The 272072-nt window shown below is 36.8% G+C and overlaps 26 protein-coding genes, 2 long non-coding RNA genes and 1 other non-coding gene across 36 annotated transcripts in view; 17 read left to right on the top strand and 12 right to left on the bottom strand.

The window, feature by feature from the left end:
• Nucleotides 1-5196: 5196 nt before the first annotated feature.
• On the top strand, nt 5197-6054 carry LOC126601115 (uncharacterized). The gene has a single exon (XM_050267782.1). It carries the CDS (start codon nt 5197-5199, stop codon nt 6052-6054), a length of 858 nt encoding a protein of 285 aa, XP_050123739.1.
• Nucleotides 6055-14529: 8475 nt separating this feature from the next.
• Nucleotides 14530-27370, top strand: LOC126601106 (beta-glucosidase 42-like). The gene is made up of 11 exons (XM_050267775.1): nt 14530-14763; nt 14865-14948; nt 16379-16445; nt 16574-16632; nt 16951-17113; nt 17579-17654; nt 25187-25412; nt 26017-26132; nt 26874-27088; nt 27173-27207; nt 27279-27370. Exons 1-11 carry the CDS (start codon nt 14530-14532, stop codon nt 27324-27326), a joined length of 1323 nt encoding a protein of 440 aa, XP_050123732.1. The 3' UTR covers nt 27327-27370.
• A 22544-nt stretch (nt 27371-49914) lies between these two features.
• Nucleotides 49915-56856, top strand: LOC126590494 (3-epi-6-deoxocathasterone 23-monooxygenase CYP90C1-like). The gene is made up of 9 exons (XM_050255939.1): nt 49915-50557; nt 52547-52874; nt 53193-53342; nt 53545-53826; nt 55064-55162; nt 55539-55617; nt 55834-55940; nt 56185-56315; nt 56410-56856. Exons 1-9 carry the CDS (start codon nt 50346-50348, stop codon nt 56498-56500), a joined length of 1479 nt encoding a protein of 492 aa, XP_050111896.1. The 5' UTR covers nt 49915-50345; the 3' UTR covers nt 56501-56856.
• An 876-nt stretch (nt 56857-57732) lies between these two features.
• On the bottom strand, nt 57733-59486 carry LOC126585923 (ribosomal RNA small subunit methyltransferase, mitochondrial-like). Its single transcript, XM_050250504.1, has 2 exons — nt 59030-59486; nt 57733-58923 (listed from the first exon to the last, which is right to left on the bottom strand). The coding sequence occupies exons 1-2, from the start codon at nt 59420-59422 to the stop codon at nt 58174-58176; spliced, it is 1143 nt and encodes a 380-aa protein (XP_050106461.1). The 5' UTR covers nt 59423-59486; the 3' UTR covers nt 57733-58173.
• Nucleotides 59487-61149: 1663 nt separating this feature from the next.
• On the top strand, nt 61150-62473 carry LOC126601088 (zinc finger BED domain-containing protein DAYSLEEPER-like). Its single transcript, XM_050267759.1, has 3 exons — nt 61150-61756; nt 61844-61902; nt 62000-62473. Exons 1-3 carry the CDS (start codon nt 61150-61152, stop codon nt 62039-62041), a joined length of 708 nt encoding a protein of 235 aa, XP_050123716.1. The 3' UTR covers nt 62042-62473.
• Nucleotides 62474-75777: 13304 nt separating this feature from the next.
• Nucleotides 75778-81218, top strand: LOC126604932 (beta-galactosidase 3-like). The gene is made up of 19 exons (XM_050272260.1): nt 75778-76105; nt 76240-76335; nt 76456-76568; nt 76706-76772; nt 76908-77000; nt 77117-77260; nt 77432-77520; nt 77622-77727; nt 77826-77913; nt 78041-78159; nt 78245-78409; nt 78558-78736; nt 78980-79089; nt 79165-79274; nt 79361-79471; nt 79553-79666; nt 79752-79954; nt 80091-80427; nt 80524-81218. Exons 1-19 carry the CDS (start codon nt 75935-75937, stop codon nt 80668-80670), a joined length of 2562 nt encoding a protein of 853 aa, XP_050128217.1. The 5' UTR covers nt 75778-75934; the 3' UTR covers nt 80671-81218.
• Nucleotides 81219-82008: 790 nt separating this feature from the next.
• LOC126604939 (thioredoxin H-type-like) lies at nt 82009-83784 on the bottom strand. The gene is made up of 3 exons (XM_050272273.1): nt 83597-83784; nt 82428-82550; nt 82009-82330 (listed from the first exon to the last, which is right to left on the bottom strand). Exons 1-3 carry the CDS (start codon nt 83684-83686, stop codon nt 82187-82189), a joined length of 357 nt encoding a protein of 118 aa, XP_050128230.1. The 5' UTR covers nt 83687-83784; the 3' UTR covers nt 82009-82186.
• An 853-nt stretch (nt 83785-84637) lies between these two features.
• LOC126614096 (protein RTE1-HOMOLOG-like) lies at nt 84638-86821 on the bottom strand. Of its 6 annotated transcripts, none has more exons than XM_050281743.1 (3): nt 86655-86821; nt 85263-85547; nt 84638-85181 (listed from the first exon to the last, which is right to left on the bottom strand). In XM_050281743.1, the coding sequence occupies exons 2-3, from the start codon at nt 85530-85532 to the stop codon at nt 84759-84761; spliced, it is 693 nt and encodes a 230-aa protein (XP_050137700.1). In that variant the 5' UTR covers nt 85533-85547; nt 86655-86821; the 3' UTR covers nt 84638-84758. The 6 variants fall into 6 exon arrangements, with proteins under 6 accessions (XP_050137700.1, XP_050137698.1, XP_050137696.1 ...); XM_050281741.1 differs by having other exon boundaries at nt 85263-85550; nt 86655-86813; XM_050281739.1 differs by lacking the exon at nt 86655-86821 and adding an exon at nt 85785-86648 and having other exon boundaries at nt 85263-85550.
• Nucleotides 86822-87592: 771 nt separating this feature from the next.
• Nucleotides 87593-94982, top strand: LOC126591268 (protein MICRORCHIDIA 2-like). Its single transcript, XM_050256902.1, has 17 exons — nt 87593-88019; nt 88110-88144; nt 88234-88312; nt 88415-88504; nt 88928-89003; nt 89373-89451; nt 89547-89675; nt 90547-90645; nt 91351-91458; nt 91588-91734; nt 91834-91926; nt 92467-92518; nt 92651-92762; nt 93388-93601; nt 94187-94275; nt 94410-94452; nt 94588-94982. The coding sequence occupies exons 1-17, from the start codon at nt 87713-87715 to the stop codon at nt 94684-94686; spliced, it is 1851 nt and encodes a 616-aa protein (XP_050112859.1). The 5' UTR covers nt 87593-87712; the 3' UTR covers nt 94687-94982.
• A 1140-nt stretch (nt 94983-96122) lies between these two features.
• On the top strand, nt 96123-101821 carry LOC126591264 (uncharacterized). The gene is made up of 13 exons (XM_050256888.1): nt 96123-96353; nt 96465-96623; nt 96738-96986; nt 97080-97199; nt 97768-97848; nt 98092-98187; nt 98480-98575; nt 98919-98972; nt 99075-99278; nt 99362-99487; nt 99787-99852; nt 100501-100800; nt 100934-101821. Exons 1-13 carry the CDS (start codon nt 96291-96293, stop codon nt 101405-101407), a joined length of 2088 nt encoding a protein of 695 aa, XP_050112845.1. The 5' UTR covers nt 96123-96290; the 3' UTR covers nt 101408-101821.
• Nucleotides 101822-109268: 7447 nt separating this feature from the next.
• On the bottom strand, nt 109269-111727 carry LOC126584446 (protein SHI RELATED SEQUENCE 1-like). Its single transcript, XM_050248825.1, has 2 exons — nt 110531-111727; nt 109269-109956 (listed from the first exon to the last, which is right to left on the bottom strand). Exons 1-2 carry the CDS (start codon nt 111243-111245, stop codon nt 109553-109555), a joined length of 1119 nt encoding a protein of 372 aa, XP_050104782.1. The 5' UTR covers nt 111246-111727; the 3' UTR covers nt 109269-109552.
• A 29547-nt stretch (nt 111728-141274) lies between these two features.
• Nucleotides 141275-143454, top strand: LOC126586582 (uncharacterized). Its single transcript, XR_007610861.1, has 4 exons — nt 141275-141381; nt 141465-141586; nt 142339-142397; nt 143260-143454. It is a non-coding gene; the product is annotated as an uncharacterized LOC126586582 (long non-coding RNA).
• A 945-nt stretch (nt 143455-144399) lies between these two features.
• Nucleotides 144400-148585, bottom strand: LOC126611383 (uncharacterized). Its single transcript, XR_007618825.1, has 2 exons — nt 148457-148585; nt 144400-145171 (listed from the first exon to the last, which is right to left on the bottom strand). It is a non-coding gene; the product is annotated as an uncharacterized LOC126611383 (long non-coding RNA).
• On the top strand, nt 144971-148961 carry LOC126611365 (probable methyltransferase PMT27). Its single transcript, XM_050279601.1, has 8 exons — nt 144971-146479; nt 146575-146724; nt 146952-147222; nt 147339-147449; nt 147581-147755; nt 147838-148110; nt 148197-148391; nt 148474-148961. Exons 1-8 carry the CDS (start codon nt 144971-144973, stop codon nt 148694-148696), a joined length of 2907 nt encoding a protein of 968 aa, XP_050135558.1. The 3' UTR covers nt 148697-148961.
• Nucleotides 148962-148986: 25 nt separating this feature from the next.
• Nucleotides 148987-151399, bottom strand: LOC126611374 (uncharacterized). Its single transcript, XM_050279612.1, has 5 exons — nt 150869-151399; nt 150401-150599; nt 149598-149671; nt 149401-149499; nt 148987-149304 (listed from the first exon to the last, which is right to left on the bottom strand). The coding sequence occupies exons 1-5, from the start codon at nt 151314-151316 to the stop codon at nt 149249-149251; spliced, it is 876 nt and encodes a 291-aa protein (XP_050135569.1). The 5' UTR covers nt 151317-151399; the 3' UTR covers nt 148987-149248.
• A 3146-nt stretch (nt 151400-154545) lies between these two features.
• LOC126601080 (uncharacterized) lies at nt 154546-156303 on the top strand. Its single transcript, XM_050267750.1, has one exon. It carries the CDS (start codon nt 154546-154548, stop codon nt 156301-156303), a length of 1758 nt encoding a protein of 585 aa, XP_050123707.1.
• A 220-nt stretch (nt 156304-156523) lies between these two features.
• LOC126585977 (aldehyde dehydrogenase family 3 member F1-like) lies at nt 156524-159293 on the bottom strand. Its single transcript, XM_050250623.1, has 10 exons — nt 159085-159293; nt 158747-158815; nt 158513-158609; nt 158141-158347; nt 157918-158042; nt 157723-157827; nt 157459-157631; nt 157249-157339; nt 157016-157165; nt 156524-156914 (listed from the first exon to the last, which is right to left on the bottom strand). The coding sequence occupies exons 1-10, from the start codon at nt 159280-159282 to the stop codon at nt 156678-156680; spliced, it is 1452 nt and encodes a 483-aa protein (XP_050106580.1). The 5' UTR covers nt 159283-159293; the 3' UTR covers nt 156524-156677.
• Nucleotides 159294-160630: 1337 nt separating this feature from the next.
• LOC126601064 (uncharacterized mitochondrial protein AtMg00810-like) lies at nt 160631-161848 on the bottom strand. The gene is made up of 2 exons (XM_050267748.1): nt 161817-161848; nt 160631-161726 (listed from the first exon to the last, which is right to left on the bottom strand). Exons 1-2 carry the CDS (start codon nt 161846-161848, stop codon nt 160631-160633), a joined length of 1128 nt encoding a protein of 375 aa, XP_050123705.1.
• A 12008-nt stretch (nt 161849-173856) lies between these two features.
• LOC126605221 (agamous-like MADS-box protein TM6) lies at nt 173857-176471 on the top strand. The gene is made up of 7 exons (XM_050272595.1): nt 173857-174256; nt 174369-174435; nt 174559-174620; nt 174747-174846; nt 175721-175762; nt 175852-175896; nt 176013-176471. Exons 1-7 carry the CDS (start codon nt 174069-174071, stop codon nt 176205-176207), a joined length of 699 nt encoding a protein of 232 aa, XP_050128552.1. The 5' UTR covers nt 173857-174068; the 3' UTR covers nt 176208-176471.
• Nucleotides 176472-177884: 1413 nt separating this feature from the next.
• Nucleotides 177885-182559, top strand: LOC126605211 (uncharacterized). Its single transcript, XM_050272585.1, has 8 exons — nt 177885-178295; nt 178475-180148; nt 180236-180403; nt 180504-180558; nt 180803-180951; nt 181036-181122; nt 181509-181637; nt 181788-182559. The coding sequence occupies exons 1-8, from the start codon at nt 178227-178229 to the stop codon at nt 181911-181913; spliced, it is 2457 nt and encodes an 818-aa protein (XP_050128542.1). The 5' UTR covers nt 177885-178226; the 3' UTR covers nt 181914-182559.
• A 1500-nt stretch (nt 182560-184059) lies between these two features.
• Nucleotides 184060-185827, top strand: LOC126613864 (LRR receptor-like serine/threonine-protein kinase RGI5). Its single transcript, XM_050281484.1, has one exon. The coding sequence runs from the start codon at nt 184355-184357 to the stop codon at nt 185633-185635; it is 1281 nt and encodes a 426-aa protein (XP_050137441.1). The 5' UTR covers nt 184060-184354; the 3' UTR covers nt 185636-185827.
• A 3253-nt stretch (nt 185828-189080) lies between these two features.
• LOC126586027 (LRR receptor-like serine/threonine-protein kinase FLS2) lies at nt 189081-191152 on the top strand. Its single transcript, XM_050250730.1, has one exon. It carries the CDS (start codon nt 189197-189199, stop codon nt 191114-191116), a length of 1920 nt encoding a protein of 639 aa, XP_050106687.1. The 5' UTR covers nt 189081-189196; the 3' UTR covers nt 191117-191152.
• Nucleotides 191153-192212: 1060 nt separating this feature from the next.
• TRNAG-GCC (transfer RNA glycine (anticodon GCC)) lies at nt 192213-192283 on the top strand. Its single transcript has one exon. It is a non-coding gene; the product is annotated as a tRNA-Gly (tRNA).
• Nucleotides 192284-201852: 9569 nt separating this feature from the next.
• On the top strand, nt 201853-203520 carry LOC126613942 (GATA transcription factor 5-like). The gene is made up of 3 exons (XM_050281552.1): nt 201853-202055; nt 202174-202509; nt 202596-203520. The coding sequence occupies exons 1-3, from the start codon at nt 201891-201893 to the stop codon at nt 203265-203267; spliced, it is 1173 nt and encodes a 390-aa protein (XP_050137509.1). The 5' UTR covers nt 201853-201890; the 3' UTR covers nt 203268-203520.
• Nucleotides 203521-207516: 3996 nt separating this feature from the next.
• On the bottom strand, nt 207517-210739 carry LOC126601032 (glycine-rich cell wall structural protein 2-like). The gene is made up of 2 exons (XM_050267747.1): nt 210259-210739; nt 207517-207569 (listed from the first exon to the last, which is right to left on the bottom strand). Exons 1-2 carry the CDS (start codon nt 210737-210739, stop codon nt 207517-207519), a joined length of 534 nt encoding a protein of 177 aa, XP_050123704.1.
• A 33670-nt stretch (nt 210740-244409) lies between these two features.
• Nucleotides 244410-246604, top strand: LOC126613915 (cytochrome P450 84A1-like). The gene is made up of 2 exons (XM_050281531.1): nt 244410-245400; nt 245673-246604. The coding sequence occupies exons 1-2, from the start codon at nt 244468-244470 to the stop codon at nt 246291-246293; spliced, it is 1554 nt and encodes a 517-aa protein (XP_050137488.1). The 5' UTR covers nt 244410-244467; the 3' UTR covers nt 246294-246604.
• A 16757-nt stretch (nt 246605-263361) lies between these two features.
• Nucleotides 263362-265842, bottom strand: LOC126584877 (protein FMP32, mitochondrial-like). Its single transcript, XM_050249250.1, has 8 exons — nt 265380-265842; nt 264999-265274; nt 264723-264854; nt 264545-264604; nt 264083-264159; nt 263917-263973; nt 263742-263808; nt 263362-263660 (listed from the first exon to the last, which is right to left on the bottom strand). Exons 2-8 carry the CDS (start codon nt 265197-265199, stop codon nt 263541-263543), a joined length of 714 nt encoding a protein of 237 aa, XP_050105207.1. The 5' UTR covers nt 265200-265274; nt 265380-265842; the 3' UTR covers nt 263362-263540.
• A 392-nt stretch (nt 265843-266234) lies between these two features.
• LOC126584885 (uncharacterized) lies at nt 266235-268935 on the bottom strand. 2 transcript variants are annotated; one of them, XM_050249267.1, is made up of 5 exons: nt 268638-268935; nt 267960-268126; nt 267133-267208; nt 266760-266826; nt 266235-266657 (listed from the first exon to the last, which is right to left on the bottom strand). In XM_050249267.1, exons 1-5 carry the CDS (start codon nt 268792-268794, stop codon nt 266537-266539), a joined length of 588 nt encoding a protein of 195 aa, XP_050105224.1. In that variant the 5' UTR covers nt 268795-268935; the 3' UTR covers nt 266235-266536. The 2 variants fall into 2 exon arrangements, with proteins under 2 accessions (XP_050105224.1, XP_050105219.1); XM_050249262.1 differs by having other exon boundaries at nt 266760-266829; nt 268638-268933.
• Nucleotides 268936-270397: 1462 nt separating this feature from the next.
• LOC126584806 (zinc finger CCCH domain-containing protein 44-like) overlaps nt 270398-272072 on the bottom strand; it is a 6790-nt gene continuing 5115 nt past the window's right edge. For both annotated transcript variants that reach the window (XM_050249159.1, XM_050249167.1), the window contains one exon: nt 270398-272072. This exon is cut by the window's right edge and continues 919 nt beyond it. In XM_050249159.1, the coding sequence (XP_050105116.1) occupies nt 270680-272072 (1393 nt within the window). In that variant the 3' untranslated portion in view covers nt 270398-270679.

Raw genomic sequence — 272072 nt, 5'->3', positions numbered from 1 at the left:
TTATTATCAATAAAATCACTCACTTTAGTGTCCCAATTTATGTTGTCATTAATTTTCAGGAATTAGCTGAACAATGGATAAGGAAAAACCCAATGATGGGTCCAAAAAAGAATATCCTCACCATTACCCACAACCCATCTAATTCCCTTGTGAATAACATGTCTACTATTCAAAATCTCTTTCCAGGCCAAAGAGTGGTTCTGCTTGACTTTGCAACTAAAAAAATCATTTTTCTTTAAGTACTTTCTTTTAACAATTTGCACCCATCGATTGTTTTCATCCTTCAAAACTTTCTACCCTAACTTAGACAAGTATGCATTATTGAAATGATCCACTCTTCTTATGCCGAACCCCCCCCCCCACCCCCCTTGTGGATCCTTAGAAGTACACATTCTTTTCCAAGCCATAGGTTTTAACTTCCTATCTCTCCCCCAAAAGAAGTCTCTACACTCCTTGTTGTTCTTAGTTACTCGAGTAGGACATTTAAAGCAAGTTATGATATGGTTCGGCATACTAGATAAGTTGGACTTAATGAAGGTTAGTCTTCATGCCTTAGAGAGAGTATTAGCCTTCCACCCAACAAGCTTTTGCTTGACTCTTTTGATTAATTCACATTAATTCACTGGATCTTTCCAAAACACAATATTATGAATGCCCAGATATTTGCCAATGGTAGTTTTATGTTGAATATGTAAAACATTCACAATAGCATTTCTAGTTTGAGCATTAGTATTTTCTGAAAAATAAAGCGAGGATTTGTGGAAATTTACCTTTTGACCTGAAGCTTTGGCAAACATATTAAGAACATGAAGTACATTCCTAGCACCTTTTGTAGTTGCCCTAGCAAATAACAAACAATCGTCTACAAAAACTAGATTTAATATTCTAAATCCACCAGGAGAGGACAAAATACCAACATGCGATTTAGAGGTAGTAGCCATTTCATTAAAATGTCTAATCAACGGTTCCATACAAAGAATGAAAATATAAGGTGATAAAGGATCCCCTTGCCTAATTCCATTCTTAGGTCATCTCTAACCGAGGGCTGGCCAGAGAGCTCGTTTTAGCCCTCTGGCCATCCAAGATTCCCCAAGATATTAATATTTTAATGAACAGTACAGGGCCATATTGGCCTCCGTCTCCAACCGAGGGCCAAAGGGCCAGATGACTCGTTTTAGCCCTGTCACAAAAAACCGTCTCCAACCGAGGGCCAAAGGGCCATAGGGCCAAACATAATTTATTATTTAAAAACTACAATTTAAATTCAAATCTAACGGCTAAATGTTTTTTTATGTTGTATAATTTGTATGTTGGTTAATGTTATTTAATGTTGTTTCATATTGTTTAATGTTGTTTCATGTTACGTAATTTAATTTAATGTTGTATAAATGGCCTAGGAAGTTATAGGAAAAAAATAGAATTGAAAAAAAATATGAAACAAATTTTGTGAAATAGAAGTTATAGGAAAAAAAATGGAATTTAAAAAAATATGAAACAAATTTTGTAAAATAGAAGTTATATGAAAAAAAAATATGAATCAAATTTTGTAAAATAGAAGTTATAGGAAAAAAAATAGAATTTAAAAAAAATTGAAACAAATTTTGTGAAATAGAAGTTATAGGAAAAAAATGGAATTTAAAAAAAAATATGAAACAAATTTTGTAAAATAGAAGTTATAGGAAAAAAAAATTGAATTTAAAAAAAATTGAAACAAATTTTGTAAAATAGAATTGAAAAAAAATATGAAACAAAATTTGATTCATATGAAAAGGAAAAAAAGGGAAAAAAAGAAGTTTAAATTCATATATATATATAAAAAAAAAGTTAATACAACGGCTACTTGCCGTTATATTAAAAAAAATTCAAACTATTAGTGTCGGTTATAACCGACACTAATAGTAATTAAAAATAAAAATTTTGCCTTTGAATAACTATTATTGTCGGTTATAACCGACAGTATTAAAATTCTTCTTTAATGTTGTCGGTTATAACCGACAGCAATAGGAAAACATTAAAAAAAAAAATAGCCAGCCCAGGGCTGGCTGGCTGGCCGAAAGCAGCCAGCCCTCCAGCCCTCTCCGATCCCGTGGGGCCCTCCCAAATTCCAGAGCCCTCTGGCCTAGCCCTCGGTTGGAAACGGTTTTAGGGCTATTTTCGGCCTTCTGGCCTTCTTGACCCTTCGGTTAGAGATGACTTTAGGATAAAAGTAACCATGAGTAGAACCATTAATCAAAACCGAGAAGGAAGTTGAAGTAATGCATTCCATAATTAAACTCACCCATCTTTCCACATAATCAAATCTAAGAAGCACATACATGATATACTCCCAATTAAGATAATCATATGCTTTTTCTAAATCCAGCTTTATTCCTATTGTTCCAATCTGTCCTTTCTTACCTTTAAAACTAGAAAACATTTCATGCACAATCAAAATATTATCATGAATAGAACGTCTCGGAGCAAAGGCCCCTTGGTTTCCAGATATGCAATAGTCGAGAAGTGGCTTTAACCGTTTAATGATGATTTTCGTGATTATTTTATAGCTCACATTCCAAAGACTAATTGGTCTATAATTACTTACCACCTCTGGATTTTCCACTTTTGGGATGAGGGCAATGTTGATATGATTAATAAGGCTCAAGGTAGTACTATTTTCAAAGAAGTTCTTAACCATAGCACTCACCGAATCTTTGATTGTATCTTAGTATTCATGAAAAAAACTTGCACCAATTCCATCAGGACCTGGTGCTTTCAACGCACCAATACTTTTAACTACATCCCAAATTTCTATATCTTCAACAGGCTTGAGTAAAAGTTCATTGTGATGGTTGTGAATACAAGGATCAATAATATCTGCAATTGAAGAGATATCTATGAGAACAGGGGGACTATCACAAGAAAAGTGCAGTTTAAAGTCATGCACAAAAACTTGTTCTAGACCCTCACCCTCATTCCAACAAAACCCACAACTATCCTTAATCTTTCTAATTTCATTTCTCTTTTTTTTTTCGAACAGTTGCCAGCATTTGGAAATACCTTGTGTTATTATCACCTAATTGCAGCCAATTGACTTTAGCTTTCTGCGCCCACATGACTTCTTCTTGTCTTAGAATTGAATTAAGTTCCTCACTAAGCTTTAATTCTAAACCAATCTCTGAATCAACATTTTGGTTTTTCATGATGGTTTCTTGCACCAAAGTAAGGTCTCCAAGGATTTTTTTCTTACATTCCCTTAAATTACCAAAGTTGTTTTATTCCAAACCTTAACCATATATTTAAAAGTCCCAACACATGCCTTAAAAGTTTCAATAGGGCCAAACACTCCATTTCACCACCAGGCATTCTTTAACAAAATCCTTAAAATCAGGATGAAGAAATCGCATAGCTTCAAATCTATTCTTATAACAATTTTTTAAGTTGTAGGTTAAGAGAATAGGTCCATGGTCAGACCCATAAATTCGGTAGTTATGTAGGTTATAGTTCGAGTTCTCATTTAACCAATATGTATTAGCCAGTGGCGGATCCACAGTGGGGTCGTCGGGGTCGCACGACCCCTTGGAAACCATGGAAACAACCTTGAAGCTCCCATATGCGACCTCTTGGAGCTGGGGTCGTCGGGGTCGTCGGGGTCGGACTCGCACGCCAATTGTTCGACAAAAATCCTGAACCAAGACTCGGCAGGAAGAGGAAGAAGAAGCAGCGCTCGCGCGCGCTTCTTTTTTTTCAAAACAGACGGGCAAAACGGCGTCGTTTTGGCCCAGGAAATTTTTTTAAATGACCTGGCCAAAACGGCGTCGTTTTGGGCCAGGCCGAACAAACAAAAAAAAAAAAGAAATTCCCACCGTGTCCCCCCCCAATCCCAGCCTTCCTACCCGACTTCTATACAATCAAAAGCCCCAATTTCTTTTCCTCCAACCCTAACTCAATCCCCCCAAACCCTCAACTCCTCTCCTCCCTTGCTGCTGCTGCCCCCAAACCCTCAACTCCATCTCCTCCCTTGCTACTCCCCTGCTAGCGGCTCCAACTCCATCTCCTCCCTTTGTTTATATTGTGAGTATTTATTTTGATTATATTGATGGTTTGTTTATATTGTGATTTTTTATTTTCATTATTTTGTATATGTAGAATGCAAGATGAGATATTTAATTTAATTGAAATCCAATTCATATTTATTTTGATTATGTTTATGGTTTGTTTATATTGTGAGTATTTATTTTGAATATTTTGTATATGTAGAATATATTTAATTTAATTGAAATTCAATTCATATTTATTTTGATTATATTGATGGTTTGTTTATATTGTGAGTTTTTATTTTCATTATTTTGTATATGTAGAATGCAAGATGAGATATTTAATTTAATTGAAATCCAATTCATATTTATTTTGATTATATTTATGGTTTGTTTATATTGTGAGTATTTATTTTGAATATTTTGTATATGTAGCATTATTATGGAACGGTTTTTTAAGAGAAAGTCATCATCGGGTTCGGGTAGTTCGAATAATGTTGATAGTTCAAATACTGTCGGTAGTTCAAGAACTCCAAGTTCAAGACAAAGTCAGTTAGATGATGTTTTGGGTAATCTTCAAGCGGATCCTGGATTAAGAACTCGAATAATAGATTATGACGCTAATATGAGAGATAAAGTCTGAAGATTATATCTACAAAAAGGACCTTGTCAACCTAGAGGTCATAATTTCCCAATAACTAATATGTCGGGAATTAATCGACGCTTCATTCCCCAATGGTTTGATGAGTTTGATTGGTTGGAGTATAGTGTATCTAAAGATGCGGCATTTTGTCTCTATTGCTATCTCTTTAAAACCAATTTTGAACAAGTGGGTAGTGAAGCTTTCACTGGAGATGGATTTAAGAATTGGAAGAAAGGGAGAGAAAGATTTAAGATGCATGTTGGACCGGTTGGGAGTGTTCATAATAAGGCTAGAGAAGCTGCTACAAATTTGATGAATCAAGCTACACATATTGAAACGGCAGTGAGCAAACACTCTGACCAAGCTCGTAAGGCTTATCGCACATGCTTGATTGCTTCAATCAAGTGCACTAAGTTTTTATTGCGACAAGGTCTTCCTTTTCGTGGCCATGATGAAAGTGCCACTTCAAGCAATAGGGGAAATTACTTGGAGTTATTGCAATTTCTTGCATATAATAATGATAAAGTTAGAGAAGTTGCGATGGAAAATGCTCCGGGGAATCTCAAATTACTAGCTCCTTCCATTCAAAAAGAAATTGTGAATTCATGTGCCCTTGAAACACTTGATGCTATCATGGATGGTCTAAAAGATAGATTCTTTTCAATATTGGTGGATGAAGCACGTGATGTGTCTGTGAAAGAGCAAATGGCTATGGTGTTGCGTTATGTGGATGACAACGGGCATGTAATTGAAAGATTTGTGGGTATCCAACATGTTACCGACACTACTTCAAGTTCACTAAAGGATGCTATTGACACATTGTTTTCTCGCTACGGTTTGAGCATTTCCAAGCTACGAGGACAAGGTTATGATGGTGCTAGCAATATGAGAGGTGAGTTGAATGGCCTTAAAACAAAGATATTGAGAGAACAACCTTGTGCATATTATGTTCATTGCTTTGCTCATCAACTTCAACTAGCTCTTGTTGCCGTAGCAAAGAATAATATAGACATTGCCTCTTTTTTTGCAACGGCTAATAATGTGGTTAATCATGTTGGAGTATCTTGTAAGCGGCGTGATTCACTTAGAGGGCAACTTCAAGAAGAGCTTGTGATAGCTTTTGAAAATGATTGTCTTATAACGGGGCGAGGCTTAAATCAAGAAACAAGTCTCAAACGTGCCGGTGACACACGATGGAACTCACACTATGGTACCTTGATTAGCATCATTTCTATGTTTTCATCCGTGGTTCATGTGCTTCAAATGGTTATTGATGATAATCCCAATGAAAGTGCGGGTGAAGCAAATACGTTAATGAGAGTGATACTTACTTTTGAGTTTGTGTTTCACCTTTTCTTGATGAAAGTCATATTGGGACTCACAAATAATTTGTCATAAGCATTGCAAAGGAAAGATCAAGAAATTGTGAATGCAATGGCTTTAGTGAAATCATGCAAGGAAAAGCTATATTGGATGAGGAATAATGGGTTCGATGCATTGGTTGATGAAGTATCTTCTTTTTGTGAAAAACATCATATTGATGTTCCTAACATGGAAGATGCATTTATACTTCCAGGGAGGTCAAGGCGTTATGCTCCAATAAAGACAAATCGTCATCATTATCGTGTGGAGCTCTTTATTTATGTCATTGATGAGCAAATTACGGAGTTAGATGATCGCTTTAATGAGGTAAATACCGAGTTGCTTATTTGTATGGCATGTTTGAGTCCGAAAGATTCATTTGTAGCTTTTGATAAACCAAAGTTACTTCGTCTTGCTCAATTTTATCCTCAAGACTTTTCGGATGAAGATCGTTTGGCACTTGAAGATCAACTTGAGATTTATATTCATTATGTGTGTTCCAGTAGTGATTTCTCTCAATTGGAAGGGATTGGTGATCTTGCAAAAAAAAATGGTGGAGACAAGAATGCATCAAGTATTCAATTATGTATATTTGCTCATTTCATTGTCTTTAGTTTTACCAGTTGCAACTGCTTCAGTGGAGAGAGCATTTTCTGTTATGAATATTGTTAAGGGTCCACTTAGGAACAAAATGGGAGATCAATGGTTGAGTGATAGCTTGCTTGTTTATATTGAGAGAGATATTTTTGCTTGTATTGAAAATGAAGCTATAATGCTTCGTTTTCAAAATATGAAACCTCGTCGTGGACAATTATAGTTTGTAATATTGTTTCCATTATGAATGAAAGTACTATGATTTCATTTTCAATATGTTTTTCCATCCTAAATTTTTATTTGAACTTTTACACTGCGACCCCTTGGGGTAAGATTCCTGGATCCACCACTGGTATTAGCTAAAGCCTATCAAGTCTCTCATAAATTCTGTTGATATCAACTTGGTTATTACACCAAGTAAAAGGGACACCATAAGCATTTAGAGATAAAAGGTTTCCTCTGTTTGAAAAATTGATGAACCTGGTCATATATGAAGTTGTAGCTTGGCAACCACCTTTCTTCTCAGTTATGTCTAATATATTATTGAAATCCCCCATTAAACACCATGGTTTATTCTTAGGGTCTAGTTTAAGAATATCCTTCCACAATTCCAATTGTAACTGTTTTTTAGGAAAAGCATACACAAAAGTACAAAAACTGATCTTGATTAGAACAAGGATCATTCACTAAACAATGCAAATAACGAGAAGTAGAAGTGATAACAGCAACTACAACTTTGCACGAGTTCCAAACTAAACAAAGACCACCAGCCCTACCAGTAGGGCTACAACTAAACATCTTATAAAAAAAAATCTTCCATAAAAGTTTACCTGGACTTTCTCTGCATCTATTTTGGTTTCCATTAAATAGAAAAGGTCTACCTTAACGCTAGCACACAAAAGATTAAAATTACTTCCATTAAACAGAAAAGGTCTGCTTCGTTGGGCACACCACCCGCAGGTTTTCTTAGACGCAAAGTGGGGATACAGTATATTAGACAGAAAATATATTTATTATATTGATACCATAGAGCAATAATTAAAACTCAAACAAACTTTAAAACTCATGCTAATTATGAGTTTCCAAATTTCATTACATAATAAGTAAAGAAAGCTACAAAAATAATCATTACTAAATAATCAACAATCAGTTCAATCTTAAAAGACCAAATAAACAAAACCTGCAAAAAGTACAACATTAAAGTTTCACTTAAAGATGAATATCCGTACATTTTTTGGTGCAAAATTATCAATTAAATTATAATTGTAAGGCCCACTAAAGTATTATTAAATTGTTAAAAAAATAAAAAAAAAAGTGGAAAAGTTTTTTTCTTTTTTTTTTTCCGAAAAATGGGAAAGTTGTTAAAGGGGTAAGTGTAGGTCTTGAATTTCTCTTTTATTTTTTTCGTGTTTAACTATGTAATTTTATTCTTCAGTCATATTCAAATATAATGTTGCAATTTATATTAGATAACAAAAGCTTTTCTTAAACTTTAGAGTTCTGTGCGGCCGAACACTTTGTTCCTCCCGACCCCACCCCAACTTGCCCTTGTACTATTGACACGAAATGCCTCATGTCAACCATGCATCACCCATTCATATACCGCCTAGGCTATCTTGAGCTTGAGTTGACTCACATCATCACATTCACAATTATTTCATCGAGGCGATTCCTAGACAACTTCTAATCCCCTTTGATTTCTATGTAACTCTGCTTCTTGAAGTCTAAGATCTAATGAATCAATTAATTAGTATATATATAATTCGATTTTAATTAGTCCTTTGGATCCTTTTTTTTTAACGTACTGCTGGTATGTATATAACAACTAGAACAATTTATATATACACTGCAAATTGGTGCCCTATGTTGCATTATGTCGTCTTAGCTAGTTAATTGAACGATCAAGCATTCTTAATTACCACTATTATACTTCAAATAAGGTCCATCTTAAATCCACGCCTAACCACGAGATAATTAGATATAGATCCAATTTAATTTGTCATCAATTATTAGATTTATCATGAAGTTTATGCATATCAATCCAGGTCTATTGGCTTTCTTACTTTTATGATAATGTGTTAGCCTTTTTTTTTTTTGAGCAAACGATATTATCTATACTAAAGGGTGAAGAGTGGGATAAGTCTCACAATAGGCTAGCAATAATGTGGTTTAAATTTGCTTTTAGTGAGAATCGAATCCAAAACCTTCATACAAGTGCAGTACTAGTGACAGTGTTAGCCTAATTTTAAAGATGTGTTTTGTATTTTTTTTTCCGAGTACCCTATATACCCTTAGGCTATATTTAGAAGGCTTAAATGTCAACATGGTCCTTGTGTTTTACTCTATCGGCCAATTTAGTCTTTGTGTTTTCAATTTGGCCAAATTGGTCCCTGTGTTTATATCCGTTAGCCAATTCAAGACAATTAGTTAAAAGAAAGTTAAAATTGACATGTGCTTGGCACATGAGAGGACAAAAATGTAATTTTATTATACAACCACTAAACTTGGTCACAAGTACATAAATAGAGAAAATCATTCATTTAAATTTTAAATATGAGATTATTGTTGACTATTGTTTGCTTTCAGTATAAATGAGACTACATTTGTTCCAATTAAATCTACACATAAACTTGATCACAAGTATATTCCTATATGCACAAACGAAAACAAAAAGCAACTTCAAAGTGAACTCTAGCATGATCACAAAGAAAACTAATTTCATGCTTTTGTAAACGTAAAAAATAAAACCCATGCTTTAATTCCAAACAATATAAAATGAAGTTGCTTTGAACTCCACCAAAAACAAGTACTACATGGTCTTTTTTCGTCACATAGATAAAACTTAACAGAATCCCTACTGCCAAAGAAAAACTAAAACAACTCAAACTATAATCAAATATTATTTTTCTTCGAACTTGTAGTTGCGTTCGTTGTATGAACAGCTTTGCCAGGTGGTTTCCATGAATGTGAAGTTCCATACGTACTTGAAGTTGAAGGCATAGTTTGTATGCTTAGCCTGGATATTCTAGGCATGTATATACTAGAGCCTGGGACTACTTGAGGCAATGGAAACCTAGCTTGCAAAGAAGTTGGGGTTGTACTTGGCCTTGTCTCAACAATATTGAAAGCCGCGATCGTCACCTTGGTTGTTTGGTTCAATTCGTCGACTTGTCATCTTCTCTGGAGTATTCACCAAAATCTCAGTTGGCAACCCCACAACTTCTGACCTGACGGATGTTGAAACCCTAAATCACATAGTAATCAAGTGAACTGAACGAACGAAGCATCAATTCTTAAAGATATGCATTGTATCTGTTTAGTGGGTGTACAATAAAATTATATTTTTGTCCTCTCATGTGTCTGGCACATGTCAATTTTAACAGTCTTTTAACGGATTACCTTGAATTGGCTAACATATATAAACATAGGGACCAATTTGGTTGAATTGAAAACACAGGGTCTAAATTGGCCAATAAAGTAAAACATAGGGACTATGTTGACATTTAAGCCCATTTAGAAATCTAAATTGTTGTTTTAAATTTATGCACGGTTACACGATCTTAATGCTCTTGATTTTGAGTACTTTGTCTCTTTGTTTACCCCATTTGACTTTCACTGTTTATAAGCTATTGAGACATTGTATGCATCGTGATTGTATTAGTATATTTAGACTTTGTTGTTAGTGTGCTTGGGGACTTGATTAGAGGTATCATATATGAAAGTTTTGGTTTGCTTTGGTTAGCATGTTTCACTCTCCTAATTTGTGTTCCTTTGGTACTCTTATTGGGGGACTAGCGAAAATGGGTCTGTTCATCAAGATCAAGTGTTGACTGTTGAGTAAACTTGATCTCTTATGGTATTTCGATGACATCCCTTTGTAATATGGTTTAAATAACTCCAAAAATGACGTCATGCACATCTTTATGAAATATTCTGATTTGATTCCTCATCCTCAATATAACACGGCAAAATGTCGACAATGGTCTAACCTAACTTGCATCAAGCTTAGAGTAAGGAATAAACAATGCATAAAAGTGTTACTTAGTAGACCACGCTGACAGGGCCATTGACGATGATAGGTTCACTAACAAGGAAGTTTCATGTGCTTAGGTTCACCAACTAAAGCAGAAAAGTAAATCATAAAAAAAAAAAAAAAACGCACTTTCACAATCAAAACCATTTAAAACCGCATATCCAATTACCTTAATTGGGGATACAGCTCTAGCCCACAGGTTGACTAATTATAGGGATATACGTTCACTAATGATAGAATAGGTACTGGTTCACTTATTTTTATAACTTATTACACAGGTTCACTAATTTGGCGTTTACAAATATGAAGGGAGGGAGCTGGTTTAGGACCTGTAATTTGTAATGTTAGAGTTAGAAGTAAATGCTGGCAAGGATTTAGGATGTGAGTCATATCTATTAGCTATAGAAATAAATTATACAACCAAGATATGGTGGAAAATAAAATAAAGTAATCTGTAACAATTACACAATACATTGTATAATACTGAGTAATAATATTTACAAGATAAAAATATTGAGTTTACTACATAAAATTTATTGAATATGCAATGGAATAAAATTAGTGCACAAGTTACTTTACAACCAAAACTACTAACAAAATAATAATTAAATTATAACAATTCTTTCAAATGCATGAAATAATGCAAATGAGATGGATTAATGTACTCACTTCCATCTAATCCCACTAACACATATCTAAAGCACCCAAGCATGCACGTCCCATATCATGCTTATACCACTTGGCTCCAAATACATTAGAATATGAGTTAACTCCCGTTCATCCCTTAAGCCCAATTTTCATAATTAAATTCTCAGTTTTTCCATTTTACTATATATGCACTTCCACTGACGCCCAATTGTATATTCAAATCCTTTCCCCGACCCCTAACATATACAATATTTTATTATTTTATATTCAATGCCATCCCTTGAATATCTTCACCACTCAAACACTTTACACAAGTGAGTACTTGACACAACACAACTTTTTTTTTCTTGCTTTGCATGCTTATGAATATGCAAAGTAATATGGATATGATCACTAATCGCATGCTCTATAATAATCAAACAATCTGCAAAACTAATCAAAATAGTTAGTAGCAAAAATGGTATTATATTATCAATAATAACGTATTTGATAACACACAACAATATAATTGAGAAATATTACTTTACCATTGTACTCCATCTTCGTTTAGGCGATATTGATGCATAACCCCATTTGGGTTCCGTAGAGCAATTCTGTTGGAATATAGCTTGCTCGGTTGTACAAGTCTTAACCTCAACATCGTCAACGTCCGCCATGTCTCTCATTGGGATGAGGTTGTGTAAGATCCCACATCGCACAGAGGAGAGAGGGTAATGTGCCTTATATGTACATGTCCACCTCCCTATAGTGAGACGTGTTTTGGGCGGGAGCCCAAGAACAAATCCATGAGGGTGTGGCCTAAAGTGGACAATATCTTACTATGCGAACTGGGATGTGACAATTTGGTACTCCCTGGCCGGAAGTGTGCCGACGAAGACGTCGGGCCCCTGAGGGGGGTGGATTGTAAGATCCTACATCGCCCGGGGTAGAGGGGATAATGTGCCTTAACATACATGCCCACCTCCCTATAGTGAGATGCGTTTTGCGTGGAAGCCCAAGAACAAATCAGGACGTGGCCCAAAACGGATAATATCTTACTAAGCGGACTGGATGTGACAGGTTGACTGGCCACAGGCAACGTTGTCGTTGCAGGTTGGCGTCCCGACACTGCGAGCTTCTTGCTGACAATGCAGCTTTTGGTGGTGTTGAATATGTAGTTTGGCATTTTATGACGATACGTGAGTTTGTGGTTTTGTTTTGTAGAAACTTGATATGTGAGAGATGAGATTAAGTTGATGAATAAATATGTAAGGAATTAGGTTGGCCATGATGAGCTTGATAAGCAACGGGAAGACAAGAAGAATCCATTGGAAGGAATTAGATATGTTGGTGTTGGTTCTTTTGCTTTCAAATACTTTCTTCCCCCTTTGCTTTGTGATTCATGTCTAATCTACTTGCACATGCGTAGCTATTTTTTTGGTTGATTGGTGGTGTGTTTTCATAGTTCTTGCTGGGAGAGGATAGAGGCAGAGAGTAGAATAAATCTAGTAAAACACAATGACATACCGAATTTAAGTGGTTCATCAATTCGGCTACGTCCGTTAGAGTTGCATATGCATTTGGATTTCACTATGCACGGGAGATTTATAAACTACAATGAAGATGACCTAGAGACTGTACATAAGGTACAAGAAAAGGATGGTGGGGAGTGGTCTGAGAAGGAGAGATATTTCTTGTTGCTGCTGTGTTGTTTTCCGGCGTAGTGTTGTTCCTCCCGCGTTCTTTCCTCCCTCTGTCTTTATGGAGAAAGAAATGGAATCCTCAATTAAGCGTGAGTGGGTGAACACTAGATAATGGGGGGACAGAAAAGTGATGTAAGCCAAGGATCCAACCATTCAATGAAAGATTGCTGGAAACAAAGGATTTAACTATGTTAAATTGTGTGAGTGGGTGGGGAGGTATCGTCTTTTTAGAAAGGCTACAATGACTGGCGGTGACGCTTTCCCCATTTTATATTCTCTTTCTGACGACTCACCTACTATTTGGTTTCTGGATGTGTAGGTCTTTGTTTAAAAATAAATTTTTGCAGTAACCATAGTCCAGGTCCAACGCAGTCCTTTGGTTCCGATATGCATAAACCCTAAATCAAGTATTTTCCTTACTTTCTTGGCTGCTCTAAGTAGGAGTAGGAATGGCAAAGAAGGGCTTGTTGAAGGAATATGAAGGAATATGATGAAGAAACTCATGAAGTCTGTCGCAGTCAAGGAAGAAAATATCGGTAATATCAGAAATATCGGTAGTCTGAAAACACGGAAATATCGATGGAAATATCGGGATAATATCGATATCGATAAAAATTACATAAAAACCACGAAAATTGTACGAAAAACTTGGAAATTTTTATTGAAACTTTGCAGGATGTTTATTTAGTCAATTATCTATTAGTTTATCACAAAAAATTGGAAGGAAATGCATTGCATGATGGATTTAACATTATCAAGTTGATTATATAGCGAGCTGACAAACATTGTGAGTGTAGAAAATATGTAGTAATTAATGAAAGAAGTCTAAACACACCATAATCATTTATATATAATGAATTAGTACAATATTTTACACTTTATACATTGCATGGTAAGATACATGAGTGACTTATTACCCTTTATTTTTTTTATTTAAGAATTATATGTTTGTGGGGGTTTTATTTAAAATTTATATTGAAGATGCTCTTAAATTATGTAAAATTGTGATCGAAAACAATATTTTATTTTATTTTATTTTCAAAATGCAAAATGGGCATTAAGAAAATTGCAAAGAAAGAGTCCCACTTAATTCCCAAAAATGCAAAAAATCCCAACCCATCATCTTTCTTCATAACCTATCAAAATCCCTATTGCCCTCAGACTCTTTCCCTTTTTATTCCCACTTTGCCTTTTAGTCGCCTCTCTCTCTCTCTCCATCCATATTCTCTCAAATTCCTCACTCTCCGCCTGTCTGACCCCTTCCGCCCTCCTCCGTAATCCCTCCCTTCCGCTAGATCTCGGCCCCCCCCCACCTGAGAAACCACCCCCACCCATCCACCCAACTGATCATCATCTATGACGCTGGGCTCAGGAGGATCGAGTGCTCACTCTCCGCCTGTCCGACCCCCTCTGCCCTCCTCCGTTATCTCTCCCTTCCCCTAGATCTTGGCACCCCCACCTGAGAAACCACCCCCACCCACCCACCCAACTGATCATCATCTATGACGCTGGGCTCAGGAGGATCGAGTGTAGTGGGTGAGTCTATCAAAACCCATGTCGTTGTTCCTCCTCCCTTTCTCACCTCTCGGCGACCACCATCAGGCAAGGGGATCCATCAAACGGTTTGATTCAAACCCGAGCAGGTTTTGGGATCCGGAGAAAATGGATTTTTCATTTCCAACGACGGAGGCGCAGATCTTGGGTCTGAGCTTGGATTGCAGAGAGAGATCTGGGCAGCTGCGACGACGCAGCCTCGGCTGCCTTTCTGACGACGGAGCCACGACGATTGTTTCGATAATATCGAATATATCGCGATATTTTGACGATAATTAGGGGATACGTGGGAAAATATCGATCTCTCTGAAAAACGATAATATCGACGATATTTCGCCGATATTATCGATATTTTAATCCTTGGTCGCAGTGACTTTCCTCCCAACTTCGTTTTTGGCGTTGGCACTTCCGCGTATCAAGTTAGTGGCTGTTTTTCTTTTTTCTTTTTCCTTTTTAAATTGATTTATTTTTATTTATTTATTTCATCAACTGGTGAAGGGATCCAAATTGGGGACCTCTTCCAATAATGCAGCAGAAACACCAGACCAAAATCTTGTTGCTGGAATTAATTTAATTTGATTATGAATTCCGTTTTTCTTTATTTTATTATTTTGGTCAGTTTGTCATACAGTGGAGTTATTTTGCTTCTGATGCATTCGATTGGGTGTGGTTTCCAGCAATCTTTCATTGAATAGTATTATGACACATTTACGTAAGGCTAATCGGAATAAAGAAACGAAACTGAATTCCGATTACAGAGTATTCCGGTATTTATTAAATATTAAGGAATAAAAAAATGATAGAGCCCACACGAAACAAGGAATCAAATTCCTGAAATTGGAGGAACGGGATTCCCTAGTTTTGTGAGGTATTTGAATTCCCTGAGGGTAAGGAATCGGGAATACATCTTTTATTCCTATTATGCACTCACTTGTTTCTTATTATTCCAATATTGCCATTCATTTGACACTCATTATGTCATCTTTTAATAAATAAATAAAACCTATTTATATATTTTTATATAGATAATTTTATTATATAAATTTAATTAAATTAATTAGTGTCAAAATAATTTATTTATGTAAGGGCATTTTAGTAATTAACCTAGTTTTCATTTCGATTGAAATGAATTAGTAAACAACTTATATGGACTCAACATCATTCATGCCATCTTTAATAAATAAATAAAATCTATTTATAAATGTTTATATAGATGAATTTTATTATATAAATTTAATTAAGAATTTAATTTAATTAATTAGTATGAAAATAATTTATTTATGTAAGGGCAATATAGTAACTAACCTAGTTTTCATTCCGATTGAAGTGAATTAGTAAACAACTTATATGGACTCAACATCATTCCTATTCCGATTCCAGACAATTTTAGTAAACAACTTCAACAGGAATCTGATTCTGATTCCACCTCATTTCAATTCCTCCTCAATCCAATTCCTCCTCAACTCAATTCCTCTCAATTTGATTATGGATTAGTAAACGCGCCCTTAATTTACGTTTCTACTTCGTAAATGAAATTTTAGCCAATCACAATCCCAGTTTTTGTTGCATTACATGTTACTCAGCAATTTTATTTATTTATTGTTTGTTTGTTTAAGTATCTGTACATGTATGTTTCAAAATAAAATATGTACATGATTGTTCCATGGTTAAAAAACAAGTGACCACTAAGATAATGTAGTGTTTGTAATTGTGAGTATCCTGTCTTCAATCATATTTTTGCAAAATAACAAATCCCATTTTCTACTTTTGAGTTGTCCAATGCACTGTCTTGAATTCCAAAACTCAGAGTCTATGAATTTTGGTTTAGGGGCTTCTTGTTTATCTGTAGGTAGAGGGAGCCTGCAAGGACGGTGGTAGGGGTCCCAGCATTTGGGATGCCTTTTCACATTCAAAAGGTACCTTTTCTTCATTGAGCTTGTGATAATATTTTCTAGGACCTGAATTTCTCTTGATTTTGTCCAATCTGAGACTATTTTTTAGTTAGCAACTTACGGAACTTATTACGTGTGTCTTGGTTCATTAGGGAATATCATTGATGGAAGCAATGGGGATGTTGCAGTTGATCAATATCATCGGTATAAGGTTAGTAGAAAGTTGGTCATAACCGAATCAATCCTTTTGGTCTTTGGCATTATGTCAGTGTTATCTTCCCAAAACTGCTAGTATTTGTGATGTCTCTACTAGTTTTCAATGTCATTTCCCCCTATTTATGTTGATGGTTTGAAGAACGTGGTCAGTTCTGGCCTCATCTGTTAGTCGTGTTTTCTTTTCGTAATGGTTTAAAAGAACATGATAAAATTCTTACACTTGCCGTTCTTCATTCTGTTCAGATAGTTATGCAAGTCTGAAATTTCAATTCATCCGAGTCACACCAACTCACAATCTATTTAATGCCAACAGGAAGATGTTGAACTCATTGCCAAGTTGGGATTTGAAGCTCATCGTTTTTCCATATCATGGTCTCGAATCTTCCCTGGTATGCTACCTTTTGCCATCTATAGAGTTCTTTCTAGTGCTAAAACGCAGGATATTATCAATTCACTGTCTTCTGGTTTTATGTTTTAAAATTACTTTCTCACCTTCATTTCCTTTTTAGCATTTACCTTCTCATTTGACTCTTCTTGACATCCTACCTCTGGGTAGTGATCTCTGCATTAAAATATGGTAGTGAAGGTGATTTGAACGGCATAGATGCTTGAGCTAAGTTGAAATGTTATTGATCAAATCTTCAAGATTAATGGTCAATAATAACTTCAAGATTGAATGGATCTTTCACAAGTTCGGCAAATATGAATGGACAATGTTTTGGTGATGTTTAGACGAAAATATTTATAATTGGCTCCTTAGGAAAACTTAAGATAGTTGTGGCAGAAGTGTTCTTAGCTATCTAAGGTTTTGAAAACATGTGGAGATTACAATATGACATGTTTTAAGTGGATATCCCCAAGCAGAATTCAGACAAGGACTTGAAAAAGTTCTTGAAGCGTATGTCCATGTTTCATTCTCTTGACGTATCCCTTCTTCATTGACGTAACACTGTACCATTGGGATCTACCCTTGTACCTTCATGAGAATATGGGAGGGTGGCTGAATAAGCAAATTGTGTAAGTTCTATATCATCATTTAAATATCAATTTTGTTTTATTATTGCACAAGTGAAGATATCTACTCAATTCATTCCAACTCTTCTCTTGAAATTGAAAGCAAGGAATAGAGAAAAGTTTACGTCCATGTGCCAACGAATTGCAGAGTGCTGTAAGATCCTTCCATTGTGAATTTTAGACAGATATGTTAACATCGCATGACGCCTTTCCACGAACAACTGCAATCATTTCTGTTAGACAAACACTAGACTCTATAGCAAGAGTTAGGAATTATTCTAACATTAAATTATAATATAGGACTACCTAACTCTTAATTCATATGTACAAGGCACTATAGGATGCAAATGATGAAGCTGAGATAGGAATTAAAATAACAATTAGGAAGAAAGTTAAATAACTCACAAATGTTAACACACAATTCCAGAAATACAAAAAAGATTCACCGGCAAGGTAACAAACAACCACTGTAAGATGCTTGATTCCTCAAAGAATGCTGCACGTTTCGGATTGGGTTTTATGTGGTTGTTTAGGTCCACAACAACAGGCTAAAGTTAGTGTTTGGTGAGGTTGAATTGTGGGAATGGGGGCATAACTTATGTTGAAGCAAACACAATATTCTTCATGGACTAATTGTATAAGTACAAAATGGGTCTTATATAGGGAGGCAGATTGTCTGTCCTCCTGTTTGAGTGTCCTTCCTATCCTTTCATATTTTGTGCGGTCACGGTTAAGCTACGTCAATATTTTATATTAATTTTTTTTATAGAGATAATAAGACAAAAAACAATAAGAATATAAAAGGAGATGAGGAGGACACCCAAACAAGAGGCAGACAATCTGCTTCCCTTATATAGAGCTACACAAGCACCGGAAGGCTAGTAATTAATGACTCACATTAAAGACTTATAGGAATTCTAAAAGTCTAATTATATTGACTGATAAAAACAAGACCATATGCCCTAGGAAAACGAAAGAAAGCCTAGCAAAACAGTGTTAAAACATCTAGAAGCTCCAGCATTTTAAATAAAATCAGACAAACTCTGAATTATTCTAGAAGCTCCAACAATTATGGAATTATTTGGAAGTGCTTTTAAAAATGTTGAAAGTTCTTTTGGTGAAAATGTTCTTGAACCTCATCTTTAGTAAAAATGCAAGTAAATCCTGGAAAAACACTTAAAAATGCTTTTTGCAAGAAGCACTTCAAATGCTTTTAGAACTGCTTAAAATTTTGTGAATTGATCCGCAAGAACCCAAGTTGCAAGTTCATCCCTTTTCTTCCTTTTGGATGTATTTTAACTCAAGGCACGTGAGCTAAAATATATTTCCGCCTATCGGTATATGTGTTGCTTTTATTTGACCAACCGTACATTGTTCATTCTCTTGGACAACCCCGAATTGCTTTTTGTACAACTATTCTGTGAAGAATTTCATGAGAGAAAAGCAAGTTTTTTATTAGTGTAGACTTATATCTGTTGGTATATGGTCCAGCCCATGATCAATGTTCTAGATTATTCTAGTAAGCAAGAGATGAGGCTGGAGCTTGCTAGACAATTCTAGCATGTTATTAAGTTGATGGAAGAAGCTAGAGAGTACTAGCTTCCTTGGTTGCAAATGGAAAGATCTAGAAGCTACAAGTATGTGGCTAGTCTAGATTTTTCTATACTAGAGGTTTGAAGAAGGAACTAGAAACTAGTAGAATGCCAAGCCCTCACCTATAAATATGGGTGTGATGTAACCAATAGAGAACAAAAGAGTGAGTAGCAAAGGATCAAGTCCAAAGCTAGAGTTCCACTCCAAGAGTGAGAGTGAGAGTGTTCCACTACACATTGTGTGAGTGAAGTTTAGAGTGATAGAAAGTGTGTGTTATACTTTCTTGTATCCATCAAGCCTTGTCTTTGGCTTGGTAAGACTACTCTTGTTGTATTCATCTTTTTCATATAGTGAAGATTCCTTGTTTGGTGGACGTAGGCATAAATTGCCGAACCACATAAATTCTTGGCGTCCATTTTCTACTTTACCTTGTGCATTCTCTATCTTGTAGTACCGACATTCCTAACAAGTGGTATCAGAGCCCGGTTGGCTCGTACTACGAGATGGAAGGAAGTGGCACTATGATCAAACTCACCAACTCCAATTGGGTAACATGGAAGCCAAGGATGGAGGACATTCTCTATTGCAAGGATTTGCATGAGCCAATTGAAGGAGATGCCGCTAAGCCCGAGAGCATGTCCGATGCCGAGTGGAAGAAGATGAATCGCAAGGCTATTGGCACAATTAGACAATGGGTGGATGATAGTGTTTTTCACCATGTGTCTAATGAAACCAATGCTCGCGAGTTTTGGACGAAGCTTGAGTCCTTGTTCGAGAAGAAGACCCCAGCCAAGAAAGCCTTCTTGATCAAAGAGCTCATCAATGTGAAGTACAAGGATGGTTTAAGTGTAGCAGAACACTTGAACAATTTCCAGAATATCATCAACCAGTTGGCTACTATGAAAATGACGATCGAGGACGAGCTACAAGCGCTCTTGTTACTTGGATCCTTGCCAGACAGTTGGGAGACCTTTGTGGTGAGTATAAGTAACTCTGCTTCTAATGGTGTTCTTACTCTTGATAATGTTAAAAATAGCATGCTCAATGAAGAAACAAGGAGAAAGACTTCTGGCACAGATAGCAGCCAAGTATTTGTCACAGAGAACCGCGGAAGAAGCAAGAGTAGAGGGCCTAGAGGTCATGGCAGGAGTCCTAGCCGATCCAAGTCAAGGTTCAGGGGTGCATGCCACCATTGTGGCAAAGAAGGCCATATGAAGAAAAATTGTCGAGTTTGGAAGAGAGAGCAAAGGGAAGGAAACAATCAGAAGAAAGATGATACTGGCAATACCACCGCTGTCATATGTGGTGATGTACCAGAAATATTGTCTGTTGGTGAATGTCTGCATATGGGCAACTCTGACAGAGACATTGAATGGATCTTTGATAATGGAGCTTCCTTCCATGCTACGTCCAAACGGGAGTTCTTCAGTACATACAAAGAAGGTGACTTTGGCATAGTGAAGATGGGGAATGAAAGCTATTCCAAAATTCTTGGAATTGGTGATATCTGCTTAAGAACTAATCTCGGCTGCCAATTGATGTTGAAAGATGTGAGACATATTCCTGATATACGTCTCAATCTGATATCCATCGGTACCCTTGATCGACAAGGATATTATCACCATATTGGCGAAGGAAAATTGAAGCTTACTAAAGGCTTAATGGTGGTAGCAAGAGCACGACTTTGTTGTACGTTGTACCGGTCAAATGCCAAGGTTTTGAAAGGTGAGTTGAATGCTGTGGAAGACTCATCTCTAGACTTGTGGCATAAGAGGCTAGGCCACATGAGCGAGAAAGGCCTACAAGTTTTGGCAAAGAAGTCTCATATTCCCTTTGCCAAAGGTACGTCGTTAAACTCTTGTGAGCATTGTTTATTCGGAAAACAAAGAAGAGTTAGTTTTTCTGTTCCATCTACAAAGAAAGGAAACTTGTTAGATCTTGTTTATTCAGATGTGTGTGGTCCCATGGAAGTAGAGTCACTTGGAAGAAATAAATATTTTGTTACTTATATTGATGATGCTTCACGAAGGGTGTGGGTGTATTTGTTGAAATCCAAAGACCAGGTGTTTCAGACATTCCAGGAGTTCCATGCCATGGTGGAGAGGGAAACTGGGAAACCTCTCAAGTGCCTTCGTAGCGACAACGGCGGCGAGTACACATCTCACCAGTTTAGAGAGTATTGTGTAAAACATGGCATACGTCATGAGAAGACAGTTCCTGGAACTCCACAACATAACGGTGTTGCTGAAAGAATGAACCGAACCATCATGGAGAAAGTCAGGTGTATGTTGAGGACTGCAAAGTTATCTAAGCAGTTCTGGGGTGAAGCTGTAAGGACAGCCTGCTATTTGATCAACCGATCTCCATCAGTACCATTAGGTCTTGATGTTCCAGAGAGAGTATGGACTGGTAATGATGTGTCTTACTCTCATCTGAAGGTGTTTGGTTGCAAAGCTTTTGTGCATGTGCCCAAAGAGCAGAGATCGAAGTTAGACTACAAAGCTACACCGTGCATCTTTCTTGGTTATGGCGGTGAAGATTTTGGTTACAGATTATGGGACCCATACCAGAAGAAGTTTATCCGAAGTAGAGACGTGGTCTTTTATGAAGATCAAACAATTGGGGATTCGGATAAAGAGGCACAACCAGATGGCGCAGTCAGAGGAGTTGATCCATTAGCTTCAGATGAAGAAAGTCACGATGACATCCCTGAAGCAACTGCCAATGAAGTGCCTGCAGAATCAGATAATGCTGATCAAGAGGAGCCTGATCAAGATGTGCCAGACCATGAGATTGCTGATCAGGGGGAGCCTAGTCAAGAAGAGCAGATTCAAGGAGAATCCAATCAGGGGGAGCCTCTAGCCCCGCAAGAGAATGAAGATCAGGTCAGAAGATCCAGCAGAAGTCGAAGACCGTCTACCAAGTATTCTTCATCAGAGTATATCATGTTGACTAATTATGGAGAGCCCGAAACATATGAGGAGGCCAGAGCTCATAACGACAGTGACAAATGGATGAAGGCAATGGAGTCGGAGATGGATTCCTTATCAAAGAATGATACCTATGAGCTGGTGGAGCTTCCAAAGGGCAGGAAAGCATTGAAAAACAAGTGGGTGTTCAAATTGAAAAGAGACGACAACATGACAAGGTACAAGGCTCGTTTGGTTGTCAAAGGTTTTGGTCAAAAGAAAGGAGTTGACTTTGATGAGATTTTCTCACCGGTGGTGAAGATGACTTCCATTCGAGTTATCCTTGGTATGGCAGCAAGCATGGATCTTGAGCTCGAGCAGTTAGATGTTAAAACTGCATTTCTCCACGGCAATTTAGAAGAGGAGATATACATGGAGCAACCCAAAGGCTTTGAAGTCAAGGGTAAAGAAACTTTGGTGTGCAAGCTCAAGAAAAGCTTATATGGTCTTAAGCAGGCTCCGAGACAGTGGAATAAGAAGTTCAACTCATTCATGGTGAGTAATGGGTACAAGAGAACTCATGCTGACTCTTGTGTCTATATCAAACAATTTTCTGGAGGTACATTCATCATCTTATTGCTTTATGTTGATGACATGTTGATTGTCGGACAAGATGCTTCTATGATTAAAAAGCTCAAAGAAGAGTTATCTAAGTCCTTTGACATGAAGGACTTAGGGCCAGCCAAGCAGATTTTGGGCATGGAGATAATTCGTGACAGAAAATCCAAGAAGTTGTGGCTGTCACAAGAAAAGTATGTTGAACGGGTGCTTGAAAGGTTCAACATGAAAGCAGCCAAATCGGTAAGCTCACCTTTAGCCAATCATATCAAGTTGAGCAAAGAGTCGTGTCCAAAAACATATGAAGAAAAAGAGAAAATGGCAGTTGTTCCCTACTCTTCAGCAGTAGGAAGTATCATGTATGCAATGGTGTGCACACGACCAGATATTGCTCATGCAGTAGGTGTGGTGAGCAGGTTTCTCTCTAATCCAGGGAAGGACCACTGGGAAGCCGTTAAGTGGATTCTCAGATATTTGAAGGGGACTTCTAAGATGTGCTTGTGCTTTGGCGGTTCCAAACCAATCTTGGAAGGATTTACAGATGCTGACATGGGAGGTGACCTGGATGGTAGAAAATCTACATCTGGGTACTTGTTCACTTTTGCCGGGGGAGCCGTGTCTTGGCAATCCAAGTTGCAAAAGTGTGTTGCTTTGTCCACAACCGAGGCTGAATACATAGCCGCTACAGAAGCATGCAAGGAGTTGTTGTGGCTGAAGCAGTTTCTCCAAGAGTTGGGTTTGAAGCAAAGTGATTATGGCATTTATTGTGATAGTCAGAGTGCTCTGGACTTGAGCAAGAACACTACATATCATTCACGCACTAAGCACATTGATATTCGTTATCACTGGATTAGAGACGCTATCGAGAACAAGTTGCTGCAGCTGAAGAAGATTCATACCGATAATAATTCTTCAGACATGTTGACAAAGGTAGTCACAAAATCAAAGTTGGAATTCTGCATTAAAGCTGCTGGGATGAACTCCAGGTAACTTGGAGTCATGATCGGAATTCCTCCCTCATGGACTGGAGGGGGAGATTGTTGGTATATGGTCCAGCCCATGATCAATGTTCTAGATTATTCTAGTAAGCAAGAGATGAGGCTGGAGCTTGCTAGACAATTCTAGCATGTTATTAAGTTGATGGAAGAAGCTAGAGAGTACTAGCTTCCTTGGTTGCAAATGGAAAGATCTAGAAGCTACAAGTATGTGGCTAGTCTAGATTTTTCTATACTAGAGGTTTGAAGAAGGAACTAGAAACTAGTAGAATGCCAAGCCCTCACCTATAAATATGGGTGTGATGTAACCAATAGAGAACAAAAGAGTGAGTAGCAAAGGATCAAGTCCAAAGCTAGAGTTCCACTCCAAGAGTGAGAGTGAGAGTGTTCCACTACACATTGTGTGAGTGAAGTTTAGAGTGATAGAAAGTGTGTGTTATACTTTCTTGTATCCATCAAGCCTTGTCTTTGGCTTGGTAAGACTACTCTTGTTGTATTCATCTTTTTCATATAGTGAAGATTCCTTGTTTGGTGGACGTAGGCATAAATTGCCGAACCACATAAATTCTTGGCGTCCATTTTCTACTTTACCTTGTGCATTCTCTATCTTGTAGTACCGACATTCCTAACAATATCAGGGATCAACACAGAGGCCCTTTCTTTATGGACAAACTGATATTCAGGATGAGCTTTATATATGGTCAGACTATTGGCATATTCTTTTGATTTAATAGACTAAAGATGCAAGAATGCTATAAAAAAGAGTTACGGAGAGAAACTTCAGAAGCAATATACTTAAGATAAGTAGATATAAAACTGAATACGTAGAATACAATTCCAACAAAAGAAGAAATACAGGTGTGGAGGTGGCGACAATATTGTGAGTCAAAAGAACTCCAAAAGAGAAGAATTTGTGCCATCTGCGCTCCATCATTGGTAGAGAGATTGAGATAATGTGGCTTAGAGTAACTAACTCGTATATGAGAAGGTTAAGTGGCACCTGTAGAAGATAAAAAAGGAGACATGGGCTATGGTGGTTACTAGACCCAACAAAGATTAATAGAGCACCCATTAGAAAGAATGACTAATTCAATAGAGAAGGTAGTTCTATAGAAGAGGAACAGAAACTCTGGGTAGCAAGAGCATTAAGGGTCTTCTGGCTAATATTAAAGGTTCTATTAGGGAATACAGGTTATTAGCAATCTTAAAATCATCTACAATACAGCAGTTTGTCTGCATGCATCAGTATTGGCAGGGGAAAAAAAATGATATGCAGCACAAACTTCCGTTACTTTCAGGAAACAAATATAGTAATTTTTTGTATGTGTTTAAGTCATTGTTAGACAATTTCCTCATAGCCTATATGTTATCTAGTGCTGTGAGATTCTATCATATGAGTAGTCAGATTTTGTGAATGCAGAGAATACTTCTCAGTCTATGCAGACACCTGCTTTGCAAGCTTTGGCGATAGAGTGAAGGACTGGATCACTTTTAATGAGCCTTATCAGACTGCTATTAATGGTTATGGTGTTGGGAGATTTGCTCCTGGAAGGCATGAATGCTCGTCAACAGAACCATTTTGGGTTGCACACCACCAACTATTGGCACATGCTGCTGCTGTTTCCATATACCGAAGCAAGTATAAGGTTTACTGTTTGTTTCTTTGTCTGCTTGTCTCCTTGTTACTCTTTTTATCACTGACCGAGCTTCTGGTATTTGCCGTTGACTTCATCACTTTATTTATGAAAGGCAAGATGTTTTACTCAACAAGGGAAGTAATATATTAGTCAGCATTTCAGTAATTTATAGCTTCCTTCTTGTGTAAGATTAGATTGTGATTCTGTGAACAAGCAAATCTTAACACTAGTGTTCTCTCTGTTTGTTTTTTCCTTTATTTGTTTTTCCTTTCATATATGGGAGAGTGCATGTAGTCAGCTAAAGAACTCATTTAGCTGATATCCAGAAATATTTCACATAATTCGTTTATAATTTAGGATATGTTTTTAAGTAGAACTGACATCATATGGGAAAATGTAAACTTAATAAACCGTGCTTAAATATTTGGGTTCAAAATCAGATTTCACGTAAAGTGCAATGAATGTGAAATTGATTGGAAGACGGTCAAGGTTAAAGATACATAATATAGATTTCTGAATATGGACATAGTTTAGTAGCGGTATCTTCTTTCTCCACTCCACTACCCAAATATTATATATTGTTCTTACTCTTGCTGCTACTATTGTCTTTCAGGACAAGCAAGGGGGACAAGTTGGCTTGGTCGTAGACTGTGAATGGGCAGAGGCTAATTCAGACACAATTGAAGATAAAGTTGCTGCAGCAAGGCGCCTAGATTTTCAGCTTGGGTGGTAATTACTTGTTCCCTAAATTATGTAACTGTTTGGTCACAAAAAATACTGTTAACTAACTATGTAACTTCAGATAATATGTATGGATCTCTCTCTTTCTCTTTCTCTCTCTCTCTCTCTCTCTCTCTCTCTCTCTCTCTCTCTCTCTCTCTCACACACACACACACACACACACACACGAGCCCTCATACAGACACTCATTCTCAACAATTTTAATGTGCATTCAATATTCACACAAGTACGCTAAATGTGCACGATTAAAGCATCCATACCGTCAAAGTACATTGGAAAACCTCATGGTAAATTAGCAGGAGTAACTGATCTCAGTGTAGTTATTGTGTAGTTATTTAATTGGTGAGAGTAGGGCTGTAATTAATGACAAAACAACATAGAAATGCAAAGTTTGTATCTTAGTTTTGAGCAGATCCATAAGTTTTCATGTATCGTGCTGTTTATATTGAGTATTCCCATCTACTTGAAATGCAACCAAATTGTCTTGTTGCCTTCTGGTGAAACCATATTAATTGAAAGATGCATTCTATTTGAATCCTTATAAGATATAAAACCTACTCTGAGACATATAAACAGCATATGGGCCGCATCATTGAATGGGTGCAGATGATTTTAGCAATTTCTCCAGCTCTGCTTGCTGCCAACCCAGGCAGTTCGTTAGATGAATTTAAATGGTTTTCTCCTCTTACACTATTGTTTAGAATCCGTCTCAGCTGATTCCAAACGCAGGTACTTAGATCCAATATATCATGGGGAATACCCCAAAGTTATGCGTGAAAGACTTGGAGATCGGCTTCCCATATTTTCAGAGAAAGATAAGGAGTTGCTTAAGAACTCAGTAGACTTTATTGGTCTGAATCACTATACATCGAGATTTATTGCACATGGAAGAGATAACCATGATAAGGGTGATTTTTATAAAGCACAAGGGATAGAGAAAATTGGTAAAATACTGTAACTACTATGTCATTGGTTTTCACAACAAATTTTCTCTTGATCTTTATATAATTTTCTCTCTTTATCATCAGTTGAATGGGAAGGGGGTGAGGCTATTGGTGAGAAGGTATGAACTCTCTCCTGCAGACATATTCCACTAACTGTCCAGTCTACTGAAATATTTTGCTTGGCGGGCAGCATCAGAATGGCTGTATGTTGTTCCTTGGGGCATGCATAAGGTTCTGAATTACATAGCGCAGAGATACAATAATCCCCCAATATATGTTACTGAGAATGGTATGCTTGGAGAGACTTTACTTGGAAAACAAAATTGAATCTAGAATTTCAGTTGTGGTTTAATGCATTTGCCCATTATATAAATGAAATATGTACTGAGGTGAAATATATTGAATTAAAGTTCTTTTGATTATTGGTCTGGAAAACTATAGGAGTTTGTACTTAGTCAACATTATGATTCTTTTAATTTCTTAGTACTGTGTCGATTTCATCTCAACTCTTTTTTCATAAAAACCTTTTACAACTTATATGACAGTTAGAGGAATGAGAACAATTTCACTCACTCTATTACAAAGCAATCACAACCATTCATTCCTAAGCCATCATGTAAGATACTTACACTTGTCATGAGCTATGACTCATTACACTCTAAACTAAATACCAATTGGAATATGATCCAACGGTTCACATTAAATCCTACACATTGCTTATAATGTAACCATCACAGCAAATCCATTTATACTCCAATACTCCCTTCTAAATGTTTTGCTAATTTCACACCAAGAGCAGTTCTCAAGTATTCGAATCGATCCTTAGGAAGAGCCTTGGTAAAGATGTCTGCCAATTGCTCCTCTGTGCTGCAATAGTGTAGTTCAATTGTCCCATCTTGAATGGCATCTCTTATGAAATGATACCTCCGATTAATATGCCTGGTTTTATGATGAAACATTGGATTCTTAGACATGGCTATGGCAGAAGTATTGTCACATAGCAAAGGTGTAGCCTCCACCTGTTCTTCTCCAAAATCAAATAAAACAAACCTTAACCACATTGCTTGTGTTGTAGCTTCTGCAGCACTTACATACTCGGCTTCTGCAATAGATAAAGCCACACTGCATTGTTTAATAGAAGCCCAAGAAAACACTCCTGAACCTAAACTAAATGCATAGCCCGAGGTACTCTTCATGTCATCCAAGCTTCCTGCCCAATCACTATCACAGTAGCCTATCAACACAACAGCTTTTCCTTTCACATATTCAATCCCAAAATCCAATGTGCCTTGTACATATCTCAAGACTCTTTTAGTTGTCCCCATGTGTTTTCTGGTAGTTTTATTCATGAACCTTGCCAGCAAACAAGATGCATACATTAGATCGGGTCTAGTAGCTATCAGGTATAACAGACTACCAACCATTGTCCTGTACAAACTTTCATCAGCATCTTCACTCCCATCTTCCTTAGATAACTTGTCATCAATTGCAAGTGGGGTTTTCACAGCTTTACAATCTTTCAATCCAAATTTCTCAAGTAGTGACTTGGCATATTTCTTCTGATGAATAAATATACTCTTATCGATTTGAATTATGCCCAGACCAAGAAAGTGATGTAATAGTCCTAGATCTTACATCTCATATTGCTTCATCATATCATTCTTAAATTCTTGAATCATTTCATCAGAATTCCCTGTATAGATAATGTCATCTACATATAGAGATACAATAAGCACACCTACGTCACTTAACTTTGTATACAGAGTAGCTTCACTTTGGCTTTTCTTAAAACCGGATCGATTGAAATAATTGTCTATCTCATCATACCAAGCTCTGGGAGCTTGTTTCGGACCGTATAAGGCCTTTTTTCAACTTGTAAACCTTGTCTTCTTATCCTTGAACTTCAAATCCCTGTGGTTGATCCACATATACTTCCTCATGCAGTGTACCATTTAGGAATGCAGACTTAACATCTAATTGAAACAACTTCCATTCCTTTTGAGCTGCCAATGCAATTAGAGTTCTAATGGTATCAAGTCTTGCCACAAGTACAAAGGTCTCGTTGAAGTCCACTCCAGGCTTTTGAGAATAACCCTTAGCCACTAGTCGTGACTTGTTCTTCTGCACTGAACCATCCAGATTAAGCTTTGTTTCTTAGACCCATTTTACACCAATTACAGGTTTATCAAATGGCCTTTTGACCAACTCCCATGTGTCATTGTTTTCGATCATCTTAATCTCTGTGGACATAGCTTTTCTCCAAGCTTCATCTCCTGATGCTTCTTCAAAACATTCAGGCTCTATCACACAGAAATTGCACATTTCATAAATATCATTCAAGCTTCTGAACCTTAGAAGAGTATGATCATACACTTGTGAACCAGTGTGATCCATTTGCTCTTCTTGTCTTGAAGGAGAAGCAATAACTTGCTCATGTTGCTCATATAGTAATTCTGTGCATTCAAATACTGCATCATTTTCAGCAGCTTCAACCTCATTCTCTTCGCTTCCATAAGCTTCACTTGGAATTGAGATTGACAGAGTCTTCTTATTACCAGATTTCCAATCCCAATAAGAGTTCTCATCAAAGATTACATCTCTAGAAATAACCATCTTGTTAGTTTTATGATTGAACAACCTGTAACCCTTCTCACAAGTTCCATAACCAAGGAATATGCACATTACACTTGTTGCATCCAGTTTCTGCCTCATCTATGATGGAACCTGTGCATAACATAGGGATCCAAACACTCTTAAGTGTTTTACTCCAGGCTTTCTTCCATTGTAGGCTTCAAATGGAGTCTTCTTATGCAAGGCCTTGGTAGGACATCTATTGAGAATGTAGACTACAGTGTTAACTGCTTCTGCCCAAAATTCAAATGGAATGCCTTTCTCCAACATCATGCATTTAGCCATCTCTACAATGGTGCTATTTCTTCTCTCAGCAACACCATTCTGTTGAGGAGAATAGGCCACTGTGAGTTGTCTTTCTAAACCAAGATCTTCACAGTACTGAGAAAATTCCAGAGAAGTGTACTCCCATCCCCTGTCACTTCTTAATTTCTTCACTTTAAATCCACTTTGTAATTCAACAGTTGCCTTGAACCTTTTAAATATACCAAATGCTTCAGACTTGTTCCTCATGAAATAGACCCATCCCATTCTGGTACAATCATCTGTGAAAGTGATGAAATACTTGTTTCCAGCTTTAGTAGATGTTTGCATTGGTCCACATATATTAGTATATATTAACTCCAATGGTAGTGCAGCTCTCCAGTTTGTTTCTTTAGGAAAAGCATCTATAGAATGATTTCCAATGGCACATCCCTCACATACTGTGGAGTTCATTCTGAGCACAGGTAAACCAGTCACCATGTCATGCTCTTGGAGTTGCATTAGAGCGTTCATATTTAGATGCCCAAGTCTTCTATGCCATATCTCAGCTGCTTGTCTAACACTTGCCCTCATAGCAATTTGGATTCCTGGTTGCAACTTCAAAGGAAAGCTTCGATTTCCCTTCATAGGAATTTTGACAACCAGATTAGAGCATGTAAAGTCTTCATAAATTCTGACTTCAATCCCCCCAAACACAAGGTAATATCCATGCTCCATCATCTGTCCCACGCTCAATAAATTCTCCTTTAAACCAGGTACTAACATGATCTCCTTGATGTACCTTTTGCCTTACTTAGTTACAACCATTAACTCTCATTTTCCAACTACATTAACCAACTCCTCTGTGCCCATCTCAACTTTGGCAGTAACACTTCTATCAATGTTCTCCAGTAAATCTTCTCTTATTGTCATGTGATTACTGCAGCCACTATCAACATACCAAACGTCTTCTCCCTTCTTCATTGCAGCAGACATACACACATAGAACATAGTTGGATTGCTCTCAACTTGATTAGCATAATTTGCATGTTGGGTAACCTTTTTAGATCTACAATCCTTGGCAAAACGCCCTAGCTTATCACAGTTGCAGCATCTTGGTTTCCCTTTGAACCAACACTCTCCAAAATGAAGTTTATCACAGTACTTGCAAGCATTCTTAACACTACCAGAAGACCCAGTAAATTTTCCTTGATGGTGCACAGATTTGTTATCCCATTTCTTACCCTTTGTCTGCCAGTTCTTTGTGGGTTTGAAGTTTTGATTGCCATTGTAATTGTTCTTCCTGGGAGCTATACTTAAACTAGCAAATGCCTTTTCAGTGTTATTTTCAGAGTGTTTCTCAATCCTTTGTTCATACCCTTTTAGAGTAGCAACTACATCCTGCACATCAACTGTCTCCAAATCCCGAGAATTCTCAATCACAGCTACAATACTATCATAGGATATAGGAAGACTAATCAATAATTTCTGCACTATTCTTTGATTTCCAATACTCTCACCATAACTTTTCATTTGTGTAATGAGATCCAACAAACGCACAAGATACACAGAAAATGATTCATGTTCACCCATTTGAGTATATTCAAAATCACACCTTAAGCTTTGAAGTTTCACGAATCTCACCTGTTTATCTCCAATAAATTCCTGCTTCAGTATATCCCAGGCCTCTTTTGTTGTCTCCAGAATGGCAATCCTTGGGAAAATTTCATCTGACACAGCTCCTTGAATAATTATGAGAGCCTTTGCATCCTTGATCATGTTCTCTTTCAGATGCTTTAGCTCAGCTGCAATGAGTTATTCTTCTTCTTTCTTCGCCGGAGGATTATGCCCCGTTTCAACCATATCCCACATATCGTGAGATCTGAAGATGGTCTTCATCTTTATCTGCTAGAAATCAAAATTTTCTCCATTGAAAATCGGTGCTCAAAGATCAACACCACTCGATCCAGCCATATTAGACTTGTTATCGAGTTACCCAGAGATTTTCAGATCGTTCTTCAACCGCAGCAAACTCGATTCTCTGTCGAGTTCCTCAGCTGCGAATCTTGTCACATATTCACGCCCAGATTGAGATCCAACCTGGCAAGCTCTGATACCATATTAGAGTTTGGTTTCTGTGTTAGTTTTAATGGAAGTTTAAAAACTCAGTGAAAATACACCGAAGAAGAAGGAGAGAAATGTTTCTTAGTACTGTGTCGATTCCATCTCAACTTTTTTTCATAAAAACCTTTTACAGCTTATATGACAGTTAGAGGAGTGAGAACAATTTCACTCACTCTATTACAAAGCAATCACAACCATTCATTCCTAAGCTATCATGTAAGATGTTTACACTTGTCATGAGCTATGACTCATTACACTCTAAACTAAATACCAATTGGAATATGATCCAACGGTTCACATTAAATCCTACACATTGCTTATAATGTAACTATCACAGCAAATACATTTATACTCCAATAGATGCACAGCCCCCCACCCAACCCAATCCACTGGCGTCCCCAGGGTTCCATCCATGGGTGTTAGGTTTCTAAAACCTAGTATCCTGTCAAATTCAAAAATTTTGCATAAATGGGAGGTGGGTTTATAACTAGTGGCTTGTGCTACTCATCTATTTATTTGTAGCGGGAAACTGCAAAAGGGGAAAGACATAGATGTCACATTTCACAAAATATCTTCAATTGTTATTAACCAAAGAAAAGCTTTAGTTGGTCATTTTGTTTCTCCATCTTGAGCATTTTCACATGTCTAGTACATATTATCACCTTGTTAAAAAGTAATTAACTCATATTAGTGTGTGAACAATGTTCTAAAAAGGTAGGTATAAAGGAAACCAATACTGTCACATTTTTCCTGGACAGGGATGGGGCAGATGTAAGGGGATACTTTGCATGGTCATTACTGGATAACTTTGAGTGGGCTCAAGGATATACCAAGCGTTTTGGTTTGGTTTACGTTGACTATAAGAATGGGCTCTCGAGACACCCAAAATCTTCTGCGTACTGGTTCTTGAGGTTCTTCAAAGGTGTTGAAGGCAAATATGGAAGGGAAGCGTAATGGACACTTAGGTCCTTAAAGCCAGCCTCATGGACTTCACCCATGCATTGTACCAACTTTAACTACTTGATGCTTCCGTTGTTTTGAAGACGGATAGGGACTCCCCAGGAAATTGTCTTTCTGGCTTTTGAAAGTTACCCGGAAGTTTTGTTTATGTACCAACGCACTCTTGTCCCTAATTATGCTAGCCTGAAATGTAGTTTTTTTTTTTTTTAATGTCACAAACTGTTTGTTCTAATTATTTAAATCACCCCAATTGGGCGTTGGAACCCTATAGCATGCAGTGCAGCTGCACACTGGTGTTATAACTAACTACTCGAGGTTTGTATGCGGATGTTGTGCGATGCATAATGGCAATGGACGGATAGGCTCAACACAACCCCTCCAGTGTGGCATTATTTGACATCTTGCCTTACACAATAATATGTACCATATACATGTCTCATTCCAGCAGGAAGAAAGTGACGTCACTGTTTCTATGGATCAATGAAGTAGACTCTCTGCCCGACAATAGGCCACGAGAATTCAGGGTTCTCAACAATGCCTGTGAAATCCCATCTCCAGATTTCACATTTTTTAAATTATGTATTTTGTACTATTAATTCAACGCGTTTATATTTGCGGCGCATAGATTTATTTCAATAGAAGGATGAAAACGCCCTTAATGGACCAAATGGAATTTTCAAGGATGTATTTGATTTGCATATATTTTCTCACTTTTCTTTACGTATTTGGATAGTACTCGTCAATACGAGCGCGTGAGCGCAAACGGAACGTAATTTGGAGTTATAACGAATGAGATATTAACGTTTAAAGTTGGGGGCATTTTAGTAAATTTAACCTTCACCCTATAAGGTTCCAGATTTTTTGGAACAATCTGATTGAGCCACGTGGACGGTTGTGATGAACAGTGGAGGAGAGAAAGGAGAGAGATGGACTGCAGAGAAGGGGGAAAGGAGAGAAATGAGGGAAAGAGAGAGGGGGAAGGCACCGGATAATTCAACCGATTTCCCCTTGCGACCCAACCTAGTCGGAAATAATGGAACCCGTTGGTTCCTCTGGCCAAATTCTGACAATTTAAGCCAAGCCACCACTTGGGAAGTACGCCACAACCTTCTCTTTACCATTTCCACCCCAAATTCGAAGAAATTGGGCTCAGAATCACAAAGAATCGCACCGGTGGGTGCGACTGACCACGCCAAAGATCAGCCATTTCCGAATGCAATCACATCGATCTTCACCACCATTAGACTCTCCTTGAGACCAGGAACAAAGCCCAAACAACCTTGGAGGCGGCAGAGCACCGGAGAAGTTGAATCGAAGTCACCCATTTCTAGGGTTTTCAGCGGGTTCGTGGCGATTTGAGGCTTTTCCCGACCAAATTAGCTTTAGTCACAGGTAAGAAACTTACTCCACTCATTGAGATCTTCATTCTGGTAAAATTTGGTAAATTTTAGAATTAGTTGAATTTTTTGGCGAGTATAAGCGGCCGGCCACCGCGTGGGCTGAGAACCCACCGGACCATTCTAGGCTAATTTTGATGCCCCAATTCCATATTTGACATCCATTTAGTGAAATTTCAATGTTTAACATAGTTTTGTAGTTGATTGCCTAATTGGCCGCCACGGGGTTATTATATGAATTGACGATCCAACCATTGGATTATCACCAAACTTTAAAAGGTTATTATTTGTAATATTTGAGGACATAAGGAACTGACATATCGGGAATCCAACGTACGGATCTTCCTAAATTAGATTTCTAAGTTTGTAAAACTAATTGTTGACCGCCACCTAATTCTAGCAATTGGCTGAGATCCAAGCAATGAGATTTTAGTATGTCGTTATATGAGCATAATGAGGACTTTAGGAGGTTACGGATCCGAAATCCGATGTGCGGATCTTCCGGATCGAATTACATAAGGTCCTCACCGTTGACTAAAAGTTAACTTTTGGTCAACATGTCTCGAAGCATTCTAAATACTAAAATTAGTACTACAGGAGACTAAGTGAAGTCTAGTAGGCCTACATCGGTTAGAGAGTGACTTGAATATATGTGATATGGTTATTACCTTGACTTCTTACATTGATATCATTTGTGAATATGAATTGGTTTTATAAATGTGATTTTTATATATTTAGCCATTGACCTATGTTTATTAAACGTGATTTGACTTGTGTACTGATGATATTTGTGAAATGTGATTGACGTGCATATTTAAGATGTGGTTTGATTTGCATGATTGATATGATGTAATGAAATATGAGGGCTAGTAGTGGACCATTAACTCATTGCCATGGGGTTTGTTTCTTCGAAGCTTGTTTCATATCCCATTTCATTGTTTCATTTCTCGCTTCATTGATCATTTTTAAATTTAGTACTTGTGCTTTGTTTCATTTCGTTGAGCCTTTGTAAATTGAGCACTTGGTTCATGTTTTGTTCTTCGAATCGGTGATATGTGTCTTGGCCTTCCGATCGGTTTCGTTGAGTGATCCAAAACTGGATATCTGCTGGGGTTCCGTTGAGTGGTCTGGTTCTCTGCTCTGTCTGGATTTTGTTGAGCGGTCTGGAATCCCTCGTGATCTGCGAATCCGTTGAGTGGTCCAGAATCGTATCCAGCTTGGATTTCATGGAGTGGTTCGATATGCATTGTACTCCGCGATTCCGTTAAGTGGTCTGAAATCCTTTCTTCTCCACGAATCCGTTAAGTGGTCCGGAATAGTATCTTGGTTTGGATTCCATTTAGTGGTCCGGAATCCGACTTGGTGTTTTGGTTCCGTTGAGTGGTCTGGAACCCAATGCTGATGGATTTTGTTAAGTGGTCTAAAATTTCATCATTTGACTTGTTGGTTCCTTGGATTCAAAATCCCATTCTTCAGAGATGTAGGCTTCGGCCAAATTGTGTCGCTCTAGCCTTGCATTTAGGTGTATTGTATGTGTTATTGATTGGTGTGATTATTGGATGGTGTTGGAATGCATATGTGTGGGTGAATGGCAAGATGACTAGAGAATATTATTGTGCTTTGTTGAATGTTCCTTGAGGTGCTACATGGTATTATGTTGAGACGTAGTGAGATATGCGATGAATGTTCGAGTGTAGTGAATGGTGAACTACGAATGGCTTGATTCCTATTAGGGTACGTAAGTAGTCTAACGAGGAGGTTAAATGCAGCCATAAAGTATATAAAAATTACTACGCAATTCGAATCTTGAGTTATACTCTGTACATATCCCCGAGATGGGGTATGTTGGAAATACGGATACTCGATGGCGTCACGTGTCTATCCTGGACGTATATCGGGATCGGGGTGTGACAATGTCTCCCGGTGCATCTTTGAATTAAGGGCAAGTCTCCCAATCGAATTCAAGAACGAGAGTTCTCCTCCAATAAAAGTGCTAGATTAGGGACAAGACATTGGTCTAAGCATCGTCTCTAATCGGTATGAAAGAGAGAACCTTATTGATAATATCTTCTAGAATATTCAGAAGGTAGCCCATAAACTATTTGGAAACCGCGAAAATCTAAGAAAATCTTCGAGAAAATTGTGCCATACCCCTGGGTTGAGGAAAAATAAAAGTAGGGGAAGTGATTGAAAATGCTAAAAGAAAACGAGAGAAAATTGGTAAAGTGATAAAAAAAATATTTTCTTGAGAGAGAAAGTCTTCTGAATATGATGAGGAGGTTTTTTCTATAGCAAATAGTAGACACGTTATGATCTTTAGCTCTTTGCAAACAATAGAAGCTCAATGAAAAATGTAGTTGGTCCGGTTTATCTCCTAAATCAGAACTAAAACCAAATAATATAAGGCCATTTCTAATCGAAAAGGCTAAATGTAATCTCGTCCAGAATTATAGATTTACAAAAAAATTATTTTTAAATGCACAGTGTCAGGGCATACTTAGATACTTCTTTAACCTAAACATATCATCCTCAATAATTTATTAGTTTCAAGTTCATACTTTAAACTTATTGATTAATTTATTTAAACTACCGTGAGATGTTTTCAAATCTAGTCGTTGAATTTGAATACATTATTGCAATTGAGGAGCTAGACTCCAAACAAAGAGCTAATAGTGGGGCTACATTTGGCTAATGTGATGCCCCTTTGGCCAAATAATGGCATGTGGGTTCCATAGAGTTACAGCCTAGCCATCAGTTGGAGATCAATTTTTGGGTAAATCAGACCATTTTTTTACTTTTGGACATTTAGCTCTCTCCATTGGAGATGGCCTAAGCTGTTCGGTTTGGTTCTACTAAAAAATAAGTAAAACCGGCATGCTTTGGTTTATCCGATTTCCGTTTCGGTTTGACCGATTTTCAGTTTTAATTGAATATTTTATTTTATTTCAAAACATGCTATTTCAACACACTAGACCCATGTATTTTTCACCCAAATTAAAAAAAAATACATGTGCGGGTGAAGAGAAGAAGAGGAAACAAGAAGAAAAAAAGATCAACGACCCACGGTGCGAGCGAAGAGAAGAGATAGGAAGAAAGAAGAAAATATCGAAGAGATAAATGTAGACAATGGAAAAGAAAAAAACAAGACAGAAGAAGAAATAAATAAAAAGTTTAAAAAAATGAAATAAGAGAGCGGCTGATGGGGTTGGGCACGTGGGACAGAAAATTGAAACTGATACAGGAATTAAGTCAGACCACGCCAAACGGTTCAATTTTTTTAGTTTGAAATTGAACCGAAAGTTAAAATAACAATTTGGTTTCAATTCCTAATATTTGAAACCGAACCGAATCGCATAATATAAAAAAAAAAGATATTTAATTTAATTAACCAATTAGGTGTTTGGGTGTAATTGGTTATTTAGTGGAGTTCATACATGGATTTAGATTTGGATACTTGAATATCAATATAGTGGTTATTAGTTTGTGAGATTTGTTTTTTACTTTTGATTATGAGACAAAACCAAAAGGGAGTTCCTTGAGTTTTAGTATGGTGGTTATCAATTTTGGGTTTACTTATTGTAAATTGCTCTTCTCTCCTGTTTGGGGGCCAAAACAAACTGAATAACTATAAATTAAAATTAAAAAAAAAGTTAGGAACCCCAAAATGAAACTAGGGCTGGTTCGGTATGGGATACCGAACCGAAACTAGTATTCCGAATACCAAACCGAAATTTTTCAGGACAGGGATTTGAAGACCAATCCCAAACCAAATTTTTGGGATTTCAGGACAAATCGGGATTAAATTTTGATTTTGGGCTTTTGGGCTATTGGGCTGAAACTTAATATATTGGGTTTTTGGGCTAAAATTTAGCCTTTTAGATTGAAATTATCAGCCCAATTTCATAAATACCAATATGTCATATGTGCGTTTGTGCAATCTATTTTGAGCCTTCTACTTCATACATACCAATCTGCGCAATCACAAATTTATAGCCCTAATTGAAATAAGAAATTATGAATTTTTCTTCAAATATATTCTACTATCAAACTATTTAAATTCAACATTCCACATGCATGCAACAAAAATAAATTAAGTAACAGACCCAAAAGCAAAAAAATTAGTTACAAGCCAAAGTTTTAAAATAAATTAAGTTACAAACCAAAAGCAAAAAGAAAAGCTTAAAGTTTGTGAAGATCGTTGGCCTCTTTGGCCCCTTTAGCCCCTTAATCTTGTTGATGATTGTGGTTGCTCCCTTACCATGCTTATTGTTGTTGATTGTTGACCCATTCCTCTTCTTGTTGATACTCTTCCCCTTGATGTTGATGGTTGAGCCATTCCCCTTAAAATGGGTGCTCGTGAAGGTAGTGATTGATTTTGACGTTGTTGAACTTCAACTTGAGATGGTCAAGGAGGTGGAGGTGGCATTTTGTTTCCATGTGTTGTATTCTCCTCACCTCCTAAATTAGTCACGCCTAAAACAATAAACCACAAATCATTTAGATTGAATTATAGAAATAGATAATAAATACTAAGAAAATAAAAGAGGAAATTAAATTATTTACTTACTTTTTTCTAATTGTTCAAGTTCCTTGTCGAAAATGAATTCGTCCAGTGTAGGCTCCTTATAGAAACAAAATTCATTCCCTCTAAGACAATCACTAGTACACATTAAAGCCTCAACCGTTTTAGTTGTTAAGGAAGCTCTAAAAAGATCAACAACTATCCCATAAAGACTAGAGGCATTCCCACTAGCAATGGTGCTACTAGGAAGAGCAAATACATCCTTAGCAACTTTACTAAGAGTTGGATATGTACCACTATTTCCTTTCCACCAATCCAAAAGATTGAAACTTTCATATGTTAGGCTTTGATGTGGATCTGAAGTAAATATCCACTTCATTGGCTATCTCATTTTGTTGTGTCGCTGCCCTCTTTTGTTGGATCTTCCTTGTCATCCTTTTAGCAACATCAATATCTACCACCCCCCCCCCCCTCCAAAAAAAAATCATCCACTACAACACTTGATCTTTGCTCCACATTTGAAGTAGCACTACTACTACTACTACTACTACTAAGGACCACTCCCTCCTTATATGCATTATGCAACTCGGTTACATGGATTTTAACCCTTGCTTTCTCTTCCCTTATTTTGTCACATCCATAGCCGAGCTCTTCTAGATTTGTCTCCAACATTTCAAATTTGTACCTCGGCTCGAGTGCTTGGGCTATAAAGAGAATACGGTTCACCTTTTCAACGTCACCCTAATATTTGTCAAACTTGAGCTTCATTGAGGTAGCCACACTTTGCAAAGTGCCTTAGAGATGTTTAAAATTTGTTCTTCTATCTCCACTTGCAAAGCAATCACCATGCTAAGTATTAAGTGTGATGCTAGAGTAAGGGTTGCATTCAATGTTAAAGTGGCATCATAACACTTTTTGAGAAAGTGAGCAAAACTCACCAACCTTTCTCAATCATCCATCTCCAGATAACCCACCCACTTAGCCTTTGTTGTCACTCCATCAACCTATTTCAAGACCTCCTTTTTAAAGTAAGCAATAAAAGAGTCACACTCAAAGGCCATCTTAGAGAACACTTCTTTAAACTTGAAAGCGCTATTAAGCATTTCATAGGTGGCATTACACCTTGTGACAACATCAAAAGGTTACTTGACATCTTATCAAGTCTCAACAAGACACAATATTCCCTAAAAGACTCCAACCTTGCCGGGGATGAGTGCATAAACTTCACACAATTTCTTTTGGCATCAATCTCACAACTAAGATCTGTCATTCCATCCTTAACTATCAAATTGAGGACGTGACTAGCGCACCTCATGTGCACGTGAGCCCCGTTGAATAAAAGAGTACCATTTGACTTGAGTCTTCTTTTCATGTATGCAATAGCAGTGTCATTTGCATTAGCATTGTCAACGGTAATGCTAAACACCTTGTCTATGCCCCAATCATTCAAGAAAACCTCTAGACATCTTCCAATGTCATCACCTTTGTGAGAAGTAACTTGGACAAAGCTTAGGATCCTCTTATGCAATGCCCAATTAGTGTCCAAAAAATGGACCATGATGGACCATGTAGTATATCTTTTGGATCGAGGTCCAAGTATTGGTTGTGATACTCACTCTCAACCCCTCAATCAGACTTTTTATTTTTGCCTTCTCTTCAAAAAATAGCTCCAAAACTGTTGTCGCCAATGTCTATTAGGAAGTTTGCACTTTGGATTCAAGTCACGAATAAAAGCTCGAAAGTCCTCTTGATCGACCACCCTAAACGGCATCTCCGCTATTATAATCCACCTCACATATCTCATATCAAGTCTTTTTTTATTAAAAGTGTGAGTGACCCGCACCTCCCATCCTTGCTTATGTCAATGTTGGTTGGTTCGGATCCACACTCTCAAAGAAATTAGAACCCAGGCATTTCTTCAGATGCTTAAAAATTCACACCGTCCCATGATTTCTAAGGTGTGCCGATACTAAGAGTTTGAAATGTATGCATTCGGCCATGTACAATTCCACCCTATTATTATCGGTGATAATTACCCTCTTACCATCGTTCCACACTGGACTTGGGCTCTTTCTCCTATTATCCTTTTTCCGATGAGGTCCCTCTCATTCTCTCACTACTTTTACTTCCTCTTCCCCCTCTTCTCCCTGTTCTTCTGCTTGTTCTAATGAAATATCCTCCGGATCATCATCCCAACAATCTTCATAATAATCATCATGCAAATAATCTTGAGGTGAGGGAGTGCCTAGTTGAAAGGTACCACTAGGTTGGATTTTTTTTTGTTTTCCTAATACCGAGACCATAGGTGTATTAAATTGGCTACTAGATCTGTCCATCCTAACAAATAAACTAACAATGCACATTAATATATCACAACCACATTTCAGCATATATCCAAATTCCAATTCAATAAATCACATATCCAATTCAAGTGCAATAACATATTCAATATATGCAAAGTAAGCACAACAATTAAATTTTAAATCTATTCATGTTAAATGGCATTTCTTAAGAGGAAACAATTAAAGAAAATTCATATCTATTCATAAAGAGGATTTATATTTATTCATATCTAATTAATGTCCATATGACATAAACAACACAAACATGAGAATGCAAAATAAAATACGTGTTATATCCTTACAAGAAGCATAAATTTCTCAACAATGAAGATAGAGTACTAACCTTAAAAAGCCTCAATACAAACCAAGGACCGGTCTCCTTAAGCTCAATTCAAGGCCAACTTCACCTTATACAAAGACCTCCTAGTGTCAATTGAAGCAAACCGAATACACTTGTCAATTACAACGAGTAACAGAGTGGTGCAGTCAGTGCTATAAATCTCAGGATTGAAGAAAACCTATTAAAGCATTCAAGACAAATTAGCAGAGAAAATGATTGAAGACCTATTAAAGCATTAAAGACAAATTAGAAAGTTGAAAAGTATATATAAAGAAGCAAAAAATTGTGGAGAAAACAGGACTTTAAATCTACACCTTTATAATTCCTATTGTTGCTACTGCATTCCATTGTGTGATGAAGTTTCTGAGTTTTGGCAAAGAAGAGTAACCTACAAATGGACAAAGTCACAAAACAATGAAACATACATGATTAAATTTCTCAAATCTGTGTAAATTAAATCACATAATTCAAGTTCAACGGTGGTGCTCCTAAAGAGAGGACAACACAAACTTTAAAATCATACTAATAATATACAACTTAATTGTGACTTCTCCGTGGAATGGAAGTAAACAAAAATGGAGAAACACAACACGTTTGAGAGGAGCAGCGCATTACAAAATGCAGGTTTGTCTGCACAACATATATACCTATCGGGAACCTACGGGCAAGAAAATTATTCACATCTCTGCATTTACTTCAGTTTAACATCAGAAAATTCCAGAACAACCAAAAACTCTGCAACTAGTGTTTTTATCTTTTGCTAAATATTCAAGCCAGCTATTGTTTAGAGATAGAAACAAATTAGCCTTTTTCCTCTTAGTTTAATTTATTTGACTTCAATTTTTCTAGCCCAGAATATTATTGAACACATGTATATGTGTATGTGTATGTGTATGTCTATGTCTATGTATATGTTGTTAAACAATGATCTTTTCTTTCCAGTGTTGTGCTCCATATAAGATTCAATCAACTAATGATCCCTGAAGGCACAATTTCTTGCATAGCATATGATTCAATTAAATAATGATCCGATTTAGGGCATCAATGATTTCATGATGTATGCTTTTAGGAGTTTCTTTTCCTAGGGTTGGGAGTTTCTCCCTCTATCTAGCACTCTAGGTAGTGGTGGCTTCAACTGTCAATTCATACATTTCCAATCAGTTAAGTAACAAAAAGTGTAGTCGCCAATTGAAATTTTTTTAAAGTCTTTAAGCTGCCTAACAAAAACAAAACATAACAAATCATAGCAAATCATAGCCAAACTCCTAAATCGAAAAAAAAAATTCATAAACCCTAACCTAATGGTAAACATAAATATAGAAATTAAATTAAGGATGGAATCATGAACATCCAATCCAAAACATGAACAAATTTCACAAACCCTAATCTAAAATTCGAACCCTAAATTAATTCCAAAATTTACTTGATTTGGGGGAGAATCGGTGCACAGTGCACTGGATGAAGAAGACTCTCAGACTTTGAGTGTCTGATAGAGAGAATCACGAGAGAGAGAGAGCGGTGGCTCTGTGTGCTAAAGGAAGGCTGTCACAGCCCGTCCTGAGAATGAATTATCGTGGTTGTGAAAAGACAGATTTACCTTTGAGCGTTGGATGTGTGTTTGTGTTTTGGGTTAAGGAATTGGGTCAATTAGTTCTATTCCTAAATAATTGGACCCAATTAGAACAAAAGGATTAAACAAATTTGATTGGTGTTTATTTTTGGACCACACACACATTCATACCCCTTTCTCTCTCTTCTTTCCCGTGCTATCTCTCTATCTTTCAGACTCTCTCTCTCTCTCCCTCTCGGCATTGTGTATGGACAAACACCAAAACCTATTCAAACTTCGTAGATCGAGGACATTAAAGGTACCATCGTGTTCCTTGCAAGCTCACGAACACATCTAGACCATTTTCAGGTAAGGACAACTTTATCTTCAAGTCGAAACCATAACCCCGATTTGGGGTATTGTTCATGCAAACGTTAAATCTTTGTTTTTGGAAATTTCAAGCTCACAGGAAGCTTAAAGAGGTCCTCACGAGTCTCGGGGTACTTCGTTGGAAGGAAATAGACGTCTGAGGGCCGAGATTGAAGCTATTTTAGGTAAGCCGAACTATCTAGCTTTCCCTAGGAAAAATGTAGTAGTTTTTAGGTCTTAAAACTGTTATAACGTGATTGTGGATGTCCCTAGCTTCATGTTGGTACAAATTTCATGAAAAATGGTTAAGAAACGAGCGAGAATAGACGTTTTAAAGTTTTACCCAGTTTTCCGGTGACCGACGACTTGCCGGAGAAGATGACAGCATATTCCGTCAGTTTGGACGGAATATGCTGACGCCGTCAGTAAGTTTTAACGTAATCTGTTAGATTTTAACAGAATATTCCCTAACGGCAGTTAGGGAATCCATCAGTGCACCTGCGCATGGGCCGCGCGTGAGGCCGTGCCCTCCCCGACGCGTGAAGGCGCGTGAGCCATAGAAAAATTATTTTAAAAATATCACAATGTTCGTGAGGTTGTGTAGGTCACGTTGGTATATTCAAATACCAAAATAGAGCAATGTATGAAAAGTTATTAGCTAGTTTTGCCTATGTGCTTTAAAATAACGTTTTTATAGTTAATTCGCATATAGGTGAGACTTATCCCGAGGACAAGCGTATCCACGGGCGACTCGGGGGTTACGACCCGTCGATTGATATATTTCCCAGAAATGCATTTTTTTAAGGAAAGTATGCTTTGAAATAATATGTCAAATGCTTTTATATTCTGAATATGCATTTCATGTTGCATATATATATATATATATATATATATATATATATATATGTGGTGTTGTGGAAGCACAGGTAAGTTCAGGTAAGTTATGTTTGGTTATATGAATCATCGATGATGTGATATGTGATTGAATAATGTTAAGCTCATAAAACTGCACCTAGGATGATTGTGATTTAGCCAGAAATGTGAAATACAGGCCTATTTATTTAGGTCACCTCCCGCACTATATGCTCATATTGGATCCAACTTAAGTGCACAGTCTTGTCATACAGACCTTATTTATGGTTTCGACTCGTAGCTGACTAGCGATTTATCGCCCAGCTATTATGAGAGAATAGAATTGAGCATAATTATATTACACCCAATCTTGTCGTACAGACCCCTTTTTAGTGGTTCCGACTTATGTGTAGTATATTGCCGTATAGGTCATTATAGTGACTTCGGCTAGATTGACTTTTGAGCTATAAAATCAGCCGTACAGACTACCACATGGGTTCCGGCTAACATATCATATTTCTATGAAATCATTCTTACCTGGATTGTTTACTTTGTTATATTTTGGCATGGCATACATATGAATATGATTATGTAAAGCATGAATTGAATTGTTATGATTTCAGATATATATATATATATGTTTATATCTTGATTCTGGGAAAATTATACATGTTTTACAGCGAGGGGTTAGATATGTTGATAAATGAAATGATTTTGTAAAACATTTGTTTTTGCCCACTCACGTTTTCTGTTTTGCACCCCTCCAGGTTTTAAGTAAGCTTGTTGTTGGTGGCTTGAGGACATCGGCAGTTCTGACTTATCTAAATAATAGTAGGACATTCCTGGTACTGTATAACTAGTACTTGTCCTACTGGACTGCACCTAGACTTTATGCTCTGATTATGAGTGTTTACTGTTGTAACTAACTTCTATCACTTTCTGTTTAGTAGTGCACTCTAGCAATTTGGTTTTCAATTATTCGTATAATTCTTATCATTATCGCTTCCGCATTGTGCACATGGCTACGTCACTCTCACGTGACAGTTAGCATGTCTTGATCTCGGTCGGGGTGTGTCAAAGGCTCGACAATTGGATTCCGTAGTAACAGTATGGTGAGGTGGTGGGCCAGAGTTGAGCTTCAAATTCAAGACAGAGATGAGAGGGCTAGGTGGCTAAGGGAGGGAGGTTAGCTTCAATTGAAATGAATGGAGAGAAAGCTGGAGAACCGTAACAATGAATGGACCGCACAGATCAATTTGAAACAATCCAATGGTTGAAATTAACTCTAACTATAATTAAAAAAATAATATATATATATATATAATATGTATAAATATATATAAAATAATTAATAATATATATTTTCGGTTCTGTATGGGATTCCCAAAATATTGAGAAGACAATCCTGAATCTTGTATCGAAATTTCGATTTGGGAAATTTTTTATTTGAGATTAGAATTTTTTCGGTTCGGTTTGGAATATTTTTTCCACCCCTATTTTAGAGTACAGATTCGACATTCTCAGTGACTAGTGACAACCTCAAACTTCGAGAAGGTTTAGGGTGCTTCGCATTGATGTATAAAGAGTTGATATAACCATATGTTTGATATTTATGAAATTTTGATCTCTTCACCCTGTTCCCTACCTTTGATCTCTCGAACAGGATAGAAAGAAACTTACGACAAGCAAGCCGCTGTGCAGGGAAGTTCTCCTCAAGTAGGCATTCCATTTGTTTGATGAATGTGATTACAGCAGATTTTACTACAAACTTATCCATGTTGTTTCTATCATAAAAGGCAGAACTTTGCAGACATAAAATACTTAATGGAAGTTCTTTTTGAAGCAGCATCTGTTAAGTGCTCTTTAAGTGCTATTTTTAAGTAGTAATCGGATTTTTAATAGAGCTTGATGTGCTTCTAATAAAAGGGCTTATATAGCATAAGTACTTTCTGCAATAGCAAATCTTAAACGGATTACATCTTCATAACTTCTGGTACCCTTTCATATCCCTGCCAAACTCCGACACTTCAAAAGATTGAGATCCCAAATTTGGCAGGATGGTCCTTTTGACCCAAATCCCCAACGGTAACACTGATGATGATGGACAAATCAATCAATTTTGAAATCAGTCAGAAATAATGCAAATATGCAATTAGGTTCTCCGAGAAATACTCTCGTACAACTGGTGACTTCACATTAATTAGAACGATGACGTTATTGTAACTATACATTGTTGTAAGAGAAAATTTCTTATACAATCGGTGGCGTCACTAAAATTATGCATTTGTTGCCGTGAAATTTATATAGTCGAGTGATTACATGTTCATGATGATCATCATCAATATGGTAATGGGTGACATTGAAGTGTCATGATAATCCAAGGCCAAGCAGCAAATGAAAAGGGTCAATGACTTATGAGCAGCACTGGCCCTTCAGAGTGCACCACCCCCACAATCATCTTTTTACCTAAGTGCATTCACATGCTGGCAACCCAAACCACTCACTCTTATGGCATCCATTCATTTCTTTTTGCAAAAAAGAAACCATCATTTCTTACATTTCAATTGTTAAAACAATCAACTTTTCAGTATATCACTAAATATTTAATTGTTGTGAGCAAACATTGACAACATATTGAAAAATTATCATTTTAGTAAAATAATTTAAAAAATAATCGTTACAGCAGATTTTTCATCAGAGACTTACCGACATAATCGTGTGCATCATACATCCTCATTGGCGGATTCACGTTGAGGTCAAAGGGGTCGATTGATCCCGTGGCGGCCAAAAAAGTTGTTGAGCTCGCCTCCGATGACTCCTTGGTCGTTGAGGTGTAACCACTTTGTGCACCTTAAAATGTTTGACAAAGTGCATGAGTGAGACTTGGCAACAATTGGCATTGCCTTTGTGTGCTCTGATGGCAACATTTATTTGACAAAGTTTCTTGCATATGTGGACATTTATTGACGAACTCAATCGGAAGTCGTCGAAAGCTGCTATTTACGTTTAAAATGATCATTTCACTCTTTCTTTTAGTTTAAAAAGAAATAAATGTGTTTGACAACATTTTTATTTTATTTTTTACAATGAGATAGATAAGGGTAGAAATAAATTAGTAACGAACTCGTCAGTTTTAAAAATCGAAACAAAAATCTCTGACTTAAAAATAAAAAAGAACATCACGACATCATATTCATTAACAATTCTCATTCTATAAACATGAGGTTCATGAAGATAATTCGGCTCATATTTTCTTGGAATAGACCCGTCTGTCACCGCTCATACCACTCAGCAGTCTCAGTAGTCATCACCCTTGTCCTTCCCTTCTTTTTTTTTTTTTTTTTCCTCACATAATTTATTTCATAGCAATCCACATGTTTGGAAACTTTGAAATGAATTGCGAAATGAGAATGATATGAAACTTTGGGACATCTTCCACCCTACAACGGAAAATGAACGAGTGATATTTAAAGAAATAAATCAGAAATTATTGTAGCATCCCTCATAAAACTTAATATAAAACATAAAGACTTATGGGATGAATTCTAACTAGAATGTAAAAAAGATTTGTCCCACCTGACTCCAATAAATTTTTTAAACGAAAATTAATTTAAAGCATCCAAAGTTTAATCGATTAAAAGTATTCTATTTCGTTGAGATTTTGAGTCTAAATCTTCTCTATTAGTTAAAAATCATATTAGCAATGCTAGATGTCACATCTCGACTGCGTCGTAGCACGATATTGTCTATTTTGGGTCACGCCCTCACGGATTTGTTCCTAGGCAAGAGAACATCACTACCCAAAACGCGTCATGCTAGGAAGAGGGGCAAGTACATATAACGCCAGGAACCAACCCTCACCATGCCGATGTGAGATACTACACTAGAGTTCCACTTTTCCCCCTCTAGGCGTCATAATCAAATAACACATGTCTTTGCATTAACGAATAATGTTGAGGATATGATTGGAGTACTAAATAAATAGTAATTCGTTTGGTACTTTAGGTCACACTCACTTAATCATTATGGGCAATGTGAATAAACAATGCAAAAGGTTCTATAATAATGTTAATTAACTGTTGCACTAAGTATGTTCATGTTATAATCACTCCACTATTTTATTTCTCATATTATAATTCCTTCATTCTTGTTATTTTTATTCTCAAAGAGTCCAGATAATAAGAGTCGAACTTATGTCGTGACTCGTGAGCTTGGTTATAAAGTATTTTACTACACTAGAAGACTCCCCCTTGTTAGGTTTCTTTCAAACCTAAAAAGCTATAGGGTGGTCGTTGTTGAACACATTCCAAATGAGATACAAAAGATGCAAGAGGTTGACAATTTTTTTTATTTTTTATTTTTTGGCTCCGATAATTTTCTTTATTTATTTGACAAGTTTCTTTATTTATTCTTTTAACAACTAAATTTATGATATTAGGGTGTAGTCAAACTTGGATTTGAGAGGATTTTAAAAGATTTTAAAATCCTTTTGTAGTCAATTAAAAGATTTTAAAGGATTTTAGAATCCATTAAAATCTAGGTGTAGTCAATTAAAAGATTTTAGAATCCATCCAAATCTAAGTGTATTCAAAAAATTAAGATTTTGAAGGATTTCAATAAGTTGTGGATTTTGTGGGATTTGAAAGCAAAAAATTAAGTGTATTCAATTAAAAGATTTTGAAAGATTTCAATAAGTTGTGGATTTTGTGGGATTTGAAAGCAAAAAGTATGTATAACCAAAACTAAAAAGAATACAACCTCACCTCCTAGGATTTCAAATCCTTCCCCCACAATCCACCACAATCCATTCAAATTCTTTAAAATCCATATGAATTTTGTAGGAGTTTTTAATCCTCTTAAATCCTATCAAATCTATCACTTTTAAAATCTTTTAAAATTATAGTTTGACTAACTAGTTTCTTTGAAAAAAAGTGGAGTTTGAGTGTCACAAAAACCGAAGAACATACCGTCATCAAAGAGCTTATAGTTTCAATGTTGATTTTTTTTTTTTTTTTTTTTTGCAATTTAAATTAGCTGTAAATCGATACTTGTCTAAAAACCATTTAAAACTTTTTCCCTATTACTCTTCTTAGTCTTATATTTTTCCCTATTATTTGTTTCTAACTTCTGAGTCCTAAAAAAGAAAGGGAGTGTATAACCAGAAAGAGAAAAGTGCGAAAAACATTTTCGAAAAAAAACAATGAAAAGTGTGATAGAGAGATTATTTGCTAGTCCATGAATTTTTTTTTAATTAAAGCAATAATGTCATTTTCACTCCAACATTGCTATTAAGAAAAAAAACATTATTATGAATATACTCAAGACCAACGAAATCTCATATCAAATTACAAGGAAATATTCCTCTCCCCCTTTTTCCATTAAGTAAAATCCACTTAAAATCCTATCACTCTATAAAATTATGAACATGGAGGGGAAAATATCAAATGGAAGAGTGTCACATATTTGGTGCACCCAATAATGATAATAATATGACCACCTCTTTAATGACTGTTGAAACCTCATTGATCTTCCGAATCTCTCACTCGATCCTCCTCTCATTCAATTCAATTCATTTCAACCCTCAAAAACAACAACCTCTCTCTCTCTCTCTCTCACACACACACACACACACACACACAAAAACACTACGGTATATAGAGAGAGCTAGCTAGTTGGAGTTGCATGGAATAGTGAGAAGCTCATAACCAGCAGTTGGGTTGCTCAAAAAATCTCTGTGTTACTCATACTCAGCTTCCAACTCTGAACCTAACCTGCTCCTACTTATCATTCTATCCATCCTTGCCATTAGGCTAACTCCAGCGTTTTGAATCCTTGATCTAGCTAGGTTTCTACAACCAGGGATTTACATAAACATCACAAGGAGTTCGAAAGAACCAAAAGTTTTTTATCCTTCTACTTTTTGTGAGGATGGGATGGGTTTTGGGATGTTGGGTTTTGGTGGGAATTCTTGTAGGATCATTGTATTGGTTTAAGGACCAGAACAAGAAGGAGAGGGAAAATCAAAAGGGTCAAGTTCCAAAAGGGAAGTTAGGTTGGCCTTTCATAGGAGAAACCCTTGACTTCATTGCTTGTGGCTACACCTCTCGACCTGTCAGCTTCATGGAAAAACGCAGATCTCTGTAAGAATTCTCGCTCCTTTTTTTCTTCCCTTCTCTCTACCCTTACTAATATTGGATTATTTTGTCGGAAAATAGTACTAGTTTCTGGTTTAATTCTATTTTCTTCGTATTATTATTATCCGAATCAGGGAATTATGGCCTTGAGGCTAAACTATATAAAGTATCCAAATATATAGATATAGATATAGCATATTATACAAATATATATGTGTATTTATTGCTCTGCTGTGCTTCAATGAACTGCAGACGTACTCCTGCTCTTTGGTGATATTCTTTTCAATTTTTAGATTTTTCCCAAACATTCAACCATGATTATTTGATGTTGTAGAACTCTTATGAAAGAAAAATTTATTCCCTAAAAGTTAAGGGTTGGATCGGTTCATGTGTTGGTAAAGAGATTCGAGTTGGTAAAGGTATTACTTTTAATGGGAATCATCTAACATGTACCAGAAAAAAGAGATAAGAAGAAAGAAAAGGATAACGTTAACCGATGGAAATTTTTTTCTTAATTTTTTGATAGAAAAAAAAAATATATATATATATATTAGAGAGAAAAACCCCTTAAACAGCCAGTACCCAAACAGTCAAATTGAAAAGCCATGTGAGCATCCACAGGGAGACAAGCATCCCAAATACAAAGATTCGAACTATTTAGGCCAATAGACGTCAAAGCATCCGCAACGAAGAGACATGAAAATATATACTAAACATTAAAATATATATGTTTTAGTTTTTTTTTTCTTTTCAAATATATGTTTTAAATATAAAGTGATAATCAACGATGAGACATGAAATAATGATTTTATAGCATTTGTAGTTTAATGTGTTTTTTAAGCGATTTTATTATTTTAAGCTACACTAAGAAGAGAGAAATTCGAGGTAGAATGGGTTGAGAAGGAATGTCGTATCCACCATAACAATTCATATAGTTCAAGTTGTTATTTAGAACATTTATTTCTCCACCCCAAGTTCTAAGTTAATATTTTCCTTTTACCACGTATCTCTTAGTATAAAAAAAAATAATGACTCATTACATGGCAGCTTACGAGTATTTTTCTAATACTTAGTAGGAAGTTTCCATTTTAATTCACTTAGATGACAGTTTGATATTTAATTTTTATGACAGGTCAAATTTGTCTTAGTCCAATTCTTCCACCTTCTTAAAATAAAATGTCGAATATAAAATAACATTTGTTTACCACCGTAAATAATTTTTATTAGGTCGTTTGGCTTATAAAAGTATAGAATAGAATATTGTGTCATAAAAGAATTTAAAAACAAAGAAAATAAGAAATTAACGGGCAGGCAGGGCAGGGCAACAAGAAAGTGTTACCAACATCTATAAATAAAGTAAATAAAATAAAAGAATGGAATTTCTTCATTTATGGCAGATGGTGACCATAGCAGAAAAAAGAAACAAGGTGTAAAAGGAGCCACCCCAAGGAGTTAAAAGAAGGAAAGAAAAAGCCTGCTATATATACTAATTAACTGGCTGGGAAGCCTTGAAAATAGACCTTCCCCCAACCTTTATTGTTTTCTGCAGTTCTGTACTAACTAACTAACAACACATCCTATTCTCCATGGGACCATAGATTTCAGCCTCCCAACAAAAATGACCATACATATCCTATCATCAATGATAAACTAGCAAATTTAATTGGCTTGAGTAATTCGATTTTCTAGTATGTATCAACGAATTGGTGTATAGTATGCATCCTCTTTGATAATGTATAGTGTACACGTACAATGTGATTTTCTAGTATTCATCAGTATATGATATACATGGGCTTCTAGATCCTATATATATACTCGCAATAAGATTTTCTAATATGCATCTGTGTATAGTATGTATTGGGATTCTTAACCGTTAGATTCTTAGTCTGTTCAATTCTGAATTGTATATTCAACTCTCTATTTATATGATGCATGTTAATTATAAACCGGAGTACACTAGAATTTTTTAATAACAATGTGCCTCTCTAAATATAGGTATGGAAAGGTGTTCAAGACTAACATATTGGGGACTCCTATCATAGTATCCACGGATGCTGAGGTGAACAAGGTGGTAATGCAAAACCATGGAAATACTTTCATTCCTGCTTATCCGAAATCAATTACAGAACTGATGGGAAAATACTCCATTCTCCAAACAAATGGAAGCCTTCATAAGAGAGTGCATGGACTCATCGCTGGTTTTCTGAAATCACCACAGTTCAAAGCTCGAATCACCACCGACATCGAAAACTCAATCAAACTCAACTTGGCTCTTTGGAGAGACATGCAGTCTCCCATTTACGTCCAAGATGAAACCCAAAAGGTCCCCCAACTATCTATGTGCTCAAGTAGTACATTTTACATGCCAAAGTAAAAATTTGAACAAAGTGAACCATATTAATTGGTTGTAACATAACATGCTAGATATACGATAGGAAATTGTCATTCATATCACATATAGAATTGCAAATGTATGCCCTTCAATTGTATGTGCATATTTTGGTTGTTGAAGCATTCTTGTATTAACGAAAGAGATCAATTTGCGTGCATGAGCGATTGAATGTACTATATATAGTGCTCTTCTTTCATCATACATGTGAGAACATTTATGTAGTGTATACTATCTTTTTGGATATTTCAGATTACCTTTGAAGTACTGGTTAAAGTATTAATGAGCGTTAATCCTGGTGAAGACTTAAACCTTCTCAAGAGAGAATTTGAAGAGTACATCAAAGGATTAATTTGCATACCTATCAAGCTCCCTGGAACAAGGCTATATAAATCTCTCAAGGTAAAGTACGTGTGAATTATTTGCGTTTAAACTTTAGTGCATGCTTATATTTGCAAGGGTTTGTTAGCTCAGTTAATTCACTCTTGCACCCGTGATCTCAAGTTCGATTGAATTCCGCTACTCTAATACTACTCATATCCAGGGTTTTGTTTCAATTATTGGTGTTATTTGTGTGGATGTATCATGATTCATTTGCTGGCAGGCTAGAGAGCGATTGTTGAAGATGGTGGGGAAGATATTAGACATGAAAAAGGTAGCAATGGAGAATATAAATTGTCCTCAAAATACAATTCCAGTAAAAGATGCAATGGATGTGCTGTTAGAAGGTGGTGACCAAAACAACGAGGCTCAAGGCCTGCCGTTGGATTTCATCACCGGAAATATAATAGAGATGATGATCCCAGGAGAGGAGACTGTTCCCATGGCCATGACCCTAGCCGTCAAATTTCTAAGTGACAGCCCTGTGGCCTTAGACAAATTACGGGTACGTACGTATATCCACCTCAGTTGACATCACAACGGTTTACTCATTGCTTCTTAATCGAACGGCTAGGATTCGTTTTGTACTGAGTCTGTGGGCCCAGTCACTTTATCTCTAAAGTGCTTGACTTTTCTTACAAACGTTGCTTTCGTTTCTTTAGAAACGGGTTTGGATTCCATCGGGAAGTAAATTGTGAGGATCCCTTCATCTTAATTATTTATCGTGCAATTAAAAATAATTTAAATTTTTTAATTTAAAATTAAATATATATAGTATTTGATGAAAACTGATCATATGATATACGATAAACAGTTAGAATATAAGAAACCCTAAAATTCTTACAAAGTGAATCCAAAAAGAATCATCTTCCTTTAGAAACTCGACTGCATGCACTGAGTCAGACATGGAGAGTTTGTGTGGCGGGGAATAGGTCCCCACTTTGTTACAGTTTTCAGCCGTAGGATTTGCAAATCCAACGGCTTCTGGATGAGGGACCACTCTTATAATTAACGTCGTTTCTGTGCGAATTACGACCACTAGGGCACAGTCGTACAGTCACTATACGACACTTAGCTCGGGTCAGCAACCCTTTTTGTAAGTAAAATTATGTTAGGGTTTATAGTCCACGATATATCGTATGAATTACATGAAATTTGTTTTCTCACTTACCATTAAAGTTTATATCAAAAGTCAATAATAATTATAAATAATTTTACTATTCTAATCTCAATATGTGATATGAAAGAGAGTTGACGATCATGAATCATAGTCATAAAAACGAGACTCGATAGTTATGATAAAGAAAAGTACATTATGAGTTCTAAACTATGAACCCACCATGCACATTCAGGCAAAAACAAACATTGACTAACTCACAAGATTTACATTATGACAATATAAGTAGTTTATGTTGCGACATTATCTCACTTTCATGCGAGAGAGTTGTGACGAGAAAGTTCTGAAAAGAGTTGGGTTCCAAACTTTAAACCCCATGTAGGGCTAAAGGCAATTTATTAAGAACATCATAGTGGAAGATAAATCTAAGAACTGTTTGGTGCAGTACATTGTCACAGAATACAACCCTTTGTTTCTCTTCTCTCTGACACTGCGAAATTCTGAGAAAGTGGGTGAAAAAGTGAAATACTTTGAGTGATCAGTTTGATATTTTTAGTATGATTGCTGTACCACAAAAGGTATTTTTAGTGATCAGAATGTTCTTTGTTGTTATATATATTTGCAGGAGGAGAACATGGAATTGAAGAGGCAGAAGAAGAAGAAGACTGATTCCACGGAAAATTATGCATGGACTGATTACATGTCCTTGCCATTTACTCAAAATGTGAGTCCCAATTTGTTTCAAAGAGAATATAAAGGGTGGTGGTATGCACACATCGATTTTTATCTCTCACACATCCTTCGGTCATTGAATCGAATGAATTGAAGACTTTCAATGGATAAAAATTAATAAGTATGTGTAGAAGGTAAAAATGAATATAAATAGTACTATCCAATATATATAAAATGATTCTTGATTTTTTTTATTGTTAAGTGCTAAACTAACCGTTCTAAAAATATGATGGGTCTATAAGAGTGAAATGACGAGTCGATAAGGATTATATGATGAGTCTATAAAACACGTCTAATTATTTTGACAATCGAGATTAGGTTTTCGTTTTGGTCAATTGCTCTAATTTTTTTTTTTTTTTTTCATTAAGGTGATAAGTGAGACTCTTAGAATGGCAAATATCATCAATGCTGTTTGGAGAAAAGCTCAAAGGGATGTTGAAATCAAAGGTATATATCACTATTTATTTGAAGCAAAAAGGAAATTAATTATTATTTTCGTTGATAGCTGTTATTAGCATTCTTTAAAAAGCCCCATTGTAATCCTTCGCATGTATTTTTTCCCTCGTGTTTCTATAAAGGAGGAATTTAAAACGATTTTTTTAAACTATCAATAATATCTCGGTTTCGTTTTGCCTATGATTTTATGTTGGTTTTTTTTTCCAGGTTATTTGATACCAAAAGGATGGTGTGTCTTGGCATCTTTTACTTCTGTTCACATGGATGAAGAAAACTATAAAAACCCATACCAGTTTGATCCTTGGAGATGGGAGGTAAGATAAACCCTCCTAGTTTATCTTATTTTGGTAACTATGATTATACCACTCAAGAGATAATTTACGCCACCTAGATGGAATAGTTGGTGTAATGACGATCCAATCGAGTGTTCGTCAAATCAAAGATCATACATGTTAATCTTTAGTTGTACCGCAAAGTCAACAAATCACAAGTAGAACGTCAGCTTTTTAATTTATTGAAAATTTGTTAATTTTTATGCAAATATGTTTTCTTTGACAGAAATTAGAAGCTGCTGTAAACTACAACACTAGTTTTACACCCTTTGGTGGAGGACAGAGGCTGTGCCCTGGTTTGGAGCTATCCAGGCTTGAATTATCAATCTTTCTTCATCATCTTGTCACCAATTATAGGTATTAAAATTGCCGTTAATTAAAAAAATGGTTAAATAAAACCCAATTGCTGCAATTTCCACTTGCTGAAGTTTTTTTTGGTTCTTCAATTCAGATGGGTTGCTGAGAAGGATGACATTGTTCACTTTCCAATGGTCAAGATGAAGAGGAAGTTGCCCATTAAAGTCACGTCCATAAACACTTAGAAAGTTAGTTTTATCTGTACAAATCGCAACCAGTTGAATAAACAAAGAGTTACTAGGATCACCCACACATGCGCATCACAAGCATCAGTGGCCAGGACTAGCTTCCCGTCATGCTATCACAGGCATGCACGACTGATCCTAGCATTTTTCCGAACTATAAAAGACCAATCATGAAATCTAACAAGCCCCCAATCATGAAATCTAACAAGCCCCCATGTTAAGTGTATTATACTATTATAGGGTAGTTCTTGTGTCGCCATCTTGTAAATTGCAGGTGCTTTTGGGCCCTTTGGCTGGCTCCTTCTTCTTGGCCCTTGAAAAATTGAATGCAATTATACAAGTGAGGTTTGAATGAATCTAACTCCCATATTTTTAAAGAAAAACTAACAAAAAAAATCCTCAAAAGCTTTAGTTTTAATGAAAAAGAACAAATAAATGTGTAAGTGAATAGTACCAGGAAATGTAAAAATGTGGTTTTTCATTAAAAGTGAACAGTACCGGGAGTGTTTTGTTAAAACTTCCTATTTTAAAGCCCCATCGATCTGATAACTTGAGTTGAGTGGTGGTTATCTACTCAAAGAAAGAAATGTTGCCTTTGGTCCTACCCTGCTGCATACAGGCTCCAGTTCCAGTACCACCATTCAATTAGTTTTGAGCTGGTGGAGCCACACATGGTACCATAATTGTAACAAGGTGATCATGGTTGCACGTCGAAGCCTGCCTCCTAGGTTGCCACGAAAACTTTCTACAATCACGTGATAAGAAAGATAAACACATGATTGTCTAACTCAGTTAGTGGTTAAATCTAACTAGGAGTGAGCAAAGAAAGCAAGTAAAAGCCGACCAAATGGATAGGGTATCGGACGTAAAACCGAACAAATAACCACCCCAATCATTCTCTTTGATGGAATGAGTTTCAACTTCAAATTCATTAAAGACTCTTCCATCAATAATGTTCTAAATCAAACAATCAAATGATGAATCATGGATCTTTGATCATTTTGTTCATGAGATTACATTGACAATCAATTTGAGGAATGCACAAGTGCCCTGAGAATTTCAGGCACAAAATAAATTGATCATTTTCTCAAGGTTTCTACAATAGTATAGCTTATGGTGAAAACTACGAAAAACAAATAGACGCAAGGAACATTGACTGAAATGATCAATTTTACAAATCATAATTGTGCTAAATTGGTGAAAATCAAATACTGACTACATATCAATGAAAATATAGAAAACTGAGCATTTCATTAATTGAGATTTATGAATTGATCGCTTCAACCAATTTAGCTAAACAAAAACTATAAACAATTATTTGTGAGGGCATCATAAGATCATTGTCATATTATCGTAAGGTTCTCCTATAATTAAGTGTGAGCGCCTCAAAATCTAGAGAGATTCTAACATGTAATTAGGATATATCCCTTATCAGTATCTCTCTCGTCACGTGATGAGATAGATACAGATCATTGGATTATACTCCCTGATTGTATTAGAGAATCCCCAAAATGTGACATCCCAACTAATGAGTGAAATTGTGACAACACCACGTAGCTAATAGGTTAATAGCTATTGCAAGTTTGGACATAGCCAAATTGATTAGAGCGGTGTGCCTTTTTTCTTCACGCTCAAATTTGAATTTCCCTCCAAGTAGTTTAAGCTAATAGCTATCAACTGTAAGCAACAGTAAATGATTCATTCTCTGCATTCCTACTCTTGGACTGATCATGAAAATATATTCCCGCTTGATTAAACAATGCCAGTAGATGCAGTAACTCCTCATTCGACAGCTTCGAAGGCCTCTTGTCTTCGAAATCAGCTGATTTCAGAACCCCCATTAACTTCTCCTTGAAAGAACTTGCCCCCATTTCCGAGCAAGGAGACGGAGAAAACTCCTCTTCATCACTCTCTCCTTCATCGTCGTCGTTGTCAGTGCTGCTAATATAATCTTTGCTTTCACCATTTGAGCCTGCCAGTTTGGACATCCCCAGTAGCTCCATCACCTTTTTCTTCTGCTTGAATGTAGCCCCAAGCGTCTTGTTCTTCTTACAGAAACAAGCTTTCGTGAAAGCCCACCATTCGTTTAGATCAACGTTCGGAACCTCAGGTTTTGGCCTTATTATAACCACGGATGAATCGACTTTTGGGCAAGGAACAAACTCCCTCTTGCTCACATCCATGACAAACTCCACATCCGCCACCAGGTTCACATTCACAGCCAAGCGGTTGAACTCCGAGTCGCCTGGCTTAGCCAACAATCTCCTCGCAAACTCCTTTTGCAGCAGCAGTGTGGCGCTCCGAAACGGCCTTGCCCCGTACACCAATTTAGCCACCAGAGGCGAAGATATTCCGTATGGAATGTTCGCCACAACAAGATCAAACAGTGGAAACTCCGCCTTCAATGCATCTTTACAGATAACCTGCAAAAAGACCAATCATCAAACGCCTTAACCAATGTCATTCATTCCAAATGCTCAAAATCCCGTTCAGACATTTCATCGAACATTTAACCGGCGTTTAACTTACAGTCAAACGATCTTGAACCCCACTCTCCGCAACTCGCTTTTGAAGAACCTCCACCATCCGCTTATCAAGTTCGACGGCGACGACCCTCTGGGCGGCTTCTAGAAGCTTGAGGGTGAGATTTCCGGTGCCGGGTCCGATCTCGAGGACGGTGTCGGTGGGTTTTATCGCAGATTTTCGAACAATACTGTCGAGAATTCGTTGATTGGTTAAGAGGTGCTGCCCTTTGTTCTTGTGCAATTGCAAATAACCATCCTTCTTCTCCTCTGTTTTCCAAACGCCATCGCCGCCGCCATCGTTTTTGGGGTGGCGGCGATATCTGTACCTCGATTGCAGCTGCCCAAGTGAATGTTGCTTGGGGCTGAGTCCAGAAAGAGGTTTTAGGACTCGAAGCATATTACCGTTGAGATTTAAATTTCAGTTGGTGTGGTCGGAATTTTGGCTTCGCAAGTTTGATGCTCAAAACTTGAAAAGTGAGAGGTGGTATACTGCTAATTTGTTATTGGGCTAGTAACTGCCCCATAGTGGCCCAATCTCGAACAAAAATTGGGCTATGTACGTTTCGTTTTTTATTGGACAAGTGTTGGGCCATTTTTGGGCCCAAAATACTTTCTCTCACAAATATTCTGAATTTAATACAAAAACAAACTATTTAACAAGCGAAAAACCACTTATCTAAATATAGGTGAAACCCATATACAACATGGTTATATTTGTTTGTCTATGTGGCATTAGGCCTTTTTGGTGGTTTGGTTGGGATAGGTTATGACCAATTAAAATAGACTTGAGTTCATTCCTTTATTTGTTGTGTCAAATGTGTGATAGACATGATTGAACATTATTGGTTATGATTCTACAATAGAGTGGTTATCGAACCTATCTTTGTCGTGTTTTACAAGTCTTGTCTTACATGTCTCTATCAGTCAACCTATCCTTAAGACCAAATCTCATCCAGCCCACTAAACGACCCTTATCCTTTTGAGTAAAGGTGGACAAGATTTAGTTTCTTTCAGTTTATGACCTAAACTGTAAACTGAACTAACCATGTTGGTAATGATTTGGCCAAAGTGTAGCCAACCCTACATCATCGATTTTGTTTGGTTTATTGAAATTCTTTATGTTTTGTGGTCATTCTGTTTGGGAAATGATTTTTACATTCATTTTTCCTTATGGCAAATCTTTGGTTTTTTTTTTTTTTTGGTTTAAATTGAAGCAATAGTGCCTGAATTTCAGCCCAATTGGAATTTTGGTCTCTGAATTAAAAATCCATAAGTATTGATCATTGAACTTGTTACAATGTGAAACAATAGTCTTTTTGGCTAACTCCGTCAGAATTAGCATCCATTTTTTGTTCCTTTATTTTGGATGGAAGTGCTAACTTAGTTAGTCAAAAGAACCATTGCTCCACATTACAACAAATTGAAGGACTAATATTCACAAATTTTTAGTTCAAAACTGAACTTCAGGTCCGTTGCTCCAATTACCTTTTCTTTTCATGCCCCTTATTATCATTTGGTTTGTTGAATGTAATAGTAGAAAAATAAAGTGAAAGAGATGTGTGGAATCACTCCCTAATGTTTTGATACCCATAAAAGTACGTGCATCCGTACATAATTATGTTGCATTGGTCACACGGCAAGATATAGCAAAGAGACAGGATGATTTAGACTCACCCCAATTTAGTATGCAATTTTCTCTTCTTTTTTTGGGGGGTAGGAGTCAAGTATGCAACGACCTGCAGGGGCACCGACAGAAAGTAGCCCCAAGTATAATTGCTGTGCTAAATGCCGCCATTTTATACGAACAAATGTTCCCAACTTCCCATCCTTGACAGTTACGTTTACTTACCCAAAGTCTGGTAAAAAGATGAGTATAATTACTCATCACAAAACAAAACACAAGCCCATCAGTTTTTTTATATTCTTGTTAATCCATGCATGTTAAGCTTTTAATTAGCAAACTAAAAACCATATTATAGCAGTTTGCAGGGGATCTAATATTGATTTGTATGCTTAGATAAGTGGACCCTTGTATACGTAGCATATGAGACCAATTAACCATCAAACATACAAATCAATGGTCCATCAAACATACAAATCAATGGGTATGTTGAAGTTAAGTTAATGGCAACAAAGATGTCAATCAAGTTTGAAAAGTATTGGCATAAAATTCATGGTGCTATGGAAATTGCAGCTATTCTGGATCCAAGGTTCAAGATGAAATTGATTGAGTATTATTTTTCTCTTATTTATAAAGAGAATGCTCCATCAGAAATTGAGAAAATTTTTGACTTGGCTGTTAAGTTGGTCAAAGAGTATGAATTGAAGCATAGACCTGGGCATCGGTCTTCTGAATCTTCTTCTTCGACTGATTTTCCATCACAGTCATTTGATTTCAGAGTTGGTGATCCTTTAACATCTTATGACCAGTTTGTTATGGATTCTACCATCGATAATGCACAATCTGACTTAGACCTATATTTGGGGGAGAAAGTCTTGCCTAGGACTCGAGATTTTGATATATTGTCGTGGTGGAAGACAAATGGGATTACATATCCTATTTTGCATCAGATAGCTCGAGATATTTTGGCTATTCCTGTATCTACAGTAGCTTCAGAGTCTTCATTTAGTACTAGTGGTAGGATTATTAGTCCACACCGTAGCCGACTTCATTCAAGCACAGTGGAAGCACTCATGTGTTCTCGAGACTGGTTGTGGGGTCAGATGCGAGGTACTTACTGTAAAATTTCATATAAATTATGTATATGTTCAAAAATTTACTATTTTAGCCTAATTTTAATTTTTACTATTCAACCAGATTCAAACTCTACTCGTGTTGAAGATTCTTCATTCGGTGATGATACTGATGTGAATGTGGTAAAAACTAATCTTTATTTATTTTTTTTACTTTGGAGTTATTGGTGATACTCATTCAATTTATGCATACTAATTCAATTATACATTTCTTTTGTAGGCCTCTTTTGGTGACAACGAGTTGATGATACTTTGTGATTGAACGTGTTCGAAACACAAATTTCAATTAGATGAAATTATATGAAATAATAGAGGGTTAACTCAGTTTTGTGATGAATTAGATGAAATTTGGTTGGTTTCGAATGGTTGTTTTTTGTTATCAGAAACACAGATTTATGAGCTGTTGCTTTAAAAATCATTCGGGAATTCAGAAAAAAAAAAGCTCTACTTTTACTCTTCCTTTAGGCTCAATTTTCTCAGGTTCTTGAACTTCCATAATTTATTGGTTGCTATTCAGAATAAAAAAAACTGATTGGTTGCTATACAGAAAAATATCGTTCGTAAACTATTATTTCAATTATTGGAATTATACGAGGACTTAAATGATTAAAATAGGGAAATGTATGCTAAAATGTACTTATAACGGTGTTTAATGGTCAGAAAATAAAAATTATGACAAAATTTTCTTTTGTAATTTTCAAATTGTTAAAAAAAATAATGTAGACGGGCGAAAAAAAAGGTAAATGGGTAAAACAAAAGATAAACGGGCGAAAAAATAGGTAAACGGGTAAATGGTTATGGTTATGGTTAAATGGGTAAATGGTTATAGGTAAATGGGTACACGGTTATGGGTATGGATAACCGTTTATAAACGGTTATGGTTATGGGTATAACCATTTATGTAATTACCCAACGGGTAAACGGTTATGCGGGTATGAACATAAACGGTTATGGGTAAAATAACCGCGGTTACCCGCCCGCATAACCATTGCCCATCCCTAAACATGGTGAATAATGTATTGGAGGCATTGAAACTCTGAAATAATTAACAAGTTGTTTGGACTCGATTTTGCACGCATTTGACCTATATATTGTAAGTTGTTAGATGAAATAAATCTTAAGGATCATGATTGCTTTTCGGATAAAGGTTGAATCAATCATTTAATCAATTTAGGTTCAGATTCCTAGTCGAAGACGACGAGACTCGATAACAATAGAGTTTCAGCCTAGAATAATTTCAAGTTTACTTGGAGAATATGCCGAATAATTGGAATATTATTAGAATAATATTATTCGGTAGACTTAGCCATCAAGGAATTCATCTCTATAAATACATGATGTTTTGCAACGTAGAAGTCCCTTCAACTCAACAAACAACTCAAACGATCTACGCAAAATCTTCTCATAACCTTGAGAATAATACTAATTATCCTAAACCCCTCCATCACTACATCTTCAGTTCGTTGGAACACTAGTGGTTGTTCATCGAAACATCACTGGAGTTGTAGAACTAATCGCTTTAGAAGTACCTTCAGTTCGGTGGAACAACACTACTTCTAGTTCATTCGATTATCTATCTAAGTCTTAGCCAGTAAAGAATCTTCGATTCCTTCGCTGAAAGAGGTCACTTCATTAGCTTTATGGCGCAATGAAATGTTCTATGATTAACTACTCTCAAGTTCATTTTGTAGTTCGACATTCAGACGGTCAAACCATATTTACCATAAAAACACTCATCTCCTTTTGAGTATCTTTGCCCGATTTGGAGCACATATATTCTCACGAATATAGTTGAGGTAGCCAAACCTGGTACAAGAGATCCTAAACTTTGTAGTGAATTAGGCAACCTTGCATTCAGGTTTTAGAACCCTAGGCCTAAAGGTGTTCCTTCATCGGCCATAAGTACTCAATTGCAAAAGTCAGCAGCACATTCAACACCACCATCACATTATTCTACTCGCCTGACCGACCTCGGTTGTAAGTTGGGACACCCGCATTCACAAAAAATATATAATTAATATTAATTCATAGTTACTCGACCTGAGCGCCATGCAAGCTTTATAATTTTTAGAATCAATGTATAAACATAAATAATATGAGGAGATGGTCGTAGGTAAGTTTAGTTTACAAGACTTTTTGTTTTGTTTTTTTTTGTTTTTTTTTTTTTGCTGACATCAGTCCCAAAAACGCCCACATGTAATTTCTGATTATTATGACCACAGACTCCACATGTATCAACGGCAAAAAATCACTCAAAATCAACCAGAAGTAACGGTTTTTTTGTAAACCGTGTGATGATGGCCCGCAAGACAAGGAAATGGGAAAAGTGAGGTATCCAATAATCTACTTTACAAAGTGTAGTGCTGTTGAAGCAAAGCAAATTAAGAAATAGTGGAACACATAAAGTGATTAGCTTCTGGAGCGCAGGGGAAGTGAGCGAGTGTTGATGTTATAATGCCATTACGCCATGCATACAACCGTAAGAATAATGAAGGCCAACATCTAAGGCCCCAGCGCAATACGGGGAAGAAGATTGTCGCCAAGGCAATGATGCCTTCAAAAAGTAGATTATATATCCAAACTAAAACTTGTGGGTGAAGGAATAGAATTGCAAGCGCGTGCCAAAAACCTAATCAATCACATTCAACATTTCACAACTCGTGCATGCAAATTATGTATTTGGGTTTGTGAGTCTGGTACAGTGGTGGATCCAAGAAATATTATTGGGGGGTCTCTAAGAATAGCGTGTGTAATGTGCAATTTTTTTTTTTTTACTGATATAGCATGCAAATTTCATCGAATCTTGACATGCCTAAAGTCATTTGCAAAGACATATTGCACGCCTTTTAAGTCCTCATTTGTGGCCAAGCATGCCTTGCTGCCCAACTGTCCAAGCTCTCTCTCTCAGGCTGTTTATTAAGCAGTTGGAAGGCATGCATGAAGAGCAACTCCAACCTACAAAGGAGCAGACTCAAGTCATCTATGAAGATTTACCGAACTGAGGGTTAGCTGACCCCCCCCCCTTGTCCCTAAGTTGATCCGCCCCTGGTTTGGTACCACAAAAACTAACCTTAATTTACTCCTAACCCGTGATTGGAGCTCATTTGCTCAATTACTACTTACTAATCATTGTTTTAACGACTTAATTACCCTTTTTTCTTTCTGTTGTTAGCTTGTTATGTCTTTATTGGCTTTACCTAGTATTTACCTTTTAGTTTCCATTTCCTTTTTGCCATAAAGAGTGGGAAAACGAGGGTTAAATTATGGTGTGTTTTGTGACGTACTTGTGTCATGTTAGAAGTATAATGTGTTTCAAAAGTTGCAGAATTTGTAAACTTTAATGCTTATTTTACCTATGTAGGCTGATGTCAATTACAAGATTTAGTATGTTTGAGGTTTTGGTGTAACGATGCATTTCTTGATTACCTTACTGACTAGATGGATCTGCTTATGTGACTTCGAAAACACTAAAATCTATCGCGCATGCATTTATAGATAGATTGTGATTATTTATGTTTGTATGACTCACAAAGTAAAAACAACCATAACTAGATCACGTACATGTAAATAACAATTATGCAATCTTTCTAGAGTAACAATTGGTAAATATGGTTCAAGAGAAATGCTAAGGAGACTTCTTAAAAGTAAGATTCTCCATAGACTCTCTGTCACTGCACAGTTTAACATCAATTTTTATGTCAAAATTAATAGTAAAGAATGGGACTTTCTTATAGTGAGACTCACCATAAACTCTCTACCAGCTCATGATTTTAGTATAGTATTTTATAATTACTGCTTGAAAAGTAACATTAAACTGTCAGGTGACAGATAATGAGTTCCAATTTTGAGATAATAACATTTCTCAACTTGTAAATTTGAGGTTTGGCGAAAAGAGAGAAGCCTAAAAGCCTAACCCAACCATGTGGCAGCAAAGCATGCATCCAAAACAGGATTTGGATCCCATCTGGATTCAAATTGTTGGATGTTCATATCTCAGATATTCATCATACATCGTGCGATCAGAAATCATTTGATTTTTTTATTTAAAATTAAACGTAAATAGTATCTGATGAAAATTTAACGCACGATATACGATAAACGATTAAAATGTGAAGATTTATAGGATCCTGACAAAGTGAATCCGGAGAGAATCTCTTCCTCCAAAACAGATCCCCTAATTGCTTTTCTACGTTTGTTGTTTTTTAACGGTAAAGTTTATAGACCTAATTTCGGTATTACCCGCTAAGACGCGCCATCACTCGCGGGACATGAAGCCTGCTGAAACAGCCAATAATATTCTTCCTCCCAGATTCTTACCCAATCATATAACGACACGTCACGTTACTCGCACCGAGTGGCAAGTTCGGGAAACAAGCATAGAGAGAGAATCTTCCCACACGGGAACGAACCATAACGGGAAACGTTTCCACCGACGTTAACGGAAGGAGGATCACGTGGTCTAGCCAATCAAAGCACGCCACCCATTAAGTCATGTTGGCGGGTGACGGTGCGAAAACGGCGCCGAGTTGATCTAAGAACCTCCTCAGGCAATAATGCACAGCACGTGCACCGACGCATCTCCGAACGGACCCCGCACCAACGACCTCACGTTGGGTCCCATCTTCCTTCACGTGGACCGTCAATCGGCCGCGTTAGTGGTTCGCCGTCGCTGGGGTGTTGTACGGTGGTAGTGGTACCACCTGTCACGATCTTGGTCTCTTTATTGGACCGGATCCTCTTTTTGAGGATTCCAAAGATTCTTCAATCACATCCATTCATCGTAACTGTCAGTTTTTGTCAAATATTATTTATATTTAAATATACGATAAACGGATGTGATTGGAAAATTCTCACAAAGAGGATCCGACAAGAATGGTCCTGCTTCTTAATGTATCAAGAAAAACATTGCACATGTCACATGTGTGATGTGATATTATCCTACATCGTTTTAAGAAGAAAACTCTAAATGGAGGATCTGTATAGATATTATTTTTAAATTAATCAGATAATAGCTATAAGCTTTTCTAAAATTATCATTTTACCCTATGTTTTTAGTTACGTTTATTATTTGACAGTCAGATATGATATTATCTGATTTTATTTTTTATTTGATGTGATTTTTATAAGAGTTTGTGTCATGTCTTATGTGTATACATCTCGCTTTCATTTATGTACTTGAAAATTAAATGCCTTGTTTTTTTTTTTTTTTGTGAGGGAGACATACCATAGAGATGGGTGTGTATGATTTAGGTGATTAGTGGTGGGATTATATGAAGAGAGGAAGTGATTTCCGCAACCTTGTTTCACTTTCTGCACTAGCAAAGATAATTAAAAAAGGAGAGCAAAAGATGAAAATAAAAATGCAAGAATTACTTCTATATAAGATTTTTTTTTTTTTTGTATGTGATAACGTGTGGTGTTACTGATTTACAAATCATAACATGAGTAAACAAACAATTTACAGTTGTATGAACAGAAATATTGGAAGAAAGCAAGCAAGTGAACAACACAACAGTGTGTACAAACAAAGCAAAGATTAAATTACAAAAAAAAAATGTCGTCTCATGCAACAAGTGTACCTAAAAGGCTAAAACATTAAAGGTAGCTCTTCAGCCTTCTCTATAAAGTATTGCTACAATAATGTAAGATAGTGATACGGGGAAGATTGGACTGCTTTAATTTGATCATATTTCAAACCTCGAGCTGCTTACAAAAAGTTAACCTAATTGTGCCACTAATTTAAACACCCGGAATAATATTGCGGAATATTTGGAATTTTGCTAAGAATTCTAGTGAGAAAGTACCTGAAATTGCGTCCACCGTGGTGGTGGATGCACTACTTGCTCTTTTATTCTATTTTCTTTTGGTGGGTTTGAATTTGACAGAAATTGGTACTCTTTATCACGAACTCTGTGCTTCTCTTCCCTGTAATCCTGTTCACTTGACCAAGAAAGCTGCTCCATTTGTTACTTTAATCAAGTCATGGAGGATAAATGTTTGACAAGTATCGCAAACACAAGTCATTATGTTGTACTAATAAAGATAAACGATATGGCTAACATGTTTTAATTTTAAGCAAGGTTCTAACAGGTGCTAGGATTAGTCGGGCAGTAGGCAGAGGCTTAGCGCCTAGGCGTCTAAGCAGGGACCAAGGCAGTTTTTTTAATTTTAATTAAATTTATTATATAACATATAAATAAATGTAGGATTTTTATTACAAATGGTCCATGAGATTGACCAAACTCATCATTTTGGTCCCTCACTTTCAAAATCAATCAATGTAGTCCCTGACATTCACTACCTCACATCAATTTGGTCTTTTTGTTAAGACTTCATCAACTGTTATGTTAGTTTGTATGTGGGTCCCACAAATCCAATCAAATGCTGACACGTGAATTACACAAAATAAGGGTTTTTATCGCAAAAAGTCTCTGACATTGATCCAACTCCTCAGTTTGGTCCTTGAGTTTCAAAAATCTATAAATTTGGTCTCTGACTTTCACTACCGCACATCAATTTATTCCCTCCGTTAATGCGGTCCCACTAATCCAATTATATGGCTCAACGTGGATTAACTATACGAAACTTTTTTTTTTAAGAGTGAACCAAAAGAAGAGTATTCCGCGCTAGCATTTTTCTCGAATCCCACAACCCCAATTGGAAAAAAAAAAATTCAATCTAAATTCGATAAAATCGAATCCCAATTCAATTCAAATTTGATAGGATTTAGGATTATAACCAACTAGAGAGAATGATGAGTGAGTTCAGGAGGCCAAGTACTTTAGTGGTGTCATGGTGCCTTCCTTTTCCTTTTGAGAGCATACCTGATGAAGACGACGATGACTTTTTTTTTTTTTTTTTTTTTGGTTTTTAGTTTCTTATTTTACTTTTAGTTTTAAATCTTAACAAAATAGTTTCTTATAGTTAATCCATGTGGCGCCATATGATTGGATTAGTGGGACAAAAAATATTGACGAAACTTTAACAGAAGGATTAAATTGATGTGCAGTATTGAAAGTCAGGGACCAAATTTATCGATTTTTGAAACTCAGGGACCAAAATAAGGAGTTTGATCAATGTCAGGGACCATTTACGATAAAACCCTTATTTTGTGTAATCTATGTGTCACCGTTTAATTGGATTTGTGGGTCCCACATACAAACTAACAGAATAGTTGATGGAATCTTAACGGAAGTATCAAATTGATGTGCGGTAGTGAATGTCAGAGATGACATTGATTGATTTTGAAAGCGAGGGACCAAAATAATGAGTTTGATCAATCTCAGGACCATTTGTGATAAAAAGAACCCATGAATGTATACTTATTATACTTAAAAATAGGACATAATTATATTGAGATACATAAATTGCAAAATAAAATGAAATATAGATTATAAAGTATCATAACACATTGAAAACATCAGGAATAAGCGTATAACGAACGTTCATTCTCTTATAATTTATTCAACAAATCTCATATAATTCATTGAAAAAAAATAAAATGCAAAATGAAAATTATATATTTTTTGTCTAAATGAGAGTCGCGATCTAGGCGAGTGCCTATTTGGGTCTAAATGGGCTAGGTGGGTGCTAGGTAGGTCTAGGTGTCATTTCTTAATTTTTAAACACCTAGAGATTAATCGAGACGGTGGCCTGCGCTAGGTAGAGATTCTTAAAACAATGTTTTAAGATATATTAATAAATAAAAAATCTAAATGTTACAAATTAAAAAAAAAAATAGTAACATTCCGTAATTGTAGTTTAAGTACACCAAAAAAGTACTCGTCATGTAGAAAGAAGTTAGTTGTGTTCTCCATTCTAATAGAAGGAGAAGGATTCTCTCCCCTCTTTTTTTCTCTCATCTTCTCTCATATTTGAACAGTTACAGTTAAGTCACGTTAATATCTTATATTAATTTTTTATAGAAAGACAAAGACAAAATAAAGAGTGTGAGATGAAGGGAGAGAATCCTAGTCCAAATAGAAATGGAACATCTCCAAGTTGACAGGTATGCTTAGAGACACATGCCTACGTAGGTGTGCTCTTCGTCTTCTCCATGCTCGAGCTTATGTCCTAGTCTGGCATGATAACATCGCTTGCGGCATATGTCAAGTCACAAAACTTCATACATGCCTGAAAAACGTGCCTGGCATACGTGTGCTCTTCTTAGTACTTAGGCAAGTGTCCATCCATGCATACTTACCCTCCTCAGTCATGAGTTATATACAATTATGTGATTTATCTGTCATTAAATGATTAGTAATCATGTAATTAAAAAGATAAACACACAATTATGTACATACAAAACTCGTATATGCATTATTCATCGAACAATTGCCATGATGGGGTTGACATTCTACGCCCAACGCCCAATTATTTGGTGTTCAATGTGGTGCTTATGTGTGGTCGAGATACAAGTTAAATGCAACTCACCTTCGATATATATCATGCATCACGACATGTGTTATTCGTCAGTTTTTCTTCTCACTAACAATCTAACAACAAATATAGTATAATATATTAGTAGGCTATCATATTCTAGAGCCACATTTTATCAGAAGGTAAAGACATTTGTAATGTGGTCAAATTGGATTCCGTATTCATTAAGAACTTGATTTATAATGTGGTTAAAAGAATGGAGTCTTAGTGCTATTCCTTTTCATTTGTAAGTGAGAGGTTTTAGGTTTGATTCTCACCAGGCGAATTTGAACCACATTATTGTTAACATATTGCGAGGCTTAGTGTAATGCCCCAACCTGAAATTTTTATTTCGGAAACTAATTTTGGTGATAGGCCAAAAATTAAACTCTTGTTTAACTAATTATTGTTAAATTGTTAATCACAATTCTTTATTTAAATTTCTTACTTACAAAATCTATAACCAAAATTTACTTACCAAAGCACATAAGATTAAATTTTCAAATAATTCACCAAAATTTCTCTTCTTCAATCAAATTCCCAACAAAAGATTAATCTCAATTATTTAAGGCTGCATCTAACTCCTGTTAGACTGCCTACGTACCCTTAATGCGGGATTAAGCGTTTCATAGTTCACCATTCATTCTTTTATCCATTTCCAAAAATATTCTAGTAATGGAAATATTCAACATTAGCTTTCACAATTGAATCACCTCAAATGGGTACCAATTACGGATTTAAAATATCAAAATTGGCATGAAAAGGCAGCGTCGGCCCACTGGCCACGCATTGCTGTAGGTGGCGGTTTCCGACGAACTGAAACCAAATTTTCCGACTAACTCTAAAAATTACCAAATTTTAAAGGCAAGTAGAGTTCAATGAGAGGAACAACTTTCATATCTAGGATGAACTCCAATTCAGCCGGGAAACACCTGAAATTAGCTTTGGACTGCCAGAAACCCAAGAAATAGGTGTTCTCGATTCGACCTCAAAACAAACTTTGACGCCCCAACCATTGCTTGGGCTTTGTTCCTAAAATTGAGGAGAGACTATTAGTGGTGGTGATGGTTGGAGTTAGCTTCAAGTTTTGACAAATCGAAGCCAAACCTGTCGCACCCATCGTGCGGTTTCTCTTAAAATCAATCCAATTTCATCAGTTTTTTTGGATGGAAATGGGAGAGAGAATGACTGGGTTTGAAGTAAGGATCATTTTGGCACCGTTCTCGTTGTCGATGGTGGCAGAAATCAGAAGATATGGCCGGGTTGGGTCGACGAGTCAAAGGGGATCCCCTCATCCCATTCTCCCTCATTTCCCCTTATTTCCCCTCTTTTTCTCCCTCTCCCCAATTGGTCCCTCTCCTCCTTCTTCTCTCCTGCATCTCTCCTTTTCCTTCTCTCTCACACTGCCATATGGCAGCTTCCAGACTCCTTTTTTTTTTTTTCAAAGTCTTTGATTTCTTCGTTTCAACTCTGATTCACAAACGGTTTTCGCCCACGCTTTCTTAGGGTCAAGCTCTATCCAAATATATCAAGAAATACGATAAAATATGTCCCCATAAAATTACAAATTAGTCAACTAGGGGTATTTTCGTCTTTTCCACATATCAATAAAAAAATTTACGTAAATTATAATAAATCCCTGAAACAAAATTCTAAAATTTCTCTAATCAAATTTTCATAACCATAAATCTATTTATTTTCGATTTACTCCACATATTCATATATTTTTAATTTTCAAGATATTACACTTAACCTACTTCTTTATCATTTTAATGTAAATAATATCGTTTAGTCGACAAAAATAATTAGAGATTGTTGGTAGTAACAAAATTAATACCGTTGAGGATTTGTGCTCGGATAGAGAAGCTTCTAATTTGCTTAGGATCTTGCACCAGCTTGGAGATATAGGGATCCACGCAAGTGCCCCTGGATTGATCCCAACGCCAAATAGGCTTAATTGCACCCTTTGGTGGGGACATAATTGACCCCACGAGTTATTAGTTGAATCCTTGGAAATTTGATCCAATTTAGCAAAAATATAAGATAGTGTGCTTTGGTACTAAACAAATAATAGAGTTATTTAACTTATTTTAATGATGTTACTAGAACTGTTTTAAAAAATTGACTAAGCCTGTCTAAGTGTCCGTCTAGATTGTGATTTTCACTTAAATAGAAAATAAATAACTTTTATTTTGTATTTTATTTGTTTAATAAATTGTAAGAGACTTGTCATGAATACTTGGATGAATAATTATTATATGTTTTTCCCATGTTTTCAAGTCATATTATTTTGCAATTTATGCAGACTAATACAATTATGTATTTTTTTAAGTATAAGTTGACATTTATTTATATGTTGTATAATAAATCTATTTAAAATTTAGAAACTGCCTAGACGCCTTAGTGCTAGGCTCTGCTCGCTGCTTGACTAGCGTTTAGTGCTTTTTAAAACCTTGGTTACTAGCACTATTTTGCTTTTTTATGTAAGTGGATTGTCTTACGTTCGAATCACATGAATGAAGAATTCAATACTTATTATCATTTGACTCATTGTATGACTTAACTAATATCTCTGGTCTGTGTAAAATAGTTTTGTAAAAAATAAAAATTTATAGTTGACCTAATTGGAGGTGGGTGGGACGAAGGCCCCACTGTCTTAGGGTTTCCATGTTCATTCCGTTGTTCACGCCTATGAATGTTATTGCATGATACAAGAACCAAAGAAGAAGAAACATAGGTACAAGAGAAGCTTCTTGCTAATTGGTTGATTAATTATTAAGCTAACTCTTAATCAAGCATTAAGCACGCCACATGGCGACATATGAATGGACAGAGGATCATAACTTAGATCATGACCCAACTGGATCCTCTTCGGATCTTTTTGGTGAGGATCTTGAGGAACCGTAAATCATGTTCGTTCATCGTACAGTCAGTTTTTATCAGGTACTATTTGTGTTTAATTTTAAATAAAAATATTTAAAATAATTTATGACTGCACAATATAACAAACACGATTTACAAATTTCCAGAATCCTTACAAAGAGAATCCAGATCCTGGATCCGGATTCGATCATGACCAACCCTGTTGACGCTGGACTCACCACAACGGATAACTATAATTAGAGAGCACATGAAGTTGTGATTATTTTAATCATAATTAATCCATTTTCGTAATTAAAAACACCAAACAAAGAGAAAGCTGCTATGGCTTTAAATTAAGCAAATCCTTTTTCCCGGCAATCAAGAAACAAATGGAGTAGGAATATGCTTGAGTGGCGCCAAATATTGGATTAGACATTAGTAAGTGGCAACTTTTTGTTGACAAACCCTAGTTGTCTAAATCGTGCTCGAGTCTTCACTGGTATTTCTTTTTCCAAGTTGAGAAACGAAAACAACGTTGTTGAAATGGTAATGTTATTTATACTCTCATTCATTCCAAGTTTGAATTTATTCTACAAGTACAAATTGTATAGAAAATCGTATTGCTTGAAAGATGACTTTTAAGGTACGGATGATGAAATTATGTGGCTGTTCAAATTCCAACCTAAGAAACAAAAACATCCCACCCAATGAGATTTTCCTAAATGTTGTTCGCACCTAACATTGAAAATGAAACACTTAAAAATTATAAATACCTATATAATGTGTTTTCAGTCGAATGGTTAGATGGTTCGGTGATCCAAATCTAAGAATTTCTCTTCTCGATCTAAAACGGAAAATAGAAATAGTAAATTTGACCTTGAGATGAGAGGATCACTAGATGTGAGCACTGTAAATATTCCTAGATATTGACGTAGGGGAATAATATAATTCCGTAAAATAACACTTTCCTAAGAAGAATTTGCAATTAGTTTAATGATAAGTCCATAGAATAACTAAGCCTGGAACCATACCACTATTAGATCACAATAAAATAATAACTAGCATTGCTTCTAATCTTGAATGACAGCTAGCCTTTGTGAATTGAAATGAGATCTTCGTCGACAGGGATAACAGATCTACTGGTTACCGTGTGTTGCTACATGAGAACAACATACATTGAACGATGCATGTTTACTGTCACATGTCGTTTTATGTAAATAAAACAAAGACATGTAAAAAATATATTTTTATTTTATTAGCACATATTATCAGTACAACGATTTATCCGTATTATAGAGGCTCATTTCCCTTGATAGAGATGCGAGATTAAAAATTAGGCCGATTCGGGACGGAAAAGGTTTGGAGTCAATGGGAAGGAAGAAAAGTGACAAAAATGTGACGGATTGGGGGATTGTTTTTTTGGGAGGGGGGGGGGGGGTGGTGGAGTTTAATACGGGTCACACGACCCAAAAGAACCAAAAAGGGTTTCTGGCTCACATGGAATTGCAAGTGTGGGTCACAAGAGGAAAAAGAACAAAATGACGATATTGCCCTTGGCCACGGTTACCTCGACAGGTTGGCATGGTCAAAGCCCTCTACAAAACATGTCACAAAAAGAAAGAAAAAGAATCAAGATGGGTGATTTACTAACTTACGAAGTGTTAATTTTTAGGAAGTAATTTTCGTATCCTCATTTCTCTTCACTCGCTTTCTCCGTCAGTCTGATTAACCCTTTATCAAACTCTGATTATCTTCACTAACATTCATTAGCACTCGTCATGCCTTGATCACTTTATAAACAACTCAAGTTTCCATAAATATCGGTATGATTTTGATGTATGACGTCAATTACTCAAATATATAATTTATTACATATTAATGGAGAAAAAATTCGAACGCATAACTTCAGAGACAAAAATACTTAACTTCAAATTTCGATTTAACATTAAGATTATTGGTAAAAAGAAAAAGGGGTTAAACTTCTTGTGCAATAAAACAATAGAGAACTATTGGAAATAAGCTCAAAAGTGCACTTTATAAGATTAGGTCAAAGGCCGGGGGGGGGCTATAAACAATTTAAGGAATGGTTTGGTACTGAGTTGTTTTTATAAAAAGTGAGTATAGAAAAAGCCGACCTCAAAAAGATGTTTGATAAACACTTAAAAACAACTTATTTTCACAGTTTTTGGTGAAAAAAAAAACTGAAAATATGAAGCAAAAAAAATGAGCTTATTCTCACAGTACAGCAGAATAAATTTTTTTTTAAAGCACAACAATACAAAACCAGCCCTAAAACACTCACAAATTATCTTAACTAAAGCAATAATAAAAAAACATGTTACATTTACCTTTTTTTAATTTTAGCTTTAGAAAAAGATCAGATTGTTGTTTCATTATTTTAGAAATCCAAAACGACTCACGACAATATTTTAGCTTTCCGTGACAACTGTTGTTTATTTGACAGGTGATACTCGTAGCCAACGGCCAGGCAGCGGCGAGCCTTGACACTTGTGATTTGTGAACTGTGATCGACCGCGACCTGTCCGTCCGTATATGTTACACTAGTAATAAATACACCAAACCAAACGCCATAGAAAAAACAATTCTGTATTTTCTCATTTGATTCCGTTACCATATTATATATGAATATATATATATATATATATATTTATTTATTTATATTTATATACGCACAGCACACAGAAAAATATATTATATAGCTCTGCTCAGAGTCTCAGAGCTGTGAGTTGTGAGTGTGGACACCCTGCTGCTTCACCACACTCTCTGAGTTGCTGCTGCTCTTTCTCTCCTTCCTGCTTTGAGTTTTGTCTGCCATTAAAGTTTGGAGAGAGGGAGAGATAGAGAAGGCAAAGCCATGGAAACCAACTCAGTTTCCAAGCTGGGTTTTTTCTTGGGGTTGTTTTTGTTGCTGGGTTTTCAGCTGGTTCACTGTACTGTCACATATGACAGGAAGGCCATTGTGATTAATGGGCAGAGAAGAATCCTAATTTCTGGTTCAATACATTACCCCAGAAGCACACCTGAGGTAACCCAAATCTTTTTTTTCCCATTTTCCCACTTCCCATTTCACAAATTTTTCATTTTTTTCAACAATTCTCTCACTATTATATATATTTTTTGGGTTTTTTTATTTGATTTGAGAATGTAATTTTGGTTTAGATGTGGGAAGATCTGATTCAGAAGGCAAAAGAAGGAGGGCTTGATGTGGTTGAAACCTATGTGTTCTGGAATGTGCATGAGCCTACTCCTGGCAATGTATCTGCTCTCTCACTTTTAACTCTTCATTTTTACATTTTACTGTCAAAGTTTACTGCTTTGTTCTGCCATTTTTGCTGTTTATTTTCCCTTCTAATTATGAATGCTGCTGGGTTTCAGTACAATTTTGAAGGGAGGTATGATCTGGTGAGGTTCCTCAAGACCATACAGAATGCAGGGCTCTATGCTCACCTTCGCATTGGCCCTTACGTTTGTGCAGAGTGGAACAATGGGTACTCTTTTTTCTCTAGATCTATAATTTTGGCCTTTTATTTTTCTAATTTTTTAGGATATTCCACTATCACTCTTTTTTTCTCTCCTAATTTTAGAAAAAATGAATATTTAATTTTTCTGATTGTGTGGTTTGTAGGGGTTTTCCTGTGTGGCTGAAGTATGTTCCAGGCATCAGCTTCAGAACAGACAATGCGCCTTTCAAGGTTAATTTTCTTTACTTTTTACCTTTTTATCTAATATTGTTGCATAATTTGTATAAGGAGAATTTATGGAGCTTTTGGGGGTATTTACTATTTACTGTTCAGTAAAATTTGATAGTGTAACTTCTGGAAATGCAGAGGGCAATGCAAGGGTTCACAGAAAAGATTGTGCGACTGATGAAGAGTGAAAATTTGTTTGAGTCCCAGGGTGGTCCCATCATTCTCTCTCAGGTATATGAGCCTTTTCGATTTTCCGTTTTTGCTCTATGATTTCGTTCTTAGGGGTAAATTATGTTATTTCGAGTTGAGTTATAGTGATATATGTTAAATTTGTTAATGTGGTTCAGATTGAGAACGAGTATGGAGCACAAAGTAAGTTACTTGGAGCTGCTGGCCATAATTACATAACTTGGGCGGCAGAAATGGCGGTTGGGTTGGACACCGGAGTGCCATGGGTGATGTGCAAGGAGGAAGATGCTCCAGATCCAGTGGTGAGTAATTAACACTCTTTGTGCTGCACATATTAGCTTGTATTGTTATACATTTTCCTTTTATTTGGCATTCCTGCAATGGAGTACCAATTCTCGAGAGAAGAGTTGTATGACTTGCGTCTGTGTATTAAGGAAGTCACTCAAATGTTTTTGTGGATGGTGGTGTGACAGATAAACACATGTAACGGTTTCTACTGTGATTCTTTCTCTCCCAACCAGCCCTATAAGCCTACGATTTGGACAGAGACATGGAGTGGATGGTAAGCTTATTATGCTTGTTTGCTTAGGAATCCCAAGTTTGTTAAATTGCTACAAATGAAAATATATCCATTTGACTCTTTCTTTCAATAAAATTGTGAAGGTTTACGGAGTTTGGAGGTCCAATTCACCAACGACCAGTTCAGGATTTAGCATATGCAGTTGCGAGATTCATACAGAAAGGAGGATCATTTGTTAACTATTACATGGTCAGCTTCCTTGCACTGCTTTTTTTGAGGGTACGAAAGATGTACAGTATTAAAACATATCACAGAAAACTGAATTCTTGTGTTTTCTTGTGAAACAGTACCACGGGGGTACTAATTTTGGACGCACAGCCGGGGGCCCTTTCATCACTACCAGCTACGACTATGATGCTCCATTAGATGAATATGGTGAGAATTAAAACATGCTTAAGCAAACTGATCTGGTGTCAGTGCGTGTTGTGATATACCATTTTACTGCACGAATGTTTGGAACTTTCGAGAATATAGCTAACTGCTTTACCGTAAAACTTGATAGGTTTAATCAGGCAGCCAAAGTATGGCCATCTAAAGGAGCTTCACAAGGCTATTAAGATGTGTGAACGGGCTTTAGTATCAGCGGATCCAATCATCACTTCACTGGGGAGTTTTCAACAGGTTTTCACCTTTATTCTCAAACTAGCGTTTGGTTTGCATAAGTTATTCTTGTTTACTAAACTCTAGGCATGTTTTGTCATTCCAGGCTCATGTGTACACTTCCGAATCAGGAGATTGCTCGGCATTTCTTTCGAACCATGATTCCAATTCAGCTGCGAGAGTGATGTTTAATAACATGCACTACAACCTACCTCCTTGGTCCATCAGTATCCTTCCTGATTGCAGAAATGTAGTCTTTAACACTGCAAAGGTATTGATTCTGAACATGTACTTGGATTGATGTCTATTCTGACAGAATCTGAGACCACAATTTCGGGAACACAAGTCTTTATTTCCTTTGAACATTGAAATATTTTTTAGTTTTTGAGATGAAACTGTTTGTCGTTCCTTCTCCTTAGGTTGGAGTTCAAACGTCACAAATGCAAATGTTGCCAACAAATATTCCAATGCTATCATGGGAGAGTTATGATGAAGATCTTACTTCTCTGGATGACAGCTCAACATTGACCGCTCCTGGTCTACTGGAACAGATAAATGTCACGAGGGATAGTACTGATTACCTCTGGTACATAACTAGGTGAGAATTTACTGAGGCTAACTCTTTGTCTCATGATTTCCCCAGTTGGTCTGCGTTTCCATTGTCATTGAAGTATTTTCACCTATAAATATTCTTAGACAGCCTTTCAAAAGAATGTTCCAATTTGACTAGCTTGGTCTGTGGAAGTACCCACCCTGACAGTGTTACGTATGCATTCTGTGACGCCCTTTCTGACCTATTGATAAATATTAAACTATCATCTTCCTCTCAATGTGTCTGCAGTGTCGATATTGCTTCATCTGAGTCCTTCCTGCGTGGAGGGGAACTCCCGACCCTTATTGTTCAATCAACAGGCCATGCTGTGCACATCTTCATTAATGGGCAGCTTACAGGTACAATTTTGATTTGCTTCTTGCATGTATATTATCTTGCTGAACAATGAAAAAAACTTAACAAATACATAACAGGTTCTGCCTTCGGAACAAGGCAGAGTAGGAGATTCACATATACTGGCAAGGTCAATCTACGTGCCGGAACAAACAGAATTGCACTTCTGAGTATTGCCGTCGGATTACCTGTTAGTATTATTTCCCACAATTTTTTTCTTCTTATTCTACTTGTTCTTCCTCTGTAATGCTGACAAGTTATTGTTGCTTGTTGAAGAATGTGGGCGGACACTTTGAGGCTTGGAATACTGGAATCCTCGGCCCCGTTGCACTTCATGGACTTGACCAGGGAAAATGGGACTTATCTTGGCAGAAGTGGACCTACCAGGTAGTCGATCTTACTTTGGAAATCAAATCGTTTTATTTATTATGAAAAAGAAATTTTTCCTTACCCCTGCTATTCTATCAGGTCGGATTGAAGGGAGAAGCCATGAATCTTGCATCTCCAAATGATTTTTCCTCCGTCGAATGGATGAGCGGATCATTAATTGCACAGAAACAGCAGCCATTGACTTGGCACAAGGTATGCAACAAAGAAAAGTGGAACTCAATTATGTAATGTAAACACAGGAGAACAAAATTATTAATACTCTCACTCAACTTTGCAGACCATTTTCAATGAACCCGAAGGAAACGAGCCATTGGCTTTGGATTTGGAGGGAATGGGAAAAGGCCAAATATGGATTAATGGACAGAGTATTGGGAGATACTGGACTGCATTTGCTAATGGTAATTGCAATGGGTGCAGTTATGCTGGAGGGTTTAGGCCTACGAAGTGTCAATCGGGTTGCGGCCAACCCACACAACGATAGTAAGCAACTCTACGATGAAAACTTTGTATTTTTTTGACAAAACAATTGTAGTATGAAAGTATGACGTAAACATTTAGTGGCTTACTCAGCAAACAAATTCTCCTCCTAAATTCCATTTGAATTTCATTTTTTCAGTTATCATGTGCCTCGATCTTGGTTAAAGCCAACGCAAAATCTGTTGGTACTTTTTGAGGAACTTGGAGGGGATCCCTCCAGAATTTCTCTAGTAAAGAGAGCTGTGAGCAGTGTTTGCTCTGAGGTTGCTGAATACCACCCAACAATCAAGAATTGGCACATCGAAAGCTATGGAAAAGTAGAAGACTTCCACAGCCCCAAGGTTCACTTGCGGTGTAACCCAGGCCAGGCTATCTCTTCCATCAAATTCGCTAGCTTCGGAACACCCTTGGGAACCTGTGGGAGCTACCAACAAGGAACTTGCCATGCGACCACATCATATTCTGTATTGCAGAAGGTACTAAACAATGCTATCTGGTTTTCTAAAATCTACTTGTATTCATAACCCTCTTACTGAACCGTGTTCTATCTTTTTTATGTCCAATTATCACAGAAGTGCATAGGGAAGCAGAGATGTGCAGTCACCATATCCAACAGCAACTTTGGAGATCCATGTCCGAATGTGTTGAAGCGGCTGTCAGTAGAAGCTGTTTGTGCTCCCACAACTTCAACGAACATGGAACCCAATTCGCGGGGTTAGTGAAAGAGTGAGATAACATATCATAATTGTTGCACCCTAATCCCTTAATTTTACACCACAGCAAGAGAAGAAGCGAACAAACAAGAATAAGATATCGAGTACAGCGAGATGGCAAATGTAGTTAGGAGGAGTGCCATAGTTTTATCTTCTGATGAAGAGGAGTCGTAGTAGCAGCGCTTGGCGAAGGGTAATTCATATTCGGAGTTAAAGCGCAATTAGCTGTTAATTTAAGTAAGCTTAAAGGACTTGTGTAAGCAGTGATCTTGTTACTTAGGCGAGTTTGTAGATACCTCGGGGTTCGGCAATTCGGACCCTAGGGGGAGTCAGGCTCCGGTCCCCGGCCTTTTAACGGGATATATGGGCACTGGGAAATGATGTGTTTTTTCTGTTGAGTGTTTTTACCGTTCATGTAGTTTTGGGGAAAAAAAGGATACCCCAAATCCAATTAGGTAAATGTAGGTTCATGTTGGGAGAGGATCCTAGTGTGACACCATTTGTTTACTGTGCAGATTTCATGAATGAAAAGATTCAAAGTCTTGTGTTGTCCATTTCATGGTGTTACTTCCTCTTGTTTTTGCCTGTGTCTGTCTGATGATTCGAGATTTCCGCACTCCCATTTTCTCCTTGTGCAATTCTCTCTATTTTTTTTAGCTTTTGGATTGAATAAATCAAAAGACGGGAGAAAAAAAGTGCAATAAGAAAATGAAAGTGTGAAAATCTGGTAATTGCCAGCTTGCTAGTACCTTCAACAATAAAAGTAAAATATTGGGACTCTACTGCAAAGAATGGCTCTTGTCAAACTTTCTAAGTTTCTGAATGCCCCAATCCCATCCCAGCCTGCAGTTTGGAGAAAGACTAGCATACAATTTGGTGTACTCTTTTGTGTGTCTGTCTCTCTCATGCAGTGAAATTACGTGAGAAGAAAGATAGATACAAATGATATATATAACCCTATTCCATGTAAATTTCAACCTGCAATTCCGGCCCACTCACAATGGAGTGAGAGTCACTCAAATACTAATCTTAACGGGGGTGAGTTGCAATGCCAGGTCTAACAGTGAGACCCTTACATTGAGGTTTGTGCCTGCACAAGGCCAAGTGGTACTTAAATACAAATGAGCTCATTTCTTTGCGAGTAAATCTCAATGCCAGGTCTAAGTGAGACCCTTATATTGAGGTTTGTGCCTGCACAAGGCCAAGTGGTACCTAAATACAAATGAGCTCATTTCTTTGTGAGTAAATCCGGCAAGTCCACCTAGTCCGATGGTAGGGCGCAAGAGCATCTACCTGCCGCAACTATATAGAATTTCCACATCAAGTAACAATTTCCAAACGATGTATGGGCTAAATAGAACTACATTTATGTGGCAACCCTATGAAAAGTACCACACACAATACTTAAAACAAAGGCAAAAGGTTGAAATATAAGTCTACATTACTAGCAACTCGCAAGGTCCGTGGCCTTGTGCTTTGCTATAGTCTAGATTTATCGGCATAATATGCAAATTTATCACATTCAGGCAGAAGCAGTGCCCACATGCTTCGAGATAGTCTGCTGCAGCTCGTCTTTCTTCGCTCCGACCACCTTGTCCACGATCTTCCCTTCCTTCAGGAACATGAACGTTGGCATTGCCTCTACCGCCCAGTCCTGCGCGACCGTCTGCAAAGAAATTCCCTTGCGTTTGAGTTTCTCTTACAGCGTGCAATGTTAACTGATTCCGAAAGAAATTACGTTTTGAAACAGATGACGGTATTACCTTCAGTTCATCGACGTCAACCTTCACGAAGATGACATTCGGCAGCTTCTTAGCCAACTCCGCCAAGAATGGTGCGATGAAGCGGCATGGTCCGCACCATGAAGCAGTGAAATCAACAACCATCTGCAGTTTTTATTGAAGAGCTCTCGGAACATAAGAAGCGAAATAAAACATGTTCATGTAACCCTTCAAATGACTAGCATATGTGTAATCATGGAACCAGTATTGTTATTGTTTTAAATATGAAAGGAAACCATTGATAGTACGTACGTAGGGTCGAAACGAACAAAAATTCCACTTTACTTATGTGTATGACATGCATCGAAACAATGAATGGTTAGATATGCAGTCAAGAATCCAACTATCAAGGACCCCGGTGCATAATAGAGAATATGTCAAACAAAAACAAACAAGAGGGTTTTGTAGCAACACTTGGCAAAGAGTAAACAACTGTAAGCATTTCCGTGCAGTTCCAATACCCTTTTAAATGCAGATGGCGATTTACTACAATGACGGAAAGTGATGCATCCGGTGGAATTTAATCCTTACCGATTCCCTCTATTCTAACAGCTAAAAATTTAACTCACTAAACGCTGTTGTTTATAAAAAGAAACTCTTTTAACAGGGATAAATAAGTCATTTTCAACCTAGAATTTAGATGCAAAATATAACAAATGAAATAAACGTGGTGGGTAGGAAAATATTGTTTTGTATTATTTATCTGGAATGTTATTTTAACATGCAAGAATGAACATATTATGCCCCAACATGATAAGAAGCAAACAGAAAATCTCTGGCTCTAATTTTCCAAAACCAATTACAAAAGAAAAACAAATACGATTGAATTAGCGTTTCAAATCTTTACTATTTGAACATAAATCTGAATTTATTTTGGACAAACGATAGAATAAGTATACTAAATTTATCTAAATTAGCAGGGGTTCAAACTTAGGTGTAGATCGTGGACGGGATCTAGATTAACAAAGTGAATTAATCAAATCAGATAAGAAAAAATCACACGAACCCCAATATTCAGATTCATAACAAAAAAAACCCAAATCACAAAAAAAAAAACCAGCAAACCAAATCGAAATTAAAAAAATAAAACAAAATTTACAAAAAAAAAAAAAAAAAAAAAAGAAGAAGAAATTTTAAAAGATCATATATACCAGCTTCTTGGAGTCGTTGGCCTTCTGGAGCTGCTGCTCCCATGCCTCCACAGTGTGGCAGCTGAAAACTTGTCCCTCCTCTGTCGCCATTTCTTGCTCTGTAAAATTTTCTCAAGAAACAAACAGAAAAATACACCTCAAAAATTATAAGTGTGCTTCCGATTTTTTTCTGTTGGTTTCGGACCCTCTCTCACTGCCTTAAAATAAGCAAAGCTGTAGTTGTTTGTCACTTTAAATTCGACCTTCATGTTCTTTATATTCACGATTTTGCCATGGGAGATAAGAACTGTCTGGAAAAGAAGTTTCCCATGCACCCAACGTAGCGAATGCGTTACGCGTGCAGCTGTTTGGTGGGTCTTTATTCCCAACCGTTGGATCAGAAGAACTTGACCTTAATTTTCTTTTTTTTTTTAATAATCAAGAGCATCATATCCATTGGTTTATACTTTTTTCGGCCTATCAATGGCGGCAACCGTATTCGAAGTTAGTATCACTACATCAATAACTAGTTGATATTATAATAAATAAACCAAGAAAACGATTTTTGCATTTGTGGTTGAGTGTTCTCAGGGTTAGCTCTAGTAATGACGGAATGTGATATGCTGATATTAAAATTGAATCTCTTAAATATTGCAAAGTAATAGAAGTGGATTATGTCGCATCATTAGATTCTGTCGTAATTATTAGTATTAATCCATATTATTTATGGTCCATAAACTCCACATCTTACCAAACATGATTACGTATAAAATATTATCACATATCTGTAATGGAATTTACATCTTGTTTGGTAATTATAAAATAATAATTCCGTTACACCCTTATTATTCGAACACCGGTTAGTCTAACAACTTTTTTAGCGCATGCAAATGTTAATTAAGCCAGTTAGTCGGTGCAGTATGTCCGCTCTTTGCACCCAAGTTTAAATCTCGTTCCCTGTAAGCTAGAGTTACACGACCAGGAAAAAAAAAAACACAACAAAATTAGTACATTCGATTCTTGGAACGCATGCCTTCTTAAGAGGAAACAGACACTCAGAAATCAACAGGGAAAACATGCTTTTAAAGTGTCGAAAGTAGCTGGCAATTGCCTCTGTTCTATACATTTGAATCACACGTCTCTGAAACCAAAGTTTACGTACGAAGACTCCAAATAACAGAATCTACAATTGGATCAAACTCTTGAAACAGTACGTACCAAGAAGAAACCAACCGACGAGAAAGGCGGTGAAGAAACCCAGGTACGTTAGGAAGGTTGAACCTGCTAATGCAACTCCGAGACAGAATATTATTAAAAACGGTAGTAAGGATTGCACCACGGCTGCTGTGCTCACCCATTGACCCTTGAGGAAGATCAGAGCTGCAAGGTTCACCACATTCCACCCACCAGACCGAAACCCTAACCTGTTTAGGTTGTTGGCTACAAAGGAGTGGCAATTGCAGGTAAAAAGGTTGTAAGCTCGGTGTTGGAATTCCTGAGTGCCCTTCTGGAGTGCATCATCCCATGTCTTTATGTCTCTACCGGGTTCATTCTCCCCATATTGATCCTCACTTTGGTACTCAGACAGATCGGTAATAGCGCAACACTGCTTGTCAAAATTTTAATGAGCATAAATGAAACAGGAACGAGAAGGTGATACGAATTCAGATACGAAGAGTGCATATACCTTTTCTTTGTTTATTTGGATGTAGCGAGTTGCTGCTCCAAAAGAAAAGTTATCCACACAGACGAAATTGGGCCCTGCAAAGTCCAATATGATGCCATCTTCTCTGCATATGCCAATGTGGCCAACGAAAGGAACCAACCATGAAATAACAGGAAGGGGTGTCCACACAATGCAGCATGGGAACCGGGATCTTTTGGGGTCAATTTGCAAAGTCGGTGAATCACTTCCATCAATCCTCAAGTTGTGCTCGGGGCCTGCACTTGTTTCCATTGCCAAAATTGGAAGCTGCTGCATTGCCTCAAAAACATTAGACGCTTCACACTTGTCAAATAAGAAACTAGTTTATCTTAAATCTCACATCCGAACTGGAAAGGCACCGCCAAAATTAGTGGCATCAACTCTTACACAAAGAATTTTCAAATCATGTTGCATACAAGATAAAACGGAATGCTTTCTGAACATCTTATGACCAAACATTCTTCAAGTCATACACCACTGCAAGGAATCCCATAAATCTCTCACCCAGATAAAGTCTAAGGCATCTGATGGAAAACATTTTGGCACGAAAACAAACTGCTCCGATGCACGCTCCATGGACTCGTGAATCACAGTGTAACAAGCAGCATGGTTCAGCAGGTCATCAACCAAATTGTAACAAAAAAATTAGGTGGCACAACAAGCTCTAATTAAACAACACAACAACATATTATCAATGAATCACAAACAAAAACGATTGTCCATTATCGAAGTGTGGTTGTCTAGTATTTCTCCCATCTAAAATGGTATGCAGTCGAAATAGCTCCTGCATCCAACTCCTCTTCACCATAACAAACTTGTCCCAAAAAAAATACAGGGAAGAACAAAGTTTGGAACCTACCCCAAATTCAAGTATGTGTCACACCCTAGAAATTTCCCAGTAGAACTAAAATTCAGGATTTGGGAACCAATATACAAATTGTTCATAGCCTATTTCGAAAATACCAATGTTCAGCTTCATCTTTACCATACCAAAGAGGACAATTCTGCAGTACTGAGCGTAACAAAGTTGGTTAGTGCAGTGTACTCCGCATTTTCAATTCAATTTCGAATCCCACAGTTTAAATTAAATTAGAATATCGCTCGAATTAAAAAAAAAAAGTGACCAACTTCCTTATCAATTAGGAACTCTAATTAAACATGTTTAATCACCATTTCTAGCTAATTGAAACCATTAAAATGGCTTGGAAGCACCAGAACAACTGCCTACGTGTTTTGGTTTTACCTAAATCAGATACGGAACCCTAAGAGAAACCGACGGGAAATGTTAAAGCGGTTGAAGAACCGCGGCTAAATGTAAGAGTAGTAACACGAACACAAACCGTGGAGACAGAGGAAGAGGAGCGGAGGGAGTACCTTTGGATGGGCGGCAATGGAGAAAATGAGCGCAGCACCGCCGGCGATTGTTGGGGGAGATATCAAAGCAGGGCGGAGGCGTACAACTTGGGTGAAGGGAGAGTTGGGATCTGCGTGTTTCTGCAAACTTTTCTTTTTAGGATTATTTTTTAATTTATGAATTTTGATAATTATTTCGTTTTTAATTTTTTTTATTATAAATTATTAAGAATTTGTTAGATAACCATTTTTATTGTTGCAAATATGGATGACATTATTTGGTTTGAAGGCATGGGACAAAGTCAAAGAAAATGACTCGGTGGAGAGACACACAATTCAAGAATTTCTATCCAATCCTCCTAATTAGCGTATCTTAGAATTCCTATATAATGGTCAATAATAGCTCAAAAATGTTACACAACACAAGCAAAAGAAAGAAGAAGATACACTATAAAGAGCCATAACTGCTCTCAATCGTTTGAATTCTTCTATTGTTTCCATTACCTATGTAATTCAGTTTGATGATGTGAGAGATTACTGCTATTATCATAAGGGTGTAGGCATACTTAATAAACCTCATAAATATTAAATTTTATTTACTTTATTTTCATTGCACACATATCGTCGATTTCACAACATTTTTAATTTTCTAACTGAATTGAAAAGCTAGACTTTATTTTTATAATTTTTCAAAGTTTGGTTTTCCATTTTTTAGTTTTTAGTTAAAACAAAATGGTTATCAAATGACCGTTTAATAATAAAAATTAAGGGAAAGTAAACGGGAATATTTTGTTAAAACTCTTTTAAAATTAAGAAAAACTAATGAAAATGATTTGAAAGCTTTGAGTTTTAATGATAAGTACAAAATAAAGGGTAAAGTAAATAGTATCAAATTTGATATTTTAATATAAAAATATGATTTTTTTGTTAAAATAGGTTTTTCGTTAAATCTCGCTTAAAATGATTAGGGTTCTCTCTCTTTGTACGAGAAAGTCTTCAGTATTGTCCCTTTCAACGGCAGACAAAAATTTGCAGGCCGAAACAACGGGAGTGAAACAGACTGAGAGCGAGTCTTCGGAATGGCGCCTAAAAGGGAGAAGGACGCCACTACCGTGGTGGAGCTCGACAGCGACGACGAGAACGGCGCCGGCGCCGGACCACAAAATCAGACAAACAAAGCACCGCCGCAGACGACATCCCAACCTCCGCAACAGCCCGCGATCCCCAACAATCAAACCCTAGAATCTCGTAGTTTCTGGCGAGCCGGCGATTATGCAGTGGGTCCCACCAGCAGGGCCTCCATTGCACAGGGGCAGCTTGAGCACGCCCGAGTCCATCCCAAGTTTCTTCACTCCAATGCTACTTCGCACAAATGGGCTTTTGGCGGTAAAAGCTCTTTGCATGTTTTGGGAGTTAGGGTTTTTTTTTTCTTCCTGATTTTCAAAATTCTCTCATTTAATTTTATACGTTTTGCAGCCATTGCTGAGCTCTTGGATAATGCTGTTGATGAGGTAAATTTCAGAATATGAGTGCACCAAAAAATGAAGAAAATTACACTGAATTTATGTTTAATTTGTTTACTTTTTCTACATTAATTCAGGTACAAAATGGTGCAACTTTCGTGAGTGTCGATAAAATCGACATTGTGAAAGATAACTCTCCAGCCTTACTTTTCCAAGGTGTGGTTTCAGTGTGTTTAGCAATCACTATTTTTTGGAATGATATGTGATTTCATGAAAAGAAAATAAAAATTGGAAATGGTTGTGATGCTTTCTGTGCAGATGATGGCGGTGGAATGGATCCCGAAGGTATGCGCAAATGCATGAGCTTGGGGTATTCTACAAAGAAGGCAAACACGACCATTGGGCAATGTAATTATAACCATCTTCTTGTTTTATTTTCTGTTGGCTTAATTCGTTGGTATATCATTTGCATAATAATGCGGGTCTGTATGTTTATTTTCAAACATGTCATCTTCTTGTTGAATTTTTGTTCAACGAGTTGCTTATGGATGGTTTTAAGAATTTGTTTTTCTTCTGCTAAAGAAAAAGTTTTCATGTGTAAAACATGATTTAGCATGGCATTTTATGTCAATTCAGGGTTATAGTTATTTCATTTGTTGTGGCTCAGTGTATATATTGAGCGGTTGAATGCTCATTGAAATTTTTGTATGTCAGCACTTGAAGCTCACTGTATGATACATGCTGAGTTTTGTAGTTTTCTGTGTCAGTGAAATCCTAGATCTTTGCTTGTTTTTGTTCATCTTGACATCTGACAAGTGTGTACCTTTTCAGATGGTAATGGATTCAAGACAAGCACTATGCGGCTAGGTGCTGATGTAATTGTTTTCAGTCGTGCAATTCGTGCAGGGTATGTTTTATTTATTTTTGCATTTTAGTTTATTTTCCTCTTCAAACTAGTTTAGTCAATCAACTCCCCACCTCTGTACCACCTTTCTTTTTCCACTACAGCCACAAACATTTGCAACCATATTAACACATCCAGCCTACTGAAACTAAAGATTACATCTTGAAGCTGTGATTTAAACCTGATGGTTGTGAATGTCTCTAGCTTGGGCTTCCATTTTTTTTCCGAAAATGTTCATTGATTGGTATATGTGGCTATGTTATTTCACTTGGACTAGTATTCTTAGTTCCTCTGTTTTCCTTGAATATTTTATCCTTGACATAAATCAATTCAATGTTTATGACTTACTCTGCCCTAATACCTGTCTTTTAGAAAAGCTACCCAGAGTGTTGGTCTTTTATCTTACACATTCCTACGGAGAACTGGGCAGGATGACGTTATTGTTCCAATGGTACTGTTTGGCTCTTTAACATTAAGCTTCTCTTTTCCTCCTTGAGAGTTTGCAAGTGACTCACATTTCACACTTTGTTTTGATTTCAATTGTAGGTTGATTATGACATCTCTGGAAATTGGGTGGAACCAATAATTTATGGCTCACAGGATGACTGGACTTCTAATTTGAAAACAATCTTAGAATGGTCTCCCTTTGCATCAAAGGACGATCTCATGCGACAGGTGTTTTGGATGGTTCTTCTTACAGAAATATTATACAGTAGTTTTTTATTTTTTGAATACTTCCATTGTTGTATAGAAGTAAAATCCTGTAATCTTGTGGTATCATCACCAGCAATAAGTTCAGTAACATAAAGTTATTTCAGTTGAAACAGTAGTTGTAAATTGGTGGCATCTGTTTTTAGATAGTAGTCACGTAGTTGGAAGGGGTTTTGTGGATATGTTGCAGACTATTATGTAGGAGATTGAAAAATCTGTAATATATGATTTAAATTTCATGTTAAAAAAGAAAGAAGAATCACATTCTCTACCAGTCTATACAAGTAAAGGAAAGATTGTTCAAAAAGACAACCTCTATTGTTGTTTAGATATATTTTATTATGTCTTTCATGCATAATTGGCTCTCTCCCATAGCTTTCAGTCATCATGTTTCCTTTAGATATTAGAACAAAGATTGTATAGTGGTATGTGGATACAAGCAATCCCATTGTGGTGTATTGTGGGCAAAAATTTATGCTCACTTTTCCCTTACTTTGATGTTTGTTGAGGACTGCGTTTTAAAATCTTAAGATTAATATGTGGATTAATTCTATTCAACACGCCATGATGCCTTTTGCTCTGGCATTTGTACAACCACAACCAGGCTGCCATTTTTGTACCTAATTTACAATAATCTAAGACTAAAAGCCATGAAATGCCACTACTTTCTATTTTTCAGGTTGGTGTCCGCACACTCTGTTGACAGAACCGAGCGCAATGGCGTTCTAGGATTCATATAGCCGACCCCGCTTAGTGGGAAAAGGCTTTGTTGTTGTTGTTGGTGTCCGCATACTTTGTTCCCTAACTAGCTTTTTTGAATAATTATATTTTGCAGTTTGAGGAAATCGGATCGCATGGAACAAGAATACTTATATACAATTTGTGGCTAAATGATGAAGGAATATATGAGCTGAGTTTCGATGATGATGATGAGGTATGTCAAACTTATTAGGCTGTACGTAAATTATAAAATCTCTCTTAAGTCCATGTTTTAGGCACATATTTTCAGCTGTCCTCTTTTATGTGATATGCTAAATGTTTGCATCTACAAGTATGAGACACAGCCATGCTTTAGTGTCCCAAATCAGCTTCTTAAGTCAACTCAGCTGAACTCTGCCCTAATAACCACTAATTGGCTATAGTGCTCCCCTTTCATCATTTATGAAGATGAGTCTTAACTTTTTCTAAATAATGATGAACAAAAATTCTTCTCTATGATATTGTATAATAAGTAATAAGTTGTCATTAGTTTCCTGTATATTTAGTTTATTACTTGCTGTTGTGCACTATCAAACCACGTTCTTAAACAGCAGTGCACATGGTTTTTTATCACATTAAGCCGGCAAAACTTGCCAACTGTTTGTTGGTATATCATATTGTTTTGATTTAAAAAAGTGATATGTTGGTTTGTATTTTACACTTTTAGTATATTAATGTTAACATTGTATTCCATGCGCCCTTAGTTACTTTTAAAGGTTGGCGGGAGTAAGCATATCCATTGATATAAAATCCCTGACATGGATTTGAAGGATTTATTGTTTTTCATTTTAGTCAATGTTGTTGCATGTGCACCAATGAATACATTAGAGAGGATCCTGATTTTGTTAGTATTTGTGGTTCTTTTTTATGTTTGATGTAGGATATACGGTTGAGAGAAGAAGCTACCCGTGTAACTTCGGTTGTAGCACAAAGGAAAATCAACGATATACAATCACATATATCTTACCGTATCCGCTTTTCATTGAGGGTAACTTATCTAAATTTTACGTTTGTTTTTTTTTTCCAGCAACATTTGTTTTTTACCATGATGATTCTATTTTTCAGCAACAGTTGTTTTACTATGGCGATTCTTATTCAGTCATATTCTTATGATCAGGCTTATGCTTCCATTCTGTACCTCAGAAGATTTACAGACTTCAAGATTATACTAAGGGGAAAACCTGTACAGCAATATGATATTAAAGATGACTTGAAATATGTAGACGTTGTACCGTACAAGCCTCAGCTGGCTATATTGAAAGAGGTAAGTTATCTTTCATTTTTCTCTGCAACATTCTTGAGCTATGGAAGTTTTGTAGTTCTGAAATGAAAAATAATTCAAATGCCTGGTTTCCTGCTTAAGGTTACAGTGGAAACAACCATTGGATTCATTAAAGAGGCACCTGCACTTGCAGTTAGTGGATTCAATGTGTACCACAAGAATCGCCTCATCAGGGTATGTTTTGAGTACGCTGAAGTGCAGTTTCTATCTTTTTGAAACTTATGTTGCTAACTGCAAATTAGTATATCGTGAATCATATAGTATACTATGTTTTGAAGTTGTAAGTTGGGCTAGATGATCAATAAAATGGATGTAATTCATGGAAGTACAATATACGGAATTGACTTTCAGTCACACAGCGCTGTGAAATTTGGCTATTTGTTGCTTTTCTTACTCTTTAGCTGAATCTATAAAAAAAAAAAGGTCGTACCCAGTGCACAAGGCTCCCGCTTTACGCAGGGTCTGGGAGAGGTGAATGTCGGCTAGCCTTACCCCCATTTATGGAGAGGCTGCTCCCAAGTCTCGAACCCGAGACCTACCGCTCATGGGCGAAGGCACTTGCCATCGCACCAAGTGCGACCTCTTTAGCTGAATCTATAATGAAAATTAATGCAATTTCAAGTGAGCTACATGATAAGGATGGCTATTGTGTAATTGTGATCAGTGACATTCCAGTTATCACTGATGCAGTGACTTTTTTTCACGTTGTTGCAGCCCTTCTGGAAAGTCACAGCTGATGGCTCTTCAAAGGGGAATGGTGTTGTTGGTACGATTCCTTAACTCTGTATTTCTCATTGTAGATATGTTCTGGACATATTCGTTTATTTTCATTGTAGATATGTTCTAGATATGTTCTGGACATTCGTTTATTAATATGCTTTAATGTACATATCACCAGGAATTTTTGAAGCAAATTTTATAGAGCCCGCACATGATAAGCAGGATTTTGAGAGATCTTCATTGTTTACCCGGCTTGAAAATAGGCTGAAACAAATGGTAAATGATTTCTGGTGAGTTATTGTAACTTCCAAATTACAGACAACCTTTTTCTTTACAGGGGTTGGGATGTCATTGTTATTGTTGAGGGGTGTCTGGTCCTTTTGAAAGAAAAGAAAGAAAACTGATGGTTAAATTATATTCTTTTTAAATGAGGAAAAGGTTTAATAATACCCTGGGCACACTGGGGGTGTACAAAAGAAAGACCAGGCATAGAAGAGAAGTCAACAGCACTAAATTCTATACACACACACAGAATATATTTTGCAGACGTCTATCCATTATAAACCGGTCTCAGGAAAGAAGCTTCCACTCCATGAGTTGGAACTTGATGCCATGGAAGGTCCATATCTGTTCATAAAATGGGTGCAGCATAGAAGAAAACTTTTGGTCTCTCTTTTGGATTCTGGTCATTTTCCCCTTAGCATTTATAGAATGAGTGGAACATTAGGTATGGTATCTAGTAGTACTTCATTTTCCATGTTAAACCTTTGTAAAGTATGTGTATGCCATACATCCTTTGATCTCTCTCTCTCTCGCACACACACGTATTGGCTTTCTTTACATTGATGTGCTTTCCTGACACAGAATCATGTATTTTCACTGTTCTGATTTGTTGAATTGTTCTGGACAAGACAGGAAAAGCAAATGTCACTTTGTGGGATATCAACCTATTGGTTTTACTCGCAACCTGCCAAAGGACCCGACGTATAAATCTTCTGCTAGACTTGCGTCAAATTCGATGAATCTTGACCAAACTATGGATGACCTTCCTGCTAATATTGTACAAGATACGAGCAATGGGCAGCATGGAAGTGGCCACCAAACTGGTTTTGAAAACGATTCGCCAACTGTAAGTGAGACAGAGTATTAATTTCTTGTTTGCTTCTTACCATTCGTTATTTCAATCTATTTAGTACGGTTGACAGCTAGCACGCAATGGTTAGGAACATTCTTGGTTAAACTTCGTACCAAGGATATTCAAGAGTTTTCTGGTAGCACGGTCTCTAGCCTTGGGTCTCAAATGTTTGTAGTGTTCATATTATCTATGACTATCAAACATCGTTATGTATTACATTGCAGAGGAGCTAGTTTCACTCTTAGAAAACTTACTTGCCAGTAGTTAAACAAGAACAAACACTGTTGATGTTCAACCAAATAATCAGTTGAAAGTTGAAATGCTTAAAAAATAAATATAAGGGCATGGCCACTTGGAGGTTTAGGACATATCATGTGCTCAGCAGGTTCACCACATTCATGTTCATAAACCTTATAAAAGAACGATGATGCATACTACGATTTCTAGGGCAGTGGACCACAACAGACCCTGATAAACCCCTCTGGGTTCTCTATATTTCAGTGGCATTGTCTTGTTTCTAATTTTGTTTTGCTCTGAGTACAGAATAAACTATTCTTACATTGTTGAATGCCAATGCAGATGTCGAATGAGGTAGTGGGGTCTGCGGACGATATAGAGCCCATGACAGTTGATCAGATATGCGAAGAGAATATACAACTTTTCATGAGGTATCGTTCTAAATTTGCATTCAAGTACCAGGCATAATTAGTTGGGAATGTGGCACCAAGATATTTACATGCTATATAATTGAGTCGCTCTATTTGTTTCTTCTCTTGAACCCAACAAAACCCTTTTGCTACAGGTGTGATGCTCAGATGCAGAAGGAGTCTGAGATGAAGAAGACGGTATGTATGAAGTTCAACATCACATCGTTGATTCATTACGTCATTAATTCAAGTTGGCAGGCTGAATGACTTAGTGCTCAAGTTTGTTGAATAATGTGATACCGAGCTTTGCTTTTTGTTTCTGGAACGAAATAGGTTGAAAACCTAGAGAAGGAGTTGGAGCTGGCCAAAAGGAAGAACGCACAACTTGCTTCATATCTAGAGACCAAGCGGAAGCATAAGATGTTGAGATAACCTACTGAAAATGATTTGATAAAATCATAAAACTTCATTCTGTACCGGTCACTGCAACCAGACGAATGTCTAACCAAGCTACACGCCGACGCTTCTCCTTCTAAATGTGTATAGAAAGTAGCTAGAAATCAAATGTTTCTGTACTTTCCTTTGTCCGGTGGACAGCACTAAACGGCCGGACTCCGACTTTGTTGTGGATGTCACAGTTTATGAAGAGTGCACAAGAGTTGGGAATTATGTATATGAATGTATGCAGTGAAATGTGAAAAAGAAAGGCTAATCTTTTTACTGGCCAAGCTTCAAATCTTTTTATTTTCTAAAGTTGCCTTCTTCTTGCTCCTAAAAAAAAAAGTTGCCTTCTTGCTCTTTTGTACGGTTTGTTGCCTTAGTTTTCTCCTCTCGAGATTACTAATATCAATCCTTCTAAATATCGAGAGATTTTTCAGTGTAGTGTGATATGTGTGCTAAAAAGTTAATAACTTAAAAAATAAAATTTCTCACCACTGCTATTATAACACGTGATGTACCATTTATGTTTCCGTCACAATTAAAAATTTCTCCTAAATATCAAAACCACCAACATGTATTAAATTCTGAGTATTGGATAGGAAATGAACTTGGAGCTTTGAATGCAAAAGTGGAGAAAAATATTACTAGGCTAACAGTTAGCCGATAAATATAACGTTTAACGACTGAGAAAAAAAGTAATCCACATAGGCCGATTGAGAAAAAAAGTAATCCAGATAGGCCGACTAAAGGATGTTACTCCTGAAAAAGAAGAAAGCTGTTCACTTGCTTAATTACAATGTGCAAATATAAGTAAAACAAATGATTGACTGCAATTTAAGGCGTGAGACAAGATTAGTTTGGGGTTGCTAAAAAAGTTTTTTTTTTTTTCAAACTTCTTTAAAAAGTTGGAGTTAAAATTGTGTTTCGTAAAAGAAAAAAAAAATTTGTTTTCAAAATCATGGGTCTAAAACAGAAACAGCCCCAACCTTGCTTTTAAAAAAAAAAACGTTTTTTTATAGGCGGCAGGTGAGTAATAACCTTCAATGAAACTTTCATTGACAATACTTATTTTTAACTAAACATTTAACTACTGTTTTGTATAACTATTTATTGTCCACAGCAAAAACAGTTTTGAAAAGAAACAACAGCAATCTCAAAGGTAAAAAATGGTTTTTCACACACAAAAATATTCTAACAAAAAGGAAAAACAAATTAAATTATGAGAAATTTAACAAAAAGCGCTCGCTACTGTTTACTTTAATTAAAAAACATATTTTTACATTAAAAAGTTAATCTTGATACTATTCATTTACTTTTTATTTTATTCTTATCAATAAATCTTAAAAGTTTTCAAATAATTTTCATTAATTTGTATGAAATAATGACGTCGCAGCACGCTATCGCATCAAAAAACGTGGCAAAAGGCCAAAGCAAAAGGAAGTTCCGGAAGTCAGACGCCGTCTTCTGGAGTACCGGGGGTAAAATCTACCCGAAAGTAACGGCCACAGTCGCAGATTCTCCAAGGCTCCACTCGCCGCTGCAGCTCAACACTCCGTCCTCCGCGAAATTGGATTCTCGGCGGCGGAGACTTCACCATGAGGAAGCGAGATTTGGCCATTCTCATGCTCTCCGCCTTCGCCATCTTCTTCTCTCTTCAGGTCCCCTCAAAAGCCCTACAGAAACTCTAACGACAATCGAATTTATGCATTTCTATTTAATTGAACTCGGTTTGAATTGTTTCTGATTGGATTTTGATTTTGAAATTTCAGCACGAGGGTGATTTCTCCTTCAGAGAGGCGTGGATGCACCTCTCCGACGACTACCCAATCAAGTTCGAAGGCGACCGCCTTCCTCCGCCGATCGTGGCCGATCTCAACGGAGACGGCAAGAAGGAAGTCCTCGTCGCCACCCACGATGCCAAAATCCAGGTCTCTCTCTCTCTCTCTCTCTCTCTCTCTCTCTCTCTCTCTTCATTTTCATTGTTACTTACTTGTTAGGTATGCTGAGGGTTTAGTGTTATTGGTAATTTTTGTTATTGTTAGGTTTTGGAGCCTCATAGTAGGCGTGTAGACGAAGGATTCAGCAACGCGCGCGTGCTTGCGGAGGTCAGCCTTTTGCCTGACAAAATCCGCATCTCCTCCGGCAGACAGCCTGTGGCAATGGCTACCGGGGTTATTGACAAGCTTCGGCCGGGGCAAAGACCCAGGCAAGTTTTGGTGGTTGTTACGTCGGGTTGGTCTGTTGTGTGCTTTGATTCCAACCTCAAAAGGCTGTGGGACGTCAATTTACAGGTTTGTGGAAAGTTTGGAATTTTGTTCATATCTAATGGTGACTTGGTCGGTGTTATCCGATTCCATAGTCTTATTCTAGTTGGAATTTTACAGGAGGATTTTCCACATAACGCCCACCATAGGGAGATTGCCATCTCAATAACTAACTACACCTTGAAGCATGGGGATACAGGATTGGTGATTGTTGGTGGAAGAATGGAAATGCAGCCTCATGTACGTTTCTTGTTATATTATTCAGTTCTAATTTGTTTCCATTTATTCTGGAATCAACTTTTCTTTCGAGTATTCGTTATGGAGAAAGCATGTGTGGTTACAAGTATATATCCTACTGCCAAGATTGTTTGCGAACTTTAAAGCCCACGGTTTTCATTCATAACTTCTAAACAATTCATCTAGTGTGATGGCAGAAGCATTCTCTACTAGCTTTAGCATCCCTTAATTAGATGTCTTTACAAACTTTGAGGATGTTGATAAAGAAATGCTGACCTTAATCTTCTTTGCACTTTTCCGTCAAGATGAATATCGATTATAAAGGTTCAAATTGGACTTGCTTTTGTTATAGCTTTTTTTTTTCTATATTCGTTGCTTCACTGCTCCTGGTATTTCACAAGTTTCTATTTATTGTCCGTTCTTGTCATCTTAAATTCTTTTCTGTGGAGTACTTGATTGAAACCATACTTCTACATTTGACCTGTTATTGCTGTTGTAATGTTTAAACTGAAGACTCACATTTTTAATCAGTCTACGGTGCTCTTAAAAGTGATTTCCTATCATTTTTTAGATTTCCATGGATCCTTTTGAAGAAATTGGGATGGCGGATAGAAGTGCTGAGCAGCATAGAAGAAATCTAACTGAAAAGGAGGTAAAAGCATTTTTTTGGTTTATGCATGAAAAACTCTTGCTTTTTTTAATTAGGGTGGATAACTTGATCTTCAGATTTTTGCATTTAAAGCATTCTCATTTCTTGGTTTAAAGTATGATATTGCTAATGTTTGAGCTTCTGAGTCAACAAAACTATATGAAACCAGTCATGACAGCTATTTACTTTTTTTTGTTCTTGGTAGTGTAGTGTTTTGATGGTTTTTTTTCTATCTATCTTGTGCAGGCTTCTGAGAGTTCAGGAACTGTGGATTTGCGCCATTTTGCATTTTATGCATTTGCTGGTAACTCTGGAACTATTAGATGGACTAGAAAGAATGAGGTGATCTTCGTATTTTTTGTACATATGCTTTTTACTTTAGCACTTCTATGCTTTATAGTTCATACTATACTTAGAAACTAGAAAGACATTAATTTTCTGGTGTAATATATCCAAAAAATTTATAGCAGGTGTACAAGCTAGAGTTTTTCTCTTTTAGTATCTTATTGATGCATGTTGCTATTACACTACTACCTGGTGTTTAACTCTTATCTGATTGATGAGTCCAACTTTTGATAAAGAATATTGAAGTATTTGCTTCTCGAATAGCTGATTCAGTCATTTGGTTGTTTAGAATATTGAAGAGAATTCTTCAGATGCTTCACGGTTAATTCCACAGCATAACTACAAGCTTGATGTTCAGGCTATGAATAGTCATCGTCCAGGAGAGGTATGTTATTCTACCATTTACAAAACTGCATGGTTATCTGTTACAGTTACCCAGTGTATATGTTAATCAATTTTTCATTGTACTTTGTATAATGTTGTGAAACTCTTATTCTTTGGAGTTTTGTTTTGGTCAAACATATGAAATATTTGAGTTTCGACTTGAAAAATGGTCCCTGAAGAAGCTTATGGAAATCTCTCTCTTTCAGTACGCATTTTCTTTACCTGATAAAGTTGTTACTAGTTTTCATCTTGTTGCTCTAAATTGCTTATGATTCATGCTTGTTTGGACTTCATTTATGATAGATTCTTTTGAGATAAGCCCCCTGATACATGTTACATTGTAGTATGAATGTAGGGAATTCAGAGAATCTATCCTTGGAGTTATGCCACATCATTGGGTATGTTAAAAGGACTGTCTTTTACTCCGTTAATTGCACTTCTGTTCAACTGAATGTATTATTTTGTGGTAAGTGATTTGCCAATTTGCATGCCATTACCAGGATAGAAGAGAAGATACTTTGTTGGAACTTGCACATTTCAGGCGGCACAAAAGGAAAACAGTGAAGAGAACATCTGGAAAGACTATTAACTTCCCTTTCCACAAGCCAGAAGAAAACCATCCTCCTGGAAAGGACTCAACAAAAAAAATTTCAAACTTGATTGGAAAAGCTATTCAGTATGCTGGTTCAGCAAAATCTAAGAAGGTGCGACTTGTGAACCATTTGAATGTAAGATTGTTTATCGTATGTTGAAATTCCTTTTTGACCTGTTTATGTTTCTGGTGCAGCCATATCAATATATACCTACCATAACAAACCACACTCAGCTTTGGTGGGTCCCTAATGTCGTTGTAGCTCATCAAAAAGAAGGAATAGAAGTTATTCACTTAGCATCTGGTCGCACTTTCTGTAAGGTAAACGAAAAGCCCACTCAATTTCCCTTGTAGCGTCATAACCAAAGTTAAATTACACTTGATATGATTGCCATTCATGCTTTGGTTTGTGAAAGAAAGAGAGCAGCCTTTGTTCTTTTATTTTTTTTATATGTTGAGACTTGAGAGAGATCCACCCTGCTTCAGCTCAGTCCTTCATTTCTTATTTTTACTTTCTATCTGATATATGGACATACATACATAGAAAAACTTTGTTTCAACTGTGGAATATTTATGTTATTTCTTAATCGATGTAATGCAAAATTTATCGATCTTATCAGCTTCATCTTCAAGAGGGTGGCCTTCATGCTGATGTAAATGGCGATGGAGTCCTAGATCATGTCCAGGTGCACATCTCTCAACTTTCTACCTTTAGGTCTGGTTTAGTATTGTTGTGCTTTGAAAAAAAACTGCTATGAGAATAAGCGGCTGCGAAATAAATCAGCAGAGTGTTTGGTAAACTTTTTTGTAAAAGTGCTTTTGGAAAAAAAAAGCAGTTTGATAGTGGGTCTTTTCATTAAAGGAGCACTGTAGCTCCGTGTGCTTTGAAAAAAAGCCAGTTTTCCAAAGCTGCAAATAGCAGCTTCAGCTTGTTCCTTTGATTTCAGCTTATTCTCACAGCAGCTTCCAAAATAAGCTTTTTTTTTTCAGTTTACCAAACACTTAAAACCCTCACAGCTTTTTTTCATAGGTGCTTTTTTTTTAAGCACCTCACTCCCAAACCATCCCTTAGTCTCTTATCTCAATTCTAGTTGGCTGAACAGCCTAAAAGTTTAATGCTCAGTGGATGTTGGAAGTTAAATGTCTGTTGAATTATGCTCTGTGGATCTAAAGCACAATGATAAAAAAATTATAATTGGTGGACAACCACAAAAGAAAAAAAAAGGAGGAAATGCAGGGATAAATGTGGCATAATTAACTTGTGGCCTGAAGTGTAGATTTTGTTTATGGCTGCATGGGTGATAAATGTGACAGAATCTGTGCCTTCTCTGCAGGCTGTAGGGGGAAATGGCGCTGAGCAGACTGTTGCTAGTGGATCCATGGAAGTGCTCCGTCCCTGTTGGGCTGTTGCGACCTCTGGTGTACCCGTTCGAGAACAACTATTTAATGCTTCGATATGTCATCATTCCCTTTTTAACTTATTCCAACATGGAGAATATTCTAGAGGCTTTGGTCGAACTCATGATTTAGCATCGTTGGAGGTAGCAACTCCCATTCTCATTCCAAGAAGAGATGGCCATAGGCATCGTAAGGGAAGCCATGGTGATGTTGTCTTCTTGACAAATCGTGGTGAGGTATGCATTCTAATCTTGATCGCGTCATGGATTGGGATGAGATCACTCACAAAATTCAATTATAATCTTGTAAGGTACAGGGTACTGTTTACTTATGCAGAATTGGCAACTTAAGATGTGTACTTTCTCTCAGGTAACATCATACTCCCCTGGATTGCATGGCCATGATGCCATTTGGCAGTGGCAGCTGACGACGGGTGCTATATGGTCAAATCTTCCATCTCCGTCAGGGATGATGGAGGCTGGTAACGTGGTCCCTACACTGAAGTCATTCTCGTTGCGGGTTCATGATATCCAAGAGGTGGTCCTTGCTGCCGGAGAACAAGAGGCTGTAGTGATTTCTCCTGGAGGAAGTATCGTAACATCAGTTGTCCTTCCAGCACCGCCTACACACGCCCTGATCACCGAGGACTTCTCAAACGACGGGCTCACTGATCTTATTGTTGTGACGAATACCGGGGTGTACGGGTTTGTCCAGACAAGGCAACCAGGTGCCCTCTTCTTCAGTACCCTGGTTGGTTGCCTCATACTTGTAATGGGCATCATCTTCGTGGCCCAACACCTCAACTCCATCAAAGGCAAACCCCGTGCTCCATCTTCTCAGTGAAAGCAGCAGAGCTTTCACGACTAAAATACTAACCGAATATCGCCACAAACCGAGAGAAGCAAAGGAGTTCATCGATATCGTGTTTTGGTAGAGAAAAATCGGCATACGCTGATGGAATCCTGTAGCCTTCACCGGGGAAACAGCATCAGATCGACGAGCCGACGGACCTGCTTCCCTGCGTTCACTGTAATCCTTCTGTGGCGCTTCGTTTACTCCTCCGAGTTTATTGCATGTAAAATCTTTCTTCTGCTATGTATCATTTGCATCTAAATTTTTCGTAAATTATCTCTTGTTTTTTACTTACAAATTTTCTCCGGGTTTATGACTTCGAGCATCTCCAACAACACTAGATATATTTTAATGAGTTTAGCATGAAATTCGAAGATTGTTTTGGCTTTTAGCCGATTTTAAAAATGTTACTCCTACAACTTTGAATATTTTTTTCATTTCATAACTTTGAATACTATTTATTAAAAGGTACTCATTAAAACGCATTTAGTTTGATTTTACTTTATATTATCTTTATTATTACCAAACCCACCTTTATATTATGGTGATATCAAATTAAACAGGTCTTAATGGTTGCTCATTAATAACTCAATGGGCTGCTGACGCCGAATCTCTTGGCCATATGGAAAGTAAAGAAATCTTGCAACCATTTACAAAGCTAGGTTAACTGGGATATAACGACGCTGTGGATCAAGCTTTTTGTGGTTTTGGGTTAAATTTATCCAAGTTCAAACAACATGATTTAGCTAAGCTGTTGGAGATATTCCTGTAGAAATGACGGAAAAACGGAGAAAACTTGGCACAACAATCCAGGAAATAGTCCTCTCACTAATTTTCTTTCGGTCAAGTACTACTCTCAGGATATTTCCCTTTATTTATACAAAAAAAATAAAAAAATAAAAAAAGAAATTTGCTCAAGGAGAAAAATTAATTAGGTCGAGTGACTATGAATACAACCAGTACCAATACAATTAAATAGGTGGGCACGATTTGGCACAAGCGGCAAACATTCTTCCCAAATATAAGAGCAAGCCTATACTATTGACGTCTGACAAAAAAAATTAATCCCCCAAGAAAAAAAGTTTTGGCCTTTGTATATATACGATTGATTGACTGCATAAAAGTATTATATATAAGTATTTATATATGTCATTAATTGTACTGAATTTTCTACCTCACGAGTCACGACATTCCGATTCTCTTTGAAACCGAATATTGGGTTTCACTTTGATGCATGTCAATTCAGAAAGGTCATCCATATATATGCATATATCAATCCATTTCAGAGAGATTTGTTGGGGAAAAGTAAGATTGCTACATGAAAATTCCGTGGGGCTGTCAAAGCAAGTGGGAGATCGAGATCTCTACCTAGCTCTCGCATTCAAGCACCTTATCATTAAAAGTCAATATAGAAATAAGTACACACACACACATACATATATATATATATATATATATATATATATATATATATATATATATATTCCAAGATCATGCCTTCCACCCCTACAATCTCTATAATTTAAACGGTGTATATATGATATGCACTGGTGCACTAAACCGTTTAATTTGTATGAATTAATATTTGATATGTTTGATCTAACTGTTTAAACACCAATACATTTGATACATGTATATTGTAGATCAACCCTATTTATTATCAAAGCTTTGTGGTTTAGAATTTGGATACTATTCTAACACTAGAGTTTGAACTTTAGGAACCCTAATCCGAGATGGGTCTTTAATTAATTTCTCCAGATTAACTATAGGCGTAGTTTTGCAGCAGGGTTTATGTTAACCTAATTCCAAAGACGACGTCCGTGGGATAATTACTCTACATGTAATTAACGGTCGAGAAATATATATAGCAACTAGCTAGCAACCAAAATAATATTTACTGGTCCTCGAAGAGACAATTCACTACATGTAAGAGCTTGGTTTCTTCCAAAATATGCCTTAATTACGCCTTCAAACTTGCAGCCTTGTTTTCTGCTGACAGCAGACACAGCCTTACAAGTTATGGAATATGGAAAAAAAACTTCAGCTCCCACCAATTGGCATTCAGTTCGATCAGCACATTCAGATATACTGGTGCTCTCTCTCTCTACCGCTTTCTCAGATTGCAAATAGGGTTTGGGAGGAAACAGCTAATTGATCGAAAGCAAAGCAAAGCAAAACAAAAAATGAAGGGAAAAAACAAAAACTTTTTGCAGCAAATTGCCTTCTTGTCGGGACCACAGCAACTCAAATTATATTGCCCCCCAGGCCAACACACAGAAGATCACATTGTGCATTGGGCTCAGCCTACCAACCCTAGAGCTGATCAAATTGCATGCCAACCCCGCCTGCCTATAATTGCCCTAATACACCATGACAAACCCTAGTGCTCCCTTTTGAATTATGACTTTGTTTGTGCTTACTAGGGGAATTAACCTAGCTAATATGTTGTTTAGCTATTGCTCTTGGATCTCTCTAAAATATTGCAGACACTGCAGCGATGTCTATATATGTATATATAATTATATATACAAGCAAAAGTTAGAAAAGAAGAGAATATAAATTAGCTCAGTGCCAAACATCTGGGTTTATTATACTTTCTCAAAACGCTAGAAATATGTGGCCGTTACCTAGCTGAGGTCTCTGTTGGCAAGCACAATTCTAAGCTAGGATTTCAGACTGCTGCATGTGGGAGACTAGAGACTCTAAGAGTGATGGAGTATACGAGAGAGCAATGTTGTGGGGTTGTATGGCTATCATGCATCCACCCGTTGGTTGATTGGATGCCATATACAGGAGGGAGTAGTGTTTGATGTTGCACGTCACTGAGAAGTAGTCTACAGAACATGTGTTTTTTACGAATTTTCTTTAGTATGTTAACCTAACTAGCAAGCTACTCACTACAAATACGTTTCTTTGTTTAGTTAATCTACTCGCTACAAACATGATTTGCCCTTGGATAATATGTTGTACATATATAAAGTTGTTGATAAGATGCATTTGTCAAGGAAAACCTTATGATTTAAGAAAGAAGTTGAATTGAGATTTGAGATTTTCAATGTAGGTCAAGGATAGGATTATTTAAAGTCACCCTAACTAATTTCTTATTGCACGAATATGTTTCCCCAATACAACACAATTTTGCCATTTTATTTGGAAGATAGTAAAATAAAGTCACTTGACAACCCCTTGCAGAAAAACTGTGCTCTAAAGCGTGTACATACACAGCTAGATCCGCAGTCTGCCACTGTCAACGATTTCCATGCTTATATATATATATATATATGTACGTAGTTTGAATGGTTTCCTTATATTGAACTTCAGATCTCGAAACTTCAAAAGCAATTAGTTGGTTTGAAGAATCACCGGATATAATCTTAAGACTTATTGAGGATAGTTCTATTTGATTTGTTTGGTGCAAGCACTCTTTTTCTGTTAGACTGAATATTGAAAGCTCCGGCAAAGCTATAACAAAGTCATTTTTCATTGCACCCTATCTACCATTGTATGTATTCTTCCGACGTTTCAATGAATACCCTACTTTCACGAAACAAAATCTATGTATCTATATGAAAGTTACTTTGTATAGAGATATGTTGGAGAAGAATTCACAACTCCATAACAGTTTCATGCATCAACTCTTTAATCATAGTGTAGCATTATCTTTCTACTCAGTATATGCATTGCAGTAATGTATAGCCACTAATGTTAATCCGAGTTAATTAGAATGTATACCGTATTTCCATCACAATTAGAGATTAATGAGCAAAATTGTTCTCATATCTTTACCCGTTCAGCACTCCTCCTTCGTTATCTAACCATACGACAACAAAGAAAGAAATGCATAAGGAAAAAAAATATGAGTTTGAAAATTACTACTCGTAACAAAAAGCTACAGACTCACAAAACTAATTTTGAAAGAATAATACCCTGGTGCATTGGGGATTGCCCTTGATGATTTCCCAAAATTCAAAGAAAATTGAATGCATGGATACAAAATTGAAAAATTGAATTCCCCCAGGTACTTACTCAGTTGTCCAGGGGACCGAATATTACACTGGAGATTTTTTGTTGTGATACGGTCCGACATACCAAGTGTAATAATACAATTAATGTAATATTACAAGTGATGTAATATTCCAGTGCATTGGAGATGGGGGCCTTTGATGATTTTTAAAGTTAAAAAAAAATTAATGTATCGAACCGTATTCCCAACACATCGAAAATTTTCTGCTGCTTTTTCAATCTCTGCGCTGCTCAAGGAAACATGATATGCATATATACCGATGGAGTGGAAAGTTTTTTGAGCCAAAAAAACATGGGCGTCAATCTCATCATTATTTCTGTAAAAGTAAATACTAATTATTTTTTGCATTGGGAATGTATATAGGCATATATGGTTTTCTCTTTCTTTTTGTTAAGATTTTGTTCATCAAAAAACAACAAATAATAATTAGGTTTAAAGGTCAATAAGAATTTCCCCAATTCGACTAAATTAAGTATTTTTCTTACGGAATCCAACGACAAAATGTGTTTATTTTCTTTCGGCGGGTCTACAATATATAAAATTTTGTTTAATTTTAAGAAGAAAAAAAGAGTTTTGTAAGGAAAAGAATCTACCATAAAACAGCTGCATCACATGGAAACATACTGTAGCATCACATTTAGCTTTACACACACACTATCCCAACGGTAAATGTACAAGTTTTTTTCTAATGCACATTTAAATTACACATCTGAACAAGAATTGTTAAATCTTTTAACCTAACAGAATTTAACAGCTCTTGTTAAGTGTAACTTAATTGCGCACTACAGAAAATTCAATAAATGTATATGGTCGAAACTTGACCTAACTCGCTGGAACAAAAGCCGCCCTCTAATTTACCAGAAAACATGATAAAAAAAAAAATATATATATATATATATATATATATATGACCGAAAGTTTAACCATGCTTCAATGCATGACGTGCATTAAGACAACAGATGGTTTAATTTGTGATCAAGGATTTAATGGCTAAGTACCCAATATATATACATAGAAAATTTCGATAGAAATTGAAGACGATTAAGAATGTTACACTTGCTACATTTGTACCACCTCCCTAATAGTGTAGGGCACACAAACACGTATAAAGACAATACAAATGTGGTAAGACAAATGTAGTAAGAGTAACATTTTTGAATATGACATTATGGGATGGGCAAGTCTGTTGTAACTAAACTGCTACTCTAAAATAGTATGGTCTCTTTGTAACTGCCACCCTCCATCCATCCATGCAGGATCACTCAAAAGCTAATTCAGTCCATCAAGAGGGCTAATACTTCAAGCTCCACAGCAAGAATTAATTTTCAAGCAATTCAATACACATATACTACTGCTTTATAGAATTCTATCTAGTATCAACACAACTTAAAAAGAAAGCATTTTTGGAGCCTTCTTATTTTCTCAGTAATATTTTTGCAAGGGGTTGTCGCTCAGTTGATTTAAGATCACTTATTCCTGCACCCGAGATCTTAAGTTCAATTCTCCCTTCTCCCATTTCCGCTTGTATTAAAAAAACTTTCATATAATTTCAACTGCAGTTATTTTCTCTACATGAAAGTTTTTTCACTGAATCACTACAATTCTTTTAATATTTCCTGCAAACTCCTCATTATATATATAGCTATATGCTATCCAATTCATTATAAAACAGCAGGGCAATAGTTATAATTTGGCTTAAGAATCTGGACTCATTTCCATGTACTCCATATATGGAATTCTCTAAGAGTAACCAACTTGCTTGAAGCAATTACAACAGAGAGAGAGAGAGAGAGAAAGAGAGAGAGAGAGAGAGAGAGAGATGGAGATGTTGACACTCTTGGCACCAACTTGCCGAATCATTTACGGATACAAAACCCTAAACCCCAAACACTCTCTAGCCATTAGAATAATACACAACTAAACACAGGCAAGTGCACAACTCAATTTCAAATACTTTCTACCTAGGATGCATGGACGTGGATACGAACACAAGAATACGACACAACACGGGAATACGAAGGGATACCACCATGTCCATGCGTCGTAGCTTGCACTTTTCAAGACAGAAGTTTTTACATGTTATTTACACCCCAAGATACATATATTCAGGCCTAAACCTATATTAAGGGATCTCTCAATTATTTTCGACAAGAAGACAGATTTGCAGCCATGGACGAAAAGACTTGACTTGGAGGCATGAACGATTGGAATCTAAATAAAATACATACACATACGACAGACCTTGGGATTAGTTAGTCAAATACTTCACCATGCAAACAAAAGATTAGGTGACTCCTTATCTATCTTGGGGTTATTAGGCTTTAGAGTTCGAACATGTGTTTGTGCATTCAAAAATCTCTTAAACAGACTTTACGGAGATTTGATTCATTCTGATGCTTCGTTCATTGAAAAATCTCATCTTATGTTTTTGTTTAATTTATCAACCTTAATTTCTTTTTCTTTTCTAACTACAACAATTCTGATGTTTCTCTCTTAAAATTAAAATTTTATCTACATTTTGGAGGTAAAGTAGGCTCGTTTGAGATGTGCTTTTAAATGACTGAAAGTTTTTTTAGAGAAAATGTTTTCTGAAACCAATCATTTGTAAAAATGAAAGTTAATTCTAGAAAAGCACTTGAAGTGCTTCCTGCAAGAAGCACATAAATGGCTCTTCTAACAAGAAGCACTTCAAGTATTTTTGAAACTCAAAAACATTTTCTCTAAAAATGTTTTCAGTCATTTAAAAACACTTAAAAAAACTAGCCCTTAAACTCCCTTCCAGTTTCATTACAGATATAAGCTTCCCCACAGTAAATTTATTTATTTAAAAATAAAGCTTGTGCTTTATACTGTTGATATTTTAAGAACTACTAGTGATAACTATAATCAATATTTATTGACTAAATGCAATAATGTGGCAGCATTAAAAGGTTTAAAAAGACTTCTATAGGGAAGTGAGAAATAGATAATTGCAGATAACATTAATGTATGAAATTTAGAGGACATGTCAAAGGTCAGATTGTTTGTAAACTAATTATGCAAGGCCCTTAAATTTTCTGCTATGTTTACAATTCCTAAGTTTTCATACAGAAAGTAAACAATATTAAATTTAAGCAATTATCCAACAAACAATTGAGCAATATTTCTGTAATTTTACCTTCCTGGAGCTGTGCATTAAACCACCGCAGGTGAAAATTAAGCAAAGCTTCCAGTTTTCAACATCAAAGTCACATCCATTCATTTCAAAATTTAGGAACAAATGAAGAAAATATAAAACAAAGTTCAATATTCTATGACAATCTAGAGAGAGAGAGAGAGAGAGAGAGAGAGAGAGAAGGGAGAAAGGGTTGCTTGACCTTTTGAACTTGAATATGCTGGTTTACTCATGCATGGCTGGACCGCCCATACCGAAATGAAAAAAGAAGTCGTCTTTGTAGTTTGTCCAACAAAAGACGAAAACTTCCAAGTTTTCGTGATCCATTTCAAACAGGCAAGCATACGGGTAAACAGGGAAAAAGAAAAAAAAAGCAGCTTTCCAAGTTCAAATCCAACCAAAAAAATGTCATGGGGTTCAACCCAGTAGAGGAAAAATAAATAAATAAAAACACCGCCACTCTTTTTTAACACTAAATTCATCTTAATCTACAAGAGGGCGTCGCGTTTTAACCCTGGACACGCTACGTTAAAGAGAAATACCCATCCAGGATAATCCACAAAACACCACCACTCTTTAAAATCTCCAATTAGTCAAAACAAAATGAAGAAAACATGTAGCGCCTAAACATATTTGAATTTGAACAAGATATTAATCAAGAGGATTAATGATAATACCAATCATAATAGATGATGACATTCAAATTAACTAATTAACAAGCATTAGAAACTGTCAACAAAACAAATACGTTCCTCGCGCATCAATACTTTCTTTCAACTCTCTCTTTCTAGCTTCCTAGCTAGGCTAGTCCAAATGTGGGTATCAATTTTTGCTACAAAGATATTATCAAAAGATTTGAGAGTACACACTTACTACGTACGGAACAGTTGCTCGTCGTAGGTAGGTAGTCAGAAGAAGAAGAAGATGAAGAATGTGGGAAGTGTAAACTTTTGTTCCATCAAGATCTTGGTGGTGGGAAGAATTGCGTACCCATGTATGTGTTAATTGGAGCTGGATATAGAGAAGAAGGATCTATAACTGTCGTCGAACCCGCCACTGCCATTCCCTCGTGACCGCCACCACCGTCAATGGATGCTGTGTTAACGGCGGTGGTGGCTCCCGCGATGAGATTGAGCGGTTGGAAATTAACTCCACCACCAGACGAGGTTTCAGCTGCCATGTTCATGTTGTAGTTAGGGGATTCGGGTCCATGGTCGTTGAGAATTCCTTTAAACCAATGGCCTGCGATGTTCACAGCCGTCTGGTACGCGTACTGGACCTCGTCGTCCATTGCGCTCACTTTCACGCAGCGAAATACAGCCTGCGATCTTACTTCCGGCGGGAAATTCACCACATCCAAGCCTACATACACAGACATGTGTAAATCCCAAGCTCCAATACATAAAACTACATAGTTTTTCATGACAAGGAAAGACCCAGAGTAGGAAAATTAAATTAAAAAATTGCTTATCTTTAGATTTTCTTTCTTTTAACACAAATAAAAAAAGAAAGGCACACAAAAGCAAGCAATACGCACAAACATGAACACGGAATTTTTAGAGAGAGAGAGAGAGAGAAACAGTGTATTTCTTTCTTTGTTTCTTTCTTCCTGTCAATGTAATAGTCGTCAGGACTACTGCAGAACAGTGTTTTTTTGGAAAAGGAAAAGATGAAAAGAAAGAAAGCTGGTGATTTCTGATGGGGTTTTTGGAAGAATGAGTTTTTTACTATTGAGGGATCGACTCTTCCTAACACGCAATCGATATTCTCTTCTATTTGTTTGGTTTTGCACACGCTACCTTCCAAAACCCTTCCCCTTTTTTCTCCCCTTCTTCCATTCTCTCCTTGTTCACTCAAACCCTCCTTTTTTTCCCTCTCTCAAACGATCAAAAGATCTCATAAAACGTGTATGTATATGTGTGTATAAATAGAATACCTGAAGTATTTGTGTTTGTGTGAATACGAAGAGAGGGATTCGAGCTCGGATTTTCTCTGAGTCTTTTCGAACTTTCTCCACGAATCACTTGAAGCTGCTGCTGCTGTTGGTTCTGGTGTTGTTGTAAATGATCTTGCTGTTGGTGGTGTTGGTGCTGCAAGGCGGCGAGCTGCTGCTGCCGCTCACGGCGTTTCGACGCCGGAACCCACGTGCTCTTGACGTGGGTCGGACAGTCTAACCCTCGGTTCTTGCAGCAAGTCCTGCACCTCATGTGTATGCAGTCTTTCTTCGCTTGGTTCCCGCAGTCCTGACAGCTGGCGCCACCTCCGCTTCCTCCGCTTCCTCCTCTTCCTCCTGACGACGACCTCATCATCGTAAACGCCGCTGCGGCCGACCTCGACGATGAAGTGTCATCCGATCCCCTGCTGCTGGGACCCACCCCTAGAGCAGCCGCAGAAGCGTAGAGATCTTGATGGTGGTGGGGATGAGGCTGGTAAAGCCGTGGGGGCGGCTGGGTTTGGAGCTGGAGGAGCTGCTCCTGTTGCTGCAACAGCTCGAAGCCCTTGTACGGCTGATTTGCCACGTCCTCATTCTTGTACCAGAACAACGTCTCCGGAGCAATTTGTTGGTGGTTGTGGTGATCAGGCGGGGGTGGGTTGTTGCTATTATGCTGGTCGTCGCTGCCGCCTCTGCCTAATGAGAAAAAACCAGCCATTGCTGCTGCTTCCTTAACCGAGACCCAAATTGTGACCGAAAATCCATATCAAGCTCAAACTCCGACCCAATTCTCTAATGGGTATTTACTATTCACCTTGAAGTTTTAATTTTTATGAAAATATTTGAAGAGAATGGTGAAAAATGAAAATCTGCAGAGAGGGACAGAGATAGCTAGAACTCAGTTTGGCAGCGTTAATCGCGCTTTTAATCCGTCCTCTTCACTGTGCTGCGCTGTTCGCCTGTAATTTCCAAGCATTTATGAATCCCGCAGAACTTACCTCTCTCTGCAACGCCGCCATATCCTTTCTCTCCTCTGCACTCTGCAAGCAGCTCACACAAACTCAAGCCTCTCTCTCTCTCTCTCTCTCTCTCCGTCTGATTTGTTCGCAGGTGATGAGCTTTTCAGCTCTGCGCAGTGCGTTTCTTTCTCTGTGTGTGTGTGTGACTGTATAACATAAAACCCCTCTCTCTCTCTCTCTCCTCCCTCTCCTGGTTGGTTATGGATGTCATAATCTCGTCTCAAAACGGTAGAAGAATTAGATCAAATCACTGTTAAATTCGCATGCTCATCCAACGGTCATTTGCCTCGCCACGTGTCGCCGCGTCAGCTTTTTGCTTCTTCGTCCTTTTGCACCGTAAAACCCGCCACTTTCTTTAAGCACTCCCCGCCCAATTTTTCCCTTTTTTTCTATTCTTTTATTTCCTTTTTACTGCTCAAAAATATCCGTTTTTTCATATACATTATTATTAACTCTAAAAATTTTATTTTACATTTTAAATTTTTATAATTTGAAAGAAAATATACAAAGATGATATGGAGACATTTTCTTTTCTTTTTTCCACTTAAAACATTAATTTATGTTGAAATATTCAATATGATGATCTAAACAAAAGAAAAATGCATAAGAAAAAAAGACGTGCGGTTATCAATTTTTGTGTTATATTTAACGTTGACACTTAATTCGGTAAGCATTTGTCTCTATTTTAATAGAAGATCTTAAATTTAACTGCATCGGTAGCAAATTTAATATAAATATATTATAATCTACTCATAGAGAAAAATCATATTGATTGTTGATATTATGACGGAGATATAACATTTTTTTTATCCCATTTCCTTTTCATTTCACATGACCAAATTGTTTATCCCTTTTTTTGGTGAAAATTATGGTCTTCGTTACACCAAGGTTTAGCTGTAAAGCAAATTCTCCTCCACTCCTCTACTCACATGAGTCTTTGGAGGGTAATTTAGTAAATTTAATATGATTTTCTCTCAATAATATTACACCCTATCTTCGTTAGTGACTTTGATACACAATCCGTACAAATTAAAGTGTAGTCCAAGTAATTTTTTTACCTATAACCAGGTCAGCAATACCGTATTACTTGCAAGTGGTGGTTGCTATAGTAAATAGAGTCTTTCTTTTTAATCCAATGCGTTCCGGGTTCATACTTTTCTTTCTTCTCTTAATATAGTTTAAGTGATTTTTGTACTTTATCTAGTCTTAAGTGGAGAGAGATGGTTTGAACCCAGAAAGCTACGAGTTGAGGAGAAAGGCTCAAATTATGATAGCAATCCATCATTTTGGCCTTCCATAATAGACCAAAAAACTGAGTGTGATACCAATATTATAGGAATCACACTCTTACACTGAAACCGCTCAATTCATATATATATATATATCAAACTCATTGTAACTACTAAAGAATGCCTAATATAGTAAGGTTTTTTTAGCTAAAATAGTCGTTGACATTGACATAACTCCTCACTTTATTCTGTGAAAAACTCTGTTAATAAGGAATAAAATGACAAAATTACCCTCAATTTCATAAATAATAGGAAAATCATTAGGACAAATGATTTGAAATAAAAAAAAAGAGTATTTTTGTCATTTTATCCTTATTTAATAGAGATTTTCATGGAACTACCAAAATGATTGAATGTAGGCAAATTCGGAGATCACTTTTATCAATTTCAAATTTCAGAGAACCAAGTGAGGAGTTATGTCAATGTTTATGAACTATTTTGGTTTAAAAGCCTTACAGTGATTAGAAAAATAATTTACATTATTTATTTTTGTAATTATTTTATTGATGTGGAGAGATTTGGGTAGTTTAAAAGAGAAGTAGTGTGCCACTTAGTATTAGTATTATAATCTAGTGGTATTATTCTTCACTTGTAAGTGAGAGATTTTAAGTTCGATTCTCGCCAAAAGATAATTTGAACTAAATTATTGTTAATCCATTGAGAGTCTTAACTCACTCATCTACCCTCTTAATGTAGATAATATTGTTCATTAATAAAAATAAAAAATAAAACCAAAGGAGGAGTGGTTTGTCGTGTATCTAGAAAATAATCATGTTGCATGCATCTGTAGTGGAAATAGAGGGAACACAGCGCAGCCTCCTCGTACCTTTCTTTTTTCTATTCCATTATTATTTTAATTTATTTTATGTTTATTTCTTTCCCATTGTTTTATTTTATTTTATTTTTTATTTTCACCCAATTACAACATACTCACCGGAGAACCATGGCAGTTGACTATTTGGGATTAGGATCCTAGCTGGATCCTCTTTATGGGATCCGAATAATCAATTAATTGTGTTCGTTCATCGTACATTATTCGATCAGAAATTAACGAAAATTAACCTCACGATAAACATGCACGATTAATTGATCTTCTAAATTTCCACGAGGAGGATCCGGGACTATTTGAACACAATAGATTCTCTACAGTAACACTCTAGTTATAAAAATCTTGATCTCAACTTCGGTTGGTTGTATATAGAAATAAAAACCACATTTTTTTTAAGTTTCCTGTCAACAAAATTTATCTGCATAATAATAAAGATGAAATAAAATATTTCGCTTTTTAGAGTTGCTTTGAGCTTGTTTGTTCATAATAACTCGTAAATATGAACACTCTTGTTGTTGAGCCAAAATGTACATGTAGCTTATTAATATTGTTTACAGCTTATTGGCATGAAATTGGGCAAGAAAGAGAATGCTACACGCATATAAGTTTCTCTCTTTTTCAGTGTCTAAATCTTGAAAATTGACATGCTCCATTGTTAAATGTGTTTATTGTATACATACAAATTTTGTTAAGGATAACTAAGTCAAAATGTGTCTTTAAAACTAGTTAAAAAATGAGTTTTCTATAGATTATTTGTCACCTCATATTTTTTGCAAAATGTTTTATAATGTTATCACGAAAAATTGACGTTAAACTATGATGTGTAGGGAGAATCCCACTTTGAGAGAGTCTTCTTTGCATTTCTCATATTTTAATGCTAGTGAGACTAAATGTGTAGACTAAATTTTGTAAACTAAATAACATGAAAATGGATTATTGGATTATTACCTAAATGTTAATTAACATGTTTATTTGTTATTGGTAACAAATCATTTAATTTCAATTTTAGTCTTACCTAGTGTAACATCCCACATCACCCAGGGGAGTGGATCATCTAAGCCTTATATGTATATTATCATCTCTACGTAGCACGAGGCATTTTGGGAGCTCACTGGCTTCGGGTTCCTTAGAAACTTCGAAGTTAAGTGAGTTTGCACGAGAGCAATCCCAGGATGGGTGACCCACTGAGAAGTTCTTGTGTGAGTTCCCAAAAACAACGTGGTTGGGGCCCAAAGCGGACAATATCGTGCTACAGCGGAGTTGAGCTCAGGATGTGGTGGGGGCCCGGGTAGGGATGTAACAATTTGGTATCAGAGCCAATCCCTGGTCGAAAGTGTGTCGACGAGGACGTCGGGCCCTTAAGACCAACTCCAATGGTAGGCTAAAAGCCAAATTACCCCCCAAAATTTCCCCCCAAACCCAATCCAACCGAAGGGAAAATTTTAGGCTAAATGCTAAACCAATGCCAGATTCCCCCCAAAATTTAGCCCAGAAATCGAAATTTAAATTTTTCAATATTTATCGGAATTTAAATTTTTTTGATAAAAATGTTCAGGAAAATTAATTTACGATAGTCTACATATTTATTTATTTATTTAAATTTAATTTATCCACAAAAATAGCATAAGTTCATTCTTTAATAATCCGGGGCTAAAATTTTAGGCTAGAACAGTTGGAGCAGAAAAGCTATTTCTGGGCTAAAAGCTAAATTTTCCGGGCTAAAATATTTGGCTTTTAGCCTAGCCATTGGAGATGGTATAATGGGGGTGGATTGTGATATCCCACATCGCCTAGGGAAGTGGATCCTCTATGCCTTATATGTATATTCTCATCTCTACCTAGCACGAGGCCTTTTGGGATCTCACTAGCTTCGGATTCTGTAGGAACTCTAAAGTTAAGTGAGTTCGCGCAAGAGCAATCTTAGTATGGGTGACCCACTATGAAGTTCTCGTGTGAGTTCTCATAAACAAAATCGTGAGGGCGTGATCGGTACCCAAAGCGGACAATATCGTGTTACAACGGAGTCGAGCCCAAGATGTGGTGAGGGCCCGTCAGGATGTGACACCTAACATTATTCCCACCCTTTTCTTATTTTCCCATAATTCTATGTTTTTTTTATTTGCCAACACAAAATCTCTGTTTTTATGTTTCATCGTACTTTCATTAAAATGTGAGCTGAAAAATAAGTCGGGTGAATGAGAATAACAAACACTCTTAAAAATATATGGTAATGTTAGAAACACTAAATTTTGTAAACTAAATGATGTCGTTATTGATGATTATATTATTAATGAAGTGTTGTTTAACTTGCTTATTTCTTATTGGTGACAAATTATTTAGTTTGCAAATTTAGTTTAGAAATTTAGTCTCCCTAGCATTACCCGAGACTAAATTTCTAAACTAAATTTTGTAAACTAAATGATATGATTGTTGATGATTTGATTATTATTGAAGTGTTGATTAACGTGCTTATTTTTTTGTTGGCGACATATCATTTAATTTACCTAGCATTACCCAAAATATATGGTACAATAATTTATAATTACCATATTGACCTTGCCAAGCCTATTGTTAAAAATGCACTTGGAGAGCATTACTAGTGAACTACTCAAACACTACAACGCTATTACTAAAAGACACTACAAAGCTATTCCAAAGGACATTTTTCAAGAGTAATTTGAAGTTTAAAGTTTCCACATGCAAATTTTAAACTAAAAACATAACGCAAAATTTAGATTTACTATTTAATTTATTTAAGAGCAACATAATATAATATTCATATTTTTAGTACACTGAAAAATCTCTCTCAAGTTTGAACTATTAGGACCTCATGGACCCTCAAAATAGTGGATTTGGATCCCATCCGGATCCAAATTGTGGAGATTTTAGGAATCCCCACATCTTAGTCATTTATCGTGGATCGTACAGTCAGAAATCATTTAACCTTTTTATTTAAAATTAAATACAATAGTTTCTAACGAAAACTGAATACACACGTGATGTACGATAAATGGTTAAGATATAGGAATCCTTGTGATCCCTACAAAATGAATCCGTAGAGGATCCTCTTTCCAAAATAGTATTACATTGTGGGAGTAACGTCCCTACCAACTTACCAAAAGTTTCTCCACGTCCTCCAGGACCCCCCACTTTGATGGGCCCATTTGCTGAGCTGGCACGGTTTCTAGTGGGTCATGAGTGGGCTAAGTGCAAAAGCTTTCCTCGTCAATATTCTGTCTCCCCTAATATGTCTTGTATTTGCCTTTCTTTTCCACAAAAGCACGAGGGGCTTGCCTAACCTTCTAATTAAGCGTCGCATATCTCATTTAGGAAGCAGACCAATGGGAAAACAAGGTAAAGTGCGCTCAAACTTTCCACCAGTCTAATTATTTCAGATTACGTAATCAAATAATGAAATTTCATTACGCATGTAAAAAAATTACAAAAATTAGTGAGTGTTCACTCCACAATTAAAAGTGCGTGCAAATGTATAATGTGCTTTGATCATTTAACAAGACAAGATTCAAAATTTCGATCTCTTGCAACTTTTAACTAGACTAAAAGCTAGTTAACAGTCCTCGTTATCAAAACGGATCTAAGAATTTTTCTTTAGGTGGACAAAGTATAAAAGCTTGAATTATTTTAAATAACCAAGAACATTTAAATTGAAGGACACGATAGATTCTTAAAATTAATAACATTGCAACTTACAAGTTACAAATGTACACGACGGATTTTCATATCATATAACTGTCGCATTATGGTTTCATAATTAAGCAAAGATGTCTTTCTTAATATAAAAAATTAAGCTATCAATACAAACAACAAATACCCTTTTTTTCTCGTCCTCCCTTGAACTGGCACAGACTGTTAATGCTCGTTGTAGTTTACCGCTACCCTGCCCTTCCTAGTTGTTGGATGAGCTAAATATGATGCAGTCAAGAGTTTTTTTCGAAATCTAATAGGCAGTTGTACGATCTTACCATATAACATGACTATGCTCGCACATGTTATATTTAACACCTAAGTATAGTAATTTTTAAACGTTAACCAAAAGAAAAAGGCATTTTATATTGGTCGAAAAACTAATAGAAAATTAACTCGATCAAGATATGTACCAAATTTTGTTGAAGGCTCACTTAAGGATGCTCTTGCTGCCGTGAGTTATCCTTCTTCCAATTCCAACTAAAGCGAGATCAGCTTGCCTTTCGGACTTTGTAATTTTAGTTGCCCTAGCGGTTTTTCGGTAAATTAACCCTAATGTTTTTATATTATTCTCGTTTAATTTTCTCCCAACTTTTTCACCTTTCTTTTGATGGACAACAATTAGTGGACTTCCGAAATTGGTATTTATTTCCCTTATTGTTGGAAAATGCACCCAGTCACATCATGCCACGTCATGTAAACGTCAATGGCATCTTCGTCATTTTACCAAAATAGGAAACTTGCATTATTTTCTTGATAGAAATCTGGACCACCCTCTAAAAAATCAGAAATATTCAGTACTAAAACAAAAATAAAAAGTCAGATATTTATGTGGAAGACCATCACTCTATATGTTACAAATTAAATCCAATAAATTGAAATGTCCTTTGTACTCGAAATACTTGAATTCAATAATTTTTAATTTTTTTTAATTCAATGCTAGATTTTCCTGCTGAAATTTCTAAGACCTGTACCAATTCATTCAATCCATCAATCATTTAAATAAATCATATGATATTGTACACTGTTACATTAAATGGTTCTTTGTTGGTACTATTACTAACACGATCTAGCAACTTAATACTGTTGTCCTGTATTTTGCAAAAGAATAAAAAATAACAAGAAATATATATATTGAAACTTATGGCAAGGTAAATTAGGAAGAGGTCACTGTCAACTATTGTCATTACAGCTGCCTAACTACTACAACTAAACACTGTTAGAAGGACCGAACACAGAAATACAGATTACAAGTTGTTTATGGAAAGGAGGCAGATTCTCTGCCCTCCAGTGCCTTCATGTTTTATGTGATCATGATTAAGTCACGTTAATATTTTATATTATTTTTAATAAAGATAATAAGATAAAAATGTTAACGTGACTTAACCGTGACCACATAAACAGGGGCACGAGAAGTGGGAGAGGGCAGAGAATATGCCTCTTTATGGAAACCCTACTACTAGTAGCATGAAGAAGAGTTTCACATTGATGAAAGGAAATTTTTTATGAGGGCTTATAAATTGTTGAATTACTCTACATATTATCAATTAGTTTTATAGTGGAACCTTAATTTCTTCATGGTATCAGAGCAGGTTGTTTCTCGTATGAAGCCAAACGGCCACTTACACTTCACGTCACCCCGTTTTGTTATCTACGTGTTAGACTTGAAAATTTACTACATGCGAGGGGCATGTTGAGATTGAATTTCACATTAATGAGAGGAGTGACCTTGCAAGCTTATAAGTAAGTTGGGCTGTTATTATATTATTACCAATTAGTTTTATAGTAGAATCTTAACTTTCTTTATAGTATCAAAGTAGGTTGGTCTAAATGTGAAGCCCAATAACTACACATCCTCCACGTCACTCAATTCCTATTGTTCACTTGTTTAGTTTGAAAATTCATCACATATGAGGAGTGGTGTGAGGATATGAATGTAAATGAGTTTTACATTGGTGAAAGGAGAAATCTTGTGAAAGTTTGTAAGATGTTGGGTTACTTCCTATATTTTCAATTGGTTTTATGATGGAACCCCAACTTCTTCATGGTATTGGAGCAGATCATACCCATGTATGCAACCCAACAACCATATGTGCTCCGTCATCTAATTTGTGTTGTTAACGTGTTAGGCTTGAAGATTAGCCACACATGACGTGAGGGCGTGTTGAAGTAAATCTCACAATAATAGGAGAAGAAATTTTACATAAACTTATAAGTAAGTTAAACTACTCTTCATATTGTCAATTTTATTATAAAATTCGAACTTTCTTTGGCATGCTGGTGCTTAATATAGTAGAATCTTAGAAATACCTTCACCCGTAACTCACTCAATCAAATCATTATAACTCACTTATCGATATTCATGCATCTAGCCTGCATGGCTTGTCCAGAAATCTAAAGTCAAAATGCAATCGATTAATTGTAAGTAGGAAGAAGGGTCCATGAAAGTGAAGTATGTAATTCAACAAAAAAAAAAACTAATTAGTTGTAGTACGTTTGGCTAATATCCGATTTGTAATATGTAACATGTTGTAACCAAGAAAAGAAAAGACGAATCCTATATTTTAGTTTTTGGTTAAATATGTGTGCTTACATTTTAACATAACCCCATTTGGTGGGGACTAATTAATCAATTAAAATTATGTTTAATGAAAATGATATATTTTTATTATGATTGTCATATATACCATTAAATATATATTAATTCATGTGTCATAATATAAATAAATAATTACTTGAAAATGTTTTGAATTGACAGTATAATACTAATAAATAAATATGAATTGTTATTGACATTCCAAAAATTTCGTTATACATTTTAAACTTTCTATATTTAAAAAGAAATATACACTTATTAAAAATGTGAAATGATTTTTTTAAAATACTAATAACACTTTCCTAAATAAATAAGTTATAATGATTTGATTAGCATCACCACATTGCAAAATCCAACTCGATTCTTTCGAACTACTATGGGCATGTTTACTTATCTAAAATAGATAAGTAAAGTTCGTATGTCACTTATTATATTATTAAAATTAGGAAATCTTTTTAGTACGTTAAAAATTTTATTATACTCTCTCAATTTTTTATATTAAAAAAAATAAACGCAGAATTAATTTTTTAACATGTTATTACAATTTCTTTAGTTATTTTTGTGTTGTTTTGGGTTTGTGTGGGGGGAAGCTTAGGAAGGAAAGAGGAGTGAGTGAGTGAGTGAGTGAGTGAATAATGATGGATGGATGGATGGATGGATGAATGGATGGGTGCGAGTCCCGATAATCGTTGTACCTGCAGCGCAGGCTGCTGTCTGTCTTTCTGTCATTCTCGAGCCCTGTGTTTGTTCCCATGGTTGACTACCACCTTACCAACTACTTTATGCTTCATTTCTTACTTCCCTCATCCTTCGCTTCCCTTCTTTTACTAACATACAATAATACTATACAAACTTACAAAGCACACAGAGAGAGAAAGATCAATTAAGAGAGAGAAACTTTCTCTTTCTCCTTTCTCTCACAATAGAGAGAGAGAGAGAGAGAGAGAGAGAGAGAGAGAGAGAGAAGCACCGTGTTGCCAACAAAACGCGTTTAGTTCATCTTTTTAGTTTATTTAGAAGTATGATATTTACGCATCTTTTTTTATTTGTCACGTACTTTTTGTTAATTTATTTTTTTAAATTTTTTTTTAATTCAGTCGGTCTAATAATCACATATTAAAAGAGTGAATATGAAGTAAAAAAAGGTATGTGTTGATAGCAAACTTTTATCTTAACCTCCCAAAAAATACCACAAATCCCAAAGTTAACTAACTCTTCCTTCTTGTGTGACAAGCAATATTCAAACACCATATGCTGTTATCAACTTCCATTTTTGTCAAACCCTAGCCCCATTTAGACAACTATTTCATTTCGCAGAATTTCATTCTGTTTATTTTTTATTCCCATCAACAGGGAGATGGAGTCTGGAAGAAAAAGGACACATAAACAGTTCAAAGCGATCAAATCTTCATCTTTTGCACTTAAAACGTATGGTCTTGAATTAAATTTAGGCTTTTTCATTTTGGTCAAGTGGCTCTTTTTTCAACTTTGCTAAAAAGAAGTCTGAATTGTAAATGTAGGTGGCAGTGGAAATATATAATAAGGGACTTTCTTAAGTGTTTCGGAATATCGAGTACTTTACCTATTGAGTTTGAAATTGAAATAAAGAGAGCAGACAAACAGTTCAAACCGATCAAATCAAATCGATCTAAGCGATTCTATTAATCTTTTACACTTAAAATGCATCGTCTTGAACTAAATTTAGGCCTTTTCTTTTTGGTCAAGCGGCTCTTTTTTTCAACTTTGTTAAAAAGAAGTGTGAATTGTAAATGAAGGTGGTGGTGAAAATGTATAATAAGGGACTTTCTTAGGTGTTCAGAAGTATCGGATACTTTACATGTTTTAACTATTTCATCTTTATTTAAAAATATCAAATCAAAATCTAACCGTTAAAACAATTTTATATGTAGGGGCTTCAAGACAAGAATGCACAGAAATGCACTGCTTCATTTGCAAAGGGTGTTTTCGTTAAAATTTCCAATATTTAATTATCAAAAGATGGGCTTTGGGTTTGGGCTCTAATAATTAAATTATTTAATTAATTATTTTTGGATTTAATTCATTATTTTTAATTCATTGCGAATTTAATTAAATTTTTTTTACCAACAAACTCATCCTTTCAAATGAAGTCTGAAGAGTTCAAAAAGAACACAGAGCAAAACACCCCTCTAGAGAAGATGTCTCCCAACAGACACATCCATTCTCATACTTGTTGCGAACAGACATCTTTCTATTATATATACATTCATCTGCATGGCATTTAGGATATAGAAAATCAATATTCTTCTTCTACAATCACAAACATCATTTCTAAGAGAACCACACAGAAGTTCACCAGGAGTTAAGTTTTCCGGTGCTGGAATTCTAACTTGATTGTTGAATCCTGGTGAATCAGACGTCTGTAGAAGTACAAGCACTGAGTATAGACGAAATTTATGTTTCAAGGACATTGCGGTACACAAGCCTCGATCTTCAATTTTCTATTTAAAATTATTTCGTTATTCATACTCTGTTTAATATTTATTAGTATTTATTATTTATTAGCATATATAACTTTATCACAGATTGTTGACGTATATCTAACAAGATAATCACTCCTTTCCATAGGCAGTGAAGATTGTTGTTTTCGGGTCGAATACGCGGGCTGCCGGTGGGGCAGTGCCCATTCTCCCTCCTCTCCCGCTTTACAACCGGAATAAGGAACCTTAGATTTCACTCTACTTGTCAATATAAAAATGGAGTTTGAGAAGCTAGCGGATCAAGAATTTTTGGTATAATAAAGCATATAGGGGATTGAGAGGGAGGAGTCAGTGTCAAGGCAATAAATTTGAGAGTGACAGGAACCGGCATGTGATATATGGGGAAGTAAAAAATTATGCTAAAAGATTTGGTTGCCTCCTCTCAGTTCGAATGAGTTCTTCAGTCCAACCTCTCTCTCTCTCTCTCTGTATATACATATATATATATTTATATATATTATTATGTGTGTATATATGCGTTCGTTTATGTTCTGTTTTTCTAAATTCTAATGCGCAGAAGCAGCCCAACTGTTATGTTCCCCATTTTATTCCTTGGGTTTGTTTTGTCTTCTGTCTCTCTCTCTGGCCCCAGAGGAGCTGGTTCTGGTTGTTGCTCCTCATGAACATATAGTGGATGGTGTTTGACGATGATGAACTGAGTTTTGGGCCCACCATTTCTCATGCATTGGTGAAAGGACTGTTGAAGTGAGACTGGAGTAGTGGATTAGACATTTGGTCCTATTTCGAAGTTGACCAATTGAGTTAGATATTTTTACTTAAAACAGTTAAAGAGATTGTAATAATAACCAAGTTTCCGTTCTTAAAATTTAAATGTTCCAGTTTTAATGGTGATTGGTAAAGTGGTAAAGGAAAAATACATAGGTAAAATTCATTATAATAATATAGCTTACAAATATGTATTCAAGCCGTCGCTGTTGAAAAATAAAATTAAAAAAAAAAAAAAACCTAGGTTAGTTCATAAGTGTATTTGTTAGAAGCATAGCGAATCATTCTAGCAATTCTTGAGTAAGCATATAACAAGTACTTATCTCAAAAAACGCTTTTAAGTTTTCTTTCAAATGTTGTCATATAAAGTTTTAGTAGGTAAAAAGCATTTTCAATCCTTTCAAAATCAATTGTAAATAAACCCTAATCATAGGCCATTCCTTTTGTGCATCATCTCTGCAGATTTGTACCTGTTCTTCGTATCGATTATATATCTTCTCTCTCTGTGTGCGTGTGTGTATATATTTTTTTAACAAAAAAATGATAGAGTGATATTTCCTTCTGCAACACAAATAAGTACATTATTGTTCACTGAATGAATTAAATGGGATGGATGTTGACGTATTTTTAAGGGTGAAATTGCTCTTAGGTACATAGTTTAGCGACCAACAAATTGTGTTTGAAGTGAAGTTACACAATTAAATAATTTAGAGTAAACCCTTATATGGCTAGTACAACCACAAACATACAAATGTTGCCAGTATAAATTTGACGCAAAATAATGATAGAGGCAATAAATCTCTACCGATAACCACAACGGTCTTCGCAAGAGCGAGATCATATAAAATCATTACGGAAAAATGATATTACAAAAATGAGACTACATCGAATCATCATTAGTAAATAGTAACACATAATTCATTTCTCAATGATATGACAACATATGGCTCTTGCAAAAGCGCGACCACAATAAACAACACGCCAACTACCTTACTCCTAAAAGGGCGTACTAGTCGACTCATCTAAGTGGAAAATAGTGACACTCTATTCAACGCCATATATAGCTTTCACCGACCAAAGTAATAACTTAATCTTCTACATAATAATTTATGTAGCTTAATTTCTTAGATCACTGACCAAAATAATAACTTATCCTTGGGTCATCATTGTTGCTTACCCTACCCAAAAAGATAACACGGAAAGTAACACCATTTTCCCTATCCTCTTGGAACTTCTCTTTTTATTTTTTACTAGTTGAAAGAAGAGAGATTCGAACTCAAACGTAAATGGCACACACATTATTTAATTTAGCCAATTAATCTAACTCATTCTACATGTCTCTAGACGTATAAGTTTTGATTAAAAAATCTCAGCGTGAGTCACGTATTTAGCTGTTTCGTTAACTTATTTCAAAAGAACAGTGAAGAATTCAATTTCAGTAAATGTTCATCAGCTCTCATAGTCAACTACTAGCCAAATTTGAACTAATCTCTTGCCTAACTGAAAGTGTTTTAACGACAATGATCCATCCAAGAGGACCACTGAATTTGGAGATTAAAATTTCTGCCTAATTTTCTTACTGGCCTATTCCGATTGGATGGTCTTAGGTCTACTTACGTAGATGCATGTAGAAGCAAATTATTACTGAAAATATGCAACTATATTGTAACTTTTTCTGTCGTTGCTAATCAAAACATTTGTATGTTTTCATATTTCATTTTTTCAAGTTTAAAATATCGATATAAGTGGAAATATCAATATGTAAATTTATGAAATTATAGATGGATATATCCATCAATACCGGTTACATTCGACGGAAATTTGTAATGGAGTGAGTATATCTATTGAGAATTAGTCTCACATTGATAGGAGGAGGAACCTTACATGATAAGTTGGGTTACTTCTTATATTGCCAATTGGTTTTATGGTGGAACCTCAACTTTCTTCAATATCAACTCATTTATCTTTAATCGAAATTAGAGAAAATTTTCTTTAAAAAAAATTCAAAATTTAGAAATGGGTTCCGGCAATTTTTTTTATGGTGAGTCAGTAAATATCACCGATATTTATTGATTTTCCTACATCTCACCACCATAGGGTGAAGTTTGCATTTGCGGTTCCCAGTAGCCGGCCACATCGGCTGAGTAACTTTCATCATTGTCGGATCCCGCAACCAAGCCTTATTATGTCTTTCTTTCTTAAGGGCGGGCTTGCGGTTCATTACAACAAAGGCTTTCAGTGAACCATTGAAGCTATCGAGAGAGTACCCAATGCTAACGGTGACGAAGGTTAGCGACTTTCGTTGGACGTTGAACCAACAAGTTTGGTCAAATAGCGCAACGAGTCTTAAAATATCGACAATTTCATGGATATTTTAGATATTTTTTTTTTATTATTGAAAAAGACCTTGATAATAGAATTTGCTGCAATTAAATTTTACAGGTCGATCGAAGAACCTAACCCATGATGAAAGTATGTCGTTAACCATCGACTTCAACAGCACATTATCGGCTAATTTTCTGTGATATTTAACAACTAAAAGAAGAAGAAAAAGAAACTTTTTATGCCTGGTTTAATTTCCATCACTTTCAAGAGCATCAACAATCCTCTTGTTTAATGACATTTCATAACTCAGTTTAGGTTTTGACCACAGAAAGCATATATGGCTTCATTTTCATGGCACCTTCTCATTACTTCTTGGTTTAGTCCAAGTAAGTATGGCCGTAAAGAAATTATTGTATTTGATTACAACACCACGTGATATGTCAATGTTATTTTACTAATAACACATTACCAACATGTCACGTATAAATTTGTTGTGCTAATATAATTAAACAGAAAATTATGTTTGGCCCTAATTACTTAATATAGTGAACAAACTAAACAAAGAGACTTGATTGTACAAATTAAAATTAACATATTCAAAGTGAAATATTATCTCAATTACAAGGATCGTTCTAAAAGAACTTTCCTCTTAGTTTACTTAAACTAAAAGTTAAATAATATTGACTTAATTAGATAAATAGATAATTTAGAGGCCTACCATTTTGCATATTAAATACAATATTAGACAATGGCTTGACCCTAAGCCACAAATTGGAAGCTTTGGATAGAAAGATAATTCATTAGGGTGTTCAATTTCTACCATACAATCCACTGTGTCATTTTCTCCAGTTATTTATCCAGTCATTTTCATGTTGACCAAAATTACCGGTAGGGTTAAAGTGCTTTCATATGTCCTAATTAATTAGGTCTCTAACTAATAGCGACTTCAGTAAACTTGATTGGCCACAAGCTCACATATTTACAGGTACGTGTGGTAGCATCATTCAGTGTTCGTGGATCAATCCCCACACTATGTACAAATTGAACAAAGTTATTAACTTAGCTAGGGTCATTGACTTGCCCATCTTCGCACCTATTGCAGATGCATCATATTGGGCTTTCAAATTTTTAATTAGGGAACTTTAACGAAAAGTTCTCGGTACTATTCATTTTAACGAAAAACCATATTTTTATACTAAAAAATCAATCATGAAACTATTCATTTTACCCTTTATTTTGTCCTTATCATTAAAACTCAAAGTTTTCAAACAATTTTCATTAGTTTTCCTTTTTAATTATGGTGATGAGGACAAGTATATATCAATGATCAAAGGCATAAAAATTTTTACTCGTTTGGTAGACTTGTTTAGAAGTGCTTTTAAAATGATTGAAATTGCTTTTAGAGACAAAAATTTGGGTTCCAAAAGCACTTGAAGTGCTTCCTGCAATCATGCAAGAAACATTAGTTATGTGCTTATTGTATGAAGCATTTTAAGTGATTTTTCAGGATTCACTTGCATTTTTACAAATGATTGATTTCAAAACTATTTACAATAAAAGCGTTTTTAGTCATTTAAAAAAAATGAAAACTAATGAAAAGGGCTTGAAAACTTTGAATTTTAACGATAAGGACAAAATAAAAGGTAAAGTGAACAGTACCGCAAGTTTTTCGTTAAAACTTCCAAATGAGTCATAGTTCTATAAAGATTATTCAAGTCACTACTAAGTAGAAAAGAAAACTTTTAATGTACAAGAGTCGCGTAATGTTTCTCATGAAAATAACTCAAAAGTATAATATTAATAAATACATACACGTATTATAATTACATTTATAACATTGTGTGTGGCGATTTGATTGGACCACAACGAAATATATTGTCACATCCCAACCCTGGCTCCACTATATCCCTGACTTGACTTCGCGGTAGCACGATATTGTCTGTTTTGGGCCCCGACCACACCCTCACGATTTTGTTTCTGGGAACTCACGTGAGCAGAACTTCCCAGTGGGTCATCTATCCTGGGAATGCTCTGGTCTTTTTCTCACTTAACTTCGAAATTCCTACAAAACCCGAAACCAGTGAGCTCCCAAAATGCCTCATGCTATATGGAGGTGGGTATGTACATATAAGACACATTACCCTCTCTCCATTGGTCGATGTGGGATGTTACATATATCCATGAACAACAAGGGTTCTAAACTTCTAGTGAATCGATCAAGCTTTAGATGAATTTCGTTTACTGAATATTTGACATTACCCCTTGAAACTATATTTTCCTTAACTAAAACTCATCTCCTTTTGGTTTCTTAACTAAAGCCCATTCTAGGTTCAAACTAAGCAAATTCTTTAATTAAGTTTGAATTTTGAAATTGTGTATTTTCCGAATGCCTAAAGTACCCTATTAATACTTGGATTGAGTTTTTGGATCAATTACTTGTTATATCCATTTAATTATTATATTTATTTTACAAAATATTTCATGCCATTCATTCAATGTATTAACTTTCAAATTGTTTTAAGGTGCCGATTGAAAAATATTATTATTAATTTCATGATTTTGTGCATTAATATACCAGTTAATTTACCTACCAACACAACAATAAACCTAAAACAGCTTAAGTTATTGCATATATACTCCAATCCCTAATGCACAAAACAAAAGCTATATGTTTTGCACAATTTATACTACAAAATAATCTAATTTACCTATTCCATCGAACCAAAATTTAAAAGGTCTTCCAAAATGGTCTAATTACCTACATGATTTATGGGCATTAGATTACAAGTTTATTTAATTGCCTACAACAAACCGACAACATTCAAACATTATCTAATATCACTAATTTTTATTGGAATAGGTAAATTAATTTAAATGTAGGTAAATTAATTTATATGTAGGTAAATACATGATTCAAACAATTTTTTTTTTCGTACAAGATTTGTCTTTTTTTTTAATATGGTAAATTAATTTATATATGTTACTAATATTTATGATACAAGAAAGGTAAAATATCCATATGATTTAATTGCTCATCATAATTAGGATGAGTAATAACATTGTTTATTAACCAAATTAGGATTTTGTGGCATAAGTTGCAAATGTGTTGTAATAGTTGGTTATATATTTGTCGACATGGCAGTCTATTTGAAATTTGGGTTTTATTTGAGGGAAATATTATTGGCACTTAAAAAAATCTCATTCTACACTTCTCACAGTGTATTTTTCTTTTCTAATATAAAAAGTTTGGAGTGTAGAATGAGATTTTTTGAATGCTAATAACAATTCTTTTATTTAAATGTTTAAAATTAGGTGGGTTTTTGTTTGTAAAATAAAAATTTCAAGGGCCTATATCTAAAGAATCCCTTAGTTTATCTTATGGTACAATTGAACAAGATAATCATACCCAACTTTTCATACCACGACGCATCTTTGAACGTCACTACTACCCTTAGAGATAGTAAGTTGCAAATTCTGACCTTAATTCTTTCTTTAAAAAACCAGTGGAAGATGATGACTGGCTAGCTATGAAGATATATGAACCTTATTAGTCTCGTCCTCATCAACTTGATTATCTTTCGAATGTTCCTTAATTACTTTAAGATCATACTAAGCATTTAAGAGCTGTTGTATGTGGGATGATCATGAGGGGGGAGTCTGAAATTAAGGATTATTTCAATATTAGGAAGTCACAATTTACTGCTCTATAAATAGATGGTGAAATATGCATGCATTTTAATTAGAAAATAATTCATTCAAAGCATGCTTACTTATAAGAAATGAATTTACGATAAATAGGTATGCTCGTTGATTTTTGATATGACGACCTCAAAAATAAAAGTATGAAATAATCAAGGTGCGGTTTTTTTAATCCTTTACGCATTTCTTCTAATTTCTATTTCTTTTTTTCCTCATACCAAATAAGTAAACATGTCTTAATAATTAATACGGTTATAAACCTAGTAATTTGAAACCTTTAACCTACATAATCAATCTAAGAAGTATCCCTTCAAGCATTAAGATCCTACAGATTGAATTTAGATGAAGTTTTCATAAGACGAACTAGAAACCTAGATTTAGAATGCTCAAATGAATATTCCAATCTTGTTTCACACATAATTTAGTCGATATTTGTACCTCTACATATGGAAAGATATATAGAACGAGAACCCTCCTTCCCCAAACACACGCTCACACAATTAAGATTCCCTGATCATGAGAAAGAAGAACTTTATTTAGCATGCATTACTTGAATATCCAAGAATTAAAGAAAGTTTTAGATTAGGTAGCCAATCCAAATCATAATTAAAACAAAATATGACATCTTAAAGAGATCTTCACTGGAAAGATGCATATTTAAACATTATGAACCAAATTACAAACACTAAAAATTATCTAGTAAATTTTTACAATTTTCACTGGTGTTGGTGTTTGGATGGAGGTGTGTTATGCTTGACTGTTCCTTGAATAAGTAAATAAAATACAATTGTAAAATATGGTTATCTAGCTAGGACTCCTTGAATAATTTACCACTAAATAGTAACATACATAGGAGTAACAGAGAGTGTGCAAAGAAGGTTATGGGTGTGTTTAGAATTGTTTTTAAAATGGTTGAAAATGCTTTAGCTGAAAGTGTTTTTTAGTTCCAAAAGCATATGTAGTGCAAATTTGAAGAAACACCATTATGTGCTTTTTGGAAGAAACACTTCAAGTGTTTTTTCATGATTCACTTGCATTTTTACTAAAAAATGATTTCAAAAACACTTTTATAAAAAACGTTTTTAATTATTTTAAAACCAATGCCAAACACTCCCTATAACTTTTCATAAAGTCTACATTGCCAACCAAAATTGCGGATTGAGAAATAGAGATGTATAACAAAAGCATCAAAGAGGGCTGTGCATGACGCATAAACCTTTATGAAAGATATGAAGGGATTGAGATGATGTAAAGAATATATGGCTTGCCCAGCTATAATCTCATGCAAGCAAATATGGAGACACGTACGACTGCCCACACAGAAAGAGAGAGAGAATCTCTTGGATGTTCAACTTGATTAATTTAGTTCCAAAGTTGCTAGTTTAACAGATGTAGATGATTATCTTAACTTTGTGTACGGTCATTGTTATTAGGTAGAAATGGTCACGCTTTGCCACTTGAGCTTGTCAAAAGAATTTCAGACCTCCATCGTAAAGCTTCTTTTTTAGTGAATTATTGCACCTTTGTGATTTAGGACATAAAACTAACTTAATATATAATGTAATTCTAACACATAAAATTAGAGAGTTTTACTAAGAATTAGCAAAAATAACCTTTAAGGTTATTGCACTATTAACCCATTTGTCATAGTATTAATAATTATTGCACTATTCCATTTTTTTTTAATTGGAGGTAGCGTTCATGCAAAGAGCGTCTCTAAGGTATATGTCAAATGCAACGTCTTCATTCCATGATGCCAATTCCAACATCAAGCGCCATTCATTAGATAATAAATGCTTGGTTAGAGTTGTAACATGTTCCAATATTCACTATATTTCTGACTATTTAATAGTTTAAAGACTTCATTAGAGATGCTCTGACTTCACTTCAACTGAATGGTACACTAATTATGAATCTCATTCATCTTTCAAAGTATAAACTTTTGATTAATTATTAGTTGTGGACAAAACAAAATGGGTAGATGATGCTGGTAACATGGTGCAAGTGTGCCTTTGGAATTTTCATGATTTCGAAATTGCCTCGATTGGACAAGCAGAGCATAAATACCATCCAAAATATCCTGCTTAGTGCATGGTGAAAGTGATGCACCGCCCAAAATAGTAATGTGGCAACATCAAACTTTTGCTATATATGAATCCTTTTGATGTTATTTAATTTTTATACTTTTTGGCACCACACCTTTAAATTAATATATAGTATGTTCACAATCATGCACCATAAAAGAGATTATTTTCTTCTATTAAACAGTTATTATTTTGTAGTTCTTTATAAAAGTCACTTAATGGATGGTATAATTTCTACCGCCATTTACACTCTGTTTGCATGAGTGAAATAAATTTGAAATTTTGACTAAAGTCAGAATTTATAAGTTGACATGTACATACTCCCTTGTTTCGATTCATAAACATAGAACTTTACAATTTTTGTGTGAAAAATCTTAGAATTTAAGATATCTAATTCCTAAGTTTAAATTTCACATAAATATGTGCCATTTCCAAATTTCTATAACTGAGTGTTTAAAAATAATAAATTCCGCATTCAAATTTCATTATTCTTTTAGATTAGCCAAATAAAAAAATTCAAAAATTTTAGAAAATAAAATTTTGATATTTTAATTTTTGTTGTTTTAAAATTTCATAATAATCTTAAATTTCTTTATTCAGATAGAAAGTTAGTTTTCCTTTTTCCCTTGATACACTTTCTTTGGCTACTTCGAACTTCGGAGGAGTAAAAAGTTAAATTGAATAGGCTTTAAACTTCTCAGTTAGTTCCCTTGTATCCTTATAAAAATAAAATATGTCTCAACAAGTATGGCATCTACTTTTTCTTTTATTAACTAGTTTATTTGGTGAAAAATAATTTTCAAACACCTTTTTCAACCCCTTATATACTTTTTTTTTTTAATCTTAGCCATTAATTTCGTTTGAATTATTTGATTTGATGATCATAAATAAAGAGGAGTGTAAAAATCTAAAAATAATATGTGAAATCACTTCCATATTTGGCACGACAAGATGTTTGATACTTAAGTACTTTTTTTTGGTAATTAAGTAGTTTAAAAATTGGTAGAATTTAAGTGTATGATATATTCTTTTTGAACATAGTATGTTGAATGTTGGAAAATATTAGTATTTTGGTTTATTTGAATGTTTGGTTTTATGGGCTTATCCCGTTAGAATTAGGTTTTGTTTGAAATTAGGGTTAGTTTATTATAAATAGGGTGCTTTGTTATTCATTAGAGAAGAAGTCAAGCTATTCACAATGTAGTCTTTAGGGTTTTGTAACCATTGCGACATTCTCGTTCTTTTAATAATATTCTTATTAATTGTTAGTCTTATTCGTTGTGCACTCTGATATTCAACTTGGTATCAGAGCAGGTTTGATCCTTCGGGATTTAATCTGCTTCGGGTTGGTACCTGTTTGCTTGTTTCCGTTGTCGTTTTTGTTCAGATTGTTAGTTGGTATTGATTGTTTGCAAGAAGAAAAAAATTGTTCGTTCGTTTTTTGTCCCATGACTCAGCTTCTGCACCTTTGAACGCCGTAGCCTGCAGGAGTATCTGCAAGTCTGTATTGGTGCAAAGGAAAAAAGAGGAAAAAGTAGAATGGAATGAAAAAAGAAGGAAAAAAAGGTGAGTGAAAAAAAAAGAGGAAGAAACAAGAAAAAAATGGTTGCTTGTTTGAGGCCTATGTGGGCAAAGAAAAAAAATTTGGTTGGATTTTTTGTTTGTTTGTTCGGAAGTTGGCATCGGCATCAGTCTTGGTATTGGCATCGGCATTAGTATTGGCATTGGAATTTGGAGGCTTGCATCCACATCTGCTTGTTGGCAAACTCATGTCGTGTACCGCCATGAGTTTGACGAGGGGTGTTGGAAAATATTAGTATTTTGGTTTATTTGAATGTTTGGTTTTATGAGCTTATCCTATTAGAATTAGGTTTTGTTAGAAATTAGGGTTAGTTTATTATAAATATGGTGCTTTGTTATTCATTAGAGAAGAAGTCAAGCTATTCACAATGTAGCATTTAGGGTTTTGTAGTTGTTTCGGCATCCTCGTTCTTTTAATAATATTCTTATTATTTATTAGTCTTATTCGTTGTGCACTCTGATATTCAACTGTACGCACCCAGATAATATAGCTGCCTGCATATAAACCTCTCGTTCTACTGGTCGTCAATCTTTCAAAATCTTTTTTTTTTTTTTTTTTTGAGATACTCTTTCAAAATCCCTTTAGGGCGGCATAAAGAGGGGTTTGTAAAAAACTAAAAATAGTATTTGAAATCACTTCTGTATTTGGCACGACAAGATGTTTGATACTTACGTAGTTTTTTTTTGGGTAATTAAGTAGTGGATCCATTTCTTGAAATCCATCAAATCAATGAATTTGTGTCATTGAAATTTGATCAAACGGCTACAAACAGAGATCTACTTTAAAAGTTATAATAAGTTCAGTTGTTAGATTAATTTTTAATGACACAGATTCTCTAATTTGATGAATTAGGATGAAGGAATATGGAGATGATCCCTTTCCTTAAGTAGTTTTAAAATTAGTAGAATTTCACTGTATTAAACAAAGTATGTGGAAGTACTCTTTGAACACCCAGATAAGATAGCTGACTGCATATAAACCTCTCGTTCTTCTGGTCGTCAATGTTTCAAAATCAAAATCTCTGCTAGATCATTTTCTTGGAAATTTAGAGATTATGTCCGTTTATCATACATCGTACGATCAGTTCTCGTTAGATATTATTAAAGTTTAGAATTGACTACCATAAAAATAAAGGAAAACTAATGAAAATGGCTTGAAAATTTTGAGTTTTAACGATAAAGACAAAATAAAGGGTAAAGTGAATAGTATCATGATTGACTTTTTAGTTTAAAAATGTGATTTTTCTTTAAAATAAACAGTACCAGAAGTTTTTCGTTAAAGCTTTCTAAAAATAAAGACATGCAATATCGAGGAAAAAAACATAAAACTCAGAATAGTATTTATTGTGATGTCGTATTCCAAGTCAATGGGTTACACATCAAGTCATTAATTTCTACTTTAAAAAGCTTATTTGATGGTAGGGAAGAGCAATAACGATTATAATAATTCTCTCGTGATCAAAGAAAGATAACTGGTTCGATACTTGTAAATTTGTTATAAGTAATTATGTTTAGTTAGAAGGGCTTAACCGAAAGACTCGTGAATTTGTTCATTATGTAAGACTCAACATTAGGGTTTGTTCGATCTTCACAAAGTAAGTCAAACTAAACTTGTTTTTACAAGCTGGTTTGACTGTTTGAGCTATGAGTTGATGGAACCTCGGCTCTAAACCCGATCCTTTTATTCGATGTGTTATGTTTTTAGATTGTTAGGATGCGTTTGTTGCACCGGACTAGCTGCAGGGATTAAGTTGGACTGGCTTAGACTAGACTAAACTGGACTAGTTTAGTGAAGTGTTTGATGCAGTGTCGGACTAAAAAACATGATTATGAAAACCCATCCACAACAAAGCAACCCATCAAAATTTTTCCCAAAAGAAATTAAATTCACACAAAAATAATCAATGTGGATTTTGCGAATAAGGTTAGAAAATGTACCAACAAGAACAAATAATGCTAAAGCTGTATACCAGATTAAGCAAAAATATACACATTTATACAAATTCAGCCAAATAAATAAATATATATATATATACACAAACCCAGTATACCGAACGATGCAATTGATCATTTCATCTTAAATTAGAAATAACCCACCATTTTAAACACCATCACACCAAACAAAACATTTTCAAAAATCTGAAATTTCATATTATATTTACCAAAAAATAAGTAAATCTGAGAAAAATTAGGGAGGAGATCTAATGCATACATTTGTTGCGTCTCTTGAAGATGCGTCTTTTTATTAATTTTTGGTGCCTAGATGGTCTCGATGGCCAACATCATCTGAATGTCAGCCTCCTTTTGAGACAGTCGAGTCGGTGATGTGGCAGCGGTAGCCATCGTTGAGACTTCGACAGAGAAAGCGGGAGATAACTTTCAGAAGAGGAGTGGTTGGCGTCGACAGCAATCTTAGCCTCGAATTGAGCAGACCCATCGGTGGGTGGTAATCGAATTTTAGAATTTAGGTGGTGGGTGGGGTTGTCAGTTCAAAGATAGAGCAAGGGAGAGAGGAATATTCGTGCGGGGAAGGATTGTGAGGATTTGACGGCAAGGTCGTGGAGTAGGAAGAGGACACGATGCGAGCAGATGAAGCAGACGACGCGAAGAGCAAAGGTCTTAGCAGTTCGCTTCATTTTGGGGGGTCTAGCTAAGACCCTCTAGCAAGCTCTCTAGTCGGGACGAGTCCCACCTAATCCCACTAAAATTAGTCCTTGTGATCAACAAACATAATATTGCACTAACTTTTAGTTCAGTCTAGTTCAGTCCCACTCAATGAGGGCAAACAAACGTCCTCTTATAGTATTAAGTAACAAATTATCATACTTTAGTAATGGAACGGTCAATTGTTAACTACTCAAATGCCCTTAAGTAAACTCGTAGTGAATGTGGTATTATCAATAGGAAAGAACTTCGCTGTTGAATTAACAGTAGCCAAGTCCATTTATTATCAATATGATTGAATTGATAATACATATGGGATGTTGATTATAATAAAACTAGGTATATATAGATATATATGGAGCCTCTCCAACCCAACAAGATCCTCTGCGAATCCTTTTGGTGAGGATTATAATAATCTGTAAATCGTGTTCGTTCATCGTATATCGTGCAGTCCGTTTTTTTCAAGTCTGTTTGTGGTTAATTTTAAGTAAAAATATTTAAAATAATTTTTAACAACACAATATACGATGAAAGAACACAATTCACGAATTTCTTAAATTCTCACAAAAAAATTCGTCAAGGATTCGGATTCCTCTCCAACCAACACTTCTATCATAATATATGTGATGTGATATGTTATTAAACTATTAATATATACTGAGCGAAAATATTACTAAAGTCTAAAGTATTAAATGGCCAATGAGAGATGATGATATTATACTAGGTATAGCTTAGGTGAGGTCCCTTGGGAAGGGCGGTGCTGTCACCTGGGTTGCATGCATGTAATTAGTGATCAAATTCAAAGTCCGTGTAGCTTATAGATTGAAATCTGGCGCTTTTCTTATATATATATATAGCTAGCTAGGGTTCCTTTAGTTTATAAATTAAAGGGTTAATTTCAATTTATTACCCTAAAGTTTTATGATTTTTAACATTTAGTACATGAAGTTTTTTTTATCTCAGAGTAGTACATAAAATTATAATTTTGAGATAATTTCATACATATGTTAAGGTTGCTGTTAACTGATGATGTGTCATCCACATAGACAATGACTGTGTGCCATGTGGATATGAAAAAATAAAAAAAATAAAAAATAAAAATAAAAAAATAAAAAAACTAAAAAACTAAAAAAATAAAAAAATACTTTTGGGTCTTCTCCCTCACCCCTTCCAACCCCCCTCCCTCTTCGACTCCACCCACTCCATTTCTCTCTCTCTCTTTCTCTCCTTCCCACATCATCCAAGCACGGATTGAATGCGAGTTAGCCAATCGACGACCTTGCTGGGTCAATCATAGCCGAGCCGATCTTGGATGTCATAGAATTGAATGGTGGTGTGAGCGGCGAGCCGAACACAGCGGTCCCTCGGGCCTTTCGCCGTGCAGACCTTGATGTGCCTGTCTTTCCGGTCCGTCACCCAGACAATGTGGCTGCCTCGTACCACCTTCACGATTTCAGTGCTGATTACTCCTCCGCCCGATGAAGGCGACCTTATCCCCCAGAGTTGAATCCCCCATTTTTGATCTTGCATATTCGATGCTCTGTTCCCCCAAGGTTGAAGAAGAATAAGAATTGAAATTGCGTTTCTTTGGAGCTTGCTACAGTAGTTGCAGCTGCAACTACTGGGTTTCTCAAAAGAAATGATGGTGTTGGTGCTAGGTTTGTGCTGGCCTGGCAATTTCTTACATGACCAGTTAACACGATACGAAAATAACATATTTCGGGTCAACACGATAACTAATCGGGTCATTATAAGGTCACACGATAATAATCCGTTAATAATGGGTCCTTAACAGGTTTACACGAAAGTGACACAATGATAACTTGTTTCGACATGATAAGAAAGAAGTTATTTTGATGATTTTAATTTTTTTAACTACTAAAAAATACAATAGATATAATGAATATGTATATATTGTTTATTAATTATTATTCTATATAAATTTTAAAAATTAATTTTTATTTATTTATTTATTTTTATAGTATATTATAGGCAAAGATTGAGATTAAAAATCATAAAACACATTAAAAATAAAAATATCAAGTAATTTAAAAATACCGAACATGTGACATCCCACATCGCCCAGGGGAGTGGATCCTGTAAGCCTTATATGCATATTCACATCTCTACCTAGCACGAGGCCTTTTGGGAGCTCACTGGCTTCGGGTTCCATCGGAACTTAGAAGTTAAGTGAGTTCGGGTGAGAGCATTCCCAGGATGGGTGACCTATTGAGAAGTTCTTGTGTGAGTTCCCATAAACAAAACCGTGAGGGTGTGGTCGAGACTCAAAGCAGACAATATCGTGCTACGGTGGAGTCGAGCCCAGGATGTGGTAGGGGCTAGGGCCGGGATGTGACAGAACACATTTTAAAAATTATAATAATTAATTTACGTGTGCGAAAAATATGAAAAAATATGCTAATGCTCGTAGTCACATCCTCTACGCTTTGAGGATGGGTATATGATCGTTTGAATTTTTAAAACCATACAAACTCTCATGAATAGTATTTTTAAGGGAGTTCAAAACAAACAAAATTGATAATCATTAATGTATAAGTCTGAAAGATGAGAAAGGATAATAAACGTTTATAATTGCATCCTCAACGCTTAGACGATAGTTACATGGTCGTTTAGATTTTTAAAACACTCCAAATCTCATGAACAATGTTTTTTATTTGAGTGCAAAATTAATAATAATTATTGCAGAAGTATGAAAAATGTAATCACTCGTAATTAAAAACTTTACAACTTTCATGAAGGGGTCAACTCCGAAATTTAGTATGTATATACTAATTTAGTATTATGTTTTACATTTTTTTGTGTCAAATTATGTTTTTCATTTTCATTTTTATTGATTTAAAATATATTTTTCTTAACGGATAACGGGTTGGGTCATATTACCTGATAATATTAACGAATTGATTTCTGGTCATATCATATTACCCTTTTACTTTAACGGTATTACACGACATGACCCGTTAAGTTAGCGGGTATGACACGAAAACGACATGAACATGAGAAACACGACACGAATGCCAGGTCTATACTTTGTGGGTCTTGCTGGAAACACGAAAAATTGAAAGCTTGGTGGTGATTCTGCTGGGTTTCTTCTTCTTCTTCTTGGACAAGATGGGTATAATTGAGAATTAGGTTTTGGGGGAGATAATGGTGTGGTGAATCCTATGAGGATCCAGAGTTAGAGAGAGATGTGGGAGGGAGAGAAAGGGAGAGAAATGGAGTGGGTGGAGTCGAAGAGGGAAATGGAAGGGTGGGTGCAGAGGAGAAAAGGGATAGGGGTCGGAAGGGGTGAGGGAGAAGACCCAAAAGTTTTATTTATTTATTTACTTTTTATTATTTTTTTATTATTTTATATTTTTTAATATCCATGTGGCGTCCTGTCATTTTCCACGTGGATGTCATGTCATCAGTTAACGAAAAATTTAACAGCAACCTTAACAGATGTATGAAAGTGCCCCAAAATTATAACTTTATGTACCACTCTGGAATGAAAAAAACTTCATGTACCAATTGTTGAAAACCATGAAACTTTAAGGTAGTAAACTGAGATTAACCCTAAATTGAAACTTTAATATTATTGGAGGGCAAGGAATGGTAATTACTTGTCTGTTTTTGGGTCTGATAAACTCTCTTATCCTTAAGAGGAAGATCGCAAGACTACGTAGACATCCTTGTCAAGGACGAGCCTGTCCTTCCTCATTTTCCAACTCCTCATCTGAGAAGGAGAAAGGACTTCATTACTTTATACGAGCAAGCACACATGGTGTTGATGCACAAAACCGGAGGGGTCTTGGAACAACGTAAATCCGACCGTGAATATGCAAGAAAGTAAATAACACAAGATATATCGTAGTTCACCCCAAGGTTTGAGCTACGTCCACACTGATATTGTATTTCTGAGGGAGAGAGAGCTTTGAACATGAGAGTGAGAGCTTAGAGAGGGTCAGGGTCAGGCCTAAGAATTGGCCTCCCCCAATGAGGAGAGTGAGGAGTCATTTTATAGAATAAGGGCTCCTCATTTATTACATATTTGCCCCTTCTTTTATTACATAATTACATTTGAGTCCCCCGAGTATTTATATGAGATCTAAATATGAAGGCCTTAAGTATGGTACAAACAGTAGTCCTCTAAGTCTTCACATTTTACTCATAAAAAGTTGTTTCAAAAAAAAAGTTTTCTGTATTGGGAGAGTCTTTTGGCTGGAGACTTGAAATTCAGTTCATGTGTGGGCCGAAGTAACTAGATATCGTCTTGAACTGATACTGGATATGAGGCGGTGCTCAAAGTGAAATGATGCTTAACTAGAAGTAGCACATGTTGCGAGGCTGCTTTGCTTGTGGCTTATGTTGCCTTGGTTGGCTCGGCTTGTGGCGTTTGAAGTTGAGGGAGTCCCTTTTATAGAATAAAGGCTTGCTCCTCAATACATAAATATGGGCTAGAGTTGATGCTCGCGGAGAGGCGGTTGCTCAGTAGGCAGCGATACTCTCTAATGATGGTGAGGGAGTCCCTTTTATAGAATAAGGGCTTGCTCCTCAATACATGAATAATGGGCTAGAGTTGATGCTCTCTAATGATGATGAGGGAGTCCATTTTATAAAATAAGGGCTCGCATCTCAATACATGAATAATGGGCTAGAGTTGATGGTCTCTAATGATGGTGAGGGAGTCCCTTTTATAAAATAAGAGCTCGCTCCTCAATACATAAATATTGTGCTAAGTCCCCAAAGTATTTTTCATGAGGCCCAGTTGATGCCTAATATATGGTACATAATGTAGTTCCCCAAGTCTTCGGTCAATAGAGTCTGTTGGTTGGAGACTTCAAATTGAATCCATGTATGGGCCGAATAGGCGGTTGTTCGGAGACGGTCTTTGTAGACCATGCACTGAAGCTTTGTAGGTGAAGCTTTGCAAGTGAAGCTTTTGAAGTTGGAGCTTTTGTAAATGACACTTTGAAAGCTGGAGCTCTGTAAATGAAACTTTCAAAGCTGATTGACATGAGTGATGCTCATGAATGTTTATGTATGATTGATATGAGTGATGCTCATGAATGTATATGTATGATTGATATGGGTGATGCACAAAATCGGAGGGGTCTTGGAACAACGTAAATCCGACCGTGAATCTGCAAGAAAGTAAATAACACAAGATATATCGTGGTTCACCCCAAGGTTTGGGCTACGTCCACACTGATATTGTATTTCTGAGGGAGAAAGAAAGCTCTGAATATGAGAGTGAGAGCTTGGAGAGGGTGAGGATCAGGCCTAAGAATTGGCCTCCCCTAATGAGGAGAGTGAGGGTCCTTTTATAGAATAAGGGCTCCTCACTTATTACATATTTGCCCATTTTTTTATTACATAATTACATTGAAGTCCCCCATTGTCACAGCCCGTCCCGGAGATACATTTGACGGGAATGTGAAATGACGGATTTACCCTTAGCGGTTATTAAGGTACGTGTGTGTGATATGTTTGAACATTTCATGGTTCCTAAGTTTTTGGAAAATTAATTAAATTGGATTAAAGGTTGATTTAAAATTTGGTATGTATTTTTGTGTGGTTAAGGAATTAAAAGACTTGGAATTTTGGTGGGTTTTGTTGGACCACACAACACACACACGGGTCAACCTCAACCCTTTCCTTCCCCTGTGCTGCCTCTCTCCTCCCTCAGGGCTTTCTCTCACTCTTTAACTCTCGACTTGTACGGACACACTCACCACCAAGCCTACAAGCACGGATCGAAGGTTGTGAAGGTACCATCGTGCTCGTGAGGACTATACGAACTCAACCACACCTATTTCAGGTAAGAAATCTTTCGATTTCACATCGAAATCCCAAGCACCGATTTTGGCACTGTTCATGAAATTTTTGTTGGTTGATTTTTAGGACAATCCAAGCTCATAGTGAGCTTAGTGAGGTCCCAAGGAAGCTTGGAGTGCTTCGTTGGAAGGATTTGGACGTCGGGATCACGAGGGTTAAGTTTGGCCGGTTTTGCTTGGATTTTTCCGGTGAGATTTAGTTGTTTTTGAAGCTTAAAAGTAGTATATTGTGATTCTACATGTTGAGGGCTTTAAATTGATATATTATACGAAGAAAATGGTTGAGAAACGAAGGAGAACAAGGCATTTGAAAAATGCCCAGAATTCGGCCACCGGAGAAAAACCAGTCCGGCGAACTCGCGAGGAAGAAGGTGCGCGTGGGCGCGAGTGGACCCGTGCCTTCCTTGGAGCGTGGGGGCGCGTGCCACAGTAAAAAATTATTTTAAAAATTTCTCGACGTCGAGTAGGTCAATGTGGTATATTCATATACCCAAATTGAGCACCGTATGAGAAAGTTATTACGATTATTGGTTAGGTGCTTTAAATAACGTTTTATAGTTTTCACATTTAGGTGAAAATGTGAATTGACGATCCGACCGTTGGATCGTCACCAAACTTTGATACGTTGTAATACGTAATATTTGAGGATTATTGGAACTTACGGATTGGGAATCCGAGTTACGGATCTTCCGGAATTGGAGTTGTAAGTTTATAAAATAAAATGTTAACCGTCACTTAGTTTTGGAAATTGACGGAGATCCGACCGTTGGATGGTAATGAAATTTCAGGATGTTGTCCTAGAGATATATTGTGGACTCTGGAAGTTATGGATTTAAAATCTGAGTTGCAGATCTTTCGGATCAATCTACGTAGTGACGTATTTTATATAAGTTATATTCTATTGATATGATTTCTGAGGTTGGATTTGATTATTGTTCTAGGCGGCGATCGTCATGACGCCTTGATGAGTTGTGCTAGGGAGTTGTAGGGCGAACTCCAGGTGAGTGGGCAGTTTTGTTTTCGTATTACCTATATACTATTGAGTTTTCCCAGAAATTGAATTTAAATGAAAGCATGATTTAAAATGCCATGGATAGATTTATATGAAAAGTATGATTTGAAATGCCATGCATAGAAGTATATGAAAAGCATGAATTGATATATGATGCATATATATATATGAATTGGTGCTGTGGACGCACATGTAAGTATCAGGTGAGTTTTATATTATTCATGTGCATTGTTGATGTGTATATTATGGATAGCTCATAACCTGCAATCATGGTGTTAGTGCTTATATTATTCACCACACCGCACGCTCGTCTTGGATCCAAGTAGGTGGATGTCGTACAAACCAAGTGAGGGTTCCGACATGCTAGTCGTATAGATTACTAGATGTGATTCCGACTAGTGGGTGACCTTAGATTATGTGCACAGATGATTGATGAGAGAAGCACTAGAGCGTATTATTACACCATCCATGTCGTACAGACTACTTCAGGTAGTTCCGACTTATCTGCAGTGTAGTGCCGTACAGGTCATCGAGGTGACTCCGGTTGGATTGGATGTTGAGCTATGGAATTAACCGTACAGGACCAACTGCAGGGTCTCCGGTTAATTCAACTTTTCACCTGTTACATTGATGCATCATTTATTTTGTTTTCGAAATTACAACATGGCATACTTTCGGGTTTTAAAGAAAAATTGATGATTCGAGATTTATGAAAAGTATTATGTTATTATACTATTTTCTGGGAAAAGTATACAGGTTTTACAGTGAGGGGTTAGAATTATTTTTGGCGAAATGTTTTTGAAAAGCTTGGTTTTACTGACCCACTCAATTTTGTTTTTCGCCCCTCCAGGTTCTTGATAGCAGAGTTTTGGTGGCCACGAGGAATCCAACGGTATTCTGACAGAAATCACAAAAGTAGGACTCACCCTCGAGGGTTTCCATTTTAATAATTGTATTTTAAAAGCTTCCGAACTGTGTAAATGGTTACGTCACTCTCATGTGACGGCCAGCATGCCCTCATTCGGGACGGGGTGTGTCACCCGAGTATTTATACGAGATCTAAATACGGAGGCCCTAAGTATGGTACAAACACATGGTTTACAATGCAATCGTTGTCTGAATAAATGTTTTCATTTCTAGCTGCAGTTCGACCGTAAAAACGTTATTAAATCTTTTAGGGCAACCCAAGAAAAAACTCAACTTAGCAACTTTTTTGGACCCATTTGATAATCATTTAGTTTTTAGCTTCTAGTGCGTTTTCATTTTTTTGTTACAGATAGAGAGAATACGTGGAAAAATGTGGAAGAAATACGCTAAGAATGTCACACAAAATGAAAACTAATAACTAGAAGCAAAGAACTATTTTAAGTTGTTTACGTTTTAAATTTTATTTTCAAGCATAAAAAAAAGAAGATATAATTTGCATCCAACTTGAAAGTAGAAAATGAACCACTCATTAGGGAAACTCATCCCTTCCCATCGCTGCAAAAATCGTAGGATTTGAAAAAGATAAGTTTCCTTCAGGTCTAATCCACTTCTAATCCTCTCAAATGAAATAAAAAATAAAAAATCATACAATTCTACCTTCAATATATCTTGAATTTAATTAGTTATGAATTAAATCAAATCCTAAATATTAAATGAGCCCTATAGGTGTCAACATACAAATTTGCTATTGTGGAGATTTGAGGCTTAGAAACTATAATGATAGAGCTATTTAGTACTACGGTCTAGTGATATTTCTCTTCATTTGTAAGTAAGAAGTCTTATGTTCGATTCTTGCCCAAGGCGAATTTGAACCAAATTATTGCTAATCCATTGTAAGGCTAAGTCCAATTCCCAATAGTGTAGATAATATCGTTTGTTAAAAAAAGAAAAAAAAAACTACAATGATGGAATACTTTAGAACTTTGTTCAACTTCGTAAATAACTCACTAGATCAATGTGGGTTAAAGGCTAAAATTGATGTCAACTTTTAACCTGGACAAAATTTGAAAGTTGACATTCATTTCTTCATTCAACTTATATGCGTTATCCAATTCAATACAATCTTAGACACCCCCCAACCGCTTTGGGGTTTGGGTTTTAATCAATCTCTGAAAAACAAACGCAAGTTTTGAGATTTCATGATCCTATTGTGGGCACATACTGGATGGACAAAACCCACGACTTTCACTATCTTCTTTCCCAAAATCAAACTTGGGCCCTTCAAGGTGCCCTAAGAGGCCGCCAAAGGTCCATCTTTCCCTACCTCTCTAACTATATGGACAGGCCCACAACGCATGCATGGGAACACTCTACGTTGCATGCAATATATGCAAATGGTTTGCATGGAAAAACCAAATATTTGGTTGCATAACAAATTCCCTTGTCCGACTCCTTTGGATCTTGAGACATTCCAAATTGGAATGCGTCTTTGTCTCTCCCACTTCATCTTCCTCCACAAACACAGATCCCCTCAGACAATTAAATCACACTTCCACGCAAATTACATCCTCTTTTCCACAAAAACATAACTCAGATGATCTCTCTCTCCCAATCGCAAAGACACAGAGAGAACAATGGCGCCAGGTTTAAGGTCGCGCAGCAACAAGCGGTCATCTTCGTCGAATTCTTACGCTTCGACTGTGACGATTATGGTGTTCATAGCAGTGTGCGTTTTGGCTGTGTGGATGCTCAACTACTCTAACTCAGGAGTCCCCCAAACCTCCACAAGTGCTCGAACTGCCACGATCTCCTCCTCAGACGATGCTGCCTCGGACCTAGTGATCACCAAAAACACAAACAATTACGACAACAACAAGAACAATAATAATAATGAAAAACCGAAGGCGTTTGAAGATAACCCGGGCGATCTCCCCGACGATGCCATCAAATCCGATGATCTGCTGAGCAATTCAACAAAGGGTAGCGGTAGTAGTACTACTTCATCCGACCAAGAACAACGTAGTAGTGGCAACGGCGGAGGCGGTGATAATAAACAAGATACTAGCGAAGAGCTGCAAGATAAGAAGGAGAAAGAAATCAGCCAGACCCAATTGGCTGAGGATCAGAGCGGCTCAGTGGCGGAACACAACCAACAACAAGCTGACCACGATGAACAGGGCACTCAGAAGGATTCTGTCGATCAATCTGACCAAAAAAACCAGAAGGGTGCCGTCGATCAATCCGAAAAGAACGGCGATCAAATAATCACAAGCGACGATCAAATAATCACAAGCGATGGTCAAAAGAACAGTTCAGATAGCAATTCACAAGAGCAGCAAGACACAAATAACAAGGACAACAATCATAACTACGAAAGCGGGGAAGGCAATTCTCAAGATTCTCAGAGCGATAAGAAATCGGATAATGCAGATCAAAAGCAAAATGCAGTATCGTCGGATCACCAACAACAGCACGAACACGAATTTCTAAGCAGTGGGAAGCAGGGGAATTCGTCGCAAGAATCCCAAAACTATCAGCAGCAGCAGCAGAATTCGGAATCCAACGCGATCAAAAGCGGAGAGTTGCAGTTCTCGGACGAGACGAGCCATGCAGCTGCGAACTTGCAAGTACAAAGCAAGGAATCTACCTATCAGGACTTTTCAAAAACACCAACCGATCAGAACATACAGAATCCAGAAAAAACCCGGCAGGACTCCGACTCCGATCAGAAGAACAAGAAGGACGGCGGCGCCAATGCAGCCAATCAAAGCAAGGTTCCAACAACCGAGTCCAACTCGGGCGATTCGTTAATGAGCGGGGACAACACGGTCCGGAAGGAGTCGAAGGAGTCGAAGAAGTCGTGGTCGACGCAGGCGGCGCAGTCGGAGAACGAGAAGGAGAGGCGCAAGGACGAATCAGCCGGTCAGGACGGCATCTACGGCTACACGTGGCAGCTCTGCAACGTCACGGCGGGTCCGGATTATATACCGTGTTTGGACAACGAGAAGGCTCTGAAAAAACTGCGTTCGACCAAACACTTCCAGCACCGCGAGCGGCACTGCCCCCAGGAGGGGCCCACTTGCCTGGTCCCACTTCCGGAAGGATACCAAAAGTCCATCGCGTGGCCGAAAAGCCGAGACAAGGTGCGAAACATGCATGATTTGTAGGATCGTGTGTGATTGAATTATTTGAACGGTTGGATTTGTGCAGGTGTAATTCTTTTATTGTGGTCTGGCAGATATGGTATCATAATGTGCCGCACACGTTGCTGGCGGAGGTGAAGGGCCACCAGAACTGGGTGAAGGTTTCCGGTGAGTTTTTGACGTTTCCCGGTGGCGGGACCCAGTTCATACATGGCGCCCTCGTGTACATTGATTTCGTTCAAAACGTAAGTATCCCTTCACCATTGATTTCCTTCATATGATTTATCCGTTCACACTCCCAGCTGATCGGCAGACCGGCTTGTGATAACCCCAAAAAAAAAAAAAAAAAGTTTAGCTCATCGCATTATAAATACTTAATTCCACGTCTAATATAAATTTCTAATTCCGCCGTTGTGTGCTCCGTTATCATAATGCGCACATCGGTCTTATAATGTTGTTAAGTTGCATGCAGGCAGTCCCGAAGATCGCATGGGGAAAGCACACTAGAGTTATATTGGACGTTGGTTGTGGGGTTGCAAGCTTTGGCGGATATCTCTTCGAGAGAGACGTTCTAACGATGTCGTTTGCACCCAAAGATGAACACGAAGCACAAGTCCAGTTTGCCCTTGAGAGAGGCATACCTGCAATCTCTGCAGTCATGGGTTCTCAGAGGCTGCCCTTCCCCAGCAGGGTCTTCGATGTCGTGCATTGTGCGCGATGCAGAGTCCCTTGGCACATAGAAGGTTTGTCAGAACGTGTGGTTTAGGCTCACAAGTCTGACAATATAAACATTTGTCTAACAGGCCACGCACATTTATAATTTACACACTGTTATGGTTACTTTGTTATGACACTGCAGGTGGTATGCTTCTTTTGGAATTGAATCGGGTTCTGCGGCCTGGGGGTTACTTTGTGTGGTCAGCCACTCCTGTTTACAGGAAGGAACAAGAGGATATCGAAATATGGAAGGGTAGGGTACCAAATTTGTTATGAACGAGTATAGTTTAACGAGGAATGTTCGTTCTCTTGTCATGTTAGATTGACAGTCTGATAACAACAAACCTCAAACTGTTTGATATAGAGGTCGTTTCAATTTTGTAGAAATGTCGGCACTAACGGCCTCCATGTGTTGGGAGGTTGTAGCCATCAAGAAGGACAAGGTAAATTCAGTTGGGGCCGCCATCTACCGGAAACCAACCTCAAACCAGTGCTATGACCAAAGAAAGCAAAAGCAGCCTCCTATGTGCAAAAACGACGACGACCCTAATGCTGCCTGGTAACTAAGTTTCCGTTGATGACCTAATTTCACGGTCTAAGTTTATCATGACCCGGGGCTATATATACATAATTCTCTACAGGTACGTACCTCTGCAGGCATGCATGCACCGGGCACCCACAGACAAATTGGAGAGAGGGACTAAATGGCCTGAGAAGTGGCCTAGTCGCCTGCAGACTCCGCCTTACTGGTTAAACAGCTCCCAGATGGGCATCTATGGGAAGCCAGCACCCCAAGATTTTTCAACAGATTATGAGCACTGGAAACGTGTTATCAGTAACACTTACATGAAGAGTTTGGGTATCAACTGGTCGAACGTCAGAAATTGTATGGACATGAGAGCTGTTTATGGAGGGTACTACTCATTAATCGATGATTTTCGATTAGGTTTACTTAATTCTAAGTGGTAATCTCTCAACTACGTTGTGCTCATGAGTGCAGGTTTGCTGCAGCTCTGAAGGACCTTAAAGTGTGGGTCATGAATGTGGTGAATATAGATTCACCGGATACACTCCCCATAATCTACGAACGGGGTCTTTTCGGAATTTACCATGACTGGTGTGAATCCTTTAGCACTTACCCCAGAAGCTATGACCTACTTCATGCAGATCATCTCTTTTCAAAGCTTAAAAAGAGGTACAACTTAAATCTATGTTGCTATTCATTTTTATGATCTCTAAGTCATGGTAAAGCAGATGTACCTGTTTTCGCTTCCCAGATGCAAACTCGCTCCGGTACTGGCAGAGGTTGATCGGATTGTCAGACCAGGAGGTAAGTTTATAGTCCGGGATGAGTCGAGCACAATTGGGGAGGTTGAGAACTTGTTGAAGTCCCTGCATTGGGAGGTTAGTCTAACCGTCTCCAAAAACCAAGAAGGAATGCTCAGTGCACAGAAAGGCAACTGGCGGCCAACCACTTATGCAGATAGAGATTCTTCTTAACATACACAGAAACACAGCATTCAGCTCATATACCGTGCTCTCAAACTGTTTGTACTCCGGAACCAGTGATGTGCTAACCAGTTTTTAGCATCATGCTCATTTCGGATGCAACCTAGTTTTGCTACATGACTGAACAAGATTGTATGTATTTGTTCATGTTGTTAAATGCATGTAAACCTGCGATACATGTAATGATTGAAAACTCATATGCAAGACGCATATACATTACATTAACGTAGAAAATGAAGGCGTTATCATTTCTCTATCAGTGTCATCAACAAAAGAAACAGTTGTTGAATTCAATGCTTTTTATTTGGATAGCAGAAAGTCTTAGTGTATCAAAAATAGAAAAACCGAGATTGCTAGTTATCAAATACATATGATTTCTCAAATGCTGTGGAAAATCGATGATTGTGCTAATTCAACATTACATCAATTATTATTTGCAGACAGAAAAATCATTTTAGCTACATCAAAGTCAGAGAACTAACTCTTTAATCCCCATATGCAGCTTCACATCTGCGCTCGTGTTTCTTAATCTAACATATCTCCTCAACTTATACTAAGAAGCTTCTGAAGCTGGCCACTCAGAACTGCCGCTTTGAGGTCTGAATTGTAAAAGTCACAAATTAAAAAAGCAGATTGAAGGAAACAATGCCAGATGAAAAGCATCAAAACAAGGACAAACACAGATGAGAGCTCACCATCAGAGCCGCCAATGTGCTTTCCATTCACAAAAATCTGCGGGACAGTGGTTCGGCCTACCACATCTAGAAGAACACTCTGAATTTGAGCTCCATCATCTAAACACACATCTTTTCAGAGTCAAATCCAAACCCTTTTTACATTATACATAACCAGCTCATCAAAGATTAAAAAAAAAAGACTAACCATTTCATACCTCGAAGATCAAGTTCGACAACAAACGGATGCTCATGTAATTCGGCAAACATGCGCTTGGCACGCAAGCAATACCTAGCCACAAAACAACGCACAATGCCAGAATCCTCATTCCAGAATCACTTACACTATGTTTGGACGAGGGAAATAAACTTGGAATTTTGGTAAAATTCAGAATTTATAAATTGACATGCACCAATTCCCTTGTTTGGATTCATAAACATAGAAATTTAGAATTTCCGCGCGGAAAAAAAAACTTGGAATTTGGGGCCTCCAATTCCCAAGTTCAAATTCCATGTAAATAGGTGTCATTTCCCAATTTCTATGATTTAGAGTTTAAAGTATTCAATTCCATTGTTCTTTTAGATTAACCAAACAAGAAAATTTACAAATTCTAGAAAATAAAATCTTGTCATTTCAATTTCCGTCATTTTAAAATTCCTTAGTAATCTTAAATTTCTTGATCCAAACATAGTGTTAAATTAACACACAGAGGCATGGACAGAGTTCTTTTCGCAATATTTACGCCGAAATCATAAACCATTACTAAAACAGAAACAAAATATAACAGATAGCTGAACAGAATTCAGAAAGCATTGAACCCACTACTAGCACAGAAACGAACAACTTAGTGAAATATCTGAAGATGTTATGATCCTGGATATAAATAAAACAAATGTTGATGCAAATTAGTAAAACGATGCAAATAAATATTTCTCAAAATTATAAAATTGAGCTACAAATAATTCTGAAATTACAATTTGATTGCTCTACGAATTTCAAGGTTTGAGGGAGATGACGTACGGGCAATAGGATTTGGAGAAGATGGCAATCTTGTTGGAGTAGATGGCGTTCTGCACGAACGCCGCCGAAGACGAAGCCGAAGCCTCCACAGCGACGGCGTTTCCAAACAGTAGCAGAGCCGCCGCCACCGCCGCCGCGATCACAGCAACGCCCATTAACTCTGACCTACGCATCTTCCCTCCACGACACCGCGATCCCGCTGTAACGACATTCCCAGCATTTTATCATTTCGCGTTATATCAGAATCCGTGGGCCGGGCCCATTAATTGGCGGGCCCGTTTATCAAATTCCCCTAATTTTTATTTGTTTTTCTTCTAAATTTAATTTTTCATCGAGAAATTCAGGCAGAAAAATACCAAAAAAAAAAAAATTCTGTTTAAATTGTGAATGTTCAATCTGGATACAAAAATCTTAAGATCTACAACATCAATTCGAATTCAAGCTATGAAGATTTGGAGTTGGAATCACATTTGTACAGCTTGTTGTATTCGTCGAGCTCGTCGTAATACACATCCCACACGCACCGGACGCATCCGCTGCCGCAGCAATCGCCCGGCTCCGGCTTCTCTGGCGGCGGAGGCGGAGGTGATGTCTCCGCTGACTGTCCTTCTTCCTCTTTCGGCTTCGCTGCTTCAATCGGTTGAGGGACTCGAGTCTTAATTGCTGCTGCTGCCGCATCGCCGTCGCGGTCGGCCATGGAGTTATTGTGGATGGTGGTGCGCGCACAGAAGGGTAGCCGTGGTCGGGGTCGTTGGGGGTTGAATCTGGTGGTGATTCGGATGCTTATAGCTCCCCCTCTCATGGCCAACACCGTGCGGGGCGGGGCATTCTCTGGTTTTGGCGCGTTCTGATTGGCTAGTGCTGAGGTATACGATAGGAGCTCCCGCAGACAATGACGATGTGCGGCTGCGTCCATACACGGCTCCTTGTTTCCTAACCAGTCTATCCCCTAAAAGGAGTTTTTTGTGGTAATAATCCAATTCTCGTCAACCTTTTTTTTGGTTGACTCTATTTGATGGTTGGGATGGGGACTCAGGATAACGAGAATTTATAGTTTATAGTCAAAATTTAGCTTTTAAATTCATAAATGTCAATTTTTATAAAATCTTTTAAATCTAGGGGACTTTAATGAAAAACATCAAGCACTGTTCATTTTAACAAAAAATCATATTTTTACATTAAAAAATCAATTCTGGTACTATTTACTTTATCTTTTATTTTGTCCTTATCATTAAAACTCAAAGTTTTCAAACCATTTTCATTAGTTTTCCTTTAAATCTACCCAAAACCTCACATTAATATAACAAAATACCTTCCTAATTAAAAAACCACACACAAAGGAGATGTGCTTTTTCTGTTCGTTCTTTTTTATTCCTATTCAATTTAGGGTTCCATATTGTAATTCGAAAATATAGAAAGAGATATGGTATCTGTTCTGATGGAATTGAGCCAATTATATTCTCAAATTCAATTCACAATTGACAAACTTACAACCAAAACCATGAAGAAAATTACACAAAAATACAATTTATGTATGTTTTTGTGCAAGATTCAATTGGTATTTTGCAGAAACTTTCATGGAAAATGCCATTACACGTTCTCATGGCATTTTGCATATTTGTTGGATCACTGAAATTAAATTAGCTATTTAATTAAGAGATGGATATTGAGCATGAAAAGCATGCCCAGTCCAACAATTACAACGCGTTTGGATCCTTTTGATTTAATGGTCGTTTCCATGGCCCCCTCCCATCTGTTCTAATAATCTAATTTATTCTTTGAACATTATTTTTGTGGTAGAGTTCTTCAAATTTTATATTTAGGGTAGACAAGTAGAAAGCGTTTCCATTTTCGCAATGATGCAGCTGACATACATTCATGGTGTCTTCCTTGTTCAACCATGGTTGTAACTAATATACATGCGTGTCCAATTTACCACTCCCAAAACCTCATCAACAACAACACAGGATTTGAAAGGGTTTTGACGTAATTAGGTATAAATTTTAAGGGCAATTGGGTCTATTCAAGTGGAGTTTTGGCTATATTTGAAATATTTTATAAAAACTGATATTTTTAAATTTGTATGCAAAATTTTGGCTATATACGATAAATTCTCCAGAGTATCTCCAATGGAAGTACCACCACTTTTGAGGAGTCATTTAAGAACTTAAAGAGAATCTTTGTGTCTCTAAAGGAATATTGCCTCCAATGGTGGAGTCCTTATAGTAGAATCTATAAATTTGAAGTTTTTATTGTTTCACATGATAATTTATTTATGTGCACATTTTTTGCTTATGTTAACCGTTTTTTAATTAATTAAAAGCATTGAAAGAAATTTTTTTAATCAAGATTGTGGGTACCGTTTTCCACTCAAGTCGCACATTTTTTTTGTTTATGTTAACCATTTTTAATGAATTAAAAGCATTAAAAGCTACAATCAAGATTGTGGGCCTTGTTTTCCACTCAAGGTTGTCCTTACGCAGTCCCTATGCTTTAGGAACTCACTTTCGATCCATTGGAGATTCATTTTGTTTCTATATATGTTTTATACCTATTTTATATGGTGGTTGTCCTTATTGAGGGACTCTACTAGAGATGCTCTTAGGAGAGGATTAACTTACGACATCTGAATTAATAATACAATTATATAATTGTGTTTGTTTGGAATGCAAGTCACTATTTTCAGGATAGGATACTCTCCGGATTTCATCCATTTGGATCTCACCCGCATAGCTAAATTCTTCTCCCGATTTTAGGTAATTCCTTTGCTACTTCTTTCACTATTGGTTTTGATTGAATGCTTGATGCGGATTTTAGTTAATCTGTGAGCTTTTCTATAGTCGAAAATGGTGTAATTTTAGAACGACGACCTAAAGTACATCGTTGAGGACACCTACACTTTTACCGATAACCAGCTCCAAGGAAGCCACGACGCCAACTTAGACTTTGAAGAAGACGGAAAAACAAGGATCTGAGTGGTTGGGATCGGGAAAAGATCTCTATGAGTGAGTGGAGTCACTGCAGTTACTTAAAATATAAACTATTGGTCGATGATTTATCGACAAATTTCAATAGGATTTTATTGAAAATGATGCATGATGTTTGGAGAACTTGTCATTTTCGTTCCTCATGTTTGAAATTAATTAATTTCATCTTAAATGTTTTGCTTTGAACCCTGCTATTATAATTGGTCAAAAATAATGTTAAGCAATAATGCGTGGAGACAAACGTAAGGGACAAAATTGGTTGATGTGAAAGATTATGGATGAAAGTGATGAGTTTCCCAAATGTCGGGGTACCATATGTGATAAAACATTTCACTTACGAGTGAACAAAAATATCATTACACATTAAGTGACTGAATATTTGATTTTTTGAACTTTACAACGTAATCCAAATCATTCGAATTACAAAATATTAACATATGAAATTCTAATAAAAAGTAAAAAAGTGGACATGTGAAGTGAAACCAGTTAATTAATATATTTAAACAAGTGTTGCTAGACTCATTTCATTGTCCTATTTTCTCATCCACCTTATAATTTTACCCACCGTAGAAAGTTAAAAATACTTAATACTCTTTCTCCACCTACTTTTATTCAAGAAATATCCTAGATACAATTAACATCATCCGACTCAATTCGACAACAACCTCCTTCCCACCTTATTTTTGGGATACGGTTCTAGAGAGTGGAGCTGGACTGGGAGAGGTCTGAAAGAGGGAGGGAGAGAGAAGGGTTCTGGATTATTTAGGTATTTACGTCATTTGACATGGGGGGTAAACATGTCATTAAAAATAAATTAATAAAGGGGTGGGGAAATAGGATTTTGGGGGGGGGGGATTAACAGCTCTGAGGAAAAAATTGTCAGAAAAAAAAGTAGCAAGTAATTTACTTGGAGAGCAAGAACAGATCAATTTCAAAAAAAGGGAAGTATCTATCTACAACTGTAGGATTTGATTTCGCCTTGCAGCGCAAGCAAGGTAAGTAAGTAGGGTTGGTAGGTCAAAGTATTGCGCCAATAAATACAGCCAAGATTGAGAGCCCCTATTTCTTGCGCCTGGTCTCTCTTTGAGATCAGAAAAACCCTAGCAAACCTCTCTCCCTCTCTCCCTGTTTGTTTACCGAAATTTGGCTTTAGATTCCATGGCTGAGGTTGAACACATCAACCCTTTCAGTCTCTTGGATGACGGCGATTTCATCAGCGTCGTGGACGCGAAGGAGGAGGTTGCGTTTCTTGCGGTGGTGAAGGAGGAAAAGAGGAAGAACAAAGAGGAGGAGAAGAAGAAGAAGGCAGCGGAGAAAGCGCAATCTGCATCCAGTGCTGCTAGTATTGGTTCTGAGAAGTACAATAATTACAGAGGCAATGGAGGCCAGAATTACACGAGGGTTAATCGCGGCTATTATGGCCGGAGGCGGTATTACAGAGAGGGTAACGGCGGTTATCAAGAGAGGACTCAGAGCCAGGGAGGAGAAGAAGGACAGATTGAGAATGGTGGCCAAAATCATAGAAAGGGTAACGGAGGTTATTATGGTCGGAGGCGGTATTACAAGGATGGCAACGGCGGCTCCCAGGAGATGAGTCAGAGCCAGGGAGGAGAGGGAGGAAAAGTTGAGAATGCAGGCCAAAATTATGGTAGGGGTAACGGCGGTTACAATGGTCAGAGGCGGTATTTCAGAGAGGGTAACGGTGGTTATCAACAGAGAAGTCAGAGTCAGGGTGGAGGAGTGGCGGTTAATGATGGAAGGCAACACTATGGAAGGAGAAACGGTGGTTATTATGGTGGTAAAAGGCAGTATTACAGAGCGGTTAACGGAGGCCAACAGGGAAGTAATCAGAGTGAGAATGTGGAAGTTGATGAAGCTAATGTGCTTGGTAATGGTTTTGATGGTGAGTGTTGGCAAGATTATCACGCTCGGCGGAACCCTAATCATCATAATCACAGCGTTGATGATCAGCAGATGGTGCAGGGCGGCGGTGATGATCAGCAAAGGGTTCAAGGTAGGTTTGGAGGTCAGAGGCAGGGGCGAGGCAGATGGAGAGACCATAGTCATCAAGAAAGGAGAGGATACAACAATACCGAAAACAACCAGGGTAACAACAATGGTGAGGGGTTGGAAAAGGAGAAGGAGAAACAGCAACAAGAAGAGGGCAGTGAGGAGCAGGGGAATAATTCTGAATTGCATGGTATAGGGGCCAATGGAAGTGTCAGCAGAAAGATCTCTGACAAGAAGGAAAAGAAGCCGAATATCAATGGAAGTCTTCGGAAAAAGATGAAGAAGAACAAGGATAAGATCCAAGGCGAAAACACGGCTGCTGCTCCTGCAAGTGTTCAAGAGGATAAAAAGATTACCAAGGAGTACACTCTGAAAGAGTATGAGGAGAAGGCTCTTGGTGCCAAGAAGAAGGATTCGGAGGCTGCGAACAAAAGCGTCGATGGGGATTTTGAGAGGACTGAAGCTCTTGTTAAGGAGTTTGATTCAATGCAAGTTATTGGGAAGAAGAAATTGGAGGAGAAAATGTCTGTGCCCGAGGGCCAAGAAAAGTCTGCAGAAGTTAAGAAGAGGAAAGATGGTGCTTCCATGAGAAAGATCAAGACGCAGACTTTTAATATCAATGAGTTCTGCAGACCAAAGAAGGGTGATAAACTTGAAGGGAATGATTCACTGAAGAATGGTAGAACTGAAGGACAGCGTGCTCAGCGGGATGGAAGATTTGAAGAGCATCGTGAGCAGCGGGATGGTAGATTTGAAGGGCCTCGTGGGCAGCAGGATGGTAGATTTAAAGGGCCTCATCTGCTGCAGCAGGGTGGTGGATTTGGAAACTGCTCTCAGCGGGGAGGTGGGAAAAAACCTGATGCTTCATTCGAAATGAAGGATGATCAATTTCCAGCCTTGGGATAAAATCCTGAATTAACTGCAGGATCAAGAACTTTATAATCTTTGAAATTCTTAAGAGGAAGGTTTTGGTTTTGGTTTTGCTCCCTGCTCTAGTTACATTTTTGAAATTTCGTAGTAGAAGTGGCTGTAGAGGCGCTTTTCGGATTGTACAAAATTTAGTTCAATTTTATGAAGTTCTTCAGTGTTTTTGCTTTAGTCTTGGTCTTGCTATGCTTTGAAAAAATTTGCAATCCAGTCACCTGCTACTTCTCAGCAAATAGTCAGTATCAAATTACAAATTGCCGAAAACAAAGATAAATGATCAGAAATACATAACATATTACTAACAGAACCCGAAAATATAATGCGAAGTTCACTTAGATGACTCGGTGTTAATTCTACCTCTTCAGTCCCAGCAGGAGCAAAACTAAATTGAGGTCATCGAGATTGTAGGCGGATCTGATGATATTGTTTTTGAAGTCATTCCATGGAGGATATCTAGACCCAAATTCAATGAAGAAGTTTGCTTGCACAACTGCTTTCTCATGGCTGAAAGTATCGAAAGAATACTTTCCATGGTACCTCCCAAAGCCACTCTGACCAACACCACCAAACGGTAGAGCTTCACAGACAAACTGCACATAGAAATATTTGCGATGACGTTAGATCTTTTGCCCCCTCTATTGTTTGAAAAATCAAATAGGAAAAGAAAAGTACGAATAGAAAGATGCAGTACTTGAATCAAGATGTCATTGAAAACCACGGTTCCTGAGGATGTCTCGGACAAAACCCTTCTCCTGAAGTTTGCATCTTTAGTGAAGGCATAGATGGCTAGAGGTTTCGGCCTTGAGTTTATGAACTCTATGCTTTCTTCAATCTTTTTCACCTGCACAAATCAAATCGGAAGTTCTTCAGAACAATATTTCTGGAGAGTCAAATAATCTCACAAGGGCTGCATCAATCTCTCACAGTGATAATTGGAAGCAGTGGGCCAAAGATTTCTTCGGTCATGATTGCAGCATTGAGTGGAGGATCTAGCAAGATTGTTGGCTCTATGAACCTGAAAAGTTCGATGAACAGAATTGATAAGCTTCTACTGATACTGTAACAACAGTTACTTCTGAGTTATCTCACCAGATTCGACAAGCGGGAGACCTACTAAAAGGATTGAGAACTTACAGGTTTTCTTCATCAAGTGAACCACCATGTACAATGGAAGCTGCAACGGGAGGGTCTTTGAAGAGATTGCGCAGCCTCTCAAAGTGGCGCTTATTTACGACTCTGGCTAAGCATTTTGAATCTTTTGGGCTTTCACTATAAAACCTCTTGATTGTTTTCTTCAGCGATTCAATCTGAATTACAAACAAATTGTACATGAAATCATCTCAAAGACAATAGACCATTAGTCCTTACACATACCGTAGAGAAAAGATTTATACATACCACAGTGGGAGCAAACTTTTCCTCAACGAGCATATAATCAACTCCGATACATGCCTGTCCATTGCAAGGTCCCCATTTCCCTCCTACAATTCTTTGGATTGCCACCTGCGGGCCAACACGATGAAAGCAACACGATTAAGTCTATAGTTTAAGACTTCTTCCACATCCTTTAAAATTGCAGTTACTCCGAAAAACCTTTAAATCTGAAGGACTTGAGATGGAATCTAGGATAATCGGGCATTTTCCACCCAGCTCCAGAGCAACCGGTGTCAAATTCTTTGCAGCTGCAGACATGACAATACGCCCGACCTGCTGACTTCCTGCAAGATTTATCTTGGAAGGCAAATTAATATTTACAACAAGGTACGCTCATTGTCAATGAACTTCTGTATTCTGAGGTGATTCTGAAAATCTATACCAGTAAAGAATATCTTGTCCCACTTCTGCTGCAGGAGGAGTTCACTGATTTCTGCTCCGCCCTCAACAATTTTAACCGCTTTACTGTCCATGTATTGAGGGATGGTGTTGGCAAGAAAGGAAGAGCTCGCGGGCGCTTGCTCTGAAGGTTTTAGAACAACTGCATTCCCTGCAGCTATTGCTCCGATCATAGGGTCCAATGCCAAGGCTACATAAACGCCGAAAATTAAGGATTAACGAAGATATAATACTTGCAGTTTAGAAGATCTGCTTAGATGCAAAATGTACAGTCATATTCATTTGAACAGTTTTTTATACTACTGCCACTGTTATCGTAAAAAATAAATAGACATGACAAAGCAACTGCACTCACATATTGGGAAGTTCCAAGATGCAAATACGAGAACTACGCCGAGGGGTTCGGGCAGCAGCCACCCAGACGTCGGGAACATAGGCAACGGTAATCCCACCTTCCCGGATGCCAGAAATTCACATAGGTGACGGAAATAACAAAACCTAAATCAGCAATGCTTCATATCTTTGTGTTTGACTTTGAACATGCTTCTGCTCACTTTCTTATTCAAAATTTTAGCTAAATTCGAGTTACCTTTTTAGGAGCAACCCATTTCTCCAGATTGCTCAAAGTATGATTGATTGATTTTTTCACAACTCCAATCTACAATCAAACAGCAAAACAGAATTATCCAATTACTGTACAGAAACCTTTTTTTTTTGGGGATAAAATATTGACGACATATTGAAAAACTAAGCGTTTCAGTAATTGAGAGTTGAAAAACTATATTTTTGGTTAATTTCTCAAATACATCAATAACATGTCGCTATGTTTTATCGACAAAAATAATTAATATCGATGTCTTATTATTTCGACAATTAAGGAATAGACGTCCGTGCCATCGTAACACAATTTTGAAGAAGTATTCTTACTTCGTCCCGATAAGATTCAACAGGGTGCTTGCCAAGATCTTGATCGAGTGCTCTGAAAATGTTTTCCTCATTGTCATTCACAAGCTTGAGAAGCGAACTGAGTTGTTTTTTCCTCCATGCAATGCTTCTGGTTCTGCCACCTTTGAATGTTTGCCTGAGCTCAGACAAAGTTTCCTCCACTTCTCTCACTGCTTCCATGGTGGTACGTAACTGGTATGCCCTAACTCCAAAAATCTCCACGATTTAAAATAAAGGCGCTGTGTTGCATTAAAATTATCCAACTAATCAGATAGTTGCAGTTGGTGTACCTCCTGAAGTCAATCAATGCTACCCACCAAATGTCTCCAGCAACGTCACAAGAGAAACAAATTTTATCAAGGAAGATGTTTGTGTCCGTCGTTGCGTGTAGCGGGGAACAACAAACGTTGATCTATGTGGATCCCATCATGATCAACGGTTGTCGTTGCATCACATAATCACGAGCGACTGGTACTAACACGACTGTTTTCCTTTATTTTCTTGTAATGTGTCATGTAAACAACAAAGAGAAAATGCATACATATCTTATAATTTGTCACGCAATGCATACATATGTAATTGGTAAATTCTTCTCGTTATGACGAATGACAAAAGAAGAGATATAACTATCGCCGGCTCCATGCTCTGATGTGGGGCCGGTGGCAGTCCTCTCCCCTCCTCCCAGCCTTTCTTCTTCCTCTTATCAGTTCTCCTCACTCCCCATCACCTCATCGTCATTCCCTCCCTTCCCCTCTCCCTCCCTCTCCCTGCACTTCGATGTTTGTCTTTCTTTTAAATTTTACTTTCATGCGTTACTGGAATTGTTAATTCTTTTGGAATTTCCGTCCATAAGTGCTTCTTTAGTAAGGTTATTTGTGAATCTCTCCTAGTAATTATTTTAATTTTGTGTTCATGTGTTACTGGCTCCTCACGTGTTTACTTCACTTTTCCAGTCGCTTCACTGGCGGTGTTGAATATAAATTTCATGTTGGTATGGATACGAAATGGTTCCATATCAGTTCATCATCAGAGTGTCTGACTTTTTCATCATCCTTGAGTTCTTTTGGGCTTGTCTCGTGGCAACAACAGTTTGATCAAGTTTTCCTTGTATGTTATGTTGAAGTCATTGTTCTAAAAATCCTCGTCTAAGCTTTAGACGTTTAGTCATCGTTCCGATTAATTTCAAAGCGTTTGAAAATTAAAAAATGGCGCCTAGACCTCCTTAGGTTTCTGCTTAATGGAAGCTTAAGCACTCGCTTAGCCTGCCTGGACACTTGCCAATACAATTATGTATGTTTATAAGTATAAACAATACAATTATGTATCCTAATACAATTATGTATGTTTGTAAGTATAAGATAGAAAGAATACTTTATGTATATTTCATTTCTTAATCAGGAAGTAATACATGAGAGTTTATATACACTTTGCTAAATAAGCTTAGTTACTAATGACCCCAGATTAATCACTAACAGTGTGATTAACAACAAAAACACATATGACTAATTTCCAGCTGTTACATAAATATCTAAGAGTGAGGTGTCCCTTTATCCTCCCTCAAGCTAAACGGAGGAGACCCGAGAGAAAGCTTGGACTGTAACAACTTGAATCTGGATTTGGGAAGTGCCTTGGTATGAATATCAGCAACTTGATGATGAGTACTGACATGTTGCACTTTAACCAGATTGGCTAAATCAAGTTCTCTTATATAATGGTAATCAATCTCGACATGTTTCGTTCGAGCATGAAACACGGGATTGGATGCCAAAGAAATGGCAGAGACATTGTCACACCAAATGTGGGGCACCTGTCGAAGTGGGAAATGGAGATCATGAAGAATTTTGCAGATCCATGTCAATTCTGCAGCTGTGTAAGCAAGAGAACGATATTCAGCTTCTGTGGACGATCGAGCAACGGTATGTTGCTTCTTTGCACTCCAGCTAATCAAGTTAGGACCAAAATACACACAATAACCACTGGTTGATCGTCTGTCAAAGATGCAGCCAGCCCAATCAGCATCAGAAAATGCGGTAAGATGTAAGGAACCTTTCTTGAACCACAGACCTTGATGAGCTGAACCTTTGAGGAAACGTAAAATTCGTTTGACTGCTTGAAAATGTGATTCTCGGGGACACTGAAAGAATTGACAAACTTGGTTGACAGCAAACGAAATATTCGGTCGGGTCCAAGTGAGGTACTGTAAAGCACCCACAATAGATCTGTACTCGGATGGATTATCAAGTAAGGGACCAGTGTGATCCAACTTAGTTGTGCTAAGTGGAGTGGAACATGGTTTGCAACCATCCATATGAGTTTTAACATGCAGATCATGAGCATATTTCCCTTGAGAGAGAAAGAGACCTTCAGTAGTTCGTTGAATCTCAAGACTAAGGAAAAAATAAAGAGGACCCAAATCTTTAACAGGAAATTGAGTGCTGAGCTGATGAATGAACTCTTGACAAGCAGAGGAATGTGGACCAGTCACTAGGATATCATCAACATACACTAGAACGATAATCAGAGAGGGTTTGTGTTGAACAAAGAGAGAGCAATCAGATTTAGAGTTTTCAAATCCAAAAGAGATCAGAGTCTGAAAAAAGTTTATCATACCAGGCATGAGGAGCCTGTTTCAAGCCATAAAGAGACTTGTTAAGCTTGCAGACATAGGAGGATTTGGTGGAATCAATAAAGCTAGGAGGTTACTGCATGAAAACCTCTTCCTGAAGAGTGCCGTGAAGAAAGGCATTACTGATATCCAGTTGATTAAGAAACCAGTTTTGTTGGACTGCAAGAGTGAGTAAAATGCGAATGGTGATTGGCTTTGCAACAGGACTGAATGTCTCCTGAAAGTCAACTCATTCTTGCTGATGAAATCCCTTAGCGACAAGACGGGCTTTGTATCGATCAATGGAACCATCAGGTTTTCGCTTGATTCGAAAAACCCATTTGCACCCGACAATATTCTGATGAGGAGAGGGAGGTACAAGAGTCCAGGTAACTGTAGTTTGTAAGGCTTGAAACTCTGCAGACATTGCTTGCATCCAATGATCATGTTTGGAAGCCTGTAGGTAAGTGGTAGGAACAAAACTGCTGGAATCAATTGGATGTTTAGTTGCAGCCAATACTTTGGGTTTAAAAATACCAGCCTTGGACCGTGTCACCATTGGATGAGTATTAGTAGAGACAGCAGGTAGTGGAGAAGCAGCAGAGAGCTGAGAAGGAATAGGTGGTGGAGAAGCAGTAGGTACGTGTGAGGGAGTGGAATGTGGAGATGAAGATGCTGATGAGTGATCTGGAATAGGTACAGAGTGAGCAGGGCTACCCATGGATGAAGAAGCTTACAGAGGAGAACTTGTTGTTGAAACTGGAAAAGGTAGTGTAAAAGGAGATGAAGCAGCAGAGGATGCAGATTCCAATGGTGCAGGACCCTGAGATGGTGGAGAATATTGAAAAGGGAAATGATCTTCATTGAAAAGAACATGTCGGGAGATGTACAAACGATGTGTTTGAACATCTAAGCACCTGTAGCTCTTGTGCTGCAAACTATAACCAAGAAACACACAGAGAGAACTTTTCCCAGCAAGCTTAGATGATACATAAGGTTTGAGCCATGGATAACAGCTGCATCCAAAAGTCTTAAGCTTGGAATAATCGGGGACTGTGTTGAAGAGTAACTCCCAAGGAGATTTGTCCAAATTGGATAAGGGCAATCTATTAATGAGATACAAGGCCGTAGAGAAAGCTTCAACCCAATATCTGTGAGGAACACTGGAAGCTACTAAAAGAGTTCTTGCAGTTTATGTGATATGACGGTGTTTACGCTCAACACATCCATTTTGCTCAGGAGTGTGAGGACATCTGTATTGATGAGAAATACCATGGTGAACAAGAAAAGAATTGAATGCAGAACATGTGAATTCACCACCAGAATCTGATCGGAAAGTCTTGATTTTATTGCCAACCATATTTTCAACATATGCTTTGAAACTAACAAATACAGAGAAAACCTCAGATTTTGCTTTCAGAGGAAACAACCAAGTGTATTTAGTGAACTCATCTACAAATAGCACATAGTACTTGTAACCACTAACAGAAAGCACTGGAGCTGGCCCCCAAACATCACAGTGAATCAACTCAAGACTAGCAGATACAACACTAGTACTAGAAGAAAATGGTAACTTGTGATTTTTGCCTATAGCACAATCTGTGCAAAAGAAATTTACAGATTTAGCACCACTGGAAGGAAAGGAAGCTTTATTTAAAATCTTCTGAAACATTGCTGTAGAAGGATGCCCAAGCCTCATATGCTATGTCTGGAGTGTAGCCTTAGTACTGAAAAATGCTGAGTATGGAGAGGTGGAAGGAATACCTTGGAGAGGGTAGACACCATCTCTAACTGGTCCTTGAAAAAGCATCCTCCCCGTAGAGCGATCCTTGATTACAGAGCCATCAGAATCAAGAGTTAAAGCACACTTGTTATCTTTTAAAAACTGATAAGCAGAGAGAAGATTGAACTTCATCATGGGAACATGTAGAACATTATTCAAACGAAATGTAGTTGATGGTGTTTTAAGCACAGAATGTCCAGAGTGATGAATAGACATACCTTGCCCATCACCAATATACACTTTCTCTTCGCCAGAATAGGGAATAGGGGAATGAATAGCAGAGATATCATTGGTGATATGAGATGTGGCGCCAGAGTCAATAAGCCAAGTAGGAGAGGTAGATTTAGATGTAGTGTGCACACACATAGCAGCTAACTTGGCAGGAGGTATTTTGCCAGCAAAAGCATGATTAATCCTTTCATAACAATCAAGTGCTTCATGCTCAAAGGAATGACAAATTTGGCAAGGATTTTTACCACCAGAATAGGTATTATGATGAGAAAAGCCACCAGAATGAGAGCGATTACCAGAGTTATTGCGGAAAGAGCCAGAGCCATTGCTGGGATGATTAGAATTGCCACGAAAGTTATTGAATGATTTGGAAAAGTTACCACGATAGTTACGCTGAAAGGATCCTTTACCACGATTATTCTGAAATCCATGAGGAGTATGAAACTGCACTGCATAAGCTTGTGGAAAGGAAAGTGGTGTAGGAAGAAGAGGACCCTGAGATTGAGCAGCAAAGGCCTGAAAAGGTTCTTGAGCGGAAGAGACAGGGCCTTTCTTTTTGCGATTCATGAATAATTCCTTGTTAATCAATAGACCATGAAGTTCATCCAGAGTAGTTGAAGAAATGCGTAACATAATAGAATCAATGAAAGATTCATATGCATCAGATAAGCCATTTAGAGTGACATCAACGAGATCATGATCAGAAACTGGTGAACCAGCCGCCATTAAAGCATCAGAAATACCTTTGATGCGCTGCAGATATTCAGAGATCGAGAGATCACCTTGAGCAATAGTGTGTAAACGAGATCGGAGTTGATGAATGTGAGCCGCAGATACTCCCCCGAATCGATTCTCAAGATTAAGCCAGAGATCGCGGGAAGAAGTCACACCAACAGTAAAGGGAATAATTTCTTCAAAGAGAGTATAATTAAGCCAAATCAGTATGTTTTGATCTTTCTCATACCAGGCTTCATAGGCAGGATTAGGAGTGCTAGTAGAACGACCAATCACATCAAGAAGATAAGGCGGTGGACAAGGCTCGGAGCCATCAACGAAGCCAGTGAGTTTATAGCGCCGGAAGATCGGAGCAAAAAGAGCTTTCCAGACGAGGTAATTGTCAGTTTTAGCTTCGTAGGTACCAGACAGCTGATATTCTGGATCGTGATCGAAGAAATGGACGAATTTGAGAAATTAGGGTTCATTGCAGAGAAATTGGGGGCGACGAACTCAGTCGATGCAGGATTCGGAGGAACAAGATCAGGAGAAGAAGTGAATGACGCCATGGTTGCAGAATCAAGAGAGAGCTTGAAGATCGAGAGAGAGATCGTGAATCGCTCAGAAAGAAAATGAGAGGATCGAGAGGCGATGAAGCAAAGAGGCGAGTGATACCAAGATAGAAAGAATACTTTCTGTATATTTCATTTCTTAATCAGGAAGTAATACATGAGAGTTTATATACACTTTGCTAAATAAGCTTAGTTACTAATGACCCCAGATTAATCACTAACAGTGTGATTAACAACAAAAACACATATGACTAATTTCCAACTGTTACATAACAGAAAATATCTAAGAGTGAGGTGTCCCTTTAGTATAAACATACACTTATTTATACGATATATAATAAATTTACTTAATATATATTAATTTATATATCCCAGAAACCCTTATCAGATAAATGAAACCCGGATCTTTCTTGTTGAAACAAAAAAAAAAGGAAAACTAATGAAAAGGGCTTGAAAAGTTTGAGTTTTAATGATAAGGACAAAATAAAGGGTAAAGTGAATAGTACCAGGATTGACTTTTTAGTGTAAAAATGTGGTTTTTCGTTAAAGTGAACAGTACCGGGTGCTTTTCGTTAAAGTTCCCAAAAAAAAAGGATAAATGAAACCCGAAAGGTAGTTTTGAATTGGTTTTAAGTTGGGTCATAAATTTTGTTTGAGAAGGAATTGCATGCACCCAAATTTTGGTAACAAATCCCAAATACTGGGAGAACGATCTTTCCTTGAACATTATTATTCGTAGCAACCTACTTAATTATTTGGACTTTCGCGTTTTATCTATTTGGCTCACCTGATCATCCTGTCTGTTTGACGGTGGTCTGGACCGTAACATTGACGTTACATCTCCGCCGCCTTATTTTCTTATTTTTGTTCTTGAAGAAAAAGAAAGTCATATGGTTGAAATAATTATGGGTTATAACAAGATTTAAAAATGATATTGTTATTGACATTTCAAAAATGTCATTGTCCATTCCTTAGAGTATATTTTTCATTTTAATTATAAAACTTTTGGAGTCTAAAATGAACATTTTAAATTGAAAAAGAATGCATTATCCACCAAGACAATGCACCGCTCGAAGTTTACTTTTATGAGTCAATGCAACTTCTTCACTGCACTCCCCACCTAATATTTTAAATGGGCAAAGCCATAACTGTCACTATCATAATAAATCAACGGGTGTAAGCACCAATTGGCATATTGGGACTTGGATCCTCTCCTGAGCCCAAGGAGAGGATCCTCCTGACCAAAGGATTTGGGCCGTTGGATGAAAATCCAACGGCTATAATTATTATAACTTTAAAGGGACCCCCCTGTTTGTAGCCGTTGGATTTTCATCCAACGGTTCAAGTCATTTGGTCAGGAGGATCCTCTCCTTGGGCTCTGGAGAGGATCCAAGTCTGGCATATTGATGGTGAATAATTTATTTATTTATTTAATATTTTGAATGGCTAAACAATCTTCGATTTAAATGATTTCTTCTAAAAATGATAAAATATAAATACTAAGAATTTTTTTAATAGAAAATAAATATTAAGAAATTGATTGATTTTAATTATACTTATATATGATGAAAATACGTTATTAGCAATGAATGAAATATGTACCTTCCTCTGTATAGAGATGTGTATTATATTATCACAAAAGAAAAATAAACGTCCGGAACGTGGTGGACCAATGTTTCTAAATTAGGTCATCAACTTTATTTGGTATTTCATTACACCAATGTTTTTGTGTCTACAATTTTTTTTTTTTGACAACAACGACATTTGTTATTTCATTAATCATCCGACAGTAATACATAGGTGCCAATTGGATACAATCCTTCAGTGATCAAGAAAATGATCTAGAGGTGAATTTGCGCAAAAGAGACAATAATAGTAACCCCTAGACAGCTACTACATATACAAGAACTTCCCACTACACCTATACAAACCTGTCACATAAACGATATATAACATATTCGTATGGGTGAATGCAAACAGTTACCGCCGAATAGCTCGACCACATGAAGTCATTGCGAGAGCAAGACCACATGAAGTCATCGTTAGTGGACGAGACCACATAATATAACGCTCAAAGCGAAAACCAAGTATAGTCATCGTTGTAGCGCGTCCACAACACTCGCCAGGCAAGGCGATAGAGTTAGACTAAACTAACTCAAAACTAAACTAAATTAAAATTAAACTAAACTAGGTTAAAAAAATTAATCCGAGAAAGGAACCACAAAATGACGTTATCCAGTAGGGGAAAGAACCCTCAGGCAAAGAGCACAGTCGTGTTGAGGCACAAGACGGCAGAAACCCTAAACACCAATTGGGTCTGCTACATCCACAAGTCCAAAAGAGATGCAAAGATGAACTGCATACGGCAGAAATTCCAGATCTGAAAAATGCAACCACCAATAAGAGTGGCCCAGACAGACCCATCGCCAAATTTGCAAACCCTAACCAAAGCAACACCTCCAAGGAGGCGCTGTGCTAAAATCTAATCATGGATTTCGACAAATCACAACACCAAGCAGAGTGACGAAAACGGGATTCCAATGCACCAGTACCCTTGGGAGGGCAAGGTCCAGATCTGAATGTAAGGGGAGAGACACAGGGGGAGAGGAGGGTGGAAGGTTGAGAAAGGCTAGGATAGGGAAATAACGTAAGAAACAGAGGGGGTGTATGGCGAGGCGAGAGAAAATTGGGGTGAGAAGGGGGGAATGGAAATAGTAATGCTACCGATCATTTTCAATCCAACCTTCTCATTTTGTTTTCCCATTTGTTTTTCTCATCTTGCAAAGTCCTATGATAATTGAAATAGTATGTTTTTCATTTGCCTTATAAAGATCAATTTTATAAATAATTTATTAAATTAAAAATCGTTTAACCGTTCAAATAATTGTTAGATGCCTAAATAATTTTAGAATTGGTTGATTTTTGGCATAATTAATCTTTATTGTGTGAATTAAAGAAGAGAAAATTCGAATTATTGTTTACGTTGAAGTATGAAAATGAGACCTGACAATGTTATTAGGAATTTGAATCCTTTTTGGGCCTTAGTGTCTGAAGCATAAGGACTAGGAAATTTATGTCCTTAATTTGTGTGCAGTGTGTCAATATAATGAGCTAGTGAAGACCGTCAGAATCAATTTGAGTAAGTTAGATTAACTGGTCATTGAGCTCCGGACGATGAGATTCGAAGAGAATCTCTGTCCGGTTACTAGCAGTTTTATTTTAAAAAAAAACCTTATTATGGGGTTGGGTGTTTGATTGGACATTTTTTAAGTCTCTGCCGGATCTTTTTATTAGTTGCATGCATGATCCTTGGATTTGTACTTGGTACCCTACACAATTCAAGAACTTCGGGTATCCTAAACTTACCGTTGCCTTGTAGTAGGATTCCCTCATGTTTAAACCGCTACGATTAAGGCATATTAACATTTTGTTTTGAATTTTTTATGTAAAGAAAAAAGACAAAAAGGAAAGTGTGAGGGGGGGTGGAAGGGGATGGTAATATGAAGGAGAGAATTAGCTTTACAATATTATTTTGAATAAACGATATTATTTACACTAAGACCATCTCCAACCATTGGGGATTTAGCTTAAAATTTTAAGCCATGACCCAGAAATTGCTTTTCTCCACCAATGGTTATGGCTTAAAATTTTAATCTCAAATTATTAAATAATTATTTTAGCCTTGTTTTTTTTTTTTGGCTAACTTTTTTTTAAAATAAATTTTTTGTAGGTTATCCTAATTTATTTTTATGAACATTTTCATCTAAAAATATTTAAATTCCATTAAGTAATTAAAAATCATACAAATACATAGGTATCTATACAATTTTAAGTGAAATATGAAGTGCAGTAATAATTCTTTATTTTCAATATGAGTTTTGATATAATAAAATGAATATACCTCAAGGGAAAACAATTATCATAAAATTACCTTCCTTTTCATGGGAGAGTGAGCGATGATATTTGTTATTTGATTTTATTATGTAATTATCATAAAATCTCCTCCGTTTAGTTGGATGCAATTATATATGTAATTATGTAATTGTATTCTTGAGCGATGATATTTGTTATTTGATTTGATTAGTCATTTTTAAGGCCCGTAATTGAGGGAAGGCTGGCCTTCCATGGTGGTGCTCCCGGTTCTATGGTCATGGCCATGGAACGCTCCTTAATTTGGTTCATATTTAAATTGGAACAATACTTGGCTGCTGAAAATTTAGTAGCTATTCATGCTTTGAACCAATCAAATTTTGACGCGTATCTAAATAATAAAATTATAAACACAAATTGAACACGTGTCCAAATATGATTGAGTGAAAGTAGGAATGACTGCTGAATTGGGCTATCGACGAGCCAACCAAATTGTGCTCCCCGCTCTATGATCTCGCTAACCTGAGTAAGCCTAGGTCTGACCCTAAAACTTGACTTTGGTGAATTCCAATTTCACAAAGTGACTCATGAAGTGATGAGTAGAACTATCGACGAGCCGAGCCAACCAAATATCATTCCAATTTGCCAAAAAAATGATATAACAGATTTGAGACTTGTTGTAACAAAAGGGCCAACATCCCCAAACAATTAGGTGGTTTTGTAATACGACCAACATCCTCATATGTGCAAGGTGAGCTGCCCAATCTAAACACATGCATCTAACTTTCTGCGCAGCTTTGTTGATAATATTTTTTAATACACTCAATTAGTCTTTTTTGGGTACTTAAGGTATTGCTTGTGCGATCTGAGATAGCTCATAGCTCCACCCGTCCACCTGCACTTAGGTTTACTGTCTTTATATACGCAGATGATGACTGATGAGTAAGGTGTGCAGACCTGTGCATATTTTTTTGTTTTAGTTATGCAATCATTTACTGTTCTTCTTAAATATAATTTACTTTGATTTGCATAGTTTTACCTTGTTCAAATCAGTATCAAAACATTGTTTTCTGGCCTGGATATGTATGGCAGACGTAAGCTCAATGTTTTATAACTTTCATTTGACAAATAAATTGTACAGTCTTTGAATTTAGTCTGTTGATGTGTTGCCTATCAGGGAGCTTTTTTTAATTTGGGACACTTTGGATGCAGTCCCTAGCTATCAATATTCTTTGATTGAAACCTTATTAGTTTTTAGTTTTTGATTGAGGTCCTTGACATTAATGAAATAATGTAAGTTACTATATGTTTTTAATTAAAAATTAAAAATTGAAATTTGTAATTGTTTATATTAATGAGATTTTAAATAAAACCCATAATTTATGGGATTAAAAATAATAAAATATAAATTATACTCTCTATTATATTGTGTGTGTGTATATATATATATACATATATGTATGGGTACATTAACCAAAATTAACAAAAAAAAGTTATTGTACCAAAACATGGATACATTCTCAAATCAACGAAAAAGAATGTACCCATATAAGTTTAAACATGGATTAAAAAATTTGAATGAATTTTATATTAAAAAAAGGGTACATTTTACCTATAACAAATTGATATATTTGAGAATGGGTACATTTAAGATTAAAAAAATTGAAAAATTATATGAATGGGTACATTTAAGATTAAAAAATTGAGAATCTTTTTATATATAAAAAAAAAACCTAATAGGTACAAAGTTAATTTAATTTAATTTTTTTTTATTTTGGAAATGTTTGAATTGAAAATTAATTAGAATTTTAATAGAGGTGTGAGTATTAAACCCTAAATTAATTACTAATTTTTATATTAAAAAATTATATAATAAACATGTAAATTCATTATCACATTAATGCTAGGGACTTGAATCAAAATTTGAGAACTAATAAGGTCTCAGTCAATGAACAGTAAAAACTAGGGACCGTATACTAATTTTTCCTTTTAATTTTTGAATATGTTGTATGACATTTAACCATTTGTAAAATTAAAAAAATTAATAGAAAAGAAACATTTTGCTTGAGAATATAATGAATCCTTCTTGTAATGTTTGGATTTGTCTGATCACCATGTGTTTAAAACTCAAGTTGTCTAAATTTGTTTCTACGATATTTTGATGTAGCGGTTTTATCTGTTAGGATAAAAGATTAGTATTGTTTTACATTGCCAGGTGTCACAAGTGTATTGGAGACTCTAGAAGTCAGATATGTGTCATTGTATTTATAAGGATGTATGATGTAATAGTTGGATATAATAAAATACAGTTTCTCTCTCTACATTCTCTCTCTTCGAAAGCTTTCTTCAGTTCTTCTTAAGTTCTTCTTCATAGTTTGTTCTTAGCATTATCATGGTATCAGGTGGCCATTGATTCTAATGCCTTGGTTTTTCTTCTTTGAGAATCACTATTACGTTTGTTCTCTTTTTCATGCAGATGCTGGTTATCACAAGAAAGCATAGTAATCACAGTATCGAACTGTATCAGATTAGCATATGTTTCAATGTCATGAAAAGGACTTTTTATGGCATTGTTCAATGTCATTGTATTGGCAGACTTTCCACGACTCATCGATCTATGACGTGCATTGTGGTGTTTGAAAAACGTCATAGAAAGGTTTCCATGACATTTTTCAAACGCCATGAAATTGTTCTATCTAGTAGCTTGATATGAAAAAAATACTCAACAAGCTAAGGGGCCTGAACCAATTTGAGAAACTGGCTTAGAACCATTTTTGGGTAATTAATCATATTATGAAGGAATCTATATGAATTCGGCGGAGTAATCAGCAGTCCAAGAGTGGACCTTCTTAGGAAACTAACACAAAACTAATAGGTCATCAACAAGAACACTCAATAGCACAGATTGTGAAGGCAGGAGCTAAAATCAAGGCATGCATACGAAGCTTTAACAGAGAGAGGTCATTCACCCCTTCTGATGAGAGAGAGAGAGAGAGAGATGGGACATGCGTTGTGGTAGATAGGTGATAACCAACAACGTTAATATCTTCGAAATCTCTCAATCACACTCCTCACTCAAACTCGATATTGTCGTCCAAGTACAAACTACTCATTTACACCTTGTATATTGTGTATGTGTATCATGAGACACGCATGTAATTTGGTGGATACTACACTCTGATCACATTGTAAATAATTTATTGAACATGAGTCATTGAAATTAAGTTTTAGTGTTCAAATTAACTCAATTAGTGAAATGTTAATACAACAAAGTTTTGTGAATCTGACCGCATCTTATATAAATATCTAGAAAGTATTTGAAACACATGTTGTTTGATGGATATATAGTAGAACTAAAATTTTTTTTTGTCACTGGTATATACATTTCTTATGTTTATTTATCTCCTCATATCGACATATGCAGTTCTTAATTTCCCTAGATTTTGTAAATCAATTTAATTAATCAACTCTATAAGCTCTCCATCGGACCTTGATTACTTCCACATACCTCTCATTTGAAGAATGTACAATGAAAAACTCATATTGTTGTTATAGTTGTGGTTTCCTATCACTTGCATGAGTTTGGATAAATTTGGTGCTTTATACCCTATCTATGATATAAAAGACTTAAACAATTAGTCCTCAAGTCTTTGATTTAACGGAGCATGTAAGTGTCCACGACATATGAAAGGTTTCTATAGTTTGCATAGTTACACAGCATCCAAAGTACGAGATCTTAGCTTCTCTCTTATAACAATGATCAATTTCTTGATTTGAAGAGAAATTTTCACAAATAACAAAGCAGGAAATCCCCCTAAGTAAACTTGCCATCTAATAATAAACAAGTGTCACCAATACAAATATATCTTACCAGTACAAATATATCACAAAAACGATAGACACAACATACTTATATACCTATGTCAAGCACACACAAAAACAATGCAACCCCATATTAAAAACCTAGTTTAGTCGCTGAGAGCATATTAATATAAAGATTCTCTTTATGGGTCGAATAGTATAAACACAAGAGAGAAAAGGAGAGATGCTATATCTATCATACATACAGTGTTACTTGCTGGTAATATAATTTTGCATATGTATCAAAAATTGAAAAAATTTGCACAAGCAAAGGATTTTGTACTACCGCGCGTACATATAAATGTAATCAGTTTGGTCCTAGACACATTCAAAATTTGAGATCTCCCTAGCATGCATGATATTATGAAACTGTTAACTCAAGTAACTAGCACGCTGAACAGGACTCGTGTGTTTGTGTTCCTGTTCCTGTACTGTCGTGGTCAAAAGAATCGAAACCCTATGCACTATAGCTACATCAGACGCTATCATCGGTAGGTTCAGAACTACTGTTAAACATTTAACTTAGCAACTAGCAATCTCTAGGCTCTAGCTAGCTAGCTAGCAACAAGCCTACAAGCCTGGCCACACTATATAGGACAAGGATTGTTTGTCCTCCACTTCCGATGCCCTTTCCGTGCCCTCCTATTTGTGTGGTCACGGTTAAACCACGTCAACATTTTATATTACTATTCATTTTTGTCTTATTATATTTATAAAAAAACAATATAAAATGTTGACGTGGCTTAACCGTGACCACACAAAACATGAGGGCACGGGGAAGGCACCGGAAGTGGAGGGCAGACAATCCTTGTCCCACTATATATAGGAGGTGGATAGTCTACCCTCCTATTTTCATACTTTTCTCATCCCCTCATGTTTTGTGTGGTCACGGTTAAACTACATTAACATTTTATATTTCTATTATTTTTTGTTTTATTATTTTTATAAAAAAAATCAATATAAAATGTAGACGTGGCTTAATCGTAACCACACAAACAGAAGGAGATGAGAAGAGTATGAAAATGAGAGGGTAGACAATCCACCTCTATATATATATATATATATATATATATATATATATATATATATAAAGATTAGAAGTTAGCAGTTTAAGCAGCAGACATTCCTGGTTAGACTACAACCCAACTTTTCATCTCACTTTCCCGATATAGAAACCCTTCTGCTTTCCTCTCCATTTCTTCATCCACACATGACTCCCAATATTATATACACAAGCAACCCCATCTTCCCATTTTTTTGATATATCAAGTAAAACAAGATCAGAAAATTGCTAGGAAAAGGTAAGAAATTTGAGAGAGAGAGAGAAATTATGGGTCGTGGGAAGATTGAAATCAAGCTGATCGAAAACCAGACCAACAGGCAGGTGACCTACTCCAAGAGAAGAAATGGGATCTTCAAGAAGGCTCAGGAGCTCACCGTTCTCTGTGATGCCAAGGTCTCCCTCATTATGCTCTCCAACACTAATAAAATGCACGAGTATATCAGCCCTACCACTACGTATGTCCTTCTCTCGTCAAACCCTATTATTATTATTTTTTTAATTTATCTTTTTTTATAATTAATTTCCTCCTTTCTTTTTGCAATTTCTGCTTAAATTTTGATGTAATAGGACCAAGAGTATGTATGATGACTATCAGAAAACTATGGGGATCGATCTGTGGAGGACACACGAGGAGGTTAATTATAATCAAGGATATCTTCTCTCCACTTCTTTTATTTGTTTATTTTTTTAGATCTTGGAAGTTTTATAGTGTTTTTTGTTTCTGGTTAATTAATTGGTTCTTTGGCCGCGGGTGCAGTCGATGAAAGACACCTTGTGGAAGTTGAAAGAGATCAACAATAAGCTGAGGAGAGAGATCAGGTAATTACATCTATTACATTGGGAAATCCAGAAAAAAAGGAATCAACTTGTTTCTGAGAGGAATATATATGAATATTACAGGATTAGATTAATATACATGTATTAATTAATGTATAAAATTAACAGGCAAAGGTTGGGCCATGATCTAAATGGCCTGAGCTTTGACGAGCTGGCTTCTCTTGACGATGAGATGCAGTCTTCCTTGGATGCCATACGTCAAAGGAAGGTCGGATTTTCGTTTCTAATATACTTTTAGTTTTCTGTATCGAAAAATAATTATAAAGTTCAAAAGGTACCTGAATATAGATCTGTAAAAATCTGATATTAGGGTTCCAGGAATTCCAACCTTTTTGTAATTTAATTCTGAAAAACTTAAGTCCACACTATTAAGTCCTGATGGATTTCCTAATAATTTTTCATAATAAACATTTCTTTTGAGGAGTATAATAAATAATTTTTTTGACATGTAGAATTTTGTAATCCCTCACACACAAGCCTTGATAATCAGTCACTCAGTATGAAAACACCTTGAAATTTGAGATTTCGATTAAAAGATGAGAACATTATTAATTTGTATGTGTGACAGGATCTTACTGAATAGAAGTTAGTACTGTTCTATTGCTCATGCTAATCGTAAGAAAAACGTTACAATCGAAGTTCTAGCCATTCGGTCTAGAAGTAGACTCGTACAATTTGAGAAATTTTGCAAATTGTACAGTATTCAAGCGGGTAGTCCATGTGTCATAATACAAGTAGAGAACACAGAAAAATATATCATTTCCTTCCCTTTGTATTATGATATGTGAATTCACTGCTAGAATAGCTGGCACTTGAAAATATCCCTAATAATAGAATTCGGAGGAACTTTCTAATTTAGTTGCTTTGGGCTTTTGCCAGTTATGTAACGAAAAAAAACCCAAGTTTAAAACCTAAATGATACTTCTTATAGTGTATCTCACTTCCGAAAGCTTCTCCCTACATCCTTAAAAAATCTAGCACAAATAGTACTTCCCAATCCTGTATTTTGTGTATCACTTAATTTGAGCTCCTTGACGTTGATGACGGATTTGGCAATGTAATTATTTGTTGGATTTTTACAGTACCATGTGATCAAAACTCAGACGGAGACCACCAAGAAGAAGGTAATTTAGAAACTTTTACTGGATCATAAGTTAATATTTGTAAGTTTCGAGTACTATTTTTGAAATTCAATAAAATCCCACCACTGCAGGTTAAGAACTTGGAGCAAAGAAGAGGAAACATGCTGCATGGCTATGTAAGCGTATATATAATCAAGCATCCTAATATATATCAATTCAGTTTCTAATTATTAATTCCTTTAATTATTATATGTTTTTATTGCTATCTAATACTGTGTTTGAAAACTTAAAGTTTGACCAGGAAGCAGCCGGCGAGGATCCACAGTATGGTTATGAGGACAATGAGGGAGACTACGAATCTGCACTTGCATTGTCAAATGGGGCGAATAACTTGTACACTTTCCACCTCCACCACCCTAACCTCCACCACGGAGGAAGTTCCCTCGGCTCCTCCATTACTCATCTGCACGATCTCCGCCTTGCTTGATCGTGATCTGAGATATGATTAATCATCACTAAGTTATATATTAAGGTCACTTATAACTGCTTTTGTTCTAAAGTGTTTGCTTGGTGACTATCTTTAGGCAAGGAGTTAGACTTGGACTACCTCTGAAAACAGATGCATAAATATGTGTGTGGTGTTTTAATCAATGATAGCACTAAAAAAATCCGCGCCCTTGTTGCTTGTGGGTTTGTTTGTATAATTAATACTTCTATTCTATATATATCATGGCAGACATTGCTTTTGATATTTTGGTTTGTTTGTCTTGGATGTCTTGTATTGGCTTTAGGGACTTGTTTGGAAAATGATTGAAAGTGTTTTTGGTGAATATGTTTTTGAAACCAATTCCTAGTAAAAGTTCAAAAGCATTTTAAGTACTTTCTGCAAGAAGCACTTATTTGATGTTTCTTCCAAGAAGCACTTATTTGGTGTTTCTTCCAAGGAACACTTAAACTACTTTTGAAATCCGAAATCAATTTCACGAAAGCGCTTCCTAGATCCTATAGGAATTTTATGAAAGATGTAGAGAGTTATTTTAGTTAGTTCCATCTTTATGTCCATAATTCTTTCTTTCTTTCTTTTGTCAGTTAATTGAGTCAATTTGTGTCAGAGCTAATAATTACAGTCTAATATGTTATGTTGTCAATTTATCATGATTCATGATCGAAGTTTTAAAGTTGTCATGAAAATATTTTGACACCCAAAAACATGTTTCACTAGGAGCAATCCTCATATGCTTTTGTTTCTTCCTTTTTTGGTTAACCAGTAATTGTCATGCAAACTTAACTTCTATATCCCATTCAACAATATAAAGACTAATGGTTGCTAAACCAGATGCTCACGTGACTTCAGATGCTTTATTTAAAAGGAAAACTAATGAAAATGACTTTAAAACTTTGAGTTTTAACAATAAGGACAAAATAAATGGTAAAATGAATAGTACCAGGATTGACTTTTTAGTGTAAAAATATGGTTTTTCGTTAAAATGAACAGTACTAGAAGTTTTTCGTTAAAGTTCCCTTAATAAAAAACAAGGACTAATCTTTTAACGCATTCTAACTTTTTTTTCCTTTGTCTTTTGAATATCGTTTAATAAGAGATGCAATTTAAATTAGCTGATCAAAATACTATACTTTCTTTTTTGGTATCTAAGAGCGAATACCGTTACTATAGATTAGAATAATTTAAACAAATTGTTACCTTATAAAAAGAATACTTCAATGAAGAATGAGTAAATGATTCTACATAGAGAATCTGGATCCTCTTTATAAGGATTCAAGGGATCAGTGAATCGTGTTCGTTTATCGTATATCGTGCGGTTAGAAATCATTTTAAATTTTTTATTTAAAATTAAACACAAACAGTACCTAACGAAAATTAACCGTACGATGTACGATGAACGAACACAGTTCATAAATTTTCGAGATCCTCACAAAGATCATCATGTTGGCTACATAGACTAGTTAGTCCAACAAAAAGAAAAGTCAAGTGAGAGCTTTAATTTTCTTGGGCTTTATCTTGGGATTGGGCGTGGGCTTGACTTTGGTGCATGACAACTTCAAGAAGACGACGTCGCCGCAGCGAATTGGATTAATCCACGAAACCCAAAAGGAAAAGGAAAAAGATGGGTCTAAACATTTTGGTAACCAAATCCAACCAATCAAATTAACAAAAATCAAGCATCCGCGAGCCGAATCCCAAAACGCGAATCCCGCACGTTAATTAAACTCAGCCAGCCAGCCAGCGAGTCCATGAACCGTTACGCGCGTGTTCGTGAAGTCGCACAGCTCCGTCGCTACTATTTCACTCCTGGCGTTCTCTTTCCACTCGCCTGACTCGGTCGGCTCAGTAACTCACCACTCCCTGCAACTCCACCACCGCTGTTAGAAAATTCACAACTCTCAGAGGCTTCGAATTCGCCGAGATCTCCGAGAATTTCGAAAATTTCAGGAAAAAAAAATCACTTGCATTTGAATTTCGGGACGATTTCGGAGGCGAATCCATATGGAAGCAGTGGCTTCGGCTCCTCCATGGATGCCGGAAGACGACCTCCGCTTGAAGGATGCCATGGAGGTAATCCTGTGCAATTTTCTCCCAAATTTACGCAATTTCCTTTTCAGTTATTGCCGTTACTGCCATTAAAGCTATCATCCTCTTCTGCGTTGCGTCTGGTTTTTTATTCTTTTAATTTTATGGAGTGATTGTTAGAATTAATTTTTGAAAATCTCTTTGGTGCTTTTTAACGGTTACAGACAGGTGCTTCTCTGGAAGCACTTGCCAGAGGCGCGGTGCGATTTTCGCGCAAATTCACGATCGGAGAGTTGCGGGAGCGGTGGTGCTCGCTCCTCTACGACGCTGATGTCTCGGCGGAGGCGTCGGCTCGGTTGGTGAAGTTGGAAGGTTGCAATTCCAACTCAGCGTCCAAGGCTAGTAGATTCAGTCGTTCTAGGGGTTTGCAGCGAAAATCCGATAGCATACGAAAGCATTACTATGCTATGCAGAAGAGACTGGGCGATGTTAATTCCGTTGATCCCGATTCTTATCAGAAGGAGTTTTTCGATCGGAATTTTCTTTTCAGGCCGGACATTGATAATGGCGAGGCTTTTGAGGAAAATTTTGGGGCTGGAGATCATAATCAGCCCTTGTTTTTGGATTGTGATGTGGATAACGGCGATGCTGCTAATGCATTTCATGGTGGAGAGCGCGTTTCGATTGGAAATCAAGGTGTGGAGGGAGGTGGGGAGTGTGTTCCAATTGGAAATCATGTTGTGGAGGGAGTTGTGGGGGAAGGGTGCTCAAATGAATTTGTCGAACAGGTTTCTTTGCTGCCAGGTAACGAATTAGGAGAGAATGCTTTTTGCCGTGATAATGCCTGTCAAGATCTGCCTTCTAATCGAGATGATGCAATTGATTTTGGGAATGCCTTAGATGCGGAAGATATAGGGCCATCTCATGCATCTATAGATGAGCCTCTTTGGAAAACGATTGAGGATGTACGGGCACCAGAAATGCCAATGGATGTCAGCATGGGTGTTAATGGTGAGGATGCCAAAAAGACATTGGTAGTTACTGATGATATGGATGTGGATAATATTGGTTCATCTCAATATGACGATATCCATTCTGAGGAAGTGTTTAATGATGAACTGATTAGGTCTGTCACAGTTTCTGGAGGTGATTATGCAGACATAGACCTTGCGAATGAGTATGAGCTTGCCTTCATGTATGCAAGTGGCAAGGAGTCAATAGATAAGTCCTCTTCTGAAAACCTGAATCCGATTTCGTTGAGTAAGACCAAAGATGTTCATGAAAATGATGTACCGTCTCACTCTGGCCAAGATCTTCCCCCAAAGTTGGTTTCAGATTCCTTCCAGGTTGTTACAGACAATATGCAGGCTGCCGAGATGGATGTTGCTGCTGAACTGTCTCACTCTGGCCAAGATGATCAGCGTGTTATCTCTTGTTCCGAAGCCAATATGACAGCATCTACGTCAGTGCCACATCCTCTTACTCCTGAACGTAATCATGAAGAGATGATTTGCACATTGAATACCGAGGACCCTGAAATCCCATGCAATGATGATATATTTCCATCTACTGCAACTGTTCATGCTGTAGGGGAACCAACCTTAAAAGGAGCTCATGAGTTGGCTTCCTCAACTGGTAAAAGAAAATGCGATCAACAAAGGAAAGAAGAAGATCCTGCACGACCTTTTAAGGTTCCCCGGATGGTGGGATACGACACAAGTGCAGAAAACAGCCCTAACCATGCACTTGGTTCTTTTGGAGTTAAAGCTCCATATGGTGATAGTAAATGTGTAGCTTCAGTCTCCAAACATGATAAAAATGTCATTGCCGACCAAAGCCAAAGCAGATCAGCACATGCACCATCTAAGTCTATCACCAATCAAGGGCTCAAAGAAGAGGTTATTAATTTTTTAACTGCAGTCACTTCATAAATTTCTTGGTTGCTCTTGCAAATATGTATTACTAAAGCTGATTGTTGTAAACAGGGACTAGAAGCTCCTTTTACAATTGCAGAACTTGCACCCTTATGCGCAGAGGGTTCTACGACTTTCCCAGAACCAGAAGCCAACCCATCAGTACTAGATCGTGAAGAATCTGAGGAAGAATATGATGATGATGCTGACATTCCTTGTTATTCTGATATTGAAGCGATGGCAAGCATTAATAGTTCTGTTGATTAGCTAGATTTTCTGTAATCTTCTACTTAGTCCATTTCTAGGATCTGCCCCTCTAACTGGTTTATGCTATTTTCAGATACTTGAGATGGATTTATATCCACTGGATCAGGATTCATACATCAGTAGTGAAGGTAACTCGTCTTATTATATTTATAAATAATTTAAACATAATACTAAAAAAAGATTTGATGTGTAATGAGTGATAAAACTTTACATTAGCTGCCTTCCCTTATATTCTGGTTATTGAGAAACCATCAACCGAATGTGGCAGAGTTCCGCCTTGTATGTGACAGTTGAACGTATAGAATGTCATGTATAATGGTCAGTATTGTTTTGTGCTTGTCTTTTTTATATTCTTTTCTGTGGTATTTGCAGTCTTAGAGTATCAAAACGAGGATTCTAAAAGAAAAATCATGAGGTTGGAACAGTGTGCACGATCCTCTATGCAAAGAACCCTTGTATCTAAAGGTGCACTTGCAGTATTGTATGGAAACCAGATAAAGGAATACATTATGAAAACTGAGGTCTGTTTGTTTGGATTTTAAAGTTTCGATTCAGATTCATGCCGCTCCTTTGCAAACCTGTTGCATCCTCTTCCTACTTTGTAGGTAATAATTGGCAGATCAACAGAAGATAACGAAGTTGATATTGACTTGGGAAAGGAAGGGCGGCATAAGAAAATATCTCGGCGGCAGGTGGGACATTTTTGCCCTTCTAATCCTATTATTATCGTTCCAGGACCTTTTGTTTCCCTTCCTTGCTCTATGATAATTGACTCAATATGTAGAATGGGATTGAGGTGTCGAAAAAACTGTTTCCTGAGTTTTTTGACAAATGATACGATGAATTGTGAGGGGGGAAATAAAATAAGGGTGGCGATTTCCACAATCCCCTTTTATCCATTCATGCTCCTTCGCCTAATTTTTGTTCTTTGGGTGACTTTGGTCATTGTCTCTATAAATCTGACTTCGCAGCAGGGTAGAACAATGAGGAACTGTTACTTGCTTGTTTTTATGTTGTTATACTTCTTCCAAGAAATTTCGCTATGATTTTTATACGACTTTTGTTAATTATTCTTTAGGCTCTTATAAAGATGGAAGGAGATGGTTCTTTCTCTTTGAAGAATCTTGGCAAGAGTTCAATATTTTTGAATGGTGAAGAAGTTGCTTCGGGACAGCGTGTTAGTCTTAGTTCAAGTAATTTGATTGAGGTAATAGGTTTCTATTTCACTATGCAACCAATTATATTCTCAAATTGTTATTTTCTCGTGCTACCATTCTTGTTTCGTCTTTCCCTCAGAAGTGCTACCTCCTACTTATTTAGTACTCTCGACTAATTTGTTGTTAATGACAATCTGCAGATTAGGGACATGTATTTTAATTTAGAGACGAATCACAAATCTGCGAGGCAGTATCTGGGAAGAATTGGCCAGCAAAGCGAGGATAAGCACACCAAGTTCGAATGGTCACCTGAGAGAGGCCCGTAAGTGGAGAATAATATGAAAAGGTGCCTTTCTTGTTCCAATTCTTTTCGAATAGACCATACTTGGTCTGTTATACTTTATTATTATTAAATAGGAGCATCCTCACCCTGCCTGATTATAGAATTTATAGGTTTTTTATATAAACTGCTACATGAGATTGGCATAACTTTTGGTCCCTAAGACTTAAAATTGTTAGAACTAGTATGTCCACCATTAGTCATTTTGGTCCCTGAGTTTGTCCATAGTTAATCATTTTGATCATTCCGTGAAAAAAATTCCACAAATTAGGAATAAAAAGACAAAAATACCCTAAAATTTGTCAAATCATTTTGGCCCATTGTTTATTAGATTGAGGGTATTTTTATCATTTTGGTTATTGATTTTTCATGGAATGACCAAAATGATTGATGGTAGACAAACTGAGGGACCACTTATATCGATTTCAAATCTTAGTGACCAAAGTGAGGAGTTATGTCAATTTCAATAACTATTTTGGCTAAATTTCTATGTATAGTAGTCAATCCTTCAGCCCGAAGGACGAAAAGTTGTAGTACAAGTATATGTATATACAGATATATCAGTTACTATTGTAACGAATGGTAACAGTAACTAACCGGCTCCTTGTTATCATAACTTTTGATCTTTCCCATTTTGGCCATGTTATTATTGTCTTTCTCTTTATGGACAATTTTCGTCCATTATACTTGAACTCATAATCTCTCTCATAAAAAAGAAGATTGAGCGCCGCTAAACTAAATAATCATTGGGTTATAGTTATATGTTTTAGTTTAACAGTCGACGTTTACTGTTTTTGATTGTTACGAACTGCACCGAAATACGATTACTTCAACATGAACCCAGTTAGTTGATGTATTTCTTAATTCGTAGTATGATTTCTAAACAATGTTCCTGAGTGGTGGTTGGAAGGTTGAAAATACCAAACGCGAATCTGCATTCTGGAAATCGGTTGGCTTTTGGAAAAAGTCAAGTTTGGTAACTCTTCTAATAAGGACTTATAGTAAAAGTGCTTTCACTAATCGGGTCATCATTCACCAACTTAGAGGCTGTCTGTAACAACTGAATCATAGGGGAATCGATTCTATGAGCTGGGATTTTTTTATTTTATTTTATTTTATTTTTTTATCAAACGGCCACCCACCTTTGTTTTTATCTTTTTCTTTTCTTTGTGATTGCGACCAAGAACTGGCTTCTGCTTTTGTAAAGAATCCATTTCTAACGGCTTATATAGAACTAGGGATAAAAAGGATCCTGTTCGATTGAGAGCATGATTAGGTTTATAGAAAATTACAGTCTGACATATATACAATAATCTCTCTTTGCAACCACAAGAGTTCCTCTGATAGATAAAGCATTACACGGCTGAAATGCTCATTGCACATAAGTTCATCACTTCTCGCATTCTTTGCAACGAGGAACGACTCATTTTTCTCATTTTTTTTGTAAATAAAACATTTTAGTAATAGTGTCAATTGTAAGAGAAATTATGGGATCAAGCAATCGGACCACGTGTCTGTGCAGACCGAGACACAAAACTTCCCTTACCCCACTCCCCCTGATTTGTTATATTCACCCGACACACTTTCACTCTCACTTCGTCTCGCACCGCATGCAAATCAGGTGTTACCCAAGACCTTCTTAAAGTTGTAGACGTTGTGGATGAGTATGGGCTGTTGATGTAAAAAGGCCAAGCATTTGTAGCCACGTGTCGATCCAAACATGGTGATTCACATCCGAAATCGATCAGGACTATGACACAATTTCAACTCCCGACTAAAATAAGTGGTGCTGACGAACTCAAGAACTTTTGCATTGTCTTTTGCTTCAAGTCTTCAACATTATGAAACCATAGCCCTCACAAAAGCAAATTTTTTTTTTAACGAATAATATTATCTACATGGATAAAATAAGCTTAATTTTACACTATACTAGTAATAATGTGATTTAAATTCGCCTGGACGAAAATCGGACTTAATATCTCTCAAATAAATAAAAATATCACTAAACCGTAATATTAAATGGCTCATAAAAACTTCTTATATATTTACTGCCCAAAACATTTTTATACATAATATTGTATAATTGACGTTAGACGTTACCTTATACAATTCCTTCTCGTACATGAGAAATAAAGAAAGAGAGATACCAAAGACAGCAGCTCAACACAAGCAACTAGCAGCAGCAGCCGCCGCTTCAGCCCAACCAACACACGTCACTATATAAGATCGCTGAACTCTGTCTGATTCCCAATACCAAAAGCCAACAAAGTGCTTTCCTCGCTTAAGCACTTTTCCCCTCTCCCCCACATCATAATTCCCACTTCTGATTCAAAACCAACGGTCCCGATCAACCTCTCCCTCCTCCCCTGTTTCTGCAACTTCACACTCCCCACCCCCAACTGATCAAATCTCCACAAAAATCACTTCATGGGTGTCTCCATTTCCGATTTCTCCCTATTTTTCCTGATCATATTCGTAATTTCATCCGCAAGTCTGCAGCTTGGAGCCGAATCCAAGACTTTCTGGGCCGACATTGAAGCTCTCAAGGAGTTCAAGAACTCACTCGACCCCGGCTCAGTGCGTCCGGGCTCGTGCGTCAGCTCCTGGGACTTCAACCTCGACCCATGCGACAACCTCTTCAGCGACCGGTTCACCTGCGGCTTCCGCTGCGACAAGGTTGACTCCTCCTCGTCAGTCAGCAGGCTCACCGAGCTCACCCTCGACCAGGCCGGCTACTCCGGCTCGCTCTCCTCCCTCTCCTGGAACTTCCCGTATTTGCAAACACTCGACCTCTCCAACAACTTCTTCTCCGGGTCGATCCCCGAGTCGCTCTCCAACTTAACAGGGCTGATTCGACTCGGTCTCTCCGGTAACTCGTTCTCCGGTGCAATTCCCGACTCAATTGGATCGCTTTCGAACCTCGTGGAGCTTTTTCTCGACAACAACCGCCTCAACGGCGCAATCCCATCGAGCTTGAACGGCCTGGCGGGGTTGCAGCGGCTCGAGCTCCAAGGGAACCTGCTCAGCGGCGAGTTTCCCGAGTTGGGTTCTCTTCAGAACCTCAGCTACTTAGACGCCAGCAACAACGCCATCTCCGGAGGTGTCCCACTAAATTTCCCGACCTCTCTGCTCCAAATCTCCATGCGAAACAACAGCCTAGTAGGAAACATCCCGGAAAACATCAAACAGTTGGGTTTTCTGCAAGTGCTCGACCTGAGTCACAACCAACTCGGCGGTGCCGTCCCCGCCCACCTCTTCAACCACCTGTCGCTACAGCAGCTCACTCTCTCCTTCAACCAATTCACGTCCGTAAAGCCCCCGGTTTCTCCTTCTCCGGGCGCCCAGAGCGCGCTCATTGCACTAGACCTCAGCAACAACGAGCTCAGCGGAATGCTACCGCTGTTCATGGCGGCGATGCGGAAGCTCTCAGCATTGACGCTGGAGAACAATAAGTTCACGGGTATGATTCCGACCCAGTACGCGCTCAAAGTGGCGGTGCCCGGATCCGGAGTCTCGAAGCTCGAGAGGCTCCTGCTGGGTGGGAATTACTTGTCCGGACCCATCCCGCGTCCTCTGCTCGGGTTAGAACCCGGTTCGGCGAATGTGGTTTTGGGCAATAATTGCCTGTACAGGTGTCCCAGGATTTACCATGTTTGTAAAGGTGGCGATCAGAAATCGTATCATAAGTGTAGAAGCTTCCGCCCATAAATAATAACATGAATAAATATTATTAATATTTTTTTGTATTTTTTTTTTTTAACGAACGACTTTTTTACACTAAAAACATGAAGACTGGGTTTAGCTGTCGTTCATTAGTAATAATGTGGTTTAAGTTTATCTTTAATATTATTACTGTATTATTATTGTAAAATTATATATGACATGAAACTATTGAAATTATTTCATTTTCCACCCTTCTAATTTACTCTCAGTAACAGTTTGGACTCTACTTCATTGAAAAATTCACAATTTACTACCTCAAATTATGAATTCTTGGTCTATTAGTCAAGTTAACTTCGATGCAACACTTTAGTTGGTTCATTCTTTTGCTTACGTGGAGTCATATCAATGAACAACAGATTAACAAATGTCATGCACACAATAAGTAAGATTATTTTTTTTAGTGAAAACTATAATCTTCTAGATATAGATAATAGAGAGCTGAAGATTAGAGTTTAAGAACTAATCTTACTCATTGTGTGTTATGTAAAATGATTAGTCGCTAAATTGGTAGTTCGAGAAATAGAAAGGTCAATAATAGTGCAATAATTTGTATTTTAAAGTAATAAAGCCCAAAATTTAGAAAAAAAACAAGAACCTAAATTATAAAAAGTGCCAATATAATTCTTAAATTAACTTAAATTATTACTAAGTTTGATTATCTTCATCTTAATTTTTAATTTTTTTGGTGTGGTCCTGCTTTTAGTCTAGGGAACTTTAACGAAAAGTTCTTGGTACTATTCATTTTAACGAAAAATCACATTTTTATACTAAAAAGTCAATCATGGTATTATTTATTTTGCACTTTATTTTGTCCTTATCGTTAAAACTCAAAGTTTTCAAATCATTTTCATTAGTTTTCCTTTTAGTCTAATTTCTATTTTTATATTTTAGGTTTGTGGAAAGTGTGGAAATTGAGGAAATGTTTGGTCAAATAGTGGTAATAATAATGAGGGGGAAGTCCTTGTTTGGTGGTGCATGAGGTTAGTAATCAGTTGCTAGATTTTTTTTATCTTCCTCTGACAAAGGGACGTTAACACTCAGTGGTTTACTATGTATATCCAGAGGATTTCCCTAGTCAATAGTATAATATCTATTTGGCGTTCTGTCTCAACGATATAATGTTTTGTTAAAAAAAAAAAATTATAGATGATGTTGCCTCATTGATATAAGACGTTCTGGTTGTTTGTGCCATTACAACTAAGTTGCTATAATACTGTAGTGTACGAATGGTCGTAGCGTGTGCTTTGGGAAGATATTGTGTTCGGAAAATAAGCATATATTTCATATGTGATAATAAAAATGAAGAGACATTTGAAAAACAAAATTCCTCTACTTATATAATAACATATAATATAATGGCTCGTATTCCGGACACAATGAAAATCTCTGGTGTGCTTGGGGTAGTAGTATAACTACGAGCAAGCAATCTACTAGCCAAACAATGTAAAAGTGCATTCGCACCAACTGCATCGCTTCAAATGAAGGAAAACTACTGGTTTCCACTTTTAAGGGGGGATTGATTTATTTATTTATTTATTTAATTTTGTTTTGAAAACTAGAAACTCGTTTAATAATTTTCATTTGAATAAACTTAATCTAGTAATCAGTTGCTAGATTTTTTTATCTTCCTCTGACAAAGGTACGTTAACACTCACGTGGTTTCTTATGTATATCCATATACATGTTATAGATGGAGGATTTCCCTAGTCAATAGTATAATGTCGATCTGGAGTTCTGTCTCAACGATACAATGTTTTGTTAAGATAAATTTATAGACGACGTTGCCTCATTGATACAAGACGTTATGGTTGTTTGTGCCATTATAACTAAGTGGCTATAATATTGTAGTGTATGGATGGTCATAGTGTGTGTTTGGAGAGATGTTCAATATGTCTGGAAAACAAGCATATGTCACATGTGATAATAAAAATGGATGAACACTTGAAAAAAAATATATTTTTCTACTTGTATAATAACATATAGTATATCGTTTCATGTTCCGAACATATTGAAAATCTCTCATGTGCTTGGTATGGTAGTGTAACTACGAGCAAGCAATCTACTAGTCAAACAAAGTGAAAGTGCATTCGCACCAACTGCTTCGCTCCAATGAAAGAAAACTACCTAGTTTCCACTTTTAATCGCTGTTTGATAGTTATTTTATTTTTAATTCTTATTTTTACTTTGTTTTGAAAACTAAAAATTCATTTAATAATTACCTTTAATTTTCATTTAACAAAAATTATTTGAGTTTTCACTCGCACATTGTTACTTTTGCTAATAAAAAAAATATAATATCACACATCGTTGCTTTTGCTAGTGATCCAACGGTTGATTTACAATTTTACATCATCTTGGTGTGCTACATGCTTCAGTTACTAATTACCATGCCACTTAGTTAGGCTAATATGATGAAAATATGCATCATTTTTTTTAATACATCAATATTTTTACACCAAAGGGAGCAAGAGTTCGATTAAGATACATAATGGGCACCCTAATTTGGTATCGAATTCGCCATCCACGAGATTCAAATATAAGACTTCTCACTTCCAAGTGAACAAGAATATCACTTGACCGTAGTACTAAGTGATGAAAATATGCATCCTTCTTCATTTTTCTCTTTTCCTTTACCAAACCTACCAACCCTCGACACAGAGCATCATGATCATGCCACAATACTTATCATTAGCCAGACTATCTTAACTTAATACGAATGTACAAGGGGTTAGGTTAATTAATTGAAATATTGAAATATGCTATTTTGAGTCTGATTTTCGTGGATCTAGTTTAGGTGATTAAGGTTTTCAGGTCGAGTTTTGAACATTTAGGGCACGAGGAGATTCTCTCTTACAACTAATTCATAGTCTCGATGATATTATTTGATCATTTAGCTTTGGTCACATGGCGGGACTTGAACATTTAGCCAATTGCCACAATGAAGCTTCTCCCTCAATGTAAAGAGAAACTTTGGTATGACTACCTTATTAGGGCAACTTTTACACAAGGTGAGATTAGACCGCATAAGATTCTTATTCTTTTGTGCAAGATATCATACGAATGACATGATCAGACAACTTTACAAATTTTATCCTCAATGTAGGAAGAGGATCCTCTCCTGAGCTCAGGATGGGGATCCTACTGACCACGAAATCCGGGCCGTTCAAATTTAATCCAACGGCTTCAAACAGAGGGGCCCTCTAAAAGTTATAATAATTGCAACCGTTGGATTAAATTTGAACGGTCCAGATTTCGTGGTCAGGAGAATTCTCATCCTGAGCTCAGGAGAAGATCCTCTTCCCTCAATGTATACTTTTCTACCACTTAATTCAATACCAATCCAATCCTAGTCACATCCCACTAGTCATGGGGAACATTGCTTATTGTAGAAGACAAATAAGCACACAGCTAAAACTGCGAGGCTTAAACTAATTAAACAACTCTTGTGCTGTAGCTGCTTGATGATTACATTGTTCAATAAATTCAAGCTTTTGACTCATGAGACATGAAGATTTTTGAGCCTTAACATTTCTACATTTCTCATAAATGAAGATCTCAATTTACAACAAAACGCTAGTCCTCTTTCTCTCACTACTCCTCTCACTTCTTGTCTCCAAAGCTTGCCATTTGGTAGACAGACAAGCACTTCTACATTTCAAGCACAACATTGTTTCTGACCCTTCAAAACTGCTGCATTCGTGGTCAATCTCCTCCGATTGCTGCTCCGCTTGGGAAGGCGTCGCGTGTGAATCCTCCGGCAGAGTTGTAAACGTCTCACGCCCGGGGCTTGTTTCCGGCAATGACTTCCTGGTCGACACGTATATGTCCGGTACTTTGTCCCCTTATCTTGGAAACTTATCATTTCTTCAACTTCTTGACCTCAGTAATCTCAAGGACTTGAAGGGTCCAATACCACAAGAATTTGGGAAGCTATCTCACCTCACTCATCTCTTCCTTGATTCAAACATGCTCATTGGCTCGATACCAACAGCATTTCGCTATCTTTTTCGATTGGAGAAGCTCTATCTGGGTAACAATTACATATCTGGTGTTGTTCCCTCCTCTGTTTTTGGATCTTTGAGCTCTCTCTCGGAATTAGGCCTATCCGGAAATCGGTTGTCGGGCCAAATTCCAACTTCAATAGGAAAGTTGGTTTTACTAACTAAGCTTGATCTCCATGCAAACAATATCTCCGGAAGCATTCCAATCTCCATTGGCAAGCTTAAGAGCTTGACATATCTTGATTTATCCGAAAATCAGATAAGTGGAAGACTGCCTCAGTCCATTGGTGCACTTTCGCAATTAGTCCTGCTCTATCTCAATCATAATCAGCTCACTGGAAGCATTCCTTCTTCGATTTCCGGGCTTAATTCTCTGCGGTTTTGTCAGTTATCCCAAAACAAGCTCACAGGTGCTTTGCCAGCATCACTAGGCCAGCTCCCAAAGATCGAAAGGCTCATATTCGAGAACAACAAACTTTCAGGAAAACTACCAGCAGCCATTGGCCACCTTGCAACTCTCACTGACATTTTCTTCTCCAACAATCGTTTTACAGGCAAGATTCCTTCAAGTTTTTCCAATTTACATAACCTACAAACACTAGATTTGTCGAGAAATCGACTCATTGGTCAAATTCCTCCTCAGCTTGCAAAATTACTTAGTCTAGACACTCTGGATCTTTCATTCAATCCACTGGGATTGGTTAGTGTACCAAGCTTTTTTGCAAGATTGAAACTTTTTCGGCTATTGTTGGCGAAAACCGGCATTGAAGGGCTGCTTCCGAATTGGTTATCTTCATCATCTGTCTCCATACTTGACTTATCAAGCAATGCCTTGACAGGCAAGCTGCCTCATTGGATAGGCAACATGACTAGCCTTTCATTTCTGAACTTATCAAACAATGGTTTCCATTCATCAATCCCAGCAGAATTCAGAAACCTTGCACTTCTGATGGATCTTGATCTGCATTCCAACAAGTTCTCCGGCCACCTGAGCTCGATATTTTCGAAACAATCCCAAAACCCTCTTGGACAATTCAACTCCCTTGATCTTTCCAACAACATGTTCACCGGCCCGATTGATGAGGACATCGGAGAAATTCCCACAATGGCAGCCATCAAAAGTCTAGTTTTATCAAACAACCCCTTGAGAGGAAGCATACCGAAGTCATTGGGAAAACTGAGTGATTTGCAGGTTCTAAAGCTTGCGCATAATCGGCTTTCGGGAAGGATTCAATCAGAGCTTGGAGATGCCAGAAAACTTACTACACTTTCTCTTTCAAGTAATAACTTGAGTGGAAATATTCCAAAGGAGGTGCTGAATTTGAAAGACCTTAAAGAATTTGATGTTTCTAGGAACCATTTGAGTGGGAAAATTCCTCCTCACAAAGCCATTATTCCCGTTTCCGGTTTCATAGATAACCCTGGCTTGTGTGGAGTTCCACTTCCTCCTTGTAATCACTTTTGAAGTTTTGGCTTGAGAATTTAAAAGTTTAGATCTTTACTTTTTTGAAGGCTTCATTTTTATGTCATTGCACACTCGAAACGTAACAACGTCGTCAATCGACTAGTTAAACTCACTTTTGAGTCATCTTTTACTCAAATATTCTTCTGAAACACTCATCTAACATACCAACCATCCATGAGAGTCGGATTTAGTTTTGCGAATGGCGGCTACTCACGAGATAGACAATGACTTCGACATTGATCGAGACCATGTTCTGTATGAGTCTTTGAGAAACAACACTGCTATCGTAAGTCCTAACGGCTATATTTCCACCCCCCTGCTCCACGAGTTTAGGGTTTCAACTTTCAAGCAAAGACTAATAATAAAGCTCCAACCCCTATATTGGAGCACCATGTGAAGTAGGTATTTGTTGGTAATATAAAACATATATATATATATATACACACACACACACATATATATGTATAGTCAGAAACCATGAGGAAAGAAACGAAAGCAGCTGGAGGCCATATTCAAAACTTACGTCTGGTTCTTCTGTTGTTTGGAGATTTGGTGTTTTGTGCTTGGCTTATGCTGCATCTACGATCCTGAGACAGACAGTGCTGTAAACCGGCCACAAATTCCAAACAGTGAATTGCAAAGTGAGTTAAAAACTGAACGTTAAGCTGATAGGAGGGCTTAGGATGTTGTCATTGGTTTTGAGGATATATGCCCTTATAAAAGTGGGGGTGTTTCATAAAGGACAAACCAGCGTGCACTTGGAGAGGCAATTGTGGGTTAGACAGGGTTGGTTAAGGTAATGTGCTCGTACTTATTCATATAAGAATAACTTATATGACACGAGTACACTGTCACCGTGACGTCTCATGTCAATGATATATAGACGCGTGTAAATTTTTATACACATAACATGTTATCATTAGGATTGAGACATTCATCTTTTCATCTTTTGCACTCCTCCTCCTCCCCTTAACGAACGCAATTGGAGGAAGAGAGTTACTAATTAAAAGGTTAATTTATTTATTGTTCACAAAATAAATTAAATGGATCGTGTTACAATCTTTATTACAATTGTTGACCAATGATTGACAAGCAAGCACCAGTGGTCTAGTGGTAGAATAGTACCCTGCCACGGTACAGACCCGGGTTCGATTCCCGGCTGGTGCAAAATTCTTTGTTTTTATATATATTTTTTATGTTGGTTTTTTGTCTTCAGCTTTTTTCAATTAAAAGTGCTTCTGCTGATATGAGAAAAAGTGCTTCTGCTGACATTAGAAAAAGTTCCCTTCCTCCCTGCAACTTGCATTGATAGCTTCAACTTTTATCATCTCAACAACTTGAAGAAGAAAATAACAGAGAATATGCTGTAAAATAATTGAGAACAACACTTTGAGTCCATGGCTCCTCCCTCTTGCTTTATGCACTACGCATTTTCATGCTATGTATGCTTCCTTCATTATTGTCCACCTCCTCCCTTGCCCCTTTTTTGGTTAGATTTAGGAAAAACAAATTTAAGAGCATGGCCCTTGTTTTTAATGGGCAAACTACATTTGCTATTGTCGCAATCTGACATATTTGTAGAAATAACACATTAAAAAGTACAAAAAGAGAAATTACGACACACATGTCAGTCTGTGATTGACAAAAATGTATGATGTTCTACTTCCAAGGAAAGGAGCCACGTTTCTCCCACAAGGAATTAGTCAAGTAAGCCTTACTTAAAGACTAGTTGAGTGCACCTTAAGGACATACATAGAGTGCGAAAGTCATCTTCCAAATGTACAAATAATTCAAAACTGTGGAACGGTAAATGGGAGGCTTTCTCTAGTGCACACCAAAAGTACATATTTAAATTACACACGTGTATAAGAACCATAAAATCATGTAATTTAATAACTTTTATTCAGATGTATAACTTAAATATGCACCAGAAAAAGCTGATAGTACTAAATAGTTTGGTGAAATTTGATTTAGAGTTCCGAAGGCCCATGTTAGCAGTGTGCTCACGATCATTCAGTCAGTCTAGTGACATTCAATCTTTTATTTTGTTAGAGACGATGTTGAATTCAAATTTCAAGAACGATAGTTTGCGTAAACATGTTGATAGTGAAAACCCATACACAAGAGGAATATTAACAAAGTTAACACTTTAGACTTGAGACTACTTACTCCAGTGAAATCCAATTCATGATACCTCATCTTTACCAAGAGAAAAAGTGTGAAAAATAGCATTGTTGGATTCAATATTTCCTACTAACTAAGAGATAAAAAGATTTACCACTTGTATATGAAGAGTCATGGTTAATTCAAAAGGGGTTGAAAAACTTAATAGACCTAATGAAGGAAAGTTTTCTCAGTGTGTTGGTAATACAGCTCGATACACCAAGTGACATAATAGAATTGGTTAGAAACTTGAAAAAAAAAAATTCTAACCAATTGTATTATTACACTTGATGTACCAAATTGTGTTCTTGGCACATTGAAAAATCTTCCCTAATAAAAGGAGGATTCATGACCTTTTTCAATTGACAAATTATCTATATAGACATTTTCATTTAACCTCCCTTCTCCATCACCAGCCAATAAAAAAAAACACATTACATCAAACAACTAGTTATTGGACCATATTTTCAATGGATTTGGATCCCATCTGGATCTAAATTGTGGGGATCCTAGAGATCCTCACATCTTAGTCATTCTTTGTGCATCGTGCTGTCAGAAATTATTTGACCTTTTTTTATTTAAAATTAAACACAAATAATACCTAACGAAAAATGACTGCATGATATATGATGAACGGTTAGGATGTTAGGATCCCTAGAATCCCGCCAAAGTGGATCCAAAAAGGATCCTCTTCCATTTTCAATTACTTCTAGAGTAGTGTAACATAGCATATAGTCTAATCTACATTTAACAACTTAATTCACATATTTGTCTTTCAATTCTTTATTTTATGCTATTTCATTACGCACTTGTCATTCAATTTTTTTTCTTCCAAAGGAAGGACAACTGGTGGCATTATCCACCATTTTAGAAGGCTGAGAAGACTCACAGAGGCATTTCAACCTCTCTTGACTACAAATCTGGCTTCCACACCAACAGTGCAGTGGGACCCTAATACGTCGAGAGTTAATTAATAACTAAAAAAAATAGTTGAGTGGGGTATCTAATTTATGAAGGTATTATGGTTGGGAACTTGTTTTGGATGGAGTAGAATGAAACCGTAAGGAGAAGGACACCACACTCGGACACTCGACGTGAGTCACCTTCCTCTTCCTTGGAAATTTCACTAGATTCCGTACTTTGTGTTTGTATTTTCACTTCTCCACTTCTCACTTTCCCGTACCATCATCACACTCAACGACAGGCAACAGGCAACAGTACGTTCCAACGAGAGCAGATTCGAGGGGAAACGAAAATGATAAAAAAAAAAAATAGAAGAAAGAAGAAAAGAGAGAGATAAATTTGGAGTGAGAGGGAAGGAGGGAGAAAAAAAGAAAGGAATGAGTTTGAGTTTAAGTTTAAGTTAGTATTGAGTTCAGTTTTTAAAAATAGTATTATCAAACAAGTTTTTAAGATCTAAAACTTGAAAATTGTTTTTGAGTTTAAAAAGTTAGATTCAAGTAGAGTACCAAACAAGTCCAGAATTTGTTTTTTCCTTTATGGAAGTAGGCTATGAATGATTTTGAGTTGTGCTATTGAGAATGAATCAACCAAATAAGATTTTTTGGCCTGACACTCAAAAAGTGCTTGAGTTAAAAAAAATGGATTTGAGTTCAATACCAAACAGACCTTAAACAGTTTTCAATTTTTTTTAAAGAATTTTAACGAAAATCTTTTGGTGCAGTTCATTTTAATGAAAAATCACATTTTTAAATTAAAAAGTCAATATTTGTATTATTCATTTTACCCTTTATTTTGTCTTTATTGTTAAAACTCAAAGTTTTAAAACTTTTTTCATTAGTTTTTTTTTTTTAAATACAACGGATATCATTATTCTTATTTATACCAAAAGAAAGATGATTTGAACTCAAAACGTAATGCGTTGAAAAAAAATGCCGTAACCAATTCTAAACTCTCTCCAAATTCAAATGATTTTTTTTTATAAGAGAAGAACAATTTTGATTATGTCATTTGTAGATAAAATGATCCTAAGTTTTAATGCAAGAGAAATAGTTCAGCCACGAATCTATATATCATATGTAATAATATAAGTACTAAAAATATGTAAAAACAGTCTACGTGCATGTTTTCAGACACACTGAGAAATAGACCACATGGTACAAGTATATATTGTCTTTAATCACCCAGTTTATCCTTGTTGGGCTCCATTCACCAAGGAGGGGACAATCCCCATTAAATTGAAGGGAGTTTTTACGAAACACTTTCGGTACTATTTATTTTTAACAAAAATGATATTTTTACTCTAAAAAGTCACTCATGTTATTATTTACTTACAACACATTTTTGTCATTTGGATTAAAATTCAAAGTTTTAAAATTTTTTTTATTAGTTTTTCTTAAATTGAATTTTGAAGCCCACTCCTTTTTTTTTTTTTTTTTTTTGAAATTACAAAAGAACGTTACCATAATTTGGAATTTTCAAAATTCAAAATTTAAAACCAAAATCGAAAAAAAAAAGAAATAATAATGGAGAGAGAAACGACCGATTTTATTGGGCAACGTCACCTGTCCAATAGTAAAACGCCACGTGAAGAAACGACCCTGGGCGGCTGAAAACGACCGGCGGGAAGTCTCGGAAGCCGGCTCTCTCTCTTTCCTCGTCTCGTGCATGGCTTTTACCATTTGGTAAACCTTCAACTTCTGGAATCTCGCATACGTATTTGACCGTCTATACCCATTTTTGTCTTTTCATAAATTAAAATTGTTGATTTTAATTTGAAAGTTACCAAACTACCCCTGCCGCTCACGATTATTGCGGTTGCTGAGTCACTCGGCCACTGAAGTTACTGAACTTTTATTAAATAGGATTTGGAACACGTGACAGCGAGAGTGGATTTGGCACTAAGTGCAAAAAGGGATTTGAAATAAAATCAATGATTAGAACGATAGCTAAATCAAATTATAAACTTTGGTTCTAATCCAAGAGGATTCTTTTGGTGAGGATCCGAAGAGGATTTTGATAATCTGTAAATTGTGTCCGTTCATCGTATATCGTGCATTTTGTTTTTATCAGATATTGATCATCACAAGAGGATCCGACGAGGATCTGGAGTCGGTTCTAATTAAATTTGGCCTGACACCATTTGACCTAAATAGATGAGGTGAATAAGATTATTGAGTTGATATAATCAAGATTTTTTTAGTACATTTTTTCGTTGTTTTATTGAATTCACTTGTGCTACAACCAATGTTTGAAACTTTTTGATGCAGTCGATATTTACCTAAAAATATAAAAAAAAATCAAAGAAAGATATGGATTTCCAATATAACAGTTAAATATCGAAGGACTGGTATGTGACATTTTCTAAATTTTTATTTTTAGTTTTTACATTTTTGAGTAAATATCTATCATTTTTATCGAAAACAATTAATATCAATATCGATTTTTTCATAAATTTGCATATTAATATTTCTATCAATTCTGATATTTTAAACACTTATTAAATTACATATAACTGAGAGCAGCCTTGCGCCTGCCTCTTGCCTTTAGGTTCAAATCCACATCTATGTAGCTTATGGTAGTTCAGTAGATCACTTTGAAAAGAAAAAGAAAAAAAAAAACCTATTAGATTTATTAACCATCAACTACTTAATTAGTAATATCACGTAACAAATTAAATGTCACATTCCGGGCTGGGCCCCCACCACATTTTGGATTCGACTCTTCTGTAGCATGATATTGTCTGTTTTGGGCTCCAACCACGCCTTCACGGTTTTGTTTCTGGGACCTCACATGAGAACTTACTAGTGGGGTCACCCATCATGGGATTGCTCTCGCGCAAACTCACTTAACTTCAGAGTTCCAATGGAACCCAAAGTCAGTGAGCTCCTAAAAAGCCTCGTGCTAATTGAAGGTGGGTATGTATATATAAGGCTTATAGGATCCATACCCTGGACGATGTGGGATGTTACAATCCACCCCCCTTAGGGGCCCGACATCCTCGTCGGCACACATCCGGCCATAGATTGGCTCTGATACCAAATTGTCACATCCCGGTCCGGGCTCCACCACATCCCAGGTTCGACTCCACCGTAGCACGATATTGTCCGTTTTAGGCCCCGACCACGCCCTCAAGGTTTTGTTTCTGGGAACTCACACGAGAACTTCCCAGTAGGTCACCATCATGAGATTGCTCTCGTGCAAACTCCCAAAAGGCCTCGTGCTAATTGGAGGTAGGTATGTACATATAAGGCTTACAGGATTCATAACCCTGATCAATGTGGGATGTTATGCTAAAACAACCACCGCCTAATTAATATAACCTTCTACAAGTAAATCAAAACAAACTAAACAATAGGGGACCGACGCGCTCAAATAATATCACATAACAATAAGACAGGAGCACAAAAATTAACTTCAGCTTCAAATTCGGACAAATGGTAGGGTGAGAGCAAAAGAATAAGGAATCATTTGAGCATGTATATTTAATAATTTTTGGTTTGTGAAAAGAATCATGAGAGGAGGGAGACTTGGAGACAAAAGCTGGGGCCATGTCATTGACTCATTGGTACGTATCATCATCAACTTTCTCTGGCTTTGCTTCAAAGCCATGTCTGTATGTTGGTACTCTTACTGCTGTCGTTGAAGAACTTGATCATTGTGGGTTCGTGGATTGGGTTTCAGAAGGGCATCGTATAAATTTGGTCGTACCAAAATGGGCAGGCATTTGATGGATTATAAATTATATTTTAGTTTTTGAGTTTGAGTTTGTTCCTGTCCGCATAAATTTACTAACTGTTTCCATTTCTAAGAAAAATATCATATTTCATGGTTGGTTCTTTCATAAATTATTGTCCAATTTATGTAGGGAGTATGATTTTTTGGGGTTAAAACACAAATACTCTGGCAATGCATCTAGTAACAATTCATTCATACTCTTTAGAAAAGCGATATTTTTATGAGGATGGTGGAACGAATATAAGGCACCTGTCGATTAGGAATGAAAAATGATAATTGCACACTGTTTTTTACTTTTGCACGTTTTTCTTTACTTTTGGTCATTGAATCTAATAAATTAAGAGAACTGTTATTAACACTCCAAAAATCTCATTATACACTTCAAGCTTTCTATATTTGGAGAGAAAAATATACTTTTGAGGAGTGTAGAATGAAATTTTTGGAGTGCCAACAATATTTCCTTAAATTAATCAATATCAAACATGAGTCTGTAGGGGAAGAAAGATTGTGTGTCTTTCATTTCCATTTTTTTTTTTGTCAAACATAAACGTCATTGATAGATGAAGATGTTACAAGAGATATACATAAAAACAAGTTGTAATTAGGTCAAAAAGTCAAAGAAACCTAAGCAAAGCACATAATGACTTTATCAGACTCAGTTCGTTGACAAAAGTCGTCATCGCCACAGCCATCGTGCATCTTGCCATTCCATCACTCAGGGGAGTGAATTTACCATCAGCACCAACAAAAACCAAAGGCTCCAAAACAAAATACACATACAAAGCAACCCCAAATTAAAAACAAAACAAATCCCTAATTTCACAACATCTAAGATCCACAACCAATACATTAAATTTCTCCAAAAAACACTCAACCAACGAAAGAAACAACCAAACCTAGCAACCATGTCCACCACTTGATGATCATCAAACCAACAAAGCAAGTCGACAAAACATAATCAAAATCGCAAAAGGAGGTGGCGTAGAGACCCAAACCACCAAAGTGGTTTTCACATCTTCATATGAGTGAGCGACCACTTACTCTCGAGGTGGGTAGCAAACACAATGGCTAGATAAGTCTTCTCATTCGAAGGCAACCATATAGTAAGCAATTGGAGGAGTTTGCCGCCTACCCATAGAGTCGTAGACCCAAAGGGAGTGGGCGGCATTCGGAGGGTTTTCTCACAAGCGGCGCAGTAGGATTGTTTGAATAACAGAAATATGTGTAATAATTCATCTTCTTTCTTTTCTTTTTTCTTTTTTGTCAAACATTAATTCATCAATTTAAACTTGTAAATCATTTAAGAAGTGATTCTCGTATGTTCGTTTTAACTTTTATGCATACCTTTTTATTTTATACATCTTGATTCAAATGATAGAAATAAATATATGGGTCTACAAAAGAAGAAAATGAGTGTATCTCCATAAAGAAGAAATCAGGTGTACATCAATTGTTGCCACACCATTATTACGATATTTGAAAAAAATCAAACTCATCTTTGATACCAACACACCAACGCATTGTTACTCGAAGCCTCCAAGGGTTCTTGTTCTTGTATTGTATTTAACATTGTTCATAGAAAGTGATCATGGTTCTGAAACATGCAGATACGACGTGCATTTATTTTATTATTTGTAAAATATTTTGGCTTGCATTTCGCATCATTGTTCTAGTGTGCAAAGTAATATTCGAGAAAAATGAAATGTTAATTAGGGTAAAAGTGAAAAAATAATAATACAAGAAGCCTAGAAGGTTGACCTTCTTGCATGATAATTATTAGTTTAATTTGACAGAAAAATCAATTTCAACTCAACCCATAGAAAAAAAATCAAAATCATTGAAAATTATTAAGAAATTTCAACGAGAATTGTCAAAATGATAGCTTGGTACGTTTGTGCCAATACTGACGATTGGGTATTGGATTAATTATGTGCATGCTACAAGTCATCTTGACAATGATAAAACATTAGTGTGTAGTTATCAAGTGTGTACAAAAATTAGTTCATAAGGAATTGTCTCACTTAAAGAATAATCAAAGAATAAACATAAAACTAAATAACTTGTCGATGAAGGTAAATTTGGACTGTTAAATAAAACGAAATTTAAATATAATCAAATGTATAATCACACTATTCTCTTTTTGTACGCCTTTCTTTCAAATCAATTAATGTTAATTTCCTCAACAAAAAGAAAATAACTACACTTATTATAATCTCTTTCGTTTCTTAAAATTTTAATTAAAACCTGATGAAAAAGGGTTGTCGAAATAATTAATTTGAAACTACTAACTAAAACGAGATAAAACGATTATCTGCCAAGTGCAAACACATGAAATCTTTTCAAAGTCGTTAATCAAAATGAGATCATTACGCACATACTAATTTAAAAACTGAAATATAATTTAACGGCTACCAAAAATGTCAACTTTAAACCAAAATCTCAACCAGTTTAGTGAAGATTTAAGTCGCATTGAATTCCGTGGTACGCTCTGAAACGACAAAGTTTTGGTGGGAAAAAAAATTAAAAGAAAAAAGAACAAAAGCAAAGCGTAATTTAGGGGTTACATTGGTAATAAAGCACGAAAACAAAGAGCGCGGAAACAAAAACTTCAAGTGATTAACCAAGATGAGCGGCGATCAACGCGGTAGGCAGATTATGTAATTTAGGCCAAAGTAAGGGGTAATTTGATTTCGTTGCTTATTAAAGAAGAAAAGTAAAAAGGTAAAAAGGAGGAAAATACAACAAAGGTGGCTGTTTTCCTAGGTATTGACGAACCCATGAATTCCCATGGAACGAACGGTCCGAACCAACACCGTGTAATTCTTATCCAAAATTAAATAAAAAATTCGGAAAAAATACACTAAAATGGAAGTTATAAAAATATGGGTGGTGCTTGTGGATATGATGGCCTACCGTATTTTGTACAAAACCCAAACAAGGGAGAAGAAAATATATCTGATTCAGCGGTACCCGATTTTCGTTTGGTTAAAACATGTTTAAATCCGACTTATAGTTTCTCATAAAAGCGTGAACAATATGTTTCTATAACGAATGTATGAATAATATGAACAAAACATTGTGACTTGATGTGGATGATTATAGCTCATTTAATTATAACATGTAAATTCATTATAGGACATTAATCATTACGTTTTTTTTAATATAACAACACATTACGGGATTTGTGTTTGTCATATTAAAAAATTTATGGGCTAAGAGCTCGTTTATAAATACTTTTAAAATAACTAAAAACGTTTTTGATAAAATTGATTTTGGTGCTTTTGATTAAAGTACTTTTTCAGTATCTACTTAAATTTTTTTTTACTAAGAATTTGTTTTAAAAATATTTTTATAAAAATCACTTTCAGTAATTTTAAACAAGAAAATAACATTTTTCGATTTAATTGTTTTTCCTTTTAAAAACATTAATTGAAACTATATGATTTAATGGTACAGAGACTGGAGCCATTTAGTACTATGGTCTGGTGGTATTCCTCTTCACTTGGAAGTGAGAGATCTTAGGTTCGAATCTCGTGGATTACGAATTCGAAACCAAATTAAGTTGCCCATTGTGTGGCTTAGCCGAACTTCCCATTCCTTTTGTATAAAAATATCGATGTATTAAAAAAAAAGGGTACAAAAACTAGAAACGTATCCAAAAAGGTGTAAATACAAAGAACATTAATGGGTGGATGTATAAAGTGTGAGGGTGCACAAAGAAAAAAAAGGTAATTGTTTTTTTAACAAAAGATATTATGTTCATTAAAGGAGAATGGTAAGCTTAGCTTCACAATAAATTAGTAATAATGTGGTTTAAATTCGCTTTTGATGATATCAAACTTAATAGTGAAAAAATTAAAAGAGAAACGGGCACTTTTAGTAATAGGCCACGGACGCTTCCAGCCCTAATTCAATGCTTTACCAAACTCACCCTCCCCTTTTTATTCCAATTCCATCCCTCTCCCCCTTTACTTGTTCTATCCTTTCTTCTACCTCCACCTCTCCCCTCTCTCTCTCCTCCCACTCTCTCTCTCCTCCTCTTCTGCTCTCCTCCTCCCAACTCTCCCCTCCCCAACAGGTACTTAACAACAAAAAATTGAGATTTCTTTTCAAATTGTATGAAAAAAAACCGAAATAATTGAAAAAAGAATGTTGCTTTATTTTGTTTCTGGGTTTTTCTGGTTCTGTTTTCATAGGTTGGAACTGAAATGGAATGCGTGGAAGCGGCTCTGAAGACTAGTATTAGGAAGGAGATGGCCGTGAAGGCGGCCGGCCCGCAAGCGGTGGTCTTTGACGACTTGTTGTGGGGCGGCGCCGTCGTCAACGGCCAAAATGCTTGCGACGATTTCTCGGTCGACGACCTTCTCGACTTCTCGAACGAAGACGGGTTCTTTGTAACGGAGGGCGAGGAAGAAGACGATAAGGAAAAAGTCAAGGCCTTTGTCTCTGTTTCTCCCCAGAAGCAGAACCAGGAAACGGAAAAGTCCAATTTGTCGGAAAAAGTTGAACCGGCGAGCGAACTCAGCGTGCCGGTACTTATTTTTTCAAATTTCCGTGTTCAGAATGGTGTTCTTTACTGCTTTTAGTGGTTTTTGACCAAAGCTACGTTTTTTTACAGGCGGACGACTTGGTGAACCTCGAATGGTTGTCTCATTTCGTCGAGGATTCCTTCTCGGAATTCGCGACGGCCCTTCCGGCCGTGTTCGTGCCAGAGAATCCCATGTCCGAGAAGAGACCCGACCCGGAAATCGCTTTCCCGGAAAAGCCCTGTTTCAAGACTCCGGTTCCGGCAAAGGCTAGAAGCAAGCGGACCAGGACCGGCGGCCGGGTCTGGTCACTTGGCTCGCCGTCGCTCACAGAGTCCTCGAGTTCGAGTTCGTCGTCGTCTTCCTCCTCTCCGTCTAACCCCTGGCTCATTTACCCCTCCACACAGAACCAAGAACCGGGTGAACCGGTCTTGTCCCTGGAGAAGCCACCGAAGAAGCCGAAGAGAAGACTGGTGGACGGAAGTTCGAGCCAGCCACCGCGGCGGTGCAGCCATTGTGGGGTCCAAAAAACCCCTCAGTGGAGAACCGGCCCAAACGGAGCCAAGACCCTCTGTAACGCATGCGGGGTCCGGTACAAGTCGGGTCGGCTCTTGCCGGAGTACCGTCCCGCATGTAGCCCGACGTTTTCGAGCGAGTTGCACTCCAACCACCACCGCAAAGTCCTAGAGATGCGGCGGAAGAAGGAAGGCCCGGGCACCCCCGAACCCGGTTTGACCAGACCTCCGGTGGTGCCCAGTTTTTGATTAGGAAGTAGTTCCACCAAAAAAAGGTTGAAAGATTAGTCAGCAAGTAGGGAAGAGAGGACAGAGTGAACCGGGGTTAGATTAAACCCGGTTCAAACAGGCCGAGTTAGTGTACATTTTTTCCGTTTATTGCATGGTGGTGGTGGGTGCGGCAGGTTTGTAGGGATGTAACTGATTAGGCAGCAGAATTTACTAGTTTACTTAATATGTACTTAATTTTAAATTATATTCTTTGTTGGTTTAATTTGCTAAATCCGTGTGTTTGTGGGATTTAAATTTAATTTTTCCCTAATTTTTCTCTGATTTTTAGTTTCTTTTTTTTTTTGAGAGGGAAAGGAGGATTTGGTGGTCTAACCGACCCTTTTCAAACCGCTCAACTTTTTTAATTTGGTGGCCGTTGGAAAGCAAAAATGTTATGAAGGAAGCGCGCCACGAGACGAGAGAGTGAGAGAAGGGTCCAAAAACGACATATTTTCAAGTGGCGTAATCTGCACGCTGAATGCTGAATCCTGACCGTTGGATTCGAAAGTGGGCGCTTCGTTTCCTGCAATGTTCTGAAAGAGTTGTGGGAGTTGCTTTTTTGGGTTTTGGTGCTGGTTTGGAGCCATCCCCATTTCCACAGTGGGTATTTGGACGTAACAATGAACTGTTTCAAGAGATATTTATCGGCAGGTTTGGTTGTTTGGTTCTGAAATTGTCTTCGGAGAGATAAAATCTGTCCTGGTTCGGTATATCTTCTTGTGTTTACAACACTCATCACGAAACTTGATCTACTCTATAACGAGAGAAACTGTTGCATGGTTGCCGTATATATTAGGGTAAATCTCGCATCATATTGAACCAGTGCGGTGTCGAGTGTGAACACAATGATGGTTTGGTCTACCCTCGGCTACATGAAATTTTCACATGGTTGTCCTACTAATCCACCTCGGGTTGAACAAGAACTGAGTTGGTTGAGATCAAAATGCAGAGCAATATGGGGTTTATGATTTTGCAAGAATTATCTTATGGATGACGTGATTAGATCAGGTGTTCAAACTCAAGTTTTTCTCCTCAGGAACGCAACAAATATTCTCGTGTTTATGGCTTTAAAGGCTACAATGTCAGGTGGGTAGAGGTCAGTCGATAAGGCAAAGACCTTCAACCAGTCACAGGCCATGTTTCGGAATTTAAATGAGGGTGCCGCGAGCACACACTTGAGTGGTGACAACCATAATTACCACCAAGCCATGACTCATCATTCCATGTTGGTAGTCTTGTTTACAAGCATACAGAAAAAGAAAAAAGTTTTCTAATCCTTTCTTGATTTCAAAACCGATACCCCTATAAATCAAATTAAAATACTTTGGTTTTGCAATACGAATATCATTGAGTAACTACAAAAGTGGCCGGTATTATTATTATTATTATTAATTTAACCGTAAAGTTCATTCCACTCCAACATTGCTATCATGAAAAGTAATTTTGAGAAGAATTTATTGATAAACAAGAAAAATACAATATGTCAAGAGGGACATGAGCCCAAACCCGGACCATTAAAATTGCCGGTATGTTAGCCCTAACATTAGTTTGGAACGTAAGAATGCCGGAAAAATTGTCAGAATTAAGTTAGACCAAAAGTTTGATTCTTTAAAGTTGTGATATGAGTCTGTGTTAATCATTTTATCTTGATTTTATGAGTGTCTAGCTTTGGTTTCTTGAAACAACAAATGTCTAGTTAAAAGTTAACTTTATGTAAAGTTTTTTAGTTGCGGTTAAGTTTTATTACCATTATCGATCAACCAGACTGCACAAAGAATTACTAATTATATACACATATACCATAAACTCTATCCTCAAATTCTATAATTGCAAGTTATAAGAATTTTTTATAAAGAAATGCCAAAGAGATTATCATAATGTAAAACTCTCTATGAACTCTCGGTCATTTCATACTTTTAACACAATATTTTATAATGTTAATACGCAAATTAACGTTGAATAGTACATAGCTACAAACATCCTTGACCTTGAGGGATATGATAGGAGGAAGATGCATTTACCATTTCATATACCATTTCATATATATAATATGTTTGAGGGTACTAAAAACTGCAGAGAAAATTTTCAAATATTTAGACCTCGAACTTGCGTTGCTGCTGGCGGGAATAGGATGCCATGTGGGTTTCATATGGAATATCCAGTTTACATTGAGCATGCCATTTGTCGTCATTACTTGTACATCCATTTGTCCTCAGTCACCATTTATTTTTCTTTTAATTTGTATATAACTTTGCTGCTGGCCGGTTTATAATTTAATTAGACAGAAAAGATTAAACTAAGATTAAACTACATATTGTTTTTCTCTATACATATATAGTGGCACAATCAAGTTAATTATATTTTTAAATACTATAATATTGAGCTAAATATTGTTTTTTGTATAGCACAATGAGCAAGTTAATTATATACATTAAATACTTTAAAATGTAATATTATTAAAAGGAAAATGAGGGTTCAAAACTACTACAATAATTTAGGGAATGAAAAGTTTTGAATTCGGAATGTATGAGTTTAAAATTATTATATTGTTAAAGGGAAAATGAGGTTCGAAACTACTTTAATAATTTAGGGAAAAGAAAAGTTTTGAATTCTGAACGTATAAGTTTAAACTATTATATTATTAAAGAGAAAATGAGGGTTCAAAACTATTATAATCATTTAGAGCAGGGAAAAGTTTCGAATTTGGAACGGATGATTTTAAAACTACTATACTTTAAATACTCTAATATTGAACTAAATATTCAAACCCAAGTATGCTCATCAGTTGTACCCATCTCATTATTTGAATAATCAAATTCTAAATTCCAAGAAGAAGAAACCACATTCTTGTACTCAAGCACAGACATGACTATCAAGAGTCAAATATAAAGTCTTTTCTTGTTCTCGCATCTTTACAAGGAAATACAATATCCACTAATGTTTATAATATTTATAGCCATTTTTAAGGAATTGCCTTTGCTGGCACTCCATTTTCATTACTTCAATATTGAAGTGTAAATTGTTGCATGCTTACTTATTAGGAATGAGGGAAGTTAAGAATGACGGAAATAAGGATGAGGATTGGATAAGTACTTCCTCCTAATTGTGGAATCTTTACTTTAAGACGAGACCACATATTTTTATTTTTTATTTTTTTAACGTAAACGTATAGTAAGTTAGGAATTGCAATGGTTTACTTTCTTCTCATATACATTCATGGCAAAATAACGCTATTTGAATTTATTGATCACCTTACTGATCAACTCCCTAATAATGACGTATGCAATCTGGATTTGTTGTCCACCTTTCTGATCGACTCTCTAATAGAGGCATACTCCACTAACGTACGTGATCAATAATTAAAGTTCAAATATTATCATAGCAACATTTACCTAACAAAATCTTGTAGAATTGTGCTTTAAAAAGTTTGGCAGCAGGTGTAAAATCACATGGTTTCTTAGCCATAATAAGCATATGAAAATCGAGACGGGTTCTACCAAAATCAAACTGCCACAAAACCTAAAGATGTACGAAATACCAAGTGTGGGCAAAATGGCATGGAAAAAATTGGGTGCGCTACCAAAATTGTTGAGTGGCAATTACGTGATGACCATCTCCCACCAGTTCCAACCACTCTCAAACGTCTATAATAGTGCAACATTAAGGACGGATGCATTTGTCCACTTGTGTGGGACTTGCATGCCTTCGGGTTTTCTTAGGGTTTTGACCTTCTGATTCTGAGCCTTCCATGCCACAAAAGCTTTATGAAGTATCTTGACGTGCAAAATGAACATGATCATGAGCCAAAAAATGAACAACTGATCAAGTATATATAAGATCATGAGTTATACGTACCCTCTTATTTGAATCAAGTTTGATGCCTTTGATAAGAAAATTTGTCAAATTCCAAAAAAAAAAAAAAAAAAAATAGTATTCTTTTACTCCCAAAGGCCATAAAAACCAATGATGATGTTGATGATGGTGATGCAGATGTGTGGTTAGTAGTAATAAATTAGGTTAATTAAATATATTTATCTGTGTTAGAAATAACAAACATTCAGTTGTCAAATTTCTGGGCCGGCCTTTCACTCAAAGAGTAGTGATGTGGGGTGCATGGGATGGATTTGTCTCGTGCCCTCCATTTGAAAAATCCAAAGGCAAAAAGCTCCTCTCTCTCTCTCTCTCTCTCTCTCTCTCTCTCTCTCTCTCTCCCCATTATCTTCAAGAATCACCAGCCATTTGGTGGCCTTGTAGTTAGTTCTTTGCATGTACTACTTGTACCTGTTTGCAAATAGGAGTTTACTCATCAGTTCAGCAGCTTCAGCCCCATCCAAATAATGCATGGGTCCTGTTCAGTCTTAATACCTTGTGTTTATCTTTGCTCTCGGACTTAGAGTTACATTAATGAATTAATAATTTGAATGCATATGTGCAAGTTGATATTTGATTTTGTGTGGTGCCTATCTAGCAAGCCAAGTGGTAAGACTTTTTGGTAGCACGGTGGATACGAAGACATTATTGTGTAGTACTTGAACACGTTGCATGACATAACCAATCCACATGCATATTATAATATAGTGGTTGATTCAGGATTCATATCTCATGGGGTCATAATAGTGCAAAAGATCTTTTTGAATGAACCATATTAGTGAGGCATTTAGTTTATAACATTTGGTGGATGCTTGTCGTTATTTGTTTAGGTTATTTGAAAAAGAAATCTAACAGTACAAAAGAGTCCCCATAGGATTCCTGTAGGATTCTTATAGGACCTTCTAAAGCTTTAGTAGGGTCCCAGGACCCCATACGTCCCTTTAATGGAATTAAGATTCTCTTCGGATCTCTATGTCCGGAGCCAACGGACTGAGAAATTCAGACTGTTAAAGAGAGAGATCTGAACCATTCAAGGGCTTGGTTTTGTGTGGGTGGGCCAATGTGATGGTTTAATGAGGGCCGCACAAGTATAAATTGAGTAGTCCAGATTTTTAGGTCCGGTTGGACACAAAGATCCGAACAGGATCTTGATTCCCCTTAATGAATCCATCCTTGAATATAGTTTCTATTGGTTAAATTATAAAACTCATCCTCTACTCACTTATAACACATAATATGTGACCTAATTATACTACGTAGCATAGTTCGCGTACCACGCAGTTTCTGTTAACAGTAATGACCTAATGGGAATGCCAAATGCAATGAGCATTTCAATTTGCGAAGTAGGATGGTACGGTCATGGAGCTAAACAGGCTCCTACTTCGGATTTGGCTAGAAGAGAAGTAGATTTAACCACAGGAATGTCCCACATATATGAACCTTTCCTTAAATATGATCGAATCATGTGTTTACAAATGGTTGGTTTATAAAGTCAATATGTCCATAAAATTTGGTTATATATTATTGGTTTGATAAGATAACATCATCGAAGTTTTCAAGTCAATACTTCTAATTTATCGAGTTTAGAAGTCCAAATCTTGTTAAACAGATATTTCATCAGGAATTATTATAATAGCATAATTGTGTTACTATCACTTGAATCTGGCAATCTGCCATGTGCCTTTGCTGTCTACTACGACTCCCATGCTAGTCTGATAGAACAAAAAACTTTGTTTCACTATTTTTTCTTTAGGGGGTAATGTTTTGCTTGTCAAATTAATGTGGCCTATGGTTGGAGATGAATTTTAGACTCGTAATTCACACGTAACGTTTTAAGTTTGATTCTTAGTTCATGTGAATCACACGATGGTAGTCAGGAGAAAGTTGAAATGCCTTTATGAGTCTTCCTAACCCCGAAATGGTGGACTATAGTAGCGAAGCCACCAAATGGTCCCCCTTTAAAAAAAAAAATGTGAATACAACTTGAGACAGTCTACTTACCGGAATACTTATGCTTAGCACTCTTAAATGATAATGAGCATCACCACTTAGTTACCATTAGATGAGTTTAAATTTCGATGTTGTATGTAGTAAATCACGCTTATCTCACATAAAACATTGTGGTAGTGAGAAAAATGCACCGTCCAACTCATAATAAAAATGAATACTACTGGACCGTGATATTAGTTACTATTATGTACATATCCTATTTTTAAATCCGTAGTCCTATCAATCATTGAGCCCATTTCTTTTGGTTGTAAGCCCATTTAAGAATGGAAATGCCGAATGACCATCAAGAGAGATGTGACCCTAAGCCCTTTTTGGGATCAATGCAATCTTCATTTTATAAGGGTTACTTTGGGACTGTTTCTATATGAACCGTTATGCTCATAAGTGCTTTTATTAGACTGTTATTGTAAACATGTCGAAATTCTTATTGTTAAACATGTAAAGAAGTACTGGACAAACATAATCAGAAGCAATTTTATGTTTTTTCCGTTAACGGAAGTCGGAAGTAATGTCGATTGTCGAAAAACGCTTTTATCCCTTCAAAAAGCAGTTTCAATTAGGCTGTTAGACCAGAGTCCGCTTCTTCTTCCCAAAGCAAGGAAATCTTGGTGCACTAGTTGTGCTCTAATTACAGTGAAAAAAGAGAGATACGGAGCACATAAAGTGATAAGCTTTTTATTCATAGTTTTTCTCGCACAAGTGTTTTGGCCAATCACCAAAAATTGTCCAACACGAACATACACACAATACTCACTAGAAGGCTTTTTAAGGGAAAATTTCTCACGGTATATTTTTATGGCATTATCTCACTATAATGAAGAAAGTGATTTGGAGTCCAATTTCTTGCACACTTTTACAAAGTTGATGGTCCATGCAATGTGCATGGCCAACCCATTTGCATTTCCTCAAGGGTTTCCTTTCCTGCCTCCAATTGATTTCGGATGGCCGCCACAACCCCAAGGCCCACAACCTCCACTGCTGCCTCCTCCCCAACCCCAACCTCCGCCTTGACCACCACCACCTCCTCCTCCTCCTCCTCCACCACCACCACCACCCCCGCCTCCGCCGCCACCACCACCACCACCACCACCTCCACCACCGCCTCCACTTCCTCCACCCCATCCATGGCCTTTACCATTCCCTTCACCCCCTCCACCTCCGCCTCCTCCACCGCCACCTCCGCCACCGCTACCTCCTCCTTTGCCCTTTCCTTTTCCATGCCTTCTCTTGTGGCCTATACCTTTTCCTTTCCCTTTGCCAGCTCCACCAGCCCCACCACTCCCACCACCTGCTCCTCCGCCACTTCCCCCACCATGACCACCATTTCCACCTCCACCTCCGCCACCGCCGCCTCCACTTCCACCTCCATTTTGATAGTTCTTGCTTTTGTCCAAACCTTCATCACCAGATGAAGTAGTCAGCTTGTGGACAGCGGTAGTAGTAGCATTACTAATCGCAGCAATGCCACCATCTATTCCATCAGAACCTTTGATCCCACCAACCAAAGACGAACTCAACACAAAAGCAAGACCCAAAAAAACTCCAAACAAAACCCTAGCCTTAGTTTCCATCTTCTGCCTTATGAACTTGAGCTCAATGCAAAATCCCAAGTCATCCCCAACCCTCTTTATACTCTTTGCACTGATTGTACTTCCAAGTGGCAATACCAGTTGTCAATTGCTCACAACGAGAGGGAGTCCCCACTATAACTGACTGCCAATAAGTACCTGCAGCCCTAATCTTCCCACCCCTCCTCAAAAGGCTGCAAAAGAAATGATCGGTATTTATATATGATGCCGTGTAACGCAATTTGCAATTTGTCCCCCCTTTAATTTGCTCAGTGCGTGTCAATTTCTTTTTTATTTTATTAGAACAATATTCTAATAATCTAATTTAAATTACGGAGAAAAGTTTTGAACTTGAATTATATAGCTTTGTTTTGTTTGTAGTCGACGGATCACTATTGTTATTGCGTTTGCATGTATAATCAACATATTATACATTTATATGGCTTTGTAGCTTATAGCTGCCGGTTCTATCTATAAGCAACTTGGTTCTATGTCAGGAACGTTCTCTTTATGAAGATTAATTAGTATGAACTTTCTGCACTAATTGATCTGGTTTAGATATTACAAGAAATCACTGGCTGGCATGCATGCGTGCTCTATTATCGTTGCTAATTATAAGAGCCAATCCGAAAATAATGGTCAGACGATAAAATACCAAAGTTTTACCTAATTTGCAGCTGCACACTAATAACTTGAATTTCAGCCGTAATTACACCTAAAATGTCGACTCATATTAATGCATGAACACTGAAATTGCAAATTAGGTCGATTTATTAAATCTTGCAAACTAAATATTTCAGAAGTGGGTGGGGAAGAGTTCCCTTTGGCTTCACGTTCGAATGAGGATAAATCCATTGAAAATACAAGTGCCGGCCACGTGAAAAAAGATGGAGGGAGGGAGAGGGTGGTGCTGGTCTAGCTATTGTGTTTATATAATTGCTGTAGGTTGCGGTGGTGGTTTCTAACTTTTGTATATATCTTGATATGTGCTGTCCACATTTTAACGTCCCCCATAAACATTATTCTGTAGGCGAGTAGGCGGGGCTGCCTCCCTCTTCGTATCATCATTTCTCGTTGTGATGAGATTGCCATTTCTTTAAGCTATGTTTATTTTGGCCTCATACTTCTCGATATATTTATTTTGGAATTTTTCGTTGAATTATAAGAAAAATGTTGAAGAGTGCGCCATATATGCATGCAAATTCCTTACCATGCATGCATGGTAGTCCATGAAAATGGTTGTGTATTAGAATTTAGGAGACCTGCCTCTATAGATTAGAAGGAACTGATTAAAAAGGAACTCGAGTTCCATTGTGGACTGAGCTTGCGTTTCAACTGAATACGAAATAGTAATTGAGCGGTAAAGCAGCCCACGGCCCAAACCAGCTCAACAGAATATGCAAGATGCTCTATGCATGATTAAGGGTTAGTGAAACTTGATTTGAAGCTTAATCAAGAGTTCTCTCTTGTACTTGATACACTCCTAACCCCATCAAAACCTTCTCTCAAGCCTTTGATCCTTAGATTTATTGCTCTATTAGTCCCAACTAAAGTTCTTTTTGAAGGAAGCAACCTCTCTTTTTTCATCCCAATAAGCTCATATTTCAACTCGACGCTCTTTATATCCAGTTGAATCGCTTCTCAAGTGACTCATCTAGCTTTATATTACATTATATGACGCTTGCATGTTGTTCTTAATATTCAGTTATTTTACATTTTGTTTGTAAGTTTTTTGTTAGTTTCTATGTTTGTAAACAAGGTAGTCACTACAATTTGATCAAAGACAATTTTTATCAAATGATATTTGAGTTTTTGGCATTCACTAAGAAAATATCGAAGTTTTTTCGTACAAGGCATAGAAAAAATCAAGACCGAACCAGTACTCCACTCATAGCACAATTCCCTTGATTAAAATATTAAATTACATTTATTCCTTTATATTTACCATATTTTCAACAATAGCATGCCTAGCATTTCAACAGCACAACTTAGAGCTTCTCCTAGCTGTCTATTAGCTTTGCCAGCAACAAGTACAAAATGTTTGCCCTGAATTTCCAAACCGTAATCAAGGGCATGAGCCGAAACATCGAGTTTGATCCCTGGCCTTCGAACATTGGATACCAAAAAAAAAAAATACCAGACATGTTATAGTTGTCTCACATCACATCTTAAAAACCTAAGAACACTAAGTTCAACAATCTCACTAGAATCCGGTGCATTGGTCATGTTAGATTTTGTCATCGTTGTCCACTTCCTTCCTCTTTCCTCCCCTCCTTTTTCCTCCTCTCTCACTTTCCTCTTTTTCTTTTTCTCTTTATAAAGAAGTCAACGCAAGATGTTAACGTGACTTAATTATAACATTTCAAATAAGAGGGGATTCGAGGAGAGAGAAATTTGGAAGGGAGAGTCCTACTCCAATCTACTCGACCCGGAGCTGGCAAGACGGTGACATATTTGATTGTCATAAAAGTATTACATTGCTTTCACATCTTAAGCAAAGAAAACTCCCCAAAGTGAATAATCTGACCAGATAAAAAAAGGGTTAGTTATTGTTTACTTTTTTTTTTATATTAAGAAGATTTTGTTGCCATGAATTTCCACTCCAACCCTCACTTTTTTTTTTTCTCAAACTAATAAACAAAGTTCATTGTCTTCCTTTGGGTTTTTTTTTTAATTGTGTGACCATTTTAAAGTTCCAAGGAGACTTAATTAAAAAGTTAAATCAAACATGCTTTGTTTCATGAATCTCAGTTAAAATAAACCCTAACTAATCAGATGGATTAGCATAGAAATTTCGTCTCCATAGATTAATGGTTTTACATTACATGTGTCGGTCAAGTGTACTACTCCGAAGTCCAAGCCCTTTGCTTCTACTTCTCTAATCAATTTGGCTTATTAGGCCATTACCTACCTTTGCAAAATTCCAAAAAACCTAGAAATTAATTGGTGCTGAAAATATTCAAAACAAAACAACTCATAAACATGTCAAAATCGAGATCATGAACTCAAAATGTCAATGTAAAACGATATTTTCCTGCAGATGATAAACACAAATACGAGTTCAAACCATGTCATAAATATCACGATCACATTAATAATTTTAAAGATCAAACATTGGGCTCGTTTTCTTCGCATTGAAAAAAATGCACAAAAAATAAGAGTCCATAGACACAGTAACTTTGAGACCATTGAAATTGATTTGAGCTGCAAATTTTAGGACACGTAGTGGAAATGAAAAACTAATTTGACTTCCACCAGTTCAGAAATTGTTTCTGGAGATGAAACCCTAGTTTCCTAGGAAGCCAATAGCAAATCATGGGGATCACACCGAGTTTTTTATTGTGTGTTCCAGAAAAATAAAGATGAAGATTGGGATTTGGATTGAAAGATATACAATACCAATTGATGAAAATAATGTTATCTGAAATGTGACATGTTCCCACCACTACTATATGTACCACTTATCAACACTTGCATTATTAAAAAAAGCAAATAAAATTTAAAATGGACAAGTTTTGGAAGCAATAAAGGCAAATGGATCCATCATGGTGAGGAAATCATTATGCAACAAGAGAAAATAATTTGCAGAAAAGCAAATTGAAGTTGATATCAATGTGAGGTCAGTATGACTAACACATGAAGTAATAGAGGTGGTGTGGTGCGGCTAGCTATCTCCCATTGTACAAGTACACTTCTAGATGTTTCTGTTTAAATGATTTCAAATGGTTCTTTTATTTCCAAAGAAAAATCCACCCTGAGTTGACGAAAGTAAATGTTAAATTTGACAAACTTAGCAATAACCGACAAATTGTCACATTTTAAAAGATTAAGAGGATGATAATCGTTAACCGAATTTAGGTGGTGAATTGAATGAAGGCAAGTTCACAGGACATATCTAGACTTTCAATTGATGTGTTAATTAATTAATTTGTGTTCATGTCGGTACTACAAAGAGCCAATTGGAGACCACGTCGTTTTCATCAGATGCCAATAAAATTCGAACAAGCGTTGCCATCTTGATCATTGACAAAGATGAAACAAGGAGTGCTGATTAAGAGGGGAGGGGGATGATGTTCATGGCCTACCTATCACTTCACTATGATACAAAGGCACTGCAGGAAGACAAAAAGGGGTTTCCCGGGGGCAAGACCGGTCATGAGATTTTTGAGGTCCGGGATGACGCTAAAAAATATACCCTAACTTCATATAAGAAAATTATTTGTTTTCACATATAAGACCTTGATGAAATTATACTTAGAAAAGTACTTCAAACTGAATAATTTAGAAACACAAAAACTAATTTGTTTTGTATCGAGGGAAGGGAACCAAAAAAATTATGGGCTTACAAGTAAATAGATGATGAGTTTGGGTTTTCCTTTTATTTGAACTTTTAAAGTTTTTTGTATAAATTGTGATGTGTTTTTTCTTATTTACTAACCTTGTCAATATGAGACTAAATAAAGATGTTTTGGAGTCTTTAATTGATATGTATAAGTAATCAATGAGCACTAAATTAAACAATTTGATGACACATCATATGATTTGCTGCTAATTGAAACAATAAAAAAAAAGAAAAAAAACCATTGCTTCTTATTGAACTTCTTGATCCTTTAGCAAAATTTCATAAGTTTAAACTCTTATGAAAATAAATTTGTGAAAGAAAGTAAAAAAAAATCCATGTAGTGTTTTGAAACTAGGACCTCCTTGATTTTAAACAACATAAACCATCACTTCTAGTCAAACTTTTTTATCATTAGGCTAATTTTTTATAAATTTATACTCTTATAAAAAGAAATTTGTAAATATGAAAGAGTAAACAAGCACACATATGGTGTTTTGAACCCAAGACATTAATTTCAAACAACAGAAACCACAAATTCTAATTAAATTACTTTGTCATTTAGCCAAATTTTATATATTTATACACTTATGAAAACATAAATGAATATACTACCCAAATAATTTTTTTACCCTCAATTTTTTTGAGACCCGGACAGTAGCCGAACCTGCCCTGGGCTTGGGCCGGCCCTGCCCCGCCGGGGGGGGGGGGGGTGGGTGGGTGGAGTAATTACCAATATTAGCAACGAATTCTTCAAGCAGTTCGTGATGATCATAGTACTAATTCCAACTCCTTGAAGATGGGAACGAATTGCTGGCCAATTAATTGGAGAACCGTCTCAAAGCTTTAACACTAAATTATTTAGCACGTTAAAGTAGTTGAAACTTACAAATTTAGTTTTAAAGGTCTCAATTGGACAACTTTTCTATATACAAAAAATAAAAAATAAAAAAATTAATACCATGTACACCCTTCTGCAAATTAATACACCTCTAATTTAAGGTATATTTATGTTATTTACACCATTGACTTTCTTTCTATGATTGCTTTTGAGAAATGAATCAAATGATATGCAGTGGTTCGTATGTGTGTGTGTATTTTGGGAAATTTTTTGAAATGTCATATGAACTTGTACACATTTTTCAATTTGTCATATAAACTAAAATTTTAAGCAATTTGTCATACCAACTTTCTAAAACCATCAATTTGTCATCTCACCCTAATTCCCTTAAGTTTTCCATCCAAAATAAGTCATGTGCGAGGCACATGACTTGTGTTCAAGGTTATTTATGTCATTTAAGATCTTTTTTACAAGTTCTTTACTTTTCTTTAGTAAAACCCTTAAATTTTGTGTTCGAGGGTATTCATGCAGATCATTGTGCTCGAACCCAAAGCCAGTGAGCTCCCAAAAGGCCTCGTATTAGGTAAGGATATGAATATACATTTAAGGATCACTCCCCTGGACGATGTGGGATGTTACAATCCACCCCCCTTAAGGGGCCCGACGTCCTCGTCGGCACACTTCCGGCCAGGGATTGGCTCTGATACCATATTAACAGAAATGTAGAAAGACACAGAAATGCAGAAAGAGCATGTATCGAAGAAGAAGAAGAGAGAGAAGGGAAGAAGAGAAAGGGAGAAAGTAATTGATTACATTGATACTGAATTAATCTTTACAACTATGAGAATACAGTTTATATAGCCATCATGACTAGCTTACAACCTAAGCTATTTAACTAACTAATTTGATAACAGCCTAACTAACTATTGCTGAGCTGGAATGATGAGGTGGACTGATATATTCAACAACTGTTTGTATATGATTTTTTAGTTTATAGTTTCTGTTTTCTTCTCTGGTTAGTACCTCAAGCTAGAATTTTATATTGTTGGTCTGAAGTTTTTTATTTCAGTTAAGATGGAATCGATGTCGCGAGTGGACTTTTCAAGGATACAGTTTACTTAATGTCATTTTACCAAAAAAAAAAAAAAAGTCACTTACTTCTGGCCCAAGCAAACACTTATTAAGAAGCAAACACTTATTAAGAAGCAAACACTTATTAAGATATGTCAGCTAGCTTAGCTAAGATTTAATTTTTTTGTAATTTTTGTTTTTAATTTTTTATTGTCAAACTAGCTAGCATGATTTAAATTGAAATCCAAGTATCATTCTCTTGTATGAGCAATCAATAATCAAGTGCCTTTATTAAGATGCCGACAGGGAGGGAGTTCTCTATTTACGGAATCACAACCTGGACATGAAGGGGACAGGAAAACCCTAGCTGATTAAACCAATGTAATTAAAAATAGGTTGTATGCCAGTCTCGCAAGGTATAATTATCATTTTAAGGTCCAGTTAATAAAACTCCATAAAGTTATAATAATACACACACACACCCCTTAAATCTTAATATACAAATCTGTAGAATTATCAGAGAAACAAGTCAAAGGTGTGATGTTTTATCATAAAATGTCTCGGTATTAGTTGGAGTTGGGTTATGATATTTAAACGCTTCTTTCTTTCTTTCTCTAGCTGATGTGGGATTTCAACACGACCCCTTACGTGGGACCCAATTAGTGGGTTATACGTGAGAGATCCACACATCAACAACCATGTGGAGCCAATGGGACTCACCTTACAAGCAAGGCTAAAGGACCCACCATCATCGGGCGGGGCCAAGGGGACCCACCCATCACGTGGCAGTACGTAGTACGTACGGGCCCGCTCCCTGACTCTGATACCATGTAAAATTACCAGATAGACGGGTTAAAGGTCCACTTCCAACAACACCGGCCCAACTTGGTAATTACCATCGTTTGATGTGAGGTTTTATCACAAAATGCCTCGATATTAATTGGAGTGTAGTTAGGATATTTAAACTCTTATTTCTTTCTTTCTTTAGTCGATGTGGGATTTCAACAAAACCCAGTCACATTTAGTGTTTTTTTTCCTTAAAAAATAGGACTAGCTGGTGGTTTTGTCGCGGCAGTCTACCCTTCCAAAGGTTGAGAAGACTCACATAGTCATTTTCAGCCTTCCCTTTGCCACCATCATGTGATTCTTTGGCACCACAAATCGAACCTAAAATGTGCTGTGTGTGAAATACAAGCTTGTAATTCGTCCATAGCCACTAGATCACCATATGAACTAGTTTGGACCGAGGAGCCTTCTACTTTGATTTAGGAGGTCCTTCTCCAAGATATTTGTAACTCTCACTGAGTTTGCTTCAATATAATTGTTTCATTTCAAAAAAAAAAAAAAAAAAAAAAAAGAAGAAGGAGCAAACTTGAAAGGTGTCGAAAACCTAACTTTTTTTTTTTTGGAACATATACATAAAAACTCTTAGAAAGAAAAATGATTAAGATAATCGACATGTGGTTGCGCATGCATATTTCCAATTATTTCGGGTTTTCTGGCCATGAATGTTATGATTTTCGAGTTGGTATTACGTTAGGTCTCATGAAGCTCTATCAACTGTCGAAAATGAATTTTCTAGCTATGAAGTTTTTACAACTTTCCAGAAGCGTTGTTGATAAATTTTAGAACTCACGCCAATTTTCAGTTTCCTAATATCATTGCATATATTAAGTAAATGAACAAAAATCAACAATTAGTTCAATCTTAAGAAAACAAAAGAACAAAACCTTCCAAAAAGTACGACATTGAAGTTTTACTTAAAGATGATTCTTCATGCATTCTTTGCTGTAAAAATCATCAATTAAATTGTAGTTGTAAGGGCCACTAAAGTAAATTGCTACAAATATTAGAAAATGGTAAAAAAAAAAAATTGAAGAAAGTTAATTGTAGGCCTCATTTGATTTTTTTTTCCCTGTGTAATTTTATAATTTTTTTTTCTACATTCAGATATAATGCTTGCTATATATATTAGATAACAAAAGTTTTTTTTTATTTTTTTATTTTTTTGTTTGTTGTTGTTGATAACAAAAGTTTTTTTAGGGGCCCTTAAATGGGACACTATGCAGCTGAACATTTTGCACTCCCCCCAATCCGCCACTGATGCAAAGTGATAACTCATGAAAATTGAAAGGTGGACCCCTTCTATCAATATCAATGTCATGCAACTTTTTAATGAGATTAATTTACATATTGTAATATGTTTATTTTAGAAAATTATTAGTAGCAATTCAAAAAATGTAATTATGTACTCCAAATTTTTTATATTTAAAAAGAAAAATATCTTATGAAGAATGCGCTAGTAGATTTTTAGAGTGTAAATAATAGTTTTATTTATTTATTTTCTATATAAAGATATATTTATATTAAGATGAAGGAAATAAACTAGTATCAAACTTATTCATAAGATTTGAATTTAAAACTGTAGTAGTAAGTAACACATGTTGTAATATGTTAATATTGAGAACTAATGATTAAATTTATTAGATTTAGAACTAGCTTAAATTTTTACTTGGGCAACATGATACTGATACCACATTATAAGTTTGAAGGGGTGTTGAAAAATAAAAAATAAAGAAAATATTGTATGAGATTTGAATTTCTTTTGCTATTTTCCAAGTTCTTGTTCTTAAAGTCTATTGTGATGCTCTCTTGTATAAATTCTTTCAAGACGAAGAAAAATAAATTATTCGAGTGAGTTATATGAGATTAAGCAACTTAAACCATGCACCAAAAATTGTCCTAGATCATGTGCACTATGCTAAAACCAAGGCATGCATATATCTTTGTCAAACTTCCGGATTTACCTTTTCGATCGTGTGCACACCAAGGCATGCATGTAATTTACCGGCTATTTTAATGTGTTGGGAACATGATCAGTACACCAAGTCTAATAATAATATTGTTTGATTTTTTTTTTCTAAGTTTCCAAACAATTGCATTACACTTGTGTACTGAGCCGTGTTCTCGGCCACTGTTCTAAAAATCCTTGCCTAGCCACTGCCCTAACAAATCCTAGGCGTTGGAAAATTAAAATAAAACCTAGACCTGCCTAGACGCCTTCCTAGACCCACTCATCATATGTTTGTTCATCATATTTTTAATATGTTTTAATATTTTATAATCTATATGTCAACCTATTTTATAATATATATATCTTGATATAATTATAATTTTTTATATAAACATATATTTATTTATATGTTATATAATAAATTTAATTAAACCTAAAAAAATCAGCCCCATTAGATACGTAGGCGCAAAGTCCCTGCCATCTCCTAATGCCTTTTAAAACTTTGTTAACGACACTTTGAAAGTATCTCCAGCCCACCTTAGAGGCCTCCACTAAGTCTAACACTAGTCCAGTAATTTTCAGTCATGCACACATTACATGATGTGATTCATCAGTCTTGTACTAACATGCAACTATTCAATTGTCAAAAAGCTTATGTGAATTTTAACCCTTTGCGGACCAGAGAAGATCAGTGTGTGTGACGACAACATCAACAACAACAATAATAAAAAAATTTCCCATTAAGTGGGGTTGACTATATGAATCACAAAATATCATTGCGGTCGATTTTGTGTCACGTCTTCCGTTAGATCTAAGTACTCTAAGTTTTTTCTTAAGAGTATTTTTCAAAGTCCTTCTAGGTCTTCCTCTACTCTTTCGGCCATGAACCTCTATCCTGTAATCGTATCTTCTAACCGGTGCGTTATCTTCGTTTCACATGTTCAAACCACCGTAACCGATTTTCTCTCATCTTTCCTTCAATTTCGGTTACTCCTACTTTGCCTCGAATATTCTCATTCATAATCATATCTTTTCTCGTGTGCCCACACATCCAACGAGGCATTCTCATCTCCGCTACACCCATTTTATGTGTGTTGATACTTCACCGTCCAAAATTTCGTGTCAGAAAGCATTGTCAGCCTTATTGCCATCCTATAAAAATTTCCTTTGAATTTCAGTGACATACGACGATCACACAATATGTTGGATGCACTCTTGCACTTCATCCATCCATCTTGTATTCTATGGACAAAAATATTGACGTATCCTTTCATTAACAAACAAGCTTTTAGGTATGTGTATGTGAGAAATTTAGGCATAGTGATAAATTAATGGATTACAAAATATTTGAAAGAATACGATATGATTCGTTAAGTTAACAAGTTTGACATGACACAACCCATTAAGATAACGGGTTTGACATGACATGTTTGGATAAGGGGTATAATACAAACACAACATGAACACGACAAATATGACATGTTTCCTAGCTCTATTATGTAAGCATTGTAAGAATGATGAAATACAAAAATGTGATCCAAATGAGAAAGTAATCAATGGGCAGATCAATGCCACTAGTCAAGAGATTAAATGACACACTCCGACCTAAATCGAGGCATGCTGGCCGTCACATGATGATGACGTAGCCATGTGCGCAGTGCGGAAGTGACAACGATATGAAAAGGTGAGTAAATAAAAACCAAACTAACTAACTTATACTAGACAAATATACAAGTGTGAGTGAAAGTATTTAAAGTGTCGATACACATATTCAGAGCATAGGTAACCTAAGTGCAGTCCAGCAGACTAAAATTAATTATACATGACATGAAAGAAAGTTCCTGCATTATTTGAAGTCTGTTAGGACTACCGTAGAGTCCTCGTGAGCCATCAACACGAATGTCTAACTAGAACTTGGAGGGGCGCAAAACAGAAAACGTGAGTGGGAAAAAACAAAGCTTTTCAAAACCATTTCACTTTCCAAAATAATAACCCCTCACCGTAAAACCCGTATAATTTTTCAAAAGATACTAATACATACGTATATAGAATTCATGCTCGAGAGCAGTGAAACCAAGTATATGCCATGTCAAGTATCTCAGCAATGAAATAGGTAAGTCAGGTAAAATAAATCAATGTAAAATGATATGCCAGCTAGAGTCACCTAATGAGACTTGCACAGCTGAACCTATAACTCATCTACCAAATCTTGCACACGAGTCGGAACCACATAATATGGTCTGTACGACAGGCTGTGTGTAAATAGGTACGCTCAAGTGCTACGATCACGTGAAGGCTGTGCGAAGTATCGCAAGTCACCTACGAGTCGGAACCACCTAAGGTGGTCTGTACGACAGGCTTGCACATGCCTTGGATCTAGGGTGAGTGTGTGGTGTGGGAAGTGAACGATCACGTGAAGGCTAGGCACTGGCCTCGGGTGGATCACTAACATCGGGGTGCAAGATAATGAGCACTAAATGTATCTCAACATAACTATACACACCACCTACAATCATTATTATCAATATGCATTCACTGAAGCTTACCTGAGCATCCTCAGTGTCATGCAATAATATACATATCTATACTAATGCACATACTAAAATGTGATGCAATTGACATGGCATTTAAAAAATGTAAATCCATTTAAAACAATTTCTGGGAAAAATGTAAAGCATATATACGTATATATAGAAAACCAAAAGCCCACTCACTGGTATGTAGCAGGGTCGTAACCCCCGAGTCTCGCCTGGCTGCGCTCGTCCTCCAAAAATGTCTCACATGTATGTGAAACAACTATTTTAATGTTAATTAAGTACATAACCAAAACCATGCAATAACTTCTCATACTTTGTTCAATTGGGGTGTTTGAATATACCATCTTGGCCTATTCAACACCACGAGCATCCCTCTATTTTTAGAATAATTTTTCGACATCCCACGTGCTTTCACGTGCCGACCAAGGCACGGCCACACACGCAGGCATGTGCCTGGCACACTGACGAGATCCCTAACGGCGTTAGGGAATATTTCGTTAAATAATAGAATCATCTGTCTAAAAACTAACAATGTTACTCAACGCCGTCAGTATATTCCGTCAAAGTTGACTGAAGATTCTTTGTCTTCTCCGATGGCTTCGCCAGAATTGGTCTCTAGCCATCGTATGTATCGCTGGTTTCTGGAAAAACTTCAAACTTCAATATCTTACTCATTTTTCAACCAAAATTCATGAATTTTATATGGATTTGAAGCTCTCAGAGAGTAGAACACAACCTTACCTATTTGAAGTCTAAAATCTAACGGAAACTGGCCAAAAAAATCCTTGGAAAAACCGGCTAAACCTGGAAACCCATAGTTGAGCTTATTCCGACGTCCAGCCTTAACCAAAACTAGTCTAAAACACTAGGGGAGTTGCGTGGATACCTTTTTGAGTCTCAAAACCAAGTGAAACTTCTGTGATCACGTCGGGAAAACAGGGCACCCCTCCAGAGCTCCTAAGTTCTCCAGTTCCCATGAACCGTTCTTCGTTCCAAAGGTATCACTAGGATCGTGAAACGACGAGGAACACGATGATGTGAAATTCGTATTTGATCTGTGAAGTTTTTGAGGGGTTTGTGAGCTGAGGGTCTCGGTGTACGGAGAGAGTGTTCAAGAAAGAGGGAGAGAGGAATGGTGAAGTTTAGCACGTGTGTGCGCGTGTATTTGGTCACGGGATTGGGCAGAAATAAGGGAAGCAGGGCCTTGATTAGGCCATGAGATTTAGGGCTAGTAAATGATCCAAGAACAACCTTAAATTTTAATTGGACCCAAGAAAGTAGCAGGTTTGGTGACTGGTCCATTTCCTTAGCCCGATTACACATTCGTTTATTCGTAACATTTTCGTTACGAACCCAACTCGGCCCTAACTCGCGTCAACATTCTTGTGACGTTGAGTACAATTTAATTACGTTAGCGAGAAAATAATTTAAAATTATCTACGTACATCCACGTCACTAAGCCTCGATGGCATAATCGTCACTTTACATACTCGGGGATAAAATATATACAATAAATTGGGCAGGGTTGTTACATTAAATAGGTTGTTATATGTAGTTAGTTGGAATCTGTTTTTGATAAGATTTGTTAGAGATATAGTTAATTGGTATAAGGAGGATGTTAGAGTAACATGCTCTGCAAGTCTTGTAAATAGCAACACTTATATAGGTGATGACTGTAATCCATTGAAGTGATCAATCAAGAAAACATTTCAGCTACAAATCTATATCTCTCTCTTATCTCTATCTGTTTTTCTGCATTTAACATCAATCTTCATATGGTATCATCGCCGGCATGTCCGATGCTTCCGCTCAATCTTCAAGCATTCATTTTTCTTCTTTACTCTCTAATTTGCATCTCTATGTGATATATTGACATCGGTAAACATACCAATTGCTTAGAAAGTTGGTTTCTTTTCATCTACCCACCAACTGCTCGATTAAAAGATTCAGCGAAAGATTTCTTCACAAATTCTGCAAAATGGTTACAGCTGCTCAGCTGCAGATTGTTCAATCGCCAATCACCAATCTTCTCTCTACAGTTTTCACTTCTGTTACAGTGAAACTTGATGATTCTAACTATCTCACTTGGAGTTTTTAGATCTGATTACTTATGGAAAGGCATGGAATTATGGGGTTCATTGATGGTTCAAGAAAATGTCCACCAAGATTTGACAATGATTTTACCATTGAATGGGATGAAAATGATGACTACTTGGTTTGGAAAATGCACGATCGTGCATTTATGCAGTTGCTCATTGCAACATTGTCTACGACTGCTATTTCTTGCATCATTGGAAGCAAGAGTTCATCTAAGATGTGGCTAAATCTCACTGAGAGATTTTCTTTAGTTACAAAGCAACAATTTTCTAGATGAAGACATAACTTCAGAATATCAAGAAATGGTTTGAATCGATTTCTGTTTATCTTCAGAAAATCAAAGATGTAAGAGATCATCTTGTTGCAGCAGGTGTAATCTTTGAAGATGATGACATTATCATACTAGCTTTGAAAGGCTTGCCTGCAGAATTCAACAATTTTCGATGTGTGATCAAAGGAAGGGAAATGGAATCTCTTTTAAAGATTTCAGGTCTCAATTACTGGTAGAATAAGCTATTATTGCTCAATCTTTTGAGAGTTCATCTGCTTTGTCTTTTGGAAGTGCTATGATTGCTGGAGTTCAATCTGAAAAAGAGAAAGCTTTTGTTATTGATCAAGATCATTCAGGGTATTCTTCTAATCAATATTTCAAGACCAATAAAGGATCAAGTTCTTCTAGTTATAATCTTGGCAATGGTTCTTATAACAATTTCATTGGGGGTTATCACAACTTTGGTAGCTATAAGGGTAACAATTTCGAGGCAAAGGCAAAGGAAGATTGCAATACAATTCTGGTTCAAGGTTTTCAAATGGTAATCCTGGCATTCTTGGCACACCAAAGCTATATCAATCTCACTGTCTGGATCGTCCTTCTGAGATTCCCACTTGGCAAATATGTAATAAAAAAGGGTCATGTTGCAGCATATTGTTTTCAAAGACACAACAACACATCTTCTAGCTCTCATATTCAGTGCTAAATCTGCTTGAAGTTTGGACACTTAGCCCTACAATGCTATCACAGAAGCAACTTTGCTTTACAAGGAAAGCCTCCAACTGTTAATCTCATTGCTATGCATGCCAATCATCAACCTTCTGCACCATTTGAGTACTTTTGGATTATAGATATTGGTGATACTTCACACATGACATCTGAGTTAGCAAATTTGGAACTCTCTACTCCATATCAGGAAAATGACACAATTACCACTGCAAGTGGTGCAAGTTTGCATATTTCCAATATTGGTACTTCTCAATTAGTAGTTCCAAATCATTCACTCACTCTCAAGAATATGTTACATGTTCTAAAACTTTCTCAGCACCTGTTATCTATTTATCAACTCTGCAAAGAAAATAGGTGCATATTCATTTGTGATGATGTATTTTTGTGAGTTCAGGACAAATTCACAGGGACAAAACTACTTAAGAAGTTGTGTAGGGCCAGTTACTATCCTATACCATTCAACATTCCATATAAGGTGTCATCTACATCACCTACATCCCATTCATGTTTTCTTGCAAAACCAGTTACATCAAGCATATGGCACAAAAGGCTACGACACACATCAAATGCAATTACTTCTGCAATTCTACATCAATCTCAAGTTACTGCATCACTAGATACATGCTCATCAATTTGTACACCATGTTTAAAGGGAAATTTTACCAAGTTACCCTTTACTTTTCCTGTAACAAAATCTGAACAACCTTTAGAGAAAATACATAGTGATGTGTGAGGACCTGCCCCTTTAGGTATTATGTAACCTTCATAGATGATTGTACTCGATATACATGGATTTTTCCATTACATAATAAATCAGAAGTATTTGCAACATTTGTTCACTTTCATGCTTACTTATATACACAATTTTCTACTAAAGTTAAGATATTTCAAAGTGATGGTGGATATATAAGCACTGAGTTTCAACAATTCTTGTCAAAACATGATATTTTACATCACAAATCATGTCTATATACACCTGAACAGAATGGCGTGGCAGAGAGAAAACACAAGCACTTGTAGAAACAACACTTACACTTTTCCAAACTACAAAATTTCCTAATCAATTATGGTTCCATGCTTGTGCTATTGCATCTTATCTGATAAATAGGATGCCCTGTGCTACTTTACATATGCAGTCACCATTTCAAAAGTTATATAATACAATTCTTGAGATTAAACATTTAATGGTCTTTGGTTGTGCATGTTTTCCTCTAATAAAACCTTACAACACATCTTGTTTGTACCATACTTGACCAATCTCGAAACTACCGAGCACCGGTCAACGTTATACCGTTAAGGACCCAGAATGTAATACCCCGGTCCCGAAATATTTACTTTATTTCGAGAAATAATAATATTGATGATAAGCCCAAAATAAAGCTCTTATTTAGTTAATTATCATTAGTTAACAACTCCAAATAAATTCCTTCATCCCACAAGCAATTCATAAGCATTATTCATTTACCAAAACATACAATTTAACTTCCAATTTAGAATCATTTCTTTTGAGGGACCAATTTTAATTATGTAACCTTTATTCCCGAATGTATTTAACCTCACATATTTTATGGCTGCATCTAACATCTCGTTAGACTGCCTACGTACCCTCAACAGGGATTAAGCCTTTCGTAGTTCAAAATTCCAAAGTTCGAACCAAATAAAAAACTATTCATTTACTCCCATATACACCACATGCATATTAATATTCAAACCATAACAATTAGATCAAAAACAACATACTTAAAATAACGAAATTCATATAACAATGCAAATGTCGGCTTCCTGGCCGTGCGCCGCCGCACCCGCCGCCGCCCTGACTCGCCGAAAAATTCAACTATTACAAAAAAAATTCCAAAAATTCCAGAAATGAAGATCTCAAAGAGTAGAGAAAACTTTATACCTGTGGTCAAGTCCAATTTGCCTTGAATCCGCTTGAAACCCTATAAATGGGTGTCCTTGATTCGTCACCACCGGTGCTCCGCCGTCCCTATAACTGTTTGGGCTTTGTCCCAGGCCCCTAGGGAAGTCTATTAGTGACGGTAATTTGATGGAATTTTTTCAGAATTGGGGAATCTAAGACACGGACCCATCGCACCCACCGGTGCGAGTTGTACTAAATTCAAGCTAATTTCCCAATATTTTAAGTTGGAATTGGAAGAAGAGGATTCACAGAGTCGAGTGAAGAGAGTGGCGATGTCCAACCCGCCAGAGAAACGTCGGAATTGGCATGGAGGGGGGTATCTCGAACCGGGTCACTTGGGTCTAAGAAGAGATCCCGTTTTTCTTCTCCCCTTTCCCCCCTTCTTTCCCTCATTTCCCTCATTTCTAATTGGCTCGTCCCCATTCCTTCTCTCACAGCCTGCCACCTGGCTCCACTCCTTTCTGCTCCAGAAGATCTGGAGCCCTCCAGAAATTGGTCGAATGGCCATTTCACCCTTTACTTTGCTCGTTTATATCTTCTTCGTTATAACTCCATTTCATGAACGGTTTGCACCCACATGTTCGTGGGATCAAGCTCTATTCATACATATAAATTGTGACCTAAAAAGGTTGATGGATTTTAAGTAATTAATTTCCAACTGCAAACTTTGTAACTATTTTAATTTAAAACTATATTCAAATAAATTAATATACTTTCCCAATGAATAACATAAAATCTCGACAACACTTCACGTAACTTATAAAAAATTTCAATAACAAAACTATAAAATTCCCCAATTTTATTTCTATAATCATAATTTCAATTTTCCCACATATTCATAATTATGAATATCTATTTCATATATTTAAAATTTTCAGGGTATTACACAGAAGAGTTTCCCTCCAACCAGGAGGCCAATCACATCGCAACACGTGTCGACATCAGAAGCCAATCACAACACGACACGTGTCAATGTCAAAACAAAGCTAGAAACTCTCTTATATAAAATGAGATCATTCTCCCACAATATTTCCTAATGTCATTTGTACTAAATCATTCACTAGTACTCACTAAAGGAGAACTTTAACCTATGTACTTGTGTAAACCCTTCACAATTAATGAGAACTCCTCTACTTCGTGGATGTAGCCAATCTGGGAGAACCACGTACATCTTATGTTTGCTTCCCTGTCTCTATCCATTTACATATTTATCCATACTAGTGACCGGAGCAATTTAGCGAAGGTCACAAACTTGACACTTTCTGTTGTACCAAAGTCCTCGCTAATTTTGTGCATCAACATTTGGCGCCGTTTGTGGGAAATGCACTTATTCCTACTTTCTTTAACTTTGTCAAGCTGGTTTCCACCGTTCGTACACTTTCTTTTGACCAAGCATCCCTCTCCAACATGGGAAGCGAAGGAAGCCACAACACGCAGAATGACACCCCCCACACCTAGTGCGAAGCAACGAAAGAAGCTCGTTCTTCAAGCTAAAGTCGAGGAGCTGGAGGCTCAGAACAACAAGATAGCAATAAAGAATGAGATCCTTCAAGAACAATATGAGAAGCTCTTCAAGACGCTCCACGAAACTAGGCGTACTCAAACACGTAAGGTTGTTGCCCCTGTGGACAATAACCATCATTTGGGTGCCCCTCAACACGGAGGGTCACCTTCCTTCGACATGGGTATCCCTGATGAGGAGTGAGCTAATCATTAAAACATTGATCAACATGAGACATCTCTCAACCCAGCTGCTTCGTCTCGAAGTAGGAGAAGTGGAGGAAGACACCTCTTTGCAGAAGGGTTAGAAGAATCGAAAGTCATTTATCGTGACTGCCGAGACTTCCTAAAGCAACATCGAGAAAATCCCTTCCATATAAGCTCGAAGATCAATGACCCAAGGGTTTCTGAAAGACTCGGTCCCCTCCCACGACCCAGGTCAGCTGCCAATCTAGGGAAAGAACCACAGGTCCCAAAGGAACATGAAGGTACAGGGGACTCGGAGGTATTCCGACAGACTCGCCCTAGAAGTTAGTAAGGCGAGTCCAAGGAAAAACCACACGTTCTTGCTTAAACTTTCCTACTTCTAAGAGGTGATAGAGACTTACGGAAGAAAATTCCAGTGGTACATGACTACACTCAAGACCTCTTTGTCCTACAACTCATTGAGGAAGTAAACAAGTTGAAGGTCGAACATCAGGCTGAGATACCTGACTGGAACCAACCCAGGCCTGACCCTCTCACAAGGAGGATCCTTGACACCCCCTTTAAGCGAAAACAAAACAAAAGCTTGGTTTACAACTCTATACTGGAAGGGATGACCCGATTGAACACCTTGACCTATTTGAGTCCACCATGGCATATCGGACGCACACCGACAAAGAGCGATGTCTTCTCTTCCCTTCCACCTTCTTTGGTGGAGCTCTAAACTGGTATTGTCATTTTCCACCCGAGATAGTAGACTCATTTAAAGAACTAAGGAAACTGTTTATCTCTCAACACATCTTCTAGAACGATCGCTTACATTCTACAGATGACTTGTACACTATTCGCCAGAAGCCGGACGAGTTATTAAGAGAGTATGTTAGTCGCTTTAGCCATGAGTATTCTCACTGCACTGAGGCAGATGACAAGACCGCCCTCAAAGCCTTCACGGTAGGCTTACGTGATTGTTTCTTCAAGTACATGATCAATGCCAACACTTGGAAGACTCACTCTGATGTGATGGCACATGCTTACAACCACGCCTCCGCCGAAGCAATGACATACCAAGGGAACCCCCATATGGTTAAACCCTATCAACAAATGGGAAGTGGAAGTCAAGTTCTACCAAGTGAGGAAATCTTGGCCATTCAGACACCCATTGCATCATCTCCTACCTCATTTAGTTACTCGCTAAGTCACCAAACGTATTCGTCTCTTGGTAAGAGGAATGATTTTTACTCTCAACAAGCCCATTACAACAAGATGGATAAAAGTTCGTATCAAGACAACCAAGGGTGAACGTATTGTCGACTATTATGACTATGAGGCCAAGCCTTACTCTTTCAAAGTGGAGGACTAGGTATTGCAGGAAATGCTATTATAAGAAGGCATACATATGACAAATGTTTTGATTCTCAATCGCTTGAGATCTTTTGTCACACAAGCCATTCGGCAAATATTTAAAAAAAGGGAATTAAGACAACTTCTTCTGAGTCTTTTGCATTCCTAGCACTGGAACACTTGGTCTACGCTGACCTACCTTTATACTCCAACGCAGAGCTTCAACATGCATACTTTGACACAAAGTATGTGATACTAAGTGTTACAACCAACATGGTTCACATATCGAAAGCATGGATCCCTTCATGCATAGCAAAACATTCATAAGCATCACTGATCACTCATATATTTCATGCATTTATATCATCTATTTCTAAAGTTTTTGTGATGTTTTTATGTTAAAATTGTAGCAACTTACCTTACCTTGTGTTAATGTACAGTTAATTTTGTGTTAGCATTGTTTTCACAGAAATAATGGAATGATGGAGGAATAAAAGAAACAAAAGAAAAAGAAAAAAAAAATACAAAGAGTGAGGCGCAGAATAAGTGGGAGAGGGACACGGCAAGAAATAAGATGGCAGTAAGAAAAAGAATAAAAGAAATCCATGGCATGGCAGACATGGAGTGATGGAGAAGAATAAGAAAATAAAACAGTGAGAAGACATGGACTAGTGGAGGAACGGCAAAAGAAATAAAAGAAAGAATATAAAACAGAGTGGAGAGAGAGCACTGAGGTAATGCGGAAAAAAATAATAAGCAAGGACAGATAGACACGAGGAGGGAACTGCAAATAAAAGGAAAAAAAAGGAAAAAAGGAAGAGGGCAGAAGGGAGACAGCAAGAAAAAAAAGAAAAAAAGGGAAAGGACAGTCGGAGAGAGGGCTAGGAGGGAAGCAGCGAAGCTGCCTTGCGGGAGAGAATAAAAGCTGCCTTTGCAGCGAGAAAGAGGACGCCAGTGAGAGAAGCAAAAGCTGCCTTTGCAGCGAGAAAGAGAAGAGAGGAACAGCTGCCTTGCAGCACAGAAAAACAGAGAGCAGCGCCAGCGGGGAGAAAAACAGAAGGAGCAAGCTGCCTTCTCTCTCGGTTAAATCTTTCCAAACTTATATTTTATTTCTGTTTTAATAATGTGTAACTAAATTTATTTTGGCTAGAGGTTAATTCAAAGCCATGAATATATTTGTAATATGAATTGATTACCTTCAGTTGTGATTTCTGAGTTGTGATTTAATTTGCTTAATTGCTTGATTGATAGCTTATTTTTGTATGTCGATTAAGAATGCATACTTAATTTACATACATGAATTTGACGCTAGAATATAAGGGAGTTTCACCTAATCGTTATGAACTTATATTCACAAGTAGTGAAGGTTGCTAGTCACAATCACGTTAAGTAAATTCTTGGCATAAGTTTCATGCAAATCATAGTAACGAGTGCCTCGTCAATGCTTATGTTTTTCATAGAACTTAATGATTCTTGCTTGTATCTCTATTATGCAATTCATGTAGGGAACTTGTAGGGAATGTTTTGGGTTGTCGTATGCAATCATCCAACCCAATAACTTGTGGAAAAACTGAGGGTTAATTAGTGCAATTCACGGTTAATTTGGGGCGTTGAGATTTACAATTTATTGAAAGAACAACTGAAAATCAATTTAGGTTGCATATGTGTCATGTGTGGAGAAGAACCCTCTAGCTAGTCCGTCACCTATCCTTTCACCTTAATTTCATGCTTTTGTCAATTCTGTAATTTATTTAAGTTTAATTTACTTCTCGTCAAAACCAAACCCCCCCCATTATTAAATTATATTATTTAGTTAGTTTTCATTGTTGTTAGTCTTTTAATTCAATTTCCGTCCATTTCAGTTCCTAGTGTCTAATTAGATTGTTTTCATTATTTTGAGTCATTCTAATTGTGTTTCGAGTTATTAGAGTTTTTAGCCTAGTTTTGTGTCCTTGAGTCTTGTTTAATATTTTTAAATTAATTTAGAATAGATTAGCAATCCCTCCTAATCCCCGGCCTAGAACGATACCCTACTTACATCTATACTACAATTGTCATCAATAGGGTTTAATTTGTGTGTCAAGTAATTCTCACATCAATCACTCATGTCAATCAACATAAACATCATACATTCCAACACATTCATACATCAACATCATACATTCCAACGTATTTTTACATAAACATCATACATTCTAACACATTCATACATAAACCAACTGTGCTTCGAAAGGGTTCAACATACTTTGTGTCATTCGACACTTGCTACAATGTGCCTCGGCACCTTGCCCTTATTCTCACCAACTAGGTGATGAAGGGACTCATCTTCATGCCACCAACCAGGTGATGGAATGTACAACATGTACTCTCCTTCATGCCACCAACCGGGTGATGTAATGTACAACCCATACTCTCATTCATTCCACCAATCAGGTGATGAAATGCACAACCCATACTCTAATATTATTTGGCAACTTGCCACTCTTATCACCAACTAGGTGAAGAAGGAACTTACCTTCGTGCCACCGACCAGGTGATGAAATGTACAACCCGTACTCTAATATTATTTGGCAACATGCCACTCTTATCACCAACCAGGTGAAAAAGGAACTCATCTTCATGCCACCAACCAGGTGATGAAATGTACAACCCGTACTCTCCTTCATGCCACCAACCAGGTGATGAAATGTGAAGAAGGAACTCATCTTCATGCCATTAACCAGGTGATGAAATGTGATGAAAGGTGATGAAGGAACTCACCTTCGTACCACCAACCAAGTGATGAAAGCAACTCATCATTCATTCCACCAACCAGAAGACGAATGGTACAACTTGTACATGTGAACTCCTAGCATTCACAAATAATAAAAAACCCTAAAGCTTTACAACTCAACTAGGGGAACACTTATACCTAACAAGAGTTATAGTCACCAACAAAGTCTTATTGCAAGCCAACAATGGCTTCAGTGCATGGTATACGAAGATCAAGCTCTTCAGCCCTTTTGCATCTGCTTCATACATTTCTCCTCTGTAACAATGCAAACACTACAACTCGTAGAAAGTTTCACACACTCTTAATCAAGACTGTTTGAAGCAAATTCAATTTATATGGTTCATCCAAACCTTCGACTACAACAAGGTGTGGCTGACATCACAATCTCTTGCTCAACAGTGACATAGCAAAATTTGTATATGTTGTCTCTCCCATATTTTCAAATTTCTAGTTTTCCCAAACAAAAAAAAAAAAAAAAAAAAAATTGGGAAATTCAACAACTTCAAGAAATGGAGGGCAACTACAAATGCCAATAGCTTCACACACTCTTGATCAAGATAGTGTGAAGCAAAATCAATTCATGGTACCCAATAAAGCTTCACCTATAAAGCTTCAACACAAAAGCTTCACTAACAAAAGCTTCAACAAATGGAGGGCAACTACAATTCTCAAAAGCTTCACACACACTTTTGATCAAGATAGTGTGAAGCAAAATCAATTCATGGTACCCAACAAAGCTTCATCTACAAAGCTTCACCACAAAAGCTTCAACAAATGAAGGATAACTACAAATGCCAAAAGCTTCACAAACTCTTGATCAAGATAGTGTGAAGCAAAATCAATTCATGGTACCCAACAAAGCTTCACCTACAAAACTTCACCACAAAAACTTCACCAACAAAAGCTTCAACAAATGGAAGGCAACTACAAATGCCAAAAGCTTCACACACTCTTGATCAAGATAGTGTGAAGCAAAATCAATTCATGGTACCCAACAAAGCTTTACCTACAAAGCTTCACAGCTTCACCAACAAAAGCTTCAACAAATTGAGGGTAACTACAAATGCCAAAAGCTTCACACACTTTTGATTAAGATAATGTGAAGCAAAATCAATTCATGTTACCCAACAAAGCTTTAACAAATGGAGGGCAACTACAAATGCCTAAAGCTTCACACACTCATGATCAAGATATTGTGAAGCAAAATCAATTCATGGTACCCAACAAAGCTTCAACCTCAAAGCTTTACCTACAAAGCATTAACACAAAAGCTTCACCTATAAAGCTTCAACTTTCAAAGCTTCACCTCAAAGCTTTAACCTTCAAAGCTTCACTACAAAGCTTCACCAAGCTTCAACCTACAAAGCTTCACCTACAAAGCTTCAACCTCCAAAGCTTCACCTACAAAGTTTCAACTCCAAAGCTTCACCTACAAAAGCTTCAACTCCAAAGCTTCACCTACAAAATTTCAACACAAAAGCTTCACCTACAAAGCTTCAACATCAAAGCTTCACCTACAAAAGCTTCAACTCCAAAGCTTCACTTACAAAGCTTTAACACAAGAGCTTCACCTACAAAGCTTCAACTCCAAAGTTTCACCTACAAAAGTTTCAACAGCAAAGCTTCACTTACAAAAGCTTCATCTACAAAGCTTCAATATATTTATATAGATATATATTCGAAAAATCGAAAATTCAAAAAAAAAAAGAAAAAAAAAAGAAAAATGAGAGCATAGGCCTTCTCTTCCTTGGGCCTAACAACTTTCATAACAAATGTACATGAAAGAAGAGTTTTGAGCTACCACTTAGAAAGGAAAATGATGAAGTTTTGTTACTTTGGAAACTTGGCTACTAGCAAGACACCTCATTTGTCAATTCCCTCGACCGGAGACTTGGGAGACTCCTACCATATGCTATTACACCTCGGTACTTGGAAGTTTCACGACTACTCAGTGACTTGGATTTTTCAAGTCTCCAACCAAGAAGTTTTCCTCACTCGGGAAATTAATGGAGCATTACCTCAACCTACATGCTTCACTCATAAAGCCTCAACATACAAGCTTCAACAAAAGAAAAAAAATTCAAAGAACATAATGAATGAGGCCTTGGTGTATTTAACACAATACGTTGAAATGAAGCAAAGCTTATTTGTTGATATCTCTGATAAGCTAAAAATATGTACATATACATGAATCAAAATAAACAAACAAGATGGAGCCTTCACAAAGGTTGCTCAGGAGAAGTCCCAGTAGTCGACAGAGCCCCAGAAAGAGGAGGCACCAGAGGGTGATTATTCGAAGCCTCAGAACTGGGCAGAACCCCAGAAGGAGGAGGCACCGAAAGTTGGTCATTTGGAGCTTCATTACGCGGTACAGCCCTAGAAAATGAAGGTAATAAATGCCTTTGGAACAAACCCACAAACCTCTGATGATCAAGTAAAATCTGACCATCAGATTCCTGCAGCTAGTCAAGCTTCATTTTCATGTTTGTAACATAGTCATGTGCGAGCCTGTGCAACTATTTATTCTCATGCTTGAGCCCTCTGATCTCCTGTTTGAGACTTATCACTTTAGCCGCCAATGATTCAACTTGGCGGGTTCGAGCAAATAGACGTTGGGTCATATTAGACACAGAACCTGCACACTGAATACTGAGAGCCAGAGAATCCTTAACAGCCAACTCATCAGACCGTTTGGAAAGTAGTCTGTTATCTTTGGGAGTGAGAAAGTTCATGGCCACCACCGCAGCGGTCATATCATTCTTCATCATAGAGTCCCCAACGGTACGATGACCAGTAGGGGATAAGAAGGATGGGCGCCATATGTTGTCTTGAGGCTGCCTTTTCACCAAAGTTCAAGTCAAAACGACGGTCGGATAAGCCATACATTTTCAGAAATGATGAAAGGGAAATGAGGTCCAATAAATCTCTGAAGTACAAAAATAAGGGGAAAATTCCTACAAGCAATAACTCTCTTAATGTACTTCTTGCACACAATTGGTGCCCCTACAAAAGAAAGGGCAACAAGGCAGTTGGTTCAAAAATCGAAGAGGCACCACTCTTCAGATTTCAAGAAATGAATTTTCCTGAGTAAAATCTGTCGACAATCTTCACACGCAACATCAACTCCTCGGGTACCACAGATAACTTTTCCAAAGATCTCTGACAAAGTTTAGACACATAAATTTTGAAGGTCTAACTACCCTGCTATTACCTACAAGGGTAAAGGAACAACACCACTGGTTGATAACTGGAAAGTCACTATGTGTGTCAACCTCAATGCTCCGTGGCAAGGTAGACTAGCAAAAATGCCTAACCTTTACTCACATTTGAGAAAACACTCCCAACATGATTGCTTGCTCAAAAATCAAAGAGGCACCGCTCTTCAAACCTTGAAAGCCAAACTCCCAACAAGATTACTTGCTCAAAAATTGAAGAGGCACCGCTTTCCGAATTTCGAGAGCCAGACTGCTAACAGGATTGTTTTCTCAAAAATTGAAGAGGGACCGCTCTCCGAATCTCTAAAGCAGACCCCCAACAGGATTGCTTTCTCAAAAATCGAAGAGGCACCATTCTCCGAATCTCGAGAGCCAGATCCCCTCCAGGATTGCTTGTTCAAAAATTAAAGAGGCACCGCTCTCCGAACTTTGAAAGCCAAATTTCCTTGGATAAAACTTGTCTGCAATCGTCACACGCAACATCAGCTTTCCAGATACCACATACGACTTTTTCAAAGTGCTCTGATGAATTTAAAACATGTGAATCTTGCAGCTCCCACTACATTGCTATGATCGAAAAGGGTAAAGGAACAGCGTTACTACTCGCTGTTGGGAAAATTCTTATATATGTCGACCTTCATCCTCCACAGCCAGGCAGACCTGTAAATAAAATAAAAATGCTCAACTTTTCTTCACATCCGAGATGTCACCCTCAACAGAGTCTCTCGAAATACTCAACTTCTTTTCCCCCTGATAATACCTCTGCAGACAAGCCACACCAGAGCAAGAGTATATCATATCATCAGGGTTAAAAGCAAGAGTATCCCATAACATGCTTTTTCCCTGTCTTTTCCTTTACCCTTGTTCTTACCTGCAAGACAAGGAGAAAGAGATCAATCAATCAACACTTGGAATCAAGCTTCCAGTCAGGAACTGACTGCCTGGAACTCCTTGCCTGATTACTTACTTGGTATTACTCTCGAGTACTCATCTTCAACATCTTATGCTTCCAGAAAAGATACCACATCTGTCTGAGGAATAGATAGGGCAAGTGAGAAAGATACAAGGAAGCATGTGGAGACAAGCGCAACAGGACACGTGCCGATTCATCTATTACTTTGTCAACAGTAAAAGTATCCCATATCATCAAGGTCGAATGCACTCTTGATTTGATGGACTTGTTTTGACCCTCAAATTCTTGAGTCGGCCTTATACTCTGGAGGAAACCAGAAAACCCTCCAACCCAGTTCAAGAATAAGCCTGTGGAAAGTTACTTCTTCAAAAGCAAAAGTATCTCATATCATATCTTCTCATTTTTCTTCTCTTTATCCTTCTTGCTGCCTGCAAGATAGGGAGAATGAGAACAATAAGCCGGAACTCGAAATCAAATTACTGATATGAGACTGATTGCTTGGAACTCAGATTGCTTACCTTGTTTGTCACATCTTTCGACAGATTTCCTCACTCAGAGACTTGGGGGACTCCTACTATAGGGTTTGTATAGTGTTTAACCAAGCCCGAAACTACAAGTAAGCTTCAAGTGAAATTGATACATTACCTTGTGCATTTCCATTGGTTAAAAATACCACCCCTGGATGGAGGAAAAGTACTTCTAGAGAAGATGCCGCATCTACCTATAAGACAGATAAGGCAAGTGAAAACAATACCACACTTCGGTACTTAGAAGTTTCATGATTACTCAGCGGCTTGGATCTTGCAAGTTCCCAACCAAGGAGCTTCCCTCACTCGGAAACTTAGGAGAGCACTGTTTGTACCATACTTGACCAATCCCGAAACTGCCAAGCACCGGTCAACGTTATACCGTTAAGGACCCAGAAGAGTTTCCCTCCAACTAGGAAGCCAATCATAGCGCGACACATGTCGACATCAGAAGCCAATCACAACACAACACGTGTCAATGTCAAAACAAAGCTAGAAACTCTCTTCTATAAAAGGAGATCATTCTCCCACAATATTGTCTGATGTCATTTGTACTAAATCATTCACTAGTACTCACTAAAGGAGAGTTTGAACCTATGCACTTGTGTAAACCCTTCACAATTAATGAGAACTCCTTTACTCAGTGGACGTAGCCAATCTGGGTGAACCATGTACATCTTGTGTTTGCTTCCCTGTCTCTATCCATTTACATACTTATCCACACTAATGACCGGAGCAATCTAGTGAAGGTCACAAACTTGACACTTTCTGCTGTACCAAAGTCCTCACTGATTTTGTGCATTAACACATCTAAACTTCAACCCAAAACAACAACTCATGTTTTTTGGGATATGCAAGCCTATATAAGGGTTTTTTTTTTATGTCTAGATGTTGCTACTGATAAAATTTATGTATCTATACATAACTTGTTTGATGAAACTAGTTTTCTATACTCAGATTCTAGCTTGTTTCACAAATCAACATTGTCTTCTACATAATCACAATTGCATTCATCAAGTACTTCAGTACATTCACCAAGTCATTTAGCTTCAATCATCAGATTAACAAATCAAGTATCATCACCCTTATCTCATTCACTCTCATCTCAGACCACATAGTCTTTGACTATGCATTCATCTAGTAACTCAGAATCCTTGTATGCATCCAAAACCTTAGATTCCTTGGAAACAATTGCATATAGTGCTCCAGAGTTTGTTTCTTCATCTGCATATGATAACATCACATCACACATACCCTGTGAACCTCAATTACATCAGTTATCACCAACTAGCTGTAGTACATAGTATCTCATCCCTATGGATCCTAATTTCCAACATGAGCAACTAAGTGTAGCCTTGCCAATTCCAATGAATGTACATCCCATGTAAACAAGATTTAAGAATGGGGTGTTCAAAAAGAAAGCTTTCTCTTCAAAAAGAAAGCTTTCTCTGCAACTGTCACTTCAAAACCCAAGACTTTCACAATTGCATTAAAAGTTTCAGAATGGCATGATGCAATGAAAGAGGATATAGCTACACTTCATTCTTAGAAGACATGGTCTTTAGTCTCATTACCACTTGATAAGAACATGGTTGGATGCAAATGGATATATAAAATAAAGAAAAATGCATATGGGTCTATGACAAGGTATAAGGAAAGACTTGTGGCACAAGGATATAGCCAAGAGGAGGGTGTAGATTACTCAAAAACACTCAGTCATGTGGTAAAACCTACAACAATAAGCTTGATCATTGCATTAGCTGCTCAATTCAAATGGTCTCTTAGACAATTAGATGTAAAAAAATGTCTTTCTACATGGCATACTTCAAGAAGAAGTCTATATGGCACAACTTCCAAGGTTTGAGAGTTCAACACACCCATCAAATTATATCTGAAGCTTTAGAAGTCATTATATGGTCTAAAACAAGCTCTCAGAGCTTGGAATGAGAGATTTACAAGTTTTTTTTTTACCAAGTTTGGGGTTCCAAGTTTCACAAGCTGATCTTTCTTTGTTTGTGCAACAGTCTTAAAAAAGAACTGTCCTATTGCTTATGTATGTTGATGTAATTCTCACAGGAAGTAGTTCTTAATTGATCAACCAAGTTAATCACAGCTCTCACTGCATAGTTTGAAAAGAAAGATTTGGGTATATTGCACTATTTTATAGGATTGCAGATCAGCTATACCTTAGAATAATTGTTTGTATCACAAACAAAATATATCAATGAGTTGATTTACAGGACTCATGTGCTACACCATGTCTACCTTATCATAGGCTACTTAAAGATGATTGGAAATCTTATCACAATCCTGAACAATATATGAGTGTTGTTGGGACATTTCAATACCTCACATTTACAAGACCTGACATAGCTTTTTCAGTAAATCAAGCTTGTCAGTTCATACACAATCCCATGGTTTCTCATGTAATTGCAGTTAAAAGAATCATTCGATATCTCAAAGGTACATCTACCTATGAAATTCACTTCAAACCAGGACCAATGTATTTGCAATCTTATAGTGATGCAGATTGGGCAAGTGATCCAAATGATAGGAGATCAACTTTAGGCTTTGTAGTGTTTCTTGGTTCAAATCCTATATCTTAGGCATCTAAGAAACAACATACAGTTTCTCAATCTTCCACAAAAGCTGAGTATAAGGCTCTAGCAATCACTGCTGCTAAACTTGCCTGGATTCGACAACTATTTTGTGATGTTTATATTCCTTTATATTCATCTCCAATGATGATATATTGTGATAATGTTTTAGCCATTGCACTCTCCACAAACCCTGTGTTTCATGCTAAGTCAAAATATATTGAATTAGACTACCACTTTCTACGTGAGAGAGTTACTCGATGAGATCTTCAAGTTCAACATGTATCTTCTGCAGACCAATTAGCAGACATTCTTACAAAGGGCTTATCTACACCATTTTTCCAACATCATTGTAGCAATCTCATGCTCAATTCCCTCGAGCAACAAATTGATGGGGGATCTAAGAAGGATGAAACAAAAAAACTATGATACAAGTGAGAAAGTAATCGATGGTCAGATCAATGCCACTTGTCAAGCGATTAAATAGGTTGTTATATGTGGTTAGTTGGAATATGTTTGTGACAAGATTTGTTAGAGATATAGTTAGTTGGTATAAGGAAGAGGTTAGAGTAACTTGCTCTGCAAGTCTATAAACAGCAACACATATATAGGTGATCATTGTAATCCATTGAAGGGATCAATCAAGAAAATGAGTTTGACAAGAAAACGACAAAACACAACTCATTTACACGTGTCCACAGTGTCCACAACACAATATGTTTCCTCGATTATGTGACAAATTATCACTTCTCAATTATTCTAAATCTCATTAGTTGTATGACAAACCTAAAACCCAAATTCATTAAGTATATGACAGTTTGAAAATACTATGGTAATATCTAAGTATCGTGCTAACAATTTTTTTTTGTTGTTGGACAAGCTGCCTATTCAAACCACCATAATATTATACAGAAATTCATCTAAAACCCAAATGTGAAATTAAAATGTGAATTTCCACCCAACAAGGTTAGGAATGTGAATTTTCACACAAGGCAGTTGATGATGTTGAGGCAGTCGCTGTCCCTTTCCAATTCCAAACACTAACTTGACATCTGTTTAGGAAGCGAACTAGTAACAGAATACCAAACGAGGCAGGAAGTACACTCAAACGCATGCATTGTTAGAAACATGTCAAAACTTGACTGATGTTCATGCCCAAAGTGGTGGTCCACTGCCATATCTCTAGACTTCACTTTTTCTTTAATTTTTTAGACACCTCCGTGTGAGTATTGGCCATGATATGATTCCAACAATATGTAGTTTTCCGGGTGCTGCTCAAAGTTTTGAAAAGGGTTTAGCCGCTCGCTATTAACTAATGTCGATAATGTTTCAATTTAACTACATGTTCAATCTAATATGTGTGAATTTTTTTTTTAAAAAATCTAGATATAATTAGTAGAGAAACCATTTAGTATAAATAAAATTTAGAGTAGTTTTATTCACACACTCAATTTTATTTTTGCACATACCCTTGTTAATTTTTTATCATTGATCTTCTTTAACTTATTATATCAAACGGCTGAAAATTAAGAGAATTACGTGAAAAATAAAAATAGGTGTCTGGACAGTACCATTCAAGATTTAACTTCATCAAAACTTTGGTGTAGGAGATACTTCAACAGTGCTTTGATGTTGATTTTCGTTAAAGACGCAAGTATTTCAAAGTGTGGTTCACACCGATCCTATAATGGAAAGAATATTAGGAGAAAAGAAGTAGGAGAATATCAAATCAAATCCGATGGCGCCAGAAGACTAATTAAACTAATAAATGATGATATGGTGATGCAAAAACACGCAATCTAATCCAGCTAATCTTGTAAATAATGGTGAAATGAAACCGTCAACGGCTGGAATGTCTAAAGCTTGACAACTACTTGGCAAAGCTAATAAGGTCGAGCATCAAATCTTTCACCTTTGGCATACAGTACTTAATTACTAACGGATTATTCATGCATGATTTACAGTCAAGCGAGGGTTAAATATGGCCAAGGGTTTTACCCTAAAGTAAAAAATAAACCTACAAAATAAATCAATCAAGATTTGTTTTCCAAATAAGCACTATCTTATTTTGAGTCATAATTTTGGTAGCATAATAAACAATATATTGAAAGTATAATATAATTTATATTTTAAGATATAATATAATTTTATTAATACGTACAGCTTAGAAATTAGTTTATAAATATTCAATTGCTTTACTTTAGACAAAGTCAAATTGAAGCAATTTTCTGGGGTAATGTTAGGATTCTTTATAAATTAAATTTTGTAAACTAAATGAGATGGTTGTTAATGATTAAATTATTATTTAAGTATTGATTACCATACTTATTTCTTATTGATGACACTTCATTTAATTTAAAATTTTAGTCTCCCTATCATTATCTGAATGGTCGTTTTTGTTAGTAAATGCAACCAACTCTCTTATTTCTTCGAGTTTAGAATATTTGTATTTTTTACGTATTAATCAATAGTACTATTCTCATTACATTTTTCATACCAGATTTTGTAAACCTCTCTAATAAAGTGAAACTCACATGTGTTGATGGGTTAATACTTCTACTAAAAAAGTAATGTTAGGAGACCAAATTTTTTAAACTGAATTGCAAATCAAATGACGTGTCACCAATAAAAAATAAACATGTTAATCGACACTTAATTAATAATCCAATCATTTACAACCACATCATTTAATTTGCAAATTTGGTTTAAAAAAATTGGTTTCTCCAATGGTGGCTTATAACCTAAATTTCCCCTTCCCCCCCCCCCCCCAAAATCCACTCCAACCCAAAACATAAACCAGACCTAAAACCTAAAACTTAAAATGAAGGTAAATATAGGTCACAAATTTAGCCTACAAAAGCCGCTGAGACCCACGGATGAGAGTGAAAAGTGAGCCTTGTCCTGTAGCCAACTGCTACTTTTCTTCATCGGGTGGTGGTGGTAATTGGACCGTTGGTTAATCCAACGGTCCACATTCAATTTTTTTTTATATTTATATATTTATTGAATCCAACGGCTTAAATCGAATATAATGAAATCTAACAGTAAAAGAAAAGATCTAACGGTCCAAATTTAAATCCAATGGCTAGAATAATCTTAAAATTTATCGGAATTTAAATATTTTTTTCCAACGGCTAGAATAATTTTTTTTTTTTAAGTTTATGTGGTTTATCATGATTTTCATGTATTGATTTAGTGATTTTTCAAAATTTATCGGAATTTAAATATTTTTAGGTTAAAATGTTCATAAAATTAATTTAGGATAGTCTACATAATTTAAAAAAAAAATAGCCTTAATTCATTTTTTGATAATCTAGGGCTAAAATTTTAGGCCAAAAGGGTTAGAGTAGAAAAGCTGTTTCTGGGCTAAAACCTAAATTTTCTGGGCTAAATATTTTTAGGTTTTAGGTCAGGATTGGAGATGGTCTAACATTACTCCTACTAAAAATATGGTACAAATATAGTATGAAAAATGCTATAAGTGTAGTATGACTTGGTATTTATACCAACAGGATCATCTCTGAATCCTTTGGTGAGGATCTTGAGGATCATTGAATCGTGTCTGTTTATCGTACATCGTGCAGTTAATTTTTGTCAAGTACTGTTTGTGTTTAATTTTAAATGAAAATATTTAAAATAATTTCTGACCGCATGATGTACGATAAACAGACAAGATCGACGGATCCTTGGGATCCTCACAAAAAGAATCTCGCGAGGATCCGGATTCGTATTTATATGCCAAAGCGGACTCGGACCTTTGGATAATGATCAGGGAAAATGACAATTCAAAAAATGGGTAAACTTCTTATCTCATCCATAGCACTATTACTTTTTCTTTACAGACAAAATACTCTAACTTTCAAACCATACAATTTTAAAAACAAAAAAGAGAAAACTCCTTGAATTAGTTCAATTCAAGATAGCATGACCCAATGAAACAGCAACACCAAAAAATTAAAAATATATAAATCAAACAGTAGCACAAATTTTGCATATAAAAGGCACCACAATATCTCTTCCAACTTAGCAACATTTTGAGTTGCCCTTAAAATCCACACACTATGGATTCTCTTCTGCAATCCTTGCAACCCTTAAAATCCATGACACCACTCGTGTTCATAATCCCACTCCTATTCCTCCTCCCTCTAATTTTCTGTTTCCGGCGACGACCACCGTACCCGCCGGGCCCCAAAGGCCTACCCCTCTTTGGCAACATGTTAATGATGGACCAACTAACCCACCGGGGCCTCGCCAAGCTGGCCAAGCAATACGGCGGCATATTCCACCTCCGCATGGGGTTTTTACACATGGTTGCCATTTCCAACCCTGACGTGGCACGACAAGTCCTCCAAGTCCAAGACAACATCTTCTCCAACCGCCCGGCCACCATCGCCATCAGCTACCTCACCTACGACCGCGCAGACATGGCCTTCGCGCACTACGGGCCCTTCTGGCGCCAGATGCGTAAGCTCTGCGTCATGAAGATTTTTAGTCGCAAACGCGCCGAGTCGTGGGAGTCTGTTAGGGACGAAGTGGACACGGCGGTTAGGACCGTCACAGTTCATGTTGGTTCGGCTGTAAACATCGGAGAGTTGGTTTTTTCGCTCACGAAAAATATTATTTATCGGGCGGCGTTCGGTACGAGCTCGCAGGAGGGGCAGGATGAGTTTATTGGGATACTGCAGGAATTCTCCAAGTTGTTTGGAGCTTTTAATATTGCTGATTTTATTCCCAGCCTAGGGTGGGTTGATCCTCAGGGGCTAAACAATAGACTCGCTAAGGCTCGTGAGTCGTTGGATCGGTTTATTGACACCATCATAGACGATCACATGGAGAAGAAGAAGAAGAACAATAAGGGATTGAATGATGGTGAGACGGACATGGTGGATGATTTGTTGGCTTTTTATAGTGAAGAAGCTAAAGTAAATGAATCTGAAGATAATTTGCAAAACGCCATCAAACTTACTAGGGATAACATCAAGGCCATCATCATGGTATATAACTATTACACATTTTTATATCAGATATTATAACCCCGCATTCAGGTTGCATGTCTCTGTAACCTGTATTCTTGAACTAAACTTTTGGTTAATTTATTCTTTTTATCTGATCAGATATAATAAATTGTGTTGATTGAGATTATGAAGATAGAAAGTCTAACATATTTAACTTTAAAAATTAATAATAGTTGAGGTTGACGATCTGACTACATAACATGTTGTATATGCAAATTAGTAAGCTAATTGTATATGTTATGTACATGCAGGACGTAATGTTTGGCGGGACGGAGACTGTGGCGTCGGCAATAGAGTGGGCCATGTCGGAGCTGATGAAGAACCCGGAGGATCTAAAGAGGGTCCAACAAGAACTTTTAAATGTGGTGGGTCTAGACCGTCGACCTGAAGAGGCCGACTTCGAGAAGTTGACTTACCTAAAATGTGCCCTGAAAGAGACACTGCGACTCCACCCGCCAATTCCTCTACTCCTCCACGAGACCTCGGAGGACGCTGTAGTAGCTGGCTACCACATTCCCAAAAAATCGCGCGTGATGATTAACGCGTGGGCCATTGGGCGTGACAAGGACTCGTGGGAAGACCCTGAATCCTTCAAGCCCTCTAGGTTTCTGAAAGAAGGTGTGCCTGACTTTAAGGGGAGTAATTTCGAGTTCATTCCGTTCGGGTCCGGTCGGAGGTCGTGCCCGGGAATGCAGCTAGGGTTGTACGCTCTGGAGATGGCGGTGGCGCACATGCTTCATTGTTTTACATGGGAGTTGCCTGATGGGATGAAACCTAGTGAGCTTGACATGAACGACGTGTTTGGACTCACCGCTCCGAGAGCGAGTCGACTCGTCGCCGTACCGAGTAAAAGGGTGGTTTGTCCACTCTGATGGCGATGAAAAAACAGAGTTGGATTGAGGAGAAAGAAACAGTGTGCAACATGTTTGGAGTGCAATGTCAAAGTATACATACAGTAAAAACGGCAGGTAAATTGCACTTGTTTTTAATTGTTCTTTTGAAAAACAAAATAATTACAAAGAGACTTTAAAAAGTTTGTGGGACTTTTTATTTCTCTCTCTTTGTGTATATAGACAGTCTCTTGTTTTGTTTAATATGTAAGCAAATTTATCTTTAATTTCCTTTTTTTTTTGTTTTGTTATTATTGTATTGAAATAAAATTAGTGGATGAGTTGCAAAATTATTTGTCATGGTGTAAGACCATCTCCAACCTTTGGATTAAAACCTAAAATTTTTAGTCCAGAAAATTCAGAGTTTAACTGAGAAACAACTTTTTTGCTCAAACCCTTGTAGATTAAAGTTTTAGTCCCAGATTATTAAATAATGAATATAGGCTCTTTTTTTAAAAGTTACTTTAAAAAAAAAATGATGTAGACTATCCTAATCTAATTTTATGAACATTTTAACCTAAAAATATTTGGATTCCGACAAATATTAAAAAATCACTAACCGACACCATGAAACTTGTGAAAGAATATGAAACACATAAAAGAATTTTTTTTTTTAATTACTTTAGCCGTTAGCTTTATATTTGGACCATTCGAATTTTTTTATTCTTTTACCATTGGATTTCATTAAATTAGATCTTAACCGTTTAATTCAATAAATTTATAAATATAAAACTAAAAAAAATATACATATATAGTGAGCCAGTCTTTCTAACTCATGGGGAATCTTGAGCTAAATTTAGCCCATAAATGAGTTTTGAGTTTTAACTCATATTTGCCCTAAGACCATCTCCAATGGTGGCTTATAACCTAAATTTTCCCCTTCCCCCCCCCCCCAAAATCCACTCCAACCCAAAACCTAAACCAAACCTAAAACCTAAAACTTAAAATGAAGGTAAATATAGGTCACAAATTTAGCCCACAAAAGCTGCTGGGACCCACGGATGAGAGTGAAAAGTGGGCCTTGTCCTGTAGCCAACGGCTACTTTTCTTCATCGGGTGGTGGTGGTAATTGGACCGTTGGTTAATCCAACAATCCACATTCAATTATTTTTTTGTTTTATATTTATATATTTATTGAATCCAACGACTTAAATAGAATATAATCAAATCCGGTAAAAAAAAAAGATCTAACGGTCCAAATTTAAATCCAATGGCCAGAATAATCTTAAAATTTATCGGAATTTAAATATTTTTTTCCAACGGCTAGAATAATTTTTTTTTTTTTAAGTTTATGTGGTTTATCATGATTTTCATGTATTGATTTAGTAATTTTTCAAAATTTATCGGAATTTAAATATTTTTAAGATAGTCTACATAATTTTTTTTTTAAAAGTTAATTTAAAAAAAAAATAGCCTTAATTCATTTTTTGATAATCTGGGGCTAAAATTTTAGGCCAAAAGGGTTGGAGTAGAAAAGCTGTTTCTGGGCTAAAACTTAAATTTTATGGGCTAAATATTTTTAGGTTTTAGGTCAGGATTGGAGATGGTCTAAGAGTTGGAGCAAGTTGGGGTAAATTTGTAACTTAAAATTTGAGCTTTACTCCAAGGGAGTAGGTCTAATAATTGATGGACTGCTTATGTTACGATTTCAATTTGTTTTTTTTTTTTTTTTTTTTGTGGTCGGTAGGAATGGTAGATTTATGTACAGCTGTGCTTACGATATAAGTAGCTCATACTGTCCTCAGCAGCTCTGAAAACAGACACTAATTGACTCATTTCGATTATACTTATATAGTGGTTGAATTTCTTATATTAAAGATGTGATATTGTGAGGATGGTGAGAATGAATGAATGTTGGTGAGGACGTTGACATATAAAGCTAAATATAATTTAGAAGGCTGTATATATGGTGCCCAAGTCAGATCAATGTCTTTTGGTGGCTCCATATTTGCAAGAAAAGTGCGCCTTTTGTAAATACTATTTATTTGTTATATAAGCGTGTCCTTGCTAGCGACCCGAAGAGATCTTGTTTACGACTAGCTGTGTACAACTATGCGTTATCTTATACATTTATACAACTGTGCACACGTATAGAATTGTCCATATATAATTAGTAAAAGAATTTCTTGTTTGTAAAATTAGTTTTGTACAACTATATGTCTATCTGATCTGTGTATATGATCAGAAGAAGTACTGCAAAGCATATATATAGGACAGTGCACTAGTTAACCTACGCGTGCAGGAAATGTTGCAGTGACTGCCCTTGTTGAGTTGCATCAGCATGTGTGTACTTTGTACAACCGAGAGAGAGAGAGAGAGAGAGAGAGAGAGAGAGAGAGAGAGAGAGAGAGAGAGAGAGAGAGAGAGATGGAATATTGAGTTTTGGTGGGAAGTGAGGACTCAAGTGAAAAAGACGCGAGGCCTTTTCCTTGTTTTCTTTAAGTATATAAAAATATATCAATGATCATGAATTACAGTGATATATTTATTTGGAGTAATGCTAGGAAGATTAAATTTGAAATTAAATGATGTGTCACCAATAAGAAATGAGCACGTTTATCAACGTTTAAGTAATAATTTAATTATTAACTTTCATGTCATTTAGTTTACAAAATTTAATCTTCATAGCATTACTTATTTTTTTTGTGTGTGAAAGAAGATTGTGCTTATCAGTTTATGTATGTATAACTGCGAGAGCTGGAAGGCATCCATCTAAGATTTTCCGCCCTCAAGTGGTACCTGGGGTTTTCAAAAGTTTGCTGGTTTGGTGCTCAAGAACTAGGACCCACTGTGCTTGGTTATTTAGATTGAGTTGGCAAATGGACTGGGATTGAGTACCTATCCAGATGATTAAATATATATCTTTGCATTGGCCAATATATTATCTCCTTTTAGTTTGTTCTTTTTAATATATATAATAAAGTAAGTGAAAAGAAAAGTTTGTAGTAGTTTAACCTTAAGGGTTAGAGAAGGATGTCGCGGAGCGGAGGGGCCTGGCTGAGAGAAGTCTGGTTTGGTGTGTCATCAGATGAAGAAGTAGAAGGAAACTTGTTCTGTTCGAGTGCCCGTTTGCTCTGTTCAAACCCTCTCATATGGACATGGCTAAGCTGATTCCTTTCGTAATTAGATTTATTGACTGATATATTGGTGTTTTCACTTTCATGGTTGAGTACCAATATCATCGTTACTGTTTATCCATCAAGATCATGACCTGGAATTGGTCAAGCTTCCCTGCTAGATCATATAAATTATCTTGATTTCTTCTCTTGTTTCGACACTAGATGTTGATGTGCAGACCGCCGAGAGTGAGATGGATGACTTAACTTTAGATTTGTTTTTCATATATGGAAATACACTCCTTAACATCAAGGCTTTTTATTAGTACATAAAATTGACATGACTCCTCACTTTAATCTTTTAGATTTGAAATCGATAAAAGTGATCCGTGAGTTTGTTCACCATCAATCATTTTGTACTTCCATGAAAAATATCTATTAAGTATCAAATGATAAAAATATCCTCAACTTTATAAACAATGAACCATAATGATTTGACAAAATTGAAGGTATATTCGTCACTTTAATTCTTATTTAACGAAATTTTTCATTGAATGACTAAAATGATTGATGGACAAACTCAGATACCACTTCTATTAATTTTAAATCTCAGAAATAAAAGTGAAGAATTATATCAACGTCAGAGACCATTTTAACTAAAAAATCCAAAATTAATACACATTTTTTTATTTGCAAATCACGAACTAACGTAGATACTTATATAATATATTAAAACCACAAAAGAAAAGCCTACTCGTGTGCTATTGTAATTTGCTTATGACGAAAGTTAAAAAATTTTGTTTAATATTACCGTTTATGATTTGATATTAACACAAACATCAAGAAAATTAATTTGACCAAGTTATGTGTGACAATATGGTATCTGCTATTGTTTATATGAAAGTGTATCATATATAAAAATAAAAACTCACTGGTCTGATTTTTCATACCCTCTCTTCCGATGTTAAATATCTTATTGTTTCAATATTTTAAGTTCACTAAATATGAGACGCAATGTAAATTCATTTTAATTGAAAAATTGAAAACATTTTCATCTGATTATAAATTTATAATGTCTTCACCAATTCGAAAATATTTTGGATTTAACACAACTCAGGTTTCAATATATATTTTGAAAAAAAATTCAATTTAATCCTCCCTTATTTGGGCCAAATTTGGACTAAGGCCTCTAACAGGCTACCAGTTTATAAGCCTGTCAATGAAAGGTATCAACGTCCGTACCCATCACTTATTGAAATTTAAGAACATAATAATATCGATTCCCTTTCTGAACTTGTCAGTTATTGTCGATTTTTCCTTTTAAACTTTTACTTTAACTAACTTGCCCCCTGAACTTGTCCGCCATTATTGATTTTCCCCTTTAACTTTTATTTTAACTAATTCCCCCTACACTATTGTATATAGCCAATTTCCCCTCTATGGTTGTTCATGTTTCATTTAAATTTTATTCAAAAATCAAATATTAAACGAAGGAAGAGTAACAAATAACAAACAAATTTAATGACTAACATGTGGCTCTTCCAAAATGTAAAACTAAATGGAAGGTGACAACCGCTTAGTACTACGGTCTAATAGTATTTCTCTTCACTTGTAAGCGAGGTTTTGGGTTCGATTCTCGTCAAAGGTAATTTTGAACCATATTATTGCTAGCTTATTTTGAGGTTTAGCCCACCCCCTCACCCCTTAGTGTAGATAATATTGTTTATTAAAAATAAATAAAATGTGATAAAACACGACACTAACAGGAACTTGACAATTTATAATAATTTAAGAAGAAAATTGGCCAAAATAAATGTATAGCGGGAAATCGGCAGTAGGTACGAGTTCAATGGAGAATTGACATAAAACTCGGTTCATCAGAGAGCAAAAGCAGCATATAAGAATTCGTCATCTTTATCACATTTACATTGTAATGACTTTGCCTTTATCTTTCACATCTTTTTATCACATTTCTTAAAATTACAACAGCTCGAAAAGAATGGACCCTTTCCCAGTTTTCCCCTATTGGGATTTGTCATCGTTAACTACAGGACAAGTTTACTTTACGATACGAAGTGCGGCAAGACCGACATCAGGTATCGAAACAAGAGAACCTATGCAGTATTTTATGACATCGTATTTTTCTGCATAAAAAAACAAAAGTTTGGGAAACCCCTTTTCATTAAAGCTCTTTAGTTTAATTTTAGACAGCATGAACTAATTCAACAGCGGCACCAAAAAAATAAAAAAAACAAAATCAAACGGTAGCACAAATTTTGCATATAAAAGGCACCATAATATCTCGTCCAACTTAGCAACATTTGAGTTGCCCTACCACTTCTACTAATCATACCCACAAAAAAGGTGAAAAAAGGAACAAAAGAAACACACACAATATGGATTCTCTTCTGCAATCCTTGCAGCCCTTACAATCCATGACACCACTCCTATTCCTCCTTCCTCTAATTTTCCGTTTCTGGCGAAGACCGCCGTACTTGCCCGGCCCCAAAGGCCTACACCTCATTGGTAACATGTTAAGGATGGACCAACTAACCCACCGGGGCCTTGCCAAGCTGGCCAAGCAATACAGCGGCATATTCCACTTCCGCATGGAGTTTTTACGCAGGGTTGCCATTTCCAACCCTAACGTGAACGACAAGTCCTCCAAGTCCAAGACAACATCTCCAATCGCAGGTGGAATATGCCGCATAGTAGAAGTGGTAGGCAACTCAAAAATGTTGCTAAGTTGTAAGAGATCGATATATTGGGGCCTTTTATATGCAGAATTTGAGCTACTGTTTGATTTATTTTTTATTTTGGTGCTATTGGGTCAGCTATCTAGAATTAAACTAATTCAAGGATTTGTTTTTTTCCTGTCTTTTCCCTTCTTTTTTTAACAAACAATAGTATTTACACTAAAAGGGTAAGAGAGCGGGCTAAACCTTACAATGGACTTGTCATAATAATGCGGTTCAATTTTGCCGTTGGCGATAATTAGACCGTAGTACTAACTGACGTATCTTTAATATTGTTGGTTTCTTTTTGTCTTTAGGATAAAACCTTAAATGGCTGCTATACCTAAACCTCTCTTCAACATGAAGCGGCCAAACCTAATCCTCCCTTCAACATGAAGCGGCTATACCTAACCCTCTCTTCAACATGAATCATGCATGAATTCTTCTTCAATGTGAATGGTGCATGAATTCTTAATTCATTCATAATTAAGTATATACTGTATGCGAAAGGTGAAAGATTTGATTCTTGACCTTATAATTAGCTATACCAAATGCTGTCAAGGAATTTAGACATTAACTCCAGCCATTGATCACGGTTTTATTTCGCCATTAGATTTCTAGATTATATTAGATTGCATGTTTTAGCATCACCATAACATCTTTTATTAGTTTAATAATTCTTCCGGCGTTGGTTTGATATTCTCCCACTTCTCACTTAATATTCATTTTTATATGATCCGTGTGAACCACACTTTGAAATGCTTACGTCTTTGAAAGTCCTGGGATGGATACTAACTTAATCTATAAATTTCAACTTAACACTAATGCAAATTATGGTTTAAATTAATCAGTTATGCAAACATAATCCTACACAAATATTCAGCACGAATATAAAGAGCACACACACGATGTAGGATTTAACGAGGCAAAACCCACCACTGGGAAAATCCTCGGGCTACCAAGCCAGGAAGCACTAAGAAAGAAAGAATACATAAAGACTTGCAAAACTCATCAACTAGACACTCATACCAGTTGGCAGCTTTGTCTCTGCGCTTTGCTACTCGATCTTTCTTCAGTCTTCGAGTTGAAGTGGCACGGCACTAACGCAGCCGTCAATCACCTTTCCCTCGAACTTTGCAAGATGCTAACTCGATCATGCAGAATGTTTATATGATGAAGTGTTTGTTTGAAAAACAATCAATTACGAAAATCACAAGGCACATTTCCATAATTGATTTTCAATTTAAAACCTCAAAGAAATCAGCATGAAAAATAATATTTTCTCTTAAAAACCCATGCTGTTGGAACCACAAGATAACAGCAATATTCAAATTATTTTTCCACGCACAAAAAAACCAAAGCTGGTGCTTCTAAAAATTCTTTTCAATGAAATCAGTTTTCATGCATATATGGCTCAACTTTTTCACGTTCCTGACTTCCCATATATATACAAAAAGCATCGGCCCTTTATCTGATAAGAACTACAATGCAATCCATGTAGTTTTATAATTCTACCAACATGCAATCAGATAACTCCCATGCAAACAGATAAGTCCTACCGACATGCAAACACCTAAGTTTGAAAACACGGTTTGAAAAACCGGTTTGATAACACGATTTGATAGACGGGATAATTCATTCTAGAAAAGTAAAACACACAAGGATAAAAGTCCTAACCCAAATACAATAACATATGATATAGATGAATGTAGTTGGATGCATGCATGCAAACGTACCTGGATGAGTATCGCGTTTCGGTAACATCTTCGCATCGAAAGTGTGAGAAACCTCCCTAGACTAAAACTATTACAATTGTAAATATGTAACAAGTCTAAGCTATTACAGACTCAGACATTTTGTCAGGGATTGCCAATTTTACCCTAACAGTCTTTAACTAAAAATTAACCTCAAAGCACTGTTGAAATATGTACTAATTACATCGAAATTTAAAAAAAAAAAAATTTCACACATTACATTTGGACATGTAGTTAAACTAAAATAATATCGGTGAGCACTGTACCTTTTCACCGGAAACACTACAAATGAGTTGAAATCATTTCACGGCCAATACTCTATAAATGTGTCTAAATCACTACATGACTTAGTTCCCTAAAATTAAAGAAATACCGAAGCACTGAGTTGTGGTAGCAGACCAAGTGCCTGCCACTGTTGGTATTCTGTTACTAGTTAGCTTCCTAAAATAGACACATCAAGTTAGCTTCCTAAAGTAGATATATTTTTAACCTTTTTATAATCTTAATAGTTTTTGTATAATCTTAGGTTTTTGTATAATCTTAATCATCTAGAGTCCTCGCAAGAGCGGGAGAGACTACGACTTTTGAACTGTGACATGACTAGGTATTCACCGAGGAAAATTCTGCCTCGCATCTCTAGCAAGATTGTCGCCAAGACCAGAAGCACACTTTTCTTGACAATCGAGTCGGCACCTCCGCTTGAGAAATTCTCTCAATCTAGTTTAAGTACTTCCGCAGTGATTTCGACCCAAATTATCACATTATGCATAATCAGAATACCATGGTATTGTACAACACAATGACACATGAATGTGCAAGATGTTCCCATCCACTCTAGATGGACCCGCCATGAGATGGTTCTCAGATTTGCCAACCCGTTTATTTTCGATTGTTTGAAAGCTTAGCCGACATCTTCGCAAAAACTTACTCAGTGAACCGCGATATATGAAAACGTCATGAAGCCATATTCAACATGGCTGCTCGAAACAAAGATGAAAGTCTCAGGGCCTTCTTAAAATGGTTCCATGATGAGTTGGTTGAAGAGGAAAGGCCTGATGACAGACTCGCTACCATGGCTTTTAAGCAGGGACTCTACGTCCACTTGCCCTTCTCTCAAAAGTAGAACAAAAAGAAGTATGGCTACGCCACTTTGGCGGAGTGCTTTCACGTGACAGACGACCTCACTAACTAGGATGATAAGACCTGAAAGCTAATCCTCAATCATGATCACAGCAGAAAACCTAATGGGAAGAGGGATGATTGTGACATTCCACATCCCTCTCCTCGTCGGGATGACAAGAGAGGATGCAGAGACAAGCCAGCCTCATCCATGTCAAGGCAATACACTGCCTTGAGCACTACTATCATCAACATCCTTCATAGCATCAGGGACAAACGTTACCTTTCCTCAAATGGCCAAAGCCCCTCCCAGAACATCTAGCAGAGAAAAGGTCAAACAAATACTACTCCTTCCACCAATGCACTAGTCACACCACTCGAAACTGTAGCATTTTGAAAGACCACAATTGAAGAGCTTCTTGCACCAGGAATAAGGAATCCGTTAAAGGGAAAGACCAAAGTAAATCTAACTGGCACAAGCTTACTAATGATGAGGATGACACAACAAATAAGCTACCATCAGCATCAATTGCATCCATGAAGAACAAGAGATGCCCAAAGAAAGAAAAGCTAGCAAATCCGAGCAAAGTTAAGGGATTCCGACTACCTTGACGTAGACCGTCCTCAAGTGTCATCAGACTGACTAAAATAACCTTTTTTTTGTCAAAACTACACGTAGTTTGATTCTTCAATGACATGGGAAAATATGTAGGCCATCCGTTTCGATTTCAATTACAATTAATTTAAATGTCGTAGTCTGTGTGAAGACAAATCCATAAAGAATGCATATGCTCAACGCCTCACAATAGGCTATTGTTAGAGATTATCCCAATGTCAAACCTACATTGTATCATTTTTTTAACTAAAACTACACTATTGATTTGATTCTCCTGCCCGGAAATATATAGGCAATCTATTGTAAATAGTGGATTGCCCACAAGTGTATAGTAATGTGTATAGTAAAGTATCACATGTGTATAGTAAAGTATCACATGTGAATAGTAAGTTTTGTAAGTTTTTGTTGAGGTGGCTCTATAAATAGAGCACTTTGATTGTTCAATGGGAGAGAACATCAAGAAGAGAAAAGGAAGAAATATAATACTCTCAGTATCCCTCATTTTCTAATATCTGCAATACTTTTGTCAGTGTGATATTTTGCACCACTTCGTCCTCGCTTTTAGCAAAGGTTATTTCTCTACTTTTGCCTATTTATAACACGTTATCAGCACGACTCTCTAATCATTTCTCATTTCCCTTCACCGAAAGAAAAAAAAATGTTTCCTCTAAGGTTTTTACTGTTCTTCTTCTTCCTCTGCCTCAATTGATGGATATACCCTCACGAAGAACTGTTTGCACCATGTTTACTTCTAGTTCTCAAATTAACAGTTACTTATATCTTTGATTTCTTGTTTGGTGTAGATATTGACTACTAACCCACTGATTATTTATGCAATCCAAGATGGTGAGATATTATCGCCTATCTTGGACTGCATATCTAATTTTATCGCAATTTCAGGTGGTGCGGTATAATCGTACACCCTGCTTTGCATATTTAAATTTTATCATAATTTCAGGTGGTGCGGTATAATCATCCACCTTACTTTACATATTTAAATTTTCCTGCTGTTTAAAGTAGTGCGGAATAATCGCTCATCATATACTTGTTTCGATGAGAATGGTGTGGTACAATTGCCCTTCTCATTAATCATGTAAATCTCGAGCCTGAACTTTCAAGTACTTATCATTTTGGCCTGAAGATCAAAAATTTGTAAGAACTAGAAGTTCTAACAATATATTCCTCCAGAACACATATTATTGCAAGTTCTTACACACCTCATTTTTCTTTCAAAAAAGATAATGGCAAACTTGGCAAAGCTTGATTTTGTTGCCCTGGACATTACTGGAAAGAATTACCTTACCTGGGTACTGGATACCAAGATCCATCTGGAAGCAGCGAATCTTGGTGATACCATCAGGGAAGAGAGCAGCTCATCCTCTCAAAATCGGGCAAAGGCCATGATTTTTATTTGTCGCTATCTTGATGAGGCACTAAAGAGCGAGTACTTAACGGTTGAAGATCCGTTAGCCCTCTGGAAGGCCTTGAGAAACATATACAATCACCAGACAACGGTGATTCTTCTAAGAGATCGCTATAACTGGACTCACCTAAGGATCTAGGATTTCAAGTCAGTGGCTGAGTACAATTCGGCGTTGTTCAAAATTACCTCTCAGATGAAGCTCTGTGGGGATACTATTATTGAAGAGATGTTATTGGAAAAGACTTTCAGCACATTCCATGCCTCTAACATGCTCATGCAGCAGCAGTGTAGAGCGCGAGGCTTCACTGAATACAACCAGCTAATATCTGTGCTCCTAGTAGCTGAACAGAACAATGAGCTCCTAATGAAAAACCATAATTCCCGACCTATTTGATCAGCACCGTTCCCAGAAGTGAATGCTGCTTCTCTTGAAAGGAATATCATATCCTCCCGTGGTAATAATTACAAACGAGGACGTGGCCATAAGCAAGGCCAGTGGAACGAGAAAAGTAAGAACCATGGTGTCCAGTTTCACAACCAGGTTCCAAGGCATAATCCAGGCCTGAACTTTAAAAATGCAAATCGCCAGAAAGGAAAAGCTCATATGAACACTCATAGAAATCCTGAAGGAGTTTGCCATAGGTGTGGTGGCAACGGACATTGGGCGCGTATTTGTCGCACCCCAAAGCATCTGGTGGAGCTGTATCAAGCCTCATTCAAGGAAAAGGGTGTCGAGATCAATTTCTTTGACCAGGCTCAACCAATGGAAACACCTGATCCAGTGACCAATTTATCAAGACAGTTAAACACAACCCACCTGAATGCTACAGACTTTATTAATGAAAGAAGGAATGAAGTTTATGGGTCCGATTGAATTATTTATGTTTAATGTACTCTTGTTATTTGTACTTGTGGTTTAATGCTCGCATTTTCAATTCAATAAAAGTAGTATTCCAGTATGAATAAACTGCTTTTTCTTTACTCAGAGATCAAGGATAAAAATTATGGTTATTCTCAAAATAAGATCAATGACGGAGACTTTTGCCTTGCAGACAGCGCAACCACGCATTCAATATTTCGAGATCGAAAGTATTTCTCGAATTTGGTACTTGTAAAAGTAAAGGTAACAACAATTCAAGGCAATCAGATGTAATTGAAGGCTTAGGAAAAGCCCAGATTATGTTACCAAATGGAACAAAATTGTCCATACATAATGCATTATACGATACTCGATCCATTCGAAATTTGTTGAGTTTTAAAGACATACGTCTAAATGGATACCACATTGAAACGAAAAGTGTAGAAAATGTGGAATATTTATGCATTACCTCCAATGATACCCAAAAGCGTATATTGGAGAAGTTGCATGGTTTATCGAGTGGATTGTATTATACATACATAAAAACAGTTGAAGTATATACTGTCATGAACCAGAAGTTCATTGATTCAAAGGTTTACATGCTTTGGCATGATCGTCTAGGTCATCCAGGATCTACCATGATGCGTAGAATCATTACCAACTCTAATGGACATCCATTATTGAGCAGACACATTGATGTCTCAAATGATAACCCTTGTAAGGCTTGTTCCCAAGGGAAGTTGGTAATTAGACCATCACAACTAAAGGTTGATGATGAATCCCCATCATTTTTGCAAAGAATCAAAGGGGATATTTGTGGACCTATTCAACCACCTTGTGGACCATTTCGATATTTTATGGTTTTGGTTGATGCATTTACCCGATGGTCACATGTTTGCCTATTGTCTACTCGAAATATAGCTTTTGCGAAACTTTTTGCTCAGATAATTAAGTTGCGAGAACAGTTTCCAGATCATCCCATTAAGTCCATTCGACTTAATAACGCTGGTGAATTTACGTCTCAAACCTTTGATGATTACTGCATGGCACTGGGCATTGATGTTGAACATCTTGTTCCTCATGTCCATACCCAAAATGGTTTAGCAGAGGCGTTTATCAAGCGGCTTCAATTAATAGCCCGCACTTTGCTCATGAGAACGAAATTGTCAGTCTTTGCATGGGGACATGCCATCTTACATGCAGCATTATTGGTTACTGAGACCCATAGCCAACCACCAATACTCATCAATACAACTCGTGTTTGGACATCAACCAAATATTTCACATTTACGAGTTTTTGGTTGTGCTGTTTATGTGCCTATTGCACCGCCATAACGAACTAAAATGGGACCTCAGCGCAGACTAGGAATTTATGTGGGTTTTGATTCACCATCTATCATTAGATATTTGGAACCTTTGACTAGTGATATATTTACAGCTCGTTTTGTTGATTGTCATTTTGATGAGACAGTTTTCCCGTCGTTAAGGGGAGAAAATATCGTTCCAGAAGAACGGCAAGAGCTGACATGGGTTGTTCCCACCTTATCTCATTTTGATCCACAAAGCGCTCAATGTGAAAATGAAGTGAAAAGGATCGTTCATCTTCAAGGTATTGCTAATCAAATGCCAGATGTATTTAATGATGCTTCGAAAGTGACAAAGTCACATATACCAGCTGCAAACGCACCTGCAAGAATTAATGTCCCTATTGGACAAAATAAAGTGGTAGCGAATGATTCATCCAATGCATGCCTGAAACGTGGTAGACCCCCAAGTTCAAAAGATTCAGCCCCTCGAAAGAGAAAGATGATGGCACAGTTGAACCCAATGAAATCATTCAAGAAAAGAAAATGAATGATAAATTCACAATTCATGATTCTGTACTTCCAGAAAAAGAAAATGTCATTGATGAGACACATGTCCCTGAAGAGACAGAAGTACATAAAGCAAAGAAATATCCATAAATTATGCATGTACTAATGAATTGTGGGATCGAAATGCAATAATCATCGAGGACATGTTTGCATTTGCAATAGCCACTGAAATTATATTACATGATGATATTGAGCCCCGCTCTGTTAATGAATGCAAACAGAGACAAGATTGGCCTAAGTGGAAAGATGCAATCCAGGCAGAATTAATTCCTTGGAAAGACGAAGTGTTTTTGGACCAATAGTCCAAACCCCACCTGGTGTGAACCCCATAGGTTACAAATGGGTATTCACAAGGAAACGCAACGAGAAAAACAAGATTGCAAGATATAAAGCACGACTCGTTGCACAAGGTTTTTCACAAAGACCTGGAATTGATTATGAAGAGACATACTCTCTTGTAATGGACGCAATTATGGACGCAATTACGTTCCGTTACTTAATAAGTTTGGGGATTTCAGAAAAACTTGACATGCGACTTATGGATGTCATCACCACGTATCTATCGATCACTATATGGGCTAAAACAATCTAGGCGAATGTGGTATAATCGTCTTAGTGAGTATTTGATTAAAGAATGATATGCCAACAATGTCATCTGCCCTTGTGTGTTCATTAAGAAATCAAATACTGGATTTGCTATAGTGGCAGTATACGTCGATGATATGAACTTAGTTGGAACCCCTGAAAAGCTTAACAAAACTGCTGACTATCTGAAAAGCGAATTTGAAATGAAAGACCTTGGAAAAACCAAATATTGTCTCGGCCTGCAGATCGAGCATTGTGTTAATGGAATTTTGGTCCATCAATCAGCTTACATTAAAAAGATACTAAAGCGATTTTTCATGGACAAGGCTTATCCACTTAGCACCCCAATGGTCGTTCGTTCTTTGGACATTAAGAAAGATCCATTTCATCCAAAAGAAGATGTTGAACTAGTCCTTGGTCCAGAAGTACCATATTTGAGCGCAATAGGTGCTTTATTGTATTTAGCACAATGTATTAGACCAGATATAGCTTTTTCAGTTAACTTGTTAGCCAGGTACAGCTCTAATCCAACAATTTGTCATTGGAAGGGAGTCAAAAATGTTCTACGATATCTTCGTAGGACAACAGATATGGGTCTCTTCTACTTAGACAAGCCCACAAATGATCAGATCCTTGTTGGATATGCAGATGCAGGTTTTCTCTCTGATCCACATAAAGCCTGCTCACAAAATAGATATGTGTTCACTTATGCAGATACTGCAATTTCATGGCGATCAATGAAGCAAACGCTAGTTGCTACATCTTCCAATCACTCGAAAATAATTGCTTTACATGAAGTAAGTCGTGAATGCTCTTGGTTAAGATCAATGATCCATCACATCCGGAATTCATGTGGTCTACCTTCAAAGACACACTCCAACTGTCATCCATGAAGATAATGCAGCTTGTGTCGCCCAGATGAAGGAAGGATTCATCAAAGGTGATAAGACTAAACACATATCTCCAAGATTTTTCAGTGCACATAAGCTTCAGAAGGGTAAAGTTATTGAAGTCAGACAAATCTGTTCCAATGAAAATTTAGCAGACTTGTTCACCAAATCTCTACAAAAGTGCACATTTCAGAAGTTAGTGCAGGGAATCGGATTACGTCGGCTTACAATGAAGAATGCGGAATCAGGGGGAGATACAATTCAAGGGGAGCATCCATGATACATGCATGTTGTACTCTTTTTCCTTTGATTAGGATATTTTCCCATTTGGTTTTTTCTATCAAGGTTTTAACGAGGCAACATAAGCATGCTCAACACCATCCTGGTAAAGTTGTACTTTTTTTCCTTTGCTATGGTTTTTTTCCCACTGGGTTTTTCCAAGCAAGGTTTTAACGAGGCAACTGATACTGATATGTGGGCATCCAAAGGGGAGTGTTGTAAATAGTGGATTGCCCACATGTGTATAGTAATGTGTATAGTAAAGTATCACATGTGAATAGTAAGTTTTGTAAGTTTTCGTTGAGGTAGCCATATAAATAGAGCACTTTGATTGTTCAATGGGAGAGAACATCAAGAAGAGAAAATGAAGAAATATAATACTCTCAGTATCCCTCATTTTCTAATATCTGCAATACTTTTGTCAGTGTGATATTTTGCACCACTTCGTCCTCGCTGTTAGCAAAGGTTATTTCTCTACTTTTGCCTATTTATAACACAATCCTATTTGAATTCAATCACACCATCTTATCAATTTACCATATTTTTATGAATAAAAAATTTAAATGTTTGATTACACTACAACTTTTGTCTATTTATTCGTTCTTTTCTTTTTTGCATTATAAGGGATGCCCTAAAATCCCAAATAATACAAGTTTTGAAACTTCGCATAATTGCAAGTCTAAAAGTTCAAAGTGCTAATGTCAAAGGAGTCTCCTTTATCCCATTTCATAGTATTTAGTTAACAGTTTGAGAGGTTCAAGCCGTATTAAGCGCGGTTACGATAGGTTGGCTACGAACATGGGGACATGACTCCCCGACCCGGAAATCCAATGCACCATCCAGCCTCCGAAAAGTTTATGCAACCAAAGGGTTATGAGTTATGACATTCAAATCTTTGGCTCTACACTATTCAATGGAATAATGGAAAGGGCGATTTGAAAATCATCTAAGGGGTGGCTCTGAACTCCACCCTGAGTATGATTACTTGCATCCCCGACCAACTTACTAAGTCAAGTACGTTTTGCGACACCATGTGTCTAAGTAGGTCCAAGTGAGGCATCCAAACTAAGAAATCCTCAAGTGGAATTTTATTTCAAATGAGCCCCGATACACAGAAGTACCTTAGCCACGTCAACTCAATGTTGTCCAATCGGGAACGCTCAGGTGTGACGCATAAGGTTTAACTCTCACAACTCAAATTCCACAAATTACAAACCCTAAACCAAACGAGTAGAGAACCCACAACAAACAGAGAAGGTTCTCCCAAATTGTTCTCCAACTCACAAATTTCTTCTCACCAAATTGCCAAACAAATGAGCCATGAGTTTGCCACGCACTCATGATTCCAAAAGATGACCTGCACCCCGAAACCCAATTAGAGAAAACGCTCTAAAGCAATGGTGACGACACCATAAACTAAACCCTAATCAAATAGGTAATTAACAAAATCTCTCCACCAAACAGGGAATCCAACCAAGAAGTCAAATTCAAACCCAAATAGGACACCAATACGAAATAGGTAACATAAACTTAATTTATGCATCATCCTAATTTTGAGCAGCAAATCTCAACCAAAAAAAAGGTCGTACCCAGTGCACAAGGCTCCCGCTTTACGCAGGGTCTGGGAGAGGTGAATGTCGGCTAGCCTTACCCCCATTTATGGAGAGGCTGCTCCCAAGTCTCGAACCCGAGACCTACCGCTCATGGGCGAAGGCATTAGCAAATCTCAACAACTTCAAGAAAAATTTGACAAAACGCTCAACTCATCAGAAAGCAAAAACAACATATAAGAAATCGGGGAGTGCAAAATGAAACTATTTACCGATTATTTACCAAAGAATATTGAAAAGAACGAAAAAAGGACAAAAATATGAATTTTGCCTAATTGAATGCTTCCTTGATCCAACTTACAATGTAATGACTTTGCCTTATCTTTCACATCTTTATCACATTTCTTAAAATTACAACAGCTTGAAAAGAATGAAACCTTTCCCAGTTTTCCCCTATTGGGACTCGTCATCGTTAACTATAGAACAAGTTTACTTTAAGATACGGAGTACAGCGAGACCGACAGCAGATATCGATACCAGAGAACCTATGCAGTATTTTATGACATCGTATTTTGCTGCTTCCACCTGAGCCCTTAAAGCATGAATTTCCTGATAGTATTAAGCATTAGTAAAACGTATTGTATGGTGCGCTCCTAGTTCAAATCGAAAAAGTAGTCAGCCAATTCTTACCCGATCAAGTTTGTTGGTGAGGTTATTGGTTTCAGCATTCTGATTTGATAGCTCTTCTCGTATCCTCCTGTACTCATTAACCAAAAGAATGAACAAGGCGAGTCAATTTCATAACTCAAACAGAGACTTTGATGAACTCAGAGAATACTATGTTTTATTTAACGTATTCACTTACCCTCTTTCCAGGTTCAAGTCCAACCGCTGTCCTGCAGTAACTTTGTCGATTTCATACCTGCATCACAATGAAAACATTTGCACTGTGATGACGATTATAGAAAGCAAACACATATCCACATGGAAACAGACAGGAAATGACAGTAAAGTAACTGCATTCATCAGACCTCAATTCACTCCGCATCTTCTCTATATCATTCCGAAGTTTTTCAGTCTCGTGTTGCAACAAAGAAAAATGGTGTCCCTGCATAACATATTCTTTCAGAGAACCAATGGCAGCTATTTAGTGTGACTGAAAATTAGATACGACATTCATGTCTGCTGATGTTAACGGGATCTTGGAGACAACATCATCAGTTGAAACCCAAAATGCAGTCCAATTAGAAAACCATCAATGATTTGGCGACTTTTATACACAGGACAAACGCAGATAAAAACCAATTACAAAGCTTATTATATAAACGTCAATCAGGCATAAAGTTTGCATACAAACAAAACAGTAAATAGATTTGAACAGCAACTAGAACAGAATCATCCACAAATCGACATATCAGGAAAAAAAAAAATTCGACAACTAAACACAAACCACGATCTCATGGTAATGACTAACGGAAAGAGCTGTTAAGTACCTGCGCACTTTGAATTTCGGATTTGAATTTGGACAAGTTGGATTCTTGGATCATCTCCGTCTATAAACAATTACGCAGAACATACATTCAGATACAACCATCATAATTCGATGAACGACAACATACACAGACGTAATCACTAAACGGGAAAATTAGAGTACACATGAAAGCTCCTTACTTTCTGCATCTCTCCTTTTGTAACAAATGAATGAGACACATTTTCCAAGCTGTCATTCAAAACTTCAGTAATGGCAGATGTTATCGCCTCGGCGTGCTTCGAGGGCACGCCTTGTCCCTCTAATCTCCTAACCTAAACACAATGCAGCATATTATTAGCAACAATTACAACCTCTCTAATATCACTGTAAATTTGTCATCGTTTGATTTTGCATATTCATGCAATTTTCAAAAATTCAAATTGTCATTCTCAAGAGAAAGCGATTCGATTACTTACCAACGCTAATGTATCGACAAGAAACAACCGCTTTCCATTTGATTTGACCAGCTGAGAAGTCAGCCTGCAATCCAAATGCCTGTACTCCAACGACGGAGACACCGCTCTCGAGCCACCACCGGCCCCTCCGAAACCGGATAATCCGATCCCCGACCCGGTCCCCAGTTGGGCAACCCGTCTGCAAGCCGCGGCAGCGGCCATTCGAATTCGATTTCCGCACCTGATTCCCAATGCTAACTTCAATCTCAATCCTTCAATCGGTTGGTTGCCGAGAATCTGCACGCACGGAAGAGAAATGTTGACCGTTTGGTTACCGAGAAAACGCGAGAAAACGATAGAAAACAGTAAAAGTTTGAAAATTCAATCCGATCCAGTACGTACCTGTATCCGGAAAGCTACGAGCCGGAGAGCTAAGAGCAAATATATGCTATTTTTCCAGCTGAGAAATCCTGCAGGATTGGATTGGATAGGATAGGATTGTTGTCCCTTGTCCGTCTCGGAATTCGCAAAATATAAGTACAGGGAGGATCCTGTTGATTTCGCGGTTTGCTTTGTCTCCTCCTCTGGTTAAATTAGCTTCCGTGCCAAACAGGGCGCAGACTATTTCTATTTTTCGGAAGCTGCTAATTGTGTTTGTACGGTCGTAAGCATGATTCTTAATTAAGTGCTTAATCCTTCTTAATTAAGTGTTTAATCGTGTCTGCGATAAGCCAGCCCAGAGCTGTATGCAGGTCGATTTGGTCGCCCTGGTGCTGCTTACTGATAGATTATCAGAGTGGTTTAGTGAAAGAGGAATCTCCATTAACCCGAATGGTTAATGAGCTAATTTCATGACAGACGCTTTAGCTTCACATGAGCATTCATCGATTGTAATCGTGTTTGGGAGCACTTGCATTATCAGTTGTTTCAATGTTTAATTTCGATTGTCTTGCATAAAATCACTTATAAAGAAGCACATTACAAGCGCTACTCTCTATAAGTGATTCTAACCTCCCCGAAATAGGCTCTAATTATCTCGGTTAACTTTTCATTTAACTTTCATACAAGTGTCTCTCTTATTAATCCGCTCACATAATCTGAACCAGAAAAATCTTGTATACAACCGATGCATATAACTCCTCTTACACAGTTACGCTAAAGCGCTCACATATTAGTCACATGACGAGTTTTAGGAGAGGAAAGTTATCTACAAGGTTGTATACAAGAATCGAAGCGTAAAAGTAGTGTATACAACGATTGTCAGAAATAATAATGTCATTAGAAAATAGCACAATCTCTTACTTCCCTCCACAACCAAATAAATAATAATCACCATAGATTAGTTATTAAACAGTTGCAAGATAAATAAGAAGCCCTCTTAAGCCTATAGCAGTTGCACTAACATTCTATTGCTCAAAATGTGGATGGAGTGCAGAGGCGTTATAAACAGCACAAAAACCACGACGAATCGAAGACGAAGAGAGCAGATATGGAATCAAACCGAAGCCTGCTTCTCGAGTTATTTTCTTCATTCATCTGGATTTTGCAACAAGCGATCTTTACTTTGGTCGCCCTCTGTACTGGTATAGAAAATCATCGACACTTCCTTTTATGTAGTTCCCAACTTTACGTATGTTCTTAGTCACCCCTGAAGCAACAAGATCTGCGTTTCTTGTAAACCTACACATTCGTTAACAAACACCAGATAACCCGTTACAAATGAGGCGTAACGTTCAGAAAACTAGGAGATTGTTCACTTTAACAGTCTAATCTTATGCTTGCCTGTTGAAGAAAAGACTTCCTGCAGACTGAGTCGGTTGCTGCCTCTGAGTCTGAGGGACTTCACGAACTTCTAAAAGGTAATCGCAAGGGATAAATAAAGCCGACATTAAATGATAAATTTAACATTTCATCTTAACATTAGAGCACAAGAATTTTTCGAAATCATTTCGAGAAACCAAACACTAGTTTATATATCTAAGATTCTTAACCAATGTGAAAGTCTGTTCAACCGAAGTAACTCATTCGACCCCACTATCTAAGTGCTAGTTTTCCAGGAAAATCTTGACTACATTGGAGGCGAACTATTGTAAGCAACACCTAAGGAGAAATAAAAGGGAAAAAAAGACGGGTAAACAAAAATTCATTTCCCTACCCTGTTTATGATGGACATGGGCAGAAACAGGAGCAGCAGCGGGTGTCTTTTGAACCATTCTTTTGCCAACCAAAAGCTGCATTAACTCATGTCAGTCAGAATGCTTAAAAAAGATTAATGTAGGGTGAAGCATTTTATGTAGAAATTTCATGTGTCGAGAAAGTCAGTTTCTGCATAGACTTAATTACTTCCAGTTTTCTAAGCACTAAACACATTGATCCAACTCCAATTTGCACCAGAAGCTCACAAGTCGGATCATCTAATGAACGGTTCATAGCTTGTTATCATGCAATATGTTTAGATCTTGTAAACACGATCTGCCGAGATCTCATTAGTTAAACTCTAAAGCCATGGCTTGTTTGGTGTCTGGGATTGGATTAGGTTTGATACTGTACTATATTTAAGGTATACTGAAAGAATAAATGAAAAAATTGCGTCCAACTTTTAAAGATAGAAGATATATAACTCATCAAGGATACTTATCCCTTGCAATCACCCCAAAATTTTAGGATTACAAGGATAACCTCCTTCATGTCTACTCCTCTCAAAATGAAAAATCATTAGCCTCTATCTTCAAATGAATTATAAGAGTTATCCATTCTGGTCCGGTCCTAGGCACCAAACGAGCCCTAAAATTAATAGCTAATCCAATTAATATAAAAGAAACCCGAAAAGGGACTTGCACAGCTCCATGCATTTAAGCAATAAGTTAAGGTCAATAATCAAGCACACGAACCCCCCACATCTCATATTAACACATAATACAATGTTTTAATCTGTGTGTTTTTGTGTGTGAGGGCTTAGGAAAGAGAGGAGAGATTTTAAACCTCGAGACCGTAGCAAACAGGCAATTCTGGTTGTTCCTTTCCAGAATGGTCTTTCGTAATTCGATCCAAGTACAGCGAGTAACCAGCACAAGCATAACGAAATTCAGTAAGATGTCGATCATCTTTAGAAGCTTTCGTCTCAGTTTCTGAAACTATTGACTGAGGCACTGGTCACCAAAGCCTACATATTAGTAACTAGTCCAATACAACTTTGATAAACGAATTTCAACTCACAAAAAGAAGAATAAACACCAAACCAACAATCTCAACTACAAAATAAGGCGGCTATAAATTCCAATCACAAAAATGGCGGAGAAAGATCAACCCTTTCTGGGAAATGGAAAAATAAATCAGACTGCAGCTCAAAGATGATGACTTGGTTAATTTCCTAAGCAAAATTATCATCAATTAATCTCAAATTTAAGGCGAAATGATAAAATGACAAAAAGAAAAGAACTTCCGTAATAAATCCAAGCAAACACAAAATCAGAATTCAGATTTTAGAAATTGAAACCGTAAAACTCAAAATCCAAAAGAAAGAGAACCAAAAGTTGCGCAATTGATAAGATTTCTGGTGATACAATAGGTCCGATGGTGAAGAAACTAATGTTTTCGTATAAACTTTCTCGAGAACCAAACAGAAAATAGCAAAGATAAGAGAAAGGGGAGAGATGAAACCTTCGGGGATGGAGCGAGGAACGCCGACGCAGAGAGGATTGTAAGCCTTGGATTTGAGGGCGGATGAATAATAGAGTGTTCCTTTGCATGATCTGCCTTTTTGGGAGGCTTTTGATTGGTCCCGGAGCTCGTCTTTGCTGTTGTTGTTCGTATCCATGGCAGCCGTCGCCGTTGTCGTCGTCGTCGTCACTGTGTCATCTGCGACTGTCTTCTTCTCGTTGTGTCGCGGTCGCTCTCTCGTTCGTGTACCACCATTTTGCTCGGGTGCCCCCACACATGGTTTTTTACTCGCACGGAATGCTCTCTCGCTTACGAATTTACCGGACTATTTTTTATTTAAATTTTTTTTTATGATTAAAGTTGAGCCTTAGATTTAATTTATAAGTGATGAGTCTTAGATTTAATTTTCGTCAAATGAAAATTTGAATCATATCATTATGGAAAACATCTCTTAGGGCATCTCCAACTAAAATTTAGGTTTTAATCCAGATATAGATTTTATCCTCCAACACTTATACTTAACTTTTTAACCCGAGATTATTAAAATATGCTTAACTTTTTAACCCAAGATCATATTAAAATATGAATTAAGTATAATTTGTTTGTTAAAGAATGAATCTAAGATAAATTTTTTTTCTTAAAGTAACTTTTAAAAAAAATTATGTAGACTACCCTAATTTAATTTTATGAACATTTTAACCCAAAAATATTTAGATTCTGATAAATATTGAAAAAATCATTAAATCAACACCATCAAACTCATGGAAACAAATATGAAACACATGAAAGAAATTTTTTTTATATTTATTTTAGCCCTTAGATTTAAATTTAGACCATTAGATTTTTATTTTTTATTTTTTACTGTTGGATTTGATCATATTAGATCTTAGTTATTAGATTCAATAGATTTATAAATATAAAACTTAAAAAAATACACATATATGGTGAGCCAGTCCACTAACCCAAAGGAAATTCTAGCCTAAATTTGCCTCGAAAATGAGTTTTGGGTTAAAACTCATATTTGGCCCAAGAGTTGGAGCAAATTGAGATAGGTTTAGAACCTAAAATTTGAGTTTTACTCTAAAGGTTTGAGTAAGTCTTATTATAGATACTACCGTTTGTTTTAAAAAATAAATAATAAATAAAAAAGTTGAGCTTGAGTAATGAGCATTCCCTTAAAATTATTCCAAAAAAAAAAAAAAAAGTTGAGCTTGAGCATTCCTTCAAAAGAGTACCCAACACAACCGAGGTTAGTTAAATTTGTTAAAATTATGAGATACTCACTTATGCGTATAATCTTTTTTTTCGTAATTGAGATGAATTTAATATAAAATAGTTTATTATTTATCAAAATGAGCTCAAGGAAAAGTTCACCCGGGATTGCATTCAGCTCATTTAGTCACTATTTTACACTTTGTCAGATGATAAATGTACAAATGTGAAAGTTATTCATGTGTATCAACCTTCCGGCCAATTGACTCCATATGTTTCACTCCGGTGGCCAGCAATGTAAGTTGACATTGCTAAATGACCCACATTTTATGTATGATGGAATGGAGTCGACATCTAAGAAAAATTTAGGATTCCTTTGGCGGAGGCTCTTAAATAACTGAAATCACTTTCAAGCGATTGAGGTGTTTTTTGCTAAAAGCACCTGTGATATGCTTCTTGCTGGAAGCACTTAATTTGGATTTTTACCAAAGTTTGGTTCCAAAACACTTTCATTCGTTTAAAAAGGAAGAAAAGAAAACACAAGGGAATTTACTTGTTTGGGTTGGTAAAACGTAAAAGGTCCATTGTGGACGTCAGATATTACATGAAACATGGAATGAATACCACAAATAATATGGTACACTCCAAAATTATGCTAAACCTATCCCCCAAAAATAATAATTATTCACTTAAGCCACTTGGACGGCTTACGTAAGTTACGTTTACAGGTTAAATTACAGCAATTGGCAACAAGGAGCCTCCTAATTACGAGCAATGATTACATAATTAAATGTGTCTAATCTTCTTGTTTGAGAATTGAGACCCAAAAATCAGGGGTGCAGATAAACACAGGATGCTCCCTTCTTGCAGTGCCCGCTATCGTAATATTTACAAACCCGCTGCCCTTTGGGAGGAGGCCTCAACGAACTTCCATTTCCATTGCCATTTCCATGCATCGTCTGCCTGTTCCATCCAAACCTACCCCTACCCATACCTAAATCCCTATTCTGGAAACCACGATCTCTTGGACCCAAGAATCTTTCTCCGCCGCCGCCGTACCTTGGTTGGCTTTCCCACATTCTCCCGGCGGGCAACTGATGACCTGGATGTATGCTCGTGTTTCCGTGCGGTATCCCCTGACCATCTCCCCAACCCAGGTTTACACTTCTTTGGTCTGGTCCTCCCCGTCCCATGTTTGCATTTATCGGAACTGGCTGAACTGCTTCCCAACTCCTTCCTGTGCTTTCTGACCTACTGTTCCAATGATTGTTGATGTCCGATGGTGCAGTGGTTCGCATCTCTGTACCTGCCTCAAATTGGTTAACTGAAAGATCACTGTACTTTCTGTCTCCCTCCATTTCGGGGCTTGTGGACGAATGTACACCAGATCTGTTTTTTAGATCAAGAGCATTTCCCTGACATGCCCCAACTGGTTCGTCCGTCACCATGGAAACCTGTAAATTAGCAGTGGAGCTCAAATCAAGTGCATTTCCCTGACATACCCCAAGTGGTTCATCCATTGCCATGGAAACCCGTAAATCACCAGTGGAGCTCAAAGCATCACCTTTTCCAGGGTCGGGTGCTGGGCTGAATCCATCTACAGAACTGAAACTATCATTTTTTGAACCCTCTGTAAAGTCCCCTTGACAATTCATGATTGAAGTCGGGGTAGCCAAGCTGCTGAGAGTCTCCATTGCTTCAACTTCAGCCAGAAGATCTGAAACTGATTCATCAGGTAAAGTACAAAATTCAGTTGGTTCCGTAAACTGATTCATCTCGCTTGGTTTAAAAGAAGATGCAGAGACAAGACTGGATTCCCATTCCTCAATAGAAGATGGTTTGGCCCAGTCATCATCTACTTCCGGAAGTGGTGCCCCACCACCCACTAAACTAGAAGAGGTGCTCCAGCTATGGCCAGCATCCTGAACAGGAACATTTGAAGGCACAGACTGTCTATTTTCAGCTGCCTGACCTTGTAAGTCTCCATTGCTTGGTTTTGGAGTGGGACCGGGCATATCTGAAAAATTATTTTCCTTCTGATCTTGTTCGGGAATCTCCAGTGATTTAATCAAAGGAACAAGATCCGAGTTGGAATGATGGCCATTTGAAGGACTGCTTACAGGTGGAGGCCTCCAGTTTTGCCCGGAAGATTGACCTGAATGGCCCTCACTATCAGATCGGCTCTCATTATGCTGTCCATTTGTAATTTGAGCCTGAGCAGCC

The sequence above is a fragment of the Malus sylvestris genome, chromosome 2, assembly GCF_916048215.2.
Source record: "Malus sylvestris chromosome 2, drMalSylv7.2, whole genome shotgun sequence".
NCBI lineage: Eukaryota > Viridiplantae > Streptophyta > Magnoliopsida > Rosales > Rosaceae > Malus > Malus sylvestris.
Note: the sequence above shows the minus strand (reverse complement) of the source record. Positions and strands in the feature narration are given on the sequence as shown.

Bases quoted from the DNA above. Each gene is read 5' to 3' on its own strand.
- LOC126585977 (XM_050250623.1), bottom strand. From the start codon at position 159,282: ATGGAAGCAGTGAGAGAAGTGGAGGAAACTTTGTCTGAGCTCAGGCAA. The intron at 158,816-159,084 runs GTAAGAATACTT...GTTTGATTGTAG, and splicing joins TTGAATCTTATCGGGACGAA to ATTGGAGTTGTGAAAAAATC. The intron at 158,348-158,512 runs GTGAGTGCAGTT...GCGTTTATGTAG, and splicing joins ATCTTGGAACTTCCCAATAT to CCTTGGCATTGGACCCTATG.
- LOC126584885 (XM_050249262.1), bottom strand. From the start codon at position 268,794: ATGGATACGAACAACAACAGCAAAGACGAGCTCCGGGACCAATCAAAA. The intron at 268,127-268,637 runs GTTTCATCTCTC...TTTGGTGACCAG, and splicing joins TCCTCGCTCCATCCCCGAAG to TGCCTCAGTCAATAGTTTCA. The intron at 267,209-267,959 runs GTTTAAAATCTC...GAGTTAATGCAG, and splicing joins CTGTTTGCTACGGTCTCGAG to CTTTTGGTTGGCAAAAGAAT.
- LOC126601080 (XM_050267750.1), top strand. From the start codon at position 154,546: ATGGCTGAGGTTGAACACATCAACCCTTTCAGTCTCTTGGATGACGGC.
- LOC126584446 (XM_050248825.1), bottom strand. From the start codon at position 111,245: ATGGCTGGTTTTTTCTCATTAGGCAGAGGCGGCAGCGACGACCAGCAT. The intron at 109,957-110,530 runs GTATTCTATTTA...CTGTGTATGTAG, and splicing joins CACAAACACAAATACTTCAG to GCTTGGATGTGGTGAATTTC.
- LOC126585923 (XM_050250504.1), bottom strand. From the start codon at position 59,422: ATGCTTCGAGTCCTAAAACCTCTTTCTGGACTCAGCCCCAAGCAACAT. The intron at 58,924-59,029 runs GTAAGTTAAACG...GTCTTTTTGCAG, and splicing joins GGGTTCAAGATCGTTTGACT to GTTATCTGTAAAGATGCATT.
- LOC126613915 (XM_050281531.1), top strand. From the start codon at position 244,468: ATGGATTCTCTTCTGCAATCCTTGCAACCCTTAAAATCCATGACACCA. The intron at 245,401-245,672 runs GTATATAACTAT...ATGTACATGCAG, and splicing joins ACATCAAGGCCATCATCATG to GACGTAATGTTTGGCGGGAC.
- LOC126591264 (XM_050256888.1), top strand. From the start codon at position 96,291: ATGAGGAAGCGAGATTTGGCCATTCTCATGCTCTCCGCCTTCGCCATC. The intron at 99,279-99,361 runs GTGCGACTTGTG...TTTCTGGTGCAG, and splicing joins GTTCAGCAAAATCTAAGAAG to CCATATCAATATATACCTAC. The intron at 99,488-99,786 runs GTAAACGAAAAG...CGATCTTATCAG, and splicing joins CTGGTCGCACTTTCTGTAAG to CTTCATCTTCAAGAGGGTGG.
- LOC126604939 (XM_050272273.1), bottom strand. From the start codon at position 83,686: ATGGCGACAGAGGAGGGACAAGTTTTCAGCTGCCACACTGTGGAGGCA. The intron at 82,551-83,596 runs GTATATATGATC...TAAAAACTGCAG, and splicing joins CCAACGACTCCAAGAAGCTG to ATGGTTGTTGATTTCACTGC. The intron at 82,331-82,427 runs GTAATACCGTCA...ATTTCTTTGCAG, and splicing joins TTGACGTCGATGAACTGAAG to ACGGTCGCGCAGGACTGGGC.
- LOC126601032 (XM_050267747.1), bottom strand. From the start codon at position 210,739: ATGGAAACTAAGGCTAGGGTTTTGTTTGGAGTTTTTTTGGGTCTTGCT. The intron at 207,570-210,258 runs GTGGTGGTGGTG...ATTTGCAAACAG, and splicing joins AAGTGGAGGCGGTGGTGGAG to GTACAAGTAGTACATGCAAA.
- LOC126591268 (XM_050256902.1), top strand. From the start codon at position 87,713: ATGGCGCCTAAAAGGGAGAAGGACGCCACTACCGTGGTGGAGCTCGAC. The intron at 90,646-91,350 runs GTATGTCAAACT...TGTTTGATGTAG, and splicing joins GTTTCGATGATGATGATGAG to GATATACGGTTGAGAGAAGA. The intron at 93,602-94,186 runs GTAAGTGAGACA...ATGCCAATGCAG, and splicing joins TTGAAAACGATTCGCCAACT to ATGTCGAATGAGGTAGTGGG.
- LOC126601064 (XM_050267748.1), bottom strand. From the start codon at position 161,848: ATGCCTTTCTTCACGGCACTCTTCAGGAAGAG. The intron at 161,727-161,816 runs GTTTTCATGCAG...GGCTTGAAACAG, and splicing joins ACGGCACTCTTCAGGAAGAG to GCTCCTCATGCCTGGTATGA.
- LOC126584877 (XM_050249250.1), bottom strand. From the start codon at position 265,199: ATGGCCGCTGCCGCGGCTTGCAGACGGGTTGCCCAACTGGGGACCGGG. The intron at 263,974-264,082 runs GTCTGATGAATG...ATTGTGATGCAG, and splicing joins AAGATGCGGAGTGAATTGAG to GTATGAAATCGACAAAGTTA. The intron at 263,661-263,741 runs GTAAGAATTGGC...TAATACTATCAG, and splicing joins TCACCAACAAACTTGATCGG to GAAATTCATGCTTTAAGGGC.
- LOC126613864 (XM_050281484.1), top strand. From the start codon at position 184,355: ATGGGTGTCTCCATTTCCGATTTCTCCCTATTTTTCCTGATCATATTC.
- LOC126611365 (XM_050279601.1), top strand. From the start codon at position 144,971: ATGGCGCCAGGTTTAAGGTCGCGCAGCAACAAGCGGTCATCTTCGTCG. The intron at 147,756-147,837 runs GTAACTAAGTTT...AATTCTCTACAG, and splicing joins GACGACCCTAATGCTGCCTG to GTACGTACCTCTGCAGGCAT. The intron at 148,111-148,196 runs GTACTACTCATT...TCATGAGTGCAG, and splicing joins ATGAGAGCTGTTTATGGAGG to GTTTGCTGCAGCTCTGAAGG.
- LOC126605211 (XM_050272585.1), top strand. From the start codon at position 178,227: ATGGAAGCAGTGGCTTCGGCTCCTCCATGGATGCCGGAAGACGACCTC. The intron at 180,404-180,503 runs GCAAGCATTAAT...TGCTATTTTCAG, and splicing joins ATTCTGATATTGAAGCGATG to ATACTTGAGATGGATTTATA. The intron at 180,559-180,802 runs GTAACTCGTCTT...TGGTATTTGCAG, and splicing joins TTCATACATCAGTAGTGAAG to TCTTAGAGTATCAAAACGAG.
- LOC126614096 (XM_050281739.1), bottom strand. From the start codon at position 85,856: ATGGAGCGTGCATCGGAGCAGTTTGTTTTCGTGCCAAAATGTTTTCCA. The intron at 85,551-85,784 runs GTGAGAGATTTA...GAGGCAATGCAG, and splicing joins ATGCCTTAGACTTTATCTGG to CAGCTTCCAATTTTGGCAAT. The intron at 85,182-85,262 runs GTATATGCACTC...TTTGACAAGCAG, and splicing joins TCCAAATAAACAAAGAAAAG to TGTTGCGCTATTACCGATCT.
- LOC126586027 (XM_050250730.1), top strand. From the start codon at position 189,197: ATGAAGATCTCAATTTACAACAAAACGCTAGTCCTCTTTCTCTCACTA.
- LOC126604932 (XM_050272260.1), top strand. From the start codon at position 75,935: ATGGAAACCAACTCAGTTTCCAAGCTGGGTTTTTTCTTGGGGTTGTTT. The intron at 76,773-76,907 runs GTTAATTTTCTT...CTGGAAATGCAG, and splicing joins CAGACAATGCGCCTTTCAAG to AGGGCAATGCAAGGGTTCAC. The intron at 79,955-80,090 runs GTAAGCAACTCT...TCATTTTTTCAG, and splicing joins GGCCAACCCACACAACGATA to TTATCATGTGCCTCGATCTT.
- LOC126601115 (XM_050267782.1), top strand. From the start codon at position 5,197: ATGGAAAATGCTCCGGGGAATCTCAAATTACTAGCTCCTTCCATTCAA.
- LOC126590494 (XM_050255939.1), top strand. From the start codon at position 50,346: ATGGGATGGGTTTTGGGATGTTGGGTTTTGGTGGGAATTCTTGTAGGA. The intron at 50,558-52,546 runs GTAAGAATTCTC...CTCTAAATATAG, and splicing joins ATGGAAAAACGCAGATCTCT to GTATGGAAAGGTGTTCAAGA. The intron at 55,163-55,538 runs GTGAGTCCCAAT...TTTTTCATTAAG, and splicing joins CCTTGCCATTTACTCAAAAT to GTGATAAGTGAGACTCTTAG.
- LOC126605221 (XM_050272595.1), top strand. From the start codon at position 174,069: ATGGGTCGTGGGAAGATTGAAATCAAGCTGATCGAAAACCAGACCAAC. The intron at 174,847-175,720 runs GTCGGATTTTCG...GGATTTTTACAG, and splicing joins ATGCCATACGTCAAAGGAAG to TACCATGTGATCAAAACTCA. The intron at 175,763-175,851 runs GTAATTTAGAAA...CCACCACTGCAG, and splicing joins CGGAGACCACCAAGAAGAAG to GTTAAGAACTTGGAGCAAAG.
- LOC126611374 (XM_050279612.1), bottom strand. From the start codon at position 151,316: ATGGACGCAGCCGCACATCGTCATTGTCTGCGGGAGCTCCTATCGTAT. The intron at 149,672-150,400 runs GTACGTCATCTC...TTTTGTGGCTAG, and splicing joins TTCTCCAAATCCTATTGCCC to GTATTGCTTGCGTGCCAAGC. The intron at 149,305-149,400 runs GTGAGCTCTCAT...TTTACAATTCAG, and splicing joins GCACATTGGCGGCTCTGATG to ACCTCAAAGCGGCAGTTCTG.
- LOC126601106 (XM_050267775.1), top strand. From the start codon at position 14,530: ATGTCGTTGTTCCTCCTCCCTTTCTCACCTCTCGGCGACCACCATCAG. The intron at 14,764-14,864 runs GTTTCGATAATA...CGACGATATTTC, and splicing joins ACGACGGAGCCACGACGATT to GCCGATATTATCGATATTTT. The intron at 16,446-16,573 runs GTACCTTTTCTT...TTGGTTCATTAG, and splicing joins TGCCTTTTCACATTCAAAAG to GGAATATCATTGATGGAAGC.
- LOC126601088 (XM_050267759.1), top strand. From the start codon at position 61,150: ATGGCAACAAAGATGTCAATCAAGTTTGAAAAGTATTGGCATAAAATT. The intron at 61,757-61,843 runs GTACTTACTGTA...CTATTCAACCAG, and splicing joins GTTGTGGGGTCAGATGCGAG to ATTCAAACTCTACTCGTGTT. The intron at 61,903-61,999 runs GTAAAAACTAAT...TTTCTTTTGTAG, and splicing joins ATGATACTGATGTGAATGTG to GCCTCTTTTGGTGACAACGA.
- LOC126613942 (XM_050281552.1), top strand. From the start codon at position 201,891: ATGCTTTACCAAACTCACCCTCCCCTTTTTATTCCAATTCCATCCCTC. The intron at 202,056-202,173 runs GTACTTAACAAC...CTGTTTTCATAG, and splicing joins AACTCTCCCCTCCCCAACAG to GTTGGAACTGAAATGGAATG. The intron at 202,510-202,595 runs GTACTTATTTTT...GTTTTTTTACAG, and splicing joins CGAGCGAACTCAGCGTGCCG to GCGGACGACTTGGTGAACCT.